Source organism: Rhipicephalus microplus, chromosome 10, assembly GCF_043290135.1.
Source record: "Rhipicephalus microplus isolate Deutch F79 chromosome 10, USDA_Rmic, whole genome shotgun sequence".
NCBI lineage: Eukaryota > Metazoa > Arthropoda > Arachnida > Ixodida > Ixodidae > Rhipicephalus > Rhipicephalus microplus.
The window spans coordinates 49,033,246-49,321,603 of NC_134709.1; the positions used below are offsets into that span (position 1 = coordinate 49,033,246).

Sequence of the window (288,358 nt, forward strand, 5' to 3'; positions counted from 1 at the left end):
GCGGTCTATAGTGGCTATGGTACTCGACTACTGCACCTATTGAGGCTGGGTGGTCCACAAACAAAGCTGCGCCTTTTAATATTCAACATGAGCAAAAACCCCGGCTACATTGTGTGCCACACGTCAAGGACTATTTACTATATGCTGTGCGTGTGTCTCGAATATATGACCACAATATAATTTAATTAGCCGCGTCATTGATCGCCTGCATTTTCGACCTCTTCCAGAGGAGAAACTTTTGAGCACTTGGTAACATGCAGACCACGGCCAACACAACTTCCTGTGAGTGTTAGGGTTTCTAAGCGAGACAGGTATACATATACATAGGTGCTCGTCTAGAAAACATATGCTATGTTATACACACTTTCAACACTTTCACGCTTAATACACGTCCCTGCGCAGGAAAGTGTTTGAGTAGTAATCTTTTGTGCTGTACCACCGTTATCTGTCATCTGTGATGACCTAAGTCGAAAAGAAGAACTGTGTTATGGTATGTGGGCTTGCCCCCGGCACAGAACAAAATAAAACAGCGTAGCAGAGTGATTGGGCGTTGTTTCTGTGCTCTCTTTACTACATTGACGTAGTCGATAGGATTCGAACCTGTGCGCGGACCTTCGCCTTTTTCTGCCTTGTCTAATTAGCACCGTGAGAAGTAGCATGGCGAGAATACCGTTTATATGGCCGACCTCTTCATTCTATTCATTTAAAAAGTACGTTCTCTTTTCACCTGCTTCAATCTCCTCTCATATTTTGTTTTGATGTTCTTCATTACTATCCTTACTACGTTGGTACGCTTGTGCAATAATAAATATTAATTTTTTCGGTGCGCACCCATGATGTAGAGTCCCAAGAAGAGAATGGGCAAGCGCTGAACGAGTGATCCACCTGGGGGCTGCGCACTGCCATCCGACATTGGATATAGCGCCGCGATGGTGGCCATGGCGCCGACGCACGTCAGGCAGGAAAAGAGCAGGAGGCGGCGCCTGCCCACCACGTCCATGAGTGAAACCACCACCATGGTGACAGCCACCTTTCATAAATATGAGATATTGTGATGTTGAACATTAAGCTGCAAAGTAAATGTAAAAAAATATAGCACAACAACTGATTGGAAAAGAAATTACTAGCTTATAGCACCAGAACACTGCTGACTCGGCTCTGCAAAGTAAATGTAGAAAATATAGCACAATAACGGCTTGGAAAAGAAATTAACTAGCCTATAACACCAATACACTGCTGACTTGGCTCTTTCCCTCATGCTGCTGACTACTAGCGAGATGACCCTTTTTTCTTTTTCTACGAAGGGGCGTCACCTTTCCCCTCACATAAATAGAGCCACTCCCTGACCTATTTTCGACGCTGCTGTCGGCTGCCGCGCTGGTAAACCACCAACATTTCACCTGCATTTCGTTCTCTTCTTTCTCACAAGGTGGTCCTCAGAACCACCCCACACGTCCCATTTTCGTCAGTCGGGAAGAAGCTGCTCACTTTTATTACTTAATTTTTGTTGGTCCAGTGAAGAGAACTGCCATGTGCCCGTTTCTTACCTTTTTTATATACTCTGTATGCAATGTTTTGCAAGCCCGAGGCTACGAACCCTGTCAAGCCTGATTTATGGCTTTTTTTTTGTCTGTAGCCACCAATCTTCATTGATTGTTTTAGAAGCCGAAAATAAACCCTGATTGATTGATTGATTAATTGAGATGACAACTAGGCGGGTGGGCGCACTCACTGTACACTTTGTTGACGCGACTTTTCGTGTCGCCAATCCAGACACCATTGCGCTGCTAGCCGTGTGGGCGCACCGATGAACGCTACGCTACGGCGGCATGCGAACCACCGGTGGGCACGTATAAGCTAAGCACTATTTATCAGTACCGCGGTTTGTACCGTTCTCTGTTGACCCTGAAATCTCGTTAATTTTTTTATGTAATGGTACACATAACAACGAATTGTTCGAGGCTTTTCATGCTTTGAGAAAAGTAGGCGATTTCGCTTGGCAACCTTCCGTGACACTTTGCTAAAAGGAAGCTCGGGCTTGTTATTCAGATGTGATCCGTGAGCTGACACGTGGCGGTGACTCTGGGAATGACAAATGTATTGTTTTTAACGAGTAGCACGCGTGCACGCTTCAAGCCTGTTGCTCGAAAAAGCAACACGTCGTTTTTCAATAAACCAATTAGAAGTTCCGCGACGCGTGGGCCATTTCTTCCTTTGTTCGTTTATTGAGCGATGTTGAATATGTATCATGGATACCTAACAACTCACCCAATCTGCATGTCTTCTTGAAGTACAGGAAACCAACTTAACTTTCGAAAGGGAGGGGGAAGCGTGTTACTTGTTTTGGTTGCTTAAGAATAATAATACTAGTATACTACTCATTCAAAACAGTCCTCTTTGTGACTAAACATTATAATTTCATAACAAATGCACAATGTTCTGAAAGTCTTTACAAATTATGGCGAGCAGAAATAAAGCGTTCATATATTTGTGGTTGTGAATAAAATGTTGCTTTTATTTAAAACAACTATTTATTGACAAACAAATATTAATTAGGAAGTTATTGTTGAAACAACTAAAATATATACTAAATACTGTTTAATTGATGCCGGTTTATTTCTTACATAACTTTGCTTTCATTGGTGTAACTTTATAATAATCTGCATAACGTGGCACCTGCAAGTGGCATTCTTACTACTATGTTTTCTTATATCTTTTCTGAATGTTGTTTATGTCAAATTCTACAAAAGAAGCGAACGCTCTCGTCAGGTTTTTCAAACTTTAGCTCTGGCTTCCTCCCTTCTATGAAGAGGAAAAAGAAACTTCACGTCGCTTTCCTTCTAGTTGTTACTTTAGGAAATAGTTACTATACAAGCATGAAGTGAAGCAAAAGACAACACGCTGTCAATTAGAAACAAAAAAATCTGCGTGCCCTTTGAGCATGCTGTGTATCGATATACCATTGCGTTTTCTTAGCGTTACCTGCACTGGCTGTGCCCAAGCGGTTTCGCGTTCACGTAGAAAAGCCGTGCTGCGCATGCGCAAGAATTGGTGACTGCACGCGCCTAGGCGGTCCCGAAATTCCAAAACAGTGACGTCATAACAATGGCACACTCATTCTGATCGTGCCCCGTGGCTCCTGCGCCTTGTGTCATGCCACTGGCTCTCTGTGATCGCGTCTGGCACAGTGCTGCATACACAAAGCGGGGCGTTTGTCACCATGGCGTAACCACGGAGAAGGCAAAAATATTGCTGCTCAGCGTCGCAGAACAACAAAGAAGCTTATCTTGTCCGATTCCAAAGTAGTTGGCTGGGAATCATCGTTCAACGTAGAAAGCACGAACATGAGAATGCTAAACGTGCGGCGGAGACACCCGAGCCACGGGAGCGACATCTATCAAAACAGCATCGCCAAGAGTCCGACTGACTCGCTATATACATGGTGAAATGTAGCGAAAGCGCCCGTGTGATTCGGACCTTCTAGACGGACTTCATAAAGGATATGTTTGGTTTTGTGTGCGACGTAGCTGAAAGAATGTGAAACATGAAAGAATTGACAATGGTAATTATCGCCATGCGCGAAACCTTTAGAGTAACAGCGCCTCCTTAGCTTACGCTGCGAATATTCCGGCATTGCCGAGTTAAGCCAATGCAAGCTTTTTTTTTTACCACAAAAGTGTTTTATGCTGGGCTGCACCAAGACTGCAGTGACGTATTTCCGTTACGGAAATGACGTCGAAAAGTATGAGCGATCAGAAAGTAAATGAAGTTTTGAGAATGGAAGTCGAACCCATGACCACTCCGTCCACGACAGCAGAGACCGGGCACGGTAACCGACTCCAGATGCGCTACATATGCGACTTTTATATCTAACAAACACCCTTTCACAGCGCTCCTGCTAAAGTGAAGCAATGCACGATTACCATGACATCACGATTGAATGTATAGTTTTTACGCGTCCTCCCCATTGGGTTCGTATTTAGTAGAAGTGCAATTTTGCAGATGCATTAACATAACACCGGGTGGCTACATTACTCCTATCATCGGCCACACTCATTACACGCATGCATATCAAAATAGCATTGCGCTGCCGAGCTCCCCATTCTCCACTCTGCCTGCGAAAAATCCTGGCCGGCCAGAATTGTAGCACCGATGCGCGCTGCCTTTATTTCTAGTCGGGCAGTGGTGTTCAATAATCTAACAAGCTAGGAGTAGGTGACAGCCGAAGTTCGCCATTCATTCGGTGACGGCTCTCCTGGCTGTCACACCAATTTCTCATATTCCGCTCTCACCGTTATTTACTACAGCAACCAAAAGCTTCTATGACCAGAAGGGTCTGTTTAATCATTCATCATGCTTGTTGGTCTTCGGAATGGAGATGTATTACTAGGTGTCAACGTGGGTGTGTTCACGTTAAACAATGGTTAAACAATGCTATCTATATCTTTCAAACATCAAAAGATGTCATGCAAGCTTTCTTATACCAATGTACAGTAAGCCTGCAACTACTCTTTAGGAACAAACTTTACTTTCGTGTTATACCAATTTATATTGCCACATTTCTTCCTCAAGTTCTATTGCCGCGCCATGGTGGTCTAATGGCTAAGGTTCTCGGCTGCTGACCCGCAGTTCACGGGATCGAATCCTTGCTGCGGCGCCTGCATTTTCGATGGAGGCGAATATGGTGTTGGCCTGTCTGCTCAAACTTGGGTGCACGTTAAAGAATCCCAAGTGGTCGAAATTTCCGGCGTCCTCCACTACGGTGTTTCTCATAATTATGTGGTCGTTTTGAGAAGTTAAATCTTACATATAAATCAATCAGGTTTTGTTATCGCCCCGTTATCTGTAAGTAATGTTCAGCGCAAACCACGCCCGCAGTGTTCGACAAACTTCGGGGCTTTAGTAATTCACATTGTTGAGACTATGCGCGAAACGGGAACATTACAGATTATTCTAGAACTTACGAGGCCGCTAGCCATAATGCTGGAATATTCGATGGCACATGTATAAATGCTGACGTGCTTCACCGCCTGTCTGTTCATCGACAGACGACGCTCTGTTGAGCGCTATCTGTGCCATAGTGTATTTCCGTAATCAGACTTTACATTTACCGGCCACCCAAAGATCGGTCTGATAAACAGTTTGATATTGAACATAGGGCTCTTGGTTCCTCAACATCATGTCCTACGTAGAACTATGACTGAGGAATCAACCTTCACTGTTTCAATACATTTTTGTGTGCGATCTACTTGCCGCCAGGTGCCACATTGCTGATTGTTGATTTCATGAATGTTTTCATGAGTAGGAAAAATTAGAACGAAAACAACATCCTCGTTTGCGTGCAGCTGTAGTGCTTTAATGATGCTTTGTTACGGTCGCGAATAACATCTGAACAAACGTTGATTCTAAAGCCCCTCGTTTCAGAAAGTTTGTCGTTCCTTTTAGGCATTGGAACAATTACTGAAGCATGTAGTGGCAGCCTGCTTTAATTATGTTTTCCAGTGTGCATTGAAAAATGTGGGGAGCTGGCTCAATACGTGTGCAGCTCTTTCAAGGTGATACCCAACTTTTATTCAATGTATGGATTTATTGACATAAACTAGCGTAGCTGAGAGATGGGGCATAGCGATATACTGCGTCACTCATGGGTAGCTAGGCAGCCCTAGCTGCTGCTGTTCAGAAAATTTTTTTTAAAATATTTTGCCTTCCTTTCAAGCAATTTTTAGTCACAGAGGCTACATTGACCTCGACCAACGCTTTGAGGTTACTGATGGACACGACACTTGGTGTGCAGCAGTGCTATAGCGGAGACGCCACAAGCGCGAACGAGTGACGTTCATATTGCTCCGCAGCATGCGTAAAGACAGTCGACCGCAGTCGAGGCGTCAGTCGAGGTCACGTGATTGAGGTCAACGGAGCGCTTGTGACGAGACGTTGGTGGCGTTAAACGTGGGACGTCAATGAGGTCCATATCTCCTTTTGGGGTTAATGCAAAGACGAAAATGAGAGCGCCCACCGGTTCATTAGAATGGTATAGGTTTCGGCCATGCGAATAGCGATAAGTGATTTTACGGGAAACAGGTCAAGCGCGATTTAACGGCACGTGGATAGTGTTGCGCGATTTCCGCAGCAGCAGGTCACGGGAAAACTGTTCCATGATTTCTTTGGGGGGAATTTGTCACGCGACTAGTGTTGCGAAATTTTATGACAATGAAAGGTGTCTTGCCCCTTTTAGGAAGGATCATGTCACGCGGTAATTCTAGGCATCGGAGGACACCAATATCAACGTGGACGGTTGGGCCAGTTGGTGGTTCATCACCAATGATGTATATGTACTACGCGGTACAAAACGGGGGTGACAAGCACGTAAGGACAAGCGCAGACTATCAATTGAACATTTGTTTATCCCACACACACACACACACACACACACACACACACACACTATATATATATATATATAAATATATATATATATATATATATATATATATATATATATATATATATATATATATATATATATATGATGGAATGAATGAATTGTAGAAGCAGAGAAGGAAGAGGTAGGTGCTTTTGAACAAATAGGGCCTATGAGCCAGGCCACGTTTCCCATTCATAGCAGCGTCACACAAGTCGACGAGATGAAGCCCTGCTAGCCCCTTCATCAGTCGCTCATCATCGACACAGCATATTCCGAATGGAGTTTCTGTGTGACCAATACATTGTTGCGAACAGCCACTGCATTCAACACGTACACGGCATTATAAGTGTCGCAGTCAGAAAGACGTGCTTGCAACGTTTTGCGTGGTTACCATGTGCATACATACTTTGCACCGAGGTTTGTCCGAAGTCGTCGCAAGCACGTCTTCGGACTTTAGATTAAAAATTCGTGGTAGATTTGACTGTGACACTTATAATGCCGTGTAAATGTTGGAATGCAGTGCCTGTTCGAAACAATATATTGGTCACACAGAAACTCCATTTAGTATATGCTTTAATAACCACAAATGCCATGTAAACATTTCCCTCATCTACCCCTATCACGACACGTTCGCATGCCAGGCCACTCTTTCGACAAAATGACAGTAGCCATTCATGAATCTGGTTTCCGCTCAAGTCATGATCGCGAAATCCGGGAATCATACCTGATGTTCAAGTTTAATACTTTATCAGATGGTATCAGTGAGGATGCAGGCACATTGACATGTCTTCCTTTTACGTAAGCTATCTTGGTCAACAGTACAACAAGCGTATACTAGGCTGCTTCTTTATCACAGCCGAATATTTTGACAGCGGAACTTCTAATTTGAGCGTGCGCTCTGCTCAGAATGTATACAAAGGAAAATGCGATCTGTTTACATATATTGTTATTATATCTCATCTGCAATGCGTATATTTTACATACAAAATATCTTACAGGAAACAACTATGCCATTTGTAATGCCATGACGTACCCGTGTAACCCGTAAAGCCGCATCACTCGCCAATGACTGACGCAGGGTGATAGCACACAGTGCTGTATAGACAAATTTTTTATCGGTGAATGCCGTTTTTGCGCTGATACAAAATAGCCTTGTTCGTTACACTAGGGCACGTGTTTTTTGGGGGGCCTCGGTCATCGGTCATTGGTATCAATAAGTGCGCGAGTTTTTATACTCTGTGTTCGCAGACGAAGGCCGGCCCCACGGCCGAAACGAAGCGTTCGTTGTGTGTGAATTACACTGCTTCTTTTTACACCATCAGAGCCGGCGTGATAGGTCCTATAGCCCCTAATATATATATATATATATATATATATATATATATATATATATATATATATATATATATATATATATATATATATATATATATATATATATGTACATATATATATACGTGTCTGTGTGTGTGTGTGTGTGTGTGATGGGGCAGACAGTTGAATGAATAAGCCAGTCTATCAATGAGCAGCAATACACCTATCGTGCCTGTAGGCTGGCGACGATGATGGAGCAGTCCGCGGCGCTGATGGAGACACCGCTGTCGGCGAACAGGGAACTCGCGTAGAAGATGATCATGTTAATGCCCGAGAACTGCTGGATGAAGTGCGCATGCGCGGCCAGTAGCACGTGGGACAAACGCATAGGGGCACGGGCGAACACCTGCTCAATCGCGTGCCACTCCTCGTCCACCTGCGAAGCAGAGAGCCTACTGATAACAAGACCTATAAAAATGCTGTCTATGAACAGGGCCCTAGGTTTAATACTTCACTTGGTCGTTTCCAAACCATCATTGTTGGTTTCCTCAGGTATGTTGTTGAGCAGCTTTACAAGGGTATTACGGTAACCGAGTAAGCGTAGCTGGATTTGCTTATGACGCTTGATACTGCAGAAAAGGACAAGAAAACGTAAAGAAACATCAACTGCTGTTGTTGGAGTTGCTATACTCGACCGTGTCCTGTTTACCAGTATCATGTTACGTACCTATATTAGGTAATCATGAAGTGAAATTGTTGTCACAGTATTTGATGACAAGTGAAGGTGAAGTCAGTTGAAGTTAATCCAAATAAACGGCAGTGAGCATATGGAAGGGCCACGTATTGGGTTTGGGTTCGAGTGATCTATGAATCACATGCGCGATTAGACCTAGCTATATAGCCTAGCTGCTTAAAGCACTACTATCATATCTCAACACAATTCGCCAGTTACGGAGCGTTTGCTGGTCACCTCAATCGAGAGAAAGACGCGGTACAAGAGTACGCGGCTGCTTCCTCGACAACCTGGTTTGTCGTACTCCAGGTGAGTTCTACATGAGCACTAGGCGTGTAGCGAATAACAGAATGTTTCTTTCCAGGGGGTACCGGCTGCAATAGCAACAATTCTAAATGTTCGATGAAGTAAGGCCAGCGACTAAGCCTTTTGGATCTGTTCTCGCGTAGCATTTCAAAGCAAGAAAAGCAACTGGAGGGCCAGCCTTAGAAACGTTAGTCAGTGTTCACGCGGCATAGAACAAAGTAAAGAGAGGAACAGATAGGAACGCAGAACTAAATTCTTTCTACTTGTGCTTTCGTAATGTTTCGTGAGGACACGCATGTCGGCTGAAACCGCCTCAGTTGTTTTGTCACACGCTTTACGCCAATATTTTTTTTTTCGTGAACGCACACCAAGTGGCCCAAATAGGCACCCGAGTTTAACTGAAACGAATCGACCTGGTAGTGTGCGACATTTCTTTGTTGCCGCTCATGTTCCCTCACAGATAACCATAAAGTAAACAAACCTATCGTTTATGAGGTGCCTGTATCGACAGGTGACGTTTAAACACAGCTACTAGATTAAATTACTCTCGTGCGTACCTTGCTGCTTGTGCCACGCAATTTCCAGAGTGCCTCCATGGCGTCGATTCTGCGGCCGCGAAGAACAAGCCATCGGGGAGACTCCACCGAATACTGACTTAGAACTGCCAACAGTATTGCACCTGCGAAGCCCGCTATGGCGAGCATGTGCCACTCCAAGAAGCGCCCCAGAACGTAAGAGCAGAGGATGCCGATGGTGATGGCCAGCTGGAGCACGCCACCCTGCAAAGCCGTCATCAATGGTGGTGCTGTGTATTGACGTCGTCAAGACAGCCGTATGGTTATACGCCTAGCCAAAGGAGTGATAAGCTGCTCGCTATCTTTCACTGCGTTCCTTCAAAAAACACGGTGAACTGTGAATACCAATACAACATGACATGCGGTGGTGTCGTGTGTGTGTGTGTCCCCTGCAGATATTACGATTGCATGGAAAAGCAGGGAGGTTCATGACATGACACGGCGATAAGTAAAAAAAAAACTGTAACTCTTTATGTGGAGTCTGACAAGCAGCACATAGACCCTTCTAAAGGTGCACGTTAACTTGTTTAGAAAACTCACGCCTCGAAGGACTTCCTGAAGAGAGTATAATGACACCCGAGCGATGCTTACCGTTAATCTTTAAAAACAGTCATACACGTGGCACGTTAGAAATCACCAGAAAAAGTAACATGTCTTTTTTTCTCTGTGAGCAGGCAATGAGCTTTGGGAAGCTAACTACATTTAATGTCTGAGCGACCTGCCTGCGTCGTGGCTCTTGAATAGGACTTGCTCCACGGTGGTGCTTGACCATGCATTTATGAGATTGTTGAGGTCATGGCCATATTTAGTGGCGTTTCCCAAACTTTGGTCGGGGAACTCACACATGAGTCAAGTCAAACAGGCTGACTCAGACTCCGATCAGGCTGTGGTGGTTAGTCTGAGTGAGCCCTGTTGAAAATTTTTGTGATTGTGAGTCCAAGTGAGTCCTGCTAAATGCTATTTTGGTGACCCTGAAACCAAGTAAGTACAAAGCGCAATATATATTTCTTGAAGGAGTGACACTCTTTGCGCCGAGTAATATATGTTATGTTGTCATATCTTATGTTGTCATCTCGTTCAAGAAAAATGTTCTTACTTGTTTGCAATCACTCGACTCGCATTGCAAAGTTTACTAATCGGAAGATGAAAAATAAACACCGATTACGTGAGACGTTGGAGTTCGTTAAAGAGCATGAACACCATGGTCGAACAAGCTAATTCTAAGCAAACGAACTCTTGAGTCGGCTCCGTCGGATTCATTTCGATTCGGATCTAGCTATGAGTCTGACTCTGAATGAGTTGGGGTGAGTGATCTTCTGGTGAGCTTTAGTCCTAGTGAGTCTGGCTGAAGAAATTTTCGCGAATGTGAGCCCGAGTAAGTTTGGGTCGAGAAAATTTTGGTGAGTCTGAGTGGGAATGAACCCTAGGAGAAAACTATTCGCAATAACCATAGACTGCCACGCCACCAAGTGGTATTGAGGGGCGTCCTCTACAGGATGGTTAGTAGGCAGACACTCCCTTGTTGGGCTGTGCTAGCTTCTGTGTTAATACGATAGGAAGAAGCGAACACTGACTACTTTGCATGTTTTGTGCATCAAGGATTAAACCCGATCCCCCGTGACATCATAGATGTGATTGGTTCTTGCGAGAAGCAAAGTTTTCGTAAAAAATACGAGGCAACAGGCGCTTTTGATTACAGCGCGCAGACATTGCTTCAGTTTGGCGAGATTCCTTGTAGCCAAATAAGCTAGTTGAACGTTATCGTCTTAGTTTTGCAGTTTGAACTCACTCTGTTTTAAGCACCAATAGTATTTGTCAGTGCGTTTTGCAGTGCATCAATCCTATAACAGTCATTGTACACCGCGGAAAGTCGCGTGGGCTTGCAATTTGATCTTCTAAAGCTTAGACAATGCTGCGCCGCTCATTTTTGTACGTTTTTTCATAGACAAATGACCACACACTGCAAGCGATTTGTTTGTTTGGCGTGTTTTTGAGCGAAATCTCCACGCCCAGATAAACTTAGTGAATGAGTAGTGTTGGTGTTGTTGAAGTTGTTTGCGGAGGAATTCCTGAGATTGTTTTCAGAAGTGATGTTAAAACAAGCCATCTTGACGACGACGATCTCTCACTGGACGTAGAAGGTTTTCAACTAACCGAGAGTGACAGCGCCGATTGATTGATATGTGAGATATAACGTCCCAAAACCACTATATGATTACGAGAGACACGGAAGTGGAAGGCTCTGGACATTTCGAGTAGCTGAGTTTTTGAACTAGCACCCAACTGTTAACACACTGACCTAGAGCCTTTTCGCCTCCATTGAAAGTGCAGCCACCGCAGCCGGGATTTGATCCCGCGACCTGCGGGTCAGCAGCAGAGTACCTTAGTCACTGGATTACGTACCGCGGCGGGCCAATAGCCCAATAGCAATAAGTGTGTTCGAATAAAAAAGAGGTAAACGGGGGGCTTCGCTACGGGGACGACAGCTCGTCCTTTCCTCGGTATTTTTTGGTGCCGAAACTCAGAAGAGCGGGTCTTTAGAGGCAAGACAGAGCATACTTTCCTGACTTATCGACGGCATCTGCAGCCTGTAGTGATTTTTTAACATGAAGATTGCTCACGATGCCTAACCATCACCGAGACCCAGATTGTAAACTATGACAGCCTGGAAGCTGACGGATCATTGTTGCTCAGACCTTCTGTGATGACTGGTGTTTTGGCTCCGACTTCGCATCGTTACATAGCGCGCCAGTGATATTCCCTGTTGTCGGCACTGAACCGTATTACTGAGGCACCCTTCGAAAGCCGCAGTCAAGTGCGCAATGTCGTCGTGCAAGCCATTGAACACATCAAACGCCTTGTGCATATGAATCGCCCACCAATAAGTGAGTTGTCGAATTTTCACCTATATTTAACTAACGAGTATGGGCTTAACAAATAAATAGACAAGGAGGTAGAAGGGGTTCTTAACATTGATAATTTGGGAGGCGAGATGGAGGAAGCAGACAATTATTTTCGCCAGATTATTCGAGCGAAAGTGAGAGCAGACTGTAAGATCAAAGACCCCTTAAAAGTTCGGCATACTCACCTAGAGCGAATAAAAGAACTGATTAGAACAGAAGCGACAAAAAAAAAAATGGGCTCCTCGTCTATAACACAAACATCTAGCCAATGCTTTCTGAATGGTTATCTCGAAGCATCGAAGCTAAATAAGTCGACTTCACAACACACTGTGTGATATTCTGTAAGCAGACAGACTAGCATTCCCGTGGCGGAAGATGAATTCTCAAAAAGCGACAACGAAGAAAAACTCCCAAGTCTAAAGACAATGTCTATCGTAAAGTACCCGTGAAGGCAATGACAAGACAGCGGCTGCAACTCAGGTGCACAGGGTGGCAGATATTTGTACATTAGAAAGGCAAGAAACTTTGGAGAATTCAGAAGACAGTTCACCAGATCTTAAGGCTGAGTGCATGCTGAATACCACATATTCTGGCGTTGTACAGTGCAGCTTGCGTGGAATCACCTGGTGAAAGCAAAGCAAGGCCAGTTTATAAAGCAAAAAGAACCACAAGGAAGATCATGAGGACACAGCAGGGAGACTCTTGTGCTGCTCATAACTTTTCGCCTTGAAAAATGCGGACGCGAAGGTTCAAGGCCATGCGACTAGTACCTCTTAGTTCACCGAAGAGTAGTGCCCAGAGAGCATCACTGTGGCGAAAGAAAAGGACCAGACCAAGAGTGGGTGAAAAGGCTAATGCTTTCAAGGCGAACGCAGCCAAGGTGAGAAAATTAAAAATGTTTCTGAGGAACATACAGACAAGAACCTCGTGGATGAGTCCGCATAACGGATCTTCCTGCTAAGGGAACCCGAGCACAAGTTCACTGACAGTGACGCGTTGAAAGGAGCGAACGTGGGACAAGTGTCGCTAAATCGATGGAAGATGAGGCGCAGGAAGAAAAACAAACCTGGATGATTTCACTAGGACTGACATGAACAAAACAGGAAAAACAAAATAAAACAAACAAGGTCGTTAACATGGATGCTCGGCATCGTGGCTTTTTTATTCGGTGCCTTTGTACGCTGAAAAGCCGTTTTCCCACAGGCACTACTTGATATAGGGGTCTTACACAGCCGGAAATCCTTCAGGCCGGCGTGGTACATATTACCTCGAAGTGTCGTTCGGTCTATACGTCAAGTCTAGTTCGTACAGTTTTATAGCGCACGCAGAAGATTACGCAAGGCATCGCTGATGTACGGTCGATAAGGTGATACTACAATACTTCGCAATGAAGTGAAAGATAAGGTAGCGAGCATTTAGTAGTTTTTATCGTTTGTGAAAGTGCTTTGGTTCAATATACATTGATTTGACGATCAAAAGTTCATCCAAGGAAAGTGGCTTGCGGCGTATGCCCATGCGTCCTTCCTTTTCCTATCCGAATTCACGCGTTGATCCCCTTCCGAAGCCATCATGGTGTGCATGGTGCGCCACCTATAGCCCGTGGGCATTGCGAATATTTCATGAAAGAGTCGAGAGCTTCACAGTTTTTGGCGAGCTACGCTCTCATGTACCAAGTCTTCTTTCTGCTTCTTTTGCCTTTCCTCCAAACACTCATAAAGTTTCACATTCAGGTTCGTTGGATTCGCTGGTGATGTAAAAAAACAAAAAAGGAAGCGAACATACGGCGTGGTGCTTCAGAAAAAAAGGACCTTACCACTTGATTACGAACTTTAAGCCAATGCGTTAACAAACAGGCGTTGACAAGGAGAGCTAGGGCACATGTGGTGCGCACAGTGTGCCACCTCCGAGTCAACTGGGCAAAGCGCTGAAGGTGTGCCAACTTCACTTCATCGTCTTTCTGACGTCCGAGCACACTACGTGCCTCTAGGAAACTTTCTGCTCAAGGCGCGACAACTGTGTATTCCCCGTGAGTAGCGAAACAGCATGGCGACGCCGACGTTTGGATTGAGCATGTAGGGTCCACGAGCTTGCCTTTTTAAGGGGACACTTAATAGAAACAATGACTTGGGTGAAATTCACAAACTGCATTCTGAAAACTATAATGCCATATGTTGTGCTATCATAAGGTTAAGGTGCCACATGTTGCAACATCTCAATAGAGAAGAAAATAATTGTTGGAGGTTTTGGTTTTAAATTCCACTCCCGAATCACCGCGCGTGACGCAAAAAATTTCAAAATGTATTTTCGGTATTTTCGTGGCACTGGCTAGATGAAAGTTATGCTAAGTATGCGGCACCAACAGATGGCAATTTGTTTCATTTTATCGGTTGAGAGCTACGTAGGACCCAGTAGACGCTTTCAATTTTTTTTTTGCTTCATGGTGTTTGGTGCGTGACTTTGAAGGTGGTGCCAGCACCGGTATTTTATTTCCGCGGGTTTTGGGGATTGTGAAATTGTGGCGTTTGGGGATTAAGCTGTTTTTAGAATTGTGAAAGAACCCTTTACGAGTACGCGAAAAAAACGTTTTTTTGTTTTTTAGTGTCCCTTAAAAAACGACATTCTTCAAGGTGCGTATTAAGGAACACAACTTTGATTGTCTCATCGCACACGAAAAGTTGTCGTCCATAACATGAAAACATCATGGTGAACATTGTCATAGCATATACCTACGGAGACGTCTCATGATGATGTCATCACAGGATATCGTCGCTTGGCCAAGGGTTGGGCGATGCTGGAGGTGCTACGAATTCGCGCTATAAGTGCATGCTTTTGCGAGTGGGGGAAAGAAGTACAAAAGAATTGACTGATAAAAAAGAAGATAGTTTTCATTTTCCACCATAGTCTCAGGCATATAGGTAAGGGAAGGCGCGAGTTATTTTCCTTGTCACAATTATAATGTCCAATGCTCTATCCTCATGGACTTCCTCCTTCTCTTTTACCATAGACTCATCCCGTACCATAGATCCTCGCTGAGCAGGCAAAGAAACCTCGGCGATGTAGGTGGGCACGCAGAGAGAGACCATTCCCGTGGCGACTCCCGTCAAAAAGCGACCGAACAAGACTGTGAAGAAGATGGCGCTCGCAAATATGGTCGCGTATCCCACCATGTAGACCAAGGCACTGAGGAACAGTGTGAAACGGCGTCCCATGGCTTGACTGGCGAAAGCGCCCAGCCCACTGCCGAAGACAGCGCCAATCGGCAGCAGAAAGCTGAACCTGCCCACCATCGTGCGTTAAAAAAAAAACGCATGCAAAATGAATATGACTCACAGCACTACCAAAGCGCTTTGATTTGAAAAGTTTAGCTAGACTGCGTCAAAACTTTTCAATTCAACACTTAAGCAAAAATAAAATTTTTGCGAGCAAACGTTTGCCGATAGTTATAGCGCAAGAACAGAACGACGACAAAGGGACAAGTCGTTCTGTTTTCGCGCTCAAACTATTGTCATGTCCTACCAACTAGCCCAAACTGACACACTTCTAAGTTACAAAAATTTGCGTCATTTTATTTCGAAGGAGATCTTAAGCATGCGTTCGTGTCATGCTCAGTGATGGCAAACAGTTCATTGCTGCTGCATCAACAGAGGTTCCATTCGTCTTTCAATACTTAACATAAAAACAGTTAACGCAGGGCTTCACCAAAACTTCACTGGCGTATTTCCGTCGCGGATATACGTCAGAAAAGTACAAAGGACAAGAAAAAACCAATAGAACAGAATGCGGCTCATCCCTCCGTACCAGGAGTCGGCATAAAAGAAGAGCGAAACATGTCGTCGCCGAAGCAGTTTATTGTTCATACCTAGCGAAGAGATATATGATAGTTTTGCCTGATGTGGATGCACACGCGTTGACGCCCAGTTATAGCAACCATAGCCTAGTTGCACATCGCCGCCTCTAGAATTCTCTTAATATAACCTTAGTGGTAGCTGAAGTTGTTAGCGTATACATATGCAAGAAATACGGTGAAACCACCTCAAATATGACATCAACACACATATAATAGGCACTGTTACTCGATATGCTCTCCTTCCAACGTTAGTGAGCGCAAAAAGAAAGAGGCTTTTAAAAAGCACTGCCAAAACTTGCGCGAAATGCGCACGCTGGTCCCACAAATTTGGTGTGGCATTTGTGCGCCGCCATCACAGATCCCACCACCACTCTCTAAGCAAGGTGATGTGCTCTTGCTGTTCATAAGAGTCCCTGCAGCTGGATTTCCTCGTGATCTGACTGGTTAGAAGTGGCTTTCTATGTATTTATTGTCGCAACCCAGACAGCACTTATTCCAAAAAGCTGAGCGACACCGACAGCTCACAAATAGCGAGCCCGTTAACGTACAGACCTGTCCCGTTTGTAGGCTTCTTTCTGGAAATGCGTGAACGTAGCAATGATACCTTCGGTAACCTAGGATGCGCGAACGCTCTCGAAGACATTCACCTTAGCCTGCAGCAAGAGCCCCGCCGCGGTGGTCTAGTGGCTAAGGTACTCGGCTGCTGACCCGCAGGGCGCGGGTTCGAATCCCGGCTGCGGCGGCTGCATTTCCGATGGAGGCGGAAATGTTGTAGGCCCGTGTGCTCAGATTTGGGTGCACGTTAAAGAACCCCAGGTGGTCAAAATTTCCGGAGCCCTCCACTACGGCGTCTCTCATAATCATATCGTGGTTTTGGGACGTTAAACCCCACAAATCAATCAAAGCCTGCAGCAAGAAACGGTGAACAAAATACGTAATACTCGCAGAGCAAACGCGAGACGCCTGATGGGCTACCAGCAGTCTCGCCTCACTGGAGTAAGCCAAATTTCTTACTGGGTTTGGCTCGTTCGCACTCTCACTTTTCAAGCAATCGCACTCTCACTTTTCAATGGTGTCCGCACCGCGGCACGCAACATCCAGGGATTTCTGTTCAGCAAGCTTCGATGGCACCGCTTGACGCGTTACCACTACCTTTGCGCCGGATTATTGAAGATATGCAGCTACTTGGTGCACCGAAAATTCCCAAGCATTTCCCCGAGGGTGAACATGGTTAAGTGCGAATTCACGGGGTGATGCTATGAGGGATATTGATTAATTCGCACTATTATATTTATTAATCACACTATGGTGCTTTTATGGTGTAATGGTTCCTGGGAATCGCAATTTGATCACACGGGGGAGTTTACGTTAACTCACTGGCGAATGCCAACGGATTTTAACTTTACTCCCCCTCATAGCATCACCCCGTGCATTCGCACTTAACCATGTTCACTCTCGGGGGGGGGGGGAAATGCTTGGGAGTTTTATTACTGATGATGATGATTAAAGTGTAATTAATGAATTTAAGTGTTGTTTGTCATGAAGCATTTGTACACAGATACATTATATACGAAGTATTATTTATTTACACTTCACGACGCGTCCGTACGAGCAAAGTCCAGGGCTCGCACCCTCTCCCGCGCGGCACGTTCACTGGCTCGAACGGCTTCGGGAACGTCCACTCGCCGTTGACGATTGCGAGCGGCGTCTTGACGCCAGCCTTCATCGCCCTTCTCCGCCTGACGCTTGCGTTGTCGTTCCGCTTCTTGGGCCGCGTTCGCGGCTCGATGCTGACGCTTCATCTCGGCCTCGCGAGCGCGCAGTTCACCATCCGCTGCACGCTTCGCCCGCTTGTCCTCGGCCTCGCGGGCGCGAAGTTCGGCATCCTCTGCACGCTTCGCCAGCTTGTCCTCGGCCTCGCGAGCGCGCAGTTCGGCATCCGCTGCACGCTTCGCCCGCTTGCACTCGGCCTCGCGAGCACGCAGTTCGGCATCCGCTGCACGCTTCGCCCGCTTACGTTCGGTCTCACGAGTCCTTCGCAGCGCCGCCTTGTCTTCCAACGTCGGCGAAACCACCGCGGTACCGTCACCTCCAACGACGGGTGCAGTGCTGGCATTCGGTTGTACTGCATTCGTTGTTGATGGTAGCGTTGCCTCCGGGACATCCATCGCACGACCCGCTCTCGACGGGAGACTGAGAGAGAAGGCGGGTGCGCGAGAGAGAGGGGTGCGCGCGCAGCTGCAGCGAGCGAGGAGAGCGGAGGAGCGAGCGAAGGGGGAGGGGGTATAAGGCGCGTTACTGACACCGGTATCAGCGTCGCGTCCGTGGCTTATTCGGTAGAGCGTCGCGCTGCGGCCCGCCAAGTCCTCTTTCTTTTAAAGATAGAGAGAAGACTGCGGACGCCGCCGACGGCGGTGGATGTTTTGGGGTCGCTTATTAAGTGTATTCACACATAAATAATCTTCTAACAAAGGTTCATTGCAGTGTTCTCTATCTTATGATCACCATTTTTTTTAATTCCCTACACAACCGCGGTGCGCAGCTGGCACGAAATCCGGCGCCTTCATTGAATTAGGTGGTGCGTTTGTTGGAGCCCCATCTAGAAATTGCACCGGATGCAGCCAACACCGACTAAATTGTGTTGATGCAGCGCGCACGATGGCGGGAGAGGAGAATCGAGGAGGAAATGCGTGCGCGGAGAAGAGTGTCGTTACTTTCATAAACCAAGGGGTTTTAGGTGAGGGTGGTGAAGGGGCACCCTCTCTTGTGTCTCGCCACAGGGGAGTCCCATAACTATAGATGCAAAGCGTCTCTTACTCGGGTCTACGTCCCGAAATGCCGGCGTCTGCGTCCGCACTCACACTACGCATGAGCAAGTTCTTTCTTTTCCTACGCTTTCCTGTCTCGTCTCGCAACGCCGACTCAGAGAGCCATAAAGTTTTCTAAAATTAATATGAGGGGACTCTGGCGCTGCAATCGTTCAGCGACCATGAGAGTGATGTTCTCACTGATTCGCCATCTTCACACATGGCTTGGTTTAATTTCTGTGTTACGGTTTCATTTTAAAGGAAAGAACGAATCATTTTCAACTTCGTGACCCGATTTGAAATGATAAGCCTAAAAGAATAAAGTTGTGAAGTGCAACAACTGAACATTTGCTGATTTTCGTTTCGTGAGAAAACAGCTTCAAGCTACACGATCACACATGAAGCCAAAAGTACGAAGATTAGACAGATCCGCACTACCCATCATTCCCATGCTCGCTTAAGTACCGTGCGTTGCAGTTTCCATAGACGCTATCGCCATAGTTCTCTCTATTGTATATATATAGGAAACTCTGCAGTTAGTGTCTGCTAACCTACGCTCATTCCCCTCTCTCTTTTAGGCACTTGTTACGGCTTCTAACCCGCCTTTGCGCATGTGCCTCCCCTCTTTTCCTCTCCCCTCTCCTATGCTCTCCCTTCCTCACCTCACAACACCGACGCAGGCAGCGCCTACTAGCGCGTTTCTTGATTGAAAAATAACTACTGCTCAAGCTGCTCAACTGTTCACTGGCCGATCGTACATAATTGGATGTTGACCTCCAAAGTAGGGCCCGGTGGGTGATTTCTCCTGTTGTTGAACAATAAATGTTCGCGGCGCGCGCGTTAACTAAAGAAGCGGATTGCAGGTCTTCGAGTCCAACTTGAGTCTTCTGTCTCTCACAGCCCATTAGCAGCAATTGCTAGCATATTCCGGTAGGGAAACCCCATCCATCACTGCGCGATTTGCGCCTCCCCAGGTTTCTCTTTTGCGCAACGCTACGATGAGCACCAGCGTTAACTTCACGACTAGTGTAAGCGATAACACCCGCTGCTTCGTATCTACACATGGTTCTCTTTAACGGCAGATGGCGCAGTATTTTAAAACGTTTCAACAAGTTTACAATAATTAACGTGAGAACTTATTGGTTATTTATAATAATTAGATTACTCAGATCTTGTTTGTTCATTTCAACCCAGTTGTGAGAATTTCCAACCTTGTTATGGCCTGTATTGAGCGCTTTACTGTGATCTTACGTGGTCTCGCCACATGAGATGGATGGGCGACGAGCCGGGCCTCTAAAGTGCTCGGTACATGACAGTCGCGTTTGTGTAGCCTCCTTCATGCGTTTGGCGGTAGCATATATATAGTGGGCTAAACACATGCAACGGTCATTGTGACGGAGCCAGAGCTCATAGCTTCGATTCCTGTAATCCGAAGTCTATTTTTCTTCTTACCCATATGATGGTATCGATTTCGCTGACGTATTTTGTGATGGAAAGACTTCAATGAAGTCTTGTAGGTTCCTGACAAAAGGCACTTTCGCGTTGGAAGTCTCGCTGATTTTGTTGAACTGGAAGGTGAACCTATAACACCTCAGCCAGCGACGACAGGGGCCGAGTGCTCCTACCATTGTACCAGCAACACTCATGTATGAGACTTCAACAACGTAGCCTATACATCTTTCACGGCTTATTCTCCCTATCATAGTGATGTTAGTTCATGGGTAGTGGTCTTATATCGCCAAAGAGAAGTGTTGTCTCATGACCTTGAGCTCCAAGATTAATTCCGGCAAAGCGCCCTTGCTTCTACGCTCACCCTGATAGCAATCCCGGCCATGCCAGCATGGAGACTCGACGCACGTTGCATATATACAGTCGGGCTTCTAGCCCAGCTGTGGTGTGATTGCTTAGATGCAAAGCAGCTCTTTAAGTAGTCCGTGTAACACTCTCCCTCTATGGGTCCATACGAACGCACCGCAACGCGCTACCCTCACCGCAGGTGTTGGAGTGGTGCCAAGTAGGTCACGCCCAGTTGCGCGTTAACGTCGCGCTCGACTCGCAGTCCACGTTGACGTCACCCTCACTTTCGGTGCACTCGCTGCAGCGCCCGCACCGTCTGCCTCGTCCGTTCACCCGCAACACATGCCGCTACCACCACTCACTTCGCTACTGCGACCGCTGCTGACTACACTGCTGACTCGTTGGTTCACGCAAAATAAACCTGACGCGCACCATACGTAAGCATTGAAATACGTCTGTACGTGTCCTGCACCCATGTCAAGTCTGAAGAAACGACAAGACCTATGCCAGCCATCGCTTCAAACAAATCTTCTAGCGCTCACCGCAACATCTGCGTTAGCACCGTTCAACCCGTGTGCCACCTGTGCGCCACCTGTGCGCTACGCTGGTACTTCAATCCCATCAGGGTTACCTCTGGGAACAGGGAGCACATTTTTTTTTGAGGTCTCCCATTCCGCGGAATCGCGACCCTGCCCAAGCTTGATGCCAACTCATTGACGCATTTCAGGCTCTGAAACCACTTATTTTGATTATGCTCTTCCTGTGCGAATGGAATGACCTTAGCAACAGCATTGCTAGAGTCAACCTCGGAAGCCACGTCATATACCGCAGACTACGTCAGCCTCTAATAGTTTGAAATGCCCGAAATAATAGCCAATCTTTTCTTTCTAAAATATTGATAAGGCTCAACAATGTGAGCGATTCTGTAAAATATTTCATGCAAAGCGCACATGGCCCAGATTACAAACATTTAGCACTGTACTGTAATCACTGTACACCATGTTTAAGTGTTTCACTAGCACCAGGAACTCATACATCGGAATAAAACGTCGAGGGAGACTGCTAGGGGAAGCTCTTCATATCGGATTTATATTCTACTATAAGGCAGGAACAGCGACAGCTTACCAGGTGGATTGAGTAGGCGACTGCATGGCGGCGCGGTCTTCTTCTGGTGGGATCCACTCGTTGGTAGCGACAAGAGATGTGTAACCCAGCGTTGCTCCCATGCACAGTGAACCGGACCACGCACTGGCAAGCGTAAACAGAAAAGGCCCCGAGAGGGGTCGTCTATGGTTTTCGTATAGGGAATCACTGACCTGATACGCCATGTCAGTATATTGCTGCTCTCTCGATAACTATGAGCAACGTTTACCCCTTACGAGACACTAGCTCTTTGAAAGATTTGCTTGCTTCCTGATGGTGGATTATACCCACTAATAGGAATAGGACAAAAAGCTGGCGCTTTAGGTATACGCAAAAAATTAAACAAAAATAGCACAGACAAAAATTTACATAATAGAAGATAGAGTACCAAAATTTCATTCACACTAAAAAAATTGATACACGAAAAACAAAATTTCTTATGCCTAAAATAACTCTTAATAACCAATCGCAATATCGGTGGTTTCTCGAAGTAACAATGAATTGAGTCTGGTCATTTTCCAGATACCAGTGGAGTACATTTACTCAGTATGAGAGACTGCACTCTGCGCTTCTCGGTAAGAGAAGTACGAGAAAACAAAGATGTGTAACTAGTTTAGAAGAGATAGAATCTATATAGAAATGTGTTAACCATTATGTGACTTGTAATGTATGGTTAAAATTTCTCGGGAAATTTATTGAAAAGAACTTTTATTAAAAAGAACATTTAGCGAGCACTTATTGAAAAGAAATAAAACGAAAATAACTCTTGCTTTTAGAGAACTCAACTGCACAATTATCGTAAATCCTCGTCATTTTATGTTTTTGTTATTTTCATTTTCTATCACCCTGACGGAATTCGAAAGACCTGCGCAAAGTTTAGTTATCAGCATAGGCTTGCCCTATCATGAGTGATGACCAGATGTAGTGTCGAAACACAAGTAACTGGTGTCGTCTCGATGACCACAACAGCCATTACTGCTCTATAGCTTCTTGCTTATCGTCAAATTACCTTTATCGACCAATAATCATGGGTTCTATTTGAAAATGGCAATATGAGAGAATTTTCGTGAACGGCAGCTGAGTGCGCGTGTTATTGAACCAATTGAGTATTCGTGAATCGTACTTCCGTACTTTTGACGTGCTCTAAATGTTCGGGCTTATAAGTTGTGTAACGAAACTCCGGCCATTGTTATTGTATACAGAGATCCGGGAAAGTTTCAGACAAGCACGGTAAATTATTGCGTATATGTACGCAAACCGACCCTTTGCTTAAACAGTGTACTTTTGTTTTTGGCGCGTCTTTTCTCAACATGCCCCGATAGTCAAAAGCATGGCCAGTTCTGACCAATCTCGCTAAAGTGGCATTAGTGCTCGATAACGCCGTCCTTTTCCATATCAGATCTGATAATAATAGCTGAGATTTTACGTGCCAGAACCACGATGCGATTATGACCGACGCTGTACGGTAAACTCGCCTAACAGTATTATTTGAGGCACGAACAAGCCAAGCTCCTTCACAGCCTTTCCTGCGGGCCACCCTGAAACTTCTGGATGAAAAACAGACTTAAGATTATCGATACTCGTATTTCTTGATCTGAACAAAATGGCTTGTGACCTTATTGAGTGTACTTTAGATTACCGTAGGCTCTGAACTTGTGAAAACGTACATACTTGACATAAAATAAGAAAATACAAAACGCCTACATTAGCCCGTTTTACAATCAAAACTATGTGATAGTAGACGCAAGCATACCTTATGATGTTGTTGCCGTAAATACAGGTGCGCTCTTTTACATTTATGATTGTGAGTTTTCAAAATCTTTTTCAAAATCAGAGTCTTTGGAATAAATCCGAATTGTCAAGAAATTTATGAGGCGAGGGTTTGTCGCATTTTTTTTATATATCCCAAAACATGGAGCTCTGATTATAATGGACAAGTCGGGTATAAAGCTCCGCGTCGTAGACATGTAGAGCGAGTACTTATTTCAATTTTTTTGTTTTATCTTCCCCTACCGGAAACGCTTAATCGCGCGTCACCCGCCGATGCTAAAAAAAACAAACAACGAAAATGGAGGAATCGAAAAAGAACGAACCAGCTTTCGAACCAGCTGCGTCCGGAGAAAATATTAAAGTACGACCGAGAGAAAAGAACATAAGGTAGAAGTAGCACCACACCATTTTTTTTTCTGGAATAGCTGCAGCAGCGCCAATTAAATTATTTTTTTAAAATATAACCGAGCTTTATAAAGCACGATAATCGTCGACGACGACCACCGGGCGCAGTGGCTTTGGCTGCACACGGAGCGGTGCCCATCAACTACAGATCTCAAAGCTAACGTCTGATTCGCGGGACACATCACCGACAAGATAAACGGTTCATAATAATAAAACGTCGTCGTGCGCTTAGCGAACAAGTCGATATAGAGGCTTCTCTGAATCGGTGTTTGTGTTTTAAGGAAAGTTAACCCTCATGGACCCCCTGTGCATTGCCCTGCTGTCGGTGGTCGTGGCCATGTGTTGCTGGTAAGTAGAATGCGGCTCCCTGCGCATGTTTAGAATGAGTGTAGTTTGCGGTAGAATGCGGTGACTACCATCAGGCAGTTTTAGACTGGGAAATCATCCCGTAGTAATCCTGCTGTCTGCGATCGTAAAGTTGTGCAGTTGTTCAGTTCACTGTTGGCTCGTCTAGACATTTCTTTTTGGAGGATTTTTCGTGCCCATAAAACCATTTAAGCATTGGCTTTGACGACTGACAGTGTGCAGAGGCCTTTGTTCACGAATATGCTCTTGTGATGAGTTCTTCAGTGAGCATTATGTATTTACAACAGTTTATTTTGTTTTATTACGTTCGGAAATGCACCTTCTGTGCCCGCTGCGTCGAGATGCCGTCATGAAAATTTATCATGTGCTGCAACATTTCTACTTATAGCAAGAAAGACGAAGAGATTAGCTTACTGCCCGAAAACATTGGCAAGAAATAGAGACTTAACCAATCTAGAAAAATTCAATAATCGCAAGTCTTTAGCCCTTAGAAAAATGTAACACGCAATGCTGGCCGTTAGCTTCAACAGGCACGACAAAAATGTTTCGCAACTGTAAAGCTATAGCGAAAGCGGTTTGCATGACTATTTGTTACTTCAGGAACAGCTTGTTTCTTGAGATCACTTTGCTGTCGCTATAACACATAAAAATGCGCGCTTTACTTTCGTGATATAAGAACGAATGAGACCACGCCCAGAAAGTGCTACTAAGGCCCCCTCCACTTGAACCAGGACGGGTGCCACCATTAGATGAGAAATATGCAGATGAGGAAAGCGCAACTGCACATTATTAAAATGGTTTAGTCAGTGATGCATAACAGAGTAGCGTAAAGAGCAACTTGCACATGTTACATAATAATAAGCCGATTGCAATCATGTCCATATGCAGTAATTGATTACCACGGCCAAATACAGCCGCTTAAAATAACTTAGCAATTACACAAACGTACTCGATCACTTTTTTGTTACTTTGCGTTGAAATGTTATTATCGTAGGTCTGCGAAACTTGTGGGGCTCCCTCAGGCTCACTCTCAGAATATATTTCGTACATTGAAGGACTCACCCGCACCGAGACTCACACAAATATTTCCGGAGATCAACTGATTTGGACTCACCCTCACCGAAAGTTTCTTTAACCGGACTCACTTGAGCTCAAATTCACCAAAATATTGTTCGCCCGGACTTAATCAGCCTCCGACTCACGGCTTGATGTCAGTGCAACTTGAGTCTGAGCGACTTGACTGACGAGTACATTAGCACTAAATTTGCTTTTACTCGTGTTGTCAATGCACTTCTACATCAATATCTCACGTAATCGGTGCTTTTCTTGGCGCCATTTGATATAGTACCTTCGAATACGAAATATGAGTGTTGACAACATAAAATACGGATGGAGGCAACAAAAGGGAGAAAGAAGGGAGGTTAACCAGAAAGACATCCAGTTAGCTATTCTACACTGGGGGATTAGGGAAGGGGATATGAAAGATGAAAAAAAGGAAAGAGAAGGAAAAGAAAAAAAGAGAGGGAGTGACAAGAATTTCACTGCAGTGTGTAGAAGTTCATTGCAAATCAGAGGCGTTCACAAAAACCCGTCTTTCTCAAGAAACACAGCAGGGCTTTCACTGCCTTGTGGGCTGTCGAAAGATGTGCATGGGGCTGTTATAGCACCTACACAGAAAGAGGCCGATCATCCAGTCACCGCATTGCGTTGGCAAGTGCTTGTCTGTCTGAGGCAAATCGAGGACCGTGGCACAACAGGTGTTCGATATTTTCGTCGGTGCCGCAAACATCACATACCACACTGTCAGTCATTCGGATTAACATGGAATAAGCTTTCGTGAAAACAGCTACCAGCCAAAGGTGATAGAGAAAGTGAAGATTCACGTCGATGTAAGCCTGGTGGCGGCTGGAGTTGTAGTGAAGGGTCAAGTTCGTGTAGTCTTGTACGTCGTATGCTTGGTGTGTTCCACTCAGTCAGTGTGAGACTGTGGGCCAGTTGACGAATCTACCTGGAAGAGCCGGCAAAGGGGGATCAAGGTACACACCTACATTATTCGCGCCTCTGTTCAATAATTATTGAAACGGTGTGTGAATCACTCTGCTTCAGATTATGTGCGAGTAGACGTGAGTCCAGGTAATGCTGTTATTTGTGCTAGAGATGAGTATATGAGCCGGCAGATGAAAGTGCCGCTCACTGAGACTGGCTCGCACAATTTATCTAGCGCATTACGACTCGCTCGGATTCAGACTCGCCAAAGCATTTCCTCAATCCTTTTCACTCAGACTCAATCTCCAGCCTCGATCTAAGTCTTCATGAGTCTGAGTGAGTCGACTCACGTCTGATTTCGACGACCTACGGTCGCTGTACACAACAACACAAGTTTACTCAAACGACGACGAACCACTTTGGCTTGCATTGTGTAGCCCGGATGCTTGCAAGCACGGTAGTAGGCTTACTGTGGCTTCCGTACGATTGCTTTGTTCGTTGTCATTACTGATGCGTTGCTTGTTGTCATCACTGATGTATTCTAAGAGAACTTGTTGTTGGGCTAGTTGGTAGAGCATTCCGAAAAGTTAATTCGAGCGCGAAAACTTGACACTATCACTCACACACGCACACACTTGCATCACACACAGTGTGTTTGATGCATGGGTGTGTGCGTGTGTGAGTGATTGTGTCAAGTTTTCGCGCTCGAATTAACTTTTCGGAATCATCACTGATGATTCCGCGTTTACTTGCTAATGAGCCCAAAACCGCTCCGAGTTCAAAAAAAGCAAACTAAAAAAATAAAAAACACTGTTTTTTGCGCATACGCTACCCTTCCCAAATATATACATTTATTGAGGGAGAGATGTAAAAAAGTAATTGAAAGTACTCGAGCCCGTATCCCAAATATAACAGGCGCCAGAAAAATAAAAAAAAATGAACTGGGCAAAATCCAAAAGAGTTTTCATAATGAATAAGAGAGAATATAAAATAATTAAATAAAAAAAGGAACGGAAAAAGGGAAATGAAAAACAATTTTGTTTTAAAGAAAAGGAAACCAGAATGATCTTTTCTTTTGGCTGCGGGTGTCGCGTGTTTCGAGCGTTGATACGTGAATCTCGAAATCTTTTTCGGTGGCTGTCGATCTGCTAGATTTTCTTGAGCTTTTCGGGAGAAGTTGAAGAATCCCGTTACGAGTGGTTGCATGGAAAGATCCCGGTGGTGTCGTACGCTTTCATGGAACTTTCTTCTCATAGACCAGACATACGTCTGGTCTATGCTGGCTGTGAGAAGGAGGACCCCCCCACGTTTGGTTGATCACGCTCTCCTAGTCAATTATCTTTTTATAAAACACGCGTACAGTGTGCGCACTACTAGTTGAGCCTACCAGAACTTCGCGCCTTCCGGTTGCACGCTTTTATCGCCGCTTACAGAGCCGAAAATGTATAAAAAGTAGTGAAACCAGTTGATCGCGCACAATATTTGTGCGAGAAAAGGCGGAACAGAGTTACACTGCATGGTGAATAAGAGTAAGAAAGCATTTACAGCTGACATCGTTATACGCGGACCAATCGAGAGCCTATCTCTTCGTGATGTCACGTAAACAGATTGCTGCCGTTACAAGTTCTGCCGAAACGGCGGGAAACGCCTGTAAGGTGAAGCGCGCTCGTTTTTTATACTTTAAGAGACTGTTCGGGGTTTTTGAAAGGGCCCAGAAACAGCCCCCGCGAATACGTAAAAAGAAGCGTGTCGTTTTCTCCTGGCGTTTTTCTTCTGTGTGGCGCAAGTCGTGACGTCAGAAGATTTCTCACGGGACGTCAGGTTGAAATAACCTCTCTATTGGTCGATATATAGAAGTTATATGCTTGGAATGGTCATCTACCCTGATTTGCCGTGCAGTTGCATGCTCGTTCTTTCTTGTCTTGCACGATTATCGTGCGCAATAAGCTTGTTTCATTTCGTAATCTACATTTGCGATGGCGGAAGAAGACATAGCAACAAATGGTCTAAAAGCGCGAAGTCCTCATGAGCTCAACCCTTAAATATTGTACACTGTACCGGTGCACATCAACCATAAAGCGAAGAGAGCCCCGTCACACGATCTTGCAGTGGTAACCGCGCAACTTGAGGCTCTGAGTCTGTGTGCGACGCGTAGAAGTGAAGAACGATTTCTCACGACGTACCAGAGCTTCCTTTACTTACCTTTTCAGGGTTCATTTTGTGCCCACAGGTTTCGACGGGGTTTGACTGGCGTAGTCTTCCCTACTCAGGCGGCTCACCCCTGAAGAAAGCCGAGTGTCAGGCAGGGGGACGCCTGTGCCCATTTTGTGAAACCGGTGGGTATCCGGCGGTACGTTGGTTCGAACCCACGAACTCCCGCAGACATGGTACCATGGTTGCACTGTCCAGCGTCACGTTACCACGGTCTTTACCGCATACTGGAGCAGACATCTCCCGTAAACTACGTCGTCGAGATGGTCGACTCATCGCCCGATTATCACTGCTGAGGCCGCGAAACAGTTTACGTCACGCGACCTAAACCCTACTACGACCCACCTATAGCGTCTTTTCTTTAAGTCGCCGTCGCCAGGATGGCTCCTCTTTGTGCAAGAGCAAATTGTTCTGCCGCACATCGGCACTAGCTCTGTGCTGCAGTGAGAGAAAAGACAACGACGTTCGTGTGTCACGCTCTCTGCCTCCTGTTTTCTGTGCTGCAGCGGTCGTGCTGGCCTTGGCGAGTTTCTTGCTGAAACTCGTCCGAAGGACACGCTTGTTACAACACAATTAAGTGGCGAGGAGGAGATCGCGCTTGTAGGAAGGGTTGTGGAGGCGTTAAAGAAACCGTTTTCTAGCCGTTGAACTCGATGTGGTTTAGGAGCCTTTTATGGAGTCACCTGCTACCCTCCACACTGTCTCAACGCATGCATTCGAGGGAAGGGTGGTGTTATAAAGCAGGATCACCCTGAGCCCCACCACCTTGTAGTTTCACACTGCTACGACGCTTGTTTCCATGTCCCCTATGAAGCGTTGCGCTTCGCCGTTGCTGGCGCACGGAAGGGGCGTTGCAGGTAAGGCGGACTAATAGGTGAAAAATAGGCTCTGTAAGGTCCCGCGTCGCACGGTACGGAGAGAGAGCTGTGGCTTACTTTACGGTACCAGATCAGCCGTAGACCACTGGCTACAATTTTAATTTCGAACAAATGGTAATTGATTACATGAAATAGGTTCCACAAAAATAAATTAAATTGCCAAGAAGCCTTCAGCTATTTCAAGGCCATCCCCTATACTACAAAAGTACTGGAACCTATAATTGAGTAGAAAAATAGTGTACCTGTAACGCTTCAATATAACGCTCGTCAAGCGCAGAATAGAAGAACGAAAGCGACAAGTGACAGTTTCGATGCAAGCGCGATACAATAAATCCAATAGCACTGAACTGGAATTATATACGAGTTAATGCTAGCAGTTAACTCAAGTAGGTTCAAATCTGTCGTAACTCTTTGAAACGCTGGCATAAGGCAACGCAGCCTTTGCGGGGAGTGAATAGGTTTTTGCGTTATTTCTTTCTAATGCGATATTAACAATGAGATCACAGAACGTATACAAGTATGAGCAATCTTCAGGCACCCCAAGGTAAAGTTCTAGACGAGGGGTGTAACACAGGGCGTTCGACCGTGGCCACACGATCACACTTCACTGTTGCTACTCTCGAGAAACAGTCACCCTCCTCCCCTCTATGCACCCCTTGTTACTCATTTGCCCGACGAAGCCGGCAGACGCATCTCATCCCCTTTCGGGTCAATGTGCAGGCTCCACAGAGTTTCCTATAAATACACTAGAGCAAACTATGGCGTAAGCGTCTATGTGAGTTGCAATGCAAAGCGTTTTAGCGAGCATTGGAATGACGGGTAGTAAACAGATTTGTTTATTCTTCGTACTTTTGGCTGCGTTTGGCTTCGCGTGGCTTCTAGCTGCTTTGTCATGAAACAAAAATGGGCAAATGCTTTGCAGTTGCACTTCTGCGTCAATTAGACTCTGGTCATGAAGTTCACAATAGTCCGATCATTGATTCGAAAGGAAACCAAAGCACATTACTAAACAGAGTCACAGGTGCATTCAAAACCCGCAAGCACGAACACTGTATACGCGAACCAGTGTACTATCCATCACTCCCTTGATGGTTGAATGATCACAGCGCTGAGTGCACTCTAGTTTGATTTTACGATACTCGACGGCTGGCTCCTCTACTCTCGCGTGCATTGCAGACAGTAAACGACGCTAGTTGAGGTGGCGGTATAAGGTGCCTGGCCGCTGAGATGGGCGTTTGCGTATCCTTCTGCTAAAGCGCATCTCAGCGATGTGGTTCTAAACGATGCACTGGAAGAGTGTTTAACAAAGAAAGCATATGAAAAGTAACGTTGGATACGAAGATGTCATGTCTGAAGAAGCAAGTGTCATGCAGGGCAGAAAACATCACCGCAAGCAAGCAATACTCAACGCGAGAGCACACCATTTGCATGCAGCTGCGCACAGCGGTGAAGTTCCCGATGGCAGTGCCACTGTCCGCTATGTAAACTTGGCAGTGCTAAGAATCGGCAGCCTGACGTACTAGTTTGGCTAAAGGTATTATAAAGGCCATTTCATTTGTTTCGTGCATACTTTCCAAAAAAAAAACAAAAAAAAACATGAGGGGACTGTCGCGCTGCGATCGTTCTGTAACTGTGGAAAAGATGAAAACCAACCAGCCCTAATTTCAGCTTTATGTGACGAGGATTTTGCTTTAAAAAGAAAAAAATGCCGAGTCTGCATGAATCCTCAAGGACCGCTCACCTGTGAGTCCGACTGGGAAGAGGCACCCAGGAGCCGCAATTTCCAAAACCAACTAAAGGCAGTCCAACGGGCCCAAGAATTGACGGAACACCACCACGTTCCCACACCGACTCGGGCATCGCCTACAGTATAGCGCCTGCTAGGATGTCCCTCGTGGCTTAAACTCCTCAGGACCGATTAGTAAAGTTATTGACTGGCTGACTGCGCGAAATACGCAGCGCATTTACAGTGAAAGCTGGAAGAGAGGCCTTTCTAAAGCCGCTGTAAACTCCCTTGACACCACGTTTACAAGCAGAATTGCAAGATTTTCCGTGCGGCAGAATTCGTCATAATTTTTTTAGTAGCGATTCACCATTCGAGCAGTTCAATAGACCAACTTCAAATCTGACATGGCAGATGCTTGCAGCGATGACCTACGATCTGGGTTAGAGCAAACAATTAAGAGCACAATGTTAACGCCACTCGCACGGTGACGATATCATCCGCACAAAACGACTTTTTCTTGCAGTTAGAGCTACTCCGAGCACTTAGACGCCAGGTGGAGCGTCGGTATCGGCGCACGAAATCAATTCACGATCTTGGGGCAGCCTGGAGGATGCAAAAGAAGATGCAGCGTCGCATAGATTGATTAGTGTCAGAACGATGGACAACGTTTTGCCACTAACTAGACCCTCGCAAGCCACTCTCAAACATTTGGAAAACGGTGCAATGTCTGCGTCACCCTACGGAACAGCGTTTTCCATACAAAGCGCTCACGCTACTTCAAGGGCGGCAAGACATCGATGTCGCAGATGATTTCTGTGCGCAGATCGCCAACCAAGCCACTCGTCCAGGTTCTCTAGTAAGAGGTGACGTCCTCCGTTCCCGTGACTACCACATTTCCCTTTTACAATGGAGGAGCTCGAGGTTGCACTACCTCTCTGCAGGCGTTCAACTTCTCCGGGTCCAGATGGTATTTCGTACCGAGCCTTGTGGAACCTTGGGGAAGGTGCAAGGAGAGAACTGTTGAGCCTTTACAACATCTCGTGGCAGGATGGCAATGTTCCTGACGACTGGAAAGGAAGCTGCTTGGTACCCATCTTGAAGTGGGGCAAATCCCCACTCGAACTCGCCTCATACTGCCCAATATCACTTACCAGCTGCGTAGAAAAGGTAATGAAAAGGATGATACTTGGCCGCCTGGAGTGTTATATTGAATACAACAAGATTTATTTGAATCCAATGGCTGGTTTCCGATGCGACCGCTCTTCCAATGACAATGTCTTTGATCTAGTTTCGTACATTCAGCACGAAAGATCCCGTAAGTGACTATCTACAGCTTTGTTTCTAGATTTGAAAGGCGCGTATAATAATGTACTACATGAAGCCATTTTGGGTGCTCTTGCGGTGGTTGGCCTTGGTGGTCGAGTATTTCGGTGGATTTCGAGTTACTTGGCTGCAAGGCCATTCTTTGTGTTAACAGAAGATAGCCCAACTACGCGACGCTATACTTCCAGGGGTGTTCCTCAAGGCGGAGTTCTTAGCCCGACGCTATTCGGTCTTGCACTAATTGGCCTTGCTGAATACTTGCCAAGTACCATTAGGATCACAATATACGCAGACGACATCTGTGTCTGGACTTTGGCAATCACATGTCCTCAGATATGTTCCCGGCTTTAAAGAGCAGCAACTATGATTTCCAACTACTTGTTAAAACAAGGTCTCAGCATATCACCAGAAAAATGTGCACTGGTGGCCTCCACTCGCAAAGAAATCACCACTTGTGTCATCTCAATCAGCGGGCCACCCGTTTCTTACGCCAGAACACACCGGTTTCTGGGCATCATTATTGATAGGGACCTCTGTTGCAGTCCGCATGTGGCCTTTAGGAAGAAGCGCCTGACCGCTATTTCCCAATTGTTTAAGTTTCTGGCGGGAAAGACGTGGGGTATGTCAGTAGGCGCAACGATGGAGCTCTACAGAGCCCTATTTCTCGGTTTCCTGAGATATAGCTTGCCCGTGCTTAGCAATACCTGCAAGATCAAAGTTCGTGTTCTACAGGCAGTACAAGCCTAAGTACTGAGAGTGTGCCTTGGTCTGCCCAGATGTACGTCAACAGAGGCTACAATTGCAATTGCTGGTGACTATTCAATACAGACTCACATTTCTGTAGGAGTAACGAGAACGCACATCAGACACTTCGCACGTGCTCCCTGTTATCACCTTGCACTCTTGCCTTCAGAGAGGCCCCAAGCATGGTTCGCTAAAATGATTGGGAACTACAACGAGAAACTTCCCTCGGGCTTCACTCCTGCAGCTAAGCCATCGATACGCCCTTAGGATCTTATTCAACCCACAGTGAATCTTAGTTAACCAAGGATCCGGAGGAAATCTGAGCTTCCATCGCCCGTGCTGAAACAACTATCTCTGCTTATTTTTCACGAGAAATATTCAGACAATTTACATATATATACCAATGGCTCCACAATCGCCAGTGTTCGTCCGGTGCAGTAGTTGTTCGAGCAAGATTTGTTACCATCAGCTTTAGGACTGACCACTCCACGGCATCTACAGCATCGGAACTATGCTCTGCCCTTTGTGTAGTCAATCGGCAACCACTTCAACAATGGTCGATTTTCAGTGACTCAAGGGCTGCCCTACAATCTGGGCTCTCAGCACTGAGTTTTCGAAATTCGATGCCTTCTCCACACTTCACACGAGAAAGGGTACCATGTGGCGTTTCGGTGGCTGTCAAGTCACTGCGGCGTCATAAGGAACGAACATGCCGATACTGCCGCACGGGCAGCTCTTGAAGGTATACACGAGAAGAAGCCATACCACTTTCGCGGACCGATGCTGCCAGTAATCTTCGACGAATTGCGCGTGAAATCACGTTTTCACTATAGTGCCCACCAAGCAACCAGACCACCCAGACGAATCGTCAGCACCACCTGTCCTCTTTGATGGCTTTTCGTATCCCCACTGGGCTCGACCGAAGAGAAGCCACTCTTCTTCATTGCTTATAGATGAGGTGGCATTTACAAAATCTTATTAATTTATCATAGGAATGGCCAATAACGCTCTCTGCGATGCCTGTCTTTGCGAAGAGATGCTGCACCACATCCTGTGCGACTGTCCATTGTATGGCATCCAGAGACAGTCACTTGCGTCCGTTCTTGCGTGCATCGACAGCAGCCAAATGTCTGTGGGCACTATTCTTTCAAGTGCCCGAGAGAAGACATTGCAACCGAAGGCGACAAAAGCACTGTTGAAATTCCTACGCGACATGGACTTGAACAAGCAGCTGTAACAGCAATTTATCACACCACGAAAGACAAGACTGGACTATGATTGAGTGTGGGCGTGTGTACTGCCTAATGTGCTGTGTTTAGCTCTCTTCCCTCTCTTCTCTCTATCTTTCATCTCCCCAATCCCCCTCTCATGCACAGGCTAGCAAACCGGCTGCCTATAGACTGGTTAACATCCTTGCCGTCTTTTTCCTCATATTTTCCTGAGAAATAACAAATAATGGCAAGATTTTGCTAGTAAAATTGAAGATACCCCCTGCATCATAAATATTAATTATCTTTTTCGAATAGAAATTCACACATAATATCATTATTCGTCATAATGTGAAATAAAGAATAATGGCCAACTTCTACAAGTACAATTGCAAGATACCCCGTACGCCAAAAATCACCACAACCTTTCTCTCGCAGATATTCAAACTTATTGCCATTATTCGTCATTCTGCGGAATAACGAATAATGGCAAACTTTTACAGGTAAAACTGCAAGATACTCTCTACGCCATAAATCACTAATCTTTCTTAAGTACGGGTTCACCCACAGTGCCATTATTCGTCATTCTGCGGAATTACGAGTACTGGCAATGTGAGCGGAATGACTAGGTACCCGCTACAAATCTGTAAGGCCTTATGTGCACTTAATTCATGCTGAGGCAGGTGGCTGAGGAATATTGTGTCTGAGGCCTTCGTGATGCGTTGGAAACTTTCAACGACTCATTCGTTACACAGTTACTAATGAGTGACACGATTATGTATCAAAGAAATTTCGGCGTGGGTGGCCGTGTCAGCGTTCACGTCGTTCGTTACGAGTAAAAAATCATTCATCATCTTTCCCATGGGCAAAAAATAAGAAATTCGCAAATAAAAAGAATGAGAAAAATTTTCAGGTCCGGGTGGGGACCTAACCGAGACCCTTTGCGTGGCAAGTAGGTACGTTCTACTACAAAACCACAATGTTTGTGGCACTGCTTTAAAAAAAAACTGAAACTTATGAATGTCATGCACTGGAAGAAGTCGTCGTAACGAATTACAAACAGCGTGGCGGAAGCGTATAAACACGCCAGGCGTCAAAACATGACATGAGCAACGCGCAAGCGTTGTGAAGGCCCACCCGTTACGAGAGTCACTCAGACATATTTGATCATCATCCTCAGCAGCAGCACAACCATCAACGAAACGAACAGCTGCGTAACTGACGTGTTGCTTACCCGGACGCTTCATGGTGGCGGTCAAAACATTCAATAAGCACTAAATGGTTACAGAGAGGTTAAGTGGTTGTGTTGGGGCCATATTGGGCTCCTCCCCTCACAGTATTACGTGGAACCTCCATTCCGGAGTGTCATTGGCATATGTAGAAGCAGGGCCTTGTGGGCCTTAAGGTCTTGACTGCTTAGCACGGGCACCTCCCCATCCTTTCTCGTGGGGTTGGAGTTGCGGAGAATAGATGGGTTGATAGGCACGCCCAGACTACGTGGAAGGTGTCAGCTACTTCTCCACGGCACTGAAAAATTCCATAAAAGGATAAATTGAAATGTTCTAGCTCCGCCGGACGCCATACGGTGTTGAATAAACAGATTTAAAAGGAGGCTCCTCTCCTCAGGGGTATCGCCCCTTACAAGGGTCCGGATACGCCGGCGCTCCTCCTTGTAGTAATTGGTGATGCCTCTGAATGAAAGGTCCGAATTGCCTGTTTGGAAGTAGACTTCCAGCGAAGGGAGATAGCCGAGGAAGAGAATGCGCGGGCCTGTTCGTTTCCCTTAAACGCTTGGTGACTGGGTGCCGAAACCAGATTGCGTGGAGTTGGATCAGTGTATCGGCAGCTAGATTCCAGCATGCGCTGAACTAGCGGACGAGGCCCCCCTTGGGACCTTCGCTCATTCGCAAAGTTCGCTTCCAACATGTCCTTCGTTGAACTCGCAGGCATCTTAGCGACGTGTGAACGTAGTGCGGTGAACAGAGCGCGAATAACGTGCTCGAGGTTTTCTTGCTGTTTGCTTCCAGGTGGTACTTGATGTGGGCTCAGTGCATCAGCATAGATGCGCTTGGTAGACTGTTTCGTGATACCTTTCTCACCAGCGTTAAGCACTTGTGTTGACTCAGTACCAGCTCTTGTCGGATTCAGGCGCGGAAAATTTCCTGCTACTCATTGTCCAAACCACCATGTTGTGGCGCGCCGGACGTCTTCTTTGTGAGCGATAGTTCGTTTACAGTCTTCGGGCTGAGGACAAACGTCTTATTTCTGTTCGTGCTGGACATCAGCCATAGCTAGCAGGGTGGTCACCGCCACAGTTTGCACACACAAGTTTTTCTTTAGTTGTACACGACTTAAAGTCATGAGGCCCCCCACAGCACTTACACCTCTGTTCTCCACGACAGTGTTTAGCAACATGACCAAAACGCTGACATTTAAAACAGCGTGGCGGCGTCTCTACGTAGTCTACAAGCTCGTGTCTGGTAAAGCCAAGGTTGATCTTTTCTGGGCGTTCCGAATGGGGAGCGAATGTGAGAACCACAGAGTCAGTGCGCCTTGATTCTCACTTGGATGATGAGGTTTGGACCCGTCGTATGATTCTTCTGGCGTGGTATACTCCCTGAGGTCTCAGGTAGGTTAACAGCTCTTCGTCCGAGTACCATCTTGGGACTCCTTTTATAATGCATGTATTTTTCATGTAGCTGTGTGGTACACGAGCAGATATGGCAAGGCCGCAGATGGTGTTCGCCTCTAGAAGCATATTAGCTTGGTGTTCTGTCTCTATATCCATGAGCAGGGCTCCCTGGTCTGTGAAATGGCTCTTAACTGGGGCTCCACCGAAAATCGTTTCAATATGAGAGTATAGGAGAATAAGGTTCACTTGCCTCAAGTTAGCTCCTTCGGATGTTGCAGCAATTAACACAGGAATGCCCACCATCCTGTCTTTGCGAAGTCGCACAAGACGGAAACTGCTCTCGCCCATGTCTAGATCTGTGAGGTTCGCCTCGTTGTGATCCCCGATGACAGTTGATTCGTCCTCAGATTCAGCGCTTTGTTGTTACTAGCAGTCAGGTATGCTTGCGCAAACCAGCTGGTGCTTCTGATCTGGTGTCACACCTTGGGAGATCATGGCGGCGCTCTCACCGATGCTTGTTTCGGTTCTTCTAGCACATTCCGACGCGGCGGGCTGCGCAGCACCCGTCGGTTGCCGATACGGCAGGTACCTTTTCGAGTCGTCTGATGTCTTCAGCAGTGCTGAGCCGTAATATAAACAACAAACGATAAATGCAGACAGCCTTGGAAAAAATGAATAACACATCCTCGAGTCACAGTACTTGCCACTCACCCAAACTGAGTGGTAAATATTCGTAAAAGTCTTGGTTAGGTTCGTAATATGTTCCATAAAGAGACGCAAGGTGGCATTTTAACGACTGAGTACAATATATCTTTTCCTCTTACTTTGTTCGCATGTGTCAGTGCAACCGCCGCATGGAGTAAAAACATTTACTTGCGTAAGCACATGGACTGGGAATGTGCGAGTGCAATGTGCTCTCAGTTTGCCTAATTGCGTTTTCCCCTAATTAATATCTAGACAATCTAGCAAGCTTCGCTTCATATTTTGTGAATAGCTTTGGCACGCCACCCCCCCCCCCTTTTTTTTGACGGTGAATAACAAGTGGTATAGGTCACGCTTTCCCGCTAATCTTGGGTTTCCTGTGACGAGGGTGATGAATGACACCAAATACGTGAATGCATCAACGGCTGAAATGGCCTCCACACGCGCTTCGTATGTCAATCGAACCACCAGCTGCTGCTCATGCGAGATATAACCTCGCGCGATGCCTGGGTTGACACGTTTTGTGAGCTATGTACTGTGCAGCGTTAATCTTTCGTGACAGATCTTTGCAACTTCGCTCGTGCTAGATAGACTCTTAAACTTTTTGCGGTGGTGAATTCATTAGACAATACGCCCCTTTGGTGAACTAATTTCATGGCTACATAAAGGTTTGTTGCAAGGCCCCCTCAAAAATAGAGGCAGTAGCTCGAAGAATACGCGCACGAGTAAACTGGACATTATAGCAACAGTGTGGGCAGCATGCATAGATTTATTTTCCGACATTTCCTTGGTAACAGCCTAGCCGTTGTCATTTCTCGTATTGTATAGCCTGGTACACGTTTTTCGTCGATATCCAATGAACGATGTTCATTTGCTAGTACTCATTCATTGCTTTCAGGTTTTGTGGTCATCGTGCATGGAAGTTCTCGCTGTTCAAAAGGCTCGGAATACCAGGTCCACAGCCCAGCTTCGTGTTCGGAAACCTCGAAGAGCTTCTTGGGAAGGTAATGATCAAGATCGTATATATATATATATATATATATATATATCTATATATATATATATATATATATATATATATATATATATATATATATATATATATATATATATATATATATATATATATATATATATACATTATTGCAATCTAACAGACAATAATGCCAAGGAAGGTATAGGGGAAGTTATTAGGCCAATTGCAATGTAAATGAGAAGAAAGAAAAGTGGGTGAAAAGATAACTGCACACAGCAAGTTATCTTTTCACCCACTTTTCTTTCTTCTCATTTACATTGCAATTGGCCTAATAACTTCCCCTATACCTTCCTTGGCATTATTGTCTGTTAGATCTCATTATTATTCTGTAAAACACGAAAAACGGGTCCTTCAGTATACTCTTGTTTCCCTTATATATATATATATATATATATATATATACATATATATATATATATATATATATATATATATATATATACATATATATATATTTAGGGGAAACCAGTGTATATATATTTATAATTACATATATATGTGCTAGAATGCCCCGCCGTGGTGGTCTAGTGGCTAAGGTACTCGGCTACTGACCCGCAGGCAGGTCGCGGGTTCGAATCCCGGCTGCGGCGGCTGCATTTCCGATGGAGACGGAAATGTTGTAGGCCCGTGTGCTCAGATTTGGGTGCACGTTAAAGAACCCCAGGTGGTCAAAATTTCCGGAGTCCTCCACTACGGCGTCTCTCATGATCATATGGTGGTTTTGGGACGTTAAACCCCACATATCAATCAATATGTGCTAGAATGCTCACACCATCTGTACACCAATGACGTCACTCGAAGAACGTGCTGAGCTCATGCGAAAACAGATTTTTGTGCCAAAGGTTGACAAGATTTGAAGCTGGACAGGAAACTGGGGCGTATGTTTTAATATACGAATGATGGGACAAATAAACAAAGAATAATTGCCATTTGATTTGGTGGAAAATATCAAATGGCAAGCTGTTTTTTTTTGTTTTTAGCAAAAAGGGAGTGGATAAGCCACACTACCCGTGCATCCTTATTAAGAGCCCGACGCCGCCGCATATTCCCACTAAAACAATACACAAAATACTAGCTATAAAAATAACGCCCGAATCAAGGATTTTCCTTGTAGCGCGGCTAATAAAACAAATCACTAGATATTCATTTCCTGCATTTCACGATAACAATAGCAGACCTCGAGCAGTAGGATGAACAGGTGGATAGAAGACCTTGATTTATAATGGCAAGTGCCTTCCCAGATTTGAAACAGAAAAAAACATACAATCCACATCAGGGAAGAAAACCTCTGTGTTGCAGGTGAGACAAGTGGCGTGCAACGCTAATGCAACCATTTGGTTCGTTCTCTGTTCTGTTCGAAGTGGCTTGGTGAGGAGACGTCCAGGTTCATACAAGTTCGGCTAGTAGCTGATGCACTGTGTATTCTCATTACTTGATTAGTTGATCATTTGCTTCTGCAAGTTGCGACACACATATGAACCCATTAGTAATTGTCGACTTTTATTACGCAGGAAGTATTATAAGAAAAATGCTGGTGTTTTACGCAAATAACACATTGCCTGCCACAACGCTTAGTCTCAGGTTTTCACCGTTATTGAGCGACCACAATTGTGAAAGTTACAACATTTGTATTGCTGGTCCGAGCCTCCAGGTAGGCCTATAATGTTTATTGTCTCTGCGTTCACGCTAATAATAATAATAATAATAATAATAATAATAATAATAATAATAATAATAATAATAATAATAATAATAATAATAATAATAATAATAATAATAATAATAATAATAATAATAATAATAATAATAATAATAATAATAATAATCTTATTATTATTATTATTATTATTATTATTATTATTATTATTATAATTATTATATTATTATTATTTCTGTAACCACGACATAGTTAAGAGAGCCACCATAGTGGAGGGCTGCGGATATTTTTACCCCCTTGGGGTTAAAAATATCGTGCCCCCAAATCTATGCTCACGGGCCTCAAGAATATTCGCCTCCATCTAAAATTCCAAGCGGTGGCATTGATTAGGATTTCGAACAGCCTTCTCTAAACGCCGAAAGATCAGCTTAACCTTATTATATATTTTTCCTAAATATTCTGCAAATTTCAAAGACATCTTCTGAAACCACCTGAATGTGTTGGTTTTTTTCGTCTTGTAACGATTTACACATTCTTCTTTGTTTGTTTTTTTCGTGATGAATACAGGGAATGGCAGCGACCTTCGACGATTGGATCACAAAATATGGCGATCTTGTTGGGTTAGTAAGTTTTATGGCACTTTAGGCGAAGTATACTGACTACAAAAAAATATGCATATCTGCCGCTGGAACGTATCACACTCAAGAAACTTCCAGATAAAAATAAAACAAAGCATAAAGATGGCATACATATAAACATAATTATAGTCCTGAAACTTGTGAATGCAAAAGCCTTCATTTTAGTGTAGCACACATTGAAGCACGATGCACATATTCCATGTAATTCATTTCATACTCATGGCAAATATTAACATCTAATAAAAACAAAATAATACTTTGAAATACTTTCATGAATTGATGCTTTGCTGCAGGTATTTTCATGGGTCTATTCCTGCAGTGCTAACGAGTGATCCTGAAATGATCAAGCAAGTATTCGTGAAAGATGGCAAAACAATTACGGGAAGACAGGTTAGCAAGAAGTTCTATTAGTGTTTACTTATTTGTCAATGGAAAATAAGAAGTGCGAAAAACTTTAACCGGGAGCACGTGTTGAAAGCAAACTTCTGCTGCAATTTTCTTGCAACATCTATAATAAAAACTACTACGTGAAACAGCCAGCCATTCTTTGCAATTATCCGTCAATACACTGGCATAGCGTCGATGCGTTTAAACAATTGCGAACAAAGAGTGAATGCATCTATGGAAAAATCATAATGATTCTGTTTGAAGGCCTTGCTTAGTTTTATTGTTGCTGTATGTCCAGTGCCTTGAATCTCACTTATGTCACCATTATTAGACATTTTTGAAGTTTCACAGAAAGACCTACTTGCTGCGAGCTGCGGTGACTCAGCGGCTGAGTGACCGCATGAGATAACGTGAGATAAAGGTTCTTTTCTAAAAGGGGTGGCTTAATTTTGGTCAAAGCCAAGCAGAAACAAAAACAAAGAACGAGAAATAAAATAAAAATAAAAATGACAGCATATTTGCGGGATGAATGATTGGGTCACGCTCCGCGACCGCACCGCTTCGGCCTCCCGTTGTCGTAATAGGGGTCTCTTCGAGCGTGAACCGCCATCGCCCTGCGCGCACGCCGCTCTGCAGCTTTGTGTATCCTCCGTTGCCGAGCATCTGAATGGGTGCGCGCGCACCAAATTGGCGCTTTTATTGTGCTATAGAGCGCCCCCTGGCGTACGACGCCACCGAAGAACACGCAATTGTAGTCGTGTGATCGTCTCTCTCTCCTACCGTACGTGTGACGTTCATCCTTCTTTTCTACAAAGAACACCCTCTAGTGTCGCACCATTTGCATTTTTCAGCGAATAGTACAAGTACCACCTCCATTGCCGGTTCAAGAATTAACGAAAGGTGGTTACCCACAATGGGGACGCACGAGCGACGCCATAAGGAGCTTCGCCCCTAAAACGGCAGCGGCTCATGCGCTAGACTGCTTTCAATGAGCACCAGGCACAACATATGATATGCCGGCAGCCAAGGACACGCATGCACGTCGTAGCTCTGGGTAATTCACTCTGGAATGAGCAGCACCATTTCTGGGCTCTCCTTTTGTCACTCAATATTATCCATATTGTTCACCCATAACTTGTTTGCGACAACTACGCTCGCCCAGGGCTACCACGTCACAAACAAGTGGCACGCTCCATGTCGTGACATATCATTTTCAAAAAAAAGTAGCAAGCTCAGACACTTAAAAAAAAAGAAATATAAGCAAGCCAGGTGACCTCGAGTATTGTTGCATAGTCGAAAGACGACCCAAAATAAGCGAGATTTCTCGCCCAGTGTTTCATGATGTTAAACCCAATAAAGGAACTACGTTTAATATATATATACAAATTGCTTCGTGTGCAACGAGCTCCCAGAATGTATCCTTTAACGTCTTAAGGACACAATGTGTTCGTAAAGCTTCTTTATATTGTCAATACGTTGGTAAAACTGAGGTGAGAGTGCCCCTTTTTGAGCACCAACTACGGTAATCACAAAGCGGCGCATTTGATGGGGCCTGTAACTGAAGTGTGTCACAGGGCAGCGTTAGCATGTCAATTAAGAATTAGAGGTCGTTAATTGAATATATTCAGCAACATATTCGTGAATCAGCGTAACAACAACAATGCGTTGTCCTCACAGGTTTTCACGTATGTCACAAAGCCACTGCTGCTTAACCAGGTACGCCTCACCAGGGTGTTCGGTCAAGAATGGAAGGAACTTCGAGGCCTCCTATCTCCTACGTTCAAAGGGTCTTACATGAAACAGGTTAGTGCAGTATGGCTTCGTCTAATATCGACTCTCTACATAACTCTGTATCAGATAGGGATGACTAGTTCTCTGGTACCCCCCTCTCCAGCAGATTAAGATAAGAAGCAACTAGTAGAAAAGGCCAAACAACCACACTCTAAACTTCTTTTAAAACTAAAAGTTAGTCTTGAAAACGATTTCATTTTTGCATGGATCACCACATACCTGTCCTAGAGAGCAATTTGTGTTCATCGATGACGTCAACTCGCATTCTGCCTCCGTCCCCTTCGGCATCCCGAAGGCTCCGTGCTTGGGCCATTATTCTTCATGATCTTCATAAATGACATCGTTCATGACATACCGGCCAAAATCACTTTATTCGCAGACGACTGCATCTTATATAACGAAATCCGCTGTTCTGACGATCAGCTTTGTGTTAACCAATCATTATCCCTAATTCAAAACCGGTGTACCTCGTGGCAGATGCAAATAAACCACAGTAAAACTGAGCAATGACAATCACTCGCAAGAAAAACCGACTCATTTTCACTTATAGTATCGGCGGCAATACCCTATCTGTAGTCTCGAATCATAAATACCTGGGGGCTGTCATTACAGCTGACCTTCGATTGAATGATCACGTCACCTACATACACAAGAAGGCCATGCAGCATCTAGGGTGCTTACGGCAAACGCTTTCGAAGGCTTCAAGGGATGTGAAGCTCTTGGCTTATTAAACATATGTTAGACCAACACTTGAATACGCTGCAGCAGTACGGGACCCGCACACAAATACAAATATACGCAAACTAGAAAATATTCAAACAAACGCTGCTAGGTTTATTTTCAATTCATACAATTCGAAAAGTCGCCAAGCACTCTTTTAACTTCGCAAATCTAGAATGTATACAAAGCCGACGCTATCGCGAAAGGCAAAAAATATTCTATTTGATATATCATGACAAGCTGGGAATCGGCAAAAGCACGTACTTGAAACCTTTTACACAACAGCGTCTCACTCGATCTTTCCACTCAAAAAGGTCAGCGAAATTTTGTGCAAAACTAACTCCTACATGAATTCTTTTTTTCCCCGTACAATCCGAGATTGGAACCGTTTGCCCAGAGAAATAATCGAGTTTCCTTTTGTTTCCGTATTCACTGCCGCATTTCAAGGGACGTAATGATAGCGCTTTTATCACTAGTGCTGTAGCAACGTGTCATAGGAGCTTCCCTTGTGAGTCACTTTGCTCGATGTATTCTTTGTTTTTTTTTTCAGTTATATCTCTGATAATACGGAGTGTGTTAAAATGTAAAAGTCACTTAACAGACACTTGTTTTCTTTTCTTTTCCCAAGATTTGTAGCGTTAGACACTGCATTGTATCAAGTGTCACTACGTACGTTGGCATACCCTTTGTTCGCCATTACATATCGTATTATTGTACTCCAGTGCCACATCTCACACGTCATTTGATTCTTTTTGCTGTTTTTTGTGAGCTCTTTTTTATTGTTCAAATGCATTTCCACAGAAAATGTAGAGCCTCCACTCCTGCTTAAGGCCTGGAAATTCAGGTCAGCAGTATTCAGTAAATAAATAAATAAAAATATTTGCAGAGGAACCTTCCTGAGTATGAAATATTAGCCATCACACGACAACACTAAAGTTTACAATAGTCGTAAATAGTCGTAGAGAAAGTAATTGTCGACAATGACCATTATTGCGCATTAGTTAGGCTGCATTGGCCATGATGTAGCCATTATATATGAAGTAGTTACATGCTGTAGTAACTGCACAATCTTATTTACTTATGATATATTAGAATACCGTAATATATATCTAAATAATGCTCTAAATGCGTATTCATAGGGTATCTATGACAATTGACGACCCCAAGACCCGATGCATTCATAACCTTGACTTCCGGGCCCGCGTTCACCAGGATATGCGAACGCAGTCCAAAGAGGCGTGAACATTGTCAAAGGGGCAAGAAGAAAATAACTACTCCGAGAATGAAAGTCATTGTTCGCGCAAATGATAGAGAGAAATCATAATACAGAGTCGTATGAATGATGTAAACAGAAAGTGACAAAAGCCCGCATTGTCGATGCTAACGCAAGTTCTGCTCGCAGGCTGTTGTGATCATGAAGGATCGCACCAAGCTGTTCGCGGATATGATAGAGGTGGCCTCCAGAAAGCAGAGTGGAGTGGTCAACATGCACGACCATGTGCTGCGTCTGGCCATGGACGTAGCCATGGGCGTCTTCCACGGCACTCGGACAGAAGTGCAGCGTGGCGACGAGGCAGCCAGCAAACTATTGCACAAGTGCAGGCAGTGTACCGGAATGTTTGGAGAAAGCAAGATGGTGCTTATAAGTAAGAACCAATTGCTCCCATTTTTTGTAAAGAACAGAAGTCGTTGTCTTGTGTAATAGGCGCACAGGTGCTTTAGATTGACCGGATTGAAGAACAATCCGGATCCATTGCTCTTTCAGGGGTGTGTGCCCAAACTCGATCAAAACTTGGCTGAACAATAGTGTTTTGTATAAATACACTGAAGGGAGCTCTGGCACTTATAGATGAATGAACGCACGGCGCTTCAGCCATAGTGAAATCGATGGATAGTGCACCGACTTGTCTAATCTTCATTCTTCTGACTCCGCTTGGCTTCGCGTGGCTTCAAGCTTCTTTGGGATGAAACGAATATCAGGAAATGTTCTGCAGTCACCACCCCAACCCCTTACGCTCACCGATTCCAATCGGGTCACAAAGTACAAAACTGTACGTTGTTTCATTCAAAACGAAAACAAAAACACAACAATAAACAAAGCCGCATGCGCTTTCGGAGCCCGCAAGCCCGAAGACTAGGCGAGTGCGTGTACTACCCATAAGTCCCATGATCGCTGTGCGATCGCAGAGCCACAGTCCCCTCTAGTTAAATTTAGGAATAGCTATGATAAAAACCATGCAAAAGTGACTATAAATGATTGCGATGAAGAAACTTGACCAGGATTAGCTCTGACCTCAATAAAAAGCACCTGTGCTACAGTGCTATGTCTCCTGGGCTCTCGAACAAGTTTCAATTCCAAGCTCGCCCGTCACTTTGACGGGCTCAGCACATCATAATTCTTACGCCTAAGACTACAGCATAATTCCTACGCCTAAGACTACATTACTGTGCTTTGTAAAATCTGCAGTGTGAACGAAGCAGCCCATTTACTGGTGCAGAACGGCGGCACGGCCCACATTATCCCTCGGTCGAAGATCGAGTGAACGTGCGTTCGCGAGAACTTTTACACGGAGGATGATGTGTAACCCTTACACATGGGTAACAGTTTGGTTAGGATCAGCACATTTAAAATACCAGTAATATCTGGGGTTTTACGTCTCAAAACCACGAAATGGTTACGTGAGACGCCACAGTGAAGGGCTCCAGAAAGTTTGACCATCTGGTGTTCTTTAGCGCGCTCTGACACCATGCACAGTCCCCGGGCCTCTACCGTTTCACCGCCATCAAAATGCGACTGCCACTAAAAGGCTCGAACCCACGACCTTCGGGCCAGCTGCTGAACGCCCTAGCAACTATTCCACAGCGGCTAACAGTTAGAGGATTTCGATTCGCAGAATCGCCATTGAGCTTAGTATATAAACGAACATTTACCACTTGTTGACATGGACGGAGTCGCAAGTTGAACTGAACACAAACAACTTCAAAATATCTATTGAGAAAATAGATCTAGGCGAGAAAAAAAGACAAGCAAAAAATGACGCCAATTCCATGGTGCTCTTGCTTTTTTTATCAATGTATTTCCTAAAGAAAGAGTGACCAATAAAAGTTAACGTCGCTATTTTCGAGTCGTGAAATGGTCAAGAGGAATTTTTTTTTCGTAAAGCCACAGATTGAAACAGCCTGCGTCACATAATTGCTGCACACCCGCATTCATACGAAAGATACAATTTTCCCGAATGAAATCATGCGATGTCCATTTCATAATTTCAACTTCTTGTATATATTGCACAATCATGTAGGCATATTATCCATGTCATGTTCAGTAATGCTTATTCAAATGTTATTTCTAACAATGTATACCGAACATATGTAAACCCACCCCTCATATAAAATCCCAGGTGTGGCTTCTAAGGTCAAAAATGAAATAAAACGAAACCTTCAGTACCTTATAAGTGTGGCAGATTGGGCTAGTTGGTATGACATGACAAGAAATTTACAGCACGAGAACAGAACGGCGACACAGAAACAAGAAGGACCTTCGTGTCCTTCGTGTCATTCTTGTCTCTGTGTCGTCGTTCTGTTCTCACGCTATAACTATCGTCATCGAGTACCTGTTGTACGGACTCAGAGTGTGGGGATTTAAACCTGCTGGAAGTGTCCCGTAAATATTCGGCACATACCATACGAAATGTGCCACCGTGCTTGCCAAGCTAGCGCGCCATGGGCGAGTGCAAATATCCGCTTATTTTTTCTGTTACTGCAGATTCCATTTCAGAGTTACCATTTCTTTTCAAGCCGCTGCTGAAGTACGGCCTTTCTCGAGGTGTTCCCATGGATGCTGTGCTTGCCTACTTCGGGCCACTTTTCGAACAGCGGAGACAAACAAATGGCGTAAGTATGCACTTTTTATTCACAGGTATAAGTCGCATAACACGTTGGGCTAGCTGCTTCTTTTAGTCGTTAATTTTGCGCCAAATATACGCTAGACAGACCAATGAGTTATTGCTCAACATCAGCTCCTCTTTTTTTTTCTTTCTCTGTGTAGCATATACTTAGCTTAGCAATGATGTAAGTATTTTATACTAGTCTATGAGCGGAGTTGCCGCGGGGTGGGTTTGAAGAAGAGCGAGACCTATAGGCAAAAATATTCAAAGTCGCCATCTAATTTCATTTGGTCACCAAATACGTAGCCAAATAACATAAGTGGTAATATAAGTAGTTCTTTATTAAGTTTCATCGAAGAAATCATATCATTTTCAATATACGTGAACCTATAAAAATAAAAGTACATTTTTTCCTTGTTGCTTGGTGTTGAGTATAGATATACGCCAGCCATCTGAGGGGCAGGCGTGTAGCCAGAACATTTTTGGGGAGAGGGGGGCACCTTCTTGATTTCGAGAGGGGCACCCCCTTGAAATGGTCATTTTTCGCTCTCTGTGCCACGGCAAAAAGAAAAAAAAATTTCGGACTCCCTGGCTGCCCTCCTGCCGAGGGGTGAAGGGTTGCGTGCGCTTACTGGTTAACAGGAAAAAAAATAGCTTGAAAATAACGCAGTTTATCTCTAAATGGTGCTAATAGTGCTCTAGGACAAAAATACAAAAGCAGCCAGAAAGTATCTATGGAGCCAACCTGAAATTTCTGTCGATGGATGGGGTTGAAAAGTATCAAACTGGTGCAAAGTATAGGCACCCACGGCAGCCTTGTCTCGGAGTGTAAGCTTGCGCGAGATATGAGATTAAGCAAGCGCTTCCATTAACATGGCGGCGTTTTTGGCACTATGATGAGCTGCAAATTATTGAGCTCATAGAATTTCATCCAAAATAAGATCCCGTCTTGTGTAAATTTGCGGGTGATTCTTTGGCAAGAGTGAAGAAGGATGTAATAGCACAAAGAGCGTCTTTCATGTCCACCCTTCTTCACTGCGTCCACCTAACCCTTATTACATTTCAGGTACGTCGCACTGTACTAGGGCTACCACAATCTATCTTGAGGTCCTTCTCTGCGTAAAAATTCAAACTATAATTTGAATGTTTACGCAAAAAAGAGAATAAAGAGTTATAGAAAAAAACGAAGGAGCCTATATGAACACGAAATGTCAGATTACTTGGAAACACTGGAGGCTACGCTAATCTTTGACACAAGTCTGCATGTTATTGTGACAACACGAAGGTAAGGGATATGACAGTGTCGCGTAATTGTAGCGAGGCCGTTCTGTAGGCCCATAGTTGTGGTATAAGGAAGAAAGTATCGTAGAACTGCTGTTCGAATGTCACATACATATCAATCAGCACACAGCGTTGCGGCAATAGTAACAAAGCTATGACCTCTATTGGACTTGGCGTATCGCAATCGATTTCTTTCAGCTGTAGTAGGGGATGGCCCGAAGAACATCTTCAAGTAAAAATGATATATGTGTATATATGTCTGACGTGCTTTTACCACATGGTCTTATTTCAGTGTGTGAAAATTTTTTTTGATGTTTTTACTTTTGTTGCTTCACCTTGACGTACCACTTTTAAAGAAATTATGTAGTTTTTGCCTTATTTTTTGCTACAGTTTCTTTTGTACACTTGCCAGTGTTATTTTTTTGCTGAGTATGCCATTTCTCTGCCTTTATTTGCTTTGTTTGTGTTCTTTTGCCCTTCCTGCTTGGGCCCCTGTTCGGGCCTGCAGTATTTTCTAAATAAAAATAATAAATAAATAAATAAATAAAAGTGATAGTATGGTTGCTGGGCGATCGAAACACGTAGGTTGAATCAAGATTTGAGACCCATCATCTTTGTCCGCGATAGAGCAATACATTCGATATACTGTATAAACTCAATGAGAAAACCATCGTGTGACATGTCACATTTGTAAGAGAAAGTTATGGCTAGTCTGCGGTGTATCCTTCCCAAAAGAACGTTGCTTCAAAAAGGCGTTACTTTATTTTGTCAAGCAGGACGCAGAGTTGGGGGATATTGATCAGTATGTTGATAATGGTATTCATTATGAGCTGTTGCTAGAAACAAAATGCAAATACTACATTTTATTCTCTTGCGTAAACTTAAACCGTACTTTTAACTGTACAGCATATCATAACATATTAGAGATTAACATAGCGAAGGTGGTTCTGTTTACCCTCAGTGCGTAGCCAACTGAACCGTTACGTTTTGGTTATTAAACAAACATTGATAACGCCAGATGTACGCGTAAGGCGTGTTGGTGAACATGAAACGTAGTTCAAATAAGCTCTCACTAGTATTCACAGTTGGTTATGGTTATTCCATTAAATGATGAACTGTAGAACACTATTTCATAATTAAACAGCGCTTGAACGTGAAACAGTGCATAATGATCGGTGGTGTCGGTTTTACATGCAGGCAAACAAGGCGGATCTTCTCCAGACGCTCCTAAACGCCGAATCTGAAGATAGCCCAAGTATAAATGTTGGACCAGTGGGGAACAACGATAACTGTAAGAGCTGATCACAATTATTCTCCGTACCGTTTTAGTGCTGGTGTGATTAAAGTATTCCGCCTATTGCTCGAATACGCCAGCCTATCTGTAGCATAATTATACAGACAGGCACGAACAACTAACACGCATACCAGTATACACTCAACAGATATCTAACGTATTCTATCCATACCCGAGGATGTCAAAACAAATAAGACCAAAAGAATGACAGATCATTGGTAACGCTCGATATATATTGAAGGTCCAGATCAACTGTATTGATAGTGCACCACAGATACTTACAGTGTTTGCGTTTTCTTAAAGGGACCCTAAAACGGTTTTTTGAAGGTTTTGTAGCGTTTGGGATAGAGCGTCGTCAAACTATTCGCGACACTAGTTTAGCGACACATCGTGTACCAAGGCCGCTACGGGCAAGCAAATACCCTCTTTCCGACCTCTGCCTTGCCTCCTCCACTCATGAGAAGCGCTGACATCCCTGATAATCGCATTGCTCTCATGAGCACACTTGAAGATTTAGGCTTTGCCCAGTCTAGACCTCCAAGTATGCACCCCTACTGGTTGCGCGCGTTCTCGGAGGCCACCACAGAGTGCGCCTGGCCACACGCGCGCTTTCTAACAAAAAAGACAAATGTCGCGGAGTGGTTGATACCTGGTCCGACAGATGCCGCCACCCTACCAGCTCATCTTACTTCCGCGCATTCCACAGCCAATGCGATAAGCAGCCAGGGTGACATCGCTTTACCAGAGCATGCCATTCTGTGAATGGGCGGTTGAAAACGCGCTTCCCTGAGTCGCAGCTATCTGCAATGATCTGCTGCTTTAAAGCATTGTAATACATAATACAGTTTATGAAGAGAGCAGAAATCTGTCTGTAAATGAACCTTAAATCTTGGTCTACCAACCCAATCAGTGTGTTTGTACAATATGGCGAAAACCGTTCTAGGGTTCGTTTAAGTGCCAACATGACAAATTATTGCCCAACACTTTGAGCTATCTCAAGCCTGTGTATGATTTCAGACTGTTTATTGAAGCAGAGTGTTCATAAGGCCGTGTCTACGCAACAGTTTTGATTTATTATTTATTCGAGAGGCAAACAGATTGCACCTATGGCAACAGCTGTTTACATGCCACCTTTATGCCAGTTCGTGGAAGGAGCCTTTGCAGGTCATATGCAGAGCCCCTATATTGTCTTCAGCATTGAAGTCTGCGTCTTTAGATTGTGCCAAAGGAAGCTACCGAAAAATGGCAGATATCATCACAGATGTCCCAAGGACGGCTATGGACTTCGTCGGCTGGTGCCTCGCATCGCGGTACTGCAGAGCTGTGACCTGACTTCCATGATCCTGCTGAAAGTTGCCCAAGGCAGCGGACAATGTCCTGGCTGCAGATATCCCACTGCATAGCTTCCGGCCACCTGGATTTTAAGACGTGTTTCAACGATCAAATGAAACAGTGGAAGGGAGCAGCACTTTTTGGCATCTGTGGACATCCTTGACGAAGAAGGTCATTGTGGAGGTGCAGCGATAACACAATTGCGCAACGGAACTTCGAGCAAGCAAGTACCCCAATGGTGTTTTATTTCAGCGGGGCTTACATCCGGTAACCAGACGTTCATCGGCGCCATGGTGAATTCGAAAGGGTGTTTCGAAGGAAGCAGTTAGCAGCGTGACTTGTTCACTGAAGTGAGCAGTAGCACCAGTTGACAGAGTGAAAAAAAAAATTTTGACTTTGTGATTGTGCTACTTGCTCAATCCTAGTACGTGAACTGCCTGAGATGGCAGGGTGTCGAAAACACAGGCATAACAACATCAGATAGCAATCAAGACTGCGTTTTCAATCCTTGAAAAGCAGAGTATGGCTCGAGGAAGGCTTGATTCTGTCAGTGTGTAGTATGCCAATAGGTTTTCGTGGAGCGAGTGACCAATTAGTGCACGGCAACACTTCCATGGACTTGGTCTATCAAAGTATACCTTTGAGTAATCAAGAGTTAAATCTCATGCGTAAATACAGAGTGATAGAAAAAATAGAATTCGGTTGAACATGGAGAAATCGAAGAATTACGCAAAGGCATGTGTCGTGTTCTCCATCAGGGAAAGCCAAGTTTCGCTGGAGAACAGATCCTTTCATCGGTCGAGTATGGAACAAAAACAAGGTTTGCAGAGAATGCGAAAGCGAAAATAAAATGGCGACAGCCTTTTTGCAGTGCCCTGCTATTTTTCTCCTGCTTTTAGGCCTAACGACGGGAGGTAATAGCCTTTTTTTGTAGTACCAGTTGTCCTTAATCGCCATGACCGAAAATAAAGAAACGTTAAATAAAGGAAGACTTGCGTAAACATGACTCTGAGCAATAAAAAATGACATGAAAGGTCCGTTTCAATAAAAGTAAAGCCTGAACTTGCATACCCCCCCCCCATTCCTAGTGCGCATGCTTATGAAATGAATATGTTTCAATTCACAATAATTACGAAGGTGAGCGCTCTGAAGCATCACGACAAAACACGAAGCAATAAAAAATAATAAGATAAAGACGCCTATAGATGCAGGTGAAAACGAAGCTGACTTTATGAAAAAATGAAAAGGAAACAAAGAAACCAAAAACAAAGAAGCAGACTTTATAGCTAAGGGTGCCCAAGCTGATGCTGGTCCAAGCTATTGCACACTATATCTGCATTCAGAGAATGAAGTATTGTTGCCATTGTGTATAGTGTCCGGGTGTCTCATAGACTCTTGAATAATTCCAATGCCACGCTTATTCTTCGCACCGCTTTTAAGCCACGCTCAGCAACAGTGCTTAACTCCCCTAGTGATAACTAAGTAGCCATTTGTGATTTATCTTTCTTTTCGTTTATATCTTTTACACAAAATGTACAATGTGAGCATACAGTGAACTATGTGAACAATTCAGTGGTTGATGAGGACATCTCCTGTCATATCAATGCGACCGGCATAGTCTGCGGGAACACTCAGTAGCATATACCCAAAAATCGATGTTTACTTCGATAATTTTCTCAATTAGGAATATTTAACCAATTATAACTTTCCCGGCGGTTTGAAATTCATTGCCATAACTATAATTTACACATTTGTGCATACAGAACAGGTATACATAAGGTTTGACCAAGGCAAGTGGTGAATACTTGAGGATAAATACTGTTATACGTTGTTGCGAAGTGCGCCTCCGACGACGTTACGAAGGGCGCCTCGAAATCTCACCGCTGAAACCACTGTTTACGAAAGACGGCGACGCCAACACGGTCCCGAAGGCGCCACTGCTTCGATTTCCACCGGGAAGGTCACCAGCCGTTTGGTAGCGTAGGTTTCTCAGCTCACGACTGCTTCTGCGCTGAGCTGGTAGACGAGCGGATGAGACGACGGTGAGTTAAACAAGGTTTATGTACAGCATATATACAGATGCGTTACAAATTCGGCACTGGGGCCGACAGAGACGCGAAGGGCTGAGCTCTTCTCTCAAACACATAGCTCTACTCTCAAATGGGTCTGCTGTCAAAAGGGTCTCTTCTCTCGACGCGCCACAGAGCTTCTTTTATATGTCCCGGGTCCAACCCAAATGTCCAACCCGAAGCGCCGCTGGTCGCGAGGTCAGAATCCTCCAATGGGGTCGCCGCTGGGCCGCGTCCTTCTTTCTCATCGAATCTGGAGAGGCTGCGCTGCAGGTGGCTGCACCCAAGGACGAGTGACGTCGCCGCGCATTGCGTCAGCCGCCAGACAGGAAGACGCCGGTTGTTTACTCGACGGGCTCGCGGCTGAGGTGACTCACTGCACGTGCGCGCCAGAAAGGCGCCGTTTCGTGATGACACCGTTGAGTTGTTGATTGCGTCAGGCGGGCTCGCGTGCTTGCCTTGACACAGATTGCCTTTTTCCGAAGTACGGACGTTTGCTGTGGACTCGCAGGCATAACAACGTGGGGGGTGAATCTTGCAATGACGCCAATGATAAATGGAATTGAAAATAGGGCTGAGCTAACCACTGTTAAGTGCATAAGTATGACATAACAAGTCCTGATACAGTGCCGGAGCATTACGCTTCACGGGAAATAGGCGACAGTTTATGGAAGTAATATTTCCAGTCAATCTGTTACCACAAACCTCCAATTTCTCGCATGCTGTGACGTGCACCACAAATACAGTTTGGAAATAGCTGCCAGAAATGTTTTCCAAGTCCTCTAAAATGCTTCTGAGAAATGCAGATTCAAACATGCTGGTACAGTGCTTTCGCGTGGCGCTACAGCAGAGGACTAACTCATCTAACCATTAAAGTACTTGGCTCTAAACTACTTTGACTTCGAAGATGATTGCGCGGTTTCGTTCTGGCTTTCACTGTATACCCTTCACAGGGGCACTATTTCCTCATTGCTCACCTATTTCTTCACAAAACACGTGGACAATGTCAGCGCAAAGCGTTCAGCCAATCAAAACATTCCGTTTGCCGCGGTGGATCACTGGCTAATGCTCTGCTGCTGACCCGAAAGTCACGGTCTCAATACCGGCCAAGGTGGTTGCATTTCAGAGGAATACTGTCTGCTGTGTGATGGTGCACATTAAGAGAACACCAGATTGTGAAATTTCCCGGAACCCTTTACTACGGTGTCTCTCATGATAATGTCGTAATTTCGGGACGTAAAGCCGTAGATATTATTATGAAAATGTTTCTATTTATGGGTATGCGATATCTCCACTTTCGCTATGAAAACCCGCAAGTTGAAGCTATATCAGTTGGTCACGCATGATATTCATGCAATATGAGGCAGAACGGGCTTGAGATTGCACGAAAAAGCAGGGCCCCCACGAGACAGTTCACAGGGGATATCTCTCGTAAATTGAATGATCAAAAACTTATTTTATTGAGACGTCACGTACGTGGACAGACTTCTGACGTCACTAAAGACGGGAAAAATTAAAAATATATTATAGGTCTCTTTAGACTAAGATTGAAAGAATGATCTACTGATGCCACGGTTGGTACTAGTTAACGTCAAACGCGCGTTTTGTTATGATTTTTTTTTCGTTATTCGCGTAGCACAGTGGAAATATTCGGTGCTTTGGTAGATAATTACTTCCTTATGAAAAAGTGCCCAATCCTATATATACCAGAATCACTATCAGCTTTTATTATTGACTTTGGCAATGGAACATTCGGTGTGCTGTAATACATTACACAAGCAGAAAACACACTTAGTCCTTGGACGCCGAGATGTTGTTCTGTGTACTCTCTTCGGTTTTAAGAACTTGGATCTGCGACTGAAATACTGAAATAAACTTAGACACGCACCATCGAAGAAAGAAACATAGGGACAGAACAGAGAGTGCGTCACTCACAACCAGCTTTATTCTCACAACATGGCTGACATATATTGCCGAGGCATATGCGCGGGCACATCGCCTCACATGATCGTATGACAAAATGATGAAGAAAAGGCCACTAAACGAGACAAAAGTCGAAGAATTATAAGTTCATTGACTTGTGTAGTTTAACGTCCCAAAACCACCACATGATTATGAGAGACGCCGTATAGGAGGGCTCCGGAAATTTCGGCCACCTGAAGTTCTTTAACGCGCACCCAAATCTGAGCTCACGGGCCTACAACATTTCGCCTCCATAGGAAATGCAGCCGCCGCAGCCGGGATTCGATCCCGCGACCTGCGGGTGAGCATCCGAGTACCTTAGCCACTAGACCACAGTGGTGTGGCACATATAAGTTCACCATCATGCAGAGCAACAGATGCATAACTAACACACCTATCTCCCTTCTTTTAGAAGTAGTATGCTTTCGTGATTTCTCGTGCCGAGGTGTCATTACTCTTTGCAAGGACGGATACACGGAAAAACCCAGGCTCACACTTGCAGGAACCACCACGCACAAGGCGAATGTGCCAAAATTTTATTTTTCACAGAAATTTCAGGCTCCTGACTTCTGTCGTTCTAGCACCGGCCTGTTTGGCCGATATATACCCCGCCCCATCTAAGCGGGATCTCGTACACAGCTCCAACCAAGCAGGCTAAATATCCTTGCGTGCCTCTTCCCATACGGGGAGGGCCTCGGTGCAGTCGATATTCGTGAACAGAGGCTAGCCACCTTACGGACCCGTCACTATTATACTAATTGTATTGCGCAGTTTGACGTATCTGTGAAGTCTATTTCTAGTTCCATCGCAGACAGGCGTCCTAACACCCAACCGATTATGTTTAAAATGCGCACAAATATTGGTGCAATGGATGGTATGAAAAGATAGCTAGACACGCAATATTTTCCGCACTATTATGATACGTGAACAAATTATGTGAGGGAAGCATGACAGTAAGATTAAATAAGGAACAATCTCACGTTCTCTCTTCCTAATGCCTTATTTTTTTCAGGCGGACGAAAGAAGCCACACCTCACTTGTCGGACACGAACACTGGCGAACGGTACGCTATTCATAATTGCTGCGTAAGTACACAACTCTGTACGTTGTAACAACTGAAACTGCAGTCAGTGCGTATTTGAAAAACATTGAGAGTAAGAAAAAAAAAACTCAGAAGCTCTCACCCTTTGGGGAAATATATATGGACAAGTGAAGCGTGGCATGTGCGTGTCTGGCCTAGCACAATTTTCTCTTTGTTTCTCCTTTTCTTTATTTTGTTATTTTTTTATCTTTCTTTCATTTTTGTCCTTTCTTCCTTTCTTCATCTCTCAAACTTTCATTCTGTCTTTTTTCTTCCTGTTCTACTTTGTCTTCCTCTTTTTCATTTCTCTCTCTCGCTCTTTCTTTTTTTCTTCCTTCCCATCTATCTTGCTGTCTTTCTGTCTTTGAATTGCGCGGTCTCTCTCCAGACTCGAAATTGACCGCCATCTACGCGCTTAGTGGCGCAACAATGCGGTTCCTACAGACAACAGTGAAAGTAATGCGTTAATATCGATCCTACAATGAAATGCGTCAACGTGAAATGACGAGTCACGCCGATAAGAGATCAGATTTATATATCAGACCCAACTGATCACCGACAAGCTCAAGTTATGAAAACAATCAGTTGTACAAAAAAAACTGCACAAATACGCAGGGGATCGACCGACGCAGTTCAGAGGAGCGCGTTTCTCTCTCGCCGAGGTTGCCGGAAGTTTGCGTAACCCACCGACATCTATCAGTTATAAAAGCTTCGCTCAAAACGCTTGCACTGGGAAAAGATCTTGTATAAGCGCGAGCTGTAGAGATCCGGAGGCGCTAATACACGCAAAGGTAACGCTTTGACAATCACTGAATTTTAGTTTGAATTGATCTAACGCTTTTACCGCACGCTCAATATAGTTTTTTTCTTACTCATTTGCTTATTTATGTAACCCGTAGGCCTTGTTCTTATTTCAGTGCTTCTTCCGTCATTGTTCGAGGGCTTGTCACATTACTTGTATGCGCGATAAGTCATGTTCTGCTACATACTAACGTTTATTTTTGCGTGATCATTTCTCTGTATAGCTCCTCGAAAAGTTATATTGTGTGTCCTTTCCACAATGGTAATCGGTTGTAGCGCACCGATGGGCACTGCTCATTGTTTGTCCGTACGATTTGTTCGTTAATCATGACTTTGTCGACTAGTATATGTGCCATGCCACCTTACAAAGAACGTAAAAGGAAAAAAAAATGTAACTGATAAATTTTGCCTGAAGTTTTCAGTAACATCACCTTATTCGGTCCCAAAAACTATTGCAAGAAAAGCGGAATACAAATGCCTTGATTATTCTTCTTCTTAATAATATTACATACGCAACAAGACTGCCTTTGAGCCGAGGTTATGCTTCGCGTTTCACGCTAGGACGATTGAATGCGTCTCTCCTAAAAATACACGACATCCTGCACGTTTGAAATAAGCAACCCGCAAATGTTTCGAGCTCCACATAAATGTTTATTGCAACAATGTAGTCCTCCTTTGGATAATCGCAGCAGACAGTACACGTCACTGACAATATTGAATAGTTGTATCTCACCCCAAGCAATATTTTCGATCCCATTGTGGCGCCTTTATACACATAAGCAGAATAGCGAAAGAGAATGTGCTCGTGGAGTAGTAAGTACTAACAGGGGATGTAATAGTGGTTCATAATGTACAATACAAAAAAAGCAAATATATACCTGAGGACAATTTCTGCTTTTCTTACAATGTGGCTGTATCATGTGATATTTATTTTAGGCGCTAAGCTCCTTAGGTCGTGGGTCTTTGTAATAGCAGCAGTAGTAGTTGTAGTAGTAGTAGTAGTAGTTGTTGTAGTAGTAGTAGTAGTAGTAGTAGTAGTAGTAGTAGTAGTAGTAGTAGTAATAGTAGTAGTAGTAGTAGTAGTAGTAGTATGTGGTCACTTTATGTGAATGAGTTGGTTAATAGATGGCATTACGCGTATATGTCCTTGAGAATAATATAGCTAGATGGCGTTAGTGGTTTTGACAGAAAATCCGCGGAGTGAATGATGATGAGTTGAGTGAAGCGCCTGTTTGCCGTTTGTCCATTCGCCCATGTTTTCGTCTATCCATGCATCCATGCTTCTGTCCATTCGTTCATCCGGCCGTCTATCCGTCTATCTATCCGTCCGTGCTTCCGTCCATCTGTCCATGCAACCAACCGTGGGTCCATCTGTCCATGCGTTCACCCATCTGTCTTTCCCTTCGTGCTTCCATTTTTCCGTCTATCCATCCTTGTGGCCGTCCATCCGTGCATCCATCCGTTCGTGCTACCGCTCGTACTTCCATCCATCGGTCCGTGCGTGTGTGCTTCGGTCCATCCGTGCGTCTGTTTATCTGTCTGTCTGAACGTACAGACGGACGCACGGACGGATGGATACAAGGACGCACGGATGACTGAATACACGGACGGATAAACGGACACTTTTCCACACTCATCATCATTCACTCCATGGATATCCTGTGAAATTTTTCTGCTCTACAGACATCAATAAAGAAACCACATGGAAAGGAGTGTCTCATGTTAAAAAAGATATTGCTTTGCCATTATTTCGAAATTTCGCGGTCAGACGTACTTCTGGCATCTTAACAGAAGAGCGGTTTAAAAAAAATTGGAACATCTTCGCGATAGGAACCTTGATGGCATGCGAAGCAGCTGCAGTGCGCAAGGCGTTGACCTGGTTTAAACGGGCGTCGACATGGGTGCTGGAAGAACACTTCGAAGCAAAACTAGGTGTATCGTTCACAGATAAATGAGCCGAACGAGTGTTTCAACTCGACGTGCGGTTGAGCGGTGCCGGTGGTGGATATGGTGAAGCGAGATAGAAGTGTATTGCATACAGGCAGAAGAGCCGGCAGCTGCCGGTGCTGCGGCAAGCGTGCTGTAGCTGAGGGAGAGACTGACGTCAGCACGAACCTGCCAAGGAAGCGTGCGATGGGAGCGTGACTTGAACGCGCAGCTATGGCATGGCTTATTTGGCACCACTCCAACACCGGCGGCAAGGAGACCTCTTCGCGGTGCGTTCGTACGGACGCACGTACGGCGTTATGCACGCAAGTCAATGACCTGTTTCACATAAAAAAAACGTGTCTGATCCCTCTTTCCAAGAATCAGTATAACACGAAACTGGAACGTGTCTTCACAGAGGTAGTGGAGTGTTTATTCTGCATTGTTTCACCACAAGGGCGAAGGCATGAATGCTACTGCAACAAGTTGCAGTCACACCAAGAACGGCAACCAACTCGAAACTTTCGGCACGCACCTCAACAAAACGGTTGCACAAATAGAGCGTACACAGGACGAGCGTGCACTAACAGCCGTCACAGCTCGGCATATAAATCGCACTTCCCAAACAGAAAGACGCATGAAACGAACGCAAAAGTCAGGACAAGCGCGAACAAACAATTCTTACTGCTTCGACAGCGAGCAGTGCGCTTAACTTCGAAAACGCGGCCGCGGCAGCAAGTGAAATGACCTTCCTGCTCTCCCGAATCGTGAGTCTGATAAGCGCATACGCAAGAGAGACCATGCTCCGAGAAGGAACGCATTGGTCGATAGGCGAGAGGTGACTACCTTTAAGGCTTACCACACGTATTCGTTGCAGTGCGCTAGCGCGTGCTGGAGAGAGCGGACGCATAGCTACGCAAAGCTGCGGGCCCTTTCTATGTGTGAGAGTACTGGGTGCGGCGTCGAGCACTCTGCAACGAGTACTTGTGGTCAGGCCTTTAGAGCGTGCCCAACTCTTTCCAACGCGAGCTGTTTGCACCATTCCTGATGAAGAAAATGCGCTTAAGTTGTGGAGCTCTGAGAAGCACCAAACAGTATAAGATGTTTATAAATAGCTTGCCGTGAGCAATCTTTACAACGTACTTCTTTTGGCCCAGTGGTTAGCGCCGTTCGTGAGGTCAATGTTTCTATAGCTTCGCGGCGAAGCTTTTTCTTCTTGTTTTTTTCCTTTGCAATCTGTCAGTATATAATTTGTGGCGCAAATACGTCAGCAAAGCCGTGGTAGATCTCGACATGAAACAATTTTGTGTCCAAAGAAACCTCAAAAATGAAATAACACTGCTACGCAGAGACTCAATGAACGGGTCATGAGTTCATGCTTGTATTACTTGTTATTGTGTGATTTCCTATTTATAATACCAGCATTTCAAGATTCATCACAAGAAGGATACGAAGTGATTGTATTCAGAACACCATGAAGTGAGAATTCATAGAGTCTAAACCACGTCTGATATTTTTGTTTCTACAATCTACAGGATTGATGCTGTAGCCACACCACTGACGTTCGCGACTTATCTACTGGCAACGCACCAAGACGTGCAAGATAGACTCAGAGAAGAAGTTAGTAAAGCGATAACGAAAGATGTAAGTATTGTACTAGTGTTCAGGGTAATGTTCGCTTAAGTCAAATTTTAGCTGTCGTGGCTGCTGCGATAGTTAGTTGTCATCGTGGCTGCCAATAAGATTTTTCCCCACGCGGGAAATACCAAGATTAGTTTTCATCGTTGCTTGACGAGGAAAGAAGTTCAGCGTTGCGCAGATGCATTGCTGTTTCAATTCTACCTCAGCACCCTTTGATTTGATTGGTTTGCACCCTTTGATTGGTTTGCACATACCGGCTGAGTTTTTTTGCACGTACTGGCTGAGACAGACAGACAGACAGACAGACAGACAGACAGACAGACAGGCAGGCAGACAGACAGACAGACAGACAGACAGACAGACAGACAGACAGACAGACAGACAGACAGACAGACAGACAGACAGATGGACGGACGGACGGGAGGACGGAAGGAAGCACGGATGGATGGATAGACGGATGAAAGCACGGATTGACAGACGAATGCACTGACGGACGGATGAACGGGCGCATGGATGGACGCATGGACGGACGCATGGACGGACAGACTCTTCGCCCCTATCTTTATCATTCACTCTGCGGATATACTGCGAATTAAAAAAAATGCTTTATAAGCAAAATCAAAGAGATGCAATTTCTTTTCTCTCCTTCCTCTAGGTGAGAAATACTGGCACGGCCTTATTTAGAGGTTAATAAATCAAAAAATAATCTCAAAGACCTACTTTCATGACTTCATGCATTTTCTGAGAGGCGAACTGAAGCACAATGCGTCTCCTCCACAGGGTGAAATAACTTATGAAAATATCTGTGGCATGGAATACCTCGGCCAAGTGATTTCTGAAACACTCCGGATGTATCCATCACTTCACGGGTAACTATGGTTCACGGAATTTCGAGAGCATTGACGTAACTGAAAAGTAGCTTCAAATGAAAAAAAAATCACTTAGACCAGTGTTGATGGCGGTGCCACAAAGATTAAGCACTATCGTCTTCGAGAATATATGCAGTAAATTTCACCGTTTGAATTATAAGAAACGTTCCTTACGGGACTCGAAATACTTAGCTGTTCATGAGAAAAAATCGACGCACATTTTATGAGCATGGGTCGAAAAAAAAAAAACATGGGGCACACCACATGGTAGTTCCGTTCCCTCCACCGCTTTTGTAAAGCGTGGGCTATGTTTATCTACAAAACATGAGGTAGGCTTTCCTCCAGTGTTTAATATAAGCTTGTTAAATCACCCGCACCGTCGATGAGTAATCTTCAACAAACCTGACAAAGATATTTCAGCGAAATTATTGTTTTTTTTACTGTGAGGATCGGCACAGTTTCTTTAGTGCTGGAGCTTCATTCTTTGCATCTTCAGGAAATGTGTTTAGAAAAAAAAATGCTCGACGATTCAGATTACAATATATTTAACAATGAGAGAGCACTAAGATGTCCTAGTACAAAGATAATTCACCATCAGTGATGGACGGTATCGTTATGCCTTTCGGGAGTCGATTCAAATTCCAAAGGAGAGATATACGTCCACTGGGTCAGTTAACTTGCTCAGTTATCTGCTATTCCGAATTCCTACTGGGTTCAAAAAGCATTGATTCTGCTATGGTGACATTTAAAGGCGAACGTAGATCTGTGAGCGACCATCACCCATTATGCTACATAACAAAGATCTTCAAGCCCCAGTACTAAGCCCTGCAAAAGTTGGCCTGATGGCATTGTTAGGACGTATTATTTCAGGCAAGGAGTTCGCCTCTTCAGAGCTAGAGGGTGGCGAAGGGGAGGCTGCGGCACGATGATACACACGACAACTGCGGGGGTGTGGGGTATAGCTCCTTTGGAGAGACAGAGATAGAAATAAATTAAAAGGGAAATGCTGTAAGGCTAACCTGGTAGGAGTAGCTAGTTTGCTACCCTGCCACACACGTGCAAACGCGCGCACGCACGCACGCACACACCCTCACACACAGGGCGTGTAGATCAGTTGAATTTTCAATGCAACTAAATGCACTGCTACTTGCGGTGTTATTTCTAACACAGAAGCGTAATCAAAATATTATGTGATACATAAACAACGCAGAAAAAGCCAGCAGCGTAACCTAAAGCAATCATGAAGAGCGAGAAAAAGAGGGGTGGGGTAGGGGGTGTTGTTTCGTATGGTTTAGCAAGCAATGATATTTTTGTTTTTAGCGAAGCCGAAATGTCTTGACTCGTTTGTGTTCTGACAGCGCTGAGGAGAGAAAGTGAGAAATCGAAACATCATTATGCCATTAGGCTTAAACCCATAGAATGGTGGCCTCTTCACTCCAGGTATAGCCATGGCTCGCTGCTACACCTTTGGTTATGTCCATCAACCATAATATTTTTCAAGGCCTTGAGTCAGCAGCAAAGCCTATTTTTGTTTTTCTGATTGTTTCTGTTCTGGGCCTGCTTTGTTCAGTCCCCTAGCTTCTCATCTGATGACTATTGCCCATCATGCAATGTTACGCGTCGAGACCCTGCAGGTGTGATGAACAAGCAAATAAAGATAGATGTTGCTGATTTAAGTGCTACCTTTAGGCTAGTCTTGCACCACAGCACATCTTGGAGCAGTGAGGTAGGCTTTTATGGCAGACATAACTTGCAGTTCCGCCAAGAAACAAACAAGAAAAAAACAAGAAAAAACAGAGTATTTTACGAATTGGAGCCTTTACGCTATTTTATCTTTTTTCAGGTTCGTACAGAGGGCTTGTGACGTAGACTACGAATACAAGGGCAAGGTCTTCCCCAAAGAAACGGTGATTGGAGTTCCCGTGATGAGGATGCATTACGATCCAAGGTTCTGGAATGAGCCGGAGAAGTTCGATCCTGAGAGGTACAGTATTGTTCGAATCAAAGTGGCAACCGTAACCTCTATTAGCGATATATCAAATTAGTTGTTGATGCACGGTCATTTCGTCACTTAGAGCACAACAAGTGACTCTGCCTAAGTTGCAAAGGTCTGCCATTATAGCAGCTTTAATAATGATAACCACTGACATAAAGTTTGTTAAACCTATGCAGTGAAAAAAATTTCGCTAAACACAATCACTTCCAAGAACATCACGATTACCGAGGAGGAGGAGGAAGGAAGCAAGAAAGACAGGAGATCGTGATTACCAAAATAACACTATTGAAGTATATTAAAAGAATTATGAAGAGCACACAAGTACGTGTCACACGTTTACACAGATTGCAGCTATTGTGCTTCGAAGCAGCACTATGGCGGCAATCTGTGTATATTGCTGTGTTTCATTGTGTTTCATTGTGCTGCGTTCGCCACACAATGAAATCGGTGGGATCACATCGGCGTTTTGAAATCGGTAGGATGCAAAGCAGCAGCGTTGGGCACGGGTGACGACACAACCCGAACGGTACTAATGTGGGGGCTGCGGTGAGCACTGGAAGTTCATTTAAAGTGACATCTGGCGTAGGTCTTCTAAGTGACTCGTACAGACAAGTTTCAACGCGTACGCTAAGCGCGTGTCAGTTTCATTGCACGGGAACCGGCGAGTCGGGGTCGTAGCGAGGTGATACGGGCAGACGGACGAGGCGGCAGCTACGGGTGCCGCGGTAAGTGCGTGGCAGGCAGCGGTGAGAGTGACGTCAGCGCGCACTGCGAGGAGAGCATGACGTCATCGCGCAGCAGTGGTGTCACCTACTTGGCACCACACCAACACCTGCGGCGCGCGGCGCGTTGTAAGGAGGAACAGCGTTACACAGGCCAGTCTAAGAACTGCTTCGCATCTAAAAAATAGGCACAAATAATCTTTAAAGATTTACTAGCCGATTCCTGAGGTAATGAGAAGTGAATTGTGTCGTCTCCTAAGGTGCAGAATGTAGTAATGAATTCTCCCCGAGAGCTGAAGAAAATGCTCTGCTGACTCACTTTTTGTTGTGCCATTTTGCACTGCAGGAGCTCTCTGCGAAAAAAAAAGAACCGAAAAGTACATTATTGATATTGAAAGAGATATGAATCTGCGAGTTAATTCAGAATTTCAGATAACTGGTCTCTAATTTTTGTAACTTAAATATCTCACCTTAACTGAATGTTCAGGGGCTCCGTTCGCACAAGCAAACTAAAGATATATTCGCTGATATAGCGCATCTATTCAGGCACGGTAAGGTTTTACTGTACGTGGCCAATGTTTAATCAATGGTCGTAGCTGCATTGACAACTTTACATATTTATCTCTATCTATTCGCTAATTATTATTAAAATGTAGTTATGCATCACGAAGCTTTTCAGCGGCGTGTTAGTGTTCTTCACCATGTTCAAACTAACTGAGGGTGGCTTTATTGATGTGTATATATTTTAATTAGGCTGCAATATCAGTCTTTCACCACACTGCGCTCAATTTGCAAAAGGTACCTAAGCCCCACCTTGATGTTTGCATTGCATCTGAACAACGCTAATAATATGCACCTCTTTGCTCATGCTGTTTTCCTTGTTTCTGTGAACTATTCTGTAGGCACCGCTAGTGTTTGTTAACCGCAAAGAGCGCAATCACCCTCCTCACGCTGATGAATTGTGAAACAGAGCTGTGGGTAAGAGTAAATAATGTTTCATTTGGCGATAGCTATATACCAAAACAAGCTCCTGGCCTGCATTACTTTTCTACGCAGGTTCAGTAGTGAAAACAAGCACAAGATAAACCCAATGGCGTACTTACCCTTCGGTGCTGGCTCCAGAAACTGCATCGCATCGCGGTATTCGGAGCTCCTGATGAGGGTTACCTTGGCCACGCTTGTCTCGTCGCACAAACTTCAGCCAAATGAAAGCGAACCGAAGGTAATCCTCTTCGTCAGACATCGGTATTTCCTATACGGTGCTAGTACAATCAAATCTTTTGAAATTAATTTATGTTAGGGTGTGTACCACAGTTGCTCTTGAGTCTTTCCTCGACGGCACCATTGCGGCAGCCGATTAGCGAATGTGCAGTCTGAGAGGCCTTGGTGTGAGGCATGTGTATAAAATCAAGGCACCTCTAGAAGACTGAGTATGTCTAAGGAAAACCACTAGCAAATAGCCTGGTTACAGTAAACGCCTACAGATTATGCGCACTGGCGGCAAAAGTATGGAGTGCGACATAAACGTTGCTATAATAATTGCATTAACATTGATATAAATTTAAAAGTTGCTTCTACCTAAATTTTGTGTTTGCTTTCCATAAAATACAATATTATTTTGTTCAGAATACCTATTGAACTTTTATGCTTCGTGCTGAACAAGGTTGGTTCAACTGTCGTTGAAAAATCGCAATTTTTTTTCTTATTCTTGAATTAATACTTGCCGCAATTGCCTAATTTATTTGAGAAAAAAAAGACGAGATAAGTAATGAGAAATCCGTCGCATGGTCTGCCGGCGGATGCAGAAAAAAAGCTGGCTAAAAACGGTTACGGCGTGGTGCTTGCTCCTTCCGCTACAACATGCAGCAACCCTTTCGGAATGACTGTTCTTGACAGCCTCCGAAAGATAGCCAAAAAATTTTCAATAACGTTACATATACAGCAGCCAGCATTTCCCCATAACAAGTTAGGTTTTCTTATTTTTAAAGTATTATTGTGTGAGACAACCATCTACAGCGTTTATTGAAATGATTAGAACAGTAAGGCGAGAAAATGTGGCGAAAATCTGAATTGCAGGGGAGTGGTTGAAGCAATGCGAATGTGGTTTGCTGCCGGCCTCTGTTTGAGAGATGCAGAGAGAGGAAGGGGGGAGAGGGCTGGGAGCTTTTATCCACCTCACCACCCCTCCCCCAGTAGAAAAAGGAGTAATAGCTTTATCACCCCTCCTTGCTGATTTATAGGAAAATCTAAGATATCCTGATTTCGCCTCCTTACATGCGAACTTCCAGTTATCAAAGATAACAAAGCTAATAGTATTAGGATTATGAGAAAAAAAAATCTGAGCAGTAAATGAGTAATGGAACCTTTTTTTACAGACAACGGGAAGTTTCCGAGCAAGTTTCATACTCCTGGTTCCCGACAAGGGAATATGGTTGCGCGTGGAGAAACTGTCACCACTGTGAGGCTGCCTATTACGAGCCCTTTTTCACTCTCCAATTCTGGACATTACATCAATGATGACTCTCTGGCGCTGGCCGGCTCTGCGCAACAAAGCGACGCCCTTGTACAGTGGTGCTGCTTTAGACGGGTGGAGCAAAGTCAAAAGCTTGTTCTACCTACCACTAACTCTCAGGCAAGCGATGCGCTTTACGCATTAAAAAGAAACGACGCCCTTTGGGCTGAATACATCAGAGGTTACCAAAAAGCTATATACCATCTCAGGCTTGTGCATTTATTGCAGATAAATAAAGCACAATTTGTTTATCTGTGACTAACTGCCACAGATTTGCTTTTATCTCAACTCAAAGGTTGTGTTTAGTGTATTTTTTCTACCGATTACCTATTTGGAGAGGCTTTCAGACGTTCAGTCTCAACGAAATCCAGCAACTGAAACGCGAATTTCGTAAGACGTGTATCTAGTTTTCTTGATGAGATATGCGGAGAAATAACACATGTGGTTGGGTCGACCAAACTGCGAGTTTCATTCTTCAACTTGCTAACGTGCAAGTGAAATGTGTTCAGCACAGGGTGGTTAAAAACAAAAGAATGTAAACAATCAAAACAGTTGTAATTATGTATCCAACTCATAACTTATGTTAATTTACTGACCTAATGAGGCACTCTTTTTCGTTGCACAAACTTAGGATATATTTTGAGCATTCCAAACTGTTACAGTTTTCCATGTAGCTCACCTTCTCGTCAGTACTTACCATAATCTCGGCGCAAAACGAGAACAATATGACCCTGTTGGATGGCGCAGTTCAATATAGCGTTACGCTTTTCAAAATGAAACGTTCTCTGGAGAACTTGGCTACTTTTTTCACTGGGCATAGGAATAGTGTTACGGTCTGTGTTTCTCAACTTCTGAATAGGACTTCGACCGATCAACCAAATAATGACAGATGAATCAAACTTCGTAAACCTGTCACTTGATAAAATGGTAGCTCACGATAGTTGATGATTTAGCATGACACATTCGTACAGTGCAAGTTATAAACGGTTGATGAAAGGACACAACGCGGTCACTGTATTGTGCCAGTGCTCTGTCCTCTCATCCGCTGTAGCTCTTGCTTGCGCTCTGCAAGTATGCCTATGGTAAAAGAACACGTCTTCTTGGATAAAAGATATTGATTGATATGTGAGGTTTAACACCCAACACCACCATATGACTATGAGGGACGCCGTAGTGGGGGGCTCTGCAGATTTCGACTACCTAGGGCTTTTTAACATGCACGCAAGTCTGAGCACACGGGTCTACAGCATTTTCGCCTTCATAGAAAATGCAGCCGCTGAAGCCGGAATTTAATGCCGTGGCCTGCGGATCAGCAGCTGAGTACCTTAGCCACTGGACCACTACGGCGGGACCCTTGTGCACAGAAACATCATGCTCTAATCAGTAGGCATATGCACACACGTAATATTCTACAACACAGTACAAACATGGACACAAGAAAGAGGTCAAGACACCACAAGCACCGGGAAGTCTGCTCTCGGTCTTTCTCGTTTGCTTTGACTTGCCAGTAGGTTGTCTTGAGGTCCACTGACGAAAACTACTTCGTGTGTCTGTGTTTTCCCAACCTGTCTTTTAGAAGGCCGGGTGGCGAAACAAATGCACGAGGTAGGTGGAACGACGAAATGTAGGTAGGTTGAACGATGAGATGAAAAAGTACGCAGGCGTAGCGTGGCAGCAGAAAGCACAAGAGCGGGTTGATTGGCGGATCACCAGCGAGGCCTTTGCCATGCAGCAGGCGTAGTCACGCTGATGATACTGATGATGTCTTTTAGAATAAATACTAACCAACTAGCTAAGCACTTTTAATCTAAGCATGCACGTAGTTCTTGATTGGGTAGTGGAGAAAGAGCAGTTTCACCTCAGCCTCTTCTGCCTTTTCCTACTGGTTGAGTTTGTAAGAAAACAAGCTTCGTAATGAGTACTAAATCAAAATGAAGCGATGGCGTGCTTCCCTAAGGGGCCTGTCTTCAGTACACAGCTTTCCTGGCGGAAACGTGCAAAATAAGGTGTTCTTATAGTATCTTCGACTGGTCTCCTCTGCCCTCCGGCTGAGAGGAGAACGGATCTGGCATTGCTCGCACTCTGAGGCAGAGCACAAACGCTCGAGATGGACGTCACACTCACTGCCTGAGGAAAACCGGACCAGAAGGAACCAGGTGCCTGCAGTGAAAATCCATTTTCTAGTAAAAGCCACGTTGAAGTCAAGCTGACGCTTCCTACGCTCTCAAACAAAATGGCCGACGCGCTCACGAAACAAGCTGTCAATAAGAAAGTTAAAAAGTACTCAGCTGGGTGAATTACTGGTCGCAGGCACGGCTTATGTCGTCATCACAGTCGTATCTTTTGCTGCTGGTATCTGGGTGGGTTTTCAAGGGAGATGGCATTAAATCATTACTCGCTTACAAACTGGGCAGATATCACTGCCAGATGACATGATCACTTTATATGACGCCGTCATGATCCATAACAACCACGCTGCTTGTAATTACCTGATTGGAAGCGCGCACACTGTTCCAATGAAATGAGTTGGAGCAGCTAAGAGCGCTCTACGATATAGGAAAGCGATCTAGAAGAACCAGCCGAACGCGGGGTGAGTGCTTTCTTCGAACTAGCCGAATGCAATGCCGCTCACGAGAGCTCTCCGACACAACCACTTCAAGATGGCAATAGAGTACAACATAGCGGGTGCTCGCCACAATTACGGTCAGGAATCTACCAACACCATAACACTCGTGGACAGCCAAGCAATCTGGTCGGGACGCCCGAGGTAATGGAGCGAAAAAAATTACGCCATCTCCCGCTAAAGGGAGCCATGTGTAGATACGAAGCAGCGGGCGCTAACGCTTACACTGTCAGATATTTTGGCGCTCGCGCTCATATTGGCGTTGCACAGCAGAAAAACCCGGGCAAGCGCAAAGCCCGCAGTTATGAACTGGCGTTTCCTACTTGAGCTTGCCAATCGCTTCTTATGGGCAGTTAGAGCCTGAAGACCCTGATTGATCAAGGAGACTCGCAGCCCGCTTTTTGTTAAAGCGCACACCGCAAATCTTTGTTGTTGAACAACGCACAGGAGAAGTATCCCATCGGCACTACCTTGTAGGTCAAGATCCAGTGTCTATATATGCGGGGTGGCTAGTTAAAGGTCGTGCAGCGGGAGCACGTGTTTTTTCCAATCATGAAACTCGCTAGCAAACGCAGCCTGCGTCGGCTTTGCGAGGCGAAAGAGTTGGAGCGTAGGAGAGGAGAGATAGGAAGAGGCAACACGCATGCGCGTTGGCAGTATGAATGCCGTGGGAAGGAATGCCTCGAGGAGAGGAGGAATGCCAAATCCAACGCTCCCTGTGCCTGAGTTGCAAAGTGAGAGAGGGGGGTGCGTAGCATCTGGGAGGGGACGCGCATGCGCAATGGGAGTGTTAATGCTGCTGGGTGAAACGCCTAGAAGATAGAGAGGCGGAGCGAGCGCAAGCAGGTAATAGGAGAGAAGTGGAGAGAGTAGTAACAGCAAGCTGTTCGAGAGGGGAAGGAGGTGAGTTGCGCAAGCGTAGTGTGAGTGTGGACGCCGACGCGACAAGACATAGACCCGAGCAAAAGATGCTTCGTATCCTGAAACCAGATTGTCTTTTTGAACTACTCCAAAGCTAGTTGCTTTGAGTGGGACACTTGTTTTAATAGAAATTTCCGGCCCAAACGAAACCGTTGAGAGTGACAAAAACAGAAGGTAAGGAACCAATGTGCCGAGCAAATACGACTATTTTTTGCTACAAAACAAAGCTTTCGTGTAGCATGTGACAGCGTTGCTTACAGAACTCAGTGCTGAAGTTGACCATTGCCGTTGGAAAGCGCCTACACCGCGAGCAGTCTACGCTAAGGCGATGTAGTTATTAAGCTAGAGGTTGTAATTCCATCGGAGGATAAGGAGTCAGATGCTTTTGTTTCCTAGTCAAGAGAAATGAAGAAAAAATAGAAGTTCTGACGGGCTTAATATGACTCAGTGAGCACTGAACAAGCCAAAAAATATTACAATGTGCTACCAAAACTATTGTTCCTTCCAATTTTACCTACAGGGCTAAGATTGTGCATGGTAGGGTACGTGAAGGTACAAAAAGCACGCTATGATCAGCGTTGGGCAATCATCGGCGCATTTTTTGGCGAATACAATCAGAACAGCTGTGCCTATTCACGCGTACATAGCGCTATTTAAAAATGGCTATAGAGCTTGTGCTTACGCTGGTGTCTAAATCTACATTAAAAAAAATGGTCTACATTGTATTTCTTGCAGTATAGGCTGCACTTGCAGTTAAACAAGGACCACGAAAAAAAAATGTTGCGCATGATCGAAGTGGTTTAACTGGATATCACGACGTTTAAACCGACAGGAAACGAAGAAGAAAAAAAAAAGAGGTGCATGTGCGTGAAAGGCATACATTGCAAGCGAAGAAGCTCGCCTATGTTCACGTGCGGCATCTATGCCTTAATCCGTTAAGAATGAATTAATTGTGCCATTCGTGCAAAGTATGTGTGTTCGTATGATGACATATTTGCGACCAGTTATTGTCCTACAAGTGAAGAATAAAAATAAAATGGTAAAACAAGAGAATCGTTCTTTATGACAAATGAAATGACGTTCGTAAACTAGAAACACTTTGACATACGCAAGTACTGGATCCCCATATTGATGCCCACTTGACTAAGGCATCTGACAGAACCCACTGGGCGAAGCAATGAACACGTGTACTAAAGGGCCAACGTGTTGTCCTTTTGTGTTCATGTTCGTCGTCTCCCCTAGTGTGCGCTGCTGGATTTTGTAATGATGAACCGACTGGTCTCCAAGCACATTTTAGGTACGTTTACTTTCGCAGCCACGGACTGAGCGACACAGCTACAAGGAAATTCGAACAGGAGTGCCCAACTGCGACGCTTCCACAAAAAGTCAGTAAAGTCATTCCGGAATGCACAAAAAAGAAACAAAGGCGTTTTGCTGCAGATGTCTGTCCACACGAAGGTCATGAATTAAGGGGTTTACGACTTATCGTAATCACATACGAGAAAAAAAGGCATTTCATTCCTCCACAATGTTGTCAGTGTCTCAGAACAGCTTGAGTGGTGCAAAGTCGACGATACCATACGACAATATTGCTCCCATTTGATGCTGTCGTAGTTTGCCTACAAGTGTGCCGAATTGTACGAATTTTGTTTTTGCAGGCCATTACCTAAATAATGTGCGCACTGCGCATCAAACGTGCATGGTGCTTTAGCAGCCGCCTCCGAGAGCCAGAAGATGAAAGCTGTGTTCGTGTTCTTATTCGTGTAAGACTATGTCTTCGAAGTCCTGAGGCCTCCTCCGAAAGTTTTTTGACACTAAAGAGGTTTCGTAATGCCTTCAGGAGCGAAAAACAGGCCACTTTACGTCCTTTTGCACTACCTTCGGGATGATTGATTGATTGATTGATTGATTTATATGTGACTTTTAATGTCCCAAAAGCACCATATGATTAGGAGAGACGCCGTAAGTGCAGGGCTCCGGAAATTTTCACCACTTGGGGTTCTTTAACGTGCACCCAAGTCTGAGAACACGGGCCTACAGCATTTTTGCCTCCATCGAAAGTGCAACCGCTGCAGCCGCGATTCGATCTCACGACCCGCGGGTCAGCAGCCGAGTACATTAGCCACTAGACCACCACGGTGGGGTAGTAGTGTGCTGGAGGCAAGTAGCTCCCCCTGGCAGTACGTCACATCCTGTTCCGGCACTTTGAGCACTGCGCTTCCGGCCGATAGGCAACGGTTTGCGACTCTCAAAAACCGAAAGATGGTGCAAAAACAACCAGGCTACACGTCGCGCGAACGTCTTGGTCCGTCGCTTATAGCCTCGCTCGTCACTGTCACGTGCATCTTCACGCTTACGGCGTTAGACATTAAAGGCGCGGGCGCAATCGCTCGGCAGGCATGAGGAAATGGCTGGTATACCTTGCTACGTTCTCTGCTGTCAACGCGAAGAGACTGCGCTATATGTGCTTCTCTGCCTGAAGCGGCCACATTCTCTTTCCCCACCGTTTCGTAGTTTTACGCGAGATCGGATTAAGAAGAGTTAGCTCCTAATCTTTATTTAGTGTTTTTTATTTTTTTTGCTATCGTATTCACTGTATTCCCCTTGCCGTGAAAACTGACTTTTTTACCCTTTACTTTTTTTTTTGCTTCTTTTAGCTTGAAAGCGTCACCGAAAGCCATCAAGCTTTTAAAGGCACCGGTAACTTTATCAGATATACACGTATTGAAAAAGTAGTTTAGCGTGACTGAAAATAAAACTTGCATTGTGTTTTTTTAAAGACACTCGATTTCGCTGAAGCGAAACCGTTTTGCTTTTTTTTTTATGAAGTCGGCGCCTTCTGTAGACGCAAGTAACAATGGGCATGAGAAGCGTGATGTCGGACCAAAGCAGGCTCTGCATTCTCAAGCAATCGCTTTTTACATTTTGTACTGCTATATTTCACCTCGAGCAGTCAAGGAACGCCACAGCGTGAGTGCTTTCGATATGCTTTCATATGTTTCGATATATGTCTATCATTTTCTACACGTTTTCACGTGGTCCTATATGTTGCAATACATTCGGTTGTCAAAATGAGTAATTTGTGAGCTAAAAAACTCGGCTATTCGCTTTGACGTGTCCATTGTATTGTGGTTATCGGCCGTGAAAAGACTTACATTTCTCAGCGTCACCGCCGGTCCTTACAGACATTTAGAATAAAATTGAAGCCATTTTTTTTCACCTCTTTCGAGGGTTCAGTTCTGTCACAAAGGTTGTGACGTGAAAATGCAAATATATTAATGGATGGTCTCTCAAAAGTTATTCAATAGAACTGAACGAGACATGCAATCAAAGTGTCTATATCAATCTGGAATCTAAACATGAATACCTTGTAGAGCTACAAAGATGCGAGATTGAGTCAGATATCCACTACCTCGAAAAATACTTGGATCATTTTCAGGGGAAAACAGTCCCATTTTTCGGGCTTCAGATAAAAAACCTTCTTGCAGAATGTTCGCAACATTAGGTATGTTTATAGCAGGAATTTCTCGTTGTGTCCAGATGTGCTTAGAGTGGTATAGATGTCCAAAAGCACCTTTCAAAATCATAAGGTAATGTAAATTATCTGTACATTTCAAAAACAATTCCCCACGTACTAAGGCTTGCATTGTGTACTCGATACCAGTGGGAGTAGGTAAGATTATATGTCTGTTGTGGAGTGACAAATGTTTTAACCTGCCATGCAACAAAGCGTACAAATTTAATGCGGGACGTGGTCAAGCAGTTTGGCTAAACACTGGTACTGTTACTTGAAATATTTCACAGATTCGAAAAAAATAGTTCCCTAACAAAGTCATATATATATATATATATATATATATATATATATATATATATATATATATATATATATATATATATATATATATATATATATATATATATATATATATATATATATATATATAGCGAATGCTAAATGCCGTGTATTCATTACCAGCACACTCATCTGGGCTCCCTAATCCTATATAGTTTGAGGCAAGGAGTATGAATTAATTTGTGGACGTTAACATTACATGAAATTTGTTGGCGTCTAGCTGTATGCGCTAATACTAAGCCCCGACGCAACTCGAACCGAACAATACACAGTTCTACCAACGGGTAAAATATTCAGCGTAACGAGACACGTGATACGACGGGAAGGCGACTGACGTGACCATGCCGTAGCCTCGCCTCTTTATTCGGAGGTTAAGAGAAGCAGCTGCCGCTGCTGGCGTCCAGACCACAAAGGAGCGTGAGCTCGTTCTCCCCTGGTTCACGCTTCGAGCTCTAGAATGAGCTGCGCAAGAAGCACGGCGCGGCGGCCGACAGGTGATGATTATGAAAAGTGGCAATGATGAAGCTAAATATTACTCTCCCCACTCCCCTCCACCGCCGCAGAAACAAACCCGGAATGAAATCATGAGGCTGTATGTACAAGAGGTTTCATGATTCCAGACAAAAGGGGTCCATGGAAAGGCACAACGCCTTAACGGTTCTTTCGGTGAGCGGCACTGCACAAAGCACAGAGGGTAGAGAAGTAAACGTCAAGGCACTGCCGTCGCACTCAAGTGGGTCTCACGGCGGCTGCATTAGGTCTTTCGAGGAGGCAGCGGTTGACGCGAGCGGGCGTGGTTGGCAGAGGTGCTCCCAGATTGAGTTGAGGACTTCTTCGCAAAGGCCAGTGCGGCTGGCGGGCGTAAAATAGCATGATGTAAGAACGCAGCCATGACAACCGACAATTGAAGAGTAAAATCCGTATTGGTGTTTCCAATTGCGTACACGGCGCTGACAGGGCGCAGTGGGTTTGTCGTGCTTGCTGCCACGGGTGGCCGAGTAGAAGGACGCGGAAACACCGTGCTCGAAGAACCGAGGTACTGGTACTGCGGGTAGGTAGTCGCACGGCAGGTAGGTCAGTGCGTCGGTTATAGAGGTAGTAGGCGCTCGGGCCGTGGGCAAGATCATGTCTGCATCGCGAGGCAGTGTAGATTAGTAGGTGATAAACTGCCGCTTCGTTGCGAGCATAGAGTGGTGGATTCGACGCTTTAGTTTTGTATGGGGCGGACCAAAGATGTGATCAGTCGACAACGCAATTGCGTCCCGCCTGCCCGCATTGGAAGTTCAGTTATGCTGCTTCACGTGCACCGGGCACCGTCAAGACCTCGGCAGGAGGAATGCCATCGAATCCAGCAGGCCTGGACTCTGAAAGAGGGTTAGATGGCGCACCTGTGCTCGTAGAAGGGTCCTTGGCCGGCATTTCAACGAAACGTGTGGGCGAAGTGGCGAGTCATGTGTCTGCATTTGCGGCGGGCGTGTATGTGTGGTCGGCTCATGCAAACCTACCACGTGGTGCTTGGTGATTGCTATCACCATAGCATTATCTTGGAAGTTCATCCGTAGCCCGTCATGTGTAGGAACTTCTACCTTTGTAGACGTAGTGGAAAATGGTAGTCGTTATTGGCAAGACGTAGAGAGCACTGTGTTCGATGGCAACTTGTATTGATCGGACGTTGTCGATGGCGAAGCCTCAGGGGGCGAATAGCGGGAGAAACGATGACGTTATCAGCCTGCACAGAGTGCGGCGAAGTAGTTGTCGCGCAGTGTGGTGTCTCAGATGTCTTGCGACTCGACGAGGTCTGACTTCACGCGTGACGAATTCACCACGCATGAATTCATCACGTGTGGTGGGCACGCATGATGAATTGTGGGTAGATGGCTATTCAGGCAGATGGTCGGGCGTGAGAATGAATAAATACGCTGGTGGGAGGATGGGGCTTGAAAGGACTCATGACCTGTGAATAGAATGAAGTCTTGGTCATGGGAAGGCTGCGGATCGGTTGGCACTGCAAGCATCGACAGAAGGGAAGCCTTGAACTCACGTCTCATACAAAAATGGGCGCTTCTGTGCAGACATCGTCGTATGGCTGCGAACTGGACCCTGAAGGGGAAGAGAGATGACGCAGGTACACGGGGAGGGCGCGCCGCAGTACGGCATGCATTAGTGGTGGCGTCGTAACGCCATCCATGGACAGAATGACATCCAGCTGCTTGAACCACACTCGAGGGTAGACCAGGTGGAACGCAAGCATTGGGGGTGGAGTGATGGAATCACGGCAGCGTCCACTCGGTGAAAGACGTGCTTGTCCGGACCATTACTGTACCGAGAGACTTGATACGACGGGAAGGCGGCCTAAGAGGCCGTGTGTGGTCTCGCTACTTTATTAAAAAGCTAAAAGAAGCAGGTGTGGCTGCCGGTGTGCAGACTGCCAGTAGCGTGAGCTCGTTTTCCCCTGCATCGAGCATCGACCTCTATAGTATGAGCTGTGCGAGAGGCTAGGCGTAGCGGCATTATTTTACCGCTGAGCTACGCTAGTGTTTGGAATTAATTTCTAAATTTGCCCTTGGCACGCTTGATGTCGGGAAAATAATCGCGCTAATACGAGTAAAAAAGCGTTTTAGAACACCAAAGGAACAGCCAGGCGTCACACAGTGCGAATGGCGTATCGATTGGGTCATTCGATGCTCCAACCTATTAAATGATGATAATGATGGTGATGATGATGATTCCCGGAAGAATAGCACTACCCACCACGGGAGAGCGGCCCTGAGACGTGCGGCAGTAGAACCCAATAAAAAAAATCGTTATTGTTCACCTGATAACTATGGCGCATACCCAGTTCACGCATATTTCTTCATCGTCGTCAATTATTGCATAAAAAATTGCGCAAAATATCCAGCACGTGGGTAGTAGATACCACGCTTCTGCTAAAAATGCCTAAGGACAGCACTGTGCATGCTGGTGTACTACACAACATTTACGACTATTTATGGCGCAGCCCAACAGTGTACTTGTAGCATCGCAAAGAGTGTAGGGCTCTGAAAGGCTGCTCTTTTATCTTTCGCTGTGACTGTGATGCGCGTTCCGCGCAGCTAGCCAAGCGTTTTTTTTTGCTTAAATTTTCGGAATTAAGCCCGATGACGTATTGATGCACATATGTCACATGCGGCATTTATGGGGGTACTACTAAATATGAAACTACATTTTCCCAAAATAATTTATATTTGTGCGATAAATACTTTACCTTATAATACTACCCATCTATGTCCACGGTTCTGCTTCACAACGTGTGCCAAAGCTTAAAAAAAAGCGGTACGCGTTGAAATAAAAAATTATAAGCTCTTTATGTATACCTAAGCCGATGAATATGCGTACATAAATGCATACAAAAGTGCCCCCTGGAGAAAAAATCAGTAATTCTACTAAAGCTATATAACGACTTCAAAACATTAGTTTGCGTAATGATATTAAAAATCTTAAAGGCATAAAATGAAGTCAGCTTACGTAAAACAAAGTAAACTGAAAATAATTCAGAAAATGATTTGTTATTCAGTGGATTTGTATACAGTTCGCTGCTGATAATGAATAAACCAAAGTTACACCGCAAGCAAAAAAGCTATGCGTGTTATAAGAGCCACTTTTAAAATATTATTCAAGTAAAAACTCAAGTAATTCAAGTAAAATTCAAGTAAAAATTCAAGTATTATTCAAGTAATATTATTCAAGTAAAAACAGCAGGCAAATATTGTTGAAGCTTTGCGTCCCCAAAACCCCGTTATCATTATATGGATGCTGTATTAGAGGGCTTCGGAAATTTCTACCCCGTGGGTGCTTTGCTGGGCAACTTATTCTGTGTACAGACGCCTCAAACAATCTTTCCACCATGAAGAATGCGAACGCCGCAGCCGAACTCAGCAGTTTCCTGCTTTAATAAAGACGCGCGCTGCAGCTGGAGAGGTAGAATTTGTGTTGGCTATGGTTTCAATCCAAACTTTGTAATTATCGTACAACACGTACGAAGGTCTGGATCGTCTCTTGAACTTCTCTGAGACAGGTGCGCGCGACCGATGGCAACCACATGCGCTTAGTCTAATCTTATTAGTCTAATGTTATTAGTTTTAAGTTTATTCGGGACAAAACGATGACGTCAAAATGCACGTGACCTGTGCATATATTTTTCTTACCACGACACAATAAATCACATATTAGAGCTACGCGTGCGTGACATCACGTCAGCGCTCTCAGAGTTTTGCTTGATACACAGTGGTGTACCTTGAAATGGAGTAGTGCCAGTTTCTGGGCCAATATGTAACAAATGTTACATTGCTGCAACAGTTGGCGTTGCCCAAACACGAAGCAGAATTCACATTACACACTGTCTTAATCATCGGCGAAATTTTTTTAGCGTAAACGGTGTGGTAGGGATGTGCTAAACTACTTTAGTTGTCAAACCATCTACAAAAGTTTCTGCAACTCCTTTGTATGCCTGGCTGAGCTCGTACAGGTGTAGCAGTTGGCTAGCTTCAGCCGCACCCAGCTGTTCAAACGCAGCTACAGGACCGACGTGACAATGGGGCTAAAATATCTCTCAAAGTACTTTTTACATTGTTCCCACGAATGCAGCTTTGGCTAATACAGCGTCCCTACTGTGGAAGTCACAGAACAGTGCACGCCAGGAATCGAAATAGGTATATTCGGTACTGACGCGATACAATGTGACCTTGACCTCTATCGAAGGCTGGGGAAGTGAAGTCATTGAGTCACGAGAAAAACGAAAGGTTTTGCGCATGTATCCCAATTGCGGGGAGTGGTATCGTTGGGAAGGGTGGAGTTCACCAGTGTGCGATGCGTTTGTTATTCAGCGACATTGTAATAATAATAACGAGTACACATTTAGTGTCGAAGATACCGCGCTATTTCTAGATTGCATAAGCATATTATGGTCAGTTTGAAGCGTTTGCAAAGCAATAATGCAATGCCACGCACACCGTCTTCATTGCCCCCACTTAAAAAAAATGCAGGGTGTTATTTTTTTCTGGGAGACCTGACATTTGAGGCGTATGAATAATTAAAAAGCAATCTACGGTTACTATCTTTTGCATCTCAAGATTTGCCCAAGGGGGTCCATTGGAACCTTGTTGATGTGATTTCTTTATTTACGTTTTTCGACCCAGTACGTTCTTCGTCTCAATCCCGGCCAACGTTCCTTCAAAAGAATGAGTTTTCATGCCTTAGCGTCATCACATCACTTCCCGGAATTAAAAATCAAGATGGGAGCTGACAGATGAAAGCACGTATAGTGGAATAGTCTTCCCATTGAAAGTCGACCAGCCTGTCTGAGACGCTTCCACTGTTCACTCTGATTATTCCCAAGATTGGGTAATACAACCAAGCAAGTTGATCTTGACGGGTATACAAAGAAATCTTACGTTTGTGTCTCCGTATTCTAGCTGAAAACCTGCTACAACAAGCCCCATTCTACACGATACAAAGTCGCTGAGGCCGCAGCTGCGTCGGTTTCGCTGTGACTGAATCGCTGCTAACAGCAAGAACAGCTAGCCATGCACTCCAACACTTTGACGCACTTCATACTTGTGTTGTGAATGAAGGCCCAGTGGCCAAGCTGCACCATTTTTTATTTTCAAAAGAGTTACTCTTGAACGCTAAGAAAAACGCGAAAATAAAAAAAATTGGAACATCCCACGTACAGTGGGAATCGATTATAAGCAAAGCACGAATGAGAAATGTGCATATGTAAATTTAAAATCAGCACAACGTTACGAGGTGGAAGTAAATGATGCGGTACATCGCTTCCGTGTCATGCTTATCATGTTTAGATGTCTCGTATACAATCGTAATCTATTCACGTCACGCGTACCAAATTTAGTATATGTGGAGCTAGCAAAATGGCCGCGAGCACGCTATGAGCATGGTGTGTTGTCATGTTCTTACATGACACACGTGTCAGGATTATCATATTTGCACCAGTAATATATTTCGTCATTCATTGACGTCACGTTACACCAAATTTTGTATATGTGAAACTAGTGGAATGGCCGTGAGCGTAGCATGTAGTCATGTTGTTAAATGACACGCATCTCATGATTATCATCTTTGGACCAGTCACATACCTTCGTCATCCATTCATGTACTGTAATACCAAATTAGGTATATATTACGCTAGCGAAACGACCGCGAGCCCATCATGAGCGTGGCATGCAGTAATGTTGTTACATGACAGGCATGTGATGATTTTCATGGCAGGGTCTGTAGCTTGTGTTCGCCATGCTATACCAGTTTTGCAACATGCCATGTGAACGAAACCACAGCAAGAGCGGCAGGACCATGAACGTGAATCCTGACATTCGCGACATACATGTCATGATTTTCATGTTATGACTAGTTAATTATGTTCTTCATACAGCCTTGTTATGCGATAAAAAGTTTGGTTCGATACTATTATTGAAACGGCCAGGAGAGCTAAATGTCGTAGGCGGCTAGACAGATAGATACGCTCAAAGTCACTGAAGTTCGCTAAGAAACGCTTCGCATTTAAAAGTAAAGTATCTCCACAAAGTGAATGATGATGGAAGATCTTGCTCATGAACTGATCGGGAGAACTCACGAACCCTTTTGATGAGGCCCTTCTTGTAGAATGGCTTATTAACAAGCCCGCGTTCGAGGGGTACCTGGAAGGCAGCGTTGTCTGGTCCGTTCCGCTGCAGGCGCTGCACGAAAACAAAGTCTCCTTGGAGCACGGCCTGGGCGCTGGCGTGAGACTGGTCGATGTAAATGAAGGCAACGGTGATGAAAGGGTTGTCAAACCACGAATAGTCCCACACCTTACAGCCGTGGGCGAAATAGTGATCGAGGAAGTCGCGCTTGAAGCACGCTTCGGTGGCGCCATCCTCAAGTAGCGATGGCTTTCACTTTTTACCACTGCTTCCTGCGCCCGCTCCGATCCCAGGTTTTCTTGCCACCGCTTGCGGACGATCTTCGGCGTCAGCGTAGCTCTGGCCGACTGGGCTTGCCCTACGTCACCTCCCGCCGCTGACGACCTTCGACGACAGTGTAGCTCTGGCCGACTGGACTTGCTCTACGCCATCTACCGACGCCGACAAGAGCTCTCGCAAGTGTGCCCCGTCCTCGGACTCCAGTAACCGTGCTTCCATCTTTCCTGTCTCTCCTATCCCCTCAGTTTGTTGTTGCTTCTTCTTCCTCTTTTTTACACCTTTACTCCTACCCTTTTTATCCCTCCTCACTCCCATCCCTTGTGAGCTACTGTGGCGGTGTCGCTCAATGAAGTAGACAACAATGGGGCTCACTTTTCTCTTCCTTTCTCTCTCTTAAGAATCACTCATTCATTGTTCGCGGACTGTCGCTTCGGGATCCGCTTGTCGACGAACCCGCTTTGCTTCGGCTTTGCGAGCCCCCACTGCTGCTGCAGTGTCAACATCGAAGCCGCTGCTGGATTTCGATTCCTACTAAGGCTGTCATCTTTCTTCAGTCTCACGAGCTCTCACCGCAAAGTCTCGGCGGTGGGTCCACAACGGAGCCGCGTTGGGAGCTCTCCACGCCGCTGATTTCACTTCCAAGGTGTTCGTGATGAGTAGCTGCGTGGAAATGTGCACTGAGTGGGCTCTCAGTGATGAGAACAGAAGCATGCCAAAAGCGCTCGCCTTGAGAACTAGGGTCCACGCCAAGGGACTTGCCCCGAGCATGAAAAACTTCGCTTCTAGAAAACTACACAGGCACGGAACCTTTACAAATGTCACTTGAAGTTGATTGATTGATTGATTGATTGATATGTGGGGTTTAACGTTCCAAAACCACCATATGATTATGAGAGCCACCATAGTGGAGGACTCCGAAAATTTCGACCACCTGGGGTTCTTTAACGTGCACCCAAATCTGAGCACACGGGCCTACAACATTTCCGCCTCCACCGGAAATGCAGCCGCCGCAGCCGGGATTCGAGCCCGCGACCTGCGGGTCAGCAGCCGAGTACCTTAGCCACTAGACCACCACGGCGGGGCAGTCACTTGAAGTTGAGTCTCTGTGTTGTTGTTTGTTGTCACGTTCTTTTTACCTTGTGTGCTCGGCAACGCTGCCGTAGTGATGAACCAACTAGTTCGCAAGCGTATCTTGTAAGCAAGTTGAAAAGAAGAAAGTACAGCATGAATTGACCAGATTATTCAACGTTGTAAAATAAAGAAGTGAGACACAATCTTGACAACAAAAGCTGTGACGTGATACAGATAAAACTGTTAGTTGGAGCGTAGACCTAGCCAGTGTGAACATCACAACGTCGAATATAAGCCTCTCCTGCGTAGCGCTGACAATCTGACTTCGGAGATCTTCATGATTCACTTCTTCATTACTGTTACTCAATAAAACTCAATCTCAGGGGAGAATGAATGTTGTCATTTTTTGTTTAATTTTTTGGCAAACCATACAACTTCCGGGTGATATGTTCAATTTTCGACTTCCTTTGCAATGTGTATAAATGAGATTACACTGTTTATTATCTCCAAAGAGGTCAACCATACTTTTAATGAAATAATCGACCCTTTTAATAATTTGTGAGTGCACTTCTCTGCACTGCATATTTGCCCCAAAAATGGCGGCACCTGCCATTCTTCAAGCGGAGACGCGGTCCTAGTTGAACATGCTGGTACTTGTCTATTGGGAGTGTTTATATCAAGAGAGCCGACTCTACATTTTCCACGTCAATGCGTTAGCAAGCCGCGCTTGAACAGGCTGTTTGCAGTAAGCGATTGGTCACCTGCAAAATGAACTGGAGTGTGAATATCAATGACACGGAATAAAAAGGTCTTTATCACAAGCAGGACACCGCTCATATAGCTAAGCTGGTGATAGGTATCAGCACACTTGGTGATAACAGAAAACAGGCACAAAATTGGCGCATGCTTTATCGTTGCCCACAGACGTCACTTCACGTAATTTTGCGATCCATCACATCCCGTCCCCCATAATAATTGATGCGATAACGTCCCACTTCCCCGCGTTGGCGTTTTTGGTTTACTCGGTCTGTTTACCTCACACGGCCTGCAGCATCTGACTAGCTGTTCTATCCAACTGACCATATGGGGCCACCACACGTACGACCTAGCACTTGCCTTCATGGCCTTCACTCCCAGATGGTTAGAGTGCATAAGACTTAACACTTCTTTCAGCAATGCCTCGGGAAATGTTACCCTGCTTCCACAGAGCCCGCAGTAGCGATGTACAGACATTTATTTTGTCTCACCTCATACGCAAAATACTTCAGGGCTAGACGCTCGTGTGACCAGCCCTCAAGCACCCATTGCCTCACTTAGGACAGTTGGCAATCACTGCTGGTCTACGCTGCCACTTCTCTTGCGCTCACTGGGGGGGGGGGGGGGGGGTACTTCACATCTTCCAGTAAACGTATGTCACCCAATACTTCAGTCTCCTGACGGGTTAGGGGAGCTGGCAACGTATTCAGGCAATATGCGTTTCTGTGGCCCTTGGTTTCCCTGTAATCGAGCACGTATTAGTAGGCTGATAGCATTAGAGTGCACCGTAACATGCGAGGTGCAAGAAGAGCCGGAATTCGCTTTTTCCACCGGAAGATTCCTAGGAAAGGCTTGGGATCCGTGAGAATAATAAAATTTCGCCCACAAAGGCACTGGTGAAAATGTCGCCCCATCAAAACCACGTCAAGGCTTCATGGTTGTTCTCAGCCTAATTACGGTCTCTCCTGGATAATGTTCCAGACGCGTACTCCTCAGGCTGCTGATTCCCTTTGTTATAGCAGTGTGCCAAAACTGCCCCTACTTCCACAGATGACGCATCGCATGACAACACCATATAATGGGGCATGTGGTTCAAAATGCACCAGTAACGAGTTAGTGGTCAGCAACTTCTTCGGGTTATCAAATACTATCACGTGCTCTAAACCCCAGTACTATGATACGTGGTTATCCAATAACCGACACAATTTCGCAGCTACTTCTGTCCTGCCCTTCAAAAGTCGATAATAGAAATTGATCATACCCAAAAAGGCTTACAGTTCCTTTTTGTTCTTCAGGGCAGGAGCCTGGTAAATGGCCTCTACCTTGACCTTCGAAGGATAGATGCCTTTAGCGCCAATCTGATTAACTCGAGGCTCTGCTCCAAAGTTTCGCACTTCCTGGCTTTAACCCGGCGGCCGGTTCGTACAATAGGCTGAGGGACCTCGACAAGAATCCTTTTATGTTCCTCGATAGACTCGCTGGCAATCAAGATGTCATCTAGGTATACCGCTGCTTGTAGCATTCCGTCCAGCTTCACGTCCATGGTTCTTTGGAAAACCACAGAGGCAACGGACACGCTGAACGGCAGCTGACAAACCTTGCATAGTCCTTGCACGGTATTGTAGGTAACTCCGCAGTTTTCACATCCACTAATAGCTGCTGATAGGCCTGCGTCAGGTCGCGTTTGGAACAGACACGCACCCTTCTTAATCTGGCAAACAATTTCTTGCTGGTAACGGGTTTACATTACTTTTTACGGCCTGGTTCAATCACGACGATTCGCGCTGCCCAGTAGGAATATTGGGTACGTATTACGATTCCCTGTTCCTCTAGGCGATTCAACCACACCACAACTTTATCCTTCTGGGCAAACGTATTGCTGCGGCATTTCAGGAACAGGGCTTGGGCGGCCTTCTTTAGTTCGATGTGGATGCGTGGCAGATTAGCACCTGGTATTTTTTCACTGAACGCGTCTAAAAGCCTACTTCAGGTTTTCTTTCGTCTTTTCTCATGACGACCACGTCTTTTATGCTAGGTTTTGAAATTAGCTTTGTGTCTAACTCTGCGACACTGCATGCGTAGGCAGCAATAGCGAAATGCCTAATGCAGTGCATTTTCGAGGTCTGATAAAAGCATTTTTTATATGTCAGAGTCCTTGGTGCTCAAGAGGCGTTGGAGTATCCTCTAAAGTATGAACATTCTGATTACTGTCAGCGCATTATCATGGTTGAGCTTAACAACGTGGGGAATCGAGCAGTATGAAGGTGAGTCTTTTTATTTCATGTTGCCCCCTTATACAAAAATAAAAGACTGCCTAGTTGAAGTGCCCGTAAACACACTGTACCACTCACGCCCCGCCATAAAAAGGTAGGGAAAACTGTACAAGAATGCAGCTCCAGAAGAATTGCAAATGGCGAAGAGGAACTAAAAATGGGTTTCCCGAAAAAAAGACATAAACACGGCTTATGAAGGAATTCATATATAGGTGGGGTTTATGAAGCAAGAATAAATTTCGGTAGCGCACCACACGCACCAGCTGTGCACTGTCATAATAAATAAAAGGCTGCTTATTTTCCATGACAGTTGCGTCACACTCACAGCACTGAAGGAGCGCAGCTGCAAACTAAATGTAATGCCTGCCGTTAAGAAGCACAACACAGCTCGAATACACACTCTCACTGATGTGCTGCCATCCTTAGTACAGAGACATGAGAGTGCTTCAGTGACATAACCAGGGAGAGAGGGAGGTAGTGTTGGGTGAGGAAGTTAGAACACCCCAAAATGCTCCTAATTTGCATTATATATATATATACGCACATACAAGGCACGTAAAACCAGAAAATCGTGCTCACAGCCCTTCGAGCGCTTTACTGATTGATGACACGTCAGCAGTGCATGAGCCAAACAATTTTGCCTATATTCGTTGCTTATACTGTAATATAATACTTATTTCATCTATATAAAGCATCGATTTCTGTTTCCAACGCTTTCTATGTATGCCATACGGCTGAGTGAATTTTTTGTAGGTGATACCAGAAGTACACAATGAATTACTATGAAAGAATGTTTATCAATCAATCAATCAGTCAGTCGGTCAGTCGGTCAGTCAGTCAGTCAGTCGGTCAGTCGGTCAGTCAGTCGGTCAGTCGGTCAGTCGGTCAGTCGGTCAGTCGGTCAGTCGGTCCATCCATCCATCCATCCATCCATCCATCCATCCATCCATCCATCCATCCATCCATCCATCCATCCATCCATCCATCCATCCATCTATCTATCTATCTATCTATCTATCTATCTATCTATCTATCTATCTATCTATCTATCTATCTATCTATCTATCTATCTATCTATCTATCTATCTATCTATCTATCTATCTATCTATCTATCTATCTATCTATCTATCTATCTATCTATCTATCTATCTACCTATCTATCTATCTATCTATCCATCTATCTATCTATCCATCTATCCATCTATCCATCTATCTATCTATCTATCTATCTATCTATCTATCTATCTATCTATCTATCTATCTATCTATCTATCTATCTATCTATCTATCTATCTATCTATCTGTTCACGTCATTGTTTACTGTTTTACCGTTGTTACACTCGCTCACTTTCGGTGGAACACATACAAGATCACGGAGCCTATTTTAGATTTTTTGCTTATGCAATTATTGACGGCTTCCAAAGACTTTGAACTAACATTTTGTTTGGAAATCGCGAACACAGGATCAGTAAGAAGACAAAAAATTTTAAAACTGTACTTATTTGGAACCTACGTTTCTCATTCTTGAAGCTAAAGGTTGTATAGTACGGCGTTTGCAAAACTCCACGGTGATGTCAAACGCCAGCACGTTAACTGGATCGCCCATGGATGGCCGTCGTGTTTTATTTGACGCATTAAATAAAGGTTTCATGTGTTCGCTTCTGAATTGAGTGCCCAATGTGACAAGCACGATGTTGATAACCAATAATAAGAACGAAAACGCGTTCCCAGATTCACAGCATTTACTAGCTGGCTTTACTAAAAAAAACTTTATGTACGTGAGAATAACACAGAGGCAATTCTAAATCGAGTCATGAATACGCGCAGCTAACAAAGCGCACTTTCAACTGTAGGTAATTTCAACTGTAAAAAATTTATTTCTGGGTTTCGCTCTGCTAAGCATTATGCAATGTTACCGATTTCTGCTTTCAAATATAGGCTGCTCATTGGGGCACGAAGTGTCATTAGCCAGACTATAAAAACGGTTTGCTGTCACTGTGATTTTTATGTAGTATTTATGTAGTATTTATGTAGCAACATTATATAGCATAATTTTGCTACATAATGTTGATTTAGCAATAATGTTGCTCGGGGAGATCGAAAAAATATAATTTGTGCATTAGAGACTTTGTTAGTTCGGCTGAAAAACTTGATTTGCTAGTTCTTCGAGCGAGCGAAATGATTATTCACGCTCGAAAAACCTAAACTGCAATAGTCGCAGTGAAGCCATTTCGAGAAACCCCCAAAAAAGGCCAAAACAAAGTGAGTCAAACAAGACATTGCCACAGAAACGTAATAGATTCATGCGTCTAAACGTATTCCCACATAATCTCTTCTTTATTATATGTTTGAAAAATACTTTTGATGTAATTCTAAATGTGATTAAATGTAAGGCATACATTATGAATTTCACGGCGAGAGGTAAACTGAGTTGTCTGGTCAGCTCAAAGTTTTGAGAATTTCTCCATGGTGGTAACACGCATTTCTTTTTACTTTTATTTTTCTTTATTCCCAAAGTTCTCACTTTATGGGTTTATCGTTGCATATTTTGAAAATATTTTTCTTTCGAAATATTTATTAGTAGTTTCGCAATCCCTAGTGTAGTTATCATTCAGAGGCTACAACAATTTTTCTTGGCCAGTCCCCGGAGTGGCCATGGGCCAGAGTGTACAGGCCAAAAATGAACAAAGACAAAACAGTACCTTCAAACATTTCATCTTTCAAAAGGGCCAAATATTTTGAATGTCTTGGTAAGACTTTGGTGCTAAAAAACGCTCAAGCTGTTTCACCTTGGCATTTTTTTCCTTTGTATAGGCTACACTCAACGAGCTCAAGCTTGGAAAAGTGGCTCCGGTAAGCTTCGCAAAGTCTTCGCACCAATCGCAGCTAGTCTCGCAGTTGTTCTGCTCGCCACTCATATACATGAAGTTGTTTACCATGTCATTTTTTGTTCCCTTTGTATAGACTTCAATCAACCTGCTCAGGTTTGGAAAAGCCCACAAGGTAAGTTTTGCAAGCCCTTCTGACCAAGCGGGGCTACGTCTCACAGTGACTTGGCAGTCGTTTACCTGAGCAGCGTTGTTTGCGATAATTATGATCAATGCCGTTCAATGGCGGAAAGGCCTGCTACGGGGTACTATTCTGGAGACTAACTCCACCATATTGTCAAATTTTGTAATGGTGGCATTTTAGGCAAGTAAGAGAGGTCGTAGCAGTCCACTGGGCCAATCAGCTTCGATCAATGGTGGAATCGGACAACATAGCGGAATTAGACACTGTCCAGAATAACAGCCACGATCAAACATTGCCAAGATAAAAATATTGCGAAGATAATATATTGTGTGTCCAATGGCTTACAGGATGACAATGGGCAGGTGTAACGTTGCCTTAAAGTGATCTTAAAATGGTTCCCACTGCACACGCCTACAACACGTGCTTTTTAAAATTTCGATATGTGAAATTTGTTGAGTCAACGTGCCTAGCAGAGAAAATTAGTTGTTGGTAGTTGGCTCTTTTAAAGTGAGAAGAAATACGCACGGAGATTGACCAGTATTCTGCAAAATTTGTGAAATGGCTTTGATTTTTTTTTCAGGAAGATATAATGTCTGTCGCACAGAAGTTTGCCGCAAACGAGGTAAAACTTGCTATATTTCTTATTTCTGAAAAGTATTCTTGATGCAGTACATTCAACGGGAATAACTGCGGATACATGCATTTTCGCACAAATAACAGTAAATACGATTACTTCACCGTTTGGCTCAGTCGAAAAAAGACTTAGGTTACCCAACGAATAAAAAAATGAACAACAAATTATTTGTGATCAGCTCAAGGCTGTCCAGAGAGATTGTGAGAGAGTGGAGGTGGTATGACCTCCCAACTCCATCATGACATTATCTGACAGCAAGCCAGTGGTTGTCTACAGAACTGCTCTGGCTGGCTCCTCCAGACCTACTTTTATTGTTCTTTTTATGTCCGTGACTCTAATCCACGCTGTGAAATTGCTTGAACAGTGATGGCGTAAAGTTCACCGCTAAAATTACCCATATCGACATTTCGTGGGTGGTGCTCTGCACTGGAATCAAAAAAAAGAGAGATGGGCATCTGATTTTCACCGACAAGGCTGTTTATCTTGGGGAGGGGGTGAGCTGGAAAACAGGGAACTCGAGCGTTCTTGGCAGTAGACTTACAGCGCGAGGACTTAACGACAAGAAGGACACGCTGCTCTGTCATTTATCGAGTTGTATGTCAACTGTCAAAAATTTCCAACAAGCCCTAACTTTGAAGCTTATCATGCGTTTTGTTTCGACTACGCTTGGGCACCCTATCATGCCTACCCTCCCTGGCGTCACCCCTGATTGTTGAAACCGAATGAAAGTGTCCTTATGGAAGGTGACATGTGAGAAACACCCTGATTGCTTAAACCAAATTAAAGTGTTCTGACGGAAGGTGACATGTCAGAAATAGGATTGCTACGCATTAGGCAAATGCCCGGATAGCACACTACATAAAAATTTCGGGCCTAAGAGCAAGTGCACGATCGTAACTCCGGCGTTGGCTTTGATTTTTTTTTCAGCAAAAATGATCTTAGACTCTCTGGACACTTCCGTCGACCCATGCAAAGATTTTTACTCTTTCGCATGCGGGGGATGGTTAAATAAGACCAAGATACCAAAGACGAAGTCCTCGTACGGAAGCTTCAATTCAATCAACGACAAGTTGCTGAAAACTTTGAAAGGTGAGCTTTCCTGGCACATTACCTAAAAGTAGGCACTGCTATACCTCTCCTTTCTCTTTAGGTGGGATACATCTCTTGCTCGTGACAATGTCCCGCGGCGTCGGCGGTGTCCACATTCACACTACGCATGCGCAACTCTCCTCCTTGCCTCTCTCAACAGCTGCGCGCTACTCTCGCCAATTTTCTCCAACCACCTGCTTCAGCTCGCTGCCCCCTTTCTCTCCTCTAGGCATCCATCCCAACAGCGTCAACACCCCCATTGCGCATGCGCGTACCCTCCTCTCTCTTTCCCTCCCCACTCTCTCGCCTGGTAGCGCTGACCAGGGAGCCGCTTCTCCCTAACCTGTAGGCGTTCCTCGACGCGGCGTTTGCCATTGCGTTTACGCGACCCTCCCTCTCTCTTCTCTCTGACGTTATCTCTTTCTCGCCTCGCAGACTCAGGCAGCGTTTGCTAGCGAATCGCGTTTAGAAAAAGTTGCCAAAGGCCTTGAATACTTGGTAAGTTGCCATGAGAAAGAATAAAGACGTCCCGTGGGTCTTATACTTGTTGTGGCTCTCTTCACGTCAAGTCGGGCTTGGTCACTGTAAACCACGAAGAACTAGTCTGAGCTGTCACTGAAGGATAAATGTTCAACTGAATTAAAACCGAATGCTCGTGCTGCACAGCCGTTTACGTGCCACCTCGTATATACAAGCACTAGATCTTGGCCTACAACGTAGGGCTGGTGCGAGATTTCTCTTCACTGAGTTGCTCGAAAGCAACTCGCGTAGCAGTCTGTGCTTGTCAGGGAGATTTCTTCTGTCCGTTGTGCACTGCCAGTGTAAGCGTTACTGCCCGCTGCTTCACGTGGTTCCCTTTAGCGGGAGATGGTCGGACATACTTTAGGGGTGAAGCTCCTTACGCCATTGGTCATACATCCCGTGTTGTCATCATCGTAGCCACCTCTCGTTTAGTTCTTAGAATGTCCGCTGGATGGCAGTACTTGTATATGATGAATATATGATGAAAAGTTGCGAGATGGCGGTACTTGGAGTGTTCAATATATGGACGGATGGACAGACAGACAGGCAGACAGACAGAAGGACTGACGGGCGCGCGGATGGAAGGAGGGACGCATAGACGGACGCATTATCATTCCCTCCGTGGATATGCCGCAATTTTTAAACTTTTGTGGCATTCAGCCACTGCAGCTCGAATTCCTGAAAGGCAATCTTTCATCGACGGGGAGGCTATGGTGACACTTCTCGGGTGCTCGGTACATTGACAGAGCAATGCATGCATAAAAGTTGCCGTTGTTATCCTGCCTCACAGGGCAAGTTGATTAAACAGATGGCTTACGCTGTTATAAGAAAACACCTAAAAAAACGAAACAAATGGAGCTGCTCCGAGGCCTGATCTCAAATATTTCTGTGAAAGTAAAAGAAAAACCTATCGTGACAAAAATTTTAATTCAAAAGGGTAGAGAGGGGCGTCAACAGCCAGGGACATTACTTAATAAAATCAGAAAAACTTCGTCGACTGAAGGAAACGTTAGTATTTAGTGCTTTAAATGTTTTTCGATGATCATCCAATAACAATTGCGTAACTTTACTCAGACTAGTGTGAATACAAAGTATAATATTTGCAATGTAGTCACGCTTATACAGCAACGCACTGTGCTACTTTTACTTTTTCACACACAAGTTGTTAAAATTGTCTCACGAAGGACTTGTTTCCTATGGAGCTTATAAGCACATCACCAAATGTGTAAGGTTGTCTCACCCTACACAAACAATGACATGGATTAGGGGCAATGCGATTCAAGTTTACAATAGTGCATGTGCCTATAATGGCGCAATTGCACGAACATACATATTTCCCACACCATAGTGTGCCGCAATTGTTTGGTGTCCTCGCTATGGTATACAATGTCTTGAAGCGGCACTGCATAAGGCTGCATGCTTTAAATGCAGCCTTATGCGGGTATTTACCTCCATCCTTCACTATGCTTTTGTTGAACCATGCAAAACTTTATAGCCGTCTTGAAATGCATTTAATAAAATGTACGCGTATTATATGACTGACCGAAGAGTTAGGCTTCAAATAGCGAATATATCTGTGTTGCTAATCGCTCTTGAACTTTGCAAGTTGCCAGAACAGTCTCTGCTCAAGCGTTAAAGACGCAGTGCCTTCACGTTAGATGGTGGACCATGCTTTTTGTCCTACTTACAGGCATACTCGAAAGTATACCCTATCGCAAACATCAACGTCAAAACGTCGCACACAAGGCTGCCATAGCCTACCACACCTGCAAAGGTAAGTTTAGTTCCCACACTTGCATGCTGCTGACACTGCTGAAGAAATGGCTCGCATGACGCAGTCTCCATGAGGGCCTGCAAAACTTTTTGAGCAGGGTCACAAAAAACCGCCAATCGGTAGTCGTGGCTCCTGAGAAAGCCAGTGAGCCAAGTACTATAGCATAGCAAGCGGCCTAAAATTGAAAAAAAATTTTTGAAGTCAGATAAAAATTGCTTTCTCTTCCCCCTACAAATGATACTACATACTCGAAAATAACTGCGTCACAGGCCAAGCGTCAGCCATTGGCTGATTCGAGCATGACGCGCTCGATCGTTTCTGGGGCCGCCACAGGAAGCCGCGACTTGTCCAAGAGTACGTGCGCGATTGCACTGAAAAGCCAGGCGTTTGAAAAACAAAGAACAAGTAAAGAGCGAACAATTTACCGCGTAGCTGCGTGCCTCGCTGCAAATGTCTTCGAAAGTCTTCTGCCAGCAGTCTCTTTCGAGCATAGCGTTGCATTTTTAGCGTAGCGTAAGAAATACTAGGATCTTTACTATTAGGTGTCTATACACTTTCTAGTAAAAGAACACACCACCTAACATTTACCTATTAATGTTGGACTTTGCATATGCGCCATATTTGCTTTTCGATCAACAAAGTTCCTAGGCGTGAACAGAGCCACAAGTTCAAGTTGGCAAGTGTTTAAACTTTGACTGGTTGACTGAATCTTGTGAGAGACAAACCAGCAAACTAACAGAAAGACACAACATTTCTGCGTTCAGGTATACGAAGAAACACAATCGTCTTTATTATCATCTTTAAAGGTTCTCAAGGTCGCGACCTACCTCCGTTCCCCATGACATGCCTCCCTGCTTAGTTTCCAGCACTTTTATCGAGACGAGAGTAAAAAAAAGCCATTACAGCGTACGACAAATCGTACAGATTCTAAAAATGTTAGCAGCAGTCACATCACGAGCCATTAAGATTTTATACCATAATCCCATAGCAACTTGAAGTAGTACTGCAGAACCCTTTTTAAGATTTAGTGGACCTGTGGGCTGAGTAGACAGATTCACCCTATATCTGTCGCACATATGCGTAACAGGAGTTTCAAAGTAGAGGTGTTAAGGTCGGTGCTTCCATGTGTTGTAGACAAGAAGAGATAGAATGAAAAGAAAGAGTGCTGAAAACGCCTACAGACAGAAATAGGAAGAGAATATCTGAAGTAGAAGATGTAGAGGGAAAGAGATAGGTTAAGAAAAGATAGAAAGTAAGATATCAAGCCTATAGCCACGTATAGTATAGTGTGGCAAGGGGTGAGAAAGTGGCAGGTAAAAGGTTGTCTAAGTTAAGACAAGTTAAGTTCCCACCGTCTTCACTGTGATGCACACTTGCGCGACCGAACATAACTTGTGTCAATGCTTTACTGATTGTTTTGAAATATAAAACGGCCACTTCCCATGAATATTCAAAAACGTTGTTTGCATCGTAGTAGTCATAAGTTTGGCATTTGAAATTTTAGTATGGAAACAATAATAAGTAGGCAGACTGTTCGTCTATAATGGGTCTCCTACGAAAGGTTTTTCTCCCCGAACAGTATAGAATATTGAGTTGGGGGACGGGGCGCTGTGCAGTTTGAACAAAATATCAGTCAAGTTATTATCGCCATTCGAAAAAAGGTCTGTCTCATATTCCATGTATGGTTGATACGTAAAGAGAATTTGATGTCAAGTATGAACAAACATATTGATACTGATTTTCTTAGAATGACTCAAATGTACGCAGAATCACAGTTTTTTTTTTGTTCATTACAACAATGTACTTTGAACACGTTGAAACTAAAATTCGCCTTGATTTGATTCCCGCTGCACTTTATAAACCTGGTGACCACATTGGATGGGACACAATATTTAAAAAAAAAGACAAGAGACGTCTATGCAGCTCATAAACATACTCATGAAAAAAATATACTTGGGGAAAAGACAATCATGCCGGCCCACTGGCGAAAAGACGCGCGGGTCGTGTGTTTGGAGAGTCCTCCCGAGGATAAAGCAGTTTTCAGAGTGTGCACTATTGTGGCTTTCCAGGTAAAGCTGACTGCACAAAAAATGCGGTCTGATGAACTGTTGGGTGCACGTTAAAGAACCCCAGGTGGTCGAAATTTCCGGAGCCCTCCACTACGGCGTCTCTCATAATCATATGGTGGTTTTGGGACGGTAAACTCCACAGATCAATCAAATCATGAACTGTTGTGTACATGAGAGACCACAGGGCTATATGCTACAGAGCTAAGGCCACCAAGAAAGCATATATTTTAATTCCACAGCAGTTTAAGGTATACTAGGCTACAACCTTTAGCGGGATGCATTGGTAATCGAATTGAAAATACCAGTATTTACCAAAACGGCAATTATTCGTTTCAAAACACGGATAAAAAAGGCATTATTCCACTCAACATTCAATATTTTCGAGAGTTCGCATACTCATGCGAAAAAAGATAACGCTTGCGTAATAGCAGAAAAAACACTGTCATAATACTGTATAGTAGCGACTATAATGGTATTTATTTACAGCTGTCACTAAATCCTGCGACCGGGTCGATGTCGTGTATGACATCATGAACGCCTCTGCACTCGGTGACTGGCCCATAACAAAGGAGAGCATCAGCAACATAAAGAAGCTGACCAACTGCTCCGATCTCCTACTCAGGACTGGATTCGGCCCAATCCTGCGTTACGACATTGGCCGAGATAGCAAGAACCTCACGAATTTCGTGATTCAGGTAATTTTTCTTTCATCTTTTTGAACTATGACATTTCGGTGACATACAGTAAAACAGAAACTTGTTGGAAGCATCTGGACCCTTAGCGAAATGGTGGTGTGGATTCATCCAACTACAACTTAGATAAAAGTGCAGAGTGGAGACCGAGTTATGCAATCATTAAACAACATGCTAGCTCAAGATACAGAATATTTTGAAACACATCTAACCCATACACCATAGTAGAAGACGTTTTTGTTTGCATAGTGACGGTCACATGTAATATATACCTTCTTGTCAGCATACAAAACGTCAGTAGAGAACACCGTGCCAAGTTTTAATACTAAGCAAATAAGTAGTCTAATGTTATAGGTAGATTATGTGTCATTCTTTACCCGACGTGTCCTAAATAGCTGAAGTGGTGCAACAGAAACCTCAGCTATTTCTGGCTTTACATAAGACACGTGAGCTCTCCTACCATACACTTTTCAATGAATGTTTAGTTAATTTTAAATATCATGACGTAAATTTTTAAACTGTGTACCATGGAATGAAAAAAAAGGAATCATCTTTATGCACATGTGTATCACAGCCCCATTTGTTTAAATTCTATATTTTCCACTGAATTTTCCGGCGTGCGATAAGGTGGTAGATCGGACGCTGTATGATGGCTCCTCTTCACGCATGACCCTCAAAAGAGACGGTCCATTGTACATACCACGAAAGTTCTTGTCAATAGCAATAAGTTTGAAGTTTTTATATATGTTTGAAAAAGTAGCTGTGAACGTAATCCACCTTTTGCATGCCTCTACAGCGCATGCGCCGCCCTCTGCCTGTGATGCTGCGAAAATATCTGCGTGGAAACGTCGCAGACACTGCCCCTTTTTTTCGTGGTGGCATTTCTGCCGAGAATATACTGTAACAACAAATATATTTATCTATATATCTGAGTCTGTTAGCTCGATGCCGGCAGCTAGCACCTCTTATGAGGAACTTTGTGAGACTTCCCCAGAAACACCTTTTTTTCAATCCCCATCTCCGAAATGCGATAATCAGCGCGAAGCTAGTTTAAGGAATGTCAGACATCTAAATGAAGATGGCGGTTCGTGCAGCTTTCGGATTCTTTATGAGAGTGCGCAAAGGAGATTGTTAAGTGGGTGTGTGGTAACTAAATGGTATTCGTGAAGAATATGCCACATTTTCTGCAGAGCGCTTTACAAGTCTGTGCTTTGTGTCTGTCTCGTCCAACAGCAGTTCAGTAGATGAAGATTACGCGCGACGGCTTTTGCTTTCTGCATATGCTTTCGGCATTTGTTTCGCAATGAAAACACCGAAGTATGGTTAACTATGCCTTGGTTATCTTTGGCTTTAATTTAACTGCGTGGTCATTCACTTTGATGCCTTACTGTCAGAAAACAGTCGCCGCGAATCGTCCGCAAGATCATAAAGATTGCCATAGGGTGCAGTTTCGTCGCGTGTCATTCACCGACGTTAAGTGGTTTATTTATGTTGTCAAAGCACAATAGGCAATTTGAGAAAAATAGAAAGTGCGAATGCTGACATGACGCGCACCGCTTCACAAACTTTGCGAAGATTTAACGTGAGTTCCCTTTTCCAGTCACCGTATAGTGCGATGTTCGCGAATTTAGTAGGTTCGTCGTCGAACTCAGGCAGTCACCCCAATTCCTGAAAAAAAAATGACACTGGAAAGGGCATAGCTCTCGACAGGCTCAGCGTGCGGCGTTTGATAGGCGGCAGCTGTTTTGGTGTGCTATAGAATAATGAAACGCATGAATGGCATAGGGTCATGTCCCCTCACTGTCAACGAACAGGCCGCAAGACGCGAGGTACGCACGCCATATACTTCAAACATGCCGTTCAGTAAAATAACTGCTCCGCGCTCCACTAGTGAAACGGCAGTGTGACAACGGCACGAGACTGCCCAAGCAGGGGCACAGTAGTTCATATGATTAGTATGAATAACACAACAATCAAAAATTATATTCACGTGAAGGGGTGGAGGTGGTGGCGTGCCACTACGTCGCGTTTAGTCTCCCACAGGACTGTATGCACAATGTAGAAGCCATCTTTCATTTACTAGAAGCATACGCTACTCGGAAGTCCGTACGTGGACGTGGCTAACAACTCACGAAACATGAGGCTACACACGCACCCACCATCGAAGAGTTTCTGCCTTTTTGTGCGCCACCGAGAGAACCACAAACCACTTGCCGCAATGAAGACGCAAAACTTCTTTTCGTGCAACATTTTAATTGATACTGGCCTTTTCATGGATTCGTTTTAGGGGCGAAGCTCCTTAGGGCGTGGGCTGTGCGTCCCCTGTAGCCTGTATGTAGCCACCTCTAGTTTAGTTCTTGCAGTGTTCACTAGATGGCGGTACCGTCCCCTGTATGTATCCACCTCTAGTTTAGTTCTTGCAGTGTTCACTAGATGGCGGTACCGTCTCCTGTATGTAGCCACCTCTCGTTTAGTTCTTGTAGTGTTTACTAGATGGTGGTACTTGTAGCTGATGATGAAAAGATGCAAGATGTTATAAACTAGAAAGTGGTACTTGTAGTTGATGAAAGACGCGAGATCTTATAAAATAGGAATGATGTCACATATGGCGCGTGTCATTGGTTGAAGGCAATCGTTCGATTTAGTGCAGCGACGTACGCTAGGGGGAGCGATGTAATAAAATCGAGTGGGCAAAATGTACAGAGGATTCATGGTATACCAGGTTTACCTCCGGAGCTTCGCCCACTCATCATCATTCACTTCGTGGATATGGCGGAATTTTTTATCAGAAAAGATGCCGCCGGGTATGTGAATACTCCCATGATGCTTCATGCAAACAACACAATGCTCGGACGGCGCTATCAGCACATGCTTTGTGCTACGCAGCAGCAGTAGTGGTGGTGGCAGAGGCAGCCGACGCGACGCTGCACGGTTTGTTTCTTGAAGTGTGCGCCAGAGGGCACGCAAAGACTTGGAAAGGTGGATTGATGAACACTGGTGGTTACTGGCACGTGTACACTGAAGGATAGAGGTGCACACCTAATGGTTATTGCGAGCGTTTTCCAGGCAATAACGTGAAGCATTGAATGCCTTCTTGTTGTTTTTTGAACACTTAGTGAGAAGTTCCTTACACATTAGTTTATATAGGGGAAGACGCGTGCTTTCTATTTGACCGAAGCATGTTAATTGTTTTTTGTAAAATATTGTTAAATTTTTCCCAATGCCTGTGCTCTTACTTTTGGCCTGTACAAGCGTAAAACAATATGTAAGAGCCATGGCGCCTGATAAGAAAGAAAATGTATATTTAAAAGAGTGCACTGCTGAACCACCTTCAAAAAACATGACTGGCGAAATCAGGACAAGAAAAACACACTTTGAAAAATCTTTAGGCCCTTGTATTGTGTTTCGTCTCCGAACAATCTACTTCATGTGCTTGGCTCACGTTTCGATTATTGAAAAGTGTATGCCTGATGCTTACCCTGCTGATAATTCGAATTCTGCTTTTGGTCCGCGAACACCGTGATCTGAACTTTCAGCCTGAAGCACGAGATAAGCACCTTCCTTAGTCGTTCAGCTTTTGTCGTTGCCGATTAGACGCCAGTGGAAAGAAACTGAGTCAATACAAAGCTATGAAGCGTGGAAACTTGGGCAAGTTGGTATGACATAACTGAATGTATAGGAACAGCGCAACCTAGAAGAAGTTACATCGTAACTACGGAAGCATGCCCAATTTTCTCCCTTTTTCGCCTGTATATGTACACCACTCCGATACTAATTCTTTGTTGAAAGTCAGCGCTCTTTTCTGTCCTTAATTTTTTCGCTTCCGTAGTTACGAAGTAACTACTTCTAGGTTGCGCTGTTCCTATACATTCAGCCATACAAAGCATTATTACTGTCTGAAGACTCCACATTTCAAGAGGCGCGATGCTTGTTTCGTTTGTGCTTTTTTCGGAGGCGAATAGTAATAAGTTTTCTTTTGTTTGGCCGCATCTTAGTCACAATAAGTGTAGCTGTGTTTCGCGCATGTTAGGTTTCTTGGTTACTCTGTCCACAGCGCTACACTCCACTCATAATGGGCTTACTTCTTTAAAACCGGGCTGTCCTAGGCACCGGCAAACCAAATGGACAGCAACAGATTGCAGATTCCGATTCTCTTTATAGAGAAGATCAGTGCCAGCAGGTGATAATTTAGAATGATGATAATATAATAACTAAACCTGACTATTTTTTTCCTTTCAGATTGACCAGATGACTTTTCCAGTTGTAGGGCGAAATCAGCTCATCCATCCAAACAAGAAGGAGAACAAAAAAGTCATGAAAGCTTACAAGCACCTCATTGAAGCTGCCCTAGGATTCATGACATTTAGCATCAGTAAATCAGAAAAATCGAAAATTGCGACCCAATTGATTGCTTTTGAAGGAAAACTCGCCAACGTAAGTTGCCATGCGTTTGCTTGATTTTGGTTTAGCACTGACGAATGGTGCACCGTTTCATCAAAGTCGTTCCCTCTTGTACTCTCTCATCAAGCATCAGAAGTCAAAGTGCATACTGTGCTGTGATTCTCTGTATATCACAAAATGCGCTATACTCTTGTGAGATAACTACATTGATTGTGCCTTTACAAACGACGACCACCATACTGCTCATAAAACGCCTAGATGCTGAAGGAGCAACATCAAAACCGGTTACACATAAAAAATGAAATTCAGAGTTGAGTCTATAGCAAATGTTTTACAGATATACATTAAAAACACACGACTCGAATTGAAGTGACGATTTTTATATATTGGAGTTTTCAAATCCCGTCAGATAAGAAGGCATTTTCAACCACTTGTTTCTTTGCAAGCTCGAACTCGAGGGAGATCAAGCGTATCCTATATATATATATTAGAAGTGACCCATTACGCTAAGTGAGGTTGATAATTTCAGTGCTTAAAAGCTGGGTCAGAGTTCGCGGAGCCCTCCTCTACGGTGTCTCTCATATTCATATCAATGTTTCGCGACATAAAACACTATAATAATAATAATAATAATAATAATAATAATAATAATAATAATAATAATAATAATAATAATAATAATAATAATAATAATAATAATAATAATAATAATAATAATAATAATAATAATAATAATAATAATAATAATAATAATAATAATAATAATAATAATATTAATAATAATAATAATAATAACAATTATTATTATTATTATTATTATTATTATTATTATTATTATTATTATTATTATTATTATTATTATTATTATTATTATTATATTTAAAATCTGTACTCATCCACTTTTATATACAAATGGCGATAGTTCCAGCACTTTATAAGACAAAGTAGTTGACTGAGTATGTATGCCGTGCTTAATTCCTGTCGCAGAAATAGCTCCGCCTACACAATTAAGAGAGGCGTTCCGAATGGGATCAATGAAACAAAGTGAATACCACCTAATATTTTTTAGATACCCTTAACAACTCAAAGAGGAGAACGCTAAATAAAGCACCAATGGAAATAACGGTTGAAATTGTATACGCATAATGGCTTTCGGCTCTAGCAGTTCTTTGCAGTTATCACTGAACGCGTCTGTGGTATTAGAAGCACTGCCTACGTATAGGGCTTTGTCACAATATTAGCCCTTAAACACCTATTCATTTGACCCACAGCTAACAGACCCACCTGAGAAAAGAAGAGATTTCCTTTCTCTGTATCGTAGGACAACAATAACTGCGCTCCAACATAACTTCTCGACTGTAAGTACTTTTTTTTCTCTTGTCATGCCTGTGGTCTCAAGTGCGAATATTGGCACTTATGACATCATATTAGCCCAATGGGACTTTTCCGTGGTTTCTCGCCACGCGGCCTCATGCGCCACGCGACACAATAATTCACTATGATTAATCAATTACGAAGTTACTGGCATTTTATCGTGATTTAGAGGGAAAAAAAACCTGTGGGGATGTTCATCAAACCAAGTGATGTGCTAGCGAAAACTAATATTAAAAGAAAGTGATTTGCGCCAACAAGCGTGAAAACTATGCTGTTTTATTTTACATCATTGTAAAAGAGCGCAAAATGGCAAAGACGCGACAGGAAGGACTATACAGGGCACGCGCTGGTTTTGTGTAGTCCTTCATGACGTGTATAATTAGTAACATCATGAATACCTTCAAAAGTAATTCGCTTTGTTTACACTTCACGTCTGGATCGAACTTCACGTCTGAAGAAGGAGAGACAAAGTGAGAATCAAAGAAAAAAAATGAAAAAGAAAGTGATAGCGAGAGAAAGTGATAGCAACAAAAGAGAATGAGGAAATACAGAGACAGAGAGAGAGAAAAAAATAAAAGATATAAAAATTATATAGCTACCGCGGAGGAGGAAAGAGAGAAAAAGAAAGTGAAATACAACAGAAAAAACATCGCCGATCTCCCTGTCACCGGAATTGGCGTAACACGAAGTGGAACGTGTCTTCAAAAGGGTAATCAAGCGTTCATTTTGGATTTTCCCCCACAATTTTGAAGTAATGAATTTTCAAGCAACAAATTGTAATGTCACGTGAAAAAAAAAAACTGCTAACCACTCTAAGCTTGCAGCACGTTCCTCAAACAGAAAGAATGTAGAAAAAATAACGCACACACAGGGCGAGTGCGAACTCGCCCCGCCGCGGTTGTCTAGTGGCTAAGGTACTCGGCTGCTGACCCGCAGGTCGCGAGATCGAATCCCGGCTGCAGCGGCTGCATTTTCTATGGAGGCGGAAATGTTGTAGGCCCGTGTGCTCAGATTTGGGCGCACGTTAAAGAACCCCAGGTGGTCGAAATTTCCGGAGCCCTCCACTACGGCGTCTCTCATAATCATATAGTGTTTTTGGGACGTTAAACCCAACATATCAATCAATCAATCGAGTGTGAACTAACAAGTGTCACAGCTCAAACACTAAGAAGGACGCACGGAACGAACGCACAGGTACGAGCGCGCAGAACTTCCGCAGTTTTGATTTGTGCGTGAGCAACGCCTCCTTTATTCATTACCCAGCTGCTCATCTTCAGGGCTGCCTCACGTCTCTTTATGCAGTGAGGAGGATCGGGATGAGCCCTGCTCCTCCTCACTCCATGAGGGTGAGGCAGCCCTGGTAAGGCGTGCCCGAACTCCATATTTAATTGATATCGCACATTCAGCACTACATACAAGGCAAGGATGGGTCTCCTGCCTAAATGACCTGCGTAGGCTTCTACGATAACGCTCACGTTCTTTGGGACTGTCCGGGTGGTCACGCAGCCATGGGCGAGAGCCTCCACCGCGTGCCTATAAACATAATACCTGCGACCCTGGTGGAGTGGCTGGAGGACTCCTCCCCAGACATCATGAAGGCACTGTTACAACATATGAAACTTGTAGGCTTCCTTGAAAGTTAGGGCTAGTTATAATGCACCCGGAATGACGTTGGTTTATTTTTAATGAAGTTGTTCTCTCTCTCTTTCTGTCTATGCGAGTGCAAAGGCACGCCTCTCAACGGGAGCCATCTGTGCGCCTTAGTTCAGAGGGTGGTCGCAATGTGACGCTACTTGATACGTAGCGCTGCTTGCGTCAAACGTAAAGTCAGAGACTTTTCTCAAACGTGCTTCCGGACGCTCTCCTCCGTAGATGCCGTAGACGTGCTTTTCATTCCAATAGCATACGTCTGTCAGATTCGATCCTTCGTGCTCCTTGTTCGTGGTTCGAAGCAATGCCACTACTGCTTCATGGAGCAGCGCCTGCAAAAGCAGTGCAGTGACGCTTCCCCATTGGTGGCCCGCGTAGCGCCACGAACGGGAGTGACTCGCTATCTCAAAACACGGTTATCTATTGCATAGCCAGCGTGGCTGCCAACATTGGGAACACGAGGGATGCAAGACGCCGCCCCTCGAAGCTCTATACAACTGAACATAAATTACTTCGTATGATATCCTGCGTGAGGCACTACATGAGGCGTGGCTAACGGCATGGAATGAAATAAATGCAATGTTTCCTATGAAAAATTATTTAACTAATTTCAAGTGGGCTCATGAAATAATACTCTCTTTTAAATGATGGTCAACAAGCGCCAACAATTTGTTTGAAGAAAAGAGAAAGGCATAGTTTGCTTTAAACTATTTATGAACGAAACCATTTGTCATGAGGTTTACTTTGAAATATTTTAACGCCTTCAGCCATTGGCCAAGTAAGGCCAAAGAAGCAATCGCTTCTGTAAAGGGATTTAGCGCAACAATTGATTTAAAATACCACGACGCGCTGCTTCGAATTCAACAGAGTACGTTGTCTATCAGCCAAGCTGATTTAGCTTTCAACACCGTATCGACTAAAAAATAGCATGCATGCTTTTCAGCAAAGGCATTTGCAGCACGCTGCCGTAACTGCTCATCGCAAAGAGCTACGCACGAACTATTCACATATACTGAACCTCAAACGGAAAGCACTATGTATGGTCACCAATGACCATGAAGAAACGTACATGCCGACTTAGGAATAACACAATGAGTGGCCACGACGCATGCAAGTTCATTGCGATTGGTAATCTACTTATCTCGATCCCAGTGGTGACAGCTATAGGAGGCACTGGCTCGATCGCGGTCGGCTGGTATACCACACCTTACATGTGTTACTCTATCTTCTTTCATGAGAATTAACACTGATGCCAAGGAAAGTACAGGAGATATTATTAGCATTAATTGTAATGTAAATGTGAAAAAACAAAGGGGACGAAATGAAAACTTGCCACAGGCACAGATTATTTTCCACCCTCACCGTAATGACAACAGGAGGCTCTGGCTGACGTTTCCAGGTTTGAATGCTCATATATACTACATAAAGGGGACGGTAAAAAGACCGCCACCGTGGCTTAATGGCAGAACACCGGACTCACTATTGGAAGATCACAGGTTTGATCCCTGGCGATGGCAAGTTGTCTTATCGTGCACACTTCTCTCTTCCCATTCACATTACAATTACTTCTGATAACATCCCCTGTACATCCTTAGAATTGATGTCAATTGATTCTTGTTCAACGAAAAAAATGAGCCTTTAAACTTACACTTGTTTCTTTCATCCATCTGTATTCGTCATTGAAGAACATCTCCCTTCGAAAAAACAAAAAAAGAGAGAATGCTTTGGGTTGCAGTTTGTGGTACATTATTTTTCATCAGTTTCCCCTTTTAGATCTCCTCAACTGGGAGTTCTCCAAGGCCGACATAATGCTCACCGAAGACGAGACAGTAGAACTGTACGCCATGGACTACTACAAAAAGCTGGTCGGCTTTCTGGAGAGTACGAATCCGTAAGAATACGACCGATGTCTGTGATGTGAATTGTCATAAGGAATCTAAAAATTCTGAATACCAGAAGTATTGTTAAGTTATCATGCACAGTACAAAAATATGCGTTATGGTCATGATGTTTAACTTCAATACTCAGCACGTGTAAACGTTGTCATTACATATACATGTATGAGGAACTTGCGTAGATTAGTTTAATTATTGGAATCGGCTGTGACATGAATAAGATAAGGAATGGCACTCTATAGGCGTAAAGATTATTCTATTACTTTGACATGTTGTGAATATATTATTTATTTATTTATTTATTTATTTAGTACATACTGCTGACCTGTTTACCTAGTTTCAAGCAGGAACGGGCATACAAAACTATTTACAACAAAAGAATAATGAACATCCCACTACATAATTACAATAGTAAAAATGGGAAAAATCCATACAGAAAGCATAATATTCAAGGAAAAAAAGCATACAAATCAACACTTTTGTAGCAATTTGCGAAAAACAAAAGAAATACATTCCACAAATCGACATATTATACCATTTATAAAATATCTATGTGTTGTTGGCGTAGAATAGAGCAAGATAAATGTCAATAATTTAGCAAATAATAATGCGGGTTTTTCAATATTTTGTTGGGTAGAAAATTGTGCAAAATTAATTAAAATGACGAAATCGTCATAGCTGCACAGATTACGTATTGTAATGTATGTGACATTTTCTATTACCTTACCGCCGGATTGCATACTAATAAGTTGCGATAATTTGTGGCATCACGATGATGCCCTTGAAAACTTTCTACCACGCAGTAATGGGAAATGTATAACCATAGTTTCTTGAAATAATTGTAGACTTTACCACAGCGGACCAGTTAAAATTGGGCAGTGGTTCACATTTTCAAAGCTCCTCGTATAAAAGAGTGTTAGGTAACATTCGTTATGAGATCAGGTAGGACGCAAAGATTCTGAATATGACGTAAGCTCTTCGCAGAGTTAAAATAAAATAAATGACACCTATAGAACTGAACTGACAATTTCATTAAATATGCTACATCTTTTAACTGGAAGCTTAACACAGATGTTACACACTACAACAAACGAAGATCAGTTTCTGTTGTATAAACTAAGTCCACATTGAAACAAATCTTACCAACATCCACATGCCTATCCTAATTTACGGCTGCACAGAGAAGTATGCAATTTTTTTTTCAGAGTGCTGCTGTTCAACTATATAGGTCTTCGTATCATGTTGCTGTGGGCACCCCATGCTTCCCGCGATATTCGGGATGCCCTATTCGGTGTGAAGAAAGCAACATCGGGGATACAGGAGCTGCCTCCCAGGTGGAAAGAGTGCACCAATCTCATCAACGATGCGATGATGGAGGTTACAGGTTACTTATACGTAAAGGAGAAGTTCACTCCTGAAGCAAAAACTGAGGTGAGGAGTCAACGTTCAGTGTAATATATATATATATATATATATATATATATATATATATATATATATATATATATATATATATAAATGGGCGTGTTTGTGTGTGCCTGGCGCCACATAAAGGATGTGAGTGGCTAGGCATCTTTTTAAATTGATGTAAATGAAGTAATGCGAGGAGATGTCGGCGCTCAAACAGGATGCTGGCAATGCCTTATCCCTTAGAGGTATGTAAAATTGAGCACGTAGGGCCAAAGTCTGCAAAAGAAGTCCATAGCAGACACATCACTCAATTTAGCATAACGGTGAGAACATGGACTTTGATAACAACGCATTCAACAATTACATATATGTGCATATAGCGTGATCTTAAATAGAAGATCAACCGAGATGCATACAGTCAAAAGTCACCTAAATATCCACATAATAGCCAGTGGTCAGATAAGTATGCATTGCGATGTTAAAAGAAAGAAAAACCTAAATGCACTAATATCGACCAAGAAGGTCACCGTCTCCCAGGAAAGTTTTCAGCTTTCTTTGTTTTTCTTCTGTTTTCTTTCTGTTTCATCCTCCCTTTCTTGTTGCTTTTTCTGTAGTCTTCTCGGTGTTTTTCTGTCTACTTTCATGTATTTCTTTCTTTCTTCATGTTTTCTCTTTGTTTTCTTCGTTCAGCGAACTGGGAGCGCAGAGAAAACACAAAGGACGAAGCGAGGAACCACACAACACGAGCGTTGTGTGGTTCCTCGCTTCGTCCTTTGTGTTTTCTCTTTCTCTGCGCTCCCAGTTCGCTGAACGAAGAAAATGAATTACCAACTGGCCCACATTTTGATCCTTTTCTCTTTGTTTTCACTCTATTTCTCGCTTGCTTTTTCTTGTTCCCATTTCTGTGGATGGCTTTGCCTGCAATACTTCAAGTAGCCTCAGCATACCACACACCTGGCCTCTAAAATGCTCCACATATAGTATCTCATCAAAGCGCTCGAAGGCCACAAGAAAGGCCACCTTGTCATGAAGGAGTGCTCAATGTGATACAGATGGCTACGCTCTATGCGGTTGTGCGTGTATTGCACCGCGCGATGAGGGCATACGACAGCATACGATAGCTCGGGCTCCATGCTCCGTACTTGAAAGAGGGGTGAGAGAGAGCGATATGTGAGGAGAAGAGGGCCAAAACGTAACAATATTACATTTCAGATGTCATAAACAAACAACAAATACGTGAATGTTTGATATATGATATTGGTTTATCAGTGGCAATCTTTCCGAGAGTGCACGCAGTTAAACACAGGCTACCGGGCTTTGGTGACTTGCGAAATATAATCAAGGTGCAATGGTTTCAGAAAGATACACATTGTTCAGCACATCCAACTGTGAAAAAAAAGCTGTTCTATACGTCCTTAAAATGAAGAAAATATGGACTGGAAGTATACTGAGTGGATATACCTTAAATTAAATCAAGATGAATTAAATAATGGAATGAGGGAGCCTCGTCATTGGAGCTGTCACATTAAGCTCATAAGAAGTTTTATGTGAGTTCAGTGGACCAAAATAGTGGAAGTGGGTACGATTACCTGGACAATGCTAATAGATGCAAAACTACAAAAGCGTACCGAAAGTAGCACCAAGTGAAATGCTAATGTTGTTCGAGGTATAGCGCATCCAGGACAGAGAAGAAAACACAGAACACATACACGGCGCTAACTTTCAACAAATGATAAAATGACAATCCTCAGTTAAGTGCATGGAGCATGCATGGAGCATGTTTGTCTTATTTTGGATCACGGAACATCCTTGAGAACTTGAGCCAAGGAGTCACTTCGTTCTACTGATGCGCTATTGACAGATCGCGGAAATGTGGATGGTGTAGAGAGCCTGCAAGAAGATACGGAACACATAATAAGAGCTGCCATTTCACAATCAAAGCTCCCTGACATGGAAAATAAAAAAAAGAGAGACACTACAGGACGTCGCCATGAAAGAAGGTTATATGCACCGAAAAATATCGACACCCTTTACACATATATATTAACGAGTAAAATATCCACATCGCTTAAGCTTTTGCTGGAGCAAGTTGCTTAACCATGCTCACAGAGGCAAGATAAAAAAAAAAACAGCTGCAAATTTCGTCCTGACAAACAAAGCAAACGATGTACTATAAACTCTTACAAATATATAAATTTTCTTTCCATTTCAAGTGCCCTGTTAATAACACGGAATTTATATCTTGAAGCTTCCACGTCGGCAACACTTTATGAAAATATTAGCTGTACAGGCAGATGCTACGATTGTTAGGCCTCATCTATTTGAACAGTTTCGTTTTCGTCAGTATAGTTTGTTTAGGCTATCATCTTGTGGGTTCTCTATACCACCAATATTTGCTCTCTAACAGGTTGAAGATCTGGTGAAAAGACTTAAAGAGGTTTTCAAATCATCACTCGAGGAAAACCGCTGGATGGATAAAGAGACTAAAGAAAAGGCTTTGCTCAAGGTGAGTTTAGCTCCTTCCTTGGACACGTCTGAACAGGATAGTTATTTTCTTCTCTAGGGATGAAGTTTCATTTTATAGTGCACTGTATTCGTTGTAATGTCTCACTGCCACCTCGCAAACTCTTCAAGTATGCAAGTGCAAATATAAGATCTTTTGAACCCGTACAGGTTGCAAGAGTACATGCATGCCAATACTGAAATCTTTGGTGTTACATTCAAACAGATTCATAACTTTTTCCGAATGCTCTTACGTTTCAGACATATTAATGCAAACGTATCAGACATGTAATGCTACCGAGCCTATCGGCTCCTGAATCTTTATGCTGTAAAATCACGGTATGATTTCGAAGGTCGTCGTACTAAAAAACGCTTAGTGTTTAGGCTATCAGGGTTTCTTTGCATGCGCATAGGGCTAAGCACAAGAGCCTCTAGGACTTTTGCATCAATCGGTAATGTGAGCATCAGGTCTCGGATCATACATGTGACCTGTGGGTGAGCAGCTTAGCAACGTAACAACTACAGCACTGAACACTTAGCCACTGAAGCTAAGAAAGACAACTATAGCTTTAGCTGATCGCAATAAACAATCCCAGAAATAGTCTTGAGAGTCAGTGAATTTATAAGGTAAGTTCAAGCATTGCCCACTCGGAAACAAATGGAATTCGATGTATGGTCTCTTTATTTCATTTTCCAAGAAAAAAAAACATTATTCCTGGTAAATGAGAAACCTTTCCAAAAGCTCTTTACACCTGTATTTCTAATTGATCGGTTTGGTTATATGGAACTTCCGCATATACAGCTCTAAATGCAGGAGTGGTTGTAATTAACAATGCTAAATAGATCATGCGCTGCTTTAATTATAAACACCTAATCGTTCTTTTCGAGCGTTTCTCCCGTTTAAAGTTCACCAAGGACGCATTTTCACTTCAACTAAAGTGGTGAATAACACCTAGTGCGCTAGCAACGTGCTAATTTGAGTTGCTTATATTTTAATATACAAGAAACATTTCTTGAGAACCATCATAACGCAACTAAAATATGAGCAGGGGAGAGAAATGCACGTACCAATATTATTAACGCAGCAACACACCAGCCCACGCAAGCAAGTTATCAGAAACTATTCAGCTGGAATAAACAACCTCGATTGCAGATATCTTTGTTTCAGTGAAAGCCAATGAAAGCAGCAGAAGGAGACAACATAGGGTTTCAGTGGTTCAAAGCTTTGACTTGAAACACACTAAAGTTCCAACAAACATTTAAATGCATCATGAGCTGCGACTGATGCCACTGATCTCTGAATCCACGCGAGCAGCCATACTGGTTTTCATCCTTCCAGGTCATGTGCCGTTCACGGGAAGCGGCAATAAGTTTTGTTGTGTTAAAATATAAAACACCAATTCCTTGCAATGAAATTTGTCCTGTTTTCACTGCTTCAAAACAGAACAACCGGAAACTCAAGCAACAATTAAATAATTTTCAAGTTAGGTTGAATAATTGCTGGCAGCGGGCTGCCAAGGGTCACCATCACACAACCAGAAGTCCCACGAGACGTTTACCGATTGAAAAACAATCCCTACATAGATGCACGTGACAGTAAAACAAGCAAAACCAAGAACAAGCACCAACTACAGATTTGTATTAAATGTCGCGTTCTCATAAACTAAAGCAGTTTAGGGCGACTTTTTTTCAGCTTTAGCGAATTTTATACAAGAGCAATTCGGTCAAAAGGAGTCTCTCGACAAATACGCAAGAAAGGGTGTCTGAAGTACGCAATAAACACAGGGCTGCGAGGAGACGCAATAAGGAGACACTTAAGAGAAACAATGACTTGGTTCAAATTAGGAACTGCAGTCAGAGAACTATAATGCCATGAATTTCGCTGTCATATGTTTGACAATAGCCGAGGAAATCAGCGTGAAATTTTCATTTTATAATTTCGCGCCGAGGTCTGAACGCGTGACGAAACAACGTAAAAACAAATTTTTTCGAAATCTGCTCGATAAAATTCTCCTAGACTCCTTGTGCTTGGTCTGTGGCACCCACACATGACAATGTACTTCCTTTTTACTGAATAGCCGCTACGTATGACCCAGTATAGAAGCCTTCAAGTACTACTATGTCGCGGTGTTTGCTGCGGGAATCTCACAGCGACGCCTCGACCCGCAATTTCTCTTTGCGCGTTCACTTACTCGCCATGGTAATGGCGGCGTTTTCAGGATTGTGAAATTGTACTTTACTAACAGGCGAAAATTATCACGTTCTTTAGTGTCCTTTTAAAGTGCATCATCGCTTCATATCTCCTCATGTTAAAGCCTAGTCTCATAACTGTGAATATGTCAATGCTAGCTCTCTTTACGACAGCCAAAACAATACACTGATTTGATTGATGTGTGGGTCTTAATGCCCCAAAACCATAATATGATTATGAGAAATGCCATAGCGGCATACTACGGAAATTTCGACCACCTGGGGTTCTTTACCCTACACCAAAATCTGAGCACACGGGCCTACAGCATTTTCGCCTCCATCGAAAATGCAGTTGCCGCATAGCCGGGATCAGCAGCTGAGTATCTTAGCCACTAGACCACCACGGCGGAAAAACGATACACTGCTATGCAGACTCGTATAAAAGTATTAACATGTCGGTCAGTTATTTATGACGCACTCAACATACCATTACACATAAAGAACGACGCTTTGAAGGGCAGCTTAGTGCTTCAATAACGTTTGGTTGCGCGGGAGTTTACTCTGAGCCTTATTCTCAGTGTATTGCATTGTTCATATAAACCCCCCTTCATGACTCACCACCACACAAGAAGGCCGTGCAAGCGCTACTGGGCTTCTTGCAAACTACTGGCCTGTCGGAACGACTCTGAGTGGATTGATTTTATGTGTGCGGGTGTGTCTGTGTTTTGCTCTTATTTATTTTTTACCTCTCTCTCTCTTTCGACCCATCCCCTGTGTAGGGTAGCATATCGGATATTAGCATCTGATTAACTTCTCTGCCTTCCCTGTTTCTCGTTTCTGTCTAACCCCCCCTCCCCCCAAAAAAATGTTAGTGTGCGGCATGTTTCGCTAGTGAGTTGGTGTCAAAATTATTAGAAAAAGCTTTCAGCGAGCCAGCAGCTCCAAATGAGCAAAGGTTGCATCTGTTGTCATACTTATGTAGTGCTAGTAGAATAGAGCATTCGCTGTAAGCTGAGCGACTAGCTAAAAGTCAGTCATAATCACAGTTATTCGCGCCATACACTACATAGGGACAAAAAGAAAAACACATCAACTTGAGAACAGGACGGGTCACAAATTTTACTTCAGATAATTGATCACAAAGTAACTTTATTGGCAGTCGGGACGACGAAGTGGGTTCCTTAGTGATTAGTAGATAAAACTTAATTCGATCGGCCCCGCCATGCCTGTGATGATATCACCCGTTGACGTCATGTTGTGACATCATAACGATGTCACCATGGTGTTACTAACTGTGGTTAGTTGTGCCATCATTGATGGTTTTCTGTTGTATGGAATACACGAAACTTTTGTTACGTGGACAGTGCACACAAGCACATTTATTTGGCCTTCACGTGACTTATCCCCGTGTTTTATTACATTTTTTTTTCCGCACCATTCACTTTGACGCCGACACCACCGGCATGTTGTAGCGAGGCATCGTGAGGCATACCGAAAGAGACGTTTTACCCCTAGATCTGTCCTTGAGAAATTGCCTGATCGGAAGCACACATTCTAGTTTATAGTTAATTGTAACTATTTGGACTAGTGGACTGTTAACAAAGTGTTAAGATGGTGCGTTCTGTGGCCAGGAAGTTCTGAATCTTGTTAAAATAAAAAATTACCATTAACCATCCTTTAAGGCCTTTTTTCTGCACGTTCTGCGTAGTTGCATATAAAGCGCTTGCAAACGGCACCTGTTGCCACGTAGACAAATTTACATGTCAAATTCAGTTTGCACACTCATTTAAAACATAGATATGGTCATTCAAGTCAACCTTAAGTCTGTAGTGTCTTTCGTGTACTTGCAGCTTGGCAGGTGGTGGTACGCACCTGCTGCCAGTACGTACGCACCAGTACGCACAAATACGTACCTGCCTGCCTGCAGGCAGGCATGCAGGCATATTTTTGCGTTGAATTATACCAATAAGTATTATCGGTAATAAAAAGTAACCGCAGCTCGGGACCGCACATGAACTACACATGAGTGCCTAAAACACATGCTTTATTTCGGTTTCAGTTGGATCAGATGGATTCCAAAATTGCATATCCGAAATGGGGGCTGAACATGACATTCCTCGAAGAGCTGTATCATTACGTAAGTACCTGTATATCATCACGGCAATAGACTACGCAATTACTGTTGTTTAAAAAAAATCACACAGAAGGGTGGTTTGCCTGCATGCTCTGTAGATCCAAAAACTCCTATAAAGGTATTTTGAAATTGTTAGCATCAATTTGCTCATACTGCATAGACGCATGGCATGGTCTAGAGTATTGAACCTGAAAAATAAAGACGATACAAACCTGACAAGCATACCAAACAGTCATGAAATGAAATATGAGAATACAGGTCTTGATTTTTAGTTGATGCGTTTTGTTCCTTATAAATATTACGATGCACGTAACATCTCTGTATTATGCTGACATTCATTGGCGGATGCAGAGTGACCGATGAACTCTGCGCCAGAGCACTCCACTCTGGCGCAGAGCAACAGAAGGGAACCTGCCTGGAGCAAATGACAGGGTCAGAATGGAACGCGATGCGCGCGTCTCCCCTCTTGCTTGAGTGGGCACGCTGAGCACAGTGACACTGAGCTAAGCAAAACGTAAGCTCTGATGTGAGGCGCAACTGACGCGACCGGCGTCCGTTGGCGCGCTCAATGAATGAACAACTTTATTTATCCCTTGTTAAAGGGAAGGGGGCAACAGGAAAGGGTGTGGTGGGGATGAACTACTTGAAGTAGTCCTCCTCTACCCTCTCAGCCCACTCCAGGATGGCCTCCTGGATAGCGGGCCTCGAGCTGCGCAAGGCAGCCTCCCACTGCTCCTCACTAGAAATTAGGCGTTTCAGGAATGGGGGAAGAGGGTGCTTATGGCAGCGCCACATGATGTGGTTCAAGTCTGCTGTGGAGGAGGCACAAAATTTACATGAGGGGGAAGGATAACAGGATGGATGAATGCGGTGTAGGAGGTAAGGCGAAAGAAAGGTGCGAGTCTGCAGCTGTCGCCACAGAATTTCGCACCTGCGTGAAGATTTGCGCGTGAGTGGCGGGAAGGTTAATCGCTCTAAACGGTAGTGTGTGCAAATATCGTGGAATGAAATAAGGCGATCCCGCGCTGTAAATGGCGCCTCATTCGTAGCGAATTGCGACACATCGGATGCGTGTGCCCGGACTGTGAATCCTCGGGCACTCGCATGAGCCGCCTCGTTTCCGGCAAGGCCCGCATGCGCGGGAGTCCAGATTAGTGCTACAAGTCGATCAAGGGGATGATGCAAAAGTAGGGAAAGGGCTGGCTTAGAAACCCTGCCCGCTCCGAAATTATATATAGCTGTTTTGGAGTCACTGATTATAACGGATGAACTAGGTATTGTCAGGGCCAGGGCTATGGCCGCCTCTTCCGCTTCCTCCGAAGAAGAAGCAAGAACGGAGGCGGCCGCAGCGACCTGGCCGTGAGAGTTGATTACCGATATTGCATAATGATGCCTGTTTCCGTAATCGGCGGCGTCAACATAGAGCACATCATTGGAGGAGGAGAATTGTTTTTTGAGGGCCCTCGCGCGCTGCATCCTGCGCTGTTTCTGGTGCTCAGGGTGCATGTTTTTTGGAAGTGGTGGAATGTATAGGTTCTCGTAACAGAAAAAATTGAGAGATCCCACTTACAGTGGGAATTGATGATATGCGAAGCACGAATGAGGAAGTTTTATATGTCAGGTTAAAATCAGCACAGCGTTAAGAGGCAGAGGTAAATTATGCCGTGAATGACTTCTAGGTCATAATTAACATGTTTGGACGTGTCCTTTACATTCGTCATTCATTCACGTCAGGTAATACCAAATTTGGTATATGGTGAACAGGTGAAATGGCCGCGAGCACGCTTTGAGCGTAGCATGTAGTCATGTTTTACATGACACAGATATCATGGTTATCATGTTCGGACGTGCCATTTAACTTCGTCGTCTATTGACGTCATGCAATACCAATTTAGTATACATGAAGCTAGAGAAACGACCGCGAGCGCATCATGAGCGTGGCATGTGGTCGTGTTGTTACGTGAGCCGCATCTCATGATTACCATGTTCGATAAGTCACATACGTTCGTCGTCCATTCAGACTCCGTAATACCAAACTTGGTATATGCGGAGCTAGCGAAACGACAGGGAGAGCATCATGAAGGGCGCAATATACTGCGACGTAACATTGACGCGCGCACGCTGGACGCAGCGACGCTACGCAAGCAAAACGCGAACACTCTATAGTCTGACGCCAGACGTGACCAGCGTCTGTCGGCGCAGCCCGGTGGCAACCAGCGCGAAATGCGACATGCTGCATTGCGCACCGACGACGTTACCCGGAATGCACTGCGTCTGCCTAGCTTCGTGACGGAAGGACGCCGGACGCGTTCAAACGCGCACGCGTCAAAGCAACGCAGTGCGGCGCGTGCCTGCTAGTATATGCCAGGCAGATTGGCGCCCGGCGTGGCATCGCCGTAATGACGCGACTAAACGAACGCCGGAGCACACATGTGCCTGGTTACGTGTAAGTGAATTGGCGCCTTGAGTGAGGCATCTAGTCATGCTCTTGCATAACAAACATCTCATAATGTTTGCACCAGTCACATACCTTCGTCATCCATTCACATGACGCAATACCAAATTCGGCATATGTGAATCAAGCGAAACGGTCCCGAGCGCATCATGAGTACGGCATGTAGTCATGTTACCTGACATGCATGTCATGAACATCATGTTTGGAGATGTCATTTACGTATGTCGTCTGTTCGCGCCACGTAAGGCTGAATTTGGTGTATGTGAAGCTAGCGAGACGCCCGCGAGCGCGTCATGAGCGTAACTTGTAGGCATGTTGTCACATGACACGAATCACATGATTATCATGTTTGCACCAGTCACTTACCTTCGTCGTCCATTCGCGTCACGTAATGCCGAATTAGCTATATGTGAAGCTAGCGAGATGGCTGCGAGCGCATTATGAGCGTGGCGTGTAGTCATGCGTCATGACGTACATGACATGCATATCATAATTTCCACGTTAGCGTCAGTGACTTGTGTTCACCATGCTGTCATGTCATATCATACAAGTTTTGCAAGATATCATGTGAACGAAACCACTGCGAGAGCATCAAGACCATGAAATGTAAATGATTACATTCATGGCATACATGTCATGACATCGATGCTATGACTAGTCAGTTATGCTCGCCATAGAATCATGTTATGCCATACCGAATTTTATATTGATAACAAATATTGAAACAGCCGGGAGAACTAAAAGTCGTAGGCGGCAAGATAGATAGATAGATAGATAGATAGATAGATAGATAGATAGATAGATAGATAGATAGATAGATATGCTGAAAGTCACCAAAGTTCGCTAAGAAATGCTTCGCATTTAAAAGTTGCTCCGTTGAGTGGATCTAGCAATGAAGCTGCTCCATATCTGCGAATGGAACATATAGGGAGCACTCTCGATCTGACAGTAGAACAGACTTGCTCCGCATAGAGCAGAAGAAAGTATTACCGGAAGTGCTCCGAATATGCTATTGGATGACACCAATAGTTTTAAATACTCCTTGAAAACGAATAAATTAAAGCTGGAATAAACATGATATATGTATAAATATTAGGTGGAATACACGGGCCACTCTAATTTACCAAAGTTCTGCAGGACCACCAATGAATATTCGTGCTTCGCACAGCTTTAACGCCAACAACGTGATTCCGTTATAGAAAAGCATGCTGGTCGAAGTAGGTAGCATCATCATCATCGTCATCATAATCATCATCGTCTGCCTGACTACGTCCACTGCAGGACAAAGGCCTCTCGCATGTTCCGCCACTCGACTCGGATCTGTGCTTGCTGCTGCCATTTCCTACCCGAAAACTTCTAAATCTCATCTACCCACCTAACTTTCTGTCTCCCTCTAACCAGCTTGCTTTTTCTGGGAATCCAGTTAGTCACCCTTAATGAGCAGCGGTTCTGATGTCTACGCACTATATGTCCAGCCCATGTCCGTTTCCTCTTCTTGATTTCAACTATGATATCCTTAACCCCGGTTTGTTCTCTGGTCCACATATCAAATAAATGAAGCCGTTGTTGATCCCGTTACAAACAACTGATGTGCAGGTGGTTCTCAGAAGTATTCGTGTCACAGTTTGAGGAGTTATAGGCTGTCTTGGCCGCTCAGATGTGCTCAGTAGGTCCAATCGCGATTGGCGCTGATTGGGACTTCATCTGTAGCTATTTCTTTGTTCATGAAAAAAAAAAGGTTTCGGACTGTATTGACGTAGGAGCGATGCCCATGCTTCGTTATATATTTACTGCAACGAGCGATTTCACGTATAAACACTAGTCATTATTGATGAAGCGTTTGCCGCAACAAGCTGGTTCAGCCAGAAACCCGGCAAACACAAGCCACACGTAAGTCAACGTCTCCTTTCACGCTGACACAGAGCTGGCGCCACGATGCTCCGGTACAATTACTACCCGCGCAGAAAAGAGCCAACCTGGCGACCTAAGAAAATGACACGACAGGGGGGCATAGCATAGTTTCAGGTGCGATACGTGAACTATTTCACGCCCATGGCAGCGTTGGTCCGAAGGTGGATCAACGGGCTCAACTTCATAGTTGACAGGAGATGTTTGTCGCAACACACGGTGGGGGCCGTGGTATTTCGACGAAAGCTTCAGGGAAAGACCGGGAGGGGTAGACGAGACCCAGAGCCAAACCAACATTCCTAGGTTATGGGCGCTATACGCAGAGGCATTGTGGTCAGTTTTCTGGCACAATTGGTCTTGCACGGTAAACCAGCGAGGGAGTTTACGACCATCTTCGGCATAAGCAGCTGCTTCAGAAACAGACATCGCTTCGGAAACATCGGGTCTGTAAAGGAGAATGGTATTCATGGAGCATGATGGTTCGCATCCATACAGGAGGAAGAAAGGACAGATGCCGGTGGTTGTTTGTGGCGCAGAGTTGTGCGTACGTGACAAAAGGGAGCACCTTGTCCCAATTAGTGTGGTCGTCATACGCGTACATGGGAAGCATATCTCCATGGTTACGATTGAAGCGTTCTGTCAAGGCATTAGTTTGAGGATGGTATGCCAACGTTTTCCGATGAAGATTACGACATTCCTTGAGCAGCTCGTCGACGGCGTTCGAGAGAAACACGCGTCCACGATCTCTCATTAATTAACGAGGTGCACCGCGCTGCAAAATCAGATTGTGAAGAAGAAAGGAAGCAACGTCTTTCGCAGTGGTGGCAGGCAGCGCAGATGTTTTGCATAGCGTGTCAAATGATCGACGGCGAGAATATTTCACCGGTTGCCTCGAAGAGTGCTGGGCAGAGGACCATAAAGATCAATTTTGACGCGGTTCAATGGTCTTGATGAGCAGGTCAAGGGTGGCGAAGAAGCAGCAGTGCTGTGAGAAGGCATCTTGCGGCGTTGACACGTGGCACATGACCGGGCGTACTGGCGAACGTGCCGATACATGCCACCCCAGTACACCCCTTAGGCGAAGGCGAGAGTATAAGTATTGAATACTGCAGCATGGCCACACTGGGGGTCATCGTGAAAGGGTCATCGACAGTACATTATGTAGATTGGGCTGAACACCCCTGGCATAAAAAAGATTGACCTAAAAAACTTATTTACCATTCAGACTTAGCATCAATAATCTCTACAGCATCAAAAGGGGTGATCTCCATTGAAAATGAACTCTGCTGCCACAACGGGATGACGTGGTTAAAGTTTATTGAATGGCGTACGCTAGTGAATTAGAATTCACATTAAAGCGGTATTGTGCGGTAAGTTGAACTCCAGTCCATTTTGATGGAGCTTTTATATTCAAAAAAGTTTTGTTACAGAAATCAAGTTTATTTTAGTAGCAGCAACGTACGTTTATAGTTGCAGACTGCTCAGGTTTACCTAAATATAGGGCTAATAAATATACCTAGAGGCTTTTTTATGGATACACTAGGTAGTTGAAAGCCTGAGGACAGCATCAAATATAAAAATGCTGGCGCAGTGAAATTGTTTAACATCCCGTTTTGCCGTAGCGTTTTTTTTTTCTCCCTAAAAGTGTTCCTTTAACCTAACTAGAATCGCCAATAAACCAAAAGAAAGACAATTGTCGTACAGCTACCGTTGCTATAAGAGAAGCTATACCGTGCGGTGACTGAATTTTTTTTTTATTTTGCAGGTTCCCCAGCTGGACCCTACCCACGCGTTCTTGAAAATATGGCATTTTATAGCAGTGAACAACGGAAGAAAAAAGCTAGAGAAATTGCGAGAACCTTACAACAAGGATTTGGAGTAGGTTTAATTTATGCTATTGCTATTGAAAGTGGGTTTTGAAAAGTACGTGATTCTAAATAACAAATAACATAAAACTGAAGGTTTCTGCTGCAACTCGTGGCATCTCTTCTTGTCTAATCTAATGTTCCTTCTACCAAATCTTGCAGTCATTCTAAAAACACTCACTCTTCGGATGATTTGCGCATTAATATGAATTAGCAATAAGAAGTCACCATCTAAAGCAGACAAATATTCACTCCAACAGTGAAATCCGCTGCCATATGCGCAAGCTTATTAAATACACGTTCGTTGATGCATTTCTGTTGCTAAAGCATAAGTAACGTATCTCTGCGCTTAAAAATTCTTCCTCAATTTCCAGTACTTTGTTTTTTGAAGCCGGTTTGACGTAGTTAATCACACATCTTTTGCCTAGATATGAGAAATGTCGCCAATAAAGTGATCAGAAAGCTTAGGTGATACTGATGACTTGTCTTTCTTTTCAGTCCGGCAGAGAGCTTTTTAAAAGTGTAAAACATTATTTTGGGCTGTACTATCCTACGCGCAGTGTGCACAGTGTGAGCTGTTTTCACGTGAACTACATTTGCTTATTTTGAATTGCTTTCGAACACAGATGGATTGTCGGAGCAGCGGTTGTGAACGCGTTCTATGACCCGGCCACGAATGAAATGGGTAAGTCTGTCTTACTGTATAACCGCGTGCAATGAAAAACGTTCATTTCCGAATATGCAAGGATCATCAGGACTATTGTATAAGTTGTTGAATGGGTATCTGTAAGCTACAAAGGAAGTAATTAGCGAGTGCGAAGAAAACCTCAGTTAAGAGAGAATTCACACAACAATGAAGGCCAATTTATACCAACATCTGGGAGAAACGAACTGTCAAACATGATTTTGTGGCGAATGTTCAGTCCGTCAGAAATGGTCTATAGCTAACTATGCAAAGAATGTACAGGATTGCAGGCCCATTGGGTAGCTCAAGATTCAGCCCTAAACCAAGAGCGTTGTCGTATTCCTTATTTAGCTGACAATTGAGCATGAATACCAGAGTGACATTTTCATACCTGGGGGCTAAGGAAGATTAGAACGACCTTTTATACGTGAATTCAGACTTAAAATGAATGCTGTTGGTAGAATAGTAGTTTGATTCTTGCGTTAGTGAACTGTGCGGTGTTGCTGAAGGTTCAAAAAGCTATACTCGTTCTCCCATATGATGGCCTAATATATCACCGCACGTGATTATTCCTTTCTTTTGAAATAAAAGATAGGATTTCGCGACAAACAACTGCTACAAACACTATAGGCGTTGACCAGGCTTCTGGATTTTCCAAACTTATCCGTTGTTTTATATTATTATAATAAGGCTGCGTGCACGAAACGAGTTCCTATAGTTTACTTTGTAGCTAACACTAGCCACAGCGGCAACGCGGGAATTTCCTATCATTTGTGCAAAAAAGACGATGCATGAGTTTCGCCAACGACCCGAATATTAAAAAAATAATTTGAGTGCAAACAAACGACACATTCACGCACACACACGCCCAGGCATCAAACACGCAAGACACTGTCTGGGTGTGTGTGTGCATAAATGTGTCGTATGTTGGCGCTCAAATTAGTTTTTAAAATGTTCAACCACCTAGCTTGACAAGTTCTTTGACCTGATTATTGATGGCCGAATACTGTGCTAAGTGCTCAAAGTAATAATTGTGGGAAATCTATGTCCGAAAAACGCGATATGATTTCTAAGGTAAAAATTTAGAGAGCTGAACAAGTTGGTATGAATACATTTTGCAAAGAATAAAGCTCACACACAATGGACATGAATGAAAGAAAAAAAAAAGCCTGTTTTTCTTCTTTCCTCCCGTGTTTGTCTATTTTGTCGTTTTCTCAAAACGATATCATTATAAGGAACGATATATGATGGTTAACAACAGATAATTCAGTCGCATTAGAATTTTTATCGCACGCGCAAATTTCTGCCCACGGGCCTCAAGCATTTTACCTCCACTGTGCCGTAACTGGGATTCAACCCCACGACTTTCGGGTCAGCATTGAAGTACCATAACCCCAAGACCGCCACAGCGGGTCGGCGCTATTTGTGTACAGCGTGTATCCCTTGCAGTTTGAGTTGTCATTTCCTGTGCACAGAAGTTCGTCCAATAAAATGTACCGTGCCCATCATACGTGGCAGTCCGCTTCGGTAGAACTGCGGGTAAGGTTCCGAGCTGCTCACCCAAAGGTCGCAGGTTCGATCCCCACCTCGTTTGTCACATTTCGATGGAGCCGAAATGGTAGAGGCACTACGATGTGAGTGCACGTTAGAGAACGCCAGACGGTCAACATTTCCGGAGCCCTCCATTGCAGCATCTCTCATAATCATACCGTGGTTGTGGAACATAAAACCAGGGTTGTTATTATTATTAATATTATGGGGCAGCGTTCTTCATTGTCACCTCAAATTATGAAATGTTCCAGAAGAAATAAACACACAATATAATACAGGTATAGGGTGGTCGCATCTTTCAAGCTGGGTAACCTAATCTGACCTATAGGAATAGAACAGTGCAGACAATCGCACAGGCGTGATTTCTCAAATAAGAACTGTTTCCGCATCATATATGCTACTCCGTTTGAGTTTTCATAGTTTGATATCACTAATCACACATACACCGGATTTCAGGTGCATGCGTAGCCCTGGTTTCAGTATGGCTGCTACGCGTGCTAAATTGAAGTTTTATACGACAATAATTAAACGCCAATAATAACAAACAAAAAATAGGTAAATATGCACTGGTATAATCTTACCACTGTTTTTAACTAGTTACAGTGATATTCAGAGAGAGAGAGAGAAAGAGAGGAAGCAAAAGCAGAGATGTTAACAAGACGCACGTGCACTTTGCTTTGCTGCACTGATGGAGGAAATGAAGAGGAGAAAAATGATAAGATGAACGAAAAAATACTACAAGTGTACCTAATAGAATGGCTTTACACGCTAAATCATAAAGCCTCGCGTTGTGTGCGTGTCGCAAAGCACAGACCCCATACGTTATTTCACCTGATGGTCGGATGATTTAGAGTGTGGTGCGTAAACATTACCACCTTCTTTTTGTTTCTTTTTTAGTGTACCCGACAGGAATTCTTCAAGGAGTATTCTATCAGCACGGCCTTCCACGGTGAGATAATAAATGATAATTTGTGTGCTTGAAGAAAGTTATACCTCTTTTTAAAACTTTTTGCAAACATATAATGCCAGTTATTACCTCGCACTGATCGTCATTAAGAAAAAAATTTAGTAACGTATCCTAAAAGATTTGAGAGATTTGGAGAATGATGAAATAATTGATCTGAGTAGAAAATAAACTCTGATTTAAAAAGTGTAGCCATAAGAGCTAAGTATAGTTCGATACATGAAACTTATCTTTTATATCAGCATTTTCTCCACAAAGATGAGAAAAGAGAATTGATCTGTTCAGTAATTTTATTCTTGAAAAATGCCAACACCAATAATTCTAATCTGTGATTGCTTCCTTGGTAATAATGAATTTTGTTTTGTACATTTCAAAGACGAAACTGCCTGATGCTTTTTGCCTAACTTTGCGAAATTAAGGATAGTGGCCCTGCAAGAAATGTAACTGAAAACCAACATGAGTATTGTGTAATATGTTTGCTATGCTTCCCAGAACTCAATTCGTATAGTGCTTATTTTCGGCACTTTTTCATAGTTTTCTGCGAATATATTTGCAGAGCAGCGTCACGTGTTTCAGCGCTCTACAGTGCATAGTTAGGGGACTCGCGGCCTCGATCACATGTGGTAGAATCTCTTACCTAGGCAGGGACGTCACAAGTGACGTTGCAACTCCACCGTAATTTGAATGAAAGACAAGGTTCTGTTTGATGCTGCTTAAGCGGCGCTGTTTCCACAGTGTCAGGTGTTGGCCTGTGTCACCATGGGGAGTTTAGTGCATGTGCGCTGTGCCACTTCCTGGTGCTCTCTGTTTCGCCAACGCCACTACTGCCAAGACCAGAGCCGACATGCCATTCTACCAATGACGACAATTGTGACGTTCCTTCTCAGTTCATTCGACTCTCCCGGATGTGAAAGTGACCGGAAGTTACGCTACCGCGCTTTTTTAGGAACTGCAAACAGGAAAAAGGCAGCAGTGTCGGTACCCGAACCTCCTCGGTGTGACTATGAAGGTGACGGCGAACATGAGTCGAGAAGTAGCGTGGATGCTGCGGTGTCTCGTGTAAATGTTATCAAACAGAATGCATTCACCAACCGCGTAATCTTTACCACAAAAAACTCAGAAGCTTCATAAAACGCGTGAATTGGCCGTCGGTGGTGTTGGCCACGTCGTCAGTACGAGTGATGCAGAAATAATCATAACGTGATTACGTCACCATACGACCTTCATGAGACGACGATAGTTATGGCGCGAGAACGGAACGACGACAAAGGGACAAGAAAGAGACGACCTTTGTCGTCGCTCTGTTTTCGCGCTATAACTATCGTGAGGTCATACCAACTAGCCCAAACTTCCACACTTCTAAGCTTCATGAGACGTTACAGATTGCCAGAGTTTGTGACGTCACGTAATGACGTCAATGCACAAAACCGTCTTTTGGTCAAAGGTCGCCTAATCGTTGAAGAGCATGTGGAACCGCCTTAAACGAATACTGAAGATAAAAGAATGACTTTGTTTACAATAATAAACTCCACTCTGAGAAATATAATGTGACAAGCTTTACCGTGGAAAGTCATTATCAGCCAAGAGAATCAAGATTGAAGATTCAGTATTGAATTTCGTGCTGAAACCTCCGCGCGTGATCTATCAAACTACAGAACATATTTTTCCAGTTTCCGCGACGACGGATAATTAAAGTTTAGCGAAACTTCGTATCCTAGGTCTGTGATACCCACAGATGAAATTGTACGTAATTTTTATGAAGTAAAAGCTATGCCAAATCCAGTAGATGCCTTCAAAATTTTTTACGTCATGGTATTAGGTGTGGAAAGATCACGGTGGCTTCTCCACTTGTACTTTTTTTTCGCGCGTTTACTCAATTACGAAACGTCAGTGCCGCTGTAAAAATGGTGTTTTCGGAATTGTGAAGTTGTACATTAATAATACGCGAAAAATCGCTTTGATCTTTAGTGTGCCTTTAAGTGCGGGATACTTTCAAAGGTGGACAAAAATGAACGCCAGGACTGAGCAGAGAAAACACAAAAAGAAGCTTTAGCATTTGAAGGCAAAAGGGGCCCTGACAACTAAAAAAATGCCGCCATATCCACGAAGTGAATGATGATGAGTGGGCGAAGCTCCTGAGGTAAACCTGGTAAACCATGAATCCTCCGTACATTTTGCCCACTCGATTTTATTGCAACGCTCCCCCTAGCGTACGTCGCCGCACTATATCGAACGATGACACGCGCCATATGTGGCATCATTCCTATTTTATAACACCTCGCATCTTTCATAATCAACTACACGTACCGCCGTCTAGTTTATAACATCTTGCATCTTTTGGATGGACGGACGGACGGACGGACGGACGGTCGGACGGACGGACGGACGGACGGATGGACGGATGGATGGATGGATGGATGGATGGATGGATGGATGGATGGATGGATGGATGGACGGACGGACGGACGGACGGACGGACGGACGGATGGACGGATGGACGGATGGATATGGCTGTACCCTTTAGATCGGGCGGTGGCTAGCGTAATACGTAGAACTGAACGAGAGGTGGCTACATACAGGGGACGCACAGCCCACGCCTTAAGGAGCTTCGCTCCTAATAGTGATTGAATGCGAGCCAGTTGGTGCGTATTCAGTTTATTAAAACAACACACAATAAACACTGACAAAATGTGTACCGAACACTTGTCTTATGTTTACTTTGCGTTGATGCTAACTATAGAGCTAATGTTATGGACTACTGTTTAGTTGGCCCTACTCCTACAGCGGAAGTGAGACGTTTTTGCAACTGACGTCGGTCAGGCCACAATGTGCAAATTTAAAGAAATCCTAAAATTGCGTCCGCATTAGCTGTAGGGAGATAAATTTCTTATTGAATGAGGAAGGCATTATAGCTCGTAACTTGTAGCTTTGTGCAAGCTACTAATTCTGCAAAGCAAACAGGGAAATACCTTTGCGAAACAAGTTTATCACCAAATGTAGTTTGAAAGTGTTGCCCCTCCCCCCTCTTTTTTGCTTTTGGCATTATGTGTATGACCACATTTTTTCGAGGCCTGCACGTTATGTGTGACCCACATTTAGTTTTCAAAGCTGCTGCCCAGCGTTAGTCAAAAAGTCGGGTTGCAAAATTACAATCTCTATAAGCGTGTAAAGCAGAGCGCAAATAACATTTGTAACACATCTAAAAGAAAAAAAAGGAAGTAGCTACGTTCATTCAGTCGACAAACTTTGTGCGTAACCTAAATGACGGTTATAAAATACTCAACATTGATGATAATGTACGCGCGATATGCTGGCAATAACATTTCATGTGAATTCTCGCGCAGATCCATCAACTTTGGGGCCATCGGCACAGTGGTCGGACACGAAATGACTCACGGCTTCGATGACACAGGTGGGTGCTCTGAATAATAAAAATCAGTGCTGGAATTTTTTTTCTTGTTTCAGGCAAACAAATATGAATGTTTCTTTCACTTACATGCAAACCACTGGCTAAGGGCAAAGTGGCTTGAGAATTTTAATAATACGCAGTGACGGGATGAAACGGAAGATTGTGGGTGTGTCATTAAATAAACAGAAGAGCAAACCAATGAATTGGCGAGCAATCATATTGAGCGAATACTTTAGTAAGTTACTATATAAAAAAAGACGTATTCGTAATGGTGTAATGTCGTATGGTGTAATGCCCAAGGAAAAAATGGGGGTGAGTTATAGGTGCCATTAGACGAGAAGCACCACCAGGGAGTGTAAAATCATAGGTGGGATGATCAAATGAGAAACATTTGTGGGCTAATCATGAACTACAATTGCGGAACAAAAAGTTATGTGAATATAATCGTGAAAGGCCTCTTTCTACAGTTAAAAGAAAAATTCGCTATATCTGATTGTGATAATAGTGATGGCATTGATGAATAAGACGATGAAAATCGCATTGCGTGAAAAATGACTTTCATATGGGACGGCGAGACAAGTCATTGGCTGTTTCACTATTGTTCATTACAAGAATAAACAGTCGGGTTGCATTGCTTTGTGTAATGAGGGGGGGGGGGGGACGTCTCTTTAGTACGCTCAAGAAAAGAAAAGAGGGCACCTGTCCGAAGTCTGGTGTCACTGGCTTATAGGAGCAAGGAGTCCCTCTCGGCTCTCTATCAATTTAAGTTAGATCATGTACAATTGCGAGTATCAACCAAGCTCGAGCAAAGGAAGAATTGAAAAGACTGAATGCGTCATAAAACGAAGACCATGAAGCGCATCGCTTATGACGCACTCTCTGCATGGCTTCGCATGTAGAATGGTTTAGAAGTTTGTGCATCAAACATTGAGCTGGGGTTAGGTAGCTGGCTGCCTTTCTGCACCTAATGCTGTTTACAAGAGAACCTTCTCGCACATTATCATCTTCACCTCATAAAACACCGTAATAATTTAAGGCATATAACTGCAGTGTTAATAAATGTGTAAGATCGAAAGATATGTGTATTTTTGAAATATAAATTGGATATATATTTTTTTGTTCTTGATTGTGCTGCGAACAACAATACTTCATCGGTGGGTCCATTTTTTTTCGTCACACTAAAATGAATGCTCTTTCATGATAACTAAGAGTTCTCATTGTTATTGTGGGTAAGAAAAAAATTGAGCCCTTAAATTTGTACTTCTTTCCTTCCATGTTCCCAGTAATAACACTACTTCCAACGTTTTCTTTATGCCTGTTTTTTTTCGTTTGAAGGAAGCCAGTTTGATGCAAACGGGAGGTTGGAACAATGGTGGACGAATGAAACTCGAATAAAGTTTGACCAAAAGGCAATGTGCTTCAAACGTCAGTATGGAAGCATCAGTGTCAGGAGTCTAAACCTGACGGTAAGGTTAATCAGTAATTCAAGAGCTTAGCGTTGCCAATGAGCGCATGAAAGGCGTGGTCAGGTTGCCGCATACATATACAACCTTGAATCGAACCACTGCTTCGGTAAAGTGGGAGTAAATAAAATGTATGCGCTCTGACGCCTCTGGCTTCTGAAGCCGAAAGGTGTATGCGCATGCGTAGCAGATGGGCAAATGTAGTTGGGAGGCAATGATGATGAATGAAAAACGTTATTGAAAAATGAACTAAAATTCGAATGAGCTATAATTTATTTCTTCTTTGAATAGTCAGCTTTGTATAGAATGCAAATATTGAAATTATTAAAGTGTAATTAATAGGAGTTGATTATTATATGACTTGAGGCTAATTAGTTGGCAATGAATATAACCGAGCGTAATGCCATAGTAGCATCCACTTTGGTGAGATTGATAAAATAATAATCAAGGTTAACGAATACTGTATTGATTGCAGATGGTTCAGTAATAACAACAATCAGATAAATAAAACACTTATGCATCAATAAAATCATCATTTATTCTTCGAAAACTTTGCGAATTACCTAATTACTCTCAATTGAGACAATTAAGAAAAAAGTTGGAGATTCGATGCAGTCTTATAACATTTGGCAATGCTGATGGGTCGGATAAAGAACGATAAACTCACGTGCGTCAGATATTTGTCAATACGGCTTGAATCAGGTTTGGCCTAGTCCAAATGGTGTCCGATATCATCGATGCTTCAATCGAGTGACCATTGTAAGAAAACAGGGCTAGACATTTGTAGCTGGATAGGCCTGGCATGCATTTGCGCCTTGTACTTCGCAGTTATAGGCATTACTTCACACCTCTCATTGCACATATGCCATCCCACCAACCGACACGATATGAGGTGACTAAAATGTAAATGTGAAGAAAGAAAGTTAGATGAAACGATGCCTTGCCGTGGACAAAAAACAAACCTGCGACCATCGAATGACGCGTCCGATGCTCTACTAACCGATCAGCCACGGCGGCTATCTCCCAATTTACTTTATTGTGCATATATGTAAAATGTACGTGGGAGCGTCGGTCAGCACCACCCATAGCGATGTCGGTGAGTCTAAAACACTCTTTTTCTGCCTGTTTGGCGTCACGTAGCACGATATATTATTAGGAGCTGGGAGCTGACCAATAATCTCCCGTATACAACCTGAAGGCACGATGTCAGCCAGAACAAGACGGTCAATGAAATTAAAGCGACCGCAGCGAGCGCGCTGCTCTTTCTTCCTGCATGCATTCTCATAGTCAATGCTCTAAGCTCACAGTGTGCTGTACACAAGGCATTAGAGGCACACTCTCGGTCCTGACTGTATAGCCAGCAGATGTAAAAATCTTTTGGAGTAATCAGTGTACAAAAAGTAATCTTCGGCAGAATGCTTACATGATGACACCTTCTCTATTTCATGAACTGTAGCTGAATGGAAACAATACCGTAGGAGAAAATATAGCCGACAACGGGGGTATCAGGACTGCCTTCGTGGTGAGTCTCGTGATTTTGTACTGGTACTTTCTTTTTCTCCAGTTCCATCAAGCTTGCTTACTAGCTCTTGAGGAAGCCCAACAAAACGAAGTGGAAAGATTTATTAGAATTTGAACCATCGTCTTAATTTGTAGGGCTGAACTGCCTGGACAGAAAGTTAAAAGAATGCTCAGCATTTTCTGGGCTAGTAGTACTTAAACAAAGTTTACAAAACACAACAGCAATCACTGCTAACTAAGCCAGTTATCCTAAATATTAAAAATACTGTGTCCTTCTGCATATTTTGTTGGAAAACTTGGTAGTCTTATACAACAAGCGTTTGGTTGCCTCGCCAAATTAAAATATGCCCCTCTCTACCTTTCAGGCGTACAATAAACTGCTCAAAGAACAGAATCACGAGGACACTCGTCTAATAGGCTTGGAAAATGTGTCTGGGAAGCAGTTGTTCTTCATATCAAATGCAATGGTACGCAAATAGACCACTCAATTTTTCAAGGGCAAATGAAAATTTTTTGTGCGCTCTTTTCAAAAAGCCTAATTCAACGAACAGTAGAGCAGCATGCACGAAAACGAAGAATTTTCCATGTTTCTCTACAAATAAGTGACTGAATCTAAAACTTTGACGTCATCAAACTTGCGATTGCATTGATAAAACATTGGGAACGTCTTCCAAAAAAGAAGAGTAGCGATTAAAACAGGACGCTTCAAAACGTACTCGTAAAACCCTCAAGGGTTAATCACATACGATGTTGGAATTAGGCCTTCAAAGTTTTTATATATGTTATAACTATTTAAGTATTTTTAAATTTTCTAAACATAATGGGGTGAGAGTGGGTTGTCACCTTTATTGTAATGTAGTAGCGTGTTCAGAAATGGCACAAAATGTCCACAACCAGGTGGTCTATACTATCAACTATAGAAAAAAAAAAGATCTTCCACCTTTAAAGATACGCAATAGCAACCTAGGAGTTTCAGTAATGAGAAAAAAGCATTAAATGCAGCCGACATTCGGTACATCACGTTGAAGGACTTTTGTTCACTCCCATACGCTTTTTGCTTGGTATATTCTGCAGCGCAATAGTTCAAAGTGGAATTGAATATTCTATGCTGAAAGTACGTAGTATTCTGAAATACCGTATTCTGAATGTATCGGCCCTCGTGTTTTTTTTTTGCGATAACATGTTCTTTTTTTATTCCACCTTCTTTCGAATAACGTGCCTAATGCTACAAGGTTGTGAAGTTCAGGTGCCGGCTGAAAAATCCAGCTTAGCCTCGAAGCCACTAAATGCTGTATCATGAGTGCTGTTTTCACCTTCACTGCAGGTGTGGTGCAACAAGGCTCGCGAAGGATATCTACGGGAGCTTATACAGTACGATCCACACTCACCAAACCAATACAGGTTCGTTTCTTTTGGTGTCCTCTTAAGTGCGCCTGTTTTAAATGGCTTGATTTATTATTACACCACAGTCACTCTCTCTGATTAACCGTGTATAGATAACAATATTCTTGAATAATTATCGCGCATTCTAGGAAAAGAGCAGAAGTTTAAGATATTTTAACCACTAAGAAGTAAAATAAGGATTTAGTACTCGGATACATGCCGTGTTTTATCATCATACCAAAGTTCGTATTTGAATTTCGTTCCAGTGTCTTCAGTGCTATCATGATGACATGTCGCACAATGATTGATGTTGTGCCGATGCAAGTGTGTGTAGCTGCACAACATCGGCAAGGCTTTTGCAGTGTTTGAAGCTGTAAAGCTGCAAGTGGCAGATGCACAGCTTCAGCTTCTTTACGTACAAGTAATTATGTATACACCCGTCGGCAAAACAAACTAGTGCGCGCGAATGGCGACCAGCATCAGAATAAACTGCATGGCCTGGCCGTCTCACGTTGAGCTTCTGCCATGTCAAGACATCTCAGTGCCCGTGGACGTCATTTCACGCTCGCAGCCATTATCTTCTTAGTATACTCGCTTGCAGCGTACTAGCTGATTACGTGTATTGTTATGTGGTAGGGGCACTTTCTTCCTCTCAATCCTTCATGCACTCTATTCTATTCGCCAGGAGCAAGGTTGGTGTGAACTGTGCGCTGCTCACCTTACCCGTTTAAAGGACATCTAGTTGGTCTCAGTGACAAAGCGTTGCCACATATGTAAATAGTTGCCTTCTGTGCACGTTCTCTTGGTGAAAACGTACCATGTCATAGTGAAATACGATCAAGCGCCTTGAAACAGAAGAGGGCCTTGAGTCGAAAAAATGTTCATCAGGTTACTCTCACAAGAAGCGATGGTCCAGCTGGTACATTCGAGTGCCGTATGAAGATTATCACGTGAGGATCAATCAAGAACTACAACAGCGCCACGTCCCAAAATACACATTCGAGGGAGGGTGGTATCACGCAATCTTAACTCACTCTTTCCGCTGTTGTTTAATCTGCGATCACTCCCGTCCGAGGAAGTTGTTAAAACGATTCAATACCAAGCAACCACTCTAATAAATGTTTCCCAGCAATTTTGTTTTCACCCGAGAAGATTAAATAACCACAAAGTAAACGCTTGATCGGAATGAATTCAAGGCGCATAATAAGAGACGAAGGGGGTTAAAACTCGTCGTAGGGGTGGTTTTTCAGCACAGAACAGCCAACGGGGAAAAGAAGAATGCGTAATTTCATTTTGAATTTTTGTTATTTCTAAACGTGCTGCTAGGCCTCCGGGACGTTAAGCAGGTCATCGCTCGCGCGATATCCCTCAAGCACGCGTGACTGTGCACTTTACCTGTCTCAAAAAGGTAAAAGAAGCGGCGTAGCCTTAACCGCCAGAGTCTGCCGTCAAACTGGACGTGCGACAGATAGAATAAAAAAAAAGCGACTCCCACCGCACAAGGTACGCTATAGGTAATCAGGTATCATTTCGCAAGCGACTAAAAGACATGGCTACGAATGTGAAAAGATGCGCACGTGCACTGCGATATTTCGACACTAGACAGTCAACGTCAGACGTTGCGACAATGCATTTTTATGTGAATACGATCACCGCTCACACGTCCCGACTTATTTTGCCAACGGGTGTGTGCTCGAGATGTTTCTGTCACCGTATCTTGAGATTCTTAGCTCTAGCTGAAAGTCCTGTGCTACCGAAAAAGGTTGAAGTAGAATTAAAGCCTAAGAAGCAAACGCATTCAGACTACCTTTCATGTTCCAAAAGACAGATCTCTAGGGCATTGATCAGCACTGACAGCATCCACCTAATAAATAAAACTTTCATTGCTGATATCCTCATTAATTAACTACATACCTTGAGAAACTTCGTAAAAGCTAATTTCGGTGATCTTGCTAGAAATATTTTGTCCCTATTTACAAATGCCTAAGTTAAAAAAACTTTGCGAATGATGAACGAAAGCGGAAAAGTATAGCATACATTGGAATAATAGACGCGTCGGTATGACATTCAAGTGCTCATATATACCAAGCGACGCAAAAGATGACGAGCAAAAGTCAGAGCAGAGGCGTTGCCAGAAAATTTTTTCGTAGCAATGGGGAAACACATCCTTCAATTTGGGGAAGGCAGCCTTTTGAAATTGTGAGTTTTTGCTGACTGTGTCATGGCGAAAACAAATTGGGTGAGGAGAGAGGTGGGCCCGGTGTGCCACTTTTTGGCTATGCTCCTGATTAATAGGTGTCTTGTCATCACATGGTGTTTCAATAGATCGTATGTTGGACGCAGCAAACACAAAAGAAAAAAAGAAGGAAGTAGGAAAAATTTCACAGATTACTGGTGACGGCTGCTGAGAACACAAGTAATTTTTATCACGAACTTCAGCATCATTTCAGTTGAACTTGGCGCCTAATAGTTTCAAATACTAAGTGAATATTTAGGTTCACTTACAGTTTCGTGATAATGTGGTTCACGTGTTATTACGAACTATAAATCTGGACAGCGCGGCTGGGGTGCCAAATAAAAAAGAACTGTTTTAGTTATAAAAATATACTCAATAAAGTTAGCTCGTAAATTTTTCTCACGGCAGTAGCGATATTATGGCAACTTTGGTGAATCGCGCAAAGAGGGTACGGATTTTTACTACAGATAAAAATAACGATTTTGTGTAGAAATTCACTCAAATAGGTTACCGAGAAATGTGGTAACCACGTTCTTACGCTTTATTTTTCTGGTTCGATTCGTAAGCTGAAGAGTCACATTTTGTTAAACATTCATATGTTCAAGTATTTTTTTTTTCACTAGTTTAGGCGATTAAGCATAACAAGCGTTACTATGGTAATATGCGTGGTCCCAAAATTTGGCATGAACAAAATAATAAAAAAGATAGGCTCATAGATTGTTGCTTGAAAGGGGTGGGCTGATGCCATCAAATTCCGTGGCTATAACAAGCCTCTTGTTGGTGTCCTCAGTATGCAAGCACATTTCACACGATTGGTCGGACAATGCAAATGTTTAGAATATGTTTTAGTTCCCCTCCAAAGTCTACCTAAATGCCCATTCTCCCAGATTGACGTCCATTGCAAACACTTTCAATGCTAACTTAGTTCTATACGAAGGGCAGTGAAAGGTGTAGTGACGTCATACCAGATCCGCAGTGAGCATAGATGTGCGTAGGGTTCCCCTCCATGGGATCATAGGTTCTTCGCAACCTCCCCCATCCTTCGTATTATGTCGCCCCTCCCTTACTCTGTATAAGCCTTCCCCCTCTGTATAGAACTGACTTTGCCCCAACACCCGAGTCACAGACCACCTCCCTATAATTTCAATGTATAGGGCTGACCTTTCACCACCCCCTTGAGTCGCAGCCCCCCCTCCTTATTATTTGAATATTTAAGGGCTGGCTTCGCACGCACCCCCCACCCCCCTTGTTAGGTGATTAGGGGAGATGCATTAGGAGTTTCGGAGCCCTCAAGGCCAACTGCTTAGATTGGCACAAAACTAGTTGGCAAAGAGTTCGTGAATGCATGGGTAATGCGATTTGCAAGTCATCGCATGTGTAATGTGCCTTGTCTGTCACGTACATCATAAATAATTTTCTACCTGTCACATATGGCACTTACCGGCATGCCGCTGTCTATTGTGGTCAGGTATGCACCAAAAGTTACTCCCCGTGAAAAAGTGCCACCATATCCACGAAGTGAATAATGATGAGTGGGTGAAGCTCCGGAGGTAAACCTGGCAAACCATGATTCCTCCGTACATTTTGCCCATCGAAACTTATTACAACGCTCCCCCTAGCGTACGTCACCGCACTAAATCGAACGATTGCCTTCCACCAATGACACGCGCCATATGTGACATCATTCCTATTTTGTAACATCTCGCATATTTCATCATCAACTACATACAGGCATCTATAGTTTATAACATCTTGCATCTTTCCATGATCAGCTACAAGTACCGCCATCTAGTGAACACTGCAAGGCCTAAACGAAAGGTAGCTACATACAGGGGACGCACAGGCCACGCCTTGAGGAGCTTCGCCCCTAAAATAAACTTACCTCCAGAGCAGAACATGCTAAACTACCATGCACTGCTAGATCACAGGAAAATACTTCTGTCTATATATTTCTCTGAGAACGTCTGATCTAATGTTCTGATTCTCAGAGGAATTAGCCTAATTGACAAACTGTAAAGTAAAATACATCACAAAAATTTTGCTGTGACAGGCACACGTCAAGATCCCAATATTTTTTGCCCTTTTCTTTCCCTACCATTGAAGTGATACGTATGAAAACTACTATATGACCATGAGAGGTGCTGTATCGGGGGGCTTCGGAAAATTCGACTATTTGGGGTTCTTTGACATTCATCTGTGCGTATGCATACGGGCTTCCAGCAATTTACTTCCATCAAAGTGAGGCCGTGGGGGCCGGGACATGACACCGCGCCTTTCTAGTCAACATCCAAACACCATAATGACTCCAGATAAGATGAATAAAAAGCCAAGATAAGATGAATAAAAGGCACCTTAAAACTCAAACAATATTTTGTCCTTTCAGTCGGCTACATACTGTAACATTCTATTTTCTTTCAGGATTAATATTCCAATGGGAAACTTGGAAGCGTTTTCCAGAGTATTTAAATGTTCCGAGAGTTCCAAAATGTACCGCCAAAAGAAGGACCGTTGCCTGCTGTGGTGACCACGGCTACAACAAATATCGGACCAAAATAGAAGTATTGGAATCGGATCAATAAATCAGTTCACCATAGCGGACACATTGCAGCGTGTACACAAATAGGGCGTCCCAGAGTGTGTGTTTTATTTGAGTAAGTGTTTAAATCTTGACGGAACATATAACACTTTACGCAGGCCCTCCAAAAAAAAATGATGTCACGATCTTATAAGGACCATATTAAATACTCTTACCGGGTTTTTTTAGCCTAGAGTGAAAATAACTCCTGAAGTTTTACGTCTCAAATCTACGATAGGATTATTAGCGACACCATTGTGAAGGGTCGCAGAAATTTTGACCATCTGTTGTAATTTACTGTGCACTGACATTGCACAGCACACAAGCATCCAGCGTTTCGTCTCCATCGAAACGCTAGTTCCACAGCCAGGATTGAATACCGGACCTTCAAGTCAGCAGGTGAGCGCCGCCACCGATCCCCTAGTGTATACAGGTTCTTATCACTCACCTAAGACAACTGAAAAACGAAAGACATCTTCTTTTATTGTGACAGAAATTATATAGATACTTTTAAAAAGGTTTTGCTGCCAGCGTCACCGTCATGTTTCGTATGAACTCCAAATTGAATAAATAGAGCCCCCCTCTTCGCATCACATATTTTAGGCCTGAGTAAACCCACACCAGCGGTGGCAATGAACGCCGTTGAAGCAGTAATCAAACGAGCAGGCTCGATTTCCCACCTTGAAAGACGTATGCGACAACATCTCCCCACATGTTCGATCTACCGTCAAGTGCTCGAGCAGAGAGTAAACGCCCCGCTAGTCTTTAGAAGACGCTGAGAAAGGGTGGAAAAAACTTAGTAATCTTGTTCGAGCACCAACTGCAAACTTTGATTGTAAGGGAGTTGTGGCGATTGCTACCGCACGCTATCTCAGCAGGCATCAGCGGTCAAATCGTGTATACCGTTCTGCGCTCTCAAAGAGAAGAGACTTCTGAGAAAAGGCACTTTTTCATGAAATGGCCGAATTCTCTTACACCTATGTTTTTTTTAGGTTACACGATATCACACCCAAAATAGATAGCTGCCAAACTTACTGTGTATAATATTACAATTATTTGCTATCGCTATCCTTGATTAGCGCTTGTGGTCAAGCTAGTTTTTTTTTGCTTTGCAGTTGATGTATAGACACTGCCCCGCCCCTCTATGAAAGTTTACTGTACTTGTAGTGATTTTACACTGCATCCTTGAAGGGCCCACCTTTCTTTAGGCTACAATATTTCGTTATGACATAACATGTTACATCATGAGGTGTTGCTTTGTCGCCACAACTTTTGGTGATTTGTGATGTCATGATAACGCATATGGTGACGCATATAATCATGCCATGCTGATCATTGCTTGCATCAGTCGTGTTAGCGCCGACTGAGAATGCTGACGCGAAAAACGGGTGAATTCTTTATTCACCCCATTTAGGTGAAATAAACCACAACAGCACATTTGTTTTCATTTTTTTAAAACATCTTCGTCGCAGTGATAAGACCCTGCGCTTAAAATTATTCATTCAACTGAAATCAGCACTGTTCAGGAGCAGCCGTAGTGGTACTATTGAGCTTTCTTAGCAAATCCAGCACTGTGACTTCAGGTAAGTTTTGGCACTTTGGATAGTAAACCGTAACATTTTCTCCTTGACAGTTCTGCTCATAGACCCTTTGACATTCTGTGGGGGTGTTATTGTTTATATAATTTGCTGGTTGAAGTAGCTGACACTCTGAAATAGAGAACAAAGAACAGCACTTTGAAACATCACTCTTACCAACTTTGTAAGTGCATTTTTGGTCACTCATCTTAGTCCTTGAGTATTACTGCATTGATGTCGTTTTGAGCACTTCATTTCTAACGTTACTACCATGTGACAACACTTTAGCGCTGTCACCTGTCTTGTAAATGTTCGTGCTCTCAAGTTTTCCCTCGTGTAGTATTGTTTGCAAACAATATTTTCTTAATTGTGATTACCTATACGACAACATCGTTTTCGTGTTTAAAAAAATAATTCAGAAGTACATGTGAGAGATTGACCCTGATTGTCCAACATTCTCTTCCTCCTGTTTTAAAAAGAACTGAGAAGTCCTTGCAAGAGTACATCCTAATCAGGTTAACATATTGTCTCGTGGTTACGATGGCGAAATGCTCTGATCTTAAGATATTATAGATGAAAAGCTCAGTATTTGTATAACTTGCAACAATTAAAATACAAGTTCAAACAACAGCATATTGGCTGGACAATGGCTGCGGCGACCATGTACTTTGACTGTTCTGATCGCTTCTGAAACGAGCCGGCATTTAAGAGGCAATGTCAAAGATTTTAGAGTGATTGTTGGTGACCACGTCCGTTTTAGAATAAGGTCACCTACACGCACTGGGCCCGCAATGTTATCAGAAATCTTTACTTCATTTGTTTACACAAGGCATGTAGTTTGCATTTTATATACTTCATGTAAAATATATTGCTGCTCTTTCTGTCTGAATGATATATATATATATATATATATATATATATATATATATATATATATATATATATATATATATATATATATATATATATATATATATATATATACATATATATATATATAAATGTATTTATATATATATATATATATTTATATATATATATATATATATATATATATTGCTTAAGTGTACATTACTCATCGACAGGTATGTATTTCAGAAAATACCGTCTTTCTGTTTTTCTGTTTATGCTTTGCATGCTTCTGCTAATGTATCTGCTGTTCAGAACTTGGAAGGTGGGGCCAGTCAATCTATACGTGTGTGACATTTCTCTCATTTTCCCAACCACATCTCGTATTCAAGTTTTCTACTTCATGTGGTAAACTAAACAACCACATAAAACAAATCGCTAAATGATAGCTATAGATCAGTCGCGAAGGTTCTGAGATGGTCTGAAGGTGGTCACACGTTTTACACGAAAGAAGCATTCGTGGCATACTAAGTCCAACGCATGCATGTTGAAATTCACAACAAACAAAACCATCGTGAGACAGTTTGACTACTCAATCGATTTGGCATGTAAAAACTTTTTAACTCAACGTCATGCATGATCCTAAAAGTTTCAAGTCAGGAAATTATTTTGTTCTGTATATTCGTTTATATTTCTTTATTTCCATGTTCTAATTTCTAAAATTTATTACAAAAGAAAATACGAACAGATGGCAGTTAGGATTATGAGAAATGTAACGCTCTCACCACATACAATGTTCCTCTTTATCTTTTTATTGTGTACACTATATTAGCCTCACGTATGTGGTCTCTTTCCGTTACTACTTACCACAACGTACGAAATAAATATACATAGAACACAATACGTATTTTCTATATGATGTATTTGACACTCTTCACAACATCCGCTGCAAAATAAGCATTCTTCAGAAGATGTGCTGCAAAATAAACGCCTTCGATGGTTGATTACATTGAACTTGTCCTACTTGTAATAATTTACATTCTTCAATTGATTATGAGACCCCATTCCAGGACGACGACTATACACCTAATCCTACCTTCAAGACATCGTCAAGAGTGACAAGAAGGTAATGGGGAGAAAGAATGGTTCTGTGTTAATTAACGCGTCCGGGAGTGTTTAGTAGTAAATTGAAAAAGAGGAGCAACAAGCCCAAGGCAGCAACAAGCACAATGTAGCTCGTGAGCGTTAGGAGGCGTTTGAAGTTAATTAATGCAGAAGTGTTTCTTCTAGTGGTTTAGGTGAGACAACTTTTTAAGGGGTTGTCTGTCTGTTAGACATACCCAAACAAACTCAACACAAAATTTAATGAAGGAAAGTCTGGACGACGTTATCGGTTATGTATAGCTGCGATGTCAGCTGAAGTCAACGAAAAATCAACCGTTCTGTTGGCGGGATGAAAGGACACAACTCTCGCATTACACGTACTTTGTGCTCTACAGAAAAAAAAAATATGGACCCCACGGGACATAGGCCTTGCGTACCCTCGTCCTGTTCTTTTTTTGAATGTGTGTGTGTATGGACGTGGGAACGATCCACGTATCTGCAGGGCTGGAACGAATATCGCCTATTGGTATTCTGCAATATTTACTTAAGATAAAGTACCCGTCTCTTTCTTTCATTTATTCCTCTCTCTACTTCAGATAGATAGATAGATAGATAGATAGATAGATAGATAGATAGATAGATAGATAGATAGATAGATAGATAGATAGATAGATAGATAGATAGATAGATAGATGCGCTCAATATATCTTGGAGGGCTAAGAAACAGTACTCCGTGTCAATGTGCAATGCGTGACGTGGACGCAATATTGGACATACAGTTCTATATTGATATAGGGAGAAGAATATATGTACACTGTGTATAGAAAAACTTTCAAGTAAGCATTATTGCCCTTTTCTGCTTTTTGAATTTTTTATCTGTTTGCATATTTCTTTATTAGTAATTGACAAATCTAGCGGAGTGGACGGCTAAGTTTGTCAATTGCTAACAAGTGCTTACAATTAGTTCAAATCACGTGATAGCCAGCAATATTTTTAAGCACTACTCAGAGATAATGTAATTAAGGTCCACATTTCTGGCTATTAAAAGGAGCCCGTAAATAAGCGGACCATTGAGCGAGTTTTGGTGTCATGTGATAGGATGGCAGCTTTTCGTGTTTCCTATCTTGCTTCCGCATTGCATAAAAGAGCTTGACAGAATATTGTCCTTAACAAATTCTAGCTATGCCTTGCAAACGTATGCCTTGCTTCTTTAGGCATTTAAAATGTATGAACGCGCCTGCACTGGGTGGCAATAAGTGGGCGAAACTCATCCACACTTACTTGCTTGGTCAGTTGAGTTTCGGTCATCTACGAAAATCATGCAGTCAAGATCTGGGGATAAGTACATCAGCTTTCTTAGCTTTGGAGGTTCCACTGAAATGAATTCGAACACAAAGTATATTACCACTGGTATGAAATGCTTCTTCGTAGCTCATTTTACTAGGGCCAGCAAACCACTACATTCATATCCTTCACACCACTCTTCACATGCACAAGCCCTAAAGTTGTTAGTAAATCAAAACGTCTTTGTTTGCAAGTGTGCATAACATGATGAGAAAGAACATACATACACAATTTGGGCACTCAATAGTCCTTTTGGGCTATTACGAACATCAATCTGTCAGCATAGTACACCTGTATTTCGAATGTACTGAATAATTGTGCAGGATGCACGCAACCAACAGAGAATAGCGGATACAGCGCTGTTCATGGCAAGTGACACGATACAAAATATGACTCTTTCGGAAATTTGACGTGTGGCACGGTATTGTTTACTTCAGATGTGTAATAAAACTTTGTATGTGGTAAAGAATATAAGAATTGCTCTGATATGCGTGACCTTACAAATAATATAGAAGAACATCAGAAGCACAGTGTGGAAGTGCTGGATAAGACCTAAATTACTGCAGGGGAAAATCTTTACGTGCATTGTTAGATAGGAAGGTACAGTGCACAGGATGAGCTAGCTGCGAAAACTGTCAAATCCAAGGGCGAATATTTTTAGCCTGATGACACGACTAGCCATGTATGCGATATTTATACACAGAAGTAACAAATATGTGTTATCGGAAACCACCAAAATGACCAGGAGGCAAGAAAATGATGGCGCAAATTTAAAAATGAGCCGTACTGTAAAGCCAAACACACCTATTGCCGAGACTACTGTCCACCCATCAGAAATACCATGGAAAGGAACCCGCTCTTGTGTCAGTGCGCACAATGATTCTTGTGCTCCCTAACGTTCCACGAACTAACGAGCCATTTGCCCCATTGCCCCGTTTGCCCCATTGTGCTGTCTCGGCAGAGCCGCAACGATGGTGGTGGCTTTACGATGAACACGTTTTGCTATCGGCCACAAAAACGATAACCGCTGTGACTGCTTATCGCTGTCATGAACCGGTGCAAGGGGAGCTTGTCGTTCGTACGCGGAACGTTAGGAAGCACTAATATCATCGTGCGCACTGACGCGCAAGCGGGTTTCTCGCGTGGTATTTTTTGTATTTCGTGGGTATTTGTAATTAGCAGAAAAACACTAATACTTAACAGATATAAAGTTCAAAACTGTCTGTTGGGTCATTTTGCAAACCAATGTACACCGTTTTATTGAAATTTTTATCCATCTTAGTTCCTTCGAAAGATAGTTAATTAAACAGATTGAATTAAACAATATTTCAGAACACACAAAATAGTCTGACTAACTCCCGGCAATGGTGAGCAACATGCATTTGGGCACGTCACAATTACGTTCTGGCATATATTTAAACTCTGGCTAAAGCTTCGTGGCACACACTGTACATTGCTCCAAGTCAGCAGTATTGTGGTTCAGAATTTTTATTTAATGTTCTGTCCTTAAATAAAACTTGTTTCTTAATCTCTAATTTCTGATGGATGTTAAAAACAGTGCATTGCGACTTGTGCTCCAAGGTTTCCGAGGGATCTTCTTTAGCTTACGTTGCGGCTCATGGGCCGATTCTTCTACTGCCTTCTGCCCTTTGAGCACCACCGAGGTTGTCTAGTGGCTAAGGTACTCGGCTGCTGACCCTCAGGTCGCAAGATAAAATCTCGCCTGCGGCGGCTGCATTTTGACGGAGGGGAAAACGCGTAGGCCCATGTACTCAGATTTGGGCGCGCGTTAAAGAACCGCTGGCGGTCAAAATTTCGGAAGGCTTTCTCTGCGGCGTCTCTTATAATCATACGGTGGCTTTGGGGCGTTAAACCACACATATTATCATCACCATCACCATTCTGCACTATAAGAACAAAATGTCCTTTGACTCCCTTGTTATGGCTTGCCACGTATATAATACCCTTCTTAAACAGATCCATCAGCTCTTTTTGGAGATGATTATAAACTCTTTTGAAGAGTCGTGCGATGCACATGACTCTCAAAAGTCGTATACGTAGCAGGTCAGGACTCACTAAAATGAGTCACATACTCTTTTTACAGAGTGCAGCTCCATCACCAGTTCTGACGGTGACAAACAGCACACGAGAGACCCAACAATACGGTGAAAACGCAGAGACGCAGTGCTGTATTTGTGCATTTTCTTCTTTTCCCCGTAAATTTAACGAATTACAGCACTTGCCAAGATATGTTATTCGCCATGAAAACTACGTCATTTGTACGACCGAACAAAGAAGTGTGTTTGAAATATATATACATAGCGCCAGTCTCAACTGCAATAAGCCTTCCTGCTCTTCTTTTTGTAGCTAGAAGAGCCAGTGCTGTACACACGTCTGTTTTTTCTTTACATTATTCTTCGAGTTAAGACAGCTTGTCACAAGTGCCAATTTTTTTCACAATGCACTCGCGAGTTCACATTGACTTTTCAATGTTGCTGCCTCACAGAACACTTGAACCCACCTCGGCAGTCTCATGATTGATTTGCTCAATTGGTGACGCGAAGGTTATGACATTAAATCCCGGCCACGGCAGCCACATTTTCGATAACGGAGAATATGCTAGAGGACCATGTACTTAGATTCGCGTGCCCGTTTAAGTACATCACCCCTCCCCTATACAGCATCCGTGAAAGGAATTTCGTGGTTTTGGTACGTTGAACCCGAACAGATATAATAAACACCTAATATAGCAACTGTAGACATATTCACAACTTTGCAAATAGGTAAGTATGATACTCATATATAAAATCACAATGGCATGATACTTATGTTTGAGGAAAAGTAAATCTCTGTAAACTAGACAAGAAAGCTTGAATACTTACATAATGTATACTTGTATGTCATGGCATTGTATATTGAGTGGTTTCCAGTCTTAGAAAGAACTAGAGACGTGTTGAACTTGACGCTAAATTTAGAGAATATTGACGATACAATTAGGCAATAACTATAGATGCGCCAACCATGAGACAGAATAGAGGCTGCCGCTAGATGCTATTCAATGTTCTGCTGCCTTGAAAGGCTGCCATTGTGCTGCCTCCAGTTTGAAAAAGTACGATGTATATCATCTGAGAACGTGAACTAGCACCACATTATTTTAAATACTAGAACAGCATTAAACCGCAAAAACATGAACACCACTGCTTAACCACGCTATATAAAATTGAACTAACAATTGCCTTGAGTGGCACCAGTTTTTTTTTTTTTTACAATGCTTGCCCCTCTTTTGTATCAGCCTTGCGTATACTGTGAAGACAGCAGGTAATCAAGCAGATGTTGGGCTACATTTGACGCAACACGCAGCAGTGCTGTGCATCTTGAGCCTTCTGGACTTAGACTGGAACAATCTATGGACTGCTGAGTACTCTATACACGTGTTTCGATTGATAAAATGAAGGTAAGTAAAATAGAAAAAACTGGCCATACCCTACTGACCATGCCTATTACTACAGTAAGCTTTTCTAGCGTTCGTTTATGCAACATACCTATCCGTGAAAATATTGCAGTGTGCCTTTCGGAAATTAGCATCACCACTGAAATAACATTGTCAGCTCTTTTAAATAGGTCAACAAGGGCGGCAGCAAATTTTCACAGGTTTCTACTATGAAAAGACTAATAGGCGTGTTGAAATGAAGTTTTTCATTTATTGCTCATGAACAGGAATTCGGGCAAAGAGCTTATGAAAACAGTTGTCATTTCGACTTTGTTCAGCAGTGTAGCATGTCATATTGCATCTCTTAGCAGCTAAAGCTTTCAACAGGACAAAAACACATTTAAGATGCACTGGAAGTGTTGCATATGGGCACCAAGGAAGCCGATGACACGTCATAGCTATGCCATGATACCGTGAAAAACACAATGTAAAGGCGAACGATTCACGTACGTCTCGAACTGCAAAAGCAATTTCAAAAATAATAAGCATCTCTTGCAGACTTGTCTTTTGCTTCTGTTTTCTTTTGTTTGCTTTTGGAATACATGGCCTAAGATGCTGTTTTGTGAGTCGACGGCCGGCCGCACTCAAGTGGGGACGGATACCCCTCTATTAAGAAAAGGATGACCACTGGGACCATCGCTTCGGGTAAAATGTCGGGGTTCTATGCTGCAAGACATCGGATTGGTTGTTGACTATGGTGGCACTATTTCAATGGGCTACAAATGCGGGGACGTCAATGCACCTAGATTTAGGTGCAAGTAAGGAGAACGAACTTAGACGCTCAAACTAACTTTCGGAGTTGCTCCCTCAGGCATGACACAACATCCTGTTGTGGCTTTAGCACGTAAAGCCCGAATGATATTTCGTCACTAACCCATTTGGTCGAACCAGTGCTTCACTGTCTCTGGAAACAGTGCATGAACTAAGTGGCTGGCTGCGTTATTAAATGCGAAGCATATACTTGCGCATTCAAAGAATTTTGGTATCTATCTATCTATCTATCTATCTATCTATCTATCTATCTATCTATCTATCTATCTATCTATCTATCTATCTATCTATCTATCTATCTATCTATCTATCTATCTATCTATCTATCTATCTATCTATCTATCTATCTATCTATCTATCTATCTATCTATCTATCTATAAGTACGGGAGGGAAAGATGGTTTGGTGAATATGACTCCCTGGTCATGACGTCAATGACGCCACAATGTCATCACTTACGCCACAAAAAACACTCCAGAAAACAGCGGCACATACGCGGAGACGGGTATGTGGGTGATTTTAACGCTCGAGCGTTAAGGAAAAGCTGCCATAGGCAGCGTGGCCTGGATGTATGCAAACAATAAATGTCAGTGTCCCGGCAGAAATCTAGCCCAAGTCTTCCGCGTGGCAATCAACTATTCTACCACAGAGCCACACCAGGCCTCGAATATGCTTTATCAAAACTCAGGTCACGCGCGGTGCCATAGTCGTCCGCCGCCACCGCCAGCGTCATCACCGCTGGTGTCCGTAACCACCATCGCTAAAAAAAATAAACCTAGTACCAAGGACACAGTACGGCTTGGACCCAGGAGCGCTGCGTGCCAGCCCAGTATTCTACCACTGAGCTACGCTGGTGCTTGTGACTTGCTGGCAAACTTGCCTTAAGCAGGCTTGATGCCGGGAAACGAATCGCGTTAATACGACATGTAAAGCTTTTTAAAACAGCGAAAGAAAAACCAGTCGTCGCAATATTCGAATATCATAACGAGTGGATAATCCAATGCTCCAACCCATTAGAAAAGCTTGTTTTTTTCACCATTTAACTGTGGCGCATACCCATATCTGGCATAATTCCTCATCGTCATCAGCCACTGCATGAAGAATTCGCACAAAATTCCTAGCAATAGTTTAGCGGTTAGAATGCTTTTCAGAAGAATGACGATAGATATCACAGCGAATGCCAGCCTACTATCCTAAAAATTTTGATATTAATGCCGTAGTGGGCATCAAGCAAGTGTGCTTGCAGCGGTTACCATGAGTGTTTAGAAAAAGCTTTGAAAGGCCGCTCTTCAAGCTTTCGCTGTGAGTGTGCGGCGCCAGTTCCCCACAGGCCTGGCATTTTTCAAACAGATCTTAATGTTCGGGTTACGTAAACTTGGGTTGCAGTACCGGCTATGTAACTTTATAAACATCACATATTTGCTCCAATGGTACAGCCGCCACGCCAGGTTAACGTAAATTGTAGTTAGATGCCATCAGTTGAAATTGATTTCTGTAACAATGTTGAGGACTACCATTCTCGCGCGCACTAGCGCAAAGGCAAGCGCTTCATAACAGCCTACCACTTCTAGTGTTCTTAATATTCATGTTGCTCTTTGCACCGTTACGCAACTCTAAATAACTGGTAATGTAAAGCACATGCGGCTGTTTAACGTATGTACATGTACGTGGAGTTGTGCATAATTTCGCGCCACTTTATAACGCCTCGCTCAATAAAAAATAGAATGCATTCACCTTTCATATGCATGCATCGCATAAGATAGATTTGCAAGTTATGTGGGATCCACCGAATTTTCAGGGACGAAGCTTCTTAGGGTGGTGGTCTGTTCATCCTCCGTTCGTGTATGTAGCCACCAGTGGCACATACCCGTTCTAGTACGGGTATCTGTCACAGGGGATGCGAGATTGCCCAGCTCGCAGATAAACAGAAAAATTTCAGAATGGTCAGGTAGCGCAACTAAACAAAACGTCTGAAGCAGCTCAAGCCTCGTTTAGAATCTCTACACACACATTGGCTTTATTTGCATTTTAGGGGCAAAGCTGCTTAGGGTGTGGGTCTGTCCATCCTCCGTTGGTGTATGTAGCCACCGGTGGCACACACCCGTTCTAGAGCGTGTATGTGCCACAGAGGATGCGAGATGGGAGATGGCGGTACTTGGAGTGTACGCTAGATGGACGCTCGGACGGACGGACAGACAGACTAGAAGGCGGACGGACAGATGAATGGACGTGCGGACGGATGGACGCACGAACGGATGGACATACGTATGGACGGACTCACGGAAGGACGCATGGACAGACGGACGGGTGCATGGGCACACGGACAGACACATGGATAGATTCACGGATGCTCGCGTGGACGGATGGAAGCAAGAACGAACGGACGGACGGAAGCACGGACGGACTGATAGACGCTTCGCCCCACTCATCATCATTCAATCCATAGAAATGCTGTGAATATTTGTTCAGTGGGTTGATCCACTATTGCGCACTCTCCAGCACCGCGGAAGCTGTGTTTTGTCTGCGGATAGTCGGGATAATTATTATGACCTGCTCTAGTAATTATGTTACACAAGGAAATATACACTGTAAATTGCGTTGCTGCGTCACAATTGATAGCCAGGAGGAATGAACTGCGCTTAAGTCTGAGCGGCATCAATGCCGAAAGTTCTCGGTGATATATTCCTTCCCCCGTATAATTGACCTCGTAAGTAATTCAGTTTCGCTCAGCTTAGTAGAAGTTGTAAGAAGTTGTAAGCACGTAAAACTGTTCACGAATTCATAAGCCTTTTGTACTGCATCTTAGAAATTGCTCGAAAGAGATTGCAGACTTAAGTATATATCTCAGCACCCGAAATAAATAGAAAATTACACTTAGCTACTTGGTGACATTTTCGTAGTCACAAGAAAAGTAAATGCATAATGGCATAAAATAGCTGATACTTACATGCGTCACATGGTGGGACTATAGTGTAAATAATTAAAACAAAAAATTACTCATTATAGATGCGTTAAGAAAATTTCACGCCGTACAACTATACATAATGGTGCAATGTACTTACGTTATATTAGGCGCTTGTGGAATTTCCGCAGCTAAAGTAAAATTATAATGTGTGTCATTTATTTTTCCCACGCGCTCAGCGCTATCACACAAAGGCGGCGGCCGTGCAGGATCTATGAAATTCTGTATCTTCACGTAAATTTTTCCGCTAATACCAACAGCCTGCAAAGAATTGGGTAACTCAGAAAAGTCGCATTACTTAGCATTACAAAACGAGGACAAACTAAAAAAAAAACATCTTTTCTTTCAGTTTTTTATGACCACGAGCCTGTTCATATAATGTGAGAATGCCATGATTCAGGCTAATACACCATCTCGTTAAGGTATTCCATTATACATGAAAAATATCATAGAAAGAAATAAAACCAATTTACTCACATCCGTTGCATTCTGATAGCAAAAGTACAGGTCATCCTCTTCAAAGGGCCGTCTATTTTCAATATTTTCGGAAAGTGAAAAACGTAAAATAGGCAGTATAAGTAAAAAACATGGTATACGCATCATCCTGAATTTTGTCTTGTAGAGAAAGATTCGTAAAAAACAGTGCTTTTAAATACTATCTTGTCCACGAGCGTGTAAGTGACATGGCAGTTTTCTTAATTGCTACGTTTGTAGAAGTGAACTGAAGACTGTATAACGTCATGGGCAAGAGCATACTCGTGAAAACAAGTGTTTGCGAAGTTTTTTGTTACATGAATGTGAAAGTTACATTAAAAAAAACGTTAAAAAAGAGAAGACCAGCGAAACCAATACATCATAATGGGAATCACAAGTTTTCGTTTTCTCTTAGACGGCACGTCGTCTCCCATGATGGAGTGTTCATAGATCATCTATAAACTTTTCTTAGATAAATTGCAAACTTTTCTTTTCTTCGTTCAATTCCCGAACAATAACTTCGCTAAAGTATTCGCTGTGCAGTATAGGCTGCGTTTTTTTTCATTGCTTTTAAAAAGCGATGTTCAAGCCAGCCGTAAAGAGTCATCGATTTACAAGAACTTCGCCGAGTGATGACGTCGCTGCCAAAACACATGCACGTGGGCACAGCGGGTGTGACGTCACATGCCATCACCGAAGAGGCGCGTGCTCTCTTCGTTCTCCATGTAATCGCCGTCATATTCTACTTCACTCCCAAAGAAGGCACGCCGATTTCTCCGGCGTGGGAGTAAAGAACCTTGGTGGGTGAGACAATGAGTAGGAAGAGAAAAGAAGTAACAAAGACACGGAGATGAAGATCGATAAAGTGAGAAACCATAGCGGTAAAATCTCTTACTCAGGGGATACGCTAGGTCGCGTAGGGTGGTGAGGACGTGCTCATATCAGTCTTCACTCTATAAAACGCTTTCATGCGGATATTTCATTTAAGTCTACTTATTGAGTGCGTCATCTTTTTTGTGAAGTTGCGAGGATTTCAAGGACACCAAAACCTGGACCTGCTTCACAAGAAGATTGGATGGAAAAACGTTTATTACAGAGAAAAAAAATGGCAGCATATCCACGGAGTGAATGATGGAGAGTGGGGCGAAGCACTTGTCCGTCCATTTGTTCTTGCTTCCGTCCGTCCATGCGTCCGTCTGTGTGACCGTCCATGCATCCATCCGCCCGTTCGTGCGTGCTTCTGTTCGTGCGTCCGTCCCTGCGTTCATCCATGCATCCGCCCCTGCGTCCGTTCATGCGTTCATCCATTCATCTGTCCACGTGTAAGTTCGTCCATCTATTCAACACTCCAAGTACCACCATCTCGCATCTTTTCATCATATATTCCCCACATAGAAACACCGCCATCCAGCGGACATTCCGAAAACTAAATGAGAGGTGGCACACGCACACTTTCTAACAGTTTGCGCTTCGGGTCTACTTCCCACCTTTAACCACCTCGAGTTCATGGTATATACTAGTTCACTGTATTCATGGCAGTGCGGCCCAACACTCGCTAAACCTTTCTAAAACCAAGGAGGTTACGCCCAGCGAGTATAACGTAGCAATCTTTTCCTGGCAGATAGAGCTCAATGTACATGCCAATGGCTGCATGGTAAATGAGAGACAGGAGAATTCGGCTTTTACTTTCTTACGGCTTGCACTTCGTACCTACTTCCCACCTTTAACTACCTCGAGTTCATTCATGGCATATATGTATATGACTGAGTGTGCGCGCGTGTGCTGCCGAATGTGCTGTTTCTATCTTCCCTCTCCGCTCTCTTTCATCTTCCCCATCCCTCTTCCATGCGCAGGGTAGCAAACCGGCTGCCTATAGGCTGGTTAACCTCCTTGCCTTCCTTTTCCCTCTATTTTTCTTCCTTCCTTCCTTCATTGTATTCATGGCACTGCGGCTCAACGCTCGCTAAACCTTTCTAAAACTAAGGTGGTTACACCCAGCGGGTATAACGTAGCAACCCTTTCTCTTCAGATAGTGCTCAATGTACATGCAATGGCTGCTAATGTGGGGATCACAGCGTGCACGTTAACTAAAAGCCGAATGCTCCTGTCTCTCATACCCCATTATCAGCTATTGGCATGAACATTGAGCACTATTTTTTGTTGTTCAACAACGCACAGAAGGAATCTCTCACCGGCACCACCTTGGAGGTGAAAATGTTTGCAGGTCAAAGCGTAAGACTGGTTACATACTACGACGGGACGCGGGGCAAGTGGGTGCCGCTATAAGGAGCTTCTTCCTAAAAAAAGAACATGCAAAACAGCAGAGAAGAGAGAAGAAGAAAGAAATAGAGCGAGGAAAAAAGATACAACTTGCAATACTTAGCAAAACCACAACAGCTGAGGCTATACGCAGATGCACATCAGCTCAGCTGTTCCTTTAACGCTGTGCCTCCAGCGCAAATTACGCTGGAGGCAGCGCAAGATGCCTACGGGACGGCTCTAACTTCTCCCATTGTAGAATACCTAGTACCCTAAATCGTTATCTACTTTTTCTAAACACACAGTCACAGCCTTGCCGTGAAGGCAAAGCAATGAACGCGATAGCAGCAAATAGAAAGGTCACGCGCAGAATGGAAAGCAGATCAGAACATGCCCTGCGTTCCTCACGCACAAATAAAGCACAAAACGTACCCACAGGTACGGGTGCACGCGAATAAGCGTCTCAATTGTTAGTTTGCTGTGCCTTAAAAGCGTGCGCTTTTCGCAAGCGGAGACTGCAATTATTGGAGTGACCTTTTTGCACCCGGTAACTACAGCAGAATCGTTCCAGAAAAAGCCCGAGGCCAGCCAAACCGTACGACTTTCCCCGCCTCGCCACCGTGAGATAAGGGCGCGTGAGGGAGCGTCGCTCTCCTTCTCTAAGCATGGCAAAACACGGGTAGGAGATTAGAGCGTGGGCTGCTGCGTAATGTGGTGACGCTAAGGTCCCTATATATATAAAGGTTGATTGATTTGTGGGGTTTAACGTCCCAAAACCACCATATGATTATGAGAGACGCCGTAGTGGAGGGCTCCGGAAATTTCGACCACCTGGGGTTCTTTAACGTGCACCCGAATCTGAGCACACGGGCCTACAACATTTCTATATATATAAAGGTAGCGACAACTACACGCGCGCCCTCTGTAGGGGTCCAAGGTGCAGCGCTAGCAGACGACGCTCCGCTCGCTCGCGTGCATTTTGCGGACGGCTGAAACCGCTCTCAGTGCGCGTTTGAACCGGTTCATTATTGCCATTTGTGGCGTAAGCTGCCCAGGAAACTTCAAGCAGTAGGGACAACGACTAGCGATCCCGGGGTGCGTGAAGCTTTGCAATAAAACGTTCGTACTTTCGAAGCATCTCATTCTATTGAACGGTGTTTCACAGCGGTAGTCATACGGCGCTTTTTTACGGTCGTTTGCACGATCCGAAATTCAGCTTACATTGAAGTAGAGACGATATTTGGGCCAACTGAAAGTGCTTGTTTTATAGTTCAAAAATATCGGGGGTTGTGAGCTTACCAAAACTTTCGGAAACATCATTGCGCACTGATTGCTTCTAGTAGTGCGCAGCTAGTTACGTGCGCTCTTATCGCGTTTTTCAGTGCTCGGCAGTATTCCCGTGGTCTTTTAACGCTAACCGAATTATTTGTATACACAATACTCTAAGAGCTTTATTTCGAATTAAGGATTTCGCTGCATCTGACAATTATCAGTAACCAGATTCAGTGGCGTAGCCAGGGGGTGGCACAGGGGGCCCATTTTCCCCTCCCCCCCTTCATTTTTTTCGATAGCATACAGAGCACAAAATGACAGTCGGTCACATGTGCCTGCCTGGCCCCCACTTCAGATCGAGGAGGTCCACCCCCCCCCCCCCCCCTAGAAAAAATTGTTTCTGCTACGCCCCTGACCAGATTACCTTCTAAGATTGGGGAAATAAAGAATGCTTACTAGTGTCTACGAAGCGCCGCATTTAATCATCACCGCGAGGAATAAAAAAGAACTTCTTTCCATCCATAGTATGGTTGCGGCAACCGTAGGCACAGCAGCCCGGCATGCTAGCGTGTCACGCTGCAAACGTTGAATAAAAACACGTGATTCCCGCGTCCACTCAAAGGAAAGGTAAATAAGCACTTCTACGTTGCAAAAACAATGCATCAGAGGCGCAAGAAATGTTTTTTACTTACCGAGACGTCCAATTCCACGCTCGGAAACGCAAACAACCACGCGATCCGCATGCACAGCGAACGACTGCTGGACCCTTAGGGCGGGGCGCGAAGGAGAAAGGGTCACGTGTCGCCAACCGGCCAATCGCGCGGCGAGGCGGCTGGATCAAGACCTTTCTCTACTTTTCGTAGATAGAGGAACTTTAGGTGACGCGCGCTCAGTGCACCACCTTGCTGGTAATGCTTAAAACACAATCCCCCCCCCCCCCCCCCCCCGCGATGATCGTGATCAGCGGTAAGTGGTAAATATAAGTAGCTTGCCGTTTGAACGGTGAAGGATGTGCTCCGGGTTTACTCAGTGCATGGTTAACGCCTCGCTTTCACGACGCAGAGGTCCCACGTTCTATTTCGCGCGCCGGAGGGTTTCTTCCGAGATTTTTTTTCTTTCTTGCGTTTTCACATATATAGATGCGTGTACATATACGGTGCGTGACATCGACGCCCACGTGGACGCCCACGCCGGCGGCAAAACCCAGCCTAGAGTCTACATATAATTGCTATCGCAATAAAGCTTGGGTAATCTGGTAGCTAAGAGACAACTGGGCGTAATAGAGCCTGCACTCCCTTTCATTGCAGAAAGAAGGGACCGTAAAGCACACCTTTGCAAGTATATGTTACTGCCTAAGGAAGAGCACGAATCATAGTACTTGGTTTTATGTGAATCTTGGACAATGTTCGCTGTTCTACATTATGACTACAGGAAAAGCAGTCACTGAAAACTATGACATTCATGTGGCATCGTAAATGTTCAATGCAACCGCTTTTTTTTTTTCAATGCGATTCGTTTTTCCCTCTATGTAAAGGGCGTTGTATGCAGGTCCATGTCTGGCTTCGTTTAAGAAAGAACATTTGATAAAAGGAATTTTTTGCACAACGACGGGAGCTCGCTTTGGTGTCCGAGAACGGTAGAGTGACGCAATAAGGATTTGTGCTGAACGGTAACAGTTTAATGAACGTTTTCTCTCACACTCACACATTGCTAATCAATTTGCTGCAATCACACTTACGTCATCATATCGCTGTTGACATTTAATTCTCGTGAATCCCCGTGGTCATATATGCTAAATAGGATTGTTTACGCCTCACACATGCATAATTAGCATTGTTCTTCCCGGTTGAAATTAAAATGCATCTCGTTTTACCCTGACCTTTTTATTGCGAATGGGGTTTACACGAGAATACAATTTTCGTATGGGCCTCTAACACCTCATTCATGATGAAACATTGCATGGGATATTGTGAAACATTGGATCGACGGTTTTGCTATTTTTTCCGAGTAAATTCACGAACGTGAGTTTCGTCTCGATCCGCTAAAGAGACAAACACTTCCCGTCTTCAGCATACCCCATTTATATTGATGAACTCCGTATTGTTAGAGAGCTGAAAGCGCTCCAAACACAACGCTCCAACTTAGAGGCAAACGAGTTTACGGCTTCATCCTCTTACTGCTCTCGGCTATGCCTGCCTGGCAGTTCCTTATGCACCGGGACACTGAGCTGTGCAAACGAGTGACGCTTGAACCACAAGGACGCAGCCTGCTTCATCTGCCAAAGCACTAGACTCTGTGATAGGCCTGTGAGACTGCATATTTTCTTTTGTTTGTTGGCAAACCACGTACACTAGTGCATGTTATTGTATTTCTTGTTATGTGTGATGATGCCGAAACCTCAGACACAAACAACCAAGGCAAAGGGAAGAAATATTTATTTGCTTGACACAGAAATACACACAGTATGATTGGCTAAAGAATTGAAGCACCCTTCAAGTACTAAACCTGACAACCGTAAGCCTACGCACATGGAAATATCGTTGCGTCCCGAAGTCCAAGTTTATACGACGTCCCTCACATACACCACGAGGTGTTGTCGACTCCAGCACGAAGTGACCTTTCGTCAGCTATTGCTATACCTTTACCGTCTGTATCTTTTTTGGTGTAATTCGAAAAATAATCTGAATATAAATATGAATCACGACGAAGTCGTGCCACAGTGCACGCTGACGTCGTGCCAGGGCGCACGAGCAGAACACGAGCTGCTCGTTCCGGAACACGCAGACCACGTTGCGTACGACGTAGCACTAAGGCCATGCCCTAAGGTTTTGTTCGCGACGGACTGCTCGTACGTGGCACCACGACCCGACGATCTCTGCACTGGTTGTGGCGGACCCGTTTGGACATGTTACCAGGCCACGACCTCCGCAACTGGAATGAGGTCAGTGGTTGGCCCTGGCCGTTCGCTCGTTCACCACAGAAAGAGCACCGCTAAGCCCGGTTCGAAACAATCGCTCGTCGTCTAGACACGCCAAGCTCGTCCCGGATGGGCTGGTAACACCTGATCAGTCTCTTTTGGTCCCTCAGGTCGAACGAACGGTGCTCTTGCTAGCTGACCGCGTTATCCAACTTGTGCAAGTCCTCCAGCCTATGCGCGTCATGTTCCTCTGTCCACACGCACCATCATTGTCTTCGGGTCTTTCTTACTTTCGGTTTACACTTTCAGTTTTGGTTGCACTGTTCCCACACGTGTGCGTTTGTCACCCAATATAATTGTAATTTGTGTTTATCACTATCTTCCGTCATACATAATGCAACTTGACGAACATAATCATCACTATCTTTTTGTATTGCGTTATAGTTCATGAGTGTTTCGGTAAACAGGCATCTCCTCTGAGAAATGTCATTTTTATTTCAGAAGGGGCATTATTTGTAATCATGAGGTTAGTTTCACGGCATGTGTTGTATCATTTAGCTCCACACAAATTGTATTCTGTATTTAAAAACAGCATAAAAAAGAAATTACCTGCCCTCTCGATTACCCGATAGAGCTGTTTAAACAAACCAAATAAAACCGCATGTATTTTTTTTGTCAAGTCGGGTGGCCTAATTTATTCTGGAGGTTTTTGTCGTGCTATTGCTACAGGTTCGGGGCTGCTTTTTCTCGACAACTCTTCATCTTTCCACTAAAGATACATAGATGTCCGGTTGCTAACCTTTAGGTAGGAAGAGACAGTTTAGCGAGGAAGTTTATTAGACTTTGAGATGTACACTGAACTTTAGGCCTAGCCTTTTCTACTTCTCCACTCCAACCACGTGTGAAAGCTTACCCTTTAAACTGTGAGTGACAATGTGGACAGGCTAGCTGCGTATGCACGCAGAATTTGATAAATAGACGAGAACAACACCAATAAACTGGTACGTTCAGCAGCTAAAATAAAAGACATCAAAAGAAATTGCTGTTATTTATTTGATTTTCGCATGTCCAGGTAGCAAATGCTACTTTAAAGGCAGACTAAGTGGATGGTTTTCTTGCGGGGAACACGTGGAGTCGGCCCCGATAGATGGGGAAGTCGGGTAACTCAACTTAAAAGATAGCGTGGTAATGGATCTTATTGCCAGGCACTCGAAGAACCAAGGGAAGATTGCGGGTGCGCTGTAGTGCTGAACATTTAGCGTCAGATCACACTATATAGCTCGAGCTGTTAGTTAAAAAGCACCTTGTGGACAACATACACCACCTTCACTTGCCGTCACCATGACGCAAACTTTGTTGAGAAGACTGAGTGTTTCAAAATGCTGCCTATTCCTAAAGTCGAACCAATGAAGAAGGTGCAAACTTAGTCGTACCTCTGTCATCTTGATACGGCTATACTCTCCAGGCTTTTGTTATGAGTGACTTTTACGACAGCACAATATTTTCGTGTTTTAATTTCAGGCTCTTTCATTTGTGAGTCCTGAAACTTCGTAGAGAACATAACCTACTTAGTGATTGTTTTATTACTGAGTGTGATATTTTTCGCACTGCGTAGAGCCAACTAGACCACGCCCCCTTCTCAGGGTAAGGGTGCCTCGAACCTCGACATTACGTTGCGCAAAATAGCAAAGCAACGTAGGAGTTGCTACTTTTTTTTAAACTGACCATGTTGATGAATTAGCCATAGGGGCAAATCTGGGTTGCATACGTCCAAGAAGTAACAAAACTTTGTGAAAAGTGCCCGCATAGTACGAAGCTAGACGTTTCACGCCAGCAAAAAGAAGTCGGTGGCTGATGACCTAAAGCCGAGGTCTAAACACGCCACAGAAAGCACCAGGTAGGTGTCGTATATTGAGAGGGCAATCGACTCTCTGCTGGTTGTAATTTTCGGAAACGTCATGGAAATATGCGAACCACACTGCATGATGTTGCTCCAGTGTTACGCCCACGTAGTGGAGCCACAGGTGGACTATGACAAAAGGCGAGAATAAAGACTGCAATAAGACTTTTGGATAAGGGGTGGTAGATCTATAGAAGACAGTTATCATGTAACCTGAATGATCTATGAAAGCTGGACTGCTTTTGTAGACTGAGATTTCGCGCAGCCTATTGTGGAACAAGATGTGAGGCACTTTCAACGTGGCACAACAAAGCGACCAAGTTCGTTGAGAGGGGCTGCAAGTTCGACAGTAAAGACTTCGGGTCTACACCAAAGTCAACGATTCTCTCGCTCAGGAACTCTCAAGAACACTTCAACTCTCTCATTGAGCAAATCTTTAGAGGAATCAACAGCCACGGTAAAATAGGAGATACTGCTACTAAAGCCAACGCAACGATTTACATTGCAATTGCTCAAGGTATCGCGACATTTAATATAAACCTGAAGAAGTTCAGATGCTTGACTAAGGAAGACCTCTCTAGTACTTCCCACCAAACTATGAATGCGTTTCGAAATCAGGTATTGTCATACACGCTGGTAAAGTTGCTGAAACGCGACGTCAGCAATCACAACGTTCAGCACCTCTCTATAGTACCATTTCAGCGTATTTTATATGTCGAGCCTGAACAGACCTCGAAGTAATTAATAGTATCTCTTCTACTGTAGATCTCTAGCCTCAGCACTCAAGATGAGCAACAAAAAAGTCTTAGTGGAACCAAAGTGTCAAGAGAAATGTGCATAATGGTGAACTTTTTAGCCAAACTGTGGTGTTCTTTGGCGGGATCTTCAATAGAAAAATAATAAGAACAAAACAAGAACAAGCGTGGGAATGCCTGTTAGTGTGGGCAGGAAGAGATATTCAACTTTTTGCAAATATGAATTTGTTAAGTCAAATATTCGGCCATGGCCAGATACTATGAAAATTCGGACATGCATTCTTCAAAACAAATACATTATGGCTAAGGAAAATATTTGAAGTTTCGAATATTAGCCCACGCCTGCTCTCTTTCTTTTTTTTTGGAGAATGACTGCACTTCTGTGCTTCAACCACTCTGCTGTTTGGTAAGGCTATCAAAAGGTATTATGTCGTGAATCTTCAAATGAGTACAGTGTTTATTTTGCGTAACCTGTATATGATTGAATGGCACCATTGGCTCCATAGGTAAGGATACAAATTCGGCCAGAGATTCAGAAACTCGAATTTTCTAGTCAGTTTCATGGTCCTGTGTTCAGGCTCGACGAAATACCGAATAGGCTCCACTGCCGACGATGACGCCATGACGTGACTTTATGACACCGCCGCTACCCGAACGAAGCCCTGACGTCGGAATTCCGCCGCCGGAGAAAGACCAAACGACACAACGTTGAAGAAGCGGAACAGACCATCTTATAGCAGTGACCTCACGTTGCGACCAACGATAACGCGAGACGACGCATTAGCAACCCCGAAATTTTCATCGACAGCCGCAGTGTCACAGCTCTCGTCGACACCAGAGCCAATTTTTCTTTCATCAGTTGGCCGTTCACTACGAAGCTGAAGAAAGTTTCGACTGCATGGGTAAGCCCCGAAATTCGGTTCACTTGGGACAATCTAATAACACCCGGTGGGTCTGCACAGACAGAATCACCATCAATGACGGGACTTATACTGGGAGCTTTGCCATCCTGAAACAGGGCTCCATGGATTTGATACATGGGATAAACTTTCTTTGTCAATACGGCGCTGTCATCTATCTGAGGTTGGAATCAGTAACACTAACCTCAAAAGTACTGCCTTCCTAGACGACGTCATTGACCAATGCTTTCATTGAACATCAGAGCAGGTCATCGTTTTGCCTTTTTTTACCGTCATAGTTTGCACCACCATGTAAGAATGCAAGAAACCACAAACATAGAAATCTTCATAGAGGGCGACCACCACCTACTTCTGAATCATCAGATTCGCATCCGAAGAGGCATCGTGGAGCTCTATGAGGGCAATGCCAAAGTGATGCTAACAAACATCAGCCAAGAATGCAGGCATGTTTAGATTAGGAAGACAGTGGCCTAAATCAATGAATTCGAGGACGCCAGCAATGATTTCGCCCTCATCGACGCTACCGAAAGTGCTTCGACGAATCGAGGTACCCAACCATATTTCGACGTCAATTGCAGCCTTACGATGCACAATACAAAGAAGCTTTAAATCCTGCTGCTGTAATTCAAGGCTTGCTTCCCGTCGTCGCCAAGAATGAGACAGACCCCAATCGCAATACATCGCATCATAACCGAAGTAAATGCGAGACTACTGTGTTAGGACCCGCTCCAAGTTTCAACACAACGCGGTGCAGTAAAGCAACAAGACGACGAAGTGCTATGTGACGACGTCATTCAGCGTTCCAAGAATCTTTGGACGTCACTCGTGTTGTTAGGGAAGAGGGACCGCGGACGATATGACGACGGGAGAGAAGTTGAACAAGGTGCCACCCAACGCTGACACTTGTAAAATTGGCTTTTCAGCATCTTATGTATGGGTTATTTGAGAAGGATATTTAGCATCGGGTTTCAAAAAACCTATCAACACTAATTTTCTCAACAACTAAACCCTGGATGCCAACTGTGGATTATATTTTTTACGGTAATCTTTCAATTCGTAGCAATCGCATGGAGGGGTGGGGCTGCGCCTTAGAAATAGGAATGTTTGAGGCCAGTTTTATATTTATAGCTTACCCCAGCAAAGTGCTTTCAATCACAACATGCGAAAAAATAATGTTAGCACTGTTTTGCAAAGCCACGCAACATTTTTCAGTGCGAAGCTGTGGGACAACTTTTTAAAGCCCCTGACTTAGGAAATCGACCGCTGCCCCGCCGCAGTGGCCTAGTGGCTAACGTACTCGGCTGCTGACCCGCAGGTCGCGGGATCGAATACCGGCTGTGGCGGCTGCATTTCCGATGGTGGCGGAAATGTTGTAGGCCTGTGTGCTCAGATTCGGGTGCACGTTAAAGAACCCCAAGTGGTCTAAATTTCCGGAGCCCTCCACTACGACGTCCCTCATAGTCATATGGTGGTTTCGGGACGTTAAATCCCACAAATCAATTATCAAATTGACAGCCTGACTTTTGGCGGAATGGACGGGGCTGCGTGGCTTTGGCTCCGCCCTTTAAACCACAGGTTGTGATCCGCTGTGCTCACACGCGTATTTCTTGAGCAATTGCCACAGATGCCTCATGATACAGCATTTTGCTTGGTCAGAGAAGGAAGACGAAGTGATTTTTTGTAGAACACATCTCGCTCGTCTCAGTGCTTTTCTGGACTTTTCTCTGCAGTTGTGGGGTGTATTGCCCCGTAGGTTGCGGTAATGGATGTACAACCTCACGAGGTGTCGTCCGACTCCGGTTCGACCACGGCCACTACCTCGAGGAAGCGAGGAAATACATCCAGTGAGAGCGATGACACTGAGCAGTACTCCGCATCTTGCGACGAGTCCTCATACGACGGCTTTCAACCTGTCCTGTACCGCAAGGCCAAGCGACGGATCATCAATCCATCGCCGGTGTTAAGTACAGCCACCGTGAAAACGGCGCCCCAGCGATGGCCCCATTCCATCCTGTTTGTGGCAAAGAACGCTACCGAAAGTCTGCGTGTTCTGAACAGGCAAGCGCTTTCGCTCTATTTTGAGAACACTGTGCCGAACGAGATCAAAGACGTACGACTTATTACAAGGAGAAATATCCTGGCTGTCGATGTGCGGCACGCGAGTGCGCTGAGCACGCTGCAACAAGTAACACAACTGGGAAACATTGCAGTTAGGTCCACCATACCAGCCGATGGTGCGACCACATCAGGAGTCATTTACGACATTAACACGGAAATCGCAAACGCAGACCTTCCAATATTTATAAAACCAGCGAGTCAAGACAACGTAATTGTCAGCGTTGGACGGCTTGGTAACACACGCTGTGTGAGAGTAACGTTCAAAGGCGACTGTCTTCCCGCATACGTCAAGGTTGGCCACTTTCGTCAACAAGTTCGACCGTTCATTCCTAAACCCGTGCAATGCTTCAATTGTCAGAAGATCGGCCATGTAAAGGGTGTTTGCAGGAGCTCCACAGCGTGCCCCCGGTGCGCCGAACCACACGCGGAAGAGAACTGTAGCGCTACCACACTGAAGTGTCCTAACTGTCAGGGTGCTCACAAGGCTTCTTCGAAAGAATGTCCACAAATAAAGAAAAAATTTTCTATTCTGAAGCAAATGGTACGAGACAGCTCAACCCACAAAGAAGCTGCCGAGAAAATCCGGCGAAGACGACGTCGCCGTCGAAGGTCTTCACGTCGGAGAGCGCCAACTTCAGGCGATAAGTCGATGCATCAGGAAAGATCGCCAGCTGCAGTTTACAGCACGGCAAACATAGACGTTAGAAAAAAGCAAAGGGGCAGACCAGTTCCTACAGAAGAGTGGCCTCCACTTACGCGTACACAACGCTCAGAAGAGCCGCAGCAGAAGCCGTCTTCTTCAGAGCAAGCTGCTGCAATGGAGGACTTGCGGAACACAGATCAGCAAGTGATAGCTCTTTCGCGACCCTTAATTAACGCCATCCGCTTGTTGTTAAGCAACATGCACACACCGTCAGCAAGAAGTGCATTGCAATTACTGGACGCTTTGAGTCCAGTACTCGCAGCGCTTGAGTAAACAATGGCTCACCAGCCACTGTCTTTCAGAGAAGAGGTCCGAAAAGCAACTATTATTCAATGGAATGCCCGGGAACTGAGGTCACGCATCGCCGATTTCCGTCGGTTCGTATACACCAATAAGTTCCCCATCATTTTCATCTGCGAGCCCAATTTGCAGAAAGAAACCAGACTTTCTGGTTATGAGTCATTCATGTCGTCTACGACTGCGGACAATAGCAAAGTTCTGAAGTTTATTCACCGTGACCTCACCTACATTCATCACCCGGTGTCACCCCACGACGACAATCAATATATAAGTATAACAGTGAAAAGGGGACTTACCATCACGGTTGTGGATGTTTACCTCTCTCCGTCAAGCCGTTTCGACCATACAAGACTACAAGGTATCCTGTCAGCAACTGCTCACCCATACATTACAATGGGCGACTTCAACGCCCATCATACAATCTGGGGAAGTTCGAAGACCAGTGTGAAAGGGAGAAAGTTGGTATTCTTCGCCTCCGAACACCAACTTTTCTTGCTGAATGATGGCCGTTCAACGTTCCGACGTTGTTAAAGGTATAGCAGCTGCCTTGACCTGGCCTTTTTTTCACGAGGCCTCGTCAGGCATGCTGAGTGGTTTCCAGACATAGAAAAGCATGGAAGTGACCACAATCCCACTTACGTCAAAATCAAAGGATTGTCCCATGCTAAGATTCGCGATAGTGTTCAGTGAGTGGACTGGTAGAAATTCCAGTCTCGCATGGAAGAGCAATGTGAAGCAAACATATCCCTCGACATAGAGGAGATAATTAAAAGCACAATACACGATACTACGTGTACCCTCACCTGCTCTCCCAAAGTAACGGAATTTGACATCGAGCTAGAACGACTTCGAGCAATCCGACGGCGTGCTGAACGAAGATACCGACGCACGGAGGCAATAGAAGACGTACGGATTGCTCGACGTATACAAAAGAAGATTCACCGCCGGATAAATAAACTCGAGTGACAACGTTGGACTGCTTTTTGTGAGTCACTTGACCCACGAAAACCTTTATCCCAATTTTGGAAGACGGTACGAGGTCTCCGCACAAAACCCACTCAGTGATCACCATTCAGGGCTCTCGCACTTTCTGAACAGAGACGCGGCACTGACGTGGCAGAAGACTTCTGTGCCAGAGTGTCTGGGCCACTCGCAGTGCCAAATAGCCTATTGCCCTCGACTAACTGTCCACAAACACTGGATTCCCGCATGGATATGCCTTTTTCCATCGTGGAGCTCAGAGCAGCACTAGCTTTGTGTGGACGCACGTCGGCACCAGGGCCCGATAGAATTTCTTATAGGGCCTGGTGTCACCTGGGTGAATGCGCAAGAATCGTCCTTTTGGAGTTGTACAACAAATCCTGGCAAGATGGAACGCTCCCGACAAGCTGGAAGACAAGTCGCCTAGTTCCACTTCTGAAGCCAGGCAAGTCACCATTGGACCTCTCATCTTATCGTCCGATCGCATTGGTCACTTATGTAGGCAAAGTTATGGAGAGGATGATCCTTGGACGCCTGGAGTGGTTCTTGGAGTATAACAACATCTACCCACTTGCCATGGCAGGATTTCGGCGTGGTCGAGCATCGATTTACAACGTAGTCGACCTGGTCACTTATGTCCAACACGAGAAAGGCCGTAAGCGTCTCTGCACATCTTTGTTCCTAGACGTCAAAGGGGCGTATGACGACGTTACACATGAAGCTGTTCTCACCGCTCTCGAAGATATAGGAGTAGGTGGTCGGATGTATCGCTGGATACGTAGTTATTTGTCAATGCGATCCTTCTTTGTGAGCACTGAAGATGGTCCAACCTCTCCACATTACAGCCACCGTGGCGTCCCCCAGAATGGCGTACTCTGCCCTGTGCTGTTCAATCTTACATTAATTGCTCTCACTGAGCATCTGCCAAGCACGGTCAGGCTATCAATGTACGCAGATGATATCTGCGTTTGGGCATCGGCTGTAACACGCCTGCAATTACGAGGGAGAATTCAAAAAGCTGCCACTGAAACATTACGCTACCTCCGAAATCGAGGTTTAGAAATTTCTTGCGAGAAATGCGCCCTCGTAGATTTTACACGAAAGCGTATAAATAAGTACACTATAAGCATCAATGGTTAAACTGTACCATACGTTTGATCGCACAAGTTTTTGGGCGTCACAATTGACAGGAATCTATCATGGAGCGATCACGTTTCGTACCTGAAGAAACGGTTAATGGACATCTGTAATATACTGAAGTTATTTGCAGGGAAGACTTGGGGAATGTCTCCCAGTTCAATGCTACAGCTGTACAGAGTACTTTTTCTCGGTTTCCTGCGGTACAGTTTACCGGCATTGACCAATGCAAGCAAAATAAGCCTTCGAACGCTACAGAGTGTTCAGTCCCAGGCACTCCGGATTTGCCTCGGCTTGCCTCGTAGTGCGTCAACAATGGCTACTGTAGCTATCGCCAGTGACCACCTCATCACGACACATATCGACGTTGATGCACTCAGGACACATATAAGGCATATTGCTCGGACACCCTTCCACCACCTAGCCTCTTTACCAGCAGACAGACCACGTTCGTCATTTTGCGAAATGGTCACCACATACCGCGATTCTTTGCCAACATGCTTCACACCCGCCGCCAGGCCTTCGACTTCTCCCTGGTGCCTGACTCAGGCTGATATCAGGCTAACTATACCTGGCATCAAGAAAAAAGCAGATATGTCGTCACCTGCTCTTAGACAGCTTGCTCTGCTCTTGTTATACGAGACGTATCAAGGCTGTATACACGTATACACCGACGGCTCTGTTTTACAGAAGAGTTCAACGGCATCATTTGTTATACCGATAAAAGACTTGACAAGAAAATTCAAGACCTCCCACCTCACGACATCAACGGGAGCAGAGCTCACAGCTCTTCGTGCCGCATTGGAATTCATCAGCGATCAACCGCCACAAAAATGGACAATTTTCAGTGACTCAAAGGCGGCACTGCAATCCCTTTTATCACCTTTACGCCACGGCCCGTACGAACAGCTGGTATTTGAGATTGCAGAAAAGACTAACAAATTCATTGAGGAAGGACATGAAATAGCCTTTAAATGGCTTCCAAGTCACTGTGGAATAATTGGCAATGAACGGGCCGATCGAGATGCCCGTTCTGCCCTTTCTGAAAGCGATGAAATATCAATTCCGCTTTCCAGAACTGACGCTGCACGGAAACTCCGCATGCTTGCTCGCAAGCACACCACGTCACAATGGAACGAGTCACATTTCATCCATGCTCGGTTAGGTACTTTAGACCCAACCCTCAGTCTTCGAATTCCTCCGGAATTACGCCGACGAGACGCTACTATGCTGTGCAGATTATGGTTGGGCGTCGCATTTACGAATGCGTACGCGTTCCGCAAAGGAATGGCTGACACTGCTGCATGTGACCATTGTGGCAGTGATGAAACAACTTGGCACATTCTGTGTGAATGCCCACATTACTGCTCGCAGAGACAGTCACTCTGCAGTGCACTAGATGAACTGGACAATCAGCCTCTTTCGGAAGAAAGACTCCTGCGCTGCCGACAGGTTTTTATGTCGCAGAAGAAGGCTGTGAAGGCGTTTCTGCGCTTTTTGCGTTCAACCGGCCTGTCCAAGCGACTGTGATCGGAACTCCCTGAATGTGTGTGCATGTGGTTTTTTTTTCCTAATTTATTTTGTATCTCTCTATATCCTCTTTCCAACCCTTTTCCCCACCCCCGTACAGGGCAGCAAACCTGTTCGTCTAGGTTAACCTCCCTGTTTCTTCCTTTTAATTATTTCTCTCTCTGCTTGGTCAGCTTTCATCGCAATGTTTGCATGAAATGGCATACAGCACGAAGGTCACTGTGTGAAGTGAGCTGCTGGTAATCTTCCTTGGCATGTTTCAATAACTTCGTCTTGCTTTCATTGCTCGCTCTTGCGGCAAAACTGTTGACTAGTGCTTTTTTTCCAGATGACGAGGGACATCAACCGTAACGCAGTTTTCGTTTCCCCTTTTGTTGTGACCACAGTGAGCATGGTGCAACACTAGGAATTGCACATTAACAAGGGTTTATTAACATAACAAGTACAAAGAAAGAAAGGGCGTTAACATAGGTTGGCTGCCTTTATACGGGCAGTAATCGCGATAGTCACGACGTCAGCCCAGTCCCACAAACGTGCTCTGTCAACCGCACTGCGTCCTACTCACACACACGCCCTGGCGCACGTGCACTGACACAACACCTCTTAGTACTGCATCAAATATAAATCTCTGTGTACTATATTATGTATCAAACAATGAAACACCAATTGTTCTGTGAAATTACGCAAGGCCAAAGAAGCCCATCAGAGGCTGATGTCCACACCGACCTTGGCTATTTTTACTTTATTAGAGGCAGTGTTTCTCCATGTGTTTCTTGACATAAACCGGTAGAGCTGCCTAAGTAAGTTTATAAAATCCGTAGAAGAACTATGGAACACTGACAGGGACCTATTTTATTCCTCCTCGAAACACTTCTTTCACATCCAAACCCACATATGGTTTATTAATATGCGCATTACTCATTCATGTTAACTATTGAACACTGACAGGTACCTATTTTTATTCATCCTCGAAACACTTTTTTGATATCCAAACCAACGTATGTTTTATTAATATGCTCAATACTAATTCATGTGATCTCTTATCGCTACTAGGACAAGATTGGCATTTGGCGAATTTTTAGATACAAAAAAGCAAGGCAGCTTCTGCTTCAAAAGCTAATTTTGGGCTAAGTACAGCAAACTTTAAAGTCTGTGAAATATAATTTTTAATCGATCAATGTGCCTTTATTAGAAAACCACACGTCTACACTCTAAAAAAAAAGAGCGAGTAAAAAGGGTGTCTTTTTGTCTCACAACAATAATCGTCATCTATATTACGCTACATCCTTTCGCTATCGCCCCGCGCCCGGTACATTCCGGTCACGATCGACATGCCCATTATCAGGGTTACATTGCATTCTCGATAGGAAAGTGGCCAGCGCCGAGTTTTCAAGAAAGGAAGCGCACGCAAGCCTGATGACGATTATGGTTGTGGGACAAAAAGACACCCTTTTCACTCGATATTTTTTTAGAGTGTAGTTACAATGGTACACTATTCGCAATAAACATCACAGAAGTTTTCTAGTTTATATTATTTTACAGCACTGAATTCATCGCCATTTACAAGCACTGAATTGCCACTGATTTATTCCAAAGCGACTGACGTCACGTATAAGTATTTTTCACGCTCAGTTCATCCCTAGAATCCTTCCGTATGTCAGCGCTTTCACGGGAACACCTAAAAAGTTTAGAGACAAAAAGTTGCATGTGGCTTGATTCACGTCATCACTGACGCCAAGAACTGGCTTCTAATTTGTAATAAGTCAACTGCTTTAGCCCTATAGTAACGTACCTACATAAAGAGCTGACACTCCCGTAGGGGCTTGCGGCCAAGCTACTGCACTGCTTTCAGCGCCACGAGTGGCTGGTCAGACCCGATTATGGATTCAGCATAAATAAAAATAAAATTCTTTCTTTCCGATGCTGGAATTTGAATCCGTACACTCATGCTCCGAAAGCAAGTGTCTTTACCACTAGGCTTCACACCAATGCTTTTACTAGGGAAATACGTGTACCGTGAATCCAAACTAAGAGGTTTAAAAAAATCGCTGGAGTGGAAGCTCCCGCAATGCTTTGTCAGCAGAAGTGAAGCAAGCTTTCGCCCTCCAAAGGCCTCAGACACTTAAACATCAAGTGGCTTTGATTTGTTAGTCGAAAACTGCGTTAAATAAAAATGAAAATATAGTTGTTTTCGAAGAAATAATCCAGAGAGACTAGTAACAGTGGCTTAATCTCCAACAAAATTTGCCTTGAATTCAGTGTTCTCTTAGAAAAAAAAAACTCACCAATTCAAGCGAGAGAGAGAGAGAGAGAGAGAGGTAAACTTTATTAATTTCTGTAAGATTACTGGACTGCACTACTACCTAGGAGCTAATAGAGAGACCGTGTCTCCCGGCAGCTTCCTTGGCCAGCTGGATTGCCCAAAGTTGTTAGTCCAGGCTCGGACTGCAGCGCTGTCGGCCAACGCACCCGAACGTCTTCATTGGAGGCCGCGATTCTAGAATTTCTGACTAATGCTGGACAAATTCCCATCGAATATGGTCAAGAGGGGCTCTGGTGGTACAGTACTGGCATAGATTAAAACTATAGACGTCGGGATATATGTGTTGCATGGCGACGGGGTTCGTGTATGCGCGTGTTTGTAGTTCAAATCTTTTAGGTGTCTCATATGAAGCATCAATGGTGTCCAAAATATTGCAAATACATTAAATTATTCATTCGTCTTCAGTGGCTTATTTTTTATGCAAGGACATGCCTCGTACAAGTCAGCAATAATTAACGTTTGGTATAAAATTTAAAAACGTATTAAAAGTTTATATCTAGTATACTAGTTACAGAATAATGCACTGAATGTCTCGTTGTGTGTCTTGGTGTTGTAGGTAAACTCTCGCACAACAAAAATGCAAAAAACTAAGTATGCGGTCTCTTTTCACTTACGGAGTTTACGCCAAAATAGGAACTGCTGGACGCCGCTTGTGAACAAATGTGCGAACCACTGACAATTTTCTAGGTGTCGCCACGACCTTAGGTTGCGACAATTTCATTTTGCATAAATAAAGTTTTTTTTTCCTCTTCATCCAGTCGTTAAATGACCTCATTCAAGAGTGCTCTGCATTTTACTCGTGGCGTTTAAATTTTTTCTTCCTTTATCGTGGGTGATATAGGCAGTGGTCACTACGCAAACAGTGTGTTGGTTTTCGCTATGATACCAAAATATGAAGTGCTGTATTGTAAGAAAGAAGTAGAAGCCTTCGATGCAGACAAAATAAACTGCATGTCACTTCTGCCTGTTATGTGATAACGATGATCTTCGATAGAGTTGTTTGAAGTTCACGAAAATCACATTATTCTCGAATGTATTTGCTTTCTTGCCTGTAAGCTTACAATTGAGTAGAAAGTACATTCTTGATGGTCTGAAATGAAAAAAAAAAAAAACGTTTAGGGCTAAGTAATGTACTTACGTGTCACAATACATACTTTTGGCTGGAACGCTTACATCAGAGCTAACATCACTTCTAGCAGCCATTTTTGCTGCGATATGAAGGACGAGCTCCTTTTCATATAAGTTGTTATTCTGAAGCAAATAAGCTCGCCTTTCAATGCTTAAGTAAAATACCCTTTTAGAGGATATATGCGCGAGCAACAAATGATTAACAACTTTATAAATGCGAAGCATTTCTCAGCGAACTTCGCGGACATTGAGCGTATCTATCTATCTATCTATCTATCTATCTATCTATCTATCTATCTATCTATCTATCTATCTATCTATCTATCTATCTATCTATCTATCTATCTATCTATCTATCTATCTATCTATCTATCTATCTATCTATCTATCTATCTATCTATCTATCTATCTATCTATCTATCCACTTACATTTGGGTGCTCTCGAGGTCACCCCCTTAACTTGGTGTGAACCAAAATCAGCATGGGAGGGTAAGATGATTATGCCAATTTGATGTGCTGGTCAAGACATGAATAATGTCAGAACGCCATCGCATACGTCGTCAAACACTTCCCGCCAGACAGTGGCACATACCCGTGGGCCGGTATGTGCCACTTGTATGCGGATATATGCCACAAATGTCTGACACTTTGTATCTACCCAGAAACGACGAGAACACGCACGGGCAATTTTAACGCGTGCGCGTTAAGCAACACCGGACACCAGTAGCGTTGACCCAACGAAAACATAGAATAAATGTCAGGGTTTTAGCTGAAATCAAGCCAAAGCATTCTGCGGGTAATGAAGCATTCTACCACAGAGCTACGCCAGGTCTTGGAAGTACTTTTCAAAAGACGCTAATTTTGATCGAACGTCAATAGTGGTTGCAGTGAAATAATAGGTTTCGAAAGAAGCATGGGGGTCTCACTGGCAGTTTCAGTGTCTCAACTTCTTATAGTTACCATTGGTATGGCCCACAGCGTTTGACTGCGTGGGGAGACTCTTGCGCCTTCAAACCAGATCACTTGCAGTGGCCTCGTTTTATAGCAAGTTACCACCACTTTTCAGGAGTAGTTCTTCACCAAACCCTCTGTTGAGTCTGTGGACAGCGCGCTGCTCAACCGTAGAGCACCATGCACTTTAAATCGCCAAACACTTTTTCTGAACACCCATCTCAGCACGTGTGATGCCCACGGGACGGCTTTATGCTCTCCCATAGTAGAGTACCTAGTACACTGAATCGTTACGCACTTTTCTGAACACACAACGCGTGTCACTGATAGCCGACAGAGGTCCATGGGACGTCTATATGTTCTCCCATCGTAGAGTACCGAGTGCTATAAATCATTTCCACTTTTTTTAAACACACCCGGAGGCAGCCAATGTTCCTCATGTTTAACTGTTTACAACGTTAGACTTCTTTTGTCATCTAGACCTGGCACAAAGGCAGTGTGAGTACTCCATAACTCCTGGCGTAGCTGCTCCACACGTCCTAAGTCCTAATTTTTGTGATGCCGCCACATCAAGTGTGAGGACCACGGAACAGCTTTCAGCTCTCCCATAGTAGAGTACTATGTACTCTAAATCATTAACCATTTTTTCTAAACACTCACGGGCTCTCATTTGTCATTTCCGTTCGGCACTTTTTTGCTGGCCTTGGTACGGCTCTTTGCCCTCGCATAGTAGAGTACACCTTTTGCTCTATATCGTTAAGCACTTCTAAACACACTTTCGAGCTCTGATTCATTATTTCCGTTCATGGCGATCCAGTGGGACAGAATATTGCTCTTCTATAGTGGAGTACCTAGTACTCTGAATCATTTAACATTTATTATAATCTGACCTTTCTAATAGCACAAAACATGTCGCTTGAACTCGTAATATACTGCGGCAGTGTCGTCTTGCTGCTCGATAGTTTACTAAAACTAACTAATTAGAAGACTAGCATTGTGATCTTCCAAGGACCATGGAAATGAGTGGTATTACACAAAATGGCCTTGTCTTCGTGATTGGTGGCTTCAAACACACTTGTCCCTTTGCTTGTTAAATACAAAGCGTCTAGTGGTCGATCACAATCCTGTGTGCAACGTGATCACCCTTATAGTGCATGCGCGCCTTTCCACTCTCTTCTCTCTTACGCCATCCCTCTCTCTCTCTCTTTTAGGCAACCTTCTCAGCGGCATTCGCTCCCCTCTAGCGCATGCACGTCCCATCGCCTATGTTATCGCCTACGCCCCTGCCCCTCCATTGGCCCCCTTTTTCGCCTCGAAACGCCGACGCAGGCAGCGTCTCCTAGCCAACGCTTCCTCCTCTCTCTATCCTCTAGGCACCCCTCCCAGTGGCGTTCACACGTCCATTTCTCATGTGCGTCCCCTTCCACCTCTCTCTCTCCTCTCCCACACTCCCTCACTCTCTCAGCACGCAATGCCAACTAAAGCCGCAGACGTGTTCTTGATTTCTTGATTGAAAAAACTACAGCATATCCACGGAGTGCATAAAGTGGGGCGGAGCGTCCATCTGTCCATTCACACTTCTGCCCGTCCGTTAGTTCTTACTTCAGTCGTGCGTTTATCCACGCACCCGTCCCTGCGCTCTCCATGCGTTCGTCCGTGCGTAAGTACGTGCATCCGTACGTGAGTCTGCTCATTCATCCATCCATGCATCCATCTGTCCGTCTGTCCGCGCATTCGTTTGTCAGTGCGCCTATCCGTCCATCCGTCCATCCGTGCGTCCGGCTGTGCGCCCGTCCGTCTTTCTGTGCGTCCATCTGTCCGTCCGTGCGTTCGTTCATGCACCCGTTCGTGTGTTCATCTGTGCGTCCATTCTTGCGTCCGCCTGCACATCCTTGCATTCATTACTCCGTCTGTTCATCTGTCTGTCCGTCTGCTAGTCTGTCTGTCCATCCGTGCTTTCGTCCGTGCGTACGGCTACCCAGCTGTCCATCCGTTCATCTAGTGAGCACTCCAAGTATGCCATCTCTCATCTTTTCAGCCTACATTCATTGTGCAGAAGTACCGCCATCCGGGGGACATTCCAAGAACTAAATGAGAGATTGCCACCTACTACTACTACTACTACTACTACTACTACTACTACTACTACTACTACTACTACTACTACTACTACTACTACAAACATTGTGGACGCACGGCCCATGGCTTAAGGAGCTTCGCCCTAAAAGATGACTGCTCGCGTTTCGCAAACGTTTATTGGCAAGCCCTTATATAAAGACACTGAATATTTACCTCCACAGTAGGGCAGGTGAGATATTTCGCATTTGTGTACTTGAACAATAAAATTTCGCTGCGCACACGTTAAAGAGGCCCTCTAACGCTTGAAAACATCGGTGATGTCTGCATAACTCGTACTGGCACTCACCAGACCTATTTCGAACAGAAATGACGACGGAAGGCACAGGCCTGTGATTAGATAAATGTAATTTGAAATTTAATCCCGGTATTGCACCAAAATAGGGATTGTCATTGCATTTCTTTTTTTTCTTCAGCATGTTTTTTTTTCCCTGAGCGTGGAACAGAATAAAACTCTCTGACTTCTTTAGCTTAAAAACTGCAAAGCTGGTCAAATAATGCACTGAACGCCACGATGCAGGAGAAAATGCGCCAGGGATGCTCCATGCGCCGTTACTTGAAGAAAGGACCAGAAGGGCGTTGATATGCGAAATGTAGGAGCGATAGTATATAAACGCCATTGCAAATAAGTCACAGCTTCGCCGCAAAGGCGACGTAATGAATGTGATAGCAACAAACTGGAGTGTCCAACAAAGAATGGGAAGCAGATCGAGATGTGCCCCGAGTTTTCACGCAAATAAGTGTTTCAGTGGTTACTTCGCTGTGCGTGAAAAACGCGCGTTTTTCGCAAACAGCAACGAGTGCAGAGACCTTTATGCGCCCGGTATCTACAACAGAATTGTTCCGCTAAAATCACAAGGCGTGCGAGTCTCCCCACCGCGCGTGAGCGTTTACCCGCCTATCATTACTACTGAGCAAAGTGCGCGTGAAAGATGAGAGCACGCGCCGCCTCGTCGTGACGATCTGGCGACACGCGTTCATTGAGCCACCCGCTGGCAATGCTGAAAACACTATAGTTCACCTGAGATGGGCGTCGTCAGTGGTTGAGGTAGATATAAATAGCTTGGTGTTTGAACGTTGGAGGAGGCGCTCCTGCATGGCTTAGTGGCTAAGGCCTCGTACTCACAATTCAGAGGATGGAGGTTTGATTTCGCACGGCAGAGTCTTTTTCTATTCAGCACTGGGGTAGACAGTTTAAAAGGACTCAAAAGAAAAAAAACGATTGATGTCAGAGGGAAAGCTCAATATATGACAACATCTAAATCGACCATATTATCAATAACAGTGCCCTACTTACTGAGAAGAAATTAAGGTAAATGCACAAGAAGACATGCGACGCAGTAGGACATTCTTAAAATGATACCCTTAACATCAAACGATTTGCCTACAATTATTCACTAGTAAACGATCTAGCTGCACTAAATAAAGAACCTTCCGTGCATAAAGAGACGCAAAAAAATGCTGCTTGTTTGATGCTGTTTCATTCATGGAAAAAAGAAGCACCAGATGTTACTATGGATAATGGCGCGACTGCTTTAAAATTCAATTTTTGCGTAGTTACACTGGACAGGTGGTGCCATTTAGCGGGGTGCAGTTGAACCAAAAAGCATCTGCGACCTCAGAGTAAATGGCGGGAAATTGATCAATGGTCACCACGGAGGAAAGAAAGGTAGGAGAGGGCATGCCCAGCCGGCGCAGGGCGTAAAAAATGTGGCGGAAATTACGTTACAGCGGCCATATTCACTGGGCACAATGGCGGCGTTTTTTATTATTATTGTAGTGCGGTGCGACACCGTTCAGGTGGTCCAGCAGTGGTGGGCGCGTTTTCAGGGGCCTCGCACCTAACCGTGGCGTACTGCAGTTGTTCGACAGCATCCATTCTTTGTGCCGCATTGTTAGCTACGCGATTTTCCTCCGGTGGTGGTTGTAACCAGGTGTCTGAACTAGAAACCACGAAACGAGCGCGCGTATACGTACTCCGAATTTGCAGCGTCCGTCAAAACTGTGTCTAGCACACAGCCTGACCGAAAATTTCATAAAGAATAAAAATAAGTGCAAAAGGGGGAAAAAGTGATCTGAAAGAAGCTGTGCAAATTTGGGTGCCTGGTTTGTTGCGCGGCAATGTCCGAAATATCATCTTTATTTTCGCAAATAACACGTCAAATAAAAAAAAGCTTAACGTGCAACTCGCCGTGTTTATCTTAAACGCCGGCAGTGCAAGAGTACAACAACCATACGCAGAGATTTCGTCAACCGTATCGCGGCATGACAGCGTGTTGAAATACGTTCCGTTGGTTTCGGATAGCACCGGCGCACGCGGCGCGCAGGCCACGTGCTTTTTGAGACCGAGAGGGAGTCGCGCCTTCTGCTTCGCTTCGATACGTGTATGGAACTGTCGCCCCGACACAGCTGAATCGGCACCCAAATGAAGAAGACGACAACGTGGTTGTTGTGGGTTGGACTCTCGAGCTTCTCCCCTTGGCCTGCATGACTGTGCGCTCTCTAAGCTGTTAGCAAGACCAGCTCTCGGTGAATAAATCTTCCCCGTAACATCTTTTGGTGGAAGGTGCGGGGTCTTCACACAACCCGGCTCTGTAACTCCGCAGTGGACGCCAGCTTTGTCCAGCCGCGATGCCTGAAACTGGCACTCAGGCCTCGCCATCCGCGCCGGCTCCATCACCTCTGATTCCCCCCATCTTCTCGACCCTGGCCCGTTTTCCGGGACGGACAGCACGGACGTCGAAGAATGGCTCGCATTATTCGAGCGCGTCAGCAAGCACTACAGGTGGGACGAAACGCTTATGCTGGCAAATATTCTATTCTACCTACGGGGTACGGCAACGCGCCTGGTATGAGACGCATGAAGTAGAACTAACCAGCTAGGACACATGCAAGCAAAAGCTTCGCGATTTGTTCGGTCGGTCAGTTGTTCGTCAGATGGCAGCCAGGCAGGAACTCGCGTCGCGTGTTCAGTCTTCGACGGAGTCGTACGTCACGTACATTCAAGACGTACTGGCACTGTGTCGGAAGACTGACAAAAACATGTCCGAGGCGGACAAGATCAGCAACGTGTTGAAAGGTATTTCTGATGATGCTTTCAACATACTAATGTGCAAGAACTGCACCACTGTCGACTCCATCATATCTGAATGGAGACGATTTGAAGAAGCTAAAAGCAGGCGAATAACCCACCACATCACGAGAGTACCAAACACTGCTGCGACTTCATCTTGCGAGGATTCTGCAGCGCCCCGTCCACTTGCGCCTCCTGCCAATATCGCAAGGATTGTTCACCAGGAGCTGGAAGCCATGGCACCCGCTTCCTATAAGCCCCCTGCGCAAGACAACTAGTCAACAGTCTCGCTTAATCAAGCCGTCGTACGTCAGGAGTTTGCTAACCTGGGCGTCCAGGTTCCCCAGCCCGCCAGACTTATGCCGCAGCCCATGAGCACTCCCTTCCACAACGCTGACCACCACTCTGCTCCACTTGTCGCTGCGGCAGCTGCGACTCCTCGGTTCCCACCACGCTACTGAAATCCATCTGAATGGCGCACGCACGATTATCGACCCATCTGCTTTTCTTGCTCTCGAGTTGGGCACACCTCCCGCCATTGCCGCAACAGGTGGTATTTCTGGCCAAGCTTTCCTAATGTGGACCGCCGTCAGGACCATGGACACTATTCGCAACCCGGTTTGCATATTCAGGACCCTTCAGCTCGCCGTTCATCTTCACGCTCCGAACCGTCCTACGCTGACGTCGTCGCCCAAAGAAACTGGTGTAGCCGCACGCCGTCACCTCAGGGTCGGCCGTCACACTCCCCCCAACGCCGCCGCTCTTCGTTACCGGCTTATTCTGGCCATTCCCCGGGAAACTCACGAGTGCAGCTCCTGGAGGTGGCGCTGCGTTGACGACTTGGAATGAAAACCCTCAACCGGCTACAAATTCTAGACGCAATTCACTTCGGGTGTTCGTTGAAGGCCACGCCGTTACTGCTCTAATTGACACTGGTGCCCAAGTATCTGTTATGAGTTCTACACTTTAATCTCGCCTGAAAAAGATTCTCACACCGGCTATGTTCTCTACTGTTCGAGTTGCCAACGGAAGTCGAACATCGGTGCTTGGTATGTGCACTGCCCGCGTTACTGTTGCTGGCCACCACACTTCCGTTCTCTTCGCAGTCCTCGATGCTTGCCCACATGACGTCATCCTTGGAATTTACTTCTTAAGCACCCACTCCGCCCTCATCGATTGTTCTACCAGTATCTTACGGCTCGAATTGCCTTTGTGCACTGATTTCACTCCTCCAAGTCGCACTCGGCTACGATCCGTGGAGTCTCTACGGCTACCACCCCAGGCTGCTATGCACATTCCTCTGTCGCCCTTCCTGTCCGTTCCTGATGTAGACTATCTGGTGACTCCCCTCATCGAGTTGACCCTTACGCACCACATCGCACTACCACATACTATAGTGGTTGGTACTAACAACACGGTGCTACTTCCAGTTCTGTACTTCTCTACGTCGACCCAAGTTCTTCCCCAAGGCATCACTTTAGCCGATCTTTCCACCCTTGATGAATGTTCGATATGTTCCTTTACCCTTGACAATAAGAACATGGCGAAACCTCTCATCACATCGCAATATAAGACGTTCCTTGACAAAACGATATCCAGCAACCTCTTACCTTCCCAAGTTGCAGCGCTCCGGGGTGTTATATTTTCTTACCTGGATATCTTTGACGTCGACGACCGTCCCGTGGGCCGCACAAGTGCCGTAACCCACCGCATCGACACCGGCGACGCCAGTCCACTCCACAAACGCCCTTATCGCGTGTCACATGCTGAGCACCAAGTTATACAGACGGAGGTCGAGAAAATGCTGAGTAAAGACGTCATTGAGCCTTTATCGAGTCCTTGGGCATCCCTTGTGGTCTTAGTTAGAAATAAGGACAACACCTGGCGCTTTTGCGTCGACTATCGCCACCTAAATTGGATCACCAAGACGGACGTTTATCCTTTACCCTGAATCGATGATGCACTCGACTGCCTCCACGGCGCCAACTATTTCTCGTCCCTCGACCTTCGATGCGGATACTGGCAAATTTCGGTCGACGACCATGACCGCAAGAAGACAGCATTCGTCACAACCGATGGCCTTTACCAATTCAAGGTCATGGTTTTCGGGTTCTGCAATGCCCCGGCTACTTTTGAGCGTATGATGGACTCTCTTCGCGTTTTCAAATGGTCGACCTGCCTTTGCCATCTGGATGATGTAATCGTTTTCTCGCCCTCCTTCGAAAGCCACCTGTCTCGTCTCTCGGCAATTTTTGACGTTTTTCGTTGCGCTGGTCTCCAACTGAATTCGTTGAAATGCTCATTTGGACGCCGGCAGATTAAACTACTTGGCCACCTTGTTGACGCCACTGGTGTTCAACCCGACCCTGACAAAGTCCGTGCAGTCGGAGAATTTCCGGTTCCGCGTTCCACACAAGAAGTTTGCAGTTTTATTGGGCTCTGCTCATACTTCCGCCGCTTTGTCTTCAACTTCGCGGATATTGCTAGGCCCCTCACGAATCTCCTCAAAAAGAATGTGGCCTTTTCTTGGGAAAGGGACCAAGAACATTCCTTCGCGTCGCTAATTACCGCCCTCACATCCCCACCTGTGTTGACTCACTTTGATCCAGCGGCTCGAACAGAGCTTCGCACCGATGCAAGCGGCCATGGCAGTGGTGCTGTACTCGCTCAGATACAAAATGGCACCAACCGTGTGATAGCCTACGCTAGCCGCCTTTTGTCGCAAGCGGAACAAAATTATTCCATCACTGAGCGGGAATGCTTAGCCCTAGTTTGGGCTATTGCGAAATTCCGTCTGTACTTATACGGGCGTCCGTTCGCAGTCATCACGGACCATCATGTGCTTTGCTGGCTGTCGACGCTTAAGGACCCTACAGGAAGACCCGGCCGACTGGCACTTCGATTACAGGAGTACACATTCTCGGTTGTTTACAAATCTTGAAAGCTGCACAGTGATGCTGACTGCCTATCCCGGCACCCCGTTGATCCACCTAGCTCCACTGATTTGAAATCCGACGCCTGCATTTTAGCCATCACTGACTTTCTGAACGTGGCCGACGAACAGCGCCGAGATCCATCGCTGCTCACCATCATTGACCACGTTCAATCGCGTTATGCTGACCCTTCTCTTAGCAGATACCTACTTCAAGACAATGTTTGGTACCGCCGCAACTTACACCCCGACGGCGCGGAACTTCTACTCGTCGTACCGCATCACCTGCGAAAGGATGTTCTGCGACAATTTCACGACGCTCCACCTTCTGGACATCTAGGAGTCTCCAGAACTTACGACCGCATTCGGCGAGGAGTATTCTGGAAGGGCCTCTACCACTCTGTTCGCCGTTACGTCGCATCATGCGACCTGTGCCAGCGCCGAAAGAGGCCTACGACTCCCCCGTCCGGTCTTGTTCAACCTATTGAAGTTCCAGCCGAGCCATTTCATCGAGCGGGGTTGGACTTGCTAGGTCCCTTTCCTACTTCTACAACTGGAAATAAATGGATTGCAGTGGCCACAGACTATGCCACTCGGTATGCAATCACTCGAGCGCTGCCAACCAGCTGCGCAACCAACGTTGGCGACTTCCTGCTGTACGACACAAATCTCCAGCATGGCGCTCCGTCTCACCTGCTCACAGACCGTGGTCGCTACTTTCTATCTCGTGTGGTTGATGATCTACTCCGATCTTGTGCTACCCATCACAACTTCACCACATCTTACCACCCTCAGACGAACCGCCTTATGGAGCACCAAAACCGCACATTGACAGACATGCTTGCTATGTACGTATCTACCGACCACACTGATTGGGACATAGCTGTTCCGTTTGTAACCTTCGCCTGTAACTCATCGCGTCATGAAACAGCGGGCTACTCCCCTTTTTATCTTCTCTTCGGACGTCATCCCTTACTGCCCTTCGACACACTGCTTTCATCAGACCACCCACCATCCACTTCGTACGCTCAGGATGCGATCACCCGGGCCCTCACGGCACGCACGGTAGTGCGCGCTCGGTTATCGTCGTCGCAGACAGCACAGAAGTCCCTTTATGACCGTCGACATAGAGATGCCGTTTTTTCTGCGGGATCTCTTGTTCTCCTGTGGCTCCCATCTCGACGTGTTGGCCTCTGCGAGAAACTACTATCTCGATACGCTGGGCCCTACCGAGTCATTCGTCAGGTCACACCTGTGACCTACGAGATTGCCGCTACCGCAAACTCATCAGCTGCTGCACCCAGAACGGAAGTAGTCCACGTTTCTCGTCTTAAGCCCTACGACACCGACTGGCTCATTTAACAGGCACCGAGACGGTGCCTTACGGGCCGGGGTGATGATACGTGTATGGAACTGTCGCCCCGACACAGCTGAATTGGCACCGAAATGAAGGAGACGACAATGTGGTTGTTGTGGGTTGAACTCTCGAGCTTCTCCCCTTGGCCTGCATGACTGTGCGCTCTCTAAGCTGTTAGCAAGACCAGCTCTTGGTGAATAAATCTTCCCCGTAACAATATGTAAACAAGAGAGGACAATTTGCCTAATCAATGTGGCCGACTTCCGGCTTCATCGCGGCTTCACAACGAGTGACGTCAAAGCCTCTCGTACTATTGCTTCCTCCGTGATGGCCGCTGTTCTGTTGTGGCTCCTGCTGCTTTTGGTCTGCTGCTACTAGCGCAGTAAAGCCGGGCAACGCTGTGCACGGCAACAGTGACTTGCGTCGGTCAGGACGGTCTGCTTTTGAAGGCGAGTAGTTTGACGTGCGCTAACCTGACGTGGACCACTAAAACGTGATTTTATTTCAAAATAGGTTCTTCCTTGGCACGAAAGTAACAGTACGAGGTTTCTGGACTGCTATTCCAACTATAAACATCGACCTAATAGTTGCCTTTAGTGTCCCTTTAGGGAGCTTGCCCTGAGGTGTGACGATAAACCGGTATTTCTTCGGACCCTCTCGGATGCTGCTTCTCGTGGTGCCACTTGGCTCTCTTGTAGGCCATGGGGCCCCTGTGTCAGCAGCCCCCAATCGGGAACCGCCGCCGTAACGAGTTGGATTGCACCCATAGACGAGGGGCTTGCCACGCGTCGCGCAAGACGCGCCGGACTATAGATGTCATCGATTGCATCATCGGCCTGGAATCGCTACCGTGGATTTAGCCTGGCCCGCTCGCTGGTTATCACGCTGGTTGCATTTTCAGAAGCAGTGAAGTTGGACTTGGACTCCTAGGCATAACAACGGATAGATTATTATGTCCTCAACATCCCACTTCAATAGGATGATCACTCAGCTAAGAGATATATGTGAGAAAGTAGGAAGGCAACCACAATGATGTTTGCATTGGTGAGGTGCTAATTTTTACTGCCGTGGTAATGCCTGATCGAAAAACGCCATGATTTGATATATTCGCCCTGCAGACGAATGCCGATTTCTTAGTGCGATGTTATTTGTGTCTGGGCCGCGATGCCAGGAGAATGAACATATCAGTTCTCTGCATTCAATGTGTCTAACCTGTAATGAATAAATATCACGGAACCAATAAAATCTGGATAGTCAAATGGCTACGCCACTCGCCTTCGGATCGCGGATAGGCGATTGGGCCTCTCTCCTTGCCGAGAATTTTTTTCGTTGCTCTACATCTCTTCCTTTCGCTCTCTCTTTACTCGTTCTCTCGCCCTTAAGTATTAGTGCAAGTTACGCCGGATAAATCAGCACACGTGTTCTGGAGACGAAAAGGAAAAGGACGAAGAGGGCGCGTACTGGTTCATTATCATGATAATTTTATTTCTGCGACAGCTGACATAGCAGCTTTGCTGAAAAAATTCGACTGCCTCTTCCGCACGCGGTCTGCCGCGGCATCGCACGCTTTCCTGCTCCTTCTGCGGGCGCGTTGAAGTAAAAGACATAATGCAGCTTAGTCACATGACAGGCGAGCTGTAAATTTTTATGCCTGATGGCCTGATGCGGTAGGCCATCCACCCTGTTCTGCCTTATTTGTGGCGTGTGTGCACCCCCCTGTTGAATGTCATGGGACGTTCACAGAAGGAACGCCATTACTCCTGCCGTTCCACCGTAAATGCACTACGTTACTGTTAGAGTTCGACCAAACCTGAGTGAAAGGGTGGCGTTCCTTCGTTCCTCTCAAAATTAACTAGTTCGTAGAACTTCGTTCTTTGAAACACCATTTCGTGCAACACTGCTAGTTTGTAGTTAACTGACTAGTACTAGTGTATTTTGCTGCAGAGTTATGAATATTCCCATATATGACAGTCATCTGCTTCTTGGCTGTCCATGCGTCTGTCCATGCGTCCGTCTGTGTGACAGTCCGTGCGTCCATCCGCCCATCCATGCGGGCGTCTGTTCGTGCATCTGCACGGCCGTCCGTGCGTTCGTGCATGCATCCGCCACTGCGTCCGTCCATGCGTCCATCCGTCCGTGCAGTCATCCCTCCGTGCAGCCATCTGTGCAGCCATCCGTGCATCCGTCTATGCATCTATCTGTGTGTCCTTTCGTCCATCTAGACAACACTCCAAGTACCAGCACATCACATATTTTCATCATATATTACGTATATAGAAGCACCGCCATCCAGCGGACATTTTAAGGACTAAACGAGAGGTGGCGCACGCACACTTTCTTAAGCCTTGCGCTTCGTGTTTAAATCCCACCTTTAACCGCCTCGAGTTCATGGTATATACTAGTTCACTGTATTCATGGCACTGTGACCCAACACTCACTAAACTTTTCTCCGTTCATTCGTTCTTGCTTTTCTCGTTCATCCGCCCATCCGTGCGTGCGTCTGTTCATCCGCCCATCCCTGCGTTTGTTCATGCATCCACCCTTGCGTCAGTCCAAGCGTCCATTCGTTCATTCAGCGATCTGTGCGTCCATCCATGCATCTGTCTGTGTGCCCGTTCGTCCATCTAGTCAACACTCTTAGTACCAACATCTCACATGTTTTCATCATATATTCCACATATAGAAGCACCGCCATCCAGTGAACGTTCCAAGGGCTAAACTAGAGGTGGTACACGCACACTTTCTTACGGCTTGCGCTTCGTGTCTACTTCCTACATTGAACTACCTCGAGTTCATGGTACATACTAGTTCACTGTATTCATGGCACTGCGGCCCAACGCTCGCTAAACCTTTCTAAAACCAAGGAAGTTACGCCCAGCGAGTATAACGTAGCAACCCTTTCTTGTCGGATAGTGCCCAATGTACCTGCCAATGGCATCTCATGGGAAATGAGAGACAGGAGAGTTCGGCTTTTAGTTAACGCGCACGCTGCGAATTTTTTATTGTTAAACAACGCAAAGGCGAAATATTCCACCGGTACCATCTTGCAGGTCAAAGCGTAAGACATGTTACGCACTACTACGAGGGACGAACGGGTGCCGCTTTAAAAAGCTTCGCAACTGAAAAGCATCGCCGTGATGGTCTAGTGACTATGGTATTCAGCTGCTGACACGCAGGTCACGGGATCAAGTTCCGGCTGTGGCGGCTGCGTTTCCGGTGGAGGCAGAAATGTTGTCGGTGCGTGTGCTCAGATTTGGGTGCATGTTAAAGAACTTCAGGTGGTCGAAATTCCCGAAGCCCTCCTCTACGGTATCTCTCATATTCAATTGATGGTTTGGGGACGCTAAACCCCACATATCAATCAATCAGGCTGGTAAGAAAAGCTGGGCAACAATGAAACATTATCGCAATTAAAGAAAAGAACTAGGGTTCTGTCAGGACACAACAAATTTAGTCATTTGTTATGGTTTACTTTTGTAACCAACATTTGAGCTTCTCGCATTCAGCTTCTTGACAAACACCGAAACAGTGAGTTTACTGCATCTTCAGAAAGCAGTAGCATCAAGTCATTACATAATTTCATCACAAACTTATAAAGGATGTGTTGTCGTGCGCTTACGCCATGTAGTACTATGTTTTGTTTTCAAATTTTTCATTCACGTGATATCTGGCAAACAACTTAACCTACAAAAATCTCAAATGCTATAATTTTGACAAAATAGTAACTATGTAGTAAGCTTGAAAGTGCAAATATTTTTTTTTTGGTCTCACTCACACAGGAAGCTCGAATTAGGTTGTAAATAGTGTGAATTACTTGGGCCAGAAAAACGCGGTAAACATGGAGAAACACAGTTGAAAAGCACTTGTCCTTTGTGTATCTGCCTTGTTTACTGCGTTTTTTCTTGCGTGATGTAGCTTTTTGTCTGTATGTGCCAACAAGACTCCCGTGAAGACTTCAGTGCTTCCTCTTGCAATCAATGACCTTCTTTTGCGCATATTTTCAAAGCGACCGAGGTGGATGAAGTGAGCTATTCCCGAATTTTAGAATATGCGTAATAAAACGAAGCGTAAGCGGACAAAGCGTTTTGCAAAAGGAATAGAATGTCTAAACCATTGGTGAACCATGAGGCATCTACGAACAAGACTTTTTAGTTCTTTGCCTCATGGGCGGGCATTAGCTTTTGGGATTGATGACGCCATCAATGCCTACGGCATTATTCAGTCATTTGGACAAAACCAAAATTTGGTGCATGGTTAAGTTGTTGTCAGTGGCAACGTCATTTTCGAAAGAGCGTTCCTGACAAATTTGATATGTGGGGTTTAACGTCCCAAAACCACCATGCGATTATGAGAGACGCCGTAGTGGAGGCCTCCGGAAATTTCGACCACCTGGGGTTTTTTACGTGCACCCAAATCTGAGTACACGGGCCTACAACATTTTCGCCTCCATCGGAAATGCAGCCACCGCAGCCGGGATTCGATCCCGTGACGTACGGGTCAGAAGCCGAGTACCTTAGCCACTAGACCACCGCGGCGGGGCATTTCTGACAAATTTATAATTCTAGAAGAATCAGAAGGCAAGAAATTTGAATCGCTGATTAGGCGGCCACCTCACCGAAAAAACTTCTAGTTAATCCGTTTTCCGCGGTATGTTTAATTTTAACTTAATATAAAGTGATCAGTTCCGACACCTCCGGTTTGGGACGTTGTCACAGAAATGTATTTGATGCAGTATGCAATTTTATTCAGCAATCGAAACATATGCCAGTATACCGCCTGCCTAAATATTTTATTGACGAACGAATTCTTGTGATATAATTGATAATGGGAATGAATGTCGGACATACATTTGATTTGATCGGGTGACGTAAACTCAACTGTCCAATCTACTCAAAGTTTCAGTCTTCGGCTGTAGTATTAGCTCTATGTGTATTTTATTGATTCATCTTTATTTAATTGTAAGTTTATTTTTGAAAGATAATTTGCTATTTTTTGTTCTTTTAATAATAGACTCACAATGAGTGTATCATATAGAGGCTACTACAAGAATTCATAGCCAATCCCCCAGAGAAGGTATGGGCACGTCCCAAAAGAACTTGTTTTTGGGCTCGTTGGTGCACACTTGGTGCAGCAGACTGAAGCGCAAAAAACATATCGTGAAGCAGGAAGAGCAGGCGCTGTTCTGGCGCTGTTCGGTCTTCTCTCCTGCTCTTCCTGCTTCACGATATGTTTTATGCGCCTCAGTCTTCTGCACCAAGTATGTGCACGTGTTTGCACGCAACAAACAAACAAACAAACAAACAAACAAAGGCGGCCAGAGTGGGCGTGAGCCATACGTATAGGCCATCTACATCACCATCATTATTATTATGTGGATTGGACCGTGCTTGCGAGTGCGTCAGAATTACGCGGAAATAGTCTTGAAGTCGCCCCACTCTAACACCATCAATGGCCGCCACGCCGGAAGCGTCACCTGCCTCAACCAGTACTTCACGAGTAGGCGCTGAATCGACAGAGATTGGTCTATTCGAGTGGGAAGACTCCCCGGTGTTTCTGAGAAGGGTGAAGAGGGACGTCGCGGACTTCTTCGCCCGCCCGCCTATGGGGATATTCATTGCACCGGAAGAAAACGACATTGCAGAGATTCACGCTGTCGTGATGGGTCCTTGCGGAACGCCTTACGAGGATGGCTTCTTCGAGTTTCACATACAATGCTCGGTGATGTATCCACTGATGCCACCTAACATCCAGTTCCTAACTACCGACTCTGGTAGGGTGAGGTTCAATCCGATTCTACACAGGAACGGTGCCATCTCTCTGAACATTCTCGGCGAAGGCTGGAGTCCGGCCCAGGGCATCGAAAGCCTGCTCGTTTCCATCCAGTCATTGCTGAACCAAGACCCTTTCTACAACGAGCCTGGATTCGTAAAAGGGCAGGCGGATGGCTACGCCGCAAGCTACAAAGCCTACGTGGAGCACGAGACGATTAGGGTAGCCGTGTGCGGCACTGTGGATGCGTGCCTCAGCGGGACGTCTACCTTACTACCGACGCTGAGGGAGGTGGTACTGAAGAAATTCGTGGAGTGTTACGATCGTTACGAGGCTGCAGTGAAGTCTAAACTTCACTTGTCCGGAACCGAAATGCAGCGAACGCCTTTCAACCAGAAAGGCAAATTTGATTACGCGGGTCTCCTCACGCGACTCCAGGATTTGAAGCAGAAGGTCACTGACCGTGCGTGAGGTCAGTGAAACCCGCGGACGCCATAAGTTCGTTCCTAGACGGTTACCAAGATGTTCCGTGCTCGTATGGCGACAAGTGTCCTCTGCGGTCCATGGACAGTTTACCTGCTTCAGTGAACTATGATCCAACATCGAATCAAGTTTGACCAATTTAGCAGCGACTTTGCTGGTTCTAAAAAGAGTCCAGGTGGTTCTTGCTTCACGTTCTTCAAGAATATAATAAACATCCCGTTATTATCGTGAAAAACGGGAATATGCTTATGTTACGGTTCACAGTTATTCACTGTATTCGCGTTTTCCGATAGCAGCATTTACGTGAGCTCGCTTTGGGTCAGTACACAGAATCAAAACCGCGAAAAGAAAAGCAGGCTCTGTGTGATATAAAAGTGCTTTGTCGCTCTTATTGGCAGTAATTATAATTACCAAAATGATCCGAATATCAGCAATGAGCTTACAAAGGCTCCAAAATAAAAATCACATCCTTTATACTTAGATCCGAATGTTACAAACAAATCACGCGCCCCACAGTACTATACCCCTATGTTGACCTTTTTAGTCCAATCTGTGCCAGCAGAGCTGTCAAAGATACGAAAATTGAAAAAAAGTTATTTCACGTAACTTCCATAGCAACACGACTAAAATAACGCGAAATGTTTTGGCCAAAAGGCACTCAAACGCTAGTCAGGGGACTAAAATCAGGCATTATCATGTGACACCTAGTCCCGTGAAAGAAATTACGTGTGATCACGCAACTATTAACGTGGAAAAAATCAAGTAATATCACATACGAGCTAGTCATAGGACATGCTCACTCCAAAAACCAAGAGGTAGTGACGTCACTATAATCACAACACACAGCGGCTAGTCACCTGTTAAACCGGTCGACCCAACACGTGACTGAAATGATAGAGCGTGCGGTAGGTTTCACTACTCCAGGATTGATTGATTGATTGATATGTGGGGTTTAACATCCCTAAACCAGCATATGATTATGAGAGATGTTAGTGGAGGGCTCCGAAAATTTCGACCATCTGGGGTTCTTTAACGTGCGCCCAAATCTGAGCCCACAGGCCTACACCATTTCCACCTCCATTTAGTACTCCCTGTGGTGGTCCAGCGTGAGCCGGCTGGTCTGAGTTCAACAAGTGCGTTTCGGACAAAACCTACCGCGCGCCTCGCTCTGAAGTCGCGGCAAGTATCGCTGCTTGCGAGATCTTGATGCAAAAGGTCACGGGCTTCGCCGACACTGCTAGCTTCAAAACAGCTTGGCTTGCAAAGGCCGGTGACCTCAGTGCATGCTCCCTCCTTTTGTTCACTTCCTGCATTGGTATATCGCCCACTTTCTTTTAGCGTCTGGTTCTGGCGGTGCGGTGGTGATTCCAGCTAGAGGAATCACTCTGCGAATCAAGCTGTCACACGTCACTACGTCTATGGCGGCAGAACTTGCGGCTTTGCGTGGCGCCCTAGAGTACATCAAATCGGGATCAGTGGCAATTATTCCGCAGACAACGCGGTTCGCACACCACACCAAGAAGAGCACATCCTTCCGATTCCTTTGGCAAGGACTGACGCTGCAAAGCAACTTCGTCACCTGGCACGTAGTCTGTGTCTGCAGGAGTGGAACACCCCAAGCATAAGACATACGAGACTCTACCAAATAAACCATCGGCTGGAACTTCGACCTCCATCCAGATTTCGTCTAAGTGAAGCTTCGCTTCTTTGTCGCCTTTGGTTGGGGGTCGACTTCACAAAAGCATATAGAACCCTCATCTGATTAAGCGACAATGCGGAATGCGACGTCTGCTGCACCAAAGAAGACATCAACCATCTGATATGCCATTGCACTCGATTTGCCTCTGAAAAACAGAAGCTTTCGGACGCATTGCGACTATTGCACGATCGGCCACTCTCTGTGCAGATGCTACTGGAACACAGTCATCCCCTTTCGTCGGCTCAAAAAGCAGTCAAACCTGTCTTGTGCTTTTTGAGGACTACAGGCCTACGTGACCACCTTTAACTTTTGTGCGGTGCCACCACTGCATACGCGCCAGTCAATTGAGTGACAATCCTCTTTTTTCTTTTTCTCTCTCTTTCTCTTCTTCTTCCCCTCTCTCACATCTTTATGCCCCCCTTCCCATTCCCCCAGCGTAGAGTATCAAAACCGGGCATCTGCCTTGTTAACATCCCTGCCTTCCCTCTTGTTGTTCATCCGCCCCCCCCCCACTTCTTCTCCATGTGTTCTCGCAATGGTACTATACTATCTCGGAACCAATGCAAACGAAAGAGCGTGTCAGCATAAGTGACGCCAGTATTATTACCCTATTAATATATCCACGAATATCAACACTTACGCCAGCAGGCTTTCTTGGGTCCAAGTACTTGACAATGATGGTGACTTCCCATTCCGAAATGCAGCTAGAATTCAGTGCAATGACTACACGCCAGCCCAATCTATAACCACCGTGCGCAAGCGGCTACTTTTCTGTGCGTCAGCGCCGTACGACGGAGACGAGTTGCAAAGAGAACGAGGGTGAGAGCATGCCCACAAAATGTGCTCAGCTGAGCCCGACAGCGTGAGTAGATGAACAGTTTCCGTCCCATTTCCTTTTCGAAGATCAACTTTGAAGCCGTAAATCGTGGAAATAGCATTACAAGGCATAGATGCCCTCACCCACACTGATAAGATAAGCGGTAGACCACGATTTCTCAGCAGTGCGGTGATAAAAAGGAAGAGCGTGGAAACCGACGGGCTGAGTCGAGCGCGATTTGCAGGCATGCGTTGCTACTCGCCCTGCTTGCAACTCGGCTCCACTGGACTGCGCTGAAGCACTGAGAAGCCGCCGCTCGAACACACTATAGGTAAAGGGCCGGCTTTACCACGCTTTCATTGATGAGTGGCGCAAATTTCATCAATCATGATCTTGCGTTTGCGTTGGGTGTTCCTACAGCGTACGGCAGTGCGATGCTGTCCGGACGAGTAGCTGTTGCATTACATCACCACTATCCGCGGAAACCATTGATTAACAACGCAGAGCGTGACGCACCAATAGAAACACTCATTAGTCCGTCAATGGTGTCGATTTCTGCAGCCCATGCCAATAGAGTAGGCACCTGGTGTCGAGAGTACAGAAGCGCAACCGCAGCCTGAGTGCGAGGGTGAATTAATGTGGTCATGCGGCAGTATATGTTGTCGCATAATTTAAATGAAAGAATTACTGCATATCCACGAGGTGAATGATTACGAGTGGAGTGCAGTGGACGGACGGACGCATGGAAGCACGGACGTACTGATGCATGCTTCACCCACTTTTCATCATTCACTCCGTGGATATGCTGTGTAGCCGTTTTGAAACCTTTAAACAGGCTACTGCTACAACGACACGGGACGTACAACCCATTGCGTAAGGAGCTTCACCCCTAAAGCTTTCTCATATGTACGCGTGCTTTGAAAACTGTGGAGGGTGGCTGCAAATTTTTAATTTTACGATAATGTTCAGACAATAGTATAGAGTTAAGATATTACCAATGGTGCTCGTAAGGCGAGCTAAAACAAACGCAGGCAAGGCAACTCACCAAGAATGCTACACGTGAATTCATAGCATGTAAATTCAGCGGGAATTAATACTCAAACACAATTTACAACAAAACTTACTCAAAATAGGGAGCAACTTAAATTTAGGTAGGCTTGCAGGAAGACACAAATCATGCGAATACAGCAATTATCATATGGCCCAGACCCTATACCAGGTGAAAAATATTTTCAATAACACATTGTTCGCGACAAACGGCCCTTTACACGCTGAGCGCATCCCACAGTACCTCAGAGTCTTCAGAATCATTTCCGTGCGCATTTTTCGAGTCTTGGGCTCACGGGTTCTGGCGAGGAGCAAAATCTGGAAGTAGACTAGGAATGCAGCCCCCAATAGTGCTGTCTGTAACCACCTAGATTGTTTGAAAAGTTGCCTAGATTTGATTAACCAATTGCGGCAAAGGCCGCTGCCAGGAGAAGCCGAGTCTTGGTGGTCAGGATTTCAGTTGTCATGACAACGAGAATGCGCTAAAAGGAGATATAGATAAACAAAGCGAACTCTATCGAGTGAAATTGCGATCTTGACTTACGGGGTCCTAGATTGTGTGTTGCCGCGCTGCTAGAAGCCCCAACTCACTACAGCACTGCACCATCTTTTTTTTTTTTTTCGTGTCTTCGGTGATTCTTAGTAAGCAGACATAGAAGGTTTCTGTGGCAGTTGCATTTACTGGGACTGTCGTCCGCGTCCTTAAAATATGCGCATCGTTGCTTTCCACGTTTAGTTCTCTCTGCCTCTTTTTTTTAAGACACGTCCGCGAATTTATTAAATGCGAAGCATTTTTTAGCGAACTTCAGCGATTTTCTATCTATCTATCTATCTATCTATCTATCTATCTATCTATCTATCTATCTATCTATCTATCTATCTATCTATCTATCTATCTATCTATCTATCTATCTATCTATCTATCTATCTATCTATCTATCTATCTATCTATCTATCTATCTATCTATCTATCTATCCGCCTACGACTTCTAGTTCTCCTGGCCATTTGGAGATTGGTAACAATACCAAACTTGGTAGGGCATAACACGACTGTATGACGAGCATATTTGACTAGTCATAACATGAAAATCATGACATGTATGTTATGGATGTCATGATTTACATTCAATGGTCCTGCAGCTCTTGCGGTGGTTTCGTTAACATGGCATGTTGCAAAACTGGTATGGTATGACATGATTGCATGGTAAGCACAAGCGACAGACCCCAACATGAAATTTATGACATGCGTGCCATGTAACAACATGACTACGTGCCATACTCATGATGCGCTCGGGGCCGTTTCGCTAGCTTCACTCACACCGAATTCGGTATAATCGGACGTGAATGGATGACGAAGGTATGATACTAGTGCAAACATGATAAACATGAGATGCGTGTCATGTAACAACATGACTACATGCTACGCTCATGATGCACTCGCGGCCGTTTCGCTGGCTCACATGTACCAAACTCGGTATTACGCGACGCGAATGGACGTCTAAGGTAAATGACTCATCCAAACATGATAATCACGACATGCGTGTCATCTAACAACATGACTACATGCCACACTGATGATGCACTCGTGGACAATTCGCTAGCTTCACATATGCCGAATTCGGTATTACGTGACTCCAATAGATGACAAAGGTATGAGACTAATGCAAGCATGATAATCATGAGATGAGTGTCATGTGAGAACATGACTACATGCCACAGTCTAGACGCCAGTACATTTCGACGTGACGGGTTGCGCGTGCTCCGCGGCGTTCATTTCGTCGCGTCACGGAGGCGTTACCACGCCAAGCGTCAGTCCTGCCATATACTCGCAGGCGCACGCCGCGCTGCGTTGCCTTGATGCATGCACGTTTCGGTGCGTCCGGCGTCCCTCCATCAAAAAAAGAGGGAGACGCAGTGTTGTCTGGGTAACGCATCGGTGCGAAATGCAGCATATTGCATTTCGTGCCGGTAGCCGTCGGGCCAAGCCGACGGACGCTGGTCGCACCTGGCGTCAGAATATAGAGTGCTGGCGTTTTGCTAACGTAGCGTTGCTGTGCCCAGCGAGCGCGCGCGTCAGCACTACATTGGAGTATATTGGGCCTTCCAGGATGCACTCGCGGCCGTTTTGCTAGCTAGCTCCACGTATACCAAATTGGGTGTTACGTGACGTCGTTGGATGACGAAATATATGACTGGTCCAAACAAGATAAACCTGACACGCGTGTCATGTAAGAACATGACAACATACCACGCTCATAGCGTCCTCGTGGCCGTTTCACTAGCTCCACATATACTAAATTTGGTATCACGTGACATGAATAGATGACTATGGTAAACGACATATCCAAACATGATAATCATGGTACATAAGTGATATACGGCATCATTTACCTCCACCTCGTAACGTTGTGCTGGTTTTAAAGTGACATATATCATTTCTCATGCATGCTTCGCATATCATCGATTCCCACTGTACGTGGGACTTGCCCATTTTCTTTTTGTGTGAGCTTGATGCATGCAGCGCTTCCTAATAACCGCTTTTATGCACTGAGGTGGATTACAGGTGCGGCTTTTTTGCAATTTAGTTGCATTTACGCACTACGGGGCCTCTTTACGCATTGAAGTTTCCCAGCTTTGGCGATCGCTACTCAGGTTGATACTGGTGAAGAGATGCTTCTGCAACCCCCGTGGCTGAATTAGTAAAGTATAATATTTCCTGGCTTTCTTCCCACTATGTGTTGAGTCATATAACCTTAAAAGATCTCGGAATGGAACAGGCCGAGATAAGTCGGCGATATTCTGAGGACCATGTGTTTGCCTTCTGTACACGAAAATCGGCAATGTAATTGATCTGCGATTCCGAAGCGCGCGCTCAACGCCCAGCCATTGCGGTCGCATTTGGATAAGCGCTCAATGTAAAGAACATCCGTGTAGTTAGATTTACACGCACTTTGAAGGGCCCTGTGAGGTATAAAGTAATCATGATTGATTGATTGATATGTGAGGTTTAACGTCCCAAAACCACCATATGATTATGAGAGACGCCGTAGTGGAGGGCTCCGGAAATTTCGACCACCTGGGGTTCTTTAACGTGCACCAAAATCTGTGCACACGGGCCTACAACATGTCCGCCTCCATCGGAAATGCAGCCGCCGCAGCCGGGATTTGAACCCGCGACCTGCGGGTCAGCAGCCGAGTTCCTTAGCCACTAGACCACCGCGGCGGGGCGGTATAAAGTAATCAGTAGCCCCCTGAAACGGTATGACTCAGTCATGCGATCGTTCTCGCACACCATCGTCATCATCACACAACTACTGCCACTGCATGGGTAAGGCATCTCCCATGTTACGCCAATAAACCCCAGGCTTTGATTTTGGCTGCCATGTAATATAGGCAAACTTCTTGATCTCATCAGCCCATCTAATTTCCTGTCTCCCTTTCACGCTATTACCTTCTCTTGGAAAGCAGCCAATTACCCTTAATGACCACTGGTTTTCCACCCTACGCGTCACGTGCTCAGCCGATCTCCATTTATACGTCATGATTTCAACTATGATGTCCTTAATCCTAGTTTGATCCTTGACTCATTCTGCTCTCTTTTTGTCGCTTAAGGGAGGACGAGGGTCCTAAAAAACTTTTTTATTTATTTTCCTACTCTGATGAAAATTACCATGCATGCGTACCATTGAATCAACATTTCAAATCTGCGAACGGATTTCAAATATCTCATTACAAAGGAGTTGTGAAGAATTTCTACATTATAATTAGGTAATTTCTTACGGGTCGTTATGGTAACTCGCAATAAAAGAAAGTTAGTTTTCAAAACTACATGTTTCCTCTGAAATATTGATCCCACCGGCTAAAGCAAACTATTAGCCAAGATGGCTATTTTTTTTATCACAAATAATTTTTAAACTTGGAAGGTAAAACTTAGCTTCCAGTAATTACCTGTTACTTATCATATAATTACAACTCTATCAAGGTTAAGAGAAAGAAAAGTTCTTGCCTGTAATTCAAGTGTGGCGAAAAAAAATGGTACCAAGTTTGTTTAAATATCTTCATGGAAACTTGCTGAAAACTTCCGTAAGGCAGATTCACTTCAAAAAAGCAACAATGGCAAAAAATTACCTTCACAGCTTTAAAAAACATTTTTACTTTTCTTATATTAAGCTTTTAACAGAAAGAAATGGTATTTTGTCATTATATAATTTTTTTTTCAAAACATGTTTTGGAGTAATACCTCAAATTGCAATTTTCAAAGGTTAGCATTTTTTACAATTTTGTGCTATTTTATGGTTACACCTATTTACTTCCTTTCCATCACTCGCCGCATCGTAATCAATTTAAGTTGAACCTTTTTTGCAAACCTCGAGGTTTCTGCTCCGTAGGTACGACAAGTACCGGTATGATGCAGCTGGTTACTTCCTCTTGAGAGTTAGTGGCAGATTACCATTCATAATTTGAGAATACTTGCAGAATGTGATCCACCCTACACTTACTCTTCTAGATATTTCACTGTCATGGTTTGGCTCCATGGTTACTACGTGCCCTAAGTAGGCATATTCAGTTACAACTTCCAGTGTCTCACCACCTATCGCAACGCGCTGTTCTCTACCGAGACTGTTGTACATCGCTCCAGCCTTAACCATATTAGTCTTCAAACCTACAATTCTGCTTTGCATCTCCAGTTCAATAATCATGAGCTGTAAGTCATCCCCTGAGTTCCTAATAAACGCAACTTCATCAGTGAATTGCAGGTTACTGAGATGCTCTTTATTACCTCTTTTCCTAGACTTCCCTATCTAGGGCCCTAAAAGCCTCCTGTAAAGACGTAGTGAATAGCATTGGAGAGATCGTGTCTTCCTGCCGTATACCATTTCTTGTTAAGATTGTGTCATTTCCCTCCATGGAGGATTATGGTGGCTCTGGATCTGCCGTACATTTCTGACGTAAAATCCCAACAATTGTCGCTTGTTTGCAGATCGTCGTACAAGGTGGCCACTTGATTAGGGTTATAATGACGTGCAAGACGCGCTCCCGCTTTCGCGTATAAAAGAACGTAGCCGAACGGACACCACGCCGTCACGCTATGGTCGATCGGTCGTAATTGGATCCCGTGTGCTGCGCAAAATGATCTCCTCTACGCTAATTAAAGCACGTGAGTACTACAAGACTTTCTCTTCTTTCCCGAGCAGGAAGATTGAGCAACGAGAGAGATTAATAAAGAGATCAGCCGTAAAGCTTCTGGTAACACTGTCTCTTACCTCACTGCAATAGAGAAAAGCCTTTATATGCTCTACTATCTTGGGCTCCTCGCCACATGGTATTACGATTCCAAAGTAGAGCTAATTGGACTGTGCAAGGTGCGAATTAGATCCTCCTGGCTCCTACCGGAGTGAAAATCCGCTTAAGCCGGCGCGACTTGCACGCTGCCCGTCTTACGGTGTTCTTGAAGCGCTTCCGAAATAGGATGAGAGCATGTCGATTTCTAATTGGAATACGGGAACTTGTATTGGTATATTTTACTTTGCAGAAGTAAGTTTTTCTAGCCTCAATGCTACATTTAGTGTTCCTAATTCATCTTTTTGAAGTCCTTTTCTCTGACGAATAATGAGCCGAAGCTACGGCCACTCACGAATCTTTTGCGGAAAACCTTTACTATTCAGGTATTATAGAAAGCAACGCCCACTCTAATTGAAAGCGAACGAAAGTTTTCTACGCCATCTCTATGGCTGTAAATGTCGCTTTAAATATGTACCCATAAGCCCAGCAGTCTTGCTAAAAGCGCGCTCAGGAACGCATCAAAAAGAATGTGTCTGCCTAAAAGGTCACGCATATGAAAGCTTACTTATTATATATTTAGTTATTAATACTGTAAGCCCAAAGCTCATACGGGAGTGGACATACAAATAGTAGTGCCAAAACACTCATTGTGAAAGAAAAGTACAAAGACACGCTGTGTAAATAAAAAAGTAAAAAGATACAGAAGAAAATTCAAGAACCACATTGGGCATCTAAAACAAAGCCACTTCATAGAAAATCGAAAAATAAACGACCCAGTCAGCCACACTCCTGCTACGTATACAATCAGTAGCCTGCCATTGAAAACAGGTAATAAAATACGCATGCAAGTGAGCAGAAAAAGAAGTTGCAGTTACAAAAAAATAAGACAATAAGAAATGCAACTATGGCACCTGTGGAAAGTTCCGATGGCATACTTAATGACAGCGTATTCATGCTCCTGGTAGCGACTCAAGGTGCAACTGGAGTGTTGATACAAAAGTGGCCACAGGTGTTGAGCGAACAATATCAGATGGATTTCTATAAACCTTGGCACAACAGCGGCTCATTTAGCCTCTGGTGTCAACAAACAGTGGCTCGCAGGCCACTGTTTGTTGCAACAGATGCAATCCCTTCCTCAGTCATCTGTGACAGTATTCGTAACAACTCGGGTGATGATTTTCAGTTCCATTCAATCCAACTTTTCTCTGACGCTACCAAAGGCTCGCCCGAATAAGCTTGCGCACGACCGGATCCTTCGCTTGCTTCTACGCGGTGTCAAGTCACGGTAGTTTCCGAAAACCCACTGATTTGCGCAGGCGTATACAGGCCAGCTTCGTGACTCCAAAGAGTCGAAGGTAGCGTACACATGGCGCCTGAGCTCAATGTTACTTATATGCGCACACCCTAGCTGCTCTCAGCGTTCAACTTCGACAAGCACTCCTGACTGGGCGAAATGGTACACGATAAAATGATCTTGCTTTAGCGCAGCTCAGTTTCAGCGTGAAGGAAAGATACTATGCAGTCAAGAAGGAGCTCACACTGTCGTCTGTTTTTCCCCTTCTTGACTGCATAGTATCTTTCCTTCACGCTCAAACTGAGCTGCGCTAAAGCCATATCATTTTGTCGTTCAACTTCGGTTCACCAAAAGCGATTTCCAGGCATTTAGTTTATCTTCGTAGAAGCCTCTATGGTTGAAGCGCAGTGTTGTTCATTGCTCACACTCTGAGCATCTGAGGACGACACAGATCATCAACTGCGAATTTTAGAAGATATTTTACACGGCAGGCGTTTTCTTAAGTGACATTGACTAGCCTCAACTGAAGAGGCCTCCAGAGGATGTTTGTAAAGATTTCATTGGTCTGTATTTTCTACCTACCTTTGTTTATTCTGTCGTACTCCGAATACAGCGACACCTTAACTTGCGGTCCGATTCCCGCACTCCATTTTTCACGCCTACGGTCAGCACGAGGAACAAACAGCATGTTATTGCCACAAGTTTTGATGGTAGCCTTTAATTCCGATTTCTGGCTTGTTACAAAGAACCAACGCCTACTCAATTTCTATATTTCTTTTGTTTATTGGCGTCAGAAACAGCATGTCATAAATGGCAAGCAAATAAATATGCACGAGGAGCTCCCAAGGTTACAAACCACAGGCAGGATCTTCTATGTGAAGAGAAAACTAAAATACCCACTGCGTAAAGGGAACTTTTTTTTGTAAGTTTTACAAGTGCCAAGGTGTGATGAGATCCCCTGATGCCACTGGGAGGACAACAAAGTGGCGGAAATGACGCGCAAGCATGCGCACTGAAATCAGAGCAGTTCACCCACCTTGAACTTCATCATTTGCAAGTTCGGCCTCAGCACTTAGCGGTCATTTTAACGAACGGACATCTGCCAGCTATCGCCTGACGGCAGCTGGCCGAAAAAAAAATAACGGTCCGTAAGTGGCGTCATGGCTACAAGCGGTGCTGACTAAAGACTGGCGCACACCGGCGGCTAGCAGCGGTCGCGCGACCATTTGCGACTGGCGACCAAAAAGCGACTGATGTTCACACCGGCAGAGACTGCATGCGAGCCACCGGGGGTCGCAATAGCGGAGAGTAACGTTCGGATCTCGTTATCAGTGAGAACTCTGGAGACCAGCGCCCATCTGCTGATCACCGCCAGCCGGTGTGCACCAGCCTTAACACTTCCATGTTTTTATGCACACAAATACTCAATAAAGTAGACGACGGGGTAAGGGTAACTGCCTCGTAATCCAAAGGCTAGGTCCATGTCGGGGACCAGTTGTCTTTTCTCTATTTTACTTTCTTCTCATCTCTATCACAATTACTACAGTATATATAAACTTAAAACAGTGCAATTATCATCTCCAATACCTACTTGGCCATTATTGTCTTCTGAGTTTTCATTGATACATCAAAAAACGAATTCGTTGCGTTCTATATTCATAAAAAAACTGGTGAGGCATAAAATTACTTTTCCGTATCTGCACCGCGGATGCATTAACACCGATATGTGATGGCCAATTCCTTTTTTTATAAGGGCTTTGATGTCAAATGTGAAATAAGCCGACGTCGCCCGCATTCTTTCTACAAAGGAAGCAATTCGATAGAACCGAAGCACAGCCTTTATTTATCCAGCTTTTCAATGTTCTGAATCATCAGTTCTTTCCCCATCTGTACACGCGTATGCTTTCACGTATTGAGAACGCATGGTGGCAGGGTTGCTTGGCTTTCCGTGCAGATAGGAACGCTACGTGTGCAGTTCTCTCATGGGAAGCGGTGCAGGAATACACAGAACGCAGCTTTGTAACACATGCTCAGCTCTATTACCCTTAAATCTCCCGGGAAAGATCCTCTTGCAGATTCATTACGCTATCCAATTCCGGCTATACAAAAAAAAAATCAAATTTCGGTTAATGAATGCGCACGCAAGCAATGGTGCAGCATGACGCATGACTTATCGATCATTCAGGAAAGGCCAAATTCACGGCAGGCACGTTGCTCAGCGTTTCGTTTTTAGTCACCCAAGCCATACAGTCAACTTCCACGAAAAACAGTTCCAATGTGAGAATTGTTCGGCAATATACCCTAAATACATCAACGATATTTACAGCTTTCAATCGTTAATTCTTTGTCACCATTGAACTTTTCACGATACTGAGCCTACAAAGGTAAATTCCATGAACACAACATATAAGCATTTTCAATAATGATTCTCGTGTAACGTTTCAATACCAATTGATGTATCAGGGAACATTTTTTCACAATTTCACGGTATTCCAGACTCGTCGGTGGCCGTAAATGTACTCTTTATTATTTGTAAAAAAAAGCCCCTATTCCAGACAGAAGTGTTCTGCTGAACTTGGGATGGGGGGAGGGAGATGGGAGGGGCAGAGAACAACTTCACATACTGCGAATTTTAGATGAGCCTAAATCGAGCGAATGTTATAAAACGGAGTGTAAATTATTATAAAAAAGCTGCAAAAGATGAAGCTCATTAAGAAGAATTATAGGGGAAAGTTACAGACCACACTGCTGTATCACTTTCATCTCGTCTCTTGCCCTGTACCCTTTATCAGGGCACAAACGCGTGTTGTTGAACCCTCGACTTTTTTTCAGTAGAGGGCTCAGTGGTCAACAGTCCGATCTTAACCGGCGAGAGAAATAGGAGACCAAGCCCCGTGCCTTCAGATTGCGTGTTGTACGGAACTCTAACGCCAATCTTTCCAATTTTACAGGATCCCTGGAATGACTGAAAGGAGCAAGTAGAATGGACCCAGGCTGTAGACATCTCCATTAGACTTTCGCAGCCATTTGCTTTCTTATTTTGTTCCGCATTCATCTTGTTTTACTGAGCTTCTTTTGAATGTATATCACTGAGATGACTATGCACATTTGGTAAAAGAAGTTAGGAATGCAAACATAAACACTAGAGAAGAGTTCAAGAAAAGACAAACATGGACTACCAGACACCAACTTGATATGTTCTCGTGCATCTTTGTCAGCAGCCTTAAGTTCTTTTGTCATGAGCTCTACCTTACTCAATATGCTGTCACTCTAAGCTCCTCGTCTTTTCACTTCTCTTAGAAAGAGCCACCTGTTTTCTTGCTTGCCTTCGAGACCAAACTACCGGCGTGACTACAGGCGTTTTACCGCCTCCCATTGTGTTTTTACGCACGATAACGAAATATGAATGGCAATTGTCCACTCGCTGTCGAGCACTTCTTTATCCTTCATGCCTGGCGTCATTGTTCGGCAAAGACCGCGCGTATGCTCTCGGCTGACTTCTCTTGTGACAATAAAATTTCGGCAGGCTATCCCAGCCAGTTGTATACGAAAGCATTTACATTTTGTTGCTATTTCTGTCTTTACATAAAATGACAAAACTCCGGCGTTATTTATTTCTGTTACTCTAGTATCACTTTGTGTGCTGAAATGTGCAGGAAATAAATCAGATGATAGAAAACGAATAGGGTGCATGGCAAGTGGCACTTTTTAACCCGTTTTACCATGAACACATATGTATCTTCCGCCACGAGCACCGATGTCTTTTAAGGAGATAGCTACCGCTGACTGCCACATACCGCAAAGCGATGCTGTTACCTTTAGTACAGCATATAGTTTGAGATAACTAGTAGCCTGTGCGGCCTGAAAAATCCGGAAGAACTCCAATAAACACTCGCCAATAATGAAATTTTTACAACTTCGATTGATTCGGTAAACTTCGATTTTGAAGACCAATGTAACCTCGTTCAGCTCTTTATAAAAAAGGCTTGTTTCGCATGCGACTATGCAAAACAGATGCGTGCGACTAATCAACTAGGACAACTTTGGATTGACTTTGTTTTGTAAATGATAGGTACTCTTGATGTATGCAATCTTCGTTTATGTATCCGAAAAATTTAGATTTTATATAATATTCCTGATATTTTTACTGGACCTTTCCTATCTATGAGAAACGATGGGCGAACGTAGCAGCAGCACGATATGTTTTACCTGCGCTAGCGCCAAACAAAGCCGATTTTGCAGAACTTTCACCTGATATAGCAACATCATTTCCAGACCACTCAATAGTGTCCGTATACTTGGGCGAAGCATACCGTTACATAAAGCATTAAATAGGGTGTACTGATCAGTTTGTGGGGCTGAAAAAGGTATATAAACTATAACACACGTGAGCAATGTAAGCTTTTTTTTAAATATTACATTGTTTCCGAGCCATCACAGCCATCCCCCCTGACATACTGTCGATTTGCAATAGTGTAGCACTTTCAAACACGGGATTTTGGGTAATGCAATGCACGCACGTGGCTGTCATCCCGCTTTAGGATTCCAGTTCATGCAAGTTGCCTCAGCACACAAGTCACACGGTCTTCCCGATTAGATGAACGGCTGGGAAAGCACCATGTTTCAACGACAAGCAATTCACTGCGTTTTTGCGTAGACCGTTCGTTCGACCTTCAACGCTGAATATTGCCAAATTCCGTGTGATTTCGTGAAAGTATTATAGCGCCCAGGCGAACTTGGCTTCCTGTGCATACTAGTATATTATTTTCACTTGTCCTCTTTTCTTTGCGAGCTGCGCACTGTAAGCAAAAGTTCCTACTTAGTTTTTCGGCGAGTGACATATTAATCGGTTTCTATCGCATTTGCTGCTTTGACGTTGTGGCGTAACTGTGATTTTTTTTTCACAGAAAATGACGTCCAGTATATCACCTCGTAAGTCGCGCTCACAATAAAAGCATTGGAATTTTCTGCTGCGAATTGCTAGAGCCTCCAAAGTAAGATCCATTTGATGCGCCAAACATCGATCGCCTCAACCCTCACGTTCGCGCCAAACGCGATAAAACGCATTTTGCGGGCATCCATCACGGCCGCATAATTATTGCCACTGTCAATTGCAATAATGGCCGTCTATTCGATATCGTCATTCCATCAAGCTTGCTCCTTTGTTCTGTGGCCGATGCGCGAAATTGAGGTCACGTACTTTTTATTCCCTCAACGTATATAATGAGGGAGTAACAAGCGTTCATCTGCGCGTCAAGGATCGATCACAAGCTTTCGTTTAGCATATCGCCCCTTCACTATTTAACTATAGTAGTGGTCAGTGGCAGAAACGGTACGTACCTAATATAACACAACGTTGGCCCCACACATGATGTAATAAGGAACACGAATAAGACGAACAAATATGGCTGAAAAGTCTAGCGTTAAAGCATGGCTTTGTCACTATATGCTCAAACTCAAATATAGTACGCAAAAAAAAAGATCTTCCGAAATTTCCACATGGACTTGACAATCGCCAATTGTTGGAAGAGAGGTTCTTAGGACACTGACAGAGGTCGTCCTCGGCGCTCAAGGCTTTGAGAGCGTTGTCGCGCTTCTTGCGTGAAAGTGGTCTCCCAGACAGGCTGTAAACAATGTCGTCGTCCTTTTTATTTTACCTTCTTTTTTATGTCAACTTTTATTCCCTTACCTTGTTCCCCAGCACAGGGTGGCCAGACGGTCTGAGAACTGGCTAACCTCCCTGTCCTTCCTTTCCCCCACTCTTCGTCCTCATCCTCCTTATGGTGACGCGCGAGAACTCGTGCCAATATTTGGAAGTGCGCACAAAGCATGTGCAATTTGTTCGTCACAACAAAATTGTTCACCTGGAAGTAGCATGCTGGAACATGCTATCGCTCAGGCGGGCCTCTGTGCTTTTCCTTAATTAGACCTCTCCCTCTCTGTTGACGTCCGAATGGGGCTTTCATGCTTAATTTGATTTCTCGCAACCACCGTGAAACGCAATTTAAGGAGGAAACAAGCCGGTGGTCTTTTGACGTCTATAGTCCTTGAAACTGCCCCCACCTCTGCGAAGCGAATCGTGAGGGAACGCGAATGCACTTCCTGCGCCGGGGTAGCGCGGCTACTCATTTTATTGGCGTAAATTTATGACGAGACGAGGATTTATACCGTAACAATTTACCTACACACTCATTAGCACCTGTCTGTGTTGCCATTGTACCTGAAGGCCGTAATCTCAGCGTCCTATCAACACAAACGCTACACCAACGCTGGCAACACAAACGCGTCTCGAACGCACTGCATCGAGGTGGTATCAAGTCACGTTCAAGTCAAGAAGGTGGGGGCTCCTGTTGCTAAGGGGCGAGGACAATTGCACGCGCCCGCAGCTGTTGCTGACAGCTGCCGACGCCGAAGCGTGACATGGTGGGGGCTCCGGTTGCTAGAGACGCGCGTGCCCGCAGCTGTTGCTAAGGGAGGAGGTGGTGGACGGATCGCGATGGTCGCCCGACAACGCGTGACTAAGAAATGCATTCGCATATCAAAAATACGGAAGAAGAAAGACAGATTGATTGATTTTTATGTGGGGTTCAGCATTCTAAAAGTACCATATGGTTATAAGAGACGCTGTAGGCGCGGAATCCGGAAATAAACAACCCGTGGGGTTTTGAACGAGCACCCAAAGGGGGTAAAGACGGAAAAAAAAGCGGACAAAAAGAAACGGGAAAAGATTGAGGGAGACGGAAAAACAACTGAAGAGAAATGAAGAAGAATGCCCAGTTTCACACTTCCAACAGGCTTGAAACTGCTATTGCGATGCTGCCCTATTTTTTTTAACTTTCGCTTTCGCCACCTTGCGATTTTATATTAGTAGTATTTCTTAAGTAACTGCAGGCGCTTTTATCCTATCTATCTATCTATCTATCTATCTATCTATCTATCTATCTATCTATCTATCTATCTATCTATCTATCTATCTATCTATCTATCTACCTATCTATCTATCTATCTATCTATCTATCTATCTATCTATCTATCTATCTATCTATCTATTTATCTATCTATCTATCTATCTATCTATCTATCTATCTATCTATCTATCTATCTATCTATCTATCTATCTATCTATCTATCTATCTATCTATCTATCTATCTATCTATCTATCTATCTATCTATCTATCTGTCTGTCTGTCTGTCTGTCTGTCTGTCTGTCTGTCTGTCTGTCTGTCTATCTATCTATCTATCTATCTATCTATCTATCTATCTATCTATCTATCTATCTATCTATCTATCTATCTATCTATCTATCTATCTATCTATCTATCTATCTATCTATCTATCCAGCTATGCTGTGTGCGTCATTACTTCCCTTGAAGTGAAGCAAAGTTAGTATGAGAGCATACGATGGTCTTACGAATAAAACTCGCTGGTCATGACGTAAATAAAGCCACAATGCCGCAGAGCATCTCATCAAACACTTTCCACCAGACAGTGGCACATTCCCGCGGGTGGGTGTGTGCCACAGACCGTTGACTCATGAATGGTGAAAGAACACAGGGGTAACTTTACTGCGTTCACGTTAAGAAAAAGTTGACATCGGCTGCGTTGAGTTGATGAATACATAGAATAAAGAGGCCCAGCAGGAATCAAACCTCAGCCTTCTGCGAGGCAATCAATTTTTCCACCACAAAGCCACGCCCGTCCTCGGAACTACTTTTCTAATAGATTTATTTGTGGGGTTTAACGTCCCGAAAACCCCATATGATTATGAGAGACGCCGTAGTGGAGGGCTCTGGAAATTTCCCTCACAGGGGGTTCTGAATGCTCGCCCAAATCTGATCACATGGGCCTAGAGCATTTTCGTCTCCACCGAAAATTCAGCCGCCGAAGCCGGGAATCGATCCCGCAACCTGCGGGTCAGCAGCCGAGTACCTTACCACTAGACCACCACGGCGGGGCTACTCTTCAAATGGACTCTAATGTTCGTGAAACATCAATTGTGGTTGTAGTGCCAGTTTTATTAATGTTACATATGTACTCCTGTGGTACAGCCGTCACTCCACGTTAACGTCAATGGTAGTTAAGTTCCAACCACTGAACTTAATTCATGTAGCAGTGTCCAGGGCTACCATCCTCGCGAGCACCAGCGCTTGACATCACCTTACCACTTCTGGTGCTGCTAATAATATTTGGTTATTGGTATTGTTACTCAAATGTAAACAACTGGTGATATCAAATATGTGCGACTGTTTAATTTATGTCTCAGCGTGCGTTTTCTCATATCTTCAGCGCACTTCGAAATGTTTCGCACAATAAAAAAATTACAACACAGTCACTTTCCGTCTTCACGCTTCGCATAACATCGATGCTCAAGATACATGGCATCTGTCGGAAATTTTGCACTATAAAGACGTGATGAATGATGCTGGTGGCAAATACAAGGTTTTTAACTTCAAGGCTTATTGCGAAAAAGGGGCATTTTAAAGATTGTGTTGAGTACAAATTTTTGATCATTCAGTGTTTTCAGAACTACGATCCGGATAACATTCTTACTATTGTCTGCAACAGAGCCAAATTCGCGACTGAAAAGTGGGCACTCATTAAGGAACGAAGCCCTTGTATGTTGTCTGGTTTCGAGAGACGCGAGAGTCTGTACCAATTGTTGAATTATGAGGCCCGTCTTAATATTCACACCACAAATTGAGTGAATCAATAGGCCGGCGTTACCCTTTATTGAAAACTTAGCATACTTTTGCTACTTCGTTTATTACCTTTCAATTTATGTAATTGACCCTTATATGTGACGGAAGCTTTGAATGGTAGGAAAGTGGGTGATATATTGCTCATTGTTGTTTGTAGGTATACTGTACTCATGGACAACTTTTCTTGGCAATGAAGGGAAAGCTACAGAGGCGGAGCTTCTGCATCCTCATTGGTGTGCTCTGTACCACTGTGAAAAGGAATGTCTGTGCGTAATCGGCGTTTCACATTGACGCAGACGCTACTTGGTTTGCAAGGTACTACACGTAAAGAAAGAGAAAAAAAAATTGCCCGCAGCTTCCCCCGGGGGAACACTGAGGAGGATGCGGAGAATATAATTGGTTAACGGGGTGTTAAAGTGCGACTTACTTGGGTCGATGGCTAAATTGGTTAACGTGGTTGTGAAATGGGGTGTTAAATTGCGACTTACTTGGGTCGCTGGCTAAATTGGTTAACGTGGTTGTAGGAGAGGTGTTAAATGAGTGAACACGTACGACACGTATGCGAAAGGGCGGTGTTTATTTATTGCGACGAACTTTGAGCACGATGGCTTTTTGGTCGGTAAAGTGAAGAGTGAGTGGATCGGGTTGCAGCGGTCGTAGGTCGAAATTTGCAAAGACGTGGTCGATGCAGGTTCCGCGAATGGTGGTCGGCTGGTGGTGTTTGCAGTCGTCGTGCGTTGCGCGTTTCAGCGAGTGTCGCGACGCCATGTATTCGACTATCCAATCGTCCTTGATGACGTCGGACGTCGACGCGCCGTAGAAACCAACCGACGAGCGGCAACTGAGCGAGCGAGCACCGACCTTGAGTATATATACAGCGCGACGGCGCATGCACTGTCAGCTGTCGAATGTTCGAGAAGGGGGAGAAGCGCAATGGCGCATGCGCGCGCGTCAGCTGCCGATGTTCTCGAAGCGCGACGGCGCATGCGCGCGTGTCAGCTGCCGATGTTCTCGAAGCGTGACGGCGCATGCGCGCTACATTATACAGCTAGCGAATGTTCGTGAAGAGGAGAAGCGCACGCGGTATGTAGAGGAGGAAGGGTGCACAGATGGTGGAGGAGTGAAGCGCGCGCGGTGTGTAGAGGAGGAAGGGATGCACAGATGGTGGAAGAAGGAGGAGGAAGCTTGCGGACGGCGCCGCACTACAAGCCTTGAGTATTAGATGCTCCGCATCTAAAAACTTTATTATATCTATATACAGGGAGTACGTGGGTGGTGACCAAGGAGGATTAAAAAAAATTGCTGGAGTGGAAATAATTTCGCAGAAGTGAAACCATTCCTCTGGCAAGATGGCGTCTGTGGCGGCCATCTTACTAGGGGCATGATAAAGTATCACCGTTCAGCGATTAAAAACGAAGCGTTTCTCTCGCACGACCAACGCGTTTATTGTGGGAACTTTTTCGGTTCATATAGTGCCGAAGTGCGTCTTAAAGTTACTAGTTTTCTTTAGTGAGCGTCTCTTTGGAGGCAAATTCTTTGAAGATTTAGTCATCCATACTTGTTTCCGTGGGGAATGCAAAACATCACCCTTCATTGTGAATGACCTCCATTTGTTTGTTCATATAGCCTTACTGTTTATTTAAGTTTAGTCATCTCGATGGCAAGAATGTCCTGTCTCTGTTGTACAATTTTCGCATTGTACGTCACTGCATACGCTATAAGTTCTTTCGCTGTATATAACAGCTTGCATTGTACATACGCATTGATCATCATTTTTCATTTTTATGTGTGCACATAAGCTGTGTAAGATATATCCGGAAATAAAATTCTCTTAAACTAGATCAAAATTTTTGTGTCGTGAAGGTCCCCAAGAAGGACTATCGTTCTCAAAAGTGCAGCCTGCTCAGGAATTTTATGGTGTTTATTTCTATTCTGCAAATAACACAGTCGTCAATTGCAAACTCAACGTCTTGGGCCTCTGTTTGTGAAACAATCAACCCGTAGAAGTTTCACGCTCTCACATATCCCTTGTTCGTCCTGACAAATTCCACCCACTACTTAATGTAAGATTATCTGTATCGGCCGAAACTGCGAGCTACAACAGTCATTTAAGCTCATCTCAAAGTATTTATTTTGAAGAAAGGTGATTACACGGGCTCTTATTATCACTTGTCAGCCGTTGATTGGTTCCAGGTTGCTGACACACCAAACGTTGCTGAACAATTTGAACAGTTTACGGAGCTTGTATTAGAGAGCATTCGTAAGTATATACCTCAATATACACCTTAACATCGTAAATATCTCCACTGGTTTTCTGCTGAACGTCTAAGCGCACTGAAGCATAAAAATCGCGCGCACAAGAAGACTAAATGTTCTCCGTTCAGCAAGCCGAAGGAAAAGGTCAGCTTTTTCCGGGATCTCTCTAAACGTCTATATAAATGGGGCCACAGTTTGTATATTGAATCATTGGAAAAAAGCCGTTCTGACGGGCCTGCTGAGTTTTGGAAGTATGTACGCAAGTTGTCTAGCAAAAGTGGAGAGCCTTTCGGGCTACTGGACGCGGACCGTGCCGAAGTGCATGTTGTCGCTGACTGTTTTGACATGCATTTCCAATCCGTTTATAAGGCCCCCGACTCTAACCTCCGAATGCAGAAATGTTACTTGGCTCGCGACTTCAACTTGACTTGAGCAAGTCGGCGTGAAGCAAGCAGCGTACTTGAAAACGCCCAAGTCAGCCTTCGCGTTTCATAGATTCTCAGGCTGTCTTTCTTGGTCAAGTCAAGAACGAGCTTCAAAGCAGAAACACGCTGCTCGCCTGCTAACGAGGGTAATAAGTAGTTCACGTAAGGCATGTGTTCCACCAAAAAAAGAGACCATACGTTTTAAAATAACTATAAAAACGAAGGGCCACAGGCATATTTTTGCCATTTTGTGGCTAACGAGCGGGACGTGGTGCCTGCCGCCAAAGCGGTGTGCAGTGTTGCTTCTGTAAAGCGTTCATTGCCCGCTGGTTTTAGTGGCCACTCAAATGCGGCGCGTTTCTCCCCGCTTGCTTGTTTGGAGGCGAAACAAGCATCACGCTGGGTCCTTTCGTCGTTATTTTTTTTCAATCGAACGCCATGGCGTGTATTTGTGCTGACCTGGCTCACGAGGTAACGCGATTTTCACGGTATACTTTGCCTTTCTGTTCGCCTGTGGACATGCTTGTAGCGGGCTAGGTCGCAGTTATATATGAAAAAAAAAAACAAGTTCTGGGAACAAATGTGATTCGTATCCTTTTGTTGAGCTTGGTAAACAAGAGAAAAAGTGGGGGTCAGCACATTGCCCTCAGCAGAATTTTGTCTCGCAGGGTGCAGCAATGTCTCGCTGCATGATAGTGAAGGAATAAAAAAAACCGTGATAGGGGCACCTCTTTTTTATGTGTGTGGAATTTTACGTAGCGTTGTGCTACAAGCGATGCCTTTCTGAGCGAGAAACGGCGCCCTAGACGGGACGAAAAGATAGACGAGGCACACAGACACAGGGCCGAGTCAATTTTGTACCGAAAGAGACGGAAAATGTCGTCGTGTTTTCGAAAAAAAAAACAGGAAAAAGCCTTTGCGGTTACGGAACACTTCGGCGTCGTCACTACCGGGGCTATTAATACGCACGTGTGTGTAGTCGACACAACCTGTAACGCCAGGGAACTGAGCCACTTCATCAAAGTGCCGCATAACTACACAGAAAGTGCTGCCGGTTGCGGAAAGCGCACCAGCATCGCGTACAGGTAGGTGCTTAGCGATGAGTAGCGTAACTTTTCCTACTGCATAGGAAACTGTTGACTACGGAATGCGGACGAGATTCCCGATGACTGTTTGGAATGTGCCAGCGCCGTAAAACCTGAAAGCCATCAGTAGCTGCAACACTGGAGGCACAGGCTGTCTTCGGTTGTCCCCACTTTCACGGAGTAGCAACATACCCAGCAGCTGCCGCACGGCGTTCTTCGTGAATCTGTATCGAGCGTGGAATTGTTCCTCGTCGTAAAACTCCATCAAGTTTCCTCGGTCACGTAAAGCGTGTCCAAGAATCTTTGGCAGGCAGTGCGCCTCAGATAATGATATGCTTACGGCGAGGCATGCAAACTCAAAAGCGGCCACCCTCCACGCGACGTCCATTCGAGAGGTGGCCATGTTGGAATAACGCGTGAAATCGCTTTCAAGTTAGGCCCGCAGCTGACTTGAAACTTGTCCTCACTTCGACCGAGCCAAGTCGCCTTCGAGTCGTCCGCAAGTACGAGAACGATTTATGGTGACCGGCAAGACTGTCTTGAGTCAAGAACGAGTCAAGTACGACTCAAGTAACATCTCTGCATTCGGCGTAAAACACAGATAGCACAGCAGCCCAAGATAGCTAGCACATGTAGTCTATCGCTGGGTGAAAAGCTCATCTGCTTGTGCAATAAGTGCTTAAAAACGTCTTTATCGTGTGGCCCAGATGGTCTCAATTCTTGCATACTAAAGACTTATGATAGCATGCAATGACTACAATTTTCAACAACTGTTTGAATGCTTTTACCTTTCTCGGCATGTGGAAAACTGCGCGCGTTTTTCTAGTATTTATTTGGGTCTGCAAAATGGATGTTTCTAATTGTCCCTCGATTTCACTACCATGTGCTACATCGAAGATCTTTGAACTGACTTTTAAAACGTATTGTATTTTAGCGTGAATAATTAATTGACTCCTTATAGACACGGGTTTCTCCCTGGCTGCTCAACTAGCACAAATATTGCTAGTTTCTTGACGAAAATCTATTCTCCTATTTCTCACAGAGGACAGGCTGATATAGTCTACTGTCACCTTATGAAGGCTTTTTGACGTAGTCAGCCATTCACTGTTTCTGTTTAAACTTTCAAACCTTGATGTTGCCTCGTCTGTTGTGAACCCGCTGCAAAGCTATCTGTTTAATAGATCTTGTTATGTCGCCGTAAATGGTCCTTGTATTAAGTGACTGGTGGAGTCCCTCAAGAGTCAGTATTAGGCCCATTCCTGTTTTTAATTTAATTTAGGGATGTTTGTCCTGCAATGCGTTATTCTTATTTTCTCTTGTATGCTGATGACATTAGAGTATTTACGGAAATTTATTCAGTAACGACTGTCACTTGCTGCAGTCAGATCTGTGTTTCTTCTCCGAATAGTGTGATAAGAATATCCTTTGTCTGAATACCTCAAAGACCCAATTGATGAGTATGTCTTGCAAAATATCCATCGTGTCAATTGCATACTTTGTCAAAACCATGTTCTTATGTAAAATATATCAGCTCAGCAATATTGGTGTTCTCTATGATAGCATGCTAAAGTTTTCTGCCCACACTAAACGTGCTGCCATGCATAGACTTCGTTTTCTCGGCTGCATTTGTGAAATCTTTCGAGAATTTAGTTTTCCTACTGTTTGTCACAAATTGTACACCGCCATATGTCTTCCTTAACTTCAATATGCATCTGTGATCTGGAATGGCATTGTTAAATCTGACAGTGACGCCACTGAGCGAGTCCAGAAAAATTCATAAGCATTTATATTTATCGTTTTGCTAGGAATAACTCTGGAACTTGTTTTAACACTTCCAGATTATTATCGATGCCATCACTTCGCTGCCGACGAAATCACGCTGACCTATTATTTCTTTAAAAACTAGTTCATGGCATCCTGCACTTTACTACTCAGTTTGGTAAATTATCGCAATCCGCGTTACTTGACCTGGGAGAATCGACCATTTCTTGTACCTGCCAACTTCTTTTTACTCTGCACTGTTCACTGAATACAAAGTCTATTTAAAGTTATCCTTCGTGATCTTGATGTTTGCCACAGTCCACTGTCATTGTTTTTATCTCAGGTCTGCACTATCATATCATAGCATTTCACAGCGTACAGATTCTTCTCTTTCTGTCTGCCGGAAAGGTTTCTTCATGGCTGAGTATATTCCCCTTTATGTTTTCCTTCCTTTCTTTAACTTTCGTCCTGTAATACTTTTTCTCCCATTTTGCACTGACTTCTTTCTTCCTGTGTATTTTCCCTAATTATTTAGTTTTCTGAAGAGTGTCTGCATTGTATTGTTTAATTTGAATTGTTTTGCTGTTTTATTCATTGTTTTTTCTGTTTATCTGGATTGTTTTATTTTTGCGCGCGCCTGCAGTAAGTCCTAATGGTTGATCAAAGGCACGTCGAATAAATGATAGGTTGATTATTGCGTTACATTACTAGAAAGAAAGTTATATATTCACTGACAGCAGCAGCAACGAACTAGATGCTGTATATATCAGTGTGCACAAAACGTCTTACTTAATTTTCACGCTGTTCCGACTGTACGACTGCCACCCCGAAACCGGGGCGCTTTGCGACCTATAACATGGTACACAAGTGTATTATGCGATGATGCACCATAAGGAGAATGTCCTAGCAGCGTGACATCACCAGTTCTCCTCGGCTTTTTAAAGACGATAGTCCTTGGGGACTTTGACGCAAAAATTTTGGTCTGTCTGTCTGTCTGTCTGTCTGTCTGTCTGTCTGTCTATCTATCTATCTATCTATCTATCTATCTATCTATCTATCTATCTATCTATCTATCTATCTATCTATCTATCTATCTATCTATCTATCTATCTATCTATCTATCTATCTATCTATCTATCTATTTATCTATCTGTCTATCTATCTATCTATCTATCTATCTATCTATCTATCTATCTATCTATCTATCTATCTATCTATCTATCTATCTATCTATCTATCTATCTATCTATCTATCTATCTATCTATCTATCTGCCTGCCTGCCTGCCTGCCTGCCTGCCTGCCTGCCTGCCTGCCTGCCTGCCGCCTGCCTGCCTGCCTGCCTGCCTGCCTGCCTGCCTGCCTGCCTGCCTGTCTGTCTGTCTGTCTGTCTGTCTGTCTGTCTGTCTGTCTGCCAAGTGTAGTTCGACTCACCAAACATCGCTTAACAGTCTCCCGGAGAAAACGTGAGGTTATGCTAGTCACTTGTTTTCGAATCAACTGCGCACCTGCCGGAAACACGATGTCTTCAAAACATCCGTGAGGGAACCCTCCTTTATTCATGCTGTTCATTAATGCCTCTCTTTCACAGCAAAAACGTTTGCACAGCAATTCGATGTCATTTTCAATATCTATGAATTTAGCCCCATCAGTCTTATGTCAATAGACACCTTATAGTCGAGCCGAATCAAATCTGCTATACAGAATAAGAATACGGTCGGAATACACTAGTAAACGTTTACTTAAAGTTAGGGGTGCTGCTTCCCCGCTGTGCACTGAGTGCAGTTAGGTCACCGATATTGAACACAATAACAGTATGAGATGTGCGGAATTACATGGGAAAGATGTGTGAACATTTTTCACGAGAAACAGTGTAATATGTTGTGGGATTGCGAGTTTTTTTATTGAACTGCAATTTGCATAGCAGATAATAATAAAATATGAACCACCAATAGCCTTCTGACTAGGGCATTCAATTATCGCGCTACGCATTCGATTTTGCCCCGCCGCGGTGGTCTAGAGGCTAAGGTACTTGGCTGCTGACCCGCAGGTCGCGCATTCAAATCCCGGCTGCGGCGGCTGCGTTTTCGATGGAGGTGGAAATGTCGTAGGCCTGTGTACTCAGATTTGGGTGCACGTTAAAGAACCCCATGTGGTCAAAATTTCCGGACTCCTCCACTGCGGCTTCTCTCATAATCATATAGTGGTTTTGGGACGTTAAACCCCACAAATCAATCAATTACGCATTCGATTCCAATGGGTTCATTGTTTTTAGAGTTTATTTTTCTGAACAGATTTCATTTTAGTTTCTTATCTTTCATTGAATATGCGTATAACAAGTTTTTTTGTTCTTTCATTTTTTCGTTACTATGGGGGTACTATGGCATCTAGATGGCCCATACGCGGTTTTTTATATTTGTGCTGCTTGCTCGGAATTATTCATATAATAGGTAGGAATTCAGGTTAAAGGAGAAGAGAAACGTATCCGACAGCAAATACAGAACGAGGCGCTTCATTCTGAGCTTGTCAGCAAGGTCCGTTTCTTAAGAACTTTTTTTTTACTCATTGTGTACCAAAAAGTAGTTGTTGTGATATGTGCTGTTCGGTTGTCCTCACAACTTCCGGTATCAGGACAACATAAGGGCGTTCTCCTAATGACGGGCGCACGCATTTCTTTGATCATTCTTCCGTGTTTTCTCCGATGTATACGTGCTTGGTGTTACTAAGAATTCCCAACCGTCCCCTTTCTCTCAGAACCTTGTTCCCAATACAGTCCTCCTCTTCTGCACAAGACGTGATGGCAATGGGGAACATTGATTCTGATGTACACAATGTGATAGCATCATGCGCCAAAATCTCCCTTGATAAAAATTTGGCAGAACCCACGTACCTCGGAATAGACGTTTTGCCAAGCATGCATAGGGAAGTTGATGATATTGCTATTTTTTATTGAGACACACGTCATGAAATAATGCTGATTATATGTACAAATGTAGCACACCCAGACATATGTTGAAGAGTTGCAGATATTTATATAAGCAGTTGTTTGCACTTGCGCAACGATGCCAACTAGAACATGCGTATTAGCAACACCAGAAGCTGATATGAAATGCTGATGCTCGTGAGGATGCTGGCCTTGGGCACTGCTACATAAATCAACTTCATTGCATGGCAACTGACCACAATTGATGTTAACCGGACGTGACGGCTGTAACAAAGGAGTACATATGTAATCTATAAAATTGAGTAGGCAGCACTGCAACCACTACTGAGTTTCACGAAGATTAGCGTCTATTTCAAGCGTAGTTTCGAGACCTGGCATAGCTCTGTAATAAATTACTTCATAGCCCCGCAGAATGCTTGGTTTCAATTTCAGCTTGGACCCTGACATTTATTCTTTGTATTCGTTGGGTCGACGCTACCGATGTCGGGTATTTCCTTACGCTCGCGCGTTAAAATTGCCCATGTGAGTTCTCGTCGTTCCTGGGTAGATACAAAGTGTCAACCACTCGTGGCACATACACGCATACTGGCGGCACATACCCACCCATGGGTATGTGCCACTGTATTGCGGGAAGTGTTTGATGACGTACGCGACGGGATTGTGACATTATTCATGTCTTGGCCAGTGCGCCATATTCGCCAAACCATCTTACCCTCTCATGCTAATTTTGGTTCACGTCAAGTGAAAGGGGTGACCACGAGTGCACCCAAACGTAAGTGGTTAGATAGATGGATAGATAGATAGATAGATATATAGATATATAGATAGATAGATAGATAGATAGATAGATAGATAGATAGATAGATAGATAGATAGATAGATAGATACGCTCAACGTTGCCGAAGTTCGCTAAGAAATGCTTCGCATTTAAAAGAAATTGATGCACCTGCAGCGTCGCGTCTGCGCTCTGCGTGCATTTTATAACACTAGTCCACTGTACTAAACTGTACTGTACCGCAAGGTGGTTCTATGAAATGCTTTAAAGTGAAGCAGAAGTTAAGAGAGCGAAAATAACAACCAGCCATTTAAAGCAGAAATCCACAAAGAACGTCACACAGATTTCCCAAAAATAAAGCTTATTGTATTGTATGCCGCGGTACAAGTTAATATATTGCGTGCCGTACCACATCTTCATGGTAGAAATGTTTACTTGCCTGTACATGGCTCATTTAAATTCATGTGTTTCTATATTGAATAGAAAAAGGTTATAATGCATGTCCTGTTTATAAGGTTGCCTTTCGGATGAAACCGCAATGATAGTTGGGGCTTTAGTAACACGATGTGGTGCAGCCGAGCTTGATGATGTGAGTTAAGTTAGTGCAATAGCTTGCACGTCGCATGGTTGGGGAAATGTAAGCATACTTCTATACCTACGTATGCATAAGAACTGAAGAAGCCCATAACGCTCCAAAATGCTCATGTGCACGTCTAGATCTCAGTAACGGTGCAGGGTACAAAATACCGCAATAACATGCATATTTTGCGCAAAGTACGAAATAACACAAAACATTCGACAAGAACATACACTGATTTAGAATGCAGAGCAAAAAATGGATAAAAGAAAACAAACAGGGAATAGAAGAACTTAATTATTATATTATAGTTTAATATAGTTATAGTATAGTTATAATTATTATAATACAGTTATATGCTATTTATTTGGCACCACACATGTGACAGCGCTACAGGTAAAAGTTGAATACCACTATTTCCAATACTAGGATAACGCAAATCAGGCTGAGCCACGTAGAAAGCTATACGGCTGACAGGAATCGCAGACATGAGCAAAACAATAGCCGAGGAGATATAACACCAACCCCTTCGCAACAAGCCAGTTCAAAAAGATTAATAATCACAATATTTTCACGCTATCTATGAACATCTAAGGTTACGAATTTGAAGTGCGCGTGCGCAGTAACAAAATGGTCGTGGTGTCAGAAACACCCACCATGCAGTACGGCGCTGTAATGACGAGTTGTGGATGAGACATTAAAGTCGGAAATTCATTTTTCATCATAATTCAAAACGCCAAAGCAGAACAGGCGTTGTTCCGCAGTGTCTCCTTGATTGGCTGACCTTTGACCAAACGAAGATTCATGTAGTCACGTGTTCTAGTGACGTGGCCTGATATGACGTCATTGTGGCGTTAGGTTAAGTTGATAAACGTTGGCGACCTGTCCCGTCACGGCAGTGTCATAGGATGATGTCATAGGATGATGTCATAGGCGGATAACCACATTTCGCAATACTAGTTGACGCTGCCGACATCAATGGTCATTTTTGTACGTTTAATGAGCCATTTAAGATTTTGGCCTTTAAATGGGTACCAACACCTTTTTTTCTAAGTTGAGTTTACTCTGCCATATGTCTCTTGTACGCATATAGAGTTCTGAGGAAGTGTGATGCTCAGCAAATATTTATAGTTCGTTTTGAAAATAAACACAATTTTCTCGAGGCACACATACCGACAACGTCACTAACTTGACGTCAGGCTACAGTACTAATTCTGGTATACTATAGTTGTGATGACATGAAGCACCAAAAACAAGAACAAAAAAAAAAAAACGGGAGCTTGCATGTCGCTTTCTCGATCGTCTGCTCGCGCCGTGCGATCGTGTGGTCACTGTCATGTAGCGTACCTGTTAACCGAGAAAGCTGTGTCTTTAAGAGTGTACGTGCACGCGAATACGAGATATGCGCTTATCAGAGGGCGCAGGAATTGTTCGAAGAAGTTACGCGTGGACGAGGTGTTTCCTGCTCACAGCTGGTTATTTTTTGGCGTATCTCATAATCATATGGTGGTTTTGGGACGTTAAATCCCACATATCAATCAATCAATCAACGCGTGGACGAGGACACACCGCGACAACGTGCGCGGGCACATACACCTCCTAATGGCGCTGCGCAAAACATGCCATGACGGGAAGGCATACACAGTAGGAACTGGAACTAACTTTTAAAGGCATGTTGTAAATAATTTTTGAGGGTGCACTCACACTTACGGGTGCATTTCCCACGCTCTCAGAAGCCCTGCCTATTATTTCAAGCAAAAAAAAAACAATAACTGAAAAATTGTGTGTCACTACCACTTTCAGAACATAAAGCATAGTAGGAGTGTACGTCAGCCGGAGCTTTTTTCGCATTGCGACACAACGTGCACAAGAACGTGACCATCCTAAATTGAAGTCATATATATTTATTAAATACAGAAAACATGTCCCCAACGATCAATCAACTACTGTAAATTTTCCCGTACGGAACATCCATATGAAAGTGAAACTCAAGACGAAAGCGGCAATGGGTGGCCTAGGCAGAGCAGTGGCTCGGGAATAATAAACCGTTCGCCGGTGCGTAACCGTTTGATGTTCGCGGTCACGGTCGTGCAAGGACGGATTGTTGTACGTTTGCTGGGACCGATAGCTCGACTGACTGTACACGCTGGGCTGATTGTAACTGCCGCGCTGGTTGTAAATGTCAGACTGAGCGTGCACGCCCGGCGAATTGTAGGTTCCAGACTGACCGTAAATGCCCGGGGAATTGTAAACGCCCGAATGCGAGCCGACGCCACCGAGGTTACTATAGCAACCGCGAATGCGAGGACACTGGCGGGGGCTGCCTTGGGCGCAGCACGACGTTGTGTGGTGGAGGCTGGTGGGAAGGTGGGCCCCCGACTGCGATATGTGGCAGCAGCGATGATGGTCCCAGCAGTAGTGGCCGCCGCCACCGCAGCTTCCGATAGAAGTTGCTCCTGTTAGAACGAAAGGCGATACCGAAATCTAGTTGAACTGCGGATTGCTTCGGACGCAAGAAGGAATTCAAGACGACACAAATACGCGCTAGGCATTGCAATCAATACCTCTAACGCACGACTCCACCAGACAGGTGTCATAAATACCCTATGTGAAATCCATGAAGCCCATTTAACAGCTCAATACGCAAGGCTCGCGACCACTAGCGCAGGTCGCCACACTTCATCGTATACCCGAATTAACTTCAGCTCACTCACCAATGCTAAATAAAACATTCCCCAAAACATACACGCACAATTACTTATACCGCCGCTTCTTAAAAACATGCATCCAACCTATCACACTAAGCATTGAATCCAAAGAGCAAAAGCTGTTCAGAAAAAATTGCATGAAGCCAATGACGTGCTCTATGTCGCTGCGGCAGAATACCCATCCTCCTCATCCTATGCCTTCTCTGCTTTCAATTATAACGGCAAGGCACTCACAACGGCATCCATCACTGTCAACTCTTCGGAGATGGTATTGGAGGCTGCCATCGCTTTAAGTCGATCAATCCCCAATATGACTACGATTGTAAGTGACTCCAAAAATGTCATACGCAACTTCAGCGAGGTCGCATCTCATCAACTGCCCTTTCAATTCTTAAGAAACATCCTCCCACGCAAGAAGTTGCTCTCATATGGACGCCCGCACTTGCGGGGTTAAGTGGCAATGAGGCGGCTCATACCTGTCCTCGAGGAATGACTGGCCGAGCGCAGGCCTCTGATGGCGTCTTAGGCTACGCGGCCTTTTTCAGTGCGAGAGATCGTCTTTTGACCTTCCACGATATAACAAATCACTACCTCCGACAGCTCACTATATATTCCCCCTTACATCATGGAGCTTCGCGCTACCATGAAATACTATGGCACCAGTTACAGAAGCGTACGTTTCCTACCCCATCTTTTCGCCATCTTATACACCCTGCCATATACTCCTCCCCTTTGTGCATTTTCTGCCAACAAAGAGCTAACCTAGACCACATCATGTGGGGGTGTACTCAAAACCCACCACCTAATTCTCTACACATTAATAGTAAGGAGCCGTGGGAGGCTGCTATGTGCAGCTGGGTGCCCGAGGTCCAGGACCAGATTTTGGACTGGGCCAAGAGGGTAGCGGAGACCTACGCTGGGTAGGCTCCATTGACACTTCACCAGCGCACATTTCCCTCTTGGGATGAATAAAGTTTTGCTCCTCCTCCTCAAGACTCCACAAACGCCTGACGTTCATCTTGTGACCATGTTTGCACTCCCGGTCTGTTTAGAATGAATACGTACCAACTATATCTCAGCTTTATGTTATAACAAGCGAATTACTTGTCGATTTATACGCAACGTTGCCGAATCTTCAACGGCTATAGCTTACCTCTCGTACTTGAATTGCTTTTCATAGCTGTTTAATTAAAACTTTGTTGGGCCCACATTCATCGAATAAACATAAAATAGTATTCATGGACTCATTTTCGTCGAACATTTCGGTAAACTAGCAAACAAAATAGCAGTGTACGGACCAGCCCGCCCACAAGCGTCCAATGAAACTTGTGATATTTTCACCAAAACAACATCCGTGTGAAGTACGCATATTTGCACGTAGCTCACATACTAAAACCCCCGGTTAAAAAATCTATTTCTTTCTTACTTGTTCACGACTACTAGTCTATTCTACTCACTACGGATGCTCATGAAGTACCATAAAATAAAGTACCAAGTGACGGGCTCACTTGCGCACCTAAGCATGCCATGATTTCTGTTCTCTATAATGGTTCGTTACAAACGTTGCAATGCCCTCCCAATAGTTTGAACGTTAAATGAAACTCGCTGAGCGTAACCTCCTTGGTTTTAGCTAGGCAAACGGGACGGCTTTGTGCTCTCCTATCGTAGAGTACCGAGTACTCAAAACTGTTAACCACTTTTTCTAATCTCATAAACTAAATCCACGAAACGAACGTTTCGTGCTCGTGCTGGTGCTCGTGTTCCGTCGTTGTCGTTGATAGCGTCTCAGGGCGTCCCTGGGCTGGCGGACGCGCGTAATGGCAAGCCAGCCCCCGAATAAGGCGCTAGCCTTCGACGTAGTCAGCCCCGAGAAGACTAGTCCGGAAAACGTTGTTGACGCGACGTCTTCAATAGTAGGAACCGAAGAGGGCTACTGTGTACAGCGCTTTGGAGGCCGGAATTACCAAGTCACCGTTAACAGTGAAGCCACGCTGGCTCAAACCATCGACGTGTCCGACCTCATCGTCAGAGGAGAGCCCGTTTCTGTCGTCCCCCTGGGACGTCAAGTCACTCAAAACACCGTTCAGTTCCTGCCATGCCGCGTACCCAGCGAGGTCCTCGCGCAAGCATTGTCTCCCTACGTGAAGGTGCTGCACATCAGCAGAGAACTCATGGGGTCGCGCCCAACCGTGACCACTGGGACGTGATTCGTCGGGATAGAAATGAACACATAGTCACCGGTGCCCAACTACCTCAAAGTCGCAGGCCATCGAGTGACCTGTGACTATAAAGGGATCCAGCGAGAGTGCCGTCGATGTGGAGACAGTGGGCACTTCCGCATGAACTGCGCAGCTCCGTTTTGTGGAAGATGCACGACGGGCACGACGGGATGGGCTGCTCGCTGCCATGTCACAGTTGTGGTGACCCGTATGTCACCGTCGCCTGCACCACCAGGCCGTCGTATTCTGAGGCAGCCTTCAAGAATTACCCACCACTTCAACCAAGAACGCAATTCAAGAACAAGAACGTCGTATCATCGACGCCAGACCCAGATATTTGCCAGCACGATGTTGGGCGGATTTCGACGCCTCACCAAACGCCCGCAGTGTCTCCAGCCTGCCCGACCAGGCAGCCCCCCAAGGTGCGGATGATCTATCCAAGGGCCCGTGACCAGTGGTGATTCCCACAGAACCACAGGTCGAGCCCTCAAAAGAGGAGGCGTCTCTCGGTGAACGTGCCGCAGATGATGACGGTAAATCTGATGATCACCCCATGGCTGCCCAGTCTTCTGTTAGTCCTACTATAATTGAAGAAACTTTGTCCCAAGGTGACGAGGTTTTCATCAACGAGGACTCGAGCAGTACTAGGAGTGACACAGCCCTACAGTTGGACACCGACCGCTCTCCAAGCGAGATCAGCCAGGACAGTTTAGACGAGTTTATGCCATCTTCGCTCAAGAGCTTCGGCACCAAGCGCCACTGAATATCCAACAGCGACTCGGAGGCCCCCAGCAGAGACAGAAGTCCCCTGGGGACTTCGATGTGGCCCCGGAAGCCCCGCGCTTCCGGTGGGTCGCCTGGTCGTAAGAAGTTATTGAGCTGCTTGCGGGGCACCCGCTCCCGCGTCTGTCAGAACTGTGAGTTTAGTATCCAAATTTGTCTTTATTGCTTACGATGGCGACCACATTGAATATTATTTCCTTCAACTTAAAAGGTTTTCGCAGTCCGGTAAAGCAGGCCGAGGTGATTATTGTGGCCCCTACTGCAAATTGTGATGTTTTGCGCCCGCAGGAAACTATTTTTTCCACTATCCGACATAACAGCTTTTAAACAAAAGTTAAACTTATATTGCTATTTCTCTTTCGCTACAACTCGTTTTACGGGAGTAGGCATCATTATACTTATTCGGGCTTTATTGAGAGGTCACCACGTTCTTTTTTATGGCGTTGGTAGAATTATGGCTCTGGATTTTACCTACTTTTCTTTTCGAATGAGGATACTCTGTGTGTACGCGCCTTCACAAGCCGGATAGCCTAATGATTTTTTTAATTTGGATGTTTTTTTCTAGACGGTCATCACGTAATTCTAACTGGAGACTTTTACTGTGGGCTAAATACGCCATGCGTTATAGAAGGTCCTGGCTGCAGTCAGTCTGCTTGGCACTCACGTGAGCTTCGACGCCTTGAGCAGCATTTTTAATTGCTGGATGCGCATATTGTCATGCACGGGAATACTTTTGTTTGTACATGGCGCCGCGGACCATCCTCCAGCAGACTCGACCGGGCTTATATTCCAAATGCTTTAGAGGCGTTTGTCTCCGACTTACGTGTTCCGCCCATCCCACCTTCGCCGTCTACATCTCTGAGCATCATCCGATTCTCTTAGAACTAAAAATTTCATTTTCGTTTTCGGAGAAACCATGGCGTCTTGATGTTCGCGTCCTCCTGGACGCATGCTCTCGGTCAAATGTGTCCCGTGCAATACGGGTGTCACTCGCTGCGTGTGATTCAATTGATTGGAATGGTGGTGGTGGTAGTGGTTACAAGGTAGAGGAAAAAGGCACCTAATTTCTGCCTGCCTTCAGGCGACACGGCGCAGTGCCTTATAGGGGTGGGGGGAAGGAGGGATAAAAAGAATAGAAGGAAAAAAAATTGCCCGCAGCTTCCCTCGGGGGAACACTGAGGAGGATGCGGACCATATAATTGGTTAACGGGGTGTTAAAGTGCGACTTACTTGGGTCGATGGCTAAATTGGTTAACGTGGTTGTGAAATGGGGTGTTAAATTGCGACTTACTTGGGTCGATGACTAAATTGGTTAACGTGGTTGTAGGAGGGGGTGTTAAATGAGTGAACACGTACACACGTATGCGAAAGGGCGGCGCTGGTCGAAGGGACGTCGATCATTGTGTTTGTGGATTCGTTGGAATTAATTTCACCGCGACCTTGGACGTCGACGCGCCGTACAAACCAACCGACGAGCGGCAACTGAGCGAGCGAGCGCCGACCTTGAGTATATATACAGCACGACGGCGCATGCACTGTCAGCTGTTGAATGTTCTCGAAGCGCGACGCCACATGCGCGTCCACTGGAGAATCAGGAGAATCGTAGATGTCGAACGCGGTGTGTAGAGGAGGAAGGGTGCACAGATGGTGGAGGAGTGAAGCGCGCGCGGTGTGTAGAGGAGGAAGGGATGCACAGATGGTGGAAGAGTGGGCGACGGCGCGACGGCGCATGCGCGCGCGTCAGCTGTCGAATGTTCGAGAAGCGGTGCGGACGGCACACTACAAGGCGCGAGTATAAGATGCTCCGCATCTAATAGACGAAGAAGTAGACAGGCAAGCGACGGAAAAAAGGAGATAGGAAAGTGGGGATCCGGTCGAAGCAGTCCAAGGGCGGGGCGCCACAATGCGAGAGCTGCACGGCGTCAGGAGACCGCGGAGGGCGAACGAGTCGGCGGGAGCTACGCTGATGTCGGAGATCGCGAGGGCACAACCGTCCATCTTGAAATCCTGCGAGCGAATCCCTTGGAATGCGCTCAAAACGCAGTGGTGCCTGCACTGCTCAGTTGAAGGGTGTTCACTTTGTCGTGGCGTTTCTGAGGAGCTGGCCGATACTGCAGCGAAGTTACGCATCGCCTTGCGCGCCGAAACGCCGTCTCCCATGATGCGAGCTTGGCAACAAGAATTACGGGAACGCTTCCAGCGTTTGATTGGCGCCTCGTGTCTGGCAGCGGCTGCATGGCGTTGTAGGCACAACCCTTGTGCCCACCCTTAGGTGCTACGATATGCGAGGCAATCGTGTTTCGGGCAATCACAATCACTCGTTTTTACGACCACGCAGACACCACCTACACAGCCACTCACTACGCGTGACCGATATCTTTTTCGGGCGCATTTTGAAGAGATGTCATGTTCGGACATGCGGACAAACTGTGATATATTTCTACTTATGCTTAGAGGTTTGCCTCGCGTTACTTAACAAGCTGCTGATTCTCTGCACGTCCCTCAATCAGTCGAAGAAGCAAAGAGAGCACTACAGTCTATAAAAAAATGGCAGCATATCTACGGAGTTAATGACGGGGATTGGGGCGAAGCATTCGTCCGTCCATTCGTTCTTGCTTCCGTCCGTTCCTGCGTACGCCTGTGTAACCGTCCATGCGTCCGTCCACCCATCCGTGCGTGCGTCTGTTCGTGCGTCCGTCCCTGCGTTCGTCCATGCATCCGCGCCTGCGTCCGTTCATGCGTACATCCATGCATCTGTCTGTGTGTCCGTTCGTCCATCTATTGAGCACTCCAAGTACCACCATCTCGCATCTTTTCATCATATATTCTCCATATAGAAGCATCGTCATCCAGCGGACATTTCAAGGACTAAATGGAGGTGGCACATGCACACTTTCTTATGGCTTGCGCTTCGGGTTTACTTCCCACCTTTAACCACCTCGAGTTCATGGTATATACTAGTTCACTGTATTCATGGCTATGCGGCCCAACGCTCGCTAAACCTTTCTAAAACCAAGAAGGTTACACCCAGCGAGTATAACGTAGCAACCCTTTCTTGTCAGATCGTGCTCAATGTACATGCCAATAGCTGCTAATGGGGATCGCAGCGTGGGCGTTACCTAAAGGCCGAATGCTCCTGTCTCTCATTCCCCCTTAGCAGCCATTAACATGTGCATTAAGCACTATCTTTTATTGTTCAACAACGCACAGAAGAAATCTCTCACCGGAACCACTTTGGAGGTCGAAATCGTAAGGACCGCTATTTCGGGTATGTGCCACTGGTTGTTACGTACTATGAGGGACGCACAAGCCACGCCATAAGGAGCTTCGCCCCTAAAACGGGGGACAGCCCCTGGACTAGACGGTTTTCCAGTTGAATTTTACTTGCCATTTTGGAATGGGCTTGGTACTGCCTTAACTGCGGTTATCAGGTGATTTTTCTAGGATGATGCCTTTCCGTCAAGTTTTCGAATTGTACGCATTGTGCTTATTCCAAATGGTGATGCTTGCTCTGCTAATCATGAAGATTGGAGACCTATCACGCTTCTTAACGTTGGCTATATGATATTTGCGACGGTGATCGTTCAACGTTTGAGGGCTCTGTTGAAAAGAGTGGTGGGCGATCACCAGGCTTCATCTATGCCTGGACGGGAAATACACAGCTTGTCCTTTACCACCCGGGATATCATAGCCTATGCTCTGTCGCGATCTGCGCGCGGTCTCCTTGTGTCTTTGGACAAAGAGAAAGCATTCGACAGACCAAAGCACACGTATATCTTCAACGTGCTGATAGCCTTTGGTTTTTCTGGTACTTTTGTGGAATTAATTAAACATACATACTCTGGTATAAAAAAGGAATACTAGTTCTAGATGATTGAGAGAGTGCTGCCTTTTTTATTACACGTGGGGTCCGTCAGGAATGCCCATTGTCTCCTGTTCTATTTGTCCTCAGCTTTGAGTCATTTTTGTGTGCTGTAGAAGCGGATTCACATGACCTGGGTCTTGCGCTTGCGCACAGCGGTGCCATAAAAGTCACACCATTTGCTGACGACACAATCCTGTACCTTTTAGAGGACTATTGTCTTTCACAGAGACTGCGTTCATTTTTTTAGTAGGGTGACATTTCAGGTGCCGCGCTAAACCTCTGTAAATCCCGGTGTTTGTTCATCAGCTGTCCAAACTTCAGACTTAGCTCCACGTCTCTTCTTCAGCCATCTGCGTCTCATCGCATTTTAGGAATTCTATACAACCACTACGGCATTTGTATTTCCGCTTGGTCAGGCGAAGTAAAACAAAAATTGAGAACTCACTGGATTTTGACTTCCCGCTTCTTGAGCGAAGGTACCTTGCGCAGACTGTGTTCTTCGGTCGCATTTGGTAGCTTTCTCGCGTGGAGCAGCCACCTTTACGCATCGTGCGATCATTGCAGTCTGCTTTGTGTTCCTTCTTTTGGGGCGGTGGCACTGAGTTGGTTTCTCATGCGGCGTTCGGATAGCAGCGTGCCCAGGGAGGCTTCGCTTTACCTTCGGTGTCAATACGCTGCCGGCTACTGACCCTGTACTTTTTGTTGCACCTCGTACAAGGAGATCAATCGCCCGCGCGAACTGTGGCATATTATTTTCTAGGCACTCACATTCGGTATTTGTTGCCTAAAGTGCATCTTATCGGAGCCCAAAATCAAAAACACTTCCTTGGTTTTATGCAACAGCTGTCGCATTTTTTCGTCATATCCAGTCCACTTGTCCTAGACTAGATGTGTTGGACAACCCAGTAGTTGATACAACAGCCGCTTTGTTGCTCCCGTTAGTTCCTCCGGCACGCCGTACCTTCTCTAGTCGTGTGTCTTGGAGCGCGCTGATGGCATCATTTCTGCCTGGCCACCTCCAGGACTTCATGTGGCGGCTGTCATGGGGTGTTTTTCCTTCCCTTGACCACTTCAAAGGTAAAGAATGGTCCAATCATCAACATGCCTGAACTACTTCCTACGGGAAACAAATAAACATGTTTTGAGACAATGCGTCATCGCTCGAGTTTTCTGGAAAGCCTTTTTTTGTGGATTTCGCGCCTCGGAATAAGTGGCTTTGTTCCTTATGGCTTTGTTCTCGAGGCCGCTTCGCCTGCCTTTTAATTATTGCTGGTGCCGATCCTGTCTTTGGCGCAACCGCTGTGAGGCGGTTGCAGCAGGTCGTCGCCGTTGTGATCTATTCCCAATTTTGGAACGACTGTACAAAGAACTACTATCTATTTTGTCGGAGGAACTCTTCTTTCTGGGCGAGGAGTGATTCCTTCTACACTGGTCCTGCCAGTTTGTGTTCGTCTGTGAGAGACGTGTCAACCTTGTTTCCAGGCCTGTCTGGTTGCGTTGTGGTAATGTTTGTTTAGCACTCGCACAAATACCTTGTAAATCCCATTTAAGTACCTAGCAGAAAGATATTCACGTTTCATTTGTGCGTTCTTCGTTTACCATGTAATGTACATGTGTAAACATATCTTTTTGTAACTTATTTTGATGTGTCTGTGGATGTTTGTTCCATGTACATATGTAAACATATCTTTTGTAAATACTTTTGGAGTGTCTGTGGATGTTGTGTTCCGTCACGATGTTCTATTGAATTGTAATCGATGTTCACTGTTTGTGAGAATAAATATCTCTAAACAAATGCAGCGGTTTTGTTTTTGTAGCGGCTAGCAAAACGAGCATTATCGCTGTGACCACCATGACCTTTGTACTGACGAGATAGCACCCGGTCGAGCTTTACACGGTCGTTTGCGTGTGTGAAACGTTATATATTATACTGCAGTCACGGTGCTCAGAGGTGCGCAAGTGGGCTTGTCACGTGGTATATTTTATTGTATTTTGCGGTTATCTGGTAGTAAGTGGTAAGAGGCTAGTTGATTATACATATCAAGTCAAAAACAATCTAATAAGACGCTAGGAAGTGTGACTTACAACTTTCTAGTGCGAGTATCTTGCCCAGGTTAATCACCTATTATTATTAATAATATTTACACAAAATGTCTAATTGGGTGCTAAGGAAGCAAATAAAAGTGATATTCAGCTTTCTCATGAAAATATTTTCCGCAGACTAACTGCTTGAAGGTTGCTCATTGAAAATGCCTAATTAGACGCTCAGGGACAACACAAAAAGAAGTCGAACTTGCTAGCAGTAGTTGCCAACTAGCATTTCGTCACGTCGTCATAGATTGCGTTGGCATAACTTTAAAGTCTTGCTAGATATTGCTGGAGCACCCATATTATATATCAACCCAGTAACTTTCAAAATACGAGGAAAGTGTAAAGCCTCGCAACTTCGCCATTCTCAACGCTGTGTTTTAAAAAAGCACCTCTACATTATGTCGAATGCACTTGACCCATATTCAACAGCAAGCCACATATATTCATCATATCTCCTAAGGAATCAGTACAGCGAGCGGGGCAAGTAACCTACTGCTAATATCCGCAAAGCTACCTTATTTCTCTGTCTCTATTTTTCTGTCTCTGTCTCTTTCTCTGTCTATTTCCTAAGATCTATCACACTAACAGAACCCTCTCTGATTCACTGTTTTTTCCACCAGCCTACATATCAGCACGCAATGACCATCAATACAAGGTTGGCGTTCCCTTCTGCCATACGAACCAGCACATCAACTCTTTCATCCCTAGAACATGTACTGACTGGAACCACCTTCCCGCATCGATCGCATCAATCACAGACGCCAACGCGTTCAGATCAATCATTTCTGAAAGTGCATTATAATTTATTCTAATCCTACTGTTTTGTTTTACTTCTTATTGACATTTGTTGTCCCACTCCTCTCTGTAATGCCCAGTGCCTTGAGAGTAAATTAATGAAATGAAATGAAATGTCCTAGTAGCCCCAATTGTTCACACAACGTTGCCGCTACATCGAGCAACTTGCTTCAATGTGGTGCCAAGAAGGCGTGCTACCAGGATCTTGCGCTTCTGAGAGCGAAATTGTGATTTAGATTATGAACCATCATCCGAATTTCGGTGAGGGCGTTATACAAGGTTATGAGCATACACTTATTCAGGCACGCAATGAGAAATCCCCTGGTAGTCAAAATAAATTGTGGAGTCCTCCATTACATTGTGTCTTATAATCATTGATAGTGGTTTTCTCAAGCACGACGTCTCCCCCGCTTTATTTAAGGGGGGGGGGGGCATAAAAGAGACAAATGATTTTTCTCGTATTTATAAGGCACAACTTCAAAGTGCCGAAAACGCCACTCCTACCACGAGACGACGCTTGGAAGGCGAGAAAACGCGGGAAAAGGAAATGCGGGTGAAGACGCCAGTTCGAGATTCCCGCGCCAAGCACCATGACGTCATAGATACGGAATGTGTCTATTGGGTTCTACGTAGCTTATAATAGGCACAAATGAAGTAAACTTCCATCTGTCGGTACAATAGACCTTGTATATGAAGTTTCACAACATTTTATTGAAATAATGTCGTGAAAATAGAAAACAAATATTTTGAAAATTTAGTCCTCGCGTGCGGTGACTTAGGCGCGAAATTTTTCAACTTCAACCTTGATTTTATTTTTCTGAAAATGAACCTATGGTAACAAAAGAGGTGGCGTCTGAGTTCTCAAAGTGCAGTTTGTCAACCTAAACCAAGGCATTGGTTCTTTTTAGTGACCCTTTAACTTGCAATAACATGTTGATTCTCAGATGAGGAACATCGTGCTGATCTTGTGGGTCGGGGTGCAAGGACATGGCGCCGAAGCCATTGCCGCCAAGCGTACGCGCCGGAGCCCATAGTTACTTGGTTGCGCCTGCTGGCTACGGGCAGTATGAGTACTTTAGTTGACCCACTCGGCCTCGGCAGCACAGTCACGCGCACGCAAGCGCGGGAGTTGGGCTCGCAGCGGTAACCCTCACCACAGCAACCATTGGGTTAGAAGTGTGGCAGCTTGGGCTAGTTGGTATGGCATGACGATAGTTATAGCGCGAGAACAAAACGACGACCCAGAAACACGTGTCCTTCGTGTCCGTCTTGTATCTGTGTCGTTGTTTTGTTCTCGCGCTATAACTATCGTCAACCAGTGGGACCACGACAGAAGTCGTCCATGTCTGAATCCAACGGAACGGGTCGCGAGTGGTCAGGATTCCATCCATATCCTGCGCGGCGATACAATCGGTAGTTTATGCAGAGACGAGCAGTTACCGCAGATAGCATGCGTTTTCTGTGTGTTGGAAAATGCACGCCAACACAGATAAAGTGCATGTATAGGTTATGCCTAAGGAGTATGTGACAGTCAAATACAGGAACACCGTGCATACTTGAAATTCAACACTTGTAAATACATAAATTGTGTCTATGTGGCTTTGTTTAACCATTGTGTTTTGTTTTCACTTTGAAAATCTCACAGCACTGGTCATGCAATAAATTTTTTGATGATGTGCCCATTCGAAAATGTCTGCTGCTGCTTTTTTTTTCAGAACTGCAAAAGACTAGAACAGCCTTAGCCACGATGTTATCACATTTCCTTGCCTACTAAGCTTTATGTATACTACACGAGCTGGAACTTAACGTTGATAATCATTATAAGCTTATTCATTGTATAATATCTCAACCCTTCTGGAATATGCCATAGGAAAATAACATAAAAGTAAAAGTTAGGTATTGATACGTGGGGTTTGACGTCCCGAAACCACCATATGAATATGAAAGACACCGTAGTGGAGGGCTCCGGAAATTTCGACCACCTGGGGTTCTTTACCGTGCGCCCAAATGTGAGCACACGGGCCTACAACATTTCCGCCTCCATCGGAAATGCAGTCGCCGTAGCCGGGATTCGATCCCGCGACCTGCGGGTCAGCAGCCGAGTACTTTAGCCAAGAGACCATCGCGGCGGGGCAATAAAAGTCAAGTAATAATGAAATTTAGGGTAAATAAAAGGTAATAAAGGATAGTGCCCACCGAGAATTATATTTCGCGTGAGTAGTAATAAAGTTGTTACCAACAAACCAAGTAGTAATTGAGTATGTACAATAAGTGAAAGTATCGACTAAATTGTGAATATTTTGAACGTACATTGTCTTTTGTACGAAAAGTACGATATTATGCGAGGCATGACTTACTAATGGCTCCGGAAATTTCGACGATCTGGTGTTCTCTAACGCGCACTGCATCGAGCAATGCGCGGGCCCCAAGCGCCGCACCTCGTCTCAACGTGACCTCCGTGGATAAGGTTCACTTACATAATACTACAGGCACACATTTCGCCGCAATAGCATTCTTCTGAAGTCACATCAGCACTCACCTTGCGTTGCTGCTATCAAGACGAGGTAGACGAACGCTGTTAACACGGTGGCCATACCTGTGGTCTCGGTGATATCTACAGAAGCAAAATAACCACATGAGCAATAATATTGTTAACTTATTCTTGAAGTAAGGGAAGTTTGGGAGTTGCTTGCGAGTGTAAAGCGGACGTGATTATACATATCGCACACGCGTGCGGTCATTGACTAGTCGCTGACCAATCGTGTCGTTTAATGAATAACCAAGTGCTGTAGCCATTGAGTTTTTTTTTCCTATTGGATTACAGCATGCTTTTTTTATATTTTCAATGCGCAAAAGACAAAAAAAAAACAAAGTAAAAAAAGCCCACTTAAATGTGAGAGTGAACAAATAGAGGAGCGAGGCAAAATACCAGAAAAAGCAGGAAGCTTAACTGAATTATATTCCCTTAACTACCAAACGCTTAGAGAAAACTATAAGAGGGTGAAAGAGCGAAAGCATCAGAGAATATCTTACAACAAAGATGCACCGTGCCACGTCTCTACCGGCGATCTCTTAGTTTCGTTGACCTCTATCGCTATTGACTTTCGTGTACGGTAATGAACCTCCGATGAACAAGCTTATACAAACCATTCGCAAAACTTCTCGAACACTCTTAGCGTATAGGAGTAAAAGCATTAGCTTAGAAAGGAAGGAAAAGGATTTAACCATTGCCGATGGGCGGAACCGTTCACAATGAGTACGACCTAACGTTACCACTGATGTAATTATTAGCGGGTGAACACGTGACCGACGCTGAAATTTGCTGATCTAGTACAAGATTCTTTGTATGATTGGTGCACTCTGCCCCAACTGAATAGCCGTTGTGCAATAGAATGACTGAGGGTTTCAATCAGTATTATCAGTGAGTTGACAAACACATCCTCTGAGTTATTAGGAAGTACAAGCTCTGTCCGCTAGCTTAAAGTCTTTAATATCTATGCCTTTTATTTACACGCAGTTTGAAATGCAGTGCAGTCAAGCAATGCTTCTGGTACTCACCTCGGTAGTCACAATGAATAGATGGGTGCTACTTTTTTTTATTCATACTGTTAGCATACATGCCAAAACAGCAGTTGCTCATCTGGGCACACAAACTTCAAAAGTCAATGCAGAAGTGGAACATCTCACAATTTGACACAAAGAAAGCAAAAGCAATGCAAAAAAATAAAATATCCAACATTCAATGCGCACCCTGTAGCATAACACGGCAGAACACAGGTGAGCAAGTGAGTGCCTTATCACAGCTCAGTTCAACATTTGAAAGGCACATTCGTGATGTTTACCATTGTTACATAGTACAACGTCATTCCGTAACTTATTCCATGTGTCAAAAGCGGATACAATAAAAGAATTCTTGAACGATGAAGATTTTTTATGAAAATTGCTCCATTTAGACCATTATAAAATGAAAACTTGCCATTTCCTGCGGAAAGCAAATGCATTACTTATAAAGTTCTTGGCTCTTAATGTTTGTTTTCTACTTTTCAGTGGGATCGCACTCGCACTGCTGATACACGGGCGCATTGTATGTGGAGCACATCTATAGACTCGATTAATGTACCTTCTGAATGCTTCCGCACATTCCCCAAGGCCGCATGCTGATTGTATTGAAGATATTCAGTTCTAGTGTCCTGCTGTTACTTCCGGGACGTAGAGAATTGTGACCTAGATCTATTGCGCAGCAATTGCTGTGTCTGGCGTCAACTTGGTATGCTCGACATGCGCTGACCTCGACCTGTCACTTAAGGAGAACAAGGTACACTTCTATTGTACAAACTAGGCGTAGCTTTAAGGAAAAAAAATCTGACTGCTGGTTAGTTTCCATAACATCACGTATGAGTACACGGCCATATTGATCAAATTGACACCACCTGCTGCTGAAAGGGCTTTACTATTTTTCGTAAACTTTGCGCATAATGATATCATCAATTCGTTGTTTAACCTAATACTTGATTGGAATATTCTCCTAGTTGTAGAGAGACTATCTTCATGACCTTATAGTGAAGGGGTTAGGATCACCCTGAAAATCAATCAAAGATGTAAGTTGTCACATATTGGCGATTGTTATAGTTAGAATAAAGTTGCTTGGTACAAAAAGGTATATAAACCCATCTCGGATTTGTTCAGGCTGCTCAGCGTGATGTAGTGTCCTCAAATTTTATTTACCTATATCTTTCCATTTGCTACTTATTTATTTACTTATTTATTTGTTTGAACATACTGCTAGCCACAGAATAATAGTACAGCCTTACATGGCAACACCAGGAGAGGTCCTGCCCAATACCCGCAACTTAAGCAGATGCATACCATCTTACATAGACACGCCGAGGCTTACAGTCGTAACCATTACCGTAATCTTTTGCAAGCAAGTATTCACTACGGTAGATCAAACAGTTATGACTGCTGAATGCTTGACAACATATCCAATAATATATCACTTCACTTCATATACACATTCTAACAGCACACTTTTATTACAAAATACAGACAAAGTATGTTTTTGTGGCAAGTATGGGTAGTAATACTAAAAATCTCTAGTAAGGGTTATTATATTTGTAGAATATGTAATACGGGCTTGTACATCATTTGCTAGCTCGTGTAAAATATGTCAAAAATCATTAGGGTGCCAGTGCTCGGTGTCTAATTAAAGTCTTTATCACACATAATTTTACACCAAAGTACTTAAGAATCTACAACTTTCAGCATACATGTGATGTCTATATTTTCTATATAGTTTTTTTATTACAATCGCTACGTCACCACTGCGAGATCACCTACCTTTGAGCATGACAAGTGTAACACGAAGTATACGTTATGCTGCTTTAGGTATGCCGAAAAAATTTTGTGTGAGCCTCAAATTTTTCTTATGCCGCTGATGCCGAAAAAAGCAGGTGAAAAATAGAAGGTGATTATTTCATGTTATTCACCATCCATCTAGTTTTTTTAATGAGGCTATTGATTACTTCATGCATTGCAACAGACACATGTAACTACGAGAAGTGTGTCCAACTTGAGTAAATATTTTGGAATTTGACTTAGTACTGTAGCTTGTAGCTTTAGCTGCTTTCAAGTGTTAGTTAATATTTAAATTTTTTTTCTGTGACTGTTGAAACTTTTGATAAATAACATATTTTTGCCTTTTTATTGGCGTCCCACCGAGGGCCTGTCCAAAATTCCATAACAAAAACATCATATTGTTCATTCCCTAAAATTTGGTCTGAAGCGCATTTGCAAATCAAGAGTGACTACCACTCCGACAGTTAATTAGGAGATAAGATATATCTAAACAACAATGGTAAATATACTTGGCAGGAAAGGCTGTTCGCGTTGTCAGCAATACAGTCGTTAATCACGCTGCCAAAAGCAGCGTACCTAATTCTCAACAAATGTAGGCATTGGAATATATACATGCGATATTAAGTAGCTCAGGCAGATTACGCAATGTGAATTAATGAACCAAGTGAACAAAGTAATTAAACCAGCATACTCACTAGTGAAAACTTGTACATTCGCCCACGGTGTTACGAAAGCATCTGCGGCTCGCAAGCCATGGCATCGCGCGGCGATTCCTCTTGCAATCGGTGTTTCCTAGCGCTGTGTCCTAAAATGAATACGCACTATGAGGCTGACGACTGAACTCGAATGCATGGTGTGCGATTGTACTTCCGCCTCACTCGCTGCGGATGCAGGGAGCAGCAGTTCTTGTGGACGTGCGTAATGCTGGAGAAGATAGGCCATGGCCAGCGCCAAGAACGGACAAGCATAGACAAAACATCGGGGGCTCAGCGCAGCGTTGATGCGCGTCAAGCAGTCGTTGACATGTGCCATGTGGCTGTAAGCCCTCCGGCACGATAACAATGATCTAAGTGCCGCGAGAAGTTAACTGACGCTATTCTTTTTTTTTTCATTTGCCAGACGTAAGGAGCTGTGCAATACGTAATCGGTGTAATGTTTTTGCAAATAGTTTTACAGGAGGAAGCTAATATAGGATTACGTTAATCTTTGTTTTTAGTGGCTTGGTGGTCCGTAACCACAACAGTGCACAACCAAAAAAAATGTCGGCATGGCATTAGGGTGTTCTACCACAGAGCTTGCAACGCCTTCGACAAAGCCACGTGTATGCTTAAAACTCCATCGATACAGCACCTTCCACAGGTGACATGTCGGTCAAGGAATGACCTTAACGGATGTGGTATAGCGTGATTCAGATGGGAAAAAAATTGGCCAATCCTTCGTTTGGGGGGAACTGACGGCACAATAATGAACTATAACATTAAGGGTACTTCCTCGTCCTAAAAAAATATATTATCATTTACGGCACGTCATGTTCCTTGAAACTTTATAATTAGAGAATCAGCCCAAGAGGGTCTACAAAGTATATGCTCTTCAAAGGCCTCTCCTCTAGCTCTTGCATTGAGAGTGCTGTGTGTTTCACGCACGACCTAGAGTGATTTATTTCTATATTTTTACTTACCGATTTATTAGCAAATGTGTACGGGTCGGTGAGGTGAAGTGGCCAGGACTTTTGGGAAAACTGCTGGTTTAGGGACCACGCAGGCCAATAGCAACACAATATCACCACAAAGTTAACATGTTAAGTACAGATGAGTAAATTGCTGCAATATTGATCAATGCTTTGAGACACGGACAAAACAACTCAAAATACACTAGTGAAACGTGCTCCTTATGAATAAAGGTTTGTTACTAAGCCCTGAAATGATGCTTACGCTTTTTTTGCTTGTAGACCAGACATCTCCTCGAATATGTGACCATTATTTGCGCACACACTTGTGCTGTTGTCTATTTTACACTCTGTTGTATTCAGATTGCTGCACCCCATTGAGAATATCATGCCAAGTAGCCCAAGTTGAAGCCTTACCATTCGCGAAAGCTGAGTTAAATGATGTCGCATTTCAACGACGACAATATATCGTTCAGTATCGCACACTGAATTTTCTCGAAGACTGTGGATTTCAAAACAGAGCTGTGATGACTTTCATTATTGCTCCTTTGTGTCGTCCAGTTCTCTTCGCCGTTAAATAAACATTGTGCGTTTTCTTAAATGTATCTTTATCTCAGCGCTGTCTTTCGACGCTACTGAAAGTAGCATGGCATCTGCGAAGGAAAGCTCACTGCCGTCAAACGTGAGGCAAATAACTTGAGCTATCGCGGGCATCACCACAACAGTAGTGTTGTCCAAAAACCGAGCACAAGTCGGAAGGTTTTCCTCTAAGCTGACCTCTCTTGTGGTAAGGAAATATCTAAAGCAATTTTCTTCGCTCAAGCAACGTAGGCGTCCGTGACCCACTGACAATGAAGAAAAGATGTATCAACAGCCGAAGCTGTGAAAACATCCGGGGCATAACAGTGCCATCACGCAGCGGAAAATTTCCGATACCTGTTTATCGGTCAACAAGGATTTGCACGCTACGAAATAACATTTACACTGTAAACAAGTGCAGGTATTTGGCCTCGTTTAACTTTTTGTATTTTTATTATCGTCATAACACAAAGAATGTTTTCGCCAATGAAGCTATTTGTTTCATTTAAAACTGCCGCATTCTTCGACCTTGTATCTTATTTAGCAAGAACCTCTGCCGCACTGCTTCGTTTTTGAGAAGCGAATTGATATTCGACGCATTGGGACTTTATGCCAATGGCATTTAGTACGTAGGAAAAAACATCGCGACTTCATCAGCCAATAGGCGACTTAGGGTTTTTGTCGTATACGACACAGGCAGGAGGTTTTCAGAAGCCTAGAATGGGAACAGTTAGGGATAAGAGTCAATGGAGAATACCTTAGTAACCTGCGCTTCGCCGATGACATTGCATTGCTGAGTAACTCAGGGGACGAATTGCAACTCATGATTACGGAGTTAGACAAGGAGAGCAGAAAGGTGGGTCTTAAAATTATTCTGCAGAAAACGAAAGTATTGTACAACAACCTCGGCAAGGAGCAGCGCTTCGAGATAGGTAATAGTGCACTTGAAGTTGTAAAAGACTATGTCTACTTAGGGCAGGTAATAACCGCAGAGCCGAACCACGAGATTGAAGTAACTAGAAGAATAAGAATGGGGTGGAGCACATTCGGCAAGCACTCTCAAATTATGACAGGTAGATTGCCACTATTCCTCAAAAGGAAGGTATATAACAGCTGTATCTTGCCGGTACTTAGCTACGGAGCAGAAACCTGGAGACTTACAAAGAGGGTTCAGCTTAAATTGAGGACGACGCAGCGAGCAATGGAAAGAAAAATGGTAGGTGTAACCTTAAGAGACAAGAAGAGAGCAGAGTGGATTAAGAAACAAACGGGGGTTAAGGATATCATAGCTGAAATCATGAAGAAGAAATGGACATGGGCAGGGCATGTAGCACGTAGACAGGATAACCGCTGGTCATTAAGGGTAACTGACTGGATTCCCAGAGAAGGGAAGCGGGTTAGGGGGAGACAGAAGATTAGGTGGGCAGATGAGATTAAGAAGTTTGCGGGTATAAATTGGCAGCAGCAAGCACAGGACCGGGTTAACTGGCGGAACATGGGAGAGGCCTTTGTCCTGCAGTGGACGTAGTCAGGCTGATGATGAAGATGATGATGACGACACAGGGCTCAAACCGACAATGCCTCTTATGGAACTCGGCTAAAAATAACGCAAGTCATAATTGTGTTACCGAACAACGCCTCTACAGGGCTATCTGTCGCACATTTACATAAGCAGCGCGGAATGACGTTGACACTATGATCATGTAGTCATCATATTTGCCTCATCCATTATTCGCCGCATTCCCCAGGGATATATGCATAGCGTACTGACACCTACAACGTCTGTGGCGTGTTGATTTATCGTGCATAATGAAAGGTGTCGACGACGGGAAGAGCCTCTTGCTTTTTTTAAGGTTCGCTTTACTTTTACACATCCTCTCAGGCACGTGGGAAGCAAAGATGCGTTGAAGAAGCATTTAACGAATTTGCACGACTTTGCCGAAAAACATTCTCGCACTGAACGTACTTCTTTGTCGCTAAGTCCTTCTTTCCTTGAAGAAGATGTATTGCGTTAATGGTGAGTGATCGCATAGAAGATTTCTTCGCGTAGAACATCGAGGCAAAAAATAACAGAAGGTTTTATTGACGCCTTTTCGCAGCTGCCGTCCCGGGGTTGCCCGAATATGTGATGAAGGCAGAGTGTTTAAAATTCCTGTACCAGCCACAAAGATAAGGCTGTTTTTTGCGCAACGACAAAACAAGGGAAGGAGTAAAGGAAATTGCAAATTTTGTCTGCTTGTTCATTGTATGCTGCATCAAAATTTTCCATCCCCTCTATCTTGCTATCACGACAAAGTGTGCGTGGGCATAGCTGGGAGCTTTGGCGGCGCGTATATGACAATCGGCACACCGCGTCAGTTTGCAGCCTTTTTTAGGTGGTGTACAAGCTGGTGCATATACGGTACGGCAGCAGGTCTCACCGTTTTCCACTCTTCCTCTACCCCAGTAGCGTGGCATTCACTCTTGAACTTCTGTAGGAGCGGCTCGGCTACGCTGATAAGGAGCGTGAGAGGGAAACCAGCTCCTGACTTCCGATCCAATTGGTTTTCAAACGCCTTCTGCGCAACGTGTAAGCACGACTTTACAAGCGCAGTCTCCAGTCAATGTTTACTTATACCCATTTTCATTTCTTTGTAACGCGTCAACTCATAAGGAAGCAACTCTGATGGCACAAGGCTAAATGAAGCCAACTGGCGTGACGACTCTGCAAAGCAAATTCGCAAATCCAAAAACTGCAAAGTCACAAGCCGGCAGCTCGTGAGTTAACACCAATCCCTTACCGATTCGACAAAAGGCCGCTAAACCATCGTTAACAATCAGCTGATATGTAGCGTAGGTTAGTTGCTTTAAAATTATAAAAAAATTGTCACCATTCCCAAACATTCTGACCCCTTCTTCCATGAAAATGATCGTGCAAGCCATGGTCAATCGAACATAAGAACAAATCGTAAAACACAAGCGTGACGCAAGAGCCTATGCAAATTCCTTCTGTTTCAACATAAAGATTTCCTTTATTGTCAACGAAGGTGGCTTTAACACAAAGTTCTAGAAGGAATAGAAAAGCTTCCACTGTAATGTACATGGCATTCTGGAAGGCGGCAACACACTCTCTTCTACACTACTACGAGTGCTAAACGGTACAGAAAAATTCTTCAAAGTACCAGATGTATCAGCCTAGGAGAACAAGAGGGTCCATTTGAAGAGTCTGAATGCACACAAGTTCGAGAATGATGTTAGTAGATGACCAATAACGGCTGTTTTTCTTATATTGGACGTTTTTTACAAATAACCGTAAAGTGGGCAAAATAGAAGTCACGCAAAGATTACCGTGCTTGCGATAAGCAGTTCGAGAGCTAGTTAGTAACACGTTGTTGTTAGATCAACATGTGCGTTGTTTCCCCTACGCGGTCATTACGCCAAATCTTTCTCTTTCAAGTGCACACTATATGAATAAGGTCCTTGTAAAAGCGCACATTTCTATTTGGTGGTAACGTTGCATTCTATAATAATAATAATAATAATAATAATAATAATAATAATAATAATAATAATAATAATAATAATAATAATAATAATAATAATAATAATAATAATATAATAATGACAACATTGTGAGAGATGCCGTAGTAGAGGACGTCGGAAATAATTCTGACGATGGTTTCCTTATAAAAAAAACACTGCACATACACCTACAGTTCCACACAGATACACGCGTACGCCCACTACTAGCACAGAATCGCAGGCAGGCTGACACACACACACAGACACACACGCACGTACACACACACGCAAGCATGGACTTAGATTGTTTTGACGTGTGCATTGTTTTCTCCATTTTATTTTTGTTCCCTATCTTTCTTTGCCTTTCTTGGGCACATTTACACCAATAATTATCCGAAATAGAGCCATTCCTAATCAGTGATAAGTTTGCAATATGCATACACGCAAATGTATTGCACACACGCACACACCCAGTAGGTGGTGACTGAATTATCAATTACTAACGAAGATTGAGTCTGACCAATATTGAAATAACATTGAAAGAAAGCTCTTTTTGAAAACATGCTTCACAAACCTTAAAGATCTGTTTACAACTTTTCACCATATTTTTGAGAGGACAGTCTTCTTAACCTACAAGCGGCTTTTTTAATATCGGACTCCATGCGCTCTAAGCAAACTAAAATGAGGCGCCCTGGTCAAACGTTATTTCCGACTTCACTTTCTCTTTCGAACCACCACGCGGAAGAGAAACCCATTCCTATTTTTTTTTATATTGGCTTCTCGCACAGCCCCCTTTCATTGCATCAATGTCCAAACAGCAATCCGATTTCCCACTTCGTCGAGTCGTATCAGCGAAAGCCCAGTTGAGCGTCAGCACGTTCGGCGAAGTGAGTGCTTTTTTTTTTTTTTTTGCGAAATATTGCCCCGCATACAAGAAATCACTTATTTGGTGAAAAAGGCAGGCGCCCTTTTTTACCTGCGCTTGACGTTCTGCTGAGCAATAGTATACGGATTCCTCTAGATTCGTGCAAGCGTCAGTGCATGCTTAGACTACGAAAATTCTCGCAGAATTTCGAGTGACAAAAAGAAAAGTGCATGCCCGCGATACCTCTAGAGTGCTTTGGATTCTTTTCATTGTCAGCAAAATGTCTGCTGCTGCGAAGTACCTCGACGTTGCCTTCGTCGGCCGTAGCTTTTTAACAGCCACAACGGAACGGTGCTGTACAGGAAAATGTAGCTAGTATACCTCACAAAACTAGGGGGAAAAGACTAAAGAGACGGTTGCATTGTACAACGGCCTCTCATTAGCACATTTTGTTAGAGCTATCTACTTATATTAGATAAGCACCTTATAGTACTCATCATCACGGTTTACCTATGTCTTGTAGATAATCCAGAAAAATGCTATTGAGCCTGTGCGTATACCATGGTTACACGCCATAAAATAAATATTGTTCACCTTAAACGCGTTCGGCTCTGTACTAGAGGGGTCTCATGAAGTGCGAACAGCAGAAAGCGTTACGAACGGGTTATTGCGCTCTAAGTCGTTGCCATATAAAGGCGCACACACTATACAGCATAGGCCGCACCGCTTGATACCCCTATGGAGGAATACATTCGCTACGTACTGTGCCAGTTCCGGTTCAGTCATAAGGAGTTCCGGTGAGGGCGTACACAGAGCGCACACCAGCCGTTTTCTTTTCTTCTACAGTTTTTTTATCAAGATATCAGATAACAGATAAGGCATAATGTCGCGCTATACTGGAATCTAGCATTGCTTGCAAACCGGACGTGTGCTTCTGTCAATCGTGTTGCATGACTGGACAGCGCGTTGTGGCATTACTAATGCTTGTCGCTGTTGCTGTTTTATTTGACACCAATAGTACACCACTGACCGACGAATGACGAAATGGACCACCTGTGGCTGATACTGAAATACCGAGCATGAAACATGAAAGATGACGGGCTGTCGCAAAAGTATATACTGTGTCTAAAATGAACTATATGAGGAAACATTCTGCTTCGCTATAGCTAAGCTATCGAAAATCATCATAGTGATAAGTGAAAAACGACACGGCCGCGATAAGCCACATGAAGCGGTGTTACTATTTGGAGTTCGGCCGTCGATTCGCGATTGCAGAACAGCTCAACATTGTCTACAAAAACAGTATCCTGAATTATTCGTCCTTATTTTAACCTGGGCCCTATGTGCCTCTGTACAAACCGGCCCTTTGTTCAAGTTCACCAGCCATGCATTTTTAAAGTTGTTACAGTCACTCACTCAAACCCCCATACCCCGCTGTTGTGGTCTATAGTGGCTAAGGTACTCGGCTGCTGACCCGCAGGTCGCGGCGTCGAATCTTGGCTGCGGCGGCTGTATTTTCGATGGAGGAATGCTGTAGGCCTGCATGCTCATATTTGGGTTGCACGGTAAAGAACCCATGGTGCTCGAATTTTCAGAAGCTGCGTCTCTGATGGTAGTTTTGGGACGTTAAACTCCACATATAAATCATCAATCAATAACTCACCCCCCTGTGTGTGTGTGTGTGTGTGTGTGTGTGTGTGTGTGTGCGTTTGTGTGTGTGTGTGTATGTGCGTGCGCGTTTGTGTGTGTGTGTGTGTGTGTGTGCGTGTGTGTATGTGTGTGCGTGTGTGTGAGTGTGTGTGTGTGTGCGTGCGTGCGTGTGTGTGTGCGCGCGTGTGTGTGTGTGTGTGCTTGTGTGAGTGTGCGTGCGTGTGTGTGTGTGTGTGTGTTCCTGAAAGCCGAGAGAGATTGACGATATCTGAACGGGGCACTTTGTATTATAATGACTTAAAGAATGCAGTGTTTCTCTAAAACGAAGCTTCTTAGACAGATTACGAATATTCCAGTGCTATACATACACGACGAAATAAACAACTTTACATGGCTCATGCGTTAAGCCAACCTTTTGCAAATGCTAGTCACCGCAACCTCCACTACCGCACTTAAGCGTAATTTCTCAGTTCTGATGTGGATAAATTTGACACTGAGTTTAGTGTTCACTAGCTTTACAAAGTGACTCGCCAACTACTAGTTGGTTGCGTGATAGAGGAGCAATCAAAGTATTATCAATTACGCAAATGACAAGCCTGCAAAAAAGGAAAGATAAACCTGAGTAATAGTTGCACCGAATTGACAAGGCCTGACCTACCTCAGGGCGTCTTGAGAACTAAGCGAAAAGTGGTCCGTGAAAAGAGATGTTCACTTTGCTAACACTGTTTCAATTTGAAACGTGACCAAAAGAAAGAAAAAAAAACTAGAATGACAGTGAATCGGTGTGAAATATGTCCGCACTGCCTACCACTATATAATAAAGAGAATCGACACTGTGTTTACGTTACGAAGACACTGTGCACTTGATTTCTAAATCTTTCCGTGAGGGACAAGAAATTTTGCACGCCATTTGTTTCACCGCAACATATTTCTCATAACATGTTTCCTTGAGAGTGTAGCCTACATTTCCATGCATTTTGTCGCCTGTGTAAGACATTACACTTCTATTTCATTTATTTATTTTGTTTCAGAGCCTGGGTAATTACACTGCAGGACCAAGGCCTCTCCCAATGATATCCCTAAAATAAAGTCTCATGTCGCACATATCCCACGTATCCAGTGAGCTCGCATGAACACGTATGAATCACATGTGTTGTCGTGTGAACATACGAGATCAGTGGATATGTGTCACACGCGACATATGAAATGATTTTGCTGGGGATCGCATGCAATGCGAACCCTCTGCTGCTTTACATGCACTATACCACCACCGGGGCTACGAAAGCTCAGGACATCCATAAGTCTGAGACCAAAGCGTAGTTGACAGGTTTATTTGGGAGGCGTTAGTGAGTTACAACACCATAGGCCAATTAACAAATAGTACATACTACAACAAGAATAATCGGGAACGAATCGGCCATTTTTTTTTGTAAAACTGTCTCTTCACCTGAACTATTTTGTTGATTCCTATATAATTTGCATTGCAGATGGCATTACTGCCATTCTGGCTCCTTAGGATAAAGAAATGATATAATCTGGGTTTCTCTAGAAAACTGGTTAACAATTTAGAGCAGTTTGTGTGTATTTAGAAAAAGCGGTTTACAATTCAGAGTACATGGTACTTGACTATGGGTGAGCATAAAGCAGTCCCATGGATAGAATCCTCAAAAGAATGGTCTATTCACTTTGTGGTTTAGAAAAAAATAATTTACAGCATGTACAGAATACAAAGGCTTCATACCATTCCAGTAACAGGGCACATACACTTCGGCACATCTATATTTCACGACTAACATCACTACGTTACTTTGAAGACATTTGCTCTAATATACATGACAACGTTGGCATATATGTACACAAGAACTCAATGCGATCATGATACAATGAATGGTATAACGATACAGTTGATGATATAAAACACAATTGGTTACAAACGAAATCATGAATAACTACTCAACGGGCGCTGCTTAGCACCAAGTCGGTCGAAAAATGAGTGGTATCCTTTCGTGTTCCACCTTGACGAAAGGGCACGACCAATGCCGCAGGAAGTCTTGCCCTCCGAGGAAGAAAAGCTCCTCGGAAAGAAACGCGAGGATCTCTCGTCTCATTCTCCCCAGTATCGGCCACAAAGTGCGCCGGCGGCAATTGGCAGCTACGGCCTCACGTCGGTCTCTCCAAAGGCTGAACAGCCCCGCAACTATTAACAGAGCGGAGAAGCGGCTACGCGGAAATTGGCCGTTGGACGCGAAAGTTCGCACACCCTGTCCCCGAAAACCAGCATTAACCACACGCCAAAAAAGGCAGGAAACCACACATTCAAACGTCGCATGTCGATTGGTCTCCACCATTACGCAGTTGGGGCAAGTGGAAGTGCGAACCACCTGCCATCGCTGCAACCGATCTCGCGTGGGGAGCAAGCCCCAGCCCAGCCTCCAGACAAAGTCTCTGAGACGCCCTGGCAACACTGTGGCAGTTATTGGTTTCCAAGCGCGGTTCATTACAGATTGACGATGCTGGGGCACCAAGGGCCGTAGAAGGGCGGCCATTGTGTCCACCACTTTAGAATCGACCACCTCTATCTCTGGGCACGTAGTTTCCAAACGTCGGTGAAATGCCAGAAGGGCTCGATACAAAGATGGTAATTCAGTTGATTGGGGACCTTGGTTTATTTGGCTATCCGACAAGAAGACACTTAGTGATGGCCCCAGATGGTGGCGAGCCAGTGTCTGAGCGGGCATGCCATCATTGCTTAGTATTCGTAATAGAGTGCGGAGGCACAATGTAGAAGCCGTGACGGAAACGTCGGCGAATGCAAAACCACCTTGATTTTGTGGTTGAGCTAATGCTGGACGCGATAACATTTCTGTGCCACCAGACCAAAAAAATGAACTAATGCAGCTTTGCACTTTTCTGCAGACGTGGAGCTGTGGTTTAACAGAATGGCAAAGGTACCCAAATTTTCCTTGGTACACCGTTTGAGTTAAGTATCGGCGTTCCAAGAGGGGGAATTCGAAGTGCCTGGCTGCTTTGATATCACTTAGAAGAGTTTGTACGATGGCTGACCAGATGCTATCTTGTATACCAAATGCAGTGAAAGTAACTCCGAGTATTGAAATCTCAGGAGACCACTTTAAAGGCGACGTGATGTTGATACGACCGCTGGGGTTTCCAATGAAAAAAATACTGGCTTTTAGAAAAGTTTAACCTCGCACCGGAGATAATACCGAAATCATGGAATGTATCAAGAGCATGCTGCAGCGACAGTTCATTATGTTCATATAGAGTAATATCATCTGCATATGCAGTGACCTTTACTTGAGTGTTACCGGGTAGAGGTAAGCCACGAATCTGCGGGTGATGTTCAACGGCCCTTAAGAAGGGCTCTAATGCAAGGATAAATAACACTGGGGAGAGGGGATACCCTTGAAGAACCCCGCGCGTTACTTGAAAAGGGTGACTCTCACGGGAATCTATGTAAAGGGTGCTTTCTGAATTAGTGTACATCGCGTGAATTTGGTCAATGGACTTATCCGGGAATTCGAATGCATGTAAAACATTTAGTAAATAGCCATGTTCTATGAAATGAAAAGCTTTCTCGTTATCTAATGAAACCAACAGTTCTTGCGCACATCGGCTAGTGGTGTATTGAATGATGTCACGCGTTAACCACGCATGGGTGTGTATTTCACTTTGTGTGTTTAGAAAAAGAAGTTTACGATTTAGAGTACTAGGTACTCTACTATTGAGGCCGTCGCCTCAACGACGGTCTCGTATTACGAACAGCATTTGCTCTAATGCCTAAGTGAATATTTCGAGCACTTTGTAGACACAGCAACTGTAAAGAATAACCAGCAAAACACTCCGTACAGTAAGTTAACTAGCGAAGCTGCCTCATACGACCCTTGTGTTTATCACTGCGTTAAACCCAACGGTTCAATAAAATCTTTCAAAATTATTAATTCTGTCTGACCAGAAATCAAAATTATTGTTCGCTGACCCCACGTCCCCTTCTATCTTTTTAGTGAACCTTAGGTGAAAGTTGGTCTCGCCCGATTTCCGTAGCACATACGTGCCAACATTTCTTTGCGCACATAGGAAGGAATGATTTTACTTTAGAATAGCCGTATTGACCACATGAGTGATCAGCAATCGTTTTCGGGGAAGGGCCACTGCGTGAAGCCGTTATGGTGGGGCCTGGACGATAAACTATAGGGCGAGGAAGAGATTGGGTCATTTGGCAACGCTGTGTAAAATATGAATAGAACACATTCTTACTTTCAGGGCGAATGTCGGAACGCTGCATTTTATAAACACAGGTTACAATAGCGAATCCCATTTGCGGTCAACAGTGACACGTTGGTCTTCACATTGAAGTGAAAAGGGCCGGGAATGGGTTGTGAAGTTGAGTCGATGACCACATCTAGTCTTCTAAAATAAACAATATTTCCCAGTGTTATAAGAGTGGTGGTAACCGTAAAAACACCTGATTCAAACTGCATGTATCTTTGATGCTATTTGTAGTCTTGGGGCTTTTAGGTTCCAAAACAACATTCTCATTGTGCGAGATGCCGTAGCGAAGGGCTCCGCAAATTTTGACCTCACGGGGTTCCTTACCGAATATCTAAATATATTTAAACGGGTTTCTGGTATTTGGCCTCCATTGAAACCTGGCCACCACAGCTGGGATGTGAATGCGCTGCCTGCGGAATAGCAGTCGAACCCAATAACCACCTAAACCAACGTGCCCGGTGAGGTTGAGTCGAGGCTACGAAGAAGAACGCGTTGGTTAGACTCCCGCATACGTTGTACATAAGTTATTCCTCCGGCATTTTTTGTTTTTATTTCAGGGTATTTTTACGTTTTTCATACGTCACTTTTACATTTAATTCCAATTCGTATGATATATACTGCTTCAAAATATGAACTTGCGTATACTTGCAGTATTTATGGTTTTCCCTTTATTAATTAGCCAACTTTCCTGTCGATAATTTTTTTGATGCCGAACAGAAGTCAGTAACCTGAAAGCCGCGGGCTACATGCACTTTCATGGCAGTGTTATGCCTATCCGGACGAATCTCACTCTCTGCGGCTGCATCGCTGAAGGCATCCTCTGGCCTGTGCTGCAGGTCTGGTAGTGTTGTGTCAGCGTGCGTCATGCATTCGCTGTCTGGTCTTCAAAGATTGCCACTGCAGGGGCTTCCGCGACACTCCGAACTGCTAGCCGGCTTTGTTTACTTCGCCGTAGGAGGCGGAACTTCCGCACTTTCATGTAACTCATTGCATGAATGAAACAAGCCCCGAGAAACAGTTTTACAGCGAAAGCTGTCATGAGATCACAACTCGGATCTCACACAGCACCGTGGTTGTCCACCACCGCCACCAATGTCCGTATGCACGTCACACCGTTAGAAAAAAAAAAGATCTACTACCAATGACACAGTGGGGATCGAAACGAGGTCCGCGGGGTGCCAGCCCAGTGTTCAGTATTCTACCACTGATCCACGCCGGTGCTTGAGACTTGTTGGCAAACTTGTCTTACATAGGCAGGCGTGATGTCGGGAAAGCAATCGCGTTAATACGACTTCTAAAGCGTTTTAAAACAGCCAAAGAACAAGCAGTCGTCGCAAAATGCGAATAACATAACGCGAGGGTCGTCCAATGCTCCAAACCATTACAAAAGCTTGTTTGTTCAGATATTAACTGTGGCGTATACCCTCTTCAGGCATAATGCCTCATGGTCGTCCGCCACTGCATGAACAATCGGCACGAAATTCCTCGCAACAGTTTAGCGGATACCACGCTTCTCAGAAGATTGACGAAAAATAGCGTAGCGAATGCCGGCCTACTACCCTTGCAGTTTTATTATTAACGCCGTAGTGGGTATCAAGCAAGTGTGCGTGCAGTAGTTAGCCAACGAGTGTTTAAAAAAGGCTCCAAAAACCGCTCCTCTATAGCTTTCGCTGTGACTGTGCTGCGCCTTCCGCGCAGGCCTGGCGTTTTTTTTTTTTGTTCATCATAGCATACTCAGTCCCAAAATAAAATTAGGAAAAGGACACAACCATGGCGTATTTTGTAATCAATGTCTTGCATCTGTTCTGTGTTCTTGTTGCACCGCATATGGCACTCAACTTAAACCTTGTTCCCCGCTGTCATCTGCAAACGCATCACTAAAGCAGCATCCACTGCACCTTTGCGTGTATGTGTGCGGTAATATTTCACTGTGGTTTATTACTCTCCTTTTCTAAGCTTGCAATAGAGTCAGCGAAAGAAATTTGATCCGTCTTGTCCCGTTTCTGGTGACCACATTGCTTTATTGGGCTCGTTGGGTTTACTAGCCATGAACCAGCTCAGCGAGATCATTGTATTTCCTCCCTCGTTCTACTCAGACAAGCAGACCATGAGGTCCCGCTTGAAAAGTATCGACTCACTGTAAGCAAAGGGGAGAAAAAAAAGAACGCATACACACGCAGATCTATTCGTGTGTGTGCAAAGAGCTCTTCTACAGGCACGGTTATCAAACAAAGAATCAAAGAGTTCTTCGACAGGCATAGTTATTCGTTGCAGGTCCACACTTCTTTTCAAAGAAAAGGCTCTCCCGTTGCCATGACAAGTAGTTTATTTTATTGAAGGGGAATATTGACAAGATGACGTGCTTGAGAACGCGCGGTACGTTGAAAAGAGACTCCTTTCCTTGGCTGTATGTATGCTTCCTTCTTGTCCTTCCTAGTGAAAAGAGTATTGTGAACACGAAACAGGTTTTACGGAGACGCTATGAATCATTGAAAGCGAGAAAATAGCGAACCTGAAGGAAACGCCAAAGAAAAGAAGTGGAATCAATGTTCCACACTTCGAACCTCTGACAGCTTACTTACATGTTTTCGAACTTCAGCAAAGATCTGGAAGAGTAAAGGCGTTTGGACGTCCCAGGGAAACTGTTATCTGGAGGCGGTTTCAAGGCTGCAAGCGTTGTACCCCAAAAAAACTTCCGGTCATTTCATTTATCAGCTTCTAACGTCGAACTAAAAGCACGCTTTCAACAAAGTGTTCTAAGATAAGTAGAGTGTCCCTTTAGGCTTTTGAAGGAATGTGTAGGTTTTGAAGGAAATGTTCAAGGGAATATCATATATAATTTTTATGTATCTCAAAAGAACATTTATTTGAGTATATTTCGTCAAGTAAGAAAAGGAACGCGTATAATATCAGCAGGCTATTTTCTAAAGCTCTTCTTGCCCACCGATACTATTAAGGCACAACAGTGGGCAAAGCTTGTCATCAAGAGCCTGTGCATGTAAACAGTGAAAGGGTCTGGCACCCTTTCAGCAACCTCGTTTCCTGTCACCGAGCGTAGCAGAGTGGCGTACGTGCCGCAACTATCTTTATAGTTTAGACACACCCAGTCTTGAATATCAAACGCTCGCGTCACGCCAATGGAAAGCGCTTTTGGGTGCACTTCATTACCAAGACATGCTACTCAAGTGAGGGCATTCAATTAATTAACGAGAACACAGTTTCACCTTGAAAATGTAACTATATTTTCGTATTTTCCAACCTCTCTTTTGTGGACGAGCCCTCAAGCAAAACTGTTCTTACTGTTGGGTAATACATCACATACTTTTGTCATGCAAAGAAAAAAAAAATTGTTGACTTTAAATCATTAGGCATCACTTAAAGCACAACCTAATCGACACATTAGGTCAGAATTTTGGTTAGATCAATAACAAAGAAATAAAGTAGCGCCGAGAAATCAATCCGGTAATTTTACGAAGTCGTCATCACCATCGTGCACTGAATTTCCCAGCGAGCGTACACAGCTGCTATGTTTGAGCGACGTGCCAGGTATAGCGACTGCGATCTGCACTCTGGTGGCCGCTTTCTCACCGTAGTTAAATGCCAAAGCAATTATCCTGAATTAGCGAATTTAGGGTGCATGTTAAGGGCCTCCCAAAAGGCTGACTACAGTTATGAGTAGCACGATCCCGTGTGACCTGTAGTTTAATCTTGAATTTCATGAGCAACACCTAAAAACAGTTACCAATTACCTTTAGTTCCATGAGCTGATAAAGTAAAAATTTAAAGAAACGCAACGCAGCAAAAAAAGTGTCATACGCAACAAAGCGGAAAACATGATCAATAGACCTTGATCCCGCGTCGTTCGCCACTGAGTTGATTATTGTGTCTTTAAACTTGCCTCGATCGATGTGTCTCTTTCTTTTATATTACTTCTAAGCATTTATTTCTAACAGATTTTTAAGCTATTCAAAAGAAAGAAATAATTCCTCACTACATTTACTTTGTAGGAGCAAAAAAAGCGTCATTTCATCTGCAAGCTTCAGGACTTTAGGTTGGGTAAGAGTAGCCATACCATTTGTTAGAGTTCCTATTATGACACGAGGTCTCTTAATCCGATTTCGCAGATCGCCTACGAATTCTCCCGAAAAGCAACCAACATTTGTGCCGAATTGGCTTGCGTGTATTTCATACTGTATACTTGAAGAGCGCAAAGCTTCTCATTGACAGCCGGCGCGGCGCAATCAGTTTTGTGTCGAAATCCTTGAAGCTTCTTCCACTTAACCCAAGAAAGCGTGGCATTCTCAAGTTATTAGCTCACGTAAAGCACGGTCAGTGACTTTGGGCCCTGAAAGCCACCTCCCGATAGCTCTCCTTTGCCAGTCGTATTGCTAAAACCTTTTGATACTCGTAAAACAAATCACTGAGAACACATGTGAAGGCGCGTGAGGCAAACAACCGCTTCAGTCTTGCGAAAACCTCTATTTCAGCTAGAGCTCTAGCTTTATTCCCAGTACTGAATCTACGGCACACTCCTATGTTCAAAGACATTATTTTATAACGCACTGCTACCCGTTTGAAGTAATTCGGCACTGTTGCCGTATTATGTCATGTGTCAAAGGTCACTGAGCTTTGAAGAGGCAACTGTTCGCTAAGATGCCATCCACAAGGATTTCAGGTCAGTTTGCAACCGTGGGCTTATGTTGACATAGAGGCCAGACACAGCCTCCAATTTCCCGCGATATGTACTTTGGGACATCCTGAGTCAGTTGGCTAGTCTGTAGACAGTCGCAGTCACGCTAAAGAGGTTTTCGTAAACCTACTCCGTAGTGGTGCTTGCACAGCGGCCGAGTAACAATGTCTCCCACAACAGACGTCTCCCAAATGAGTAAGTAAATCAAGTTCTTTTCGCAACCTCCACTTTATTTCCCTTTTCACTGCCCAGGGAAAACGTTGTGACACTCGCTGCGTGCTAGGCCTCACATTCAGCCAAGCTTGCAGTGAGCTGACTGTTTATGTGATTCTTCCCAGGCAATGTTGACAGTGGGACAAATAAAATCGGATTCTGCGCCAAACGAATCCAAATACGGCGGAAAAAAGAATCTGAACTACCACGCGAAGGTCTGCATTGCAAGTCGCCCGTAAAGTTGGTCTCTACGTGCACAGTCGGCCAGTTTGAAAGTGGCACAGAAACACTTCTTATATTTTGTGATGAGAAAAAGTACGCTATCTTCAACAAAAAACTATATATATTTTTCCAGTTTTTTAGGAAACGTTCAGTGGCTTGCGGTTTCCCGCAAAGCCTGTTTGCTGTTTGCCAGCATGGAGCCGCCTACTTACGCCATCAGCAACTGGCATATTGCTGCTACTAACTCGATGAATTATTTAGGTGTGGATCTTCCGAGCGACTTATCATGGAGTGACCACACTGTTCAAATAGTACTCTCCGATAACCTCCCTTGGTTAGATACGCTGTAAAATTTTCATGGCACCACTTTCGGTGAAACAACTCGCAGCATTGCCATTATCAGAGCTAAACTTGAATATGCATCTACCGTCTTTGACCCCTACCAAACTAATCGTATTAAAATTGCGGAGCCTGTTCAGAACCGAGATGTCGAACTCATTGCTTCAGATTACTCCTGTTACTACAGCATATTCAATTTGAAAACCAGTAAAAGTTTCCTTCCTACCCTCACTGTTCATCGTCGTATTGCACGTGTCGGTGTTTTCCGCGAGTTCTTTCACTCAGCAAGACGTGAGAGCGAGCTCATCCAAGCAGTCCATCGAAGTCATCGCACAAGTCATCCAAACATTCTGATTTCGCCACGTACTCACACCACATCACTTCAGCAGTCAATTTTCTTGCGCACCACCTAATACTGGAATGGCGCTTCGGTCGAGACGGCAGTCATTCGCGATTCTGAGCTCTTCAAGAATGCTATCCAAGAAGCAGGGTCAGCTGTATCCTAACAATTACTTTTGATACCGACTTTTTTGGGCCGCTGGCCCCGCATACAAGTTACTATACGACACATTTGAGGATATGATAAATAAATAGTATATATAAAAGAAGTTTTACCGGAAGTACTACGAATCTACCAATGAATAACATTATGTTAAGTGCTTCGCCTCTCGTGTCGCGTTATCGTTTGACGGCTCGTAGTCAGAGTAGTGTAGCTTGCGCATGCGCCATCGGAGTTTCTTAGCCCCCCGCTGCTTTATTGCGATAGCACCGACCAGTAGAATTCCTGCATTTAGAGCACTAGAAACGCACCGACATCCACGAGTGAACGAGAGGGCAGACACAGACCCGCGATACGCGTTTGCGCTGTCACCGCTCAAGCTGCGACCGCCTGCCTACCGCGTTCCTGAAGCAGTGTGTGGTAGTGTAATTGATTGATTATTATGTGGGGTTTTACGTCCCAAAACCACCATATGATTATGAGACACGCCGTAGTGGAGGGCTCTGGAAATTTCGACCACCTGGGGTTCTTTAACGTGCACCCAAATCTGAACACACGGGCCTACAACATTTCCACCTACATGGGAAATGCAGCCGCCGCAGCCGGAATCCGAACCAGCGACCTGCGTGTCTGCAGCCGAGTACCTTAGCCACTAGACCACCGCGGTGGGGCTGTGTGGTATTGTAGGCATGATCACAAGCTCACCCAACCATATTACTGGAGAACGCACACCTTGCCGTTTCTCCCCTCAACGGCCACGCTTTGAAGCAGTGCATATCTAGTAGCATTGTTCACCATGTGCTCGATGCTATATTAGCGCGGAAATCACGACCTGCTGGTTTATGTTCACAGATTTACCCATCACAACAATTAAATACCTATCAGGGGCGTTAGTCGCTGGTTGGAGAAGAAAAATGGGTGAAAAAATAAACTTGCCATGAGCAGGAATCGAACCTACGACCTCCGAATGACGCGTTAGATGCTATATATATATATATATATATATATATATATATATATATATATATATATATATATATATATATATACATATATATATATATATGTATGGACGTTCAATAAACAATACATTACTTCTGTGATATTGTCACGAAGGTTTCCTTTTGTTTTCGTGGCCTACCGTTTCCTGTGACGGAGGAATCAGCCAAGATTTTTTTGTTTTCAAGTAGGCCAGTGAACCAAAAAAAAAAAAATGGTAAGCTGCTTTCGATTATTTTTATTGCCGTGATGACGATATGCTGCGTAGAATATGGACAATTACAAACGTGTTGGGAATATATTTACTCAACTGCTGAGGTAGCTTCGTTATTATTGTGGTCGCTTACTGCAGGACCTCTCCTGCATCCCTATGTCGCCGCTCATCACGTTACGAAGAAGAAGCAAAAACAATTACATGGAACACGTTCTTTCGTGGTATCAATTTGAATGCTGGTTCCATTGTTGGCAGGCCATTACTGATGTTCCGTGTACGACGTAAGCCTATTTCTTCGCAATACGAATACTTCAAATAATGCCTAAACGTCGGACGCATTTAGTCTTCCCGGCAAACTTTCTTAAGCCACGCTAACGCGTCCCGCCCTTCCCTGTTAATTCTCAATCGTGATGGCATCTCTGCTGCCGCTGCCTTTGCGCCTGATTCCGCGACGAAATTTCAGGCTTTCCTAGTCGTTTAGTCTCTAAGGCAACGCTAGCCGATAATACGTTGGCGTTTCTAGATAAGCCAATGAAAAAAAAGTATTTGTGAGGGAATGCAGAAGTTTAAGCCTCACCATCGATTGTCTCTGTGATTCCATCCCAAGATGTGCGAGGCGCCTAAGTGAAGTGTCAGCCGTATACACAAAAAAGGCTTATCTTCTAGAGCTACGGACGCCTCCAGCGATTGAATTCTCGCGTCGAAGAGCGTGCCTAATGTGTTTGAAAAGAAAGTAATATTGGAACGTGCACGTACACGTGCGCATAAGCAATGAGGCATTGTGCTGGGAGTTAGGTGTCCGGAATCCTGGTACACCCGCCAAGGCACTAGAGCACTTATCGATGTTCACGCTTGGCGCTACGCTGTTTTCTGTTCAAGCGGACACAGTTGATACTATTGTCACACGACCGTTTCGAATGTCGCAAAAGTGACCACTACTGCAAAAATGATGTTTTCACGTATGTTTGCGTCAAGAAAAGGTTGAGGAAAACCAACAAATTCAGACTATTCTGTCAGCCTGCAACTACTGAACACTCTTAAAAAAAGGCAGTGCTACTTCCTAACTTTGAGGTAGTAATTTGTTTTCACAACATTCAATACCTAAGTAGTAACTGCAGGTAGTAGATCACATACGTTTACTACCTCAGAAGCAACCAGAGGTCGTAAATGTCTGTGGTATACTACCTACAGTTACTACTCATGTAGTGAATGTTGTGACAACAATTTACTACCTCAAGGTTAGTAAGTAGCATTGCTTTTTTTTCAAGAGTGAATGACAAAGAGAAGCCAAGTTCACTTCTTACCATCTTGTTTATTGCAATAATTTTGTACAAGGGCGAGAGAGGGAAGCACTGTGGGAAAGGTCGGGAAGTTAACTGGACTATGTTCAGTTGCCTACTCTATTTTTGACAAACAGGAGCCGTAGGTATGATATTAGCAATCACTGACCACTCAAATTGGTATTGTCTTTTTCAAATAAAATTGGTATTGTATTTTTATCTGCAATAACCTGAAACACATGAAGAGTAGCCACAAACTCAACCTTACATTGTTCTATCCACGTACTACAACCCATTTAAATTCAACTTCTTTCCGCACGATGTAAACATAGAATGTATAACCTGTGTCCACTAGATGATTGCCATTCGAACATTTACCGAATGAATGCGTTCTTCATTGACACTTTGTTTATTCGAATTTTCATTCTTCTTTGTTTTATAATGAGGCGTTTTAGAGTGGCACTCTTTTATAAAACAGGAGAGCGGTCACGACACGTCAAGTGGTAGTGGCGGAACCAGTCTGAATACCCAGCCAACCAAACGTCGTCTTCTTCACCGACTGAGTCATACACCCTGCCTTTCTGAGTAGCCCTCATCTTCTTCACTACATTTTCCTCCCCTCCGGAAAAGAGCCATCCTGGCGACTCATGGGCAGGAGACAATAGAGGGATCATAATACGGTTTTAGGCGGTCTATGTGCACGGTCTCACGTCCACGGCGTCGTTGATCATGGGGCTGCTCTAGCGGCTCGACGATGTAATTGACGGGTGAAGTTTGCTTAACCACACGGTAAGGGCCGTCATACTTGTATGTCAGTTTCGTTGAGAGACCAGGGCTGGTTGAAGGGATGCGAAGCCAGACAAGGTCATCTGGTGCATAAGAAGCCGGAGGCGTCGGGCTATCGCGGTGGTGTTTCTGTCGTTGCTGTTCAGCACTTGGGAAGGAGCGGGCAAGCTGACGACACTCTTCCGCGTATTTAGCAGCTTGTGACATCGTCGTCGACTCAGCAACATCCGGGTGGTAAGGAAGGATGGTGTCTAGCGTGCAAGAGGGATCGCGACCATAAAGGAGGAAGTATGGAGAGAAACCAGTGGTTGTCTGGACAGCAGTATTATGCGCGTATGTTACAAAAGGGAGAATACTGTCCCAGTTGGTGTGATCGGTTGCGACGTACATTGACAGCATATCTCCTAATGTACGGTTGAATCGTTCTTTAATGCCATTAGTTTGAGGGTGATACGCGGTGGTGGTGCGATGAATGACTTGGCATTCCTTGAGAAGCGATTCGACGGCGTCCGACAAAAACACACGGCCTCGGTCACTCAGGAGTTCACGTGGTGCACCGTGACGTAAAATGATCTGATGCAGTATGAAACGACCGACGTCACTGGCTGATGCAGAAGAGAGTGGTGAAGTTTCTGCATAGCGCGTAAGGTGATCGATAGCGACGATTACCCAGCGATTTCCAGCCGGTGTAATCGGAAGAGGTCCATACAGGTCGATACCAACACGGTCAAACGGTCGGGCAGGACAAGGTAAGGGTTGTAGTGGAGCTGGAGAACTTGGAGTACGATTCTTCCGGCGTTGGCAAGCGAGACAGGAACGTACGTAGCGACAAACGAAGCGATACATTCCGCGCCAGTAGTAGCGGTGGGACAGGCGGGTGTAGGTTTTTAACACTCCAGCATGGGCGAATTGTGGGTCGGCGTGAAAGGAGGCGCATATGTCTGAGCGGAGACGACTTGGAATGACTAGGAGCCATTGGCGTCCTTCGGAGAGATAATTCCGTCTGTATAACAAACCATCTCTGATAACGAAGTGCTGTATTTGACGGCGCATACCTCTAGGGATATTTTGCGAGGGAGCTCGACTCAACAAGTTGATAAGTGAAGCGATCCAAGGATCTTTTCGTTGCTCCTGTAGCATGTCGCTGACACTAAGTGCAGATACATCGGGGGCAGGTGAAGACGGCGACTTGTCACTACATCGTAAAGGTGATCGGGACAAAGCGTCTGCGTCGGAATGTTTTCGGCCAGATCGGTAAACGACGTGAATGTCGTACTCTTGTAGCCGAAGCGCCCAACGGGCGAGCCGGCTGGTGGGATCTTTTAACGAGGAGAGCCAACATAATGCGTGATGATATGTAACCACGCTGAATGGGCGCCCGTAAAGATAGGGTCGAAACTTGCCTATGGCCCATATGATGGCTAGACACTCTTTTTCGGTGACTGAATAGTTGGCTTCTGCTTTTGTGAGTGCACGGCTGGCGTAAGAGATGACGTACTCATCAAATCCAGGTTTACGCTGGGCGAGCACAGCACCGAGGCCAACTCCGCTAGCATCCGTGTGTATTTCCGTCGGGGCAAGAGGATCAAAATGTCGCCGTATAGGAGGTGACATAAGAAGGTGGCGGAGTGTGGCAAATGCATCATCACAAGCTGACAACCAACTAGAAAGGTCGTTGTTGCCGCCAAGAAGGTCAGTCAAGGGCGATATGATGGAGGCGAAGTTGCGAATAAAACGACGAAAATATGAACATAAACCGAGGAAGCTGCGAAGTTCTTTTAAGGTCTTCGGTTTAGGAAATTCGGCAACGGCACGGAGTTTCGTCGGATCCGGAGGAATACCATCTCTAGATACAACATGGCCCAAAATAGTAGTTTTCGAGCACCGAAGCAGCACTTCTTCAAGTTGAGCTGTAGACCGGCGGAGGTGAGGCAAGTAAGCACTGTCTCGAGCCGCTGAAGATGCGTTGAAAAGTCGCTTGAAAATATCACGACATCGTCTAAATAACACAGATATGTCTGCCATTTCAGGCCACGGAGGATGTTGTCGATCATGCGCTCGAAAGTGGCAGGCGCATTGCAGAGCCCGAATGGCATGACGTTAAATTCGTATAAGCCATCAGGGGTAACAAAAGCCGTCTTGGGGCGATCAGCCTCAGCCATGGGAACCTGCCAATAACCTGAACGCAGATCTAGTGACGAGAAGAACTCCGCGCCTTGTAGGCAGTCAAGGGCATCGTCTATGCGGGGTAGCGGGTAATCATCTTTGCGTGTGATCTTATTCAACCGGCGGTAGTCGACGCAGAATCTTATTGAGCCATCCTTTTTCCTAACTAGAACAACTGGGGATGCCCACGGGCTGTTAGAGGGCTCAATAACACCTCGCTTCAACATGTCGTCAATTTGTTCCGCGATTATGCGACGCTCAGATGCCGATACCCGATACGGACGCTGACGTAAAGGGGCGTGAAGGCCAGTGTCGATTTCGTGAGATACTGCGGAAGCACGGCCCAAAGTCAGTTGCTGATGGTCGAAGCTGGCACGGAAGCGCTCGAGGAGGGCGATGATGTCGGTGCGCTGTTGGGCCGTAAGGTTGGTGTCGATGCAGCACGAAATTGCGTCGGTGAAAGATGGGGAAGAGGATGACGCGCAGCAATCAACAGCGTCAATAGGTAGCGTAGTCGAGTGGTCAGGAACTACACGTGCACTCGAGGGATCAATGTCATCGGCAAAGCCCAAGCACTCTCAGTACAGTAACCTGGAAGGCGAGGGAAACGGATTTGAAACATAAATTGCACTTGATGCCTCGTGAACATTCAGAACGGCGAAAGGAATCAGGAAGCACTTGCGGCGAACAGCGGTTTCAGAAGGCGTAAAAAGAACAGTTGAGCCACTAGAGACGTCACAGGAAAGCGGAACTAGGGCGGACGAGAACGGGGGTATCGAAGTGTCAGCGGCAACGAAAACTTTTGCAGGTGGAAGGGACGAGTCGAGTGAAGCAGCGTCGCATAACGGCGCGAATTCCACTTCGGCGCGAGCACAGTCGATGACGGCATGATGAGTGCAGAGAAAGTCCCAGCCTAATATAATGTCATGGGAACACTGCGGGAGCACTACAAACTCGACGACATAAATATCGCCCGCAATAGCGACACGTGCTGTGCATGCAGCAAAAGGGCGAATTCGTTGCTCGCTCGCAGTGCTCAAAACGAAGTCGTGAAGAGACATTGTGACTTTTTTTAGTCGACGGCAAAGTTTTTCAGTCATTACAGACACTGCGGCGCCAGTATCGACCAATGCAGTATCGATAGGTATACCTTCAACGGAGACAGCAACGACGTTGGACGGCGAAAAACAAGGTCTTGTGGAGTTCGAAAGATACGCAGTTCTTGCCCCCGGAACTGCGGCTCCTAGTTTTCCTCAGGAACAGGGCGAAGTCGACGTAGCATAGGGGAAAGGGAACGGCGTAGAGGTGAAGGCGACCGGTGCCTGTTGAAGTTCCGGCGAGGTGAAAATGTGTCCATGGTCGCAGTCTCGCCAGATACAGCAGGCTCTGGTCGTTGTGGGAACGCATAATTGTTGGGCCTGACGTCGTCACGCAGGAAAAACTCACGCCGTCGACAAAATCGTGCCACGTGCCCCGCAATTCCACAGGCGAAGCATATGGGGCGGTTGTCTTGAGTGCGCCAAGGGTTCTGAAAGCGCGGAGGTGGTGGTCGGGAGAAAGGACGGGCAGCCTGGTACATATGCTCAGTCGGTACGACAAAGGGGCGCGTGGACGTAGGCGTTCGTGACAAATAGGCGTGGCCGTTCGCGACAAGTGGACGTCGGGTTCCGTTCAGTGCTTCGGCATAGGTCAATGGAGCAGCCACAGGTGGTGCGTGAGCTGCTGGTAGCGCCTCGGACACTTGCTCCTGGACAACTCGCTGTATTGATGGCGCTAAAGTAGATGAGGCACCTTCGGAGGTATAAGGCACGAGGGACAACTGGCGTGTGACCTCCTCTCGTACAAATTGCTTGATCTCGAGAAGCAAAGTGTTGTGGTCTATAGTAGTGCTAGGCGACGTTAAAGCGGAGATTGTTGCACATGGCGTGTTGGCACGACGAGTGGTGTCACGCTGTTTCCAGAGATCAACATAGCTCTGACAAAGTTGGATCACTTCCGCTACCGTTCGCGGGCTTTTGGCGACAAGCATTTGAAATGAGTCGTCAGTCACGCCTTTCAAGATGTGTTTGATCTTCTCGGCTTCTGTCATGGCCGAGTTGACACGCCGGCAAAGGTCGACCACATCTTCGATATAACTGGTGTAATTCTCACCATTCTGCTGAGCCCTAGTACACAAGCGCTTTTCTGCCTGTAGTTTGCGAAGCGCTGGACGGCCAAACAAGTCCGCGAACGCCGTTCGGAAGGTCGACTAGGTGGGTAGGTCTCTCTCGTGATTGCGGTACCACAGACTGGCTACATCAGTCAAATAAAATTGGACGACGGTAAGCTTGTGCGCATCGTCCCACTTGTTGTGCTTGCTCACCCGGTTGTATTCGTTGAGCCAGTCTTCCACGTCTTTGTCATCGGTTCCACTGAAGGTAGGCGGATCGCGTTGCCGAAAGGAGCTGAGACAGACAGGAGCTGCAGTAGTTGGAGCCGAGGCGGCCGCCTGCTGATCGTCGTTCGTGGACATCGTAGCAACTGGAGGCAACGTACGGTTTCGCAATTCCAGGATTAGGCGTTACCCAGCACCTCCACCAATTAGAATGAGGCGTTTTAGAGTGGCACTTTTTTATAAAACAGGAGAACGGTCACGACACGTCAAGTGGTAATGGCAGAACCAGTCTGAGTACCCAGCCAACCAAGCGTCGTCTTCTTCACCGACTGAGTCATACCCCCTGCCATTCTGAGTAGCGCTCATCTTCTTCACTACAGTTTGTTTTTGTTTTCTTTTTTTTCTGTTTCACTTGCATGCAGAGTTCCCTGCGTGCATTCCCTTTCTGTTAGTGCACTGATGTAGGGACGATGCAGTCCTGCGGTAGCACAAATTGGGCTGCTTTAGCAAAAATAAAATAAATAAAACCAAAATGAGTCCAGAAAACTTGCCGCTCTTAATAGTCACACTCTGCACAATCGTACTTACAGCCTAGACATAAGTTTTAAAGCAACAATAACGAATGCAGCGGCAAGAAGTAAGGGTAGGCGGCCGTCTTTACAAAATACCTGTTCTTTTTTTTTCGTGAGTGGTATTAATTTAATGACAAGGACCACTTCAAAAACAGAGTGTTCCGTACATCTTAATAATAAATACGCTGAATAAGACCCTGCGTCAACAACATGAGAGTATCATATATTTGGTTAACTAAAAGTGCAAATATATAGTGGGAATTTTTGTGGGCTTACTTAATGTAGCACAACACATTTGCTTCTCTCTTCGTGCTATAGCGTGCATCTCCACTTCTAAGTCTTCCTACAGCATTGCACAGTATTAGTGTTAGTGTAAGTAATCTTTTCCGATGCAGGCTGCTTCAAAAAACCAATCAAAGTGCGGAGGCATGCTTTGTCATTCGATAGCGTAGTGAGATTTGTCATTTTTAGCAACCACAAAATTTTAATATGTCGCGTCATGGAGATTGGTAAAAAAAAGTTATTTGTCGAACCGTTTAACGAGTGGAACAGCGACCAACGTATAGCCTCGATTAAGCTGCTGACTTGACCGGATGTTTCATAAAGAAAATACCGCGCTGAAACTAAAATGAAAACCAGCCTGTACTAATTGAAAAGAACATTTCTGTGCTCAGATTAAGAACCAATCACTTGCCCTTTTCCATATGCTTGATGAAAAATACCATACCAGCCGCACGACATATCTATGAAAACGCCAAGGACGAATTCGCCGTACTGGCAACCCACGTTATTATTTTGTTGTTCATCAGCCTAACTAAATTTAATATTTTGTTCATAGTGATGCTGATTCGAAAGAATAGTTTTCAAGCGATAGTTTCTTCAACGATTAGCGTAAAATAAAAGTTGGACTTTGCTCTAAAAAAAACAGCTATCAAAATTTTCTTTTTATATACATCCACGCTAAATCCATCCAAATGAAGTGAATGTTTCGGATAAGAGAACAATGTACACGTCCATAAGAGGTAGCCCTTTCGTTAATTAAATGGTATAGTGAAGAATGCTTCATAAAATTGATTTTCTATAAAGACATTGAAACTTCCAAATGAAAAGTTACAAACTGGACAACGACGGCAGAGACGACCCTAGCAGGAGGCACATTCGGTCAGGCTCCATTATGTCAGGGTCCACCAAGACTTCACTGACGTAATTCCGTCACGGATGTGACATTCCGAAATATATACTTGCAGATGATTTTAAAAAAAATTCTAGAAGAAAAAGCTTCGTCGCCGGGAATCCAAACGATGACCTCTTGCTGCATAGCACGTGGATTTAAGTGACTTGGCTTAGTAATGGCGAGCTATTCCCGCACACCATTTACCACTTGCGGTACGCGGAGCTCTGGGGCACTTAAGCACGTTGCCGTAATCAACGAAGATGATACCCAGTTCACGAGGTGCACGCTTTAGAGTTATTACCCTCGTATTTACAAACGCTCCTCGACTCGACCGTCACCCCTCACTCGACAGAGTCACGCACTGCGCTGCTGCCCGGCTGAAAATTGACGCTGCGCTACTCAAAATTAGCAGCAAATTACCACTTATATGCAGTGACTTGCCCTGCCTAGAGATGGCGCTCCCATCGGCTTTCTCAAGTGAAGGTGGAGCGTTGAGGGAAGGGGCGTTCTAGAATACGGGGGTTAGCCCCACTCATTACGATACGTGGGCGCCTGTACTCTGCTTTACGAGCCCCGCCGCGGTGGTCTAGTGGCTAAGGTACTCGGCTGCTGACCCGCAGGGCGCGGGTTCGAATCCCGGCTGCGGCAGCTGCATTTCCGATGGAGGCGGAAATGTTGTAGGCCCGTGTGCTCAGATTTGGGTGCACGTTAAAGAACCCCAGGTGGTCTAAATTTCCGGAGCCCTCCACTACGGCGTCTCTCATAATCATATAGTGGTTTTGGGACGTTAAACCCCACATATCAATCAATCAACTCTGCTTTACGAGGCGTGGTTGCCCATGCGCCGGCGCTTATCTTCTAAGAGGGGTGGTTTGTGCGCCTTGCGCCTTGACCACAATGTTTGCGGGAAGTGTGGCAGCTTGGGCTAGTTGGTATGGCATGACGATAGTTATAGCGCGAGAACAAAACGACGACACAGAGACGTGTCTTTCGTGTCCTTCTTGTCTATGTGTCGTCGTTTTGTTCTCGTGCTATAACTATCGTCGGTTTGCGGGAAGTTACAAAAGTGCACGAAGGTGACGTCACTCGCTGCAGCGGCGGAGTTTGCGAAAGGAGCGGGCTGATCAAAGACGAAAAAGTAACAACTGCGACCACTGTTAGTTCGCACTTATCCTGCGCAGATGTGTGTTCAATTTATGCGTCCTTCAAGTTGGCGCAACGTGCTTGAAGCGTCCAGCTGTCAAAGTTTTCAGTCGAGCACCACAACCACTCGACAGCAATGACGGGTTTTCGGATAAAAAGCAACAATTACAAAAGGGTAGAAGGTAGTTTATATTTGAATTTTGTTTTGAATCGTCTTTCAAAGCTTTGTGACAAATACTTGCCCAGCTGTGGTTGTGGTAACCATACAGAAAGGATTCGAAGAAACGTAAGTTTACGTCTATTATTATGTGGGTATGCTTTATTTCAGTCTAGCTATAAATACCTGTATAATTGGTATTCACAGGAGCCTCGATAAGCATGCTGTGTTGGATGAGTGGTGATCACCGATTCACATGTACCTGACGGTGACGTTGCGGTAATAGCTCGCTGCCAAACCGCACCGTGATTATACTTTTAAGGAGCGTATATAAGCCCGTCGTGCTGGGCGGCACGAAGGAGTACAAACGCTGAGGTCATTATTTCGGCAGGGTGTTCTCAGAAACACGCCCATTTAGCGCAGCCCAGAGAGGATGATGTGGCGGTCAGAGAGCTGTCCAATAAAGGGTCCATGTGTGAGTCTCACTTCGACACTATATGCGCTGGGGTTCATTGACCAAGAAACCACACATCGCTGGTATTGTTTTGCCCAAGGCTCACAGGACACTTTTTGGAAATCATCACAAGGCGCTCCCTCTGTATTCGTCTGCAGGAAGTAATATAAGAAAAATGTCAGTGCCCTGATGTATCACAATCCAGAGACACACTGGCTCAGTAAAAAAAAAAATGTCATGCAGTGTCCCTGTAGCGCCTGCATCTCCATCTTATTCTATATTCAATTCCAATTCTTTCACTCAACTTTGCGGCGGCAGCAAACTGAAAGCTCGTCAGATTAATGACTTGGCATTCGCTATTCTTGCTTTCTTGGTACTTTTATCTCCCTGCATTGACAGTGTCTGAAAGCTGAGATGATTTGGAATTCATTCACTCACACCCTCCTGCCAAGGCTGTAATCCCAAGGACCTGCATCGAGTCCTGTTGATCCTGCCGGCCATCTTTCTCCAGGCCGACCGCAGGTTACGCGGATTCCAACCATGACTCACAACGACTCGAGGGTTTTGACAGGGTCGGATGTTGCGCTTGGGATGAAGCACATACCCGCGGTCGTTCACGCGCCTAATTCCGGCCTTCTCTGCCACCAAGCCAGTCAGGTAGACGTCTTCAATGTAGAAGTACGGCACTTCACTCGAGCTTCGAAGCAAGAGTGGTACAGAGTCGCCAGATATTACGTAAGCCGGTCCGTTGACGTAGTCCGGATAAGTCGCCTTCGCGTACATCCACGTTGGGACGTACCACTTTCCGTAACGTCCCTTCTTTCTTCGAGCCGGTCTCGCATGGCTGATTACCGTTCCCCATATCGTCCGCCGTTGTTCGTTGGCCGCCAGGCGGTACAGAGTGATGACGAAGTCCCACACGTTCAGTAACACGTCATCGTCGATCTTAAGCAGGTACCTGGTGTTCGGACAGAAGCTGTTAGTCCAGCGTAGCATCATCAGAGATTTTAGAGTGAGGTTTCTGTAAGTGTCCAAGAAGTTTCCTTGAACAATGTCGTCATGCTCGGCGTCCTCTCTAACGATTCTATTCTGGGTGGCGTCGCTGTGCGGACGTCCAAGCATGAAGACAACTTTGAAGCCAGGCATCGTCGTCAAGACGCCACCCCAGGTGGCCCGCACGGCCGAGCGATGCTCGTAGTGCTCACTCGCTGACAAAACTGCTACCACAGCCAGCGTGTCATTGTCGCCACCCGGAGGGCTGCACACGTCTGTGCTCTTTGATAATAGGTACGATGAAGTCGTACTTGTCCCGGCCATCTCACTAACACTAAATATGGTCGTGGAGTAACACGTGCTGTCGTTGATCAGCATAGAACCATTGGCTGTGACGTTAGCATAGTTTTGCATCACAAAACTGTCCTGGACGTGTCGTATTAGCAGAACCTTGTGTCTGTCGACTGTGACACTTATCGTGAATATTCCGATGCAAATACACAGAATAATCTGGACGGAAGCTTTTGAAAGGCACTTAGCTACGCTTCTGCGATGTACGCTAAAGCGCGGAGGTGTCCAAGAGAGACGGATCATAGTTTCCATGTAGTGACTTCTCAGCTTTGCGCCAATCTCATCTCCAACGTATAAGAACGGATTTCGCATTCCTTTACTACCCGAAGTTGAACGTCTTGTCGAGTAGATGGAGCGCCGGGAATAGAAGCTATAGAATAATGAATAACTGCGTACACTCGCCGGCTCACTGGACAGTTGCTTGTGCGTCACGAACACCTGCGACACGTCTTAGACTGTATTCATCGTTTCGGCGACAGATGATCAAAGCGTGCCGCAGCTGAAGAGGTTGATGTTAGGCGTTTTTGTAATCTGAACAGCATACTTAACCCATTCATCATATGCTTAACAGAGCAGGTAAAAAGCTTGTACGAGACAACTTACTTTGCAACACGGTGTTTCTTTTCCTTGCGCCTGACTATATTGGGTCTGTTAGCGTATATATTAACCTAATGCAATAAATGCTCATAGCTCGCACAAGCCGAAAAACGTGTGAAAGTCATCAACAAAACAAAAAACAACAAATGCGGCATCATAATCAACGCGCAACACACAAATTGGTAATAAAACCTAAATGTCACATGAGAATACATCATTTAGGACATGCTGTGACGTCAGCATAACGCGATAAATTCCACTATTTTAAAGCGTTGTTATGACCTGTTATCATGGCGTCCTTTGATGACGTCGTCCATAGAGTTTCCGAGAATTAACTAGAGGGGACTCGGGCGCAGCGATTGTTCTGCCACCTTGAGAAAGATGGTTAGTGCACTAATTTGGTTAGTTTTCTTGCTTGCGGTTTCAAACGCACTTGTGGTTTAGTTTATTGCCGTGTTTCAGTTTTGTTTCGAATAAAAATGGACCGTTGTGACCTTCGGTCGGTGAGCCTAATAAGTACAAGGTGGTGCAGACTAGCTGCTCAACCTATAGTTGCTGAAAAGCCGATTCAGGCAACGCGAAGCAAAAGCGAGCCGAATGAAGAATATTAGACAAATACAAGTTTGTGTACTATCTATCAGTATCACGCTGTCTGAAGCACCGGCTGTTGCAGCTCCTATAGACACTAGCGATAGTGCCCTCTAGTGTACTTATAGCAAACTCTATTTTCACGTGACCCGTCACATTGTGAAAGGTAGGCTGATCCCATAGGAAGTGAAACACCAGCCGACATGAGGTTGGAGGACAACGAAATGGGCTCATATACTTCGTGAGGAGACTGGTAGTGAAACATCTTGAAAGTAGAGTGCGAATTTGGACACCACGAAGGAGAGATACTCGTCTTGTCTCTCTTCCGCGGCGTTCGAATTTTCGCCTTCCTCTGAAGATGGAATCCACTTACATCTTTAATGAGAGAAACAAAAATGCAGAGGCAATTCTGAATGTTAACGAGGAGGAACTACTTTACCTTTTGAAAAGGGGAAAGAGGGCGCGAAAAAGTAAGTAGGAGGTAACAGTCTCTAACGACACTACAAAAGCATGCCAATAGCCGTTACACCGGGGTGTAAAGGCATTGTCTGAGACTATAGTCATGACATGTCACGTACTCCGACTTCTCGAAAAAACCGGAGCAACTGCCTAATAACCGCTTACGTTGATACCTCGGTAGGCCAGAGTTCTAGTATTTTGTTGTCTGTGAGAGGGCGTCTGTCTAGCTGACACAATCCAGCTGAAAGAGCTTCTCTCTGAGAGTCAAAGGGGTGCAGTCGAGGAAATGTTGGTCGATGGTTTCGGTGGTTTCGCATAGGTTACCCAATGGGCAATCAGGCGTTCGAATAGTGAATGAATGTTCAATCGGAAAAAAAATTACTTCAAGCTAGGCATGAACCAGCAGGATATAATCAAACGTAATCGGTTGAATAGGACTTGTAATCGGAAACCCATGTCTAAGATATGTAGCCCTGAGCTTGTAATTGGGCGAATCCTAGTGGTCCGGCGTTAAATAAACTGATAGTCCAGAGTATTTTTTGCGGCGTCCGTTTTTGACAACGGCATGGCGACACTGTTGAGGTCATAGTGGGCGCATCGGGCATCTGCTTGCGCTATATCATTGCCTTGAATGCAACTGTGACTTGGTAATCACCAACATATCATGTTTGGTCCTTTCCATATGGCTTCATAACGAAGGTGCCTGATTTCTACAATGAGCTGCTCATGTCAACCGTGAAAGGAGCCGGAACGCAAACTTTGTAGGGCTGCTTTGCAAAGACAGACAATAGACCACGAATATATGAATTTGCAGAGGTATTTCGAAGAGCTGCACAAAAAGCCACCTGTGCAGCAACTGCAGTTGATGTTGCAGAGTATGTTTTGAGCTTTAAATGCAATTTATTCAGTGTTTCGTGAGAGCATAAGCTGTCGACTGAGCTCCTTTCGGCCTTGCCAAGGAAGATATTCTATATTTATATGTGCACTTTAGGTAGGCTAGTTGTGGTTTATTTTTAACAATGAACGCACATCCAAGAGCTAAAGTGTTTACAAGTGTATGTGGGCTACTGAAGCAATGTGTTCCGCAAGATCTATAATCCAGACAAGCTTGTTCTCAGTTCACGTTACGACAATGTTTTTAGTCGAAGATGAACCAATCATGGTTTTGTGCTTTTGCAAGAAAAACCATCTTATTAAAGTAGGCAAATATCAAAAACACCAATAAAGCATGACGGTATAGGCATCCCAAGAAACTGCAAAGAAATAACGTAACATTTTTTGCTAATGGATATGAAGGTTTGATACGTCAATTGATTTCGGGAATATTGAATTGAATTGAATTTTATTGGTCACACTTTTTACAAAAAAAATTTGCATACACTGCGTGGACACATAGCCATAGGCTAGTTTGGATCCAAAAAAGAAAAATTTTATAAAGGCACTTCGAAAAAGTGGAGCTAAATAAGTTATACATTAATAATAAAGAAATAACTAAAGTTTTTACAATCTAATGTAATAAAAAATCGGCAAAGAAACATTACAGTGCATGAAATAACCGCACTAAACTGTTACAGTGCACGAGAGAACGAAAATGGAATAAACACCTACTTACATATTGAAATGAAGACAGCCATCAGACTAATTATGACAGGACATTCATAAATCAATACATTCTTCTAAATAGTGTTTTTATAGTGCCTTAGTGAAATTTGAACACATTTTTACTTCAAAAGGAATAACATTCCAGATTTTAATACCAACTAACTGTAAAAGCTGTTCACCATATACGTTCTTAGTTCGTGGAATATCCCATTTACGAAAGGGTAGTTGTCTAGTAGAACGAGACAACTAACCTTTGATTTTTATCTTGATTTTTAGAATTTCGGGTAGGCCAGGCGAAGCCTAACGCAGGAATGTATAGGCATTTTGATAAAATATGAGCGAAGTATGGTATCTTTTTCATTTATAAGGAGGAAGGCTTTGTACAAGCTGTCCTTCACGATACAAAGTTCAAAGCGTTCCCCTGCGTATATGTTAAATTTTACTTCGAAGATAGCAACGAAATTGCAAAAACAAGTGCTTTTGTCATCGTGGCTTGTTGTCCGCCACCATCCGCATATGCTTTCACACGTGATAAAAATATAAAGGATACAAAAAAAGGTGTCTAGAAACATGAAATTGAAACCCGCCCCCTCTGCGTGGCAATGAAGTATTCTACTACAAAGGCAAAATGTCTCTTCTTTAGATGCGAAGCAGCTTATGGAACAGCTCAATCCGGTGTGCGGCATGACCACTCTTACTGCGCATGTGCCAACTCTCCCCCTCCCCTCGTGTGAGCACGAGGATGTGGGAGGATGTGCGAGGAGTGCTGCCTCCACTTCATTTCTCCTCTTGCGTTTATCCCTCCACCACGGCTGTGCGCTAATGTGTAAATCTGCGTTCATTCGCCCTGTTGCACTCTCCTGTAAGCACTGGGTGTTCACTTTGCGGCACACCGACGGCAATACACACAAATGCGAGGAGGGTAACGTAAGTGGCACACAACATGCACACAGAAAATTGTGATAACGTGGATAATCACGATAACGTCTGGGAAACAGCTTCGTAGAGGAGGAGGAAGATGTTGGTTGGTATGTGGGGTTTAACGTCCCAAAAGCACCATATGATTATGAGAGACGCCGTAGTGGAGGGCTCCGGAAATTTCGACCTCCTGGGGTTCTTTAACGTGCACCCGAATCTGAGCACACGGGCCTACAACATTTCCGCCTCCATCGGAAATGCAGCCGCCGCAGCCGGGATTCGATCCCGCGACCTGCGGGTCAGCAGCCGAGTACCTTAGCCACTAGACCACCACGGCTGGGCGAGGAGGAAGAGGAATAAACGCTTATTTTTCGAAACAACGTCGCGGTGTAGGTTCCGCGTCCACCTTAGGTGGGAGGTCTCCTCATTCCGGGAACCCTCCTGCTTCGCGGCCTTTTTGGCCCTGGCGATGAGACGTCCTTGTCGGTCCAGGTCCTTCGAGGCGAGCTTGGCCTCTCACGTTTCGAGAAGGTCTTCGTTTTCTTTACCAGCGTCGCAGGTGTTCGGCGGAGGCGATAGATATGTGTTTGTATAGCATGGACACTCGTAGATCTGTTAGGCCAACATCATAGGCTGGCGCGCAGAGAGTACCCACCACCACACTCGAAGCTCAACTCAACAAAGTGGACAGTACCACATTGAGAAGAGTGCAGGGCAATACACACACACACGGCATATTAATACACCGATTGTACCCACCATTATATGAAAATGTTCTCCCGATTTGCACTGTACCTGACACGTTGGCCCACTTGATCCTCGAGCTTTGTAAAAGAGTAAAATAACAACCCAGCAAATGCCTCAGCTTTAACTCTTCATCATCATCAGCTACAGAACCATAAAGTACATATTACGTCTTAGAAATGTGTAGCTGGTGCCACGCTTCTTCGCAGATTGATGAATAATATCATATAGTGGGTCTTTCCTACTTCTTAAAAATTGACTTTCGACGTTTGTGTGCACTTTGAGTGTTCACATGATTAGTTGCACCAACGAAAAATTGCTCTTCCTTCTTTCGCTGTTACTCTACTGCGTGCTCTACACGGGTCTGATGATTTTGATTGCGCAGCACTTTGGCGGGAGGGGGGGGGAGGGCGTCGGGCTATCGTACGCTATGCTCGTAAGCCGTCTTCGCCGCTTGGCTTAACGCAGGCAAAACCCCATGATGCAGCCTAGCCATCTCTTGCGTGCACTCGCGCCGAAAGAGCACTTTCCTGAGCGTTGCTCATCGACGCTCATCGACGTTTCGAGCGTCGCTTGGTGTAACGCAGGCAAAATCACGCATAAAAATTTGCAAAAAGAAGGAACCGAGCGAGGAATAGAAGCCTCAAAGAAAAAAAAACAGAAGAATGGAAAAAAGAAAAGTGAATAGAAATACAAATATAAAGGCCAGAAACTGTTGAATACAAAAAAAAAGAGAACTGGAAACATATAACCCAAGAGAAACAAAGAAGACTGCCCAGCTTCGCATTTCTGCTAGGCTTGGCACCCCTGGTGTGAAGACGGCATAATTTTTTTTCTTTGACAGTCCGCACTATCTGGAATTTTACATTTTATTTCTTTAGCGGGACGGCTCAGTGCTCTCCCATAGTTGAGTACGAAGTATTCGAAATTGTTAAACATTTTTTCTAAACACTTGCGGTTTAGGGGAGCCTCAGCCGATGCAAGCACGTGTTTTCTAAATGATACGTTTGTCTCGTGCATGGGCTGCTAGTTGGAGCGGCGCAGCAGCGTGTCGCGCTCATTCACAACACCTGCCGAACCAAAAGCTGTGCTCGGTCCATATACCTGTTCGGCCATTGTTCCGCTACTCGCGACCGTGTGTGCAGAGCAGCCTTCAATGCGGCGAGAGCACCACCACTTGGCCCGTGTCAACGACTGCGTGATGCGCATCGACAGCGCGATCAGCGTGTCTTTTTGTTTGCTTTCTAACGCTCCGCTCTTGTGGGCCATGGCCCAGCTCATCAGCCGTTGTACGCGACCATAACAATTGCCACATCTGTGCGTCGCCCTTGCTCCGCAACGATGGATGAGATGGAAGTTCAATCACTGCGGGTATTTGATTTGGTCATGCGCGTCAGTGAGCTTCGGCTCTAAGGAACTCTCGCCACGTTGCTTCGGATTGTGAGCCGGAGTTGCTTTCTTGAAACCGACGGATGCAGCAACGAGTGGATATAAGTTCGCAAGTTATGCGCAGTAAAAAAGATCCTTAAGTCATCGCAGCATTGCTTCGGATTGCAAACCAGAGCCGCCTGCGTGACACCCGTGAGCGAAGCTATACATGTGTACTGCTAAGGTGGTAAGTTGTGTGCACTATATTGCGCACTACATTCACTTACCATTCCCCCTTCGTTGACGTTTACTAGCTGCTCGACTCATTACTTAACGTAACTTTTTAGTACTATTCGGTACTTTATTTACCTTGTGAATGGTTATGTCTCGTTGTTCATTAAAAAAGTTGGGGGTCAGGATTACGTGCAGTGTTCACGTTGGAGGACAATAGTGGAGTATGAGAAATCACCGATGGTTGTCAAGCGCTGTTTGCACCCGTGTTTTCTCCAACATGCCACTACGTGTTCTTTCAGTGCACCGCCGACGTTACAACTTTTGTTCAAGAAGTTTAAATGGCTGCAGCAAAAGTTTCAAAGTAGCTTAACGATAAAGCGCCCCTCACCAGGCTCTCAAAATACTAAAAACAGCATCAATATTATTTTCCCAAATTTCTTGTCCTTCTTCCGCACTTCTGTGACGCAGACAGTAGTTCCGGTGACGTCGACAGCGTACATGCTCGCGATTGGTACGTATATGCGAAATATCAAATGTGATTTTTCTCCTTTACTGCTTTGTCATTGCCGCCCATGCGTTCTTCCTTGTTTGGCATGGATATCGTGCGCGATCAACCAATCACACTTCATTATGTGTGTTACGCAAGCAGCGGTAAGGGCGTGTAGCCGGAAAGAGTGAAATTTTCATAGGCTATAGCGTGTAGTGCTCTAATTGTTCGCGTGCTTTTAAGAACTAAGGGGCGAAGAGAATGCATAGCGTGTGCGAAAGGTAGCAAAGGAGAGACGAACACTACCCCCTCGTCTTTGAACATTGGGTGGTGAGTGGCCTTTGAAGGGACGGATTCAGTTTCTTTCCTAGGAGGTCACTGTATTGATCATTAAAACATTGCTTTAAATACACAGCGATGCTTCCGTGACCAACGCAGCCACCCACCACCTCAGGAGAGGACTGAAGCGGTCCGGAAACGTCGGGCTTTCTTCAAACTGTGACGGAGGCCATTTCAAATTCGTAATTTTTTTACCCAGCTATCAGATGACTGTCGCAATGCTTCCACTTGAATCATTGCTCACGTTGGTTATCAAAAGCAAACTGCAAAACCAAGTTGCCACTTTTTACTATCGTAAATGAAAGGGTCAATATTTGAGATAAAGTGTTCCCGAACTTCGGCAAAACTTGCGTCTGGCGGAGCTTTTGAAGCTTCATACTGTTGATACATTGTTTACTAAGAACCGGTACTTTTCTCGTTTGATGCCTTTCTATTTTTTAGACACCACTGAGACCGCAGCTATGAGAAAAGTGTCGACAGCTTCTCTGTTTCTTGCTCTCGTCACAGCCGTACGAGGTGAGTAGCAATACGCAATGGGTTCTTCTATTGATATATTAACGAGGTGATAAGAGAGCTATAGTCAGGTACATTGTGCTAGCGGGAAATTTCAGAGACAATGTTCTTACGAGGCATTGCCAGCTTGCTAAAAATGGTTGTTTGCTTTTATCCTCGTGAGTTTAAGTCGTATCTGCACAATCTATGAGATAATCATCTGAACACCTTGAATATAACAAAAAAATGTTACAAACTCTCTTACCCTACAAAACTACTTCGTGGTTAATTTTGTTCGTGACGAGAAAAATATTTTTGGAAGGAAATGACAAGTAAAGCAATATTGTTTCAGAAACAGCCTTGTCAGGCACGTCGCCAGAAACTTTTTTCGGGGAGGGAAGGGGGGGCACCTTGTTTATTTGGTGATGGGAACCCCCTTTAAATGGTCACATTTTGCTCTCTTCGCCATGGCAAAAAAAAAAAAAAAACGTTTCTGGACGTGGGGGAAGTAGCCTGGTGTACCCCCCCCCCCCCCTGACTAGGCCCCTGAGTTGTGCTTTTGTAAGTGGCTTGCTATACAAAATGGAAAAGGTAGTGATGTTTAGAAAAAGTTTATTTACACTATGTACGAAAAATTAAAGTTTCATAACGTTCCAGCAATGGGCACATACACTTCAGCGGACCTATGTACCACGACAAACATCCCTACGTTGAAAGAAAGACATCATTACTATCATATACATGACAATGTTGGCACACGTGTACACAAGAACTCATGCGATATCATGATACAATAAATAGTATAACGATACAATAGATGCAATGACACACAATTGGTTACAAAGGAAATCATGAGTAACTACTCAACGGGCGCTGCTTAGAACCACGCCGGTCGGAAAAATGAGTTTTACGCTTTCGTGTTCAAGATTGACGAAAATGCAAGACCAATGCCGCAGAAACTCGTGCTTCTTGAAAAAGCTTAAAAAAGAAAAGCCCCTCAGCGAACAACGCGAGGATCTATCGTCTCATTTGGCCCAGCAAAAGCCACAAAGCACGCCGGCGGTAGTTCGCAGCCACGGCCTCGCATCGGTTTCGCCAAAGGCTGAACAGCCCCGTAACTATTAATTGAGCCGAGAAGCGCCCTTGAGGGAACCGGCCGTTGGGCATTAATTTTTGCACACCCTGCCCCTGAAAACCAGCATAGACCGCACGCCAAAAAAGGCTGAAGACCCCACATTTTATTGTCACATGTCGATTGGCATCTACCATGACGCAGTTGGGGCAAGTGGAAGTGCGAAGCACCTGCCATCGCTGAAACCGATCTCGAGTGGGAAGCAAGCCCCAGCCCAACCGCCAGATAGAGTCCCGGAGATGCCCTCACAACACTGCTGCAGTTAGTGGTTTCCAAGTGCAGTTCATTATAGATTGACCATGCTGGAACACCAAGGGCCGTAGCAGGGCGGCCATTGTGTCCACCGCTTTAGATTCGGCCATCTCTATCTCTGGGCACGTAGCCTCCAACCGTCGGTGAAATGCCAGAAGGGCTCGATACAAAGATGGAAGTTCAGTTGATTGGGAACCTTGGTTAATTTGGCTAACCGGCAGGAAGATGCGTAGTGCCATAGATGGTAGCGAGCCAGTGTCTGAGCGAGTGTACCATCGTTGCTCAGTATTCACAGTAAAGTGCGGAGGCACATTGTAGAAGCCGTGACGGAAACGTCGGGGAATGCTAAACCACCTCGATCACGTGGGTGAGCTAGCGCTGGACGAGACAATAATTCAGTGCCACCAGACCAAAAAAATGAAGTAATGCTGCTTTGCACTTTCTTGGACACGTGAAGCGGTGCTTTTACAGAATGGCAAAGGCACCAAAATTTTCCGAGGTAAACCATTTGATCTAAGTAACGGCGTTCCAAGAAGGGGAAGTCGAAGTGTCTGGCTTCTTTTACGTCACTTTGAAGAGTTTGCACAACGGATGACCAGATGCTGTCCTCTACACGAAATGCAGAGAAAGTAACGCCTAGTATTGTAATTCTAGGAGACCACTGTAAAGGCGATGTAATGCTAATACAACTGTACGGGTTCCCAATAAAAAAATACTGGCATTTAGAACAGTTTAACCTTGCTCCGAAGATAATGCCAAAATGATGAAAAGTATCAAGAGCATTCTGCAGTGACTGTTCATTATGAACATATAGAGTAATATTATCTGCATATGCAGTGACCTTTACTTGAGTGTTATCAGGTATGGGTAAGCCTCGAATCAGCGGGTCACGTTCAACGGCCCTCAAAAAGGGCTTTAATGCCAGGATAAATAGAACTAGAGAGAGAAACACCCTTGAAGAACCCCGCGCGTTACTTGAAAGGGGTGACTCTCACGGGAATTTATGTAAAGGGTACTGTCTGAATTAGTGTACATCGCGTGAGTTAGGTCAATGAACTTATCCGGGAATTCGAATGCATGTAATACATTTACTAAGTAGCCATGTTCTATGAAATCTAAAGCCTTCTCTTGATCTAAGGAAACCAATAGTCCTTGCGCACATCGGCTAGTGGTGTACTGAATGATGTCTCGCGTCAACCACGTATGGGTGTGTATTTATCAGCCTGGAATGGAACATACTTGGTGGGGAGTGATTAATGTTGCAAGAAATGGTCTGATTCGGCGCACCAGAATTTTGGCCAAGAGCTTGTAATCTACATTAAGCAGAGTAATAGGGCGCCAATCTTCTGGTCGCGTGGACATTTGGTCTTTCTTGGGGACTAGTGGTATACGGCCTCTGTGGAAAGAGGCTCGAAGGGTAATATCACGGAAACACTTGCGAATGACCCGTGACGTAAATGGAACCAATGATATGCCAGAAGTGTACATAAAACTCTACAGAGATGAACAAAAAAAGAAGACAGTTCTAATACCTATTACTCTCTGCATAAATTTCAACCAGGAGAAGTTTAAACGTTAGAATACGCCGAACTTCACGGCGCTTCTGGGGAAAGGCGAAACATAATAAACAAAGCAAATAGTAACATTTCGACATCCACACCTTACGATAAAGGTGAGCTACGTCTTAGCTGACCAAATGACTGTTAGTTTAATGTTGATATATGAAAATTTAGACGCATCTTTATGGGGCTGTACCAAGCCTCAACGAGGATAGATATATACACGATAATGAGGCTATAGCTGCCAAACACGAAAACATACATTCGGCAAACCTTCATTTATCAATGTAAAGTAAATATTCAATCATATCTGTAAAGGTGCGTTTTACTTTCGCGTTTTACTGCCGCTATAGCTCCAACTTCTAAGTTACCATAAGCAAAGCTGATCAGGTTTATCAGAGCCTAAAAACCCATTTTGGCGTTTCAGTGTGGAAAAACATCAAACACCATTTATCACACTCATCAACTCGCAACAGCTTCAACAGAGCAGTGGTGATGATATACCCTTTTGGAAAAAAATTATTTTCCGGAAGCCGCAAATAATACGACTGGTCCATAAAAAGTGTGCTCGTTGGAATCCGTAACTGCATCAAGTAGTCACGGCAGAACAAAAGCATGAACAAGTGGTGTAATATATAGGGCCCCTGTTCAGCACTTGCCTGCTCTGCAATACTACTGCACAAGATGTGAAAACGTCGCATAGGTGGCCCGCATCACAAAGAACCTACAAGGAAAATCATCACAGCGGAAATGTTCGTAAAAGTTCACTATGTTGTAACATTGCCTCGTAATAACATTTTCATTCTTCCGTAAGAACACAATAGATTTATTACTGTTGTGACGGAAAACTTTGCTTTGTTGGTTTCCCAAGCCTGCCGCCAAGACTGGCTACTGTCGAAAGTGGGAGGCTCAGCCGCCCCCCCCCCCCCATCCCCCAACTTTTCTCAATGGGGGGCTCTTGCCCCTCTTGGCCCCCCGGCTGATACGCCTATGGCTTCGCACTTAACAATTGTAAAGCTCTCATATGACTCATTCTGATTGGACGATGCTTTTTTCGGGGGCGCCTTGTCTGGGTAGATAAAAGCACCTTAATTACACCGCGATATTGATTTCACTCTCTTTCTTCGAAACTGGCTACATCAATGGGATTCATACATTTCAGTGTTGCGCCTTCCCCGTTACATTATCTTTAAACAGTTACAAAAGGCGCTGGTTCAGTAACCGTAACTTCTGCTTGGTTACCCACTTAGGATACGGCTGGAAGCCCGACCGTTCGCGGCCCGTACCGTCAGCGTCAGACATGGACGACTGCTGTCGTGGTCCCAGCGGTTGCTGCCGCGAAGGTTACCGGTGCGTACCGAACTACCGCACGTGTGTGCGAGTTGGCATGGAGCCAAAGCCCAGTGGAGTTACAAAAGTGCTTGTGGTACCCGTAGTGACCGAGGGCCAACAAGGGACCCGCAACTCCGGTACGTATTCTTCGCATGAACTTCTGGAAGGTACGACCTTCTGAGGCCGTATTTTCAATACGCCTTTCCCAGAGTGTATCTTTCGACTCATCGTTTTTTTCACTCACAGGAGGAGCGTCGGGAGGCTGCGGTGGAGGCGGCCACTACTGCTGGTACCGCGAGCAGTGCTGTTACATAGCGCAGTCGGGGGCCCACCTGCCTACGTCCGCCCACCCGACGACGTCCTGTTGTACCCGAAGCAGCAGCCGTCAGTGTCCCCGCATCCGCGGCTGCAACAACCCTTTTGGCGTCAACTCGCCTCCCGGTGTGTACAATCCACCGGGCTACCGGCCTCCGCCAGTGTACGCGAATCCGCCCGCCTTCAACTGGGACCGCGAACAGCTGATGATGCAGAGACACACACTGGTGCCTTCGCCGGCCGTAACCTTGCTGCCGTCGTCGGTTGGTGTAATCCTGTGGGTTCTAGTATACGTGCGTCTCTTCAATAGGTGCAGTTGATTAAGTACATCGATATTTATCTTATCAGTGGAGCTTTTTACGCCTAGAGAAACTCAAATAATCGTCTACAGAAATTATCGTCGTGAACCGGAACTCGGCCTTGTCGTCCTCTTCTTCAACTCATGCTCTTCCTCACCTTCTGCTTTGCTGCAAGAACTCCTGAACCGATCAATCCAGCTGACATGCATTAATTCTGATGGGTGACAGAAGCAGTACAGAGAGAAAGAAAGAAAGATAGAAAGGGAAAGAAATATATGCACAGAACGCCACGAAAAAATATTCAAAAGAAATCCTGCCATATCCACAAAGTGAATTGGATGAGTGGATGGAGCTCCGGAGGTAAATTATTAGTGGGCGAAGTCACGCTCAAACGTATATTCTTCCCCCTTCTCATTTCTCTCTACTGCACGTTCACTTTCCTTTTGCCCTCTCCCCCTCATACCATAACACACAAGGCGCTGTACTGCTTTATTAGCATCCTTGAATAGCCAAATGGGTACACGATTCTCAGCATTCGATTGTAGGCACGCCGCTATGCCTCCTTGTAAAAGATTTTCTTTTCGCCAACAATTTTTTCTGTTTCTTCGACTCTTTCTTTCTGTCTCTCTCTCTTCTTTACTCCCGCCTCCGCGACCAACTGCATCCCACACTGAAAAAACTGGCGCGGCGGGAGAGCGCTCTTCTGGGCACGCATGTAAAGGAAGTGAAGCAACTGATGCAGAGACAGCGCGTGCCAGCTCTGTAAAGATATCGAGGCCCTTCATGAAGATAGTAGTTCATGTGAACGCATAACAGTATAAAGAAAGGCATGAGAGCCCAACTGAACAGTTTGGGCTGGTTCGCTTTCTCAGGGAACAGAAACATGCGTCACAGACTGATCCCGCAGCTCGTTCGATAAGCCTCGCGTGTTCCAGTGGCAGTGATTTCGAGAGCACGCCAATTGCCCTGTGCGCCGGCGGCATCGCTCCGGGCTCACAGCGAATCGATGCCTTCCTCTGGGAACTGAGCGAGGGGCATGTGCAGATTAACGGATATCCGGAGGTACAACGCGTAAATCGAAAGCCTTTATCGACAAACTATGGAAACCAGACCAACGCATCGGCGTCGACGATCGGTGAACACGACACCGACGTTCACAGCGGATTGTTCGTGGGCACGAATGCTTCGAGTAAGGAACAGGACAGACGAGAAAGCAACGCAAAAAAAAGAAACTATGGGAGAAATCAGGAGTATTGCCATTTGTCTGCGTTCGCATGATACCGGCGGGCCTGGTTTTCTGGATTGCAATCGGAACCAAGACTTGGCAGGATTTGCACGATCGCAGAAACCCGTCAATGAAAACAAACGGAAACGCTTTGTCGGTGCCTAAGATTATAGAGGTAATTAGGCACACCTTAGGCAAAAAAAAAAAGTAGTGCACTAGTTTGTAATGTGATAGAACATGTGTAATCTCGTTCGGCATGTAACCTGTGTCGTGCAAGTTGACGATTCCAAGAAATATTACTTAGCTAGCTGGTGAATTCTGCGCTGAGAAGTTTGAGATGTTCAGCGCGCAATGCTGTCTGGATGAAACGCGTCTATTAAGTGTTAAGTACCGCACGCACGCTTATTCTCGTCGTCTTCACTTCGTATTATATCGCCCTGTAAATAATAATAATAATAATAATAATAATAATAATAATAATAATTTAAAATAATGACGGCGATGATTATCATGATGATAATGATAATGTTGATGATGAACAAAGCACACCCAAGTGTGCTCTTTCAGGAAGTTTCTCGAATATATCTGTAGATGCACATTTTCTTGTAGGTACGCACTACAGAAATAGATAGATCACAGCCTCATCCCATTTATGAAAACTTACAGCTACTTGTAGATTTCTGCAGAACGCTCTAGTCCCATTTTGTGCCTATGTGTTTAGAGTGAATAAAAAAATGTGATACTGAAAATTGGTAACCTCTTATTGCTTTACTCAGTATATAGAGGGAGCTTCCTGGAAATGCACGCGTTGCCGTGTCGAACTCCGAAGCAGGATCGACTTCTTGTCGACAGGGAAGATTTCTTTCTCAAAACTTTGTATAAGGTTCTCTTTACAGAGTCCTTCTAACTGATGGATAGAAGCTTTTTGCCTTCACATACCTTGACACTTTATATGCAGTGCAGATTTCTTTATCACGAGACGTCTGGTTTTTTCTATGTCCTCGCCATGCAGATGACAATTTTCCACCTATTTTAACAGTTAAACTGTTCATGACAACAAGCTGGCGACTGAATATACGGAATTTTTATCTCAAAATTAGCATATCTTAGGAATACCGTTGTATCGAAGGCTGAAACGACTTTGAGAATGTTCGGTTTGTTGTTTTAGAGCTAAATAAGTGTGAAGACATGAAGCATTTTGTCTAACCATACCTTCCTGTCCTTCTTCCTTTCTCCTCCCCCCTTCTACTTGCCTAACCACGCCTAACTCACTTTAATACCTTAGTTTTATAATAAAAGTTTTACTGGCGCAATCTATTTTCATATGCCTGTTTCTTAATATCGAAATACAATGTATAAAATACTATTTAGGCTAACAGGAAAATTCAATGTAATCTAGGCAACAGAAATATAAATAGCGGACCAGACTGCTTTTGCACCCGCGATGACGCCTTGATTTAAACCAATTTAATTCTGTCAGAATGGCATTGACCAGTGTGACCACTACCTGACCCAGTGAGCTGTATTGGGATGCGATCTTCAATAAGCTCTTCATCTAATGCTACGATGGTTGAAGTCAGGCAACCTTAAGATAGCACACCTGTCACAGCTTGTACAATCCTGATAGCGTGACCTTAGTGATGCATTCCAAGAATCGTGCTGCGTCATAACAAGGAGAATCGCCCAATTTGTCTTTTGTGCCGTGGTCATTGAACTTTTTGCGTACGGCAGTCTCGCACTTGCACTGACGTGGGCACATGAGGAGCCGGAGTTCACGAAAAAACAGCTGTTGACGCGTGAACAATAGCTTGTTTTCCAGCTCAGGCACTCAGCCGTAATTAATGAAGTGTCGCAAAGAACCCAGATTTTCAAGACCTCACTCGCACACAAAAGGCGAGGAACAAAGACGCTTGGCATAGAGAAGACGTGGCGCGACGAAAAAAAGTAAATGGGACGCCCCTAGCAGGTCCCAGAATAATGAGCTGTCGACTGCCAGCGTTGTCCGCGTCAGATAAGTTTGTTTTAGGCAGTGGAAATTTGATTACCAAAAAGCGATAACTGGTAAATATAAACCACGATGTTACAATTTTTTTTTTTTGCAGACCACTTCTTTTTTTTTTTTTTTCAACCGTTATGTGAATGCGCTAGACACTGGCCGTAGGTTGGTGTACTAGGCAGCTTTAAGCACTACTGAATTTATTATACATGTCTACGGAAACCGTGCTGTCAAGGCGCGGATATGTCAGAAGCTTTTTTTTTTTTTACCTGAAAGAACTTTCTTTTCTGTCACTTCGACAATCATTCCAGTAGAAAGGACTTAGAAGATTGGGCCGTCGAGCTAGCGCCTGTACCAGACAAGTGGTTTTTGTACTACTTACGTGCCGCCAAAACAAAAAAAACTATGCAAATAAACGAATTAACCGCACAATATTCCCAGCGTCGTGATGTTTATATTATGAGGCCAAAGGCTTAGAAGAACACGTTCCTCGAAAAAGTTGCTAAGAATGGAAACTCAGGCGCGTGAGCGCTGAGGAGCAGTGCCCTAAGAAAATTTATGGGCCAATCGTGCAGGTGATTGATATGTGTACTTTAACATCATAAAACCACTTATGATTATGAAAGACGCCATGGTGGAGGGCTCCAGAAATTTTGACCACCTGTGGTTCTTTAACAAGCACACAAATCTGAGCACACAGACCTACAGCGTTTTTGCCTCCATCGAAAATGCAGCTGTTCAGCCGGAATTCCATCCCACGACCTGCGGGTCAGCGGCGGAGTACATTAGCCACTAAACCACAGCGGTGGGGCCCAAGCGAGCAGGTGGCCAGGAACCTCTTCGCAACAATTACACTTCCCCAGCGGCGATCGACAGCAGCTCTGCTCCTAAGGCACATCTCTAATTTAATTATTGGTCTGGTATTCTTACCGCTGCATGGGCACAAACACTTCCCACCGTCCGTTTACTTAATGAGACTGGCTTTTAGGGGCGATGAATACGTATACGTATCTACGGCTGCTGAACGCATGACTGCAGAGCATAGCCCAGCGATGAAAAAGTGCATTGCTAGATCCGATACCGCAAAGCAGTAATCACGAAGGCAAAACAAAATTCACAACTGTCTCCTACGCACCATTTATGACCAATAAACGTTGTATATAACTGTACATCACTCTGTCACTCATATGCTAACGTGAGTGATCAATGTCGTGAGATATTTACGGTAACTTAAGCGATACCACTGCCTCACTCACTCATTATTATTCACTTCGTGAATATGCTGTGTGTGTTTTTTCGTCACACACGTCTTAATAAATATGTCTACACAAATCACAGCACCGGTACTTGCGTGGGTGTTCTCTCCTAACTGCCATTATGAGCTTAGTTATGCAATACAGGATCGAAACCCAAGGATGAAGTGAAACGAACACGCTCTTCACAAGTCTGAGAGATGAAAACACCGCCGAACCAGTGTTTCATGCGGCGCCATCAGATGGCGCTACATGCCTGTTCTAATTCCGAATGAGGGTTCTTTTCAAGTCGATACTGCCTCCTGCAGGAGCAAGGAGGCTCGTCCCGTTAAACGTTGCTAAAAACACATGCGAATAAAAAACATAGTTTTCCTGGACATTTGTGAAGCCCCTGTGCGCTGCAGTGCAATCTAATGCGATGCTGCTTGAAGTACTATCTCGCCCTGTCAATTTTTTTTTCGGATTGCGTACCTGTATACCAAGCGGTTCTTGCGTCTGAAGCAGTAACATGATAACTACAGGCGGAACGTAGGCCGCAGTTAATTTGTGTGGCATTAGTGCTCATACAATAGTGTGAAAAAAAAAGTATAACTTCTGGAGGACCTGCACTCAGTCATGAGCAATGTATCAGTCAATTAAAAGTCTTTTGCTTCGTTCTTATAGCTTTTCTACAAAAAAAGCAGTAGTTTTTGACAGATACATTAGCTCACAAAAATTTAGTTCGTCAGCGACTTGAAAACTATCCATTTATGATCGTATACGTTTACTTATCCTCATATTGCTACTTTTAAAACTGCGCTTTCAGAGGAGAAGTGGTCGTGTTTCTCCGCACAGATTGCCTGTTTTGTCATCATCGTTAGAGTATGTCTAAGAAGGAAATGTTCTGCTGAGTGTTATTGACGTTTGTGGCAATAATTTTTTTCTAAGCAGATTGCCTTGAAAAAATGTCCGTCAACACGGCTTGAACATTGATGCCCACGGGACGGCTTCAGGCTCTCCCATAGTAGAGTACCCTGTACTCTAAAGCGTTGTCCTCTATTTCCAACCCCCCCCCCCCCCCCCAGTGCTTAGTGCTCTCATATAGCAGAATACAAATAGTGCTCTAAATCATCAATCACTTTGATCTAAGCACCCAGTTTCTGTATTGTTGTAATGAATGCTCTGCTGCTCCTATATGGTTCTCCGATTGTTGAATACGAAGTACTCTAAATCGTAAAACAGTTTCCCTAAACATACAATAATACCTTTGGCTGGAATTGCACAATACGCCAAATGACACAATAAAAAAAAACTTATGCGTAAACGATTTTAGTAAAATACTGCTTGAATGAACGTATTTTCAAAAAAAAGTTTTCAGTTGTACGAGCTACTTGAAAATACCTCACACAAGCCACCGAAATTAGTGCAGAGTGTATTTCCGTTCCACGAACACAATCCGTGACTCCATTCAATGCTTCTCGCGTGATATTGATTACTCTTAGAGGAAGCATACAGAATTTTCGCAAATGAAGCATTGCTCCGCTTGGAAAAACTGAGAACCGTCACTGCTTAGTAGATTGTTTTGCCAGAAAAGGTTTATGACAGCTTTAATAGGGATAATAAATTCATGACCCCTGCCCTCATAAGTGCACAATTACAGCAAAAAATTACTATAATCTTGAAAACAGCATGAATAGGTAAAATATCGTATTCATATAGATGGCTTTGCAAATAAAAGTGTTCAAGTAAAATTTTATAAACTCATACCTTCTTCATTAACAAGTTTCAACGCAGCTATTTGTGTGAAGAAAACTTTATTTAACCAACTCTTTCATGGGGACTCTTGAAGTCTTTTCAAGCGAAGCTTTACTGTAATGCTATACAATGACATCTGAAGAAGAGAAAAAGAAATTAGAAGTAACACAATAAAGCAACCGAAAGGGAAATAACGCCGTGGATAAAGCAAAATGAAACATAGCAGCTGCACTGTGTTCACTAAATGCAGCAAAGAAAGAGTTATGATGTCACTGGTGAAGCGCACTTGGAAATGAACTTCGTTTTGGCAGCATACATGCGTATAAAATGTATGTATTCTCTCTTTCACACAACCGGATCTTGTCTTACAAAGGAGGTCAGTGCCTTTCGTAATCATGGATCTCGAATGCCGAAACTGTTGATTTGGCGGCAGGGTGATGCTTCCAATCCACAGGAGAAATGCCTCGTCGAGCGGTGTCAATGAACGCAAGATGCTCCTTACGGACGATCGCACTTTTGCTTCAATGAACTCGTGGGCGAGAGAATGATTTCCGGCGACCGTGCACGACACCAGAGGAAAAGAAATACCGCTATGTGGAGTAGCCATTCGCTTCACGGCGTACGAAGTGATGCAGCTTGTAGCTGCGTATAGAAACTATATCTCTCCTGAGTGTGCGCATGACAGTTTACGAGTGCTGCCTAATACCTGCAGTGGCGAAAATTCATATGAAATAAAAAGGGGGTACACACATCTTGCATTGAGGGCTATTTTGTTATAAATGCGAAGCATTTATTTGCGAGCTGAGGTACTTTTGACTTCTATCTATCTATCTATCTATCTATCTATCTATCTATCTATCTATCTATCTATCTATCTATCTATCTATCTATCTATCTATCTATCTATCTATCTATCTATCTATCTATCTATCTATCTATCTATCTATCTATCTATCTGTAGCGCCTCAACGCGCCGCTCGTCAAGGAAGAAGAAGTTGGCATTTGGGCCGCGTGGGGGGTGCAGCGCGATGATAATAAAAAAAATTCAGTTCGAAAACTGAATGCTGTCAGGGCTGGATCTTTCCCGTGTTAGCTCCGACAGTTGATGGTGACCCGACGAAGAACACACAGCCCCGATCATCCCGCATGGATTCCGCCGACTCTGCCACCAATCCTACCGGTCTTGACGCCCAAGAAGACCCCAGACCTAGTGGTGCTGCAGTCGCTGCGATTCAACATGTCAACCTGCCACCATTTTGGCCCAACAGCCCCAGCACATGGTTTCTGCAGGTCGAGGCGCACTTCCGTCTACGGCAAATCACCAGACAAAAGACCAGGCACTGGCATCTGGTATTCTGCTTACCTCCGGACGTAGCCGACGACTTAGCTGATATTTTAGCGTCGCCGAACCCGAGCCATCCCTACGACACGTTGAAGGCAGGTATCACTTCCCGCAAGTCTGAGTCCGAACACAGCAGACTCCAACAGCTCATCACGGCTACAGAGCTCGGTGACCGTCGCCCATCACAGCTCCTGCGACGCATGCGTTGGCGGCCCCTCCGCCCCTCAAGAGGAGAAGCTGTTACGTGAGTTGTTCCTCCAGCGCTTACCGCAGAGCATGGTCCTGGTCCTCGTAGCTGCAGGAGATGTCCCAGTAGACACACTCGCTGAAATGGCTGATCGAGTGGCGGACTACTCGCGGGCACATAGCCTCAACGCCGTTACCACACCGCCACCGGCCATCGCTGCAGACCCGGCGCTCGCGAGCATCGAGAACCGTTTGGACGCCCTTGTCAGGCGCCTCGATGACTTTGTACCTGCGCATCGTCGACCGTCATCCAGGTTCCAGATACACAGTCGCTCCTCGACGCCCCCACGTTCTCCGGAACTTCAGCCACCCGACGCGCCTCGGGACGTTTCATCCTCAATCATGTGCTGGTACCACCGCCGATTCGCTGCCTCTGCTCGCAAGTGCACTCGCCCGTGCTCCTGGTCGGGAAATGCGACGACCGGCCACTGACGGGGGCAAGTGGTACTGGTCGAAAGTCATGCCGCCTTTTCTATGTTTCTGATAAGATCACTGGCGCTTGCTTCCTAGTCGACACAGGAGCCCAGGTTAGCGTCATCCCGGCCTCGTGTGCAGATCGCCGTCGCAACGAACAGACCTGCCCACTCCAAGTGATCAACAATTCCGCCATTCGCACATACGGCCAACGCTCTCTTACACTTGACCTTAGACTACGCCGTACGTTCCGCTGGATTTTCATCCTCGCTGACGTCTCGCAAGCTGTTCTTGGAGCTGACTTCCTCAGTTTTTTCAACTTTGCTGTGGACATGCATGCTCATCGCCTCATTGATCTCAACAGCCGCCTCCCCATCAACGGTGTACTCTGTACTTCCTCGCCAACGGGACTGCGAGCTCTTACACCTGCTTCGCCGTATGCAAAAATACTCCCAGCATCACGAAGCCGAACACCAGAGAGTCACCGGTGAAGCATTTCATCACTCACCACATTGTGACCACTGGACCTCCCGTTTTGACACAACCCCGCCGACTATCTGGAGAACGCCTCACCATCGCCCGCCATGAGTTTGAGCACATGCTTGAACTCGGCATTGTGCGGCCTTCCTCCAGCAACTGGGCGTCGCCACTCCACATGGTGCCGAAGAAAGATCCTGGCGACTGGAGACCATGTGGGGACTACCGCGCTCTCAATGCCTACACCTTACCAGACCGTTATCCACTTCCTCACATGCAGGATTTCACATCAAATTCGGCTGGGTGCACAATCTTCTCTAAGATTGACTTAGTGAAGGCTTACCATCAGATTCCTGTAGAACCCGCTGATATTCCGAAGACAGCCATCACCACCCCATTCGGTCTGTTTGAATATGTGAGGATGCCTTTTGGATTGCGCAACTCTGCACAGACCTTTCAGCGCACTATCAACGAAGTCACGTGAGGTTTCAATTTCGTATTTGCCTACCTTGATGACCTCCTTGCAGCAAGCTCATCCGGCCCTCAGCATGAAGCCCACTTGCGCACCCTGTTCCACCGCCTGGATGATTACGGCCTCGTAATTAATCCCAATAAGTGCATCTTCGGCGTCACTACAATAGAGTTCCTAGGCCACCTTGTCACTCCAAAGGGTATCCAACCACTCGCCAGCAAAGTGAAGGCTATTCAAGACTTTCCACCTCCGACTTCACTGAAGAGACTCCGAGAATTTCTGGGCCTACTAAACTTTCATGGCCGCTTTCTTCCAAAGTGCGCCACATTCCTAAAACACTTGACTGACCTAATGGCTAAAAAGAAAGACCCGGCTACGCCACTGGAGTGGCCCAAGGACGCTGCATTTGCCTTCGGCACTGCCAAGAAGGCTCTGGCAGACGCTACCATGCTCGTACATCCCGTCCCTGATGCCCCAATTCGTCTCATCACCGATGCATCAAGCGTGGCAGTTGGCGCCGTTCTCGAGCAGCACGTATCCGGTTGGCAGCCCTTTGGGTTTTTCTCGCAAAAACTGAAGCCACCAGAGGCAAAATACAGTACATTTGCCCGAGAACTCCTCGCGGTATACCTCGCCATCAAACATTTTCGTCATTTATTGGAGGGCCGGAACTTTTACGTCGTTACAGACCGCAAGCCCCTGACGTTTGCCTTCCATCGCAATCGCAGCAATTATACTGCACGGGAGATCCGTCAACTATGCTTTATTTCCGAGTTCACTGTGGATCTCAGACATGTACATGGGACGGAAAATGATGCTGCTGATGCACTATCCCGCATCGATGCCTTGTCGACCCAACCACCACTAGACATGGAAGAGCTAGCAGCTGCCCAAAGCAACGATCCTGAACTGCATCGTCTTCGCTCTTCATCCACGTCTCTATCGTTCACGGAGTGCCCGCTTCCATTTTCTACCTCATTAATAACGTGCCAAACGTCTACTGGTGTCCCTCGGCCCTCCATGCCTTCAGCTTTTCGCCGTGCAATTTTTGATCAATTGCACAGCATGAGCCATCCTGGTATTCGTGCGACACAGAAGCTAGTCACATCTCGTTTCCTTTGGCCAAGCATCAATGCTGATGTCCGACACTGGGCGCGAACCTGCCTTGAGTGCCAGCGCGTTAAAGTTCACCGTCACACTGTCACGGCAACATCCCCGTTTCGGCCTCCAGACGCAATGTTTTCTCACGTCTATCTCGACATCGTCGGTCCTCTTCCGTCATCGCAAGGAGCCTGTTACCTGCTGACATGTGTGGATCGCTTCACCAGATTGCCGCAAGCGTTTCCCATTCTCGACATTACAGCACCAACAGTTGCCAAGGCTTTCACAAACGGCTGGGTGTCGCGCTTTGGATGCCCTTCTGTCGTCACCACTGATCGCGGTCGTCAGTTTCAATCGGCCCTTTTCCCCGCACTTGCCAATATCCTGGGCATTAGACACATCCACACAACTGCCTACCATCCTTCCGCCAATGGCATGGTCGAACGGCTTCATCGACAACTGAAAGCTGCCCTCACTGCTCATCAGCCAAGGGAAAGTTGGCTCGACCACCTCCCCTTCGTACTTCTGGGCATCCGATCAGCATTGAAAGTGGATCTCGGCTGCTCATCAGCCGAACTAGTCTATGGCGTTTCCCTGCGTCTTCCAGGAGAATTCTTCGAGCCATCATCGCCACCTTCCACTCACGATGCCTCCACGTACATTCGAGAGCTGCGCACCACGTTTCGGGACCTTGCTCCTGTGATTCCTGCCGACCGACACCCCCCGTCTGTCTTCGTCAGTCAGGATCTGCATGACTGCAGTCACGTCTTCGTTCGGCGTGACCAAATACGGCCACCACTAACACCAGCCTATGATGGCCCATTCCGCGTACTCCATCGTACACCTAAGACGTTCACGCCGGGGTCGCCCCGCCGCGGTGGTCTAGTGGCTAAGGTACTCGGCTTCTGACCCGCAGGTCGCGGGTCAGAAGCCGAGTACCTTAGCCACTGTGGCGGCTGCATTTCCAATGGAGGCGGAAATGTTGTAGGCCCGTGTGCTCAGATTTGGGTGCACGTTAAAGAACCCCAGGTGGTCGAAATTTCCGGAGCCCTCCACTACGGCGTCATTCATAATCATATGGTGGTTTTGGGACGTTAAACCCCACAAATCAATCGACGTTCACGCTGGACATCAATGGCCGTGAAGACGTCGTGGCTGCTGATCGACTGAAACCTGCGTATATCGCCGCTCTCGCGGCCGCGGCGTTTTAATCTAAAGTCTGGATGCCAACATCCAAGCATGTCCACGGGGCGACTCCTCTGGTGATTCTTACGGCTCTCGCTCTACGGGGGGGGGGGGGGGGGGGGAAGCCCTGTAGCGCCTCAATGCGCCGCTCGTCAAGGAAGAAGAAGTTGGCATTTGGGCCGCGCGGCGGGTGCAGCGCGATAATAAAAAAAAAAATCAGTTCGACAGTTCGAAAACTGAACGCTGTCCGGGCTGGATCTTTCCCGTGTTAGCTCCGACATATCTATCTATCTATCTATCTATCTATCTATCTATCTATCTATCTATCTATCTATCTATCTATCTATCTATCTATCTATCTATCTATCTATCTATCTAGCCGCTTACGTGTGGGTGCTCTTGTTATCACCCCCCTAACTTGGCGTGAACCAAGATTATTATGGGAGATAACCTAGTTCGACGAATATGACGCACTAGTTCAGACATGAATATTGTTACAATAACGTCGCGTATCGTCAAGCCCTTCACGCCAAACAGTGCCACATAACCACATATGTGTGGTTATGTGCCGCAAGTGATTGACGCTTAATTTCTATATAGGAACGACGACAACACACATGGGCAATTTTAGCGTTTGCGCGTTAAAAAAACTGACATCGGAAGCGTCTACCCAATGAATACAAAGAATAAATGTCCGGGTTCCAGCAGGAATCAAACCAAAGTATTCTGCGTGACATTCAAGCATTCCACCACAGGGCCAGGTCTAGGAATTATTTTTCAAGTAGATCCTATTGTTCGTGAAACGCCCATGGTGGTTGCAGAGCTCGCTACCGAAATTTAACGCAATAGCGTTAAAAAGCTCGTTTCGTATAAACTTCAGGCTCGGCGTCGTTGATTGTGAGCGAGAAATCACCATTTTTTGCGCGACCGAAAACTGGGGAGCGTGACAAAACAAATAATTGATAAGAAATACCTGGATCAGAGTTGTGACAGAACCAAACTCGTTCGGGTTCGAATCGGGATCAAACCCTGCTCGTTTGTCTGGCAAACGGATGTTCTGCCACACAGCCAAGCGTCTGCATGTGAATACAAAGAAAAGAACTTCCTGTGCTGCGAAATGCAGTGAAATTAGCTGCCATGCTTTACAAACATACGCGTCCTTTATACATGCTTCACAATGCAACATGAAATATTAGTGTATTAATGCGTGGTATACCAGCACCCATCGCCAGCTGGCGTCAGAACATGTGTTTATCATAATGGCTTTGTAGTTTATAATTTTCCACCCAGTACGAAAAGCACCCACGCTACTGCACCTAAGTGCTGGTGCTCGCGAAGGCTACTACCTTCGCGAGCACCAGCACTTAAAATCAGCTAATCGCTTCTGGTGTAGCTAATACTAATGCTCCTGTTCGCATCATTGCGCAAGTGCGAAGAAGTGGTTACGTACGCGTCTGCAATTCTTCAATATATATCTGTGTATGAAACATTGAAACATAAATTAGGCGTTATTTCATGCCGTGTCACTCATTAAAAATACATAACACGGTCACTATCACTCCGCGCTCCACGTGCTTCTCCGCATAACGTCGATTCCCAAGGTACGTGGTATCTGCGAAATTGTGTGTATATATATATATATATATATATATATATATATATATATATATATATATATATATATATATATATATATATATATATATATATATATATATATATATATATATATATATATATATATATATATATGACGAAAAAGGTAGCGAAGGTTGGTAGAAGCAGAGGAGGAAGAAGTGAGAAAGGAATAAA

General features: G+C 44.6%; 6 protein-coding genes and 1 pseudogene across 6 annotated transcripts; 3 read left to right on the forward strand and 4 right to left on the reverse strand.

Moving 5' to 3' along the window:
* Nucleotides 1–7,961: 7,961 nt before the first annotated feature.
* Nucleotides 7,962–9,571, reverse strand: LOC142774232 (facilitated trehalose transporter Tret1-2 homolog). Its single transcript, XM_075874624.1, has 2 exons — nucleotides 9,335–9,571; nucleotides 7,962–8,174 (listed from the first exon to the last, which is right to left on the reverse strand). Exons 1-2 carry the CDS (start codon nucleotides 9,569–9,571, stop codon nucleotides 7,962–7,964), a joined length of 450 nt encoding a protein of 149 aa, XP_075730739.1.
* Nucleotides 9,572–24,137: 14,566 nt separating this feature from the next.
* On the forward strand, nucleotides 24,138–67,693 carry LOC142774381 (cytochrome P450 3A18-like). The gene is made up of 14 exons (XM_075874761.1): nucleotides 24,138–24,372; nucleotides 38,699–38,804; nucleotides 41,061–41,113; nucleotides 41,425–41,521; nucleotides 43,196–43,321; nucleotides 45,432–45,675; nucleotides 47,793–47,920; nucleotides 50,392–50,485; nucleotides 56,864–56,936; nucleotides 61,195–61,303; nucleotides 62,081–62,169; nucleotides 64,013–64,153; nucleotides 65,944–66,109; nucleotides 67,263–67,693. The coding sequence occupies exons 1-14, from the start codon at nucleotides 24,320–24,322 to the stop codon at nucleotides 67,347–67,349; spliced, it is 1,566 nt and encodes a 521-aa protein (XP_075730876.1). The 5' UTR covers nucleotides 24,138–24,319; the 3' UTR covers nucleotides 67,350–67,693.
* A 6,139-nt stretch (nucleotides 67,694–73,832) lies between these two features.
* On the forward strand, nucleotides 73,833–135,261 carry LOC142774383 (neprilysin-1-like). The gene is made up of 23 exons (XM_075874762.1): nucleotides 73,833–73,913; nucleotides 85,730–85,843; nucleotides 88,668–88,706; nucleotides 88,818–88,856; nucleotides 89,446–89,487; nucleotides 90,427–90,588; nucleotides 92,801–92,884; nucleotides 95,440–95,648; nucleotides 99,885–100,079; nucleotides 101,318–101,404; nucleotides 104,831–104,961; nucleotides 106,171–106,396; nucleotides 108,783–108,881; nucleotides 113,127–113,204; nucleotides 119,330–119,442; nucleotides 120,056–120,114; nucleotides 122,563–122,614; nucleotides 125,974–126,041; nucleotides 127,374–127,504; nucleotides 128,958–129,023; nucleotides 129,388–129,489; nucleotides 130,347–130,423; nucleotides 135,060–135,261. Exons 2-23 carry the CDS (start codon nucleotides 85,771–85,773, stop codon nucleotides 135,163–135,165), a joined length of 2,238 nt encoding a protein of 745 aa, XP_075730877.1. The 5' UTR covers nucleotides 73,833–73,913; nucleotides 85,730–85,770; the 3' UTR covers nucleotides 135,166–135,261.
* A 1,392-nt stretch (nucleotides 135,262–136,653) lies between these two features.
* LOC142774384 (uncharacterized) lies at nucleotides 136,654–148,029 on the reverse strand. Its single transcript, XM_075874763.1, has 5 exons — nucleotides 147,790–148,029; nucleotides 147,413–147,573; nucleotides 142,973–143,055; nucleotides 140,028–140,120; nucleotides 136,654–136,925 (listed from the first exon to the last, which is right to left on the reverse strand). Exons 1-5 carry the CDS (start codon nucleotides 147,913–147,915, stop codon nucleotides 136,729–136,731), a joined length of 660 nt encoding a protein of 219 aa, XP_075730878.1. The 5' UTR covers nucleotides 147,916–148,029; the 3' UTR covers nucleotides 136,654–136,728.
* Nucleotides 148,030–183,926: 35,897 nt separating this feature from the next.
* Nucleotides 183,927–184,718, forward strand: LOC142774234 (ubiquitin-conjugating enzyme E2 Z pseudogene; annotated as a pseudogene).
* Nucleotides 184,719–215,326: 30,608 nt separating this feature from the next.
* LOC142774385 (uncharacterized) lies at nucleotides 215,327–228,460 on the reverse strand. Its single transcript, XM_075874764.1, has 2 exons — nucleotides 228,392–228,460; nucleotides 215,327–215,847 (listed from the first exon to the last, which is right to left on the reverse strand). The coding sequence occupies exons 1-2, from the start codon at nucleotides 228,444–228,446 to the stop codon at nucleotides 215,327–215,329; spliced, it is 576 nt and encodes a 191-aa protein (XP_075730879.1). The 5' UTR covers nucleotides 228,447–228,460.
* Nucleotides 228,461–261,466: 33,006 nt separating this feature from the next.
* Nucleotides 261,467–262,357, reverse strand: LOC142774235 (lactosylceramide 1,3-N-acetyl-beta-D-glucosaminyltransferase-like). The gene has a single exon (XM_075874625.1). The coding sequence runs from the start codon at nucleotides 262,355–262,357 to the stop codon at nucleotides 261,467–261,469; it is 891 nt and encodes a 296-aa protein (XP_075730740.1).
* Nucleotides 262,358–288,358: the final 26,001 nt, after the last annotated feature.

Coding starts and splice junctions, on each gene's coding strand:
- LOC142774385 (XM_075874764.1), bottom strand. CDS start 228,446: ATGGCCACCGTGTTAACAGCGTTCGTCTACCTCGTCTTGATAGCAGCA. Junction 215,848..228,391: donor CTTGATAGCAGCAACGCAAG/GTGAGTGCTGAT, acceptor TCGTTCTAACAG/GAGCAACTTCTATCGGAAGC.
- LOC142774381 (XM_075874761.1), top strand. CDS start 24,320: ATGGACCCCCTGTGCATTGCCCTGCTGTCGGTGGTCGTGGCCATGTGT. Junction 24,373..38,698: donor GTCGTGGCCATGTGTTGCTG/GTAAGTAGAATG, acceptor CATTGCTTTCAG/GTTTTGTGGTCATCGTGCAT. Junction 43,322..45,431: donor AAGGGTCTTACATGAAACAG/GTTAGTGCAGTA, acceptor TTCTGCTCGCAG/GCTGTTGTGATCATGAAGGA.
- LOC142774384 (XM_075874763.1), bottom strand. CDS start 147,915: ATGATGCGTATACCATGTTTTTTACTTATACTGCCTATTTTACGTTTT. Junction 143,056..147,412: donor CCACAAGCGCCTAATATAAC/GTAAGTACATTG, acceptor CTCTAAATTTAG/CGTCAAGTTCAACACGTCTC. Junction 140,121..142,972: donor GACATACAAGTATACATTAT/GTAAGTATTCAA, acceptor AATTCATTTCAG/TGGAACCTCCAAAGCTAAGA.
- LOC142774383 (XM_075874762.1), top strand. CDS start 85,771: ATGAACATTCTGATTACTGTCAGCGCATTATCATGGTTGAGCTTAACA. Junction 88,707..88,817: donor AGCTTGGAAAAGTGGCTCCG/GTAAGCTTCGCA, acceptor CCCTTTGTATAG/ACTTCAATCAACCTGCTCAG. Junction 88,857..89,445: donor GGTTTGGAAAAGCCCACAAG/GTAAGTTTTGCA, acceptor TTTTTTTTTCAG/GAAGATATAATGTCTGTCGC.
- LOC142774232 (XM_075874624.1), bottom strand. CDS start 9,571: ATGACGGCTTTGCAGGGTGGCGTGCTCCAGCTGGCCATCACCATCGGC. Junction 8,175..9,334: donor TGCGTGGCACAAGCAGCAAG/GTACGCACGAGA, acceptor TCTGCTTCGCAG/GTGGACGAGGAGTGGCACGC.
- LOC142774235 (XM_075874625.1), bottom strand. CDS start 262,357: ATGGCCGGGACAAGTACGACTTCATCGTACCTATTATCAAAGAGCACA.